This window comes from Oncorhynchus mykiss, chromosome 8 (genome assembly GCF_057628025.1).
Source record: "Oncorhynchus mykiss isolate SJ-2025 chromosome 8, ASM5762802v1, whole genome shotgun sequence".
Taxonomy (NCBI): domain Eukaryota; kingdom Metazoa; phylum Chordata; class Actinopteri; order Salmoniformes; family Salmonidae; genus Oncorhynchus; species Oncorhynchus mykiss.
The window spans coordinates 31459354-31747711 of NC_143029.1; the positions used below are offsets into that span (position 1 = coordinate 31459354).

Consider the following 288358-nt stretch of genomic DNA (forward strand, 5'->3'; position numbering starts at 1 on the left):
ACATGTAATTAACATTGAGCGAACACCACCAATGGCGCCACCTACTGGAACTTCAGAGGCTCCAAATATTCCCTGATAACCAAACAGCTGTGGTTGCTTAAGACCCCTGCCATGCACAGACAGATCAGAGTGAGGGGGCAGCATTGCCCCCTAGTGGTCAAAGGGGGGTCAATGACAGAAGATGAGAAGAACAGACCGATTCCGATCATCTGTGATACAATACACATTTCTCCATGCTGCTGTGCGAAGATGTCCTAATATGGACACCATTCCAAAGATGACACCGTACCCCCCCCTCCATTCAGTGACGTATCGGTCGCATCTCCCCAAGATCCGGAGTGAGTCGTTTCTCTCTTTAGTGTTTTGCAGTTGGAGGGTGCGTGTGAGAGATATCAGTCTCGGATCGAGGGGAAAAAAACAACAGCTGAACTTTCAGCACAACGGGTTATAGAGTCGCCTCCATCAGCGAGCCGCCCTGCCTTCGAGGAGGGCCAAATCTCCTTACAGCAAAAAGCAAGAAAAGCATTTTCTCTGTGCGCAATTCCTTACTGTGAAACAGGCAACGTCCTTTATGATTGCAACAAGCGCTCCTCTACATATTTCAGAGTCCTTTTTAAACTCCCGTTTGAAAAACAAAAACCCACACGGTACAAAAAGAAAAGAAAAAAATAATACATGTTTACAAGTTTAACACTGTGCAGTGCTGCAAATATACATCATATGCGCTCTTCTTTCAGTCTCAGCTTTGAGTTGACCGCAGACTCATTTTACATAAAGATTCCTGACAAAATGTCCTTCTTAAGAGGTGATGGGGAGAAGTGAAGATGAGTGTCTGGTGCAGTGGGGTGGGACGTAGTGATGTGGAAACAGGAAACTATCACAGCCTGGACCATGCCAGAGGGGTCCAGGCCAGAACGAGTAGAAGTAGAAAAAAAGTTCCTCCTCCAAAGGGTGGGGGCACAAGCGGGATTTGGGGGAGAGGTAGAGATTGAGGGCGAGAGGGTGAGGTTGTGTTTTCTTCCTAGGGTCTTTGGGTAGATCTGTGGTGTGGGGAGGTTAAGAGAAGAGGTTTTGATGGGGGAGAGTGGGAGAAATGGTCGAGTGTCAATGTTGAGGTTTACGACTAACCCTAACCTGAGGTATGTGTGGGTTGTTGTGAGAGGGAGACTGTAGGTATTGTAGGATCCCCTTAATTCTAAAGCCTTTGATGGAATGCTAATGAAAGCACAGTAAGACTAGAGATAGTTGGAGGGGTTAAATGGAAAATAGAGTAGTCTGACACTGGGTCCTGTCTGTTGGATGAGAGAGAGGAGGACGTTTGAGGCATGGAGAGGCGTCCATCCACTCCTCAGAACAAAGCCTCATGGGAAAGCGAGTCCAAGCACAGGGAGAGACAGATTTAAAGACAATGAGCAGATCAAGAGGTCAACAGGTCTGTTATGACAATGAAAGATGGAGTCAGACAGACAGGAGATTCAGTTACAAGGGTTAGTAATGTAGTGGATGACGGCGAAGAAGGTTGATTGTGATTGGTTGCTCTCTGGGATTGAGGGGATGGAGCATCCTGGTTCAGAGGTCAGCGTGGGTGGGCAGGGTCTAGCTACTCCTCCATGCACATCGGCAGGTTGACGAAGGTGAACACGTTGTACTCGATCATGATGGAGAAACACAGGAAGACAGCGTAGAGGACCAGCGTGTAGATACCCAGCTTCAGATCCAGCTTCCAGTGGTTCACGTGGATCCCCCCCACCTGCAGAGGTAGAACACACACAGCACACCATACTTAGGGTGTGTTCCTATGCCCAGGCGTAGCTGACGCATGCCAGATCTTACAATGCCTTGATGCCTTACAATGTCTTATCTTACAATGGTTGATATTACGTATCAGCTAACCACATCATATTTTATAGCAAACTGGTGGCTCGACTGTTGATGACATGGCACGCAAACATTGGTTGATGCATGCAACGTCCGAGCAGGGGAACGCAACCATAGTCAGAGGTACATCAGACCTCTGTATGTACACCTGAATAGTGGCTGATGGTTCATCAAGAAATGACTGGCAACACTTTTGTTCATCTGTCTCTGCCACACACACACACACGCATGTGCAAGAAGGCAAGCCCGCATACACACGGTTTAGAATGGGACAGAAATATTTACATTTATAAAATGTTCTAAATTGTTAGACCTTATTTCAGCATATGATCATAAAACAAATGGGAAACTATTAGCTAATTAAATTAAGACACCTGTTAATGTAATTCATCGAATGATGATGATTTCCATTCGTGTCATTGAGCTTATTAGACACCTTTTTCAATAACACCAATTTAGCACTTCAAGCTGCAATATGTAACGTTTTGGGCGACCGACCAACGGTGTTACAGATCTGCCATTAACATTGAAAGGAGGTCTTAACAACCGGGAGATTTGTTCTATTTTTCTATGCGTCCTGTTCTTCAGTTTCATTTTTGTGTCTTTTGCTTTTGTTCACCAGCTTGAAAACAGCCGAAAATACAATATTTGTGGCTGTGGAAAAATTTCACAGCGGTTTAGACGGTACAATGATTATCTACATGATACTGGCTTGTTTTGTCACATACTGTAGAGTGCCGTGAAAAAGTATTTACCCCCTTTCTCATTTTCTCTACTTTTGCATATTTTTAATACCGAATGTTATCAGATCTTCAACCAAAACCTAATATATAGATAAAGGGAACCTGAGTGAACAAGTAACACAACAATGACATAATGATTTAATAAACAAAGTTATGCAGCACCGAAAGTCCCCGTGAAAAAGTCATTGCCCCATAACACTCACTAACTGGTTGTGCCACCTTTAGCTGCAATGACTGCAAACAAACACTTCCTGTAGTTGTTGATCAGTCTCTCACATCACTGTGGAGGAATTTTGTCCCATTCGTGCATGTAGAACTGCTTTAACTCAGCAACATTTGTGGGTTTTCAAGCGTGAACTGCTCATTTCAAGTCCTGCCACAGCATCCCTTACAAAAAAAAGATTGCCGTTTTGAAAATGCTGTAAAAAAGTGCAGTAATTGCAGAATAACTGCAGTTATATTGTAGTTGAACAGCAGTTATAAACTATAACTGCAGTTACAATGCAAAATTACTGCAGTAAAACAACTTTGGATGCAGTATTTGCAGCATACTGCAGTTATACTGCACTTTGACTGCACTCTATTTTCGTAATGGATCTCAATTGGGATTAGGTCTGGACTTTGACTAGACAATTCCAAAACTTGCTTTTTAGCCATTTTCATGTAGACTTGTGTGTTTCGGATCATTGTGTTCAGTCATCAGCTTCAGCTCAACGAAGGATGGCCTGACATTCTCCTGTATAATTCTCTGCTACAGAGCAGAATTCATGGTTCCTTCAATCAGGCAAGTCGTCCAGGTCCTGAGGCAGCAAAGCATCCCCAAACCATCACAGTCTACATGAAAATGAGTAAAAAGCAACACATTTTAAGTTTTGGAATGGCCCAGAGCTAATCCCAATTGAGATGTTGTGGCAGGACTTGAAATGAGCAGTTCATGCTTGAAAACCCACAAATGTTGCTGAGTTAAAGCAGTTCTACATGCAGGAATGGGACAAAATTCCTCCACAGTGATGTGAGAGACTGAGACTGACTACAGGAAGTGTTTGGTTGGAGTCATTGCAGCTAAAGGTGGCACAACCAGTTAGTGAGTGTTATGGGCAAATGACTTTTTCACACAGGGACATGGGGTGTTGCATAACTTTGTTAATTAAATATATCAAATATGTATCAATTTGTGTAGTTATTTGTAAACTCAGGTTCCCTTTATCTAATATTAGATTTTGGTTGAAGATCTGATAACATTCAGTGAGAAAATCAGAAAGGTGCAGATACTTCCAGCAACCAGGAAATTAGCGATTTCTGTATAGTGCCTCTTTAAATCGAACACACACACGGAAGAGTTTGAGACAAAACAGTAGCATTATCCATATCCACAAAACAGAACCATTCCAATACATATCTAAGGCCACACAGAGGGGCAAGAACACGGATTCAATTGTATATGCGTTCATCAATTGTCCGTTTTTGTCCGTCAACTCAAAGTTGCATATGTACATTAAAAATATATATATATTATTTATTTATTTAAACTAGGCAAGTCAGAACAAATTCCTATTTACAATGACGGCCTGAGTGTTTTTTTGTTGGACAATCTTCTCCGTCGTCTATCATCAGTCAACTGATGACTCCCTTTGAAAAAACATTGGTTCCATAGCCGAATACACTGACTGTTCAGTGGCAGAAACATAGATACTGTGGTCTCTATACAAAGTAAGACTCTGGTCAGTAGTATAATGTAATACATGTATAATATATGCCATTAAGCAGATGCTTTTATCCAAAGCAACTTAGCCACGCGTGCATAACAGTTTTACTTATGGGTAGTCCTGGGAGTCGAATCCACTATCCTGGCGTTACAAACATCATGCTCTAACAACTGAGCTACAGAGGACAGCATCTTCTCACCGTTAAAGCCACAGAACCCAGCAGCAGCACCACAGAGTAGAGAAGTCCTCGACTGTTGATAATGACCTAGAGGGGAAGTCATAGTTAACATTACATGGGGAATATTTAAAAATATAATTAACTTAATGTACAGTTGAAGTCGGACGTTTACATACACCTGAGCCAATTACATTTAAACTCAGTTTTTCACAATTCCTGACATTTAATCATAGTAAAAATTCCCTGTCTTGGGTTAGTTAGGATCACCACTTTATTTTAAGAATGTGAAATGTCAGAATAATAGTAGAGAGAATGATTTATTTCAGCTTTTATTTCTTTCATCACATTCCCAGTGGGTCAGAAGTTTACATACACTCATTTAGTAATTGGTAGCATTGCCTTTAAATTGTTTCATTAATTGTTTAACTCAAACATTTCGAGGTCAGGGCTTTGTGATGGCCATTCCAATACCTTGCCTTTGTTGTCCTTAAGCCATTTTACCATAACTTTGGAACTATGCTTGGGGTCATTGTCCAGTTGGAAGACCCATTTGCGACCAAGCTTTAACTTCCTGACTGATGTCTTGAGATTTTGCTTCAATATATCCACATAATTTTCCTACCTCATGATGCCATCTATTTTGGGAAGTGCACCAGTCCCTCCTGCAGCAAAGCACCCCCACAACATGATGCTGCCACTCCCGTGCTTCATGGTGGGATGGTGTTCTTCGGCTTGCAAGCGACCCCTTTCTCCTCCAAACATAATGATGGTCATTATGGCCAAACAGTTGTATTTTTGTTTCATCAGACCAGAGGACATTTCTCCAAAAAGTACGATCTTTGTCCCCATGTGCAGTTGCAAACCGTAGTCTGGCTTTTTTATGGAGGTTTTGGAGCAGTGGCTTCTTCCTTGCTGAGCGGTCTTTCAGGTTATGTCGGTAGTACTCATTTTACTATGGATATAGGTACTTGTTTCCTACAGCATCTTCACAGGGTCCTTTGCTGTTGTTCTGGGATTGATTAGCACTTTTCGTACCAAAGTACATTAATCTCTAGGAGACAGAACGCGTCTCCTTCCTGAGCGGTATGACGGCTGCGTGGTCCCATGGTGTTTATACTTGCGTACTATTGTTTGACAGATGAGCGTGGTACCTTCAGGCGTTTGGAAATTGCTCACAAGGATGAACCAGACTTGTGAAGGTCTACAATATTTTTCCTGAGGTCTTGGCTGATTTCTATTGATTTTCCCAAAATGTCAAGCAAAGAGGCACTGAGTTTGAAGGGAGGCCTTGAAATACATCCACAGGTACGCCTCCAATTGACTCAAATGATGTCAATTAGCCCAACAGAAGCTTCTAAAGCCATTACATAATTTTCTGGAATTTTCCAAGCTGTTTAAAGGCACAGTCAACTTAGTGTATGTCAACTTCTGACCCACTGGAATTGTGATACAGTGAATTATAAGTGAAACAATTGTTGGAAAAATTACTTGTGTCATGCACAAAGTAGATGTCCTAACCGACTTGCCAAAACTATAGTTTGTTAACAAGAAATTTGTGGAGTGAAAAACTAGTTTTAATGACTCCAACCTAAGTGTATATAAACTTCTGAATTCAACTGTATAGATTAAAGCAATATTCAAAATGATAAAAGTTGGAACAACTATCTAAATACATGGCTGTGGTCATAGTTAACTCACGGGGTGCGTCTCAATAGTCTTAAGTGGCTTCCTCTCTGGCCAGGAGTATGCTTTATACTATTGAGATGCACCCCTAGTTGAAGTGTGGGAGAGGAGGAGAGAGCTGGAGAAACAGTAGGGTCAAGGACTCAATCACGCAGTACTGAAACACTTGTTGTAGTAGTCCTTAAAAAATGTGTTATTCCCTCTCCAAAACATGGCTGATGAACACTTCCAACTCAAGTGCTCAGAGTCAACATCACTTGACCTCATTTCAGTGTATACGCTTCCTGGAAGATGACTACTAAACTACACGTATTTACCGTGCACATTGAGTTACAAAGTTGTACGTCAAGCAAAGCAGTAATCTGTCAATGCTCCCTACAAGGAAAGCTGTTCCCTATGCTCCAGGGTGAAGGTACAAATCTAGGATCAGCTTCCCATCCCCCTATTCTAACCTTAAACATTTGAGGGGGAAATGCTATACTGATCCAAGATCAGCGACAAGGGGCAACTGAACCCTACTCCGTTCCCTATAGCTGCTCTTACCTCAGAGCCATAGTTGACCGCCATGGTCTGTAGCGCCCAGGGCAACCCCAGCCCAACCAGGATATCAAACACATTACTGCCGATGGTGTTGGACACTGCCATGTCACCCATTCCTAAACAGAAATAGTTGTCATTCAAATACAAGCATTGTACTTAAAAGCAAAGCCCAGAATTAACTTTGAAAAGCCTTAAGACAAGATTATTGCCAAAGATGGTACAGTTCAAAGATACCTTTTGTTTTTTCAATGAGTAGATGCCCTTGATTTCCATCCTCACAAACCGTTAAAGGGAAATGACAGAAAGTAGAGTCGTACCTTGCCGAGCAACGATGAGACTGGCGATGCAGTCTGGTACACTGGTGCCCGCTGCCAGGAAAGTTATGCCCATAATGACGTCTGGGATGCCAAGGGTGTAGCCGATGATGGTGACCTGTGACCACACCCACATTACAACTGATCAGTGACTAAAACAGCCAGACACAACTCCCACACACACCCCTCCTCCACACACACACCACACCACACCACACACAGTCTTGTTAAGCTAACCTTGTGGGGACATTCAAAATCCTATTTTCCATAAACCTAACCTGTACTCTCACCCTAACCTTAATCCTAACCTTAACCCAAAAGCCTTAACCCTAACCCTAGCTCCTAATCCTAACCCTTAACGTAATTCTAACCTTAACACTAAACCCCCTATAAATAGCATTTGACCTCATGGGGACTAACAAAATGTCCCCAGTTGGTCAAATTTTTGTTTGTTTACTATTCTAGCGGGGACTTCTGGTTAAGAATAATTAAACACGTCCACTACTGTACCCTGACACTCACCATCCAGACCATGAAGTAAGAGAAGACGGCGATCCAGACAGTGGAGAGGATGAAGGAGAGCATAAAGAACTTCTCCCATCGAGGCTTGGCACAGTTGGGGATGGTGAAGAACAGGAGGAGCAGCAGGGGCCACGCGATCAGCCACTTACACTTGCTGCTGATGCCCGCTGTAGGATTGAAGGGGCAGGTAAAATCAACCACATGTATTTATAAGGCCCTATTAATATCAAGTCAAAGTGCTTTACTGTAACAAAGCCCAGAATTTCAAAGAGCAAGCAGAAGCACAGTGGCAAGGAACAACTCCCTAGGAGAACGTACAACTCATTCTAGAACAGCGTTCTGGTCCTGGAAAAACTAGGTCAAATCTAATTTTACTGGTCACGCACACATATTTTGCAGATGTTATTGCGGGTATAGCAAAATGCTTGTGTTCCTAGCTCCAACAGTGCAGTAATACCTAACAATACACGCAAATCCCAAAAAATGAAAAGGAATTAAGAAATATTAGAATGAGCAATGTCAGAGTCCAGAATATAAATATACATATGCATTTGATGTTGTGTAAAGGCATTATGGACAGTATACGAATAGAAAAGGTGTACAGCAGTAGTTATATAGGATGAGCAATGACTAGAATACAGTACATACAGTGCATTCGGAAAGTATTCAGACCGCTTGACTTTCTCCACATTTTGTTACAATACGCAGGGGTGGGCAATTCCAGTCCTCGAGGGCCTGATGTCACAGTTTTGCCCCAGCCAACACACCTGACTCCAATAATCACCTAATCATGATCTTCAGTTTAGAATACAATTTGATTAATCAGCTGTGTTTGCTAGGGATGGAGAACAAGTGTGACACCAATCAGCCTCTCAAGGACTGTAGTTGCCCACCCATGCTTTACAGCCTTATTATGAAATTTACTAAATTATTTTTTCCCTCATCAATATACCCCACAATGACAAAGTGAAAACAGTATATTTTTTACTGAAATACTTTATTTACATAAGTATTCAGACCCTGATACTCGAAATTGAGCTCAGGTGCATCCTGTTTCCATTGATCATCCTTGAGATGTTTCTACAACATGATTGGAGTGCACCTGTGGTAAATTCAAGTGATTGGACATGATTTGGAAAGGCACACACCTCTTTATATAAGGTCCCATAGTTGGCGGTGTGTGTTATAGCAAATGAGGTCAAAGGAATTGTCCCTAGAGCTCAGAGACAGGATTATGTCGAGGCACAGATCTGGGGAAGGGTACCAAAACATTTCTGCAGCATTGAAGGTCCCCAAGAACAAAGTAGCCTCCATCATTCCTAAATTAAATAAGTTTGGAACCACCATGACTATTCCTAGAGCTGGCCGCCCAGCCAAATTGAGCAATCGGGGGAGAAGGGCCTTGGTCAGAGAGGTGACCAATAACCCGATGGTCACTCTCACAGAACTCCAGAGTTCCTCTGTGGAGATGGGAGAACCTTCCAGATCAGTCAGGCCTTTATGGTAGAGTGGCCAGACAGAAGCCACTCCTCAGTAAAAGGCACACGACAGCCCGCTTGGAGTTTGCCAAAAGGCATCTGAAGGACTCGTGAGAAACAAGATTCTCTGGTCTGATGAAACCAAGATGGAACTCTTTGGCCTGAATGACAAGCTTCACATCTAGAGGAAACCTGGCAACATCCCTACGGTGAAGCATGGTGGTGGCAGCATTATCATGATGTGGGGATGTTTCTCAGCGACAGGGAGACTAGTCAGGATCGAGGGAAAGATGAACGGAGCAAAGTACAGAGAGATCCTTGAAGAAAACCTGCTCCAGAGCACTCAGGACCTCAGACTTGGGCGAAGGTTGTTATTAAAAATCTTGAGTCAAATATTTGCACAGATGCCGGAACCTGTAGATTCAGTTAGACTTTATTACAAAGTAACAGAGCCGAGCAATGAAATGAAATGGGTACATGAAATGGGTACAATCTGTTATCACAGAGCACTGCCTTTATAGTATTCTGTCTTTGCATAACGTATAGTGTCCCCTCCCTCTATATGAAAATAACTCCCCGTGACCTTTCGTCACCATTGTCTTTCAGTCCCAGTTCTTGCTTGTTAACGCCCACATCTGACAGCTGTATAGGTTATAATGGTAGCGGGGCCCTGGTCCTATATGTTCTATTCCTTATGTAGCCATTCTGTCTCAGCACTTTACAGTGGACAGTCTAGATGCTGCTAATAATGGAAATGTTATCATAGTCATGAGTTTAGCTCCCACAAGGTTCCCCTTCCAACAGGACAACAACCCTAAGCACACAGCCAAGACATTGTAGGAGTGGCTTCAAGACAAGTCTCTGAAGGTCCTTGAGTGGCCCAGACAGAGCCCGGACTTGAACCCGATCGAACATCTCTGGAGAGACCCCATCCAACCTGACAGAGCTTGAGAGGATCTGCAGAGAAGAATGGGAGAAACTCCCCAAATACAGGTGTGCCAAGCTTGTAGCGTCATACCTAAGAAGACTCGAGGCTGTAATCGCTGCCAAAGGTGCTTCAACAAAGTACTGAGTAAAGGGTCTGAATACTTATGTAAATGTGATATTTCAGTGTTTTTATATATATATACACATAATACAAAAAACTGTTTTTGCTTGTCATTATGGGGTATTGTGTGTAGATTGATAAGGGAAACAAACAATTTGATACATTTATAATAAAGCTGTAACCTAACAAAATGTGTGAAAAGTCAAGGGGCTTGAATACTTTCCGAATGCACTGTACATATGAAGTGGGTAAAACAGTATTTAAGTGACCAGTGTTCAATGACTGAACATAGGGCAGCAGTCTCGAAGGTGTAGGGTTAAGGTGCAGGTATCTGGTCTAGCCCAGCACTAACACAACCCATTTAACTCATCAGCTACTTCAAATCATAAAGCACTTGGAGGTTTCATACACACATTGGAGCAGTGTCTGTCATGTACATAACTCTGTCAAAGATCATTAGAATTAGTCATGATAGTCACTGGCTAATTTGGGTAAGGGCACCGCGTCTACTGAAGTGCAAGCACATGTTTAAATCTTATGAGCCATATCCACAATAATGTCCAGCTCTGTCTGTATACACACACACACACACACACACACACACACACACACACACACACACACACACACACACACACACACACACACACACACACACACACACACACACACACACACACACACACACACACCAGGGATATGAAAGGGGGAGATTGTCTCATTTTCGGCCTCCTCCTCTGCAGGCTTGTCCTCGGGCACGTTGCCGTTCTCAACATCCACCTTCCCCTCCAGCACCTGGGTCTCCACTCCGTTGGCACCCTGGACCAGCTTCTGACGCTGTCACAGGAAGAGGCAAAACAGGGAGTTGTTCATTTAGGCACACGTCGGAAAATGTTGTTCAATGAAAAATGAAAGGGAGTGTTTGGTATTGGACCAAGTCCAGATATTACCCCCTGATTCAGTGTTTTTTTCCAGTTTTTTTCTCGTTTGATGCCTAATGAACACGACCCAGGTAGTCAACAGTACAGCAGTGACAGCACTATCAAATCTATACAAATGAGATCATTGCCTTCTCTAACATTGAAACAAACCATCTTCCTGCAGTTGCATCACTCTCTATCCATACCTCAGTGATGATGAGGCGACTGGCCATGCGCAGCCGGGTCTTGGGTCCAAAATGGCTGGTGATCATGATGCGGAGGCCGGCCTCAGGGAAGCGCATCTTGGGAGGGTTGGCATGCATCATCTCATCGACCATGACCACAGACCCACGACTGTAAGCCTTACTGGGCTTGACTGGAGGCGGACAGACATGTTAGACATTCAAAACTGACACACACACACACACACACACATACCAGGGTTTCTGTTAGGAAAGTGTGGCGCTGGACATTTGAGAAATGTACCGGACCCATATGCATTGGGTGCATAACAGGATTAGGGCGTTCACCGCGGTGCTCAGAATGACAGAAATCGCATTTAGATTATGGTAATTCATATGAACAGAACATGCAAACCGAGGATGCAACGATGTCCTTCTTACTGAATTCTGATGTGCACTTTGAAGAATAACTGTCCACATTTGGTTTCCTCAGCCAACAAGAGGAGTAAAATCACTACCCTATGTCAATATACTATCCCCCATAGTAGGAAAGTTGACCTATTCTATTTGTCAGCTTGTCGAGAAAGAAATAGCCCATTCCAAACAGACTCTGGGACAGTTGTGGGACGATAGGTACCAAATTCATACAACCAGGAGCCAAAGCTCCAGAATTAACTTTGAAGTTCAAAAGCAATGAGTCTGATGCAACAGATCAGAACGTTTAGCTTAAATATGTTGACCACCTATTATTTCTTCACGTTATCAGGGCGGCAATGCTCACAAGGCCGTAGGCTACGTGTGAATGTTTGTTCCATCATGCAATTAACGGGAAAACCCCGTTGTCAAAGTGCACCGCACAAAGCCAGCGCTTTCATGTGACAGAGATGAAAACACCGTTAGAAATGTAGAAAGAGGGGAGATCTGAGGAAACAACTAGGACGGGTTGTTAAAAAGACTAGGATTGTGCCTTTGGCTACTGGACAATGAAAGCCTATAGAAAATAATTGCCTCCACGGACATGGTCTGATTTCGTCTAGGCTGTTTTGAAGGTAAGACATGCCTCATAATATGTCGTAAAACGGTCGGGTTTCAAACAATTAGGTATATGTTTTCAAAATGCACATGCTGCCTCCAGCTCATTGCTAAGTGGTGTTGAAGCCTGCCTGCGGTTGGCTATTCATTTTCTGTTTGAGATACTGTAGCAGCAGCTCTCACATTGTCTGACAGATTTTCAGCTCAAAGGTTCTGTGTCTGTATGCTGTTCGGGTGTGATTAATAAGATGCATAACGAAAGTACTGGACACGGACTAATTTATTTCCACAGAATTATGCAAATATACCTATAGACCGATAAGCATGACCAGTCATGTATTTACATCGACTGGTATTTCCATCAATGAAGAGGCTATAAAGCATTATTTCACAATGTGATTTTATCTTCTTCTCCCGGATAATTGGCCAGCAGCAATTATCTTCATCAGCTTTTCAATTAATTCATTTTTATTAGCCAAATGCCGGCTATTACCAGCTAACAGAAACCCTGACTCACACACAAACATGCTAGCAAAAAAACATCAAACACCAAAAATCCATTTCAGGTGTAAAAACACCTTGCCGTGAGAAGTTTCCTCTTGTGTTTGACACCTATTTCTGGTAAAATGGCCCGAATTCAGAGTCTGATAAGTGTTCTATAATCAACTCTTACGTTTATAAATGATATATAAATTGACATGCATACTAAGAAAACAAAGCTGACAAACATTCCCTATATTTTGATATTCATTTACCACAAGACAGTGGGTTGATACCTCAAGAGGTAAGCAGAGAAACACTGCAATCTCGCGTGCAGAAACACAACACACATTAAGCAACAGTGGGTTTGGTAAGACTAAACAGACAGGCGCTTTGACATTAGTGGAAAGAAAGTGGAAGATATGGCCGCATCTATACAAGTTACTGATCTGACCTTTGAACTGTTTGTTTGTCTATGTCTGACTGTTATTTTCATGTGTTTAGTTGCTGACATTAATACCAAAGATAAGGCGGCCAGGAAGAGAGAGAGAGGAAGATATCAGAGGCGGCTGGCGGGAGGGGCCATAGGAGGACAGGCTCACTGCAATGGCTGGAATGGAATAAATGGAACCGAGTCAAACGTGGTTTCCATATGTCCGATACGTTCCACATTTCCATTCCAGCCATTACAATGAGCCCATCCTCCTGTAGCTAGAGAGCCAAGTGCTGTGGTTGAGCTGAAGGTTACCTATTACCCATTGTCAATCGGCACAGTACAATGGAGATTGTAGAACTGCAACACCTCCACCACACTGACCTAGGAAGTCCTACCCAACTCCCATGGACCCACAAGTTCATATTCCTGCCCAATTTATTGACTTAGCTCCAGACATATAGTGTCCAAAAACCTGTTTAAGCACGGGCAACCGCATGGAGGACTTATACCATGTTGAAGTAGTCAACTCAAAGATGGTGGTTAATGAGGATGTTGCATAAAGACCGCCATTGAATAAATGGCCGCGGTTTCTGTCTGTATAAGTGGGCGTTCCCTCTTTAGCTTGAGAATACTTTTCCGCGTGAGAAAGCATGCTCAAAGACCGTCAAAGAGGGTCTACATTTCATAACTGCAGGTGGCAGTAAATTGCCAACCTTGGCTTTATACCTGTTCAAACAACATACTCCAGGTGGCAGTATTCACCCTTTCAGTTTGTTTGTTGGAAGGAGTAGCAGAAGAAATTTGACTACTTCAAAATGGAGATTGATTCAATGGTGCTGCCCGTGCTCTCAGATGCCATAATGGGACAAATGCAAAGATAAGTCAGTTAATGACATTTGAACTAGAATGCCCGCCATTCCCTCAACCCTATTTGATCAGAAACGACCAATAGTTAATTTTAGTCTTCTTCAACTTTTGGGGTTAAAAGAAGACAAGTGAAGAGACAGAGAATAAGCCCATGTCTCGAGATAAGCCTTGGTGTGTACTACAGCCTGCCTGGTTAGCCTTACCTACTGCCGTGCTATATACGTATAGGCAATGACGGGGTCGGCATCCCACACACTGTCATCATAACTAGCATTACCATCCTGCATCTCGCTGCTGGCCGCTGCGTTACCATTGGCCTGATTCTTGTCCTTGTCGTCTTTGCTCGCGAATAACTTCTGCAAGCTCTGGTTAAACCTGGGAGAAGAGCGGAGAGGGGGACACCGGTTAATGTTTTTCATCAACACCCAATAAACAATAACTGAACACTATGCAGTGGTCTGTAAACTCTAAGGAACAGTTTCCTGAACACCGATTAATAAACATACTTCATCTCAATTCAAATATCTTTGTATTCAACCACGAGGTTAAATCTGGGTCCGGGAAACTGTCCCCGTGTATACAGTGAACTGCAGCAAAACGTTCGCAATTGTTCACGTGTACGATAACTGTGGCAGACTCAGTCCTGCAACTTCTGGTAAATGTGAAACCACGCTGTGTATTTTACATCATACTGTATGTATGCGCACATAGGTTATACAGCGAACCGTATGGGCAAGGTAGGATGGTATCTGAAATGGTCAGCGCGTAGTAGGCTATTCTCTGAGTGGCATCATAACGGGTCATAGAAGGGCGATCGGAGCACAAGGGGAGTGACCTGGACGAACCAGGGCAGACACACAGCCAGACAGATACAGACAGGTGAAAATCTTGAACCCCACAGAAACTCAGGGGGCACTCAAATTCAATATCATTGCATGGAGTCTATGTATATTTCTTGGAAATATAGAAGATACCTTAATGATGTCAATCGGTCTCCCCCACCACATCAATGTCATTGGGCGTGACGCCTTGAGTTTTGTAAAGTCCCTGACTCAGTAGTGCATCACTTACTTCATGATGAGGATGTATCCGCAGTACATGACCACCAACACCAGGCTCTCCCACCTGAGACGGACACAACGGAGAGACAACCACTGAAATCACATCGTATCTCAGTTACCCAATGAAGCCCAATTAAATCCTATCACATCACCCAATAAGGAGCCCCACAGTTCAGATAAGCAACTAATGCAAATTCCATCACATCAAGGTATTATTTAAGGACCAATCGAAAAGAGGTGGGGCTGGCTTACCACACTACCTTCCCATCGTAGATGAACTGGGGGGAAAAAAAAGAGCACAGGCAGAAATGAATATAATGGCAGTTAGGAATTATTCAACATGTACTTCTGTCCTTGAGCTGTTCTAGTCTACTAATGTTCTGTATTATGTCATGTTTTATGTTTTGTGTGGACTCCAGGAAGAGTAGCTGCTGCTTTCAGAAAAACTAACGGAGATCCTAATAAAATACTTAAATAAATCTATTGTTTATGGTCGCATACAGTACATGTAATGTGCATTTTACTTTCAGACTTACCGCAATAAGAGCGAGGATCGACAAGACGTAGTAGAATGAATCTCGGAAAACAGACCACCAACCCAACACTACAACCTAGAAAGAGAGAGAGAAACAGTCAGTCAGGAAAGAGATCACATCCCTGCAGATACACTACATGACCAAAAGTATGTGGACAAAAGTTGATCCCCCTTAGCTGCAATAACAGCCTCCACTCTTCTGGGAAGGCTTACCACTAGATGTTGGAACATTGCTGCGGGGACTTAAGCCACAAGAGCATTCGTGAGGTCGGGCACTGATGTTGGCTGATCAGGCCTGGCTCGCAGACGACGTTCCAATTCATCCCAAAGGTGTGTTTGATGGGGTTGAGGTCAGGGCTCTGTGCAAGCTCAGTCAAGTTCTTCAACACCAATCTCGATAAACCTTCTGTATGGACCTTGCTTTGTGCACGGGGGCATTGTCATGCTGAAACAGGAAAGAGCCTTCCCCAAACTGTTGCCACAAAGTTGGAAGCACAGAATCGTCTAGAATGTCATTGTATGCTGTAGTGTTAAGATTTCCCTTCAATGGAACTAAGGGGCCTAGCTTGAACAATGAAAAACAGCCCCAGACCATTATTCCTCCTCTACCAAACTTTACAGTTGGCACTATGCATTCAGGCAGGTAGTGTTCTCCTGGCATCTTCCAAACCAAGATTTGTCCGTCAGACTGCCAGATGGTGAAGCGTGATTCAGCACTCCAGAGAACGCATTTCGACTGCTCCAGAGTCCAATAGCGGCGAGCTTTACACCACTCCAGCCGACGCTTGGCATTGCGCATGGTGATCTTAGGCTTGTATGCAGCTGCTCGGCCATAGAAACCCATTTCATGAAGCTCCTGACAAACAGTTATTGTGCTGACGTTGCTTCCAGTGGCAGTTTGGAACACGGTAGTGAGTGTTGCAACCAAGAACAGACGCACTACGCGATTCAACACTCGGCGGTCCCGTTCTGTGAGCTTGTGTGGCCTACCACTTCACTGCTGAGCCGTTATTGCTCCTAGACGTTTCAACTTCACAAATACAGCACTTAGTTACCCAGGGCAGCTCTAGCAGGGCTGAAATTTGACAAACTGACTTGTTGGAATGTTGGCATCCTATGACGGTGCCACGTTGAAAGTTACTGAACTCTTCAGTAAGGCCAGTTTACTGCCATTGTTTGTCTATGAAGATTGCATGTCTGTGTGCTTTTATACAACTGTCAGCAATGGTGTGGCGGAAATAGCCAAATCCACTAATTTGAAGGTGTGTCCACATACTTTTGTATATATAGTGTATAAAACGTATCAGATTAGAAATGCTGATCTAGGATCAGGTCCCCCCTTTCCATGGAATCTTATTCATTATGATCTAAAAGTCTAAAATGATCCTAGAGCAGCACTCCTAGTCTTCGTGAATACAGGACCAGAAATATGTTTTCCAGAGACTAACGACAGCTGGGAGCAATTGCTAACTATCAGACATGTAGACATGGTTCCCCATAGGAGAACTCAATCTTTCAATTTACTTCTCAGCCCATAAGTGATCTAAATGCATATGCTGCACTAAACGAGACCCACATGCACGCACACACACACACACACAGACACACACCCACAGAAACAGCCACGTGTATGTGCATGTGCATGTGCACAGAAACACACACACCTGTCCGGCGAATATTCCGCATACGCCGATGATGCACAGGATATTGAAGACCGCTGAGCCGACGATTGTCCCCACCCCCACGTCACCGTGGGTGATGAAGACACCTGTACAGGGGGAGTTAGCCAACCACAATGAGCCTCGACAACAACTATCTGGGAGAGTGTGTGTGTGTGTGTGTGTGTGTGTCAATTCAGGAAGTAAACTTAAATACCAATTCAAAATAACTAAAAAACTGCTGCTATTTTCAATGACTTCTCAATAAACTGAAGAGTAGCTATTTATTTCATATGTTTTTGCATTTTGGAATTTGGAATATCTTCCTGAATTGACTGCCTTTAATTTTAAATTGACCCCATCCCTGGTGTGTAGGTTTGTCTGACTTTTTGTTGAATTTTAACATTGGTGTGTTGGTTAATCTCTAGTGGACAGAAATAGGGTGCCTATGGGTACCATTGTGTGCACACTGCCTGCCCTCCAGGACACCTACAACACCAGGTGTCGCAGGAAGTCCAAGAAGATCATGAGGGACCTAAGCCACCCAAGCCAAGGCCTGTTCTCCCGCTTCCATCACTCAAACGTGGGCAGTACAGGAGCATCATGGCTAAAACTATCAGACTGGCCAATAGCTTCTACCCTCAGACCATCAGGCTGCTGAATAGCCACCATAGTCAGCTACCTGCTCCGACTGCTGCCCCCCCCCCCCGGACTTCCTACACCTGCACTGTTGGAGCTCGGAGCTTAAGAATTTCACTGTATACTGCAACTACATCTGTGCATGTGACTAAATAAAAACATCTAGGATTGAATGCTATCGTAGCGTCGGTCAGCAGACTGTGGGATGTGAAGACTAAAGACAAATGTTTTTGTCACTGGTCATTTGGACAAATCACACATTCGCAGGTGTTCACGTCTTTCAAATGTCGGGCGTGGATGGGACATGCTTTGGCTGAATATCCATTTAGGGAGGTGGAGACGTCGTTAGTCTGGTTAGTGTCTTTTATCATACATCTCCCCCAGAACCTAATCAAGCATCTGATGTAATTACACTCCCACACAAAACAAAACCGACACACACTACATACGCGCACAGGCACATCAGCAACACAAACACAAATACATACAATTCTTACACTCATTGTTTGCTGCTGCTACTCTGTTCTTTATTTCACTCTTATAATGATCTATCCTGATGCCTAGTCACTTTACCCTGCCGTCATGTACAAATCTACCTCAAATACCTCGTACCGCTGCACATTTGTACTGGTCCTCCCTGTAATATATAGTTCTATTCTTGTGTATTTTATTGTATTCCTTGTGTTACTATTTCATTTGTGAAACTCTGCATCTTTGGCAAGGACTGGTAAGCAAACATTTCACGGTAAAGTCTACACTCGTATTCGGAGCATGTGACAAATACAAATCAGAATCGACAGGATTTTAATTCTGGGTTTCCAAGTTTTCTGTGTTGTGTAAAGGAGCGTGTGAGTGTGCCGGTGTGTATTGGTGTGTGGGTGTGTGTGTGTGTGTCATATCTTACCAATGACGGAGGCAAACAGCTCGGGAGCAGAACTCCCAGCTGCCATAAAAGTGGCTCCGGCAACATCCTCACTTAAGTCTAGTTTCTAACAGACCGAAAGAGAGAACGAGAGAGGAGACAGGACTGGTTAGTTAGGCTGAGCTTCCCAAAGGCTTTGTAGGTTAAATGTGGCCCTTTAGTCATCATCTTGACAACCAAGACCACTCATAGAATAACAAAGTTCTTTGTTAGAAAGATTTGATTCAGTTCACGCAGAAAATATTGATTATCAAAAGCATTGCTCGAGAGAAGCAAAGTGCCGTCCTAGCTACTAAGTTGGCTGAAAACTCACCCGTGGTAAGGACATAATGCTAGAGCCACGGTGGGCCCATGCTAATATCTCAGACCAGTTTCACCAGATTAGATTGTGTGTCCTGACAAGAGTCTCTCACCTCACAGATCTTCTCCAGCGACGGTACAAAGTAGTCGTCACAGATTATAGCGAGGGCCAGGAACATATAGAGGGCCTGTCGAGACGGGAGAGAAGAGTCAGTGTGTATGCGTGTCTGAAACGTTAACTTGGCTGAACAAATAGGAAAGTTGGAAGATCTCAATGAAGGAATGAAGGAGAGGTGAAGGATGAATGTAAAGAGCACTAGACCAAAGAAGGTGAGATACAGAAGAGCACTAGACCAAAGAAGGTGAGATACAGAAGAGCACTAGACCAAAGAAGGTGAGATACAGAAGAGCACTAGACCAAAGAAGGTGAGATACAGAAGAGCACTAGACCAAAGAAGGTGAGATACAGAAGAGCACTAGATCAAAGAAGATGAGATACAGAAGAGCACTAGACCAAAGAAGGTGAGATACAGAAGAGCACTAGACCAAAGAAGGTGAGATACAGAAGAGCACTAGACCAAAGAAGGTGAGATACAGAAGAGCACTAGACCAAAGAAGATGATACAGCCATGATTAGATACAACAAGTAAGAAATGTGGTGAAAATGCTACCTATCATATCTGGCGGAAAGATGGAACAGCTACTACTGGATTAGGTAGAATAATACCCTTCCAATCCTCTCAGATCTAAACAACTGACTAGTTGGGTAGGGGCTAGTTTAAAAATATATATTTCACCTTTATTTAACCAGGTAGGCTAGTGGAGAACAAGTTCTCATTTACAACTACGACCTGGCCAAGATAAAGCAAAGCAGTGTGACACAAACAACAACACAGAGTTACACATGGAATAAACAAACATACAGTCAATAATACAATAGAACAAGTCTATATACAGTGTGTAAGGGAGGTAAGGCAATAAATAGGCCATAGTGGTATTATAATTACAATATAGCAATTAAACACTGGAGTGATATATGTACAGAAGATGAGTGTGCAAGTTGAGATATTGGGGTGCAAAGGAGGAAGATAAATCAAATAACACACAGTATGGGGAACACCGGGTTGATTTGGGATCGATCCCATCACTTCGAAAACTGAATTTATTGGTTAAACATTTTCTGCAGTGCATCGTATTCTCCTAGCCTGGTGCCAGATCTCTGTTTGTGCTGTATAGCCAACTCCTATGATCATTGTCATGCCAAATAACCATGGCAGTTGGGAAGACCGCACAAAGAGATCTGGGACCAGGCAATTGTTCCTTACCATTGTGTGAGAGAATATAATCCTATTTCGGTACACTTGACGTGATAAACTCAGCATACTCAGATAACTCAGCAAAAAAAGAAACATCCTCTCAGTGTCAACTGCATTTATTTTCAGCAAACTTAACATGTAAATATTTGTATGAACATAACAAGATTCAACAACAGACATAAACTGAACAAGTTCCACAGATATGTGACTAACAGAAATGGAATAATGTGTCCCTGAACAAAAGGGGCGTCAAAATCAAAAGTACGAGTCAGTGTCTGGTGTGGCCACCAGCTGCAATAAGTACTGCAGTGCATCTCCTCCTCATGGACTGCACCATATTTGCCAGTTCTTGCTGTAAGATGTTACCCCACTCTTCCACCAAGGCACCTGCAAGTTCCCGGACATTTCTGGGGGGAATGGCCCTAGCCGTCACCTTTTGATCCAACAGGTCCCAGACGCGCTCAATGGGATTAAGACCCAGGCTTTTCGCTGGCCATGGCAGAACACTGACATTCCTGTCTTGCAGGAAATCACGCACAGAACGAGCCGTATGGCTGGTGGCATTGTCATGCTGGAGGGTCATGTCAGGATGAGCCTGCAGGAAGGGTACCACATGAGGGAGGAGGATGTCTTCCTTGTAACGAACAGCCTTGAGATTGCCTGCAATGACAACAAGCTCAGTCCGATGATGCTGTGACACACCACCTCAGACCATGACGGACCCTCCACCTCCAAATCGATCCCGCTCCAGAGTACAGGCAGGTAGCTACCTGGGGCAACAGGTAGCCTAGTGGTTAGAGCGTTGGACTTGTAACCGAAAGGTTGCAAGACTGAATCCCTGACAACGTAAAAATATGTCGATCTGCCCCTGAACAAGGCAGTTAACCCACTGTTCCTAGGCTGTCATTGAAAATAAGAATTTGTTCTTAACCGACTTGCCTAGTTAATTAAAGGTACGATAAACAGGCCTCAATGTAACGCTCATTCGTTTGACAATAAATGTGCATCCAACCGCAACTCAGTGAAGAGCTATTTTTGCCAGTCCTGTCTGGTCCAGCGACGTTGGGTTTGTGCCCATAGCCGATGTTGTTGCCTGTGATGTCTGGTGAGGACCTGCCTTACAACAGGCCTACAAGCCCTCAGTCCACCCTCAGCCTATTACGGACAGTCTGAGACTGATATAGGGATTGTGCATTCCTGGTGTAACTCAGGCAGTTGTTGTTGCCATCCTGTACCTGTCCCGCAGGTGTGATGTTCGGATGTACCGATCCTGTGCAGGTGTTGGTACATGTGGTCTGCCACTGCGAGGATGATCAGCTGTCCGTCATGTCTCCCTGTAGCGCTGTCTTAAGCATCTCACAGTATGGACGTAGCAATGGCCACATCTGCAGTCCTCATGCCTCCTTGCAGCATGCCTAAGGCACGTTCACACAGATGAGCAGGGACCCTGGGCATCTTTCTTTTGGTGTATTTCAGAGTCAGTAGAAAGGCCTCTTTCTTGTCCTAAGTTTTCATAACTGAGACTTTAATTACCTACCGTCTGTAAGCTGTTGCCGTCTGTAAGCTGTTGAAGAGGCACTGTTGCGCCCTCTTCACCACACTGTCTGTGTGGGTGGACCATTTCAGTTTGTCTGTGATGTGTACGCCGAGGAATTTAAATCTTCCACATTCTCCACTACTGTCCCTTCGATGTGGATAGGGGGGTGCTCCTTCTGCTGTTTCCAGTCCACGATCATCTCTTTTGTTTTGTTGATGTTGAGTGAGAGGTTGTTTTCCTGACACCACACTCCGAGGGCCCTCACCTCCTCCCTGTAGGCTGTCTCGTCGTTGTTGGTAATCAAGCCCACTACTGTTGTGTCGTTTGCAAACTTGATGATTGAGTTGGAGGCGTGCATGCCCACGCAGTCATGGGTGAACAGGGAGTACAGGAAGGGGCTGAGCATGTACCCCTGTGTGTTGTGATGAGGGTCAGCGAAGTGGAGATGTTGTTTCCTACATTCACCACCAGGGTGTGGTCAGTCAAAAAGTCCATTACCCAAATGCACAGGGCGGGGTTGAGACTCAGGGCCTCCAGCTTAATGATGAGCTTGGAGGGTACTATGGTGTTGAATGCTGAGCTGTAGTCAATGAACAGCATTCTTACAAGTATTCCTCGTGTCCAGATGGGATAGGGCAGTGTGCAGTGTGATGGTGATTGCATCATCTGTGAACCTGTTGGGGCAGTATGCAAACTGAAGTGGATCTAGGGTGGCAGGTAAGGTGGAGGTGATATGATCCTTGACTTGTCTCTCAAAGCACTTCATGATGACAGAAGTGAGTGCTACGGCGCGGTAGTAATTTAGTTCAGATATATCTTTGCCTTCTTCGGTTTAGGAACAATGGTAGCCATCGTGAAGCATGTGGGGACAGCAGACTGGAATAGGGAGCGATTGAATATGTCCGTAAACACACTAGCCAGCTGGACTGCGAATGCTCTGAGGATGCGGCTAGGGATGCCGTCTGGGCCAGCAGTCTTGCGAGGGTTAACACGCTTAAATGTCTTACTCACATCAGCCAGGGAGAAGGAGAGGGGAGAGGCACAGTCCTTGTTAGCAAGCCGCAATGGTGGCACTGTATTTATTTTTACATTTAATTTATTTTTTTCATCTTTATTTAACCAGGTAGGCTAGTTGAGAACAAGTTCTCATTTGCAACTGCGACCTGGCCAAGATAAAGCATAGCAATTCGACACATACAACAGAGTTACACATGGAATAAACAAAACCTAATCAGTCAATAATACAGTAGAACAAAAGAAAACAAAAAGTCTATATACAGTGAGTGCAAATGACAGCTGGCGCTTAAAGCTGACAGCTGGCGCTTAAAGCTAGTGAGGGAGATGTGAGTCTCCAGCTTCAGAGATTTTTGCAGTTCGTTCCAGTCATTGGCAGCAGAGAACTGGAAGGAAAGACGACCAAAGGAGGAATTGGCTTTGGGGGTAACCAGTGAGATATACCTGCTGGAGCGCGTGCTACGAGTGGGTGCTGCTATGGTGACCAGTGAGCTGAGATAAGGCGGGCTTTACCTAGCAGAGCACCTGTAGCCAGTGGGTTTGGTGACGAGTATGAAGCGAGGGCCAACCAACGAGAGTGTACAGGTCGCAATGGTGGGTAGTGTATGGGGCTTTGGTGACAAAACAGATGGCACTGTGATATACTGCATCCAGTTTGTTGAGTAGAGTGTTGGAGGCTATTTTATAGATGACATCACCGAAGTTGAGGATCGGTAGGATGGTCATTTTTACGAGGGTATGTTTGCAGCATGAGCGAAGGATGCTTTGTTGCGATATAGGAAGCCAATTCTAGATTTAATTTTGGATTGGAGATGCTTAATGTGAGTCTGGAAGGAGAGTTTACAGTCTAACCAGACACCTATGTATTTGTAGTTGTCCATGTATTCTAAGTCAGAGCCGTCCAGAGTAGTGATGCTGGACAGGTGAGCAGGTGCGGGCAGCGATCGGTTGAAAAGCATGCATTTAGTTTTACTTGCATTTAAGAGCAGTTGGAGGCTACGGAAGGAGAGTTGTATGGCATTGAAGCTCGTCTAGAGGTTAGTTAACACAGTGTCCAAAGAGTGGCCAGAAGTATACAGAATGGTGTCATCTGCGTAGAGGTGTATCAGAGAATCACCAGCAGCAAGAGCAACATCATTGATGTATACAGAGAAGAGAGTCAGCCCGAGGATTGAACCCTGTGGCACCTCCATAGAGACTGCCAGAGTTCTGGACAACAGGCCCTCCGATTTGACACACTGAACTCTATCAGAGAAGTAGATGTTAAACCAGGCAAGGCAATCATTTGAGAAACCAAGGCTGTCGAGTCTGCCACTAAGAATGTGGTGATTGACAGAGTCGAAAGCCTTGGCCAGGTCGATGAATACGGCTGCACAGTATTGTGTCTTATTGATGATGTCGTTTAGAACCTTGAGCGTGGCTGAGGTGTACCCATGACCAGCTCTGAAACCAGATTGCATAGCGGAGAAGGTACGGTGGGATTCGAAATGGTCGGTAATCTGTTTGTTAACTTGGCTTTCGAAGACCTTAGAAAGACAGGGTAGGATAGATATAGGTCGGTAGCAGTTTGGGCTAGAGTGTCACCCCCTTTGAAGAGGGGGATGACCGCGGCAGCTTTCCAATCTTTGAGAATCTCAGACGATACGAAAGAGAGGTTGAACAGGCTAGTAATAGGGGTTGCAACCATTTCGGCAGATAATTTTAGAAAGAGAGGGTCCAGATTGTCTAGCCCGGCTGATTTGTAGGGGTCCAGATTTTGCAGCTCTTTCAGAACATCAGCAATCTGGATTTGGGTGAAGCAGAAATGGTGCGGGCTTTGGCGGATTGCTGTGGAGGGTGCCGGGCAGTTGACCGGGGTAGGGGTAGCCAGGTGGAAAGCATGGCCATAGTGGATTTATCGGTGGTGACAGTGTTTCCTAGCCTCAGAGCAGTGGGCAGCTGGGAGGAGGTGCTCTTATTCTCCATGGACTTTACAGTGTCCCAGAATTTTTTTGAGTTAATACTACAGGTTGCAAATTTGTTTGAAAAAGCTAGCCTTAGCTTTCCTAACTGCCTTTGTATATTTGTAATTAACATATCACTGGGGCTATTCGATGCTAATGCAGAACACCACAGGATGTTTTTGTGCTGGTCAAGGGCAGACAGGTCTGGAGTGAACCAAGGACTATATCTATTCCTAGTTCTACATTTTTTGAATGGGGCATGCTTATTTAAGATGGTGAGGAAGGCACTTTTAAAGAATAGCCAGGCATCATCTACTGACGGGATGAGGTTAATGTAATTCCAGGATATCCCGGCCAGGTCGATTGGAAAGGTGTTTGGGAGCGTTTGACAGTGATGAGGGGTGGTCGTTTGGTCGCAGACCCATTATGGATGCAGGCAATGAGGCAGTGATCGCTGAGATCTTGATTGAAAACAGCAGAGGTGTATTCGGAGGGCGAGTTAGTTAGGATGACATCTATGAGGGTGCCCATGTTTACAAATTTGGAGTTGTACCTGGTAGGTTCATTGATAATTTGTGTGAGATTGAGGGCATCTAGCTTGGATTATAGGATGGCCGGGGTGTTAAGCATGTCCCAGTTTAGGTCACCTAGTAGCACGAGCTCAGAAGATAGATGGCGGGCAATCAATTCACATATGGTATCGAGGGCACAGCTGGGGGCAGAGGGAGGTCTATAGCAAGCGGCAACCGTGAGAGACTTGTTTCTGGAAAGGTTAATTTTTAGAAGTAGAAGCTCGAATTGTTTGGGTACAGACTTGGATAGCCTGCAGAGTTATGCATTACTATCTTTGCAGTAGATTGCAACACCGCCCTCTTTGGCAGTTCTATCTTGGCGGAAAATTTTATAGTTAGCAATGGTGATGGAGAAGAGGACTGGCCACCCCACATAGCCTGGTTCCTCTCTAGGTTTCTTCCTAGGTTTTGGCCTTTCTAGGGAGTTTATCCTAGCCACCGTGCTTCTACACCTGCATTGCTTGCTGTTAGGGGTTTTAGGCTGGGTTTCTGTACAGCACTTTGAGATATCAGCTGATGTACGAAGGGCTATATAAATACATTTGATTTGATTTTGATTTGATTTGATTTCAGGGTTTTTGGTGGTTTTCCTTAGCCAGGATTCAGACATGGCTAAGACATCCGGGTTGGCAGAGTGTGCTAAAGCAGTGAGTAAAACAAACTTAGGGAGTAGGCTTCTAATGTTAACATGCATGAAACCAAGGCTTTTACGGTTACAGAAGTCAACAAATGAGAGCACCTGGGGAGTGGGAGTGGAGCTAGGCACGGCAGGACCTGGATTAACCTCAACATCACCAGAGGAACAGAGGAGAAGTAGGATAAGGGTACGGCAATGCTATACGAAATGGCCGTCTAGCACGTTAGGAACAGATAGTAAAAGGAGCAGGTTTCTGGGCACGACAGCATAGATTCAAGGCATAGTGTACAAACAAAGGTAAGGTAGGATGTGAGTACATTGGAGGTAAACCTAGGCATTGAGTAATGATGAGAGAGATAGTCTCTAGAGACGTTTAAACCAGGTGATGTCATCGCATATGTAGGAGGTGGAACAACATGGTTGGTTAAGGCATATTGAGCAGGGATAGAGGCTCTACAGTAAAATGAGACAGTAATCACTAACCAGGACAGTAATGGACAAGGCATTTTGATATTAGGGAGAGACATGCGTAGCCAAGTGAACATATGGGTCCAGTGAGGGGTTGGGCTGACTGGGGATACGGCGATTCAGACAGTTAGCAGGCCGATGCTAACACGCTAACAGTTAGTAGGCCGGGGCTAAACAAGCTAGCAGTTAGCAGACCGTTGGCAGGCAAGCTAGCAGTTAGCAGACCGGGGCTAGCAAGTTAGCCTATGGGGGACATCGCAATGGGGGTAAGTCTGTTTTTGCCTCTTCGTGCGGTGGCATCGATAGACCAGTCGTGGAATTAGTAGGGTTCCAAGAAGCTCTAGGTAGCTAGCAGACCTAGCAGGTTAGCAGAATGGGCCTTCAGTGGACGTCGCGCCTGAGGGGCCTGTTGGAATCTTCGGGCAGATTATGTCGGTATTCCAGTCGCAGAGGAATATTACCCTCAAAGCAGGCAAAGAAGGTGTTTCGTTTGTCTGGAAGCGTCACATCGGCGTCCGTAACGTGGCTGGTTTTCTTTTTGTAGTCCATGATTTCCTGTAGACCCTGCCACATACGTCTCGTGTCTGAGCCGTTGAATTGCAACTCCACTTTGTCCCTATACTGACATTTCACTTGTTTGATTGCCTTCCTGGGGGAATAACTATACTGTTTATATTCAGCCATGGATGCCGCCATCCATCCATGGTTTCTGGTTAGGGTAGGTTTTAATAGTGGTTACAACATCTCCAATGCACTTCCTTATAAATTCACTCACCAAGTCGGCGTACAGATCGATGTTATTCTCTGAGGCTGCCCGGAACATTTCCCAGTCCGCGAGATCAAAACCATCTTGACGCGTGGATTCCGATTGGTCAGACCAGCATTGAATGGTTCTAGTCACAGGTACTACCTATTTGAGTTTCTGCCTATAAGACTGTAGGAGCAAGATGGAGTCGTGGTAGGATTTGCCGAAGGGAGAACGAGGAAGGGCATTGTATGCATTGCAGAAGTTAGAGTAGCAGTGATCGAGTGTATTGATAATGCGAGTGCTGCAATCAATATGCTGATAGAATTTAGGTAGCCTTGTTCTCAAATGTGCTTTGTTAAAATCCCCAGCTACAATAAATGTAGCCTCAGGATATATGGTTTCCAGTTTACATAGAGTTCAGTGAAGTTCCTTGAGGCCCATCGTGGTGTCTGCTTGAGGGGGTATATACACACAGCTGTGGCGATAACTGACAAGAATTATCTTGGGAGATAATATAGCCGGCATTTGATTGTAAGGAATTCTATGTCAGGTTAGCAGAATGACTTGAGTTCCTGTATGTTGTTATGATTACACCATGAGTCGTTAATCATGAGGCATACACCCCCGCCCTTTTTCTTCCCAGGGAGGTGTTTATCTCTCGGTGCGACGCATGAAGAAGACTCAATAACGCATTGAAGCCAAATTAAGTCAGTTAAAGATGGCATCTCAGAGAAATAACATGCACAGTTTGAGTTACTCCAGGAAGTGACATTGCTGGCTCTCTCATTGAGTAACTCAAGTTGAAGGTCAACCTGGGTACTGCAGGCTCTCATTAGCAACTAAATTATACTTTTACAGTAAAACGTCAATTAAACATTGTCTCAAATAAGTGCATGTCCCTCTAAATTGCCGTGCAAAAAAGTGAATTTTTCAAAATAAACGCAGGGTCTAAATGAATTGTTTACAAGGTTACCATGTATTATTTACGAGGTTTAATGTTTAATTTGTGACATAAAAAAATTCAGCAATGACTCGAAAAAATGATGGCAATTATACATTTTTATTGCCAGGAAGAAACTGCTTGCCATTTGCTGCTATCAGCTGAGAACTGCTGGAAAGCACAAAAACAGTCAACAACTTCGGGAGCACAGACCCTTAGAAATAGCCTGAACGCCATCTAGTGACCAAAGTAAGAACTGCCTGAAAATGCAGTCAAATAGGAGAATCATTATTCTGTCAAGGAAAAGTGTTGTTAAAAAAAATAATAGAGGCATACTAAGACGAAAGAAACGTGACAGCGTGTAAATGACAACACATTAGTGCAGGAAATGAAGAAATTGATTAAAATGCATGTAATTAAACAATTAACTATGCAAATGGTGTATTATATGCAATTATTGGTATCATGATTGTTTTCTAAACATTGTTATTTACACAAAGTTTGACAACGAAGATTGCCATTTTTTCATTCACTACAATTGGGGATAGTGTTTTCTGCTAACAATGCCTGGAGTACCGCGGTCGGCCTTGAGAGGGGGAAGAGGGGGAAGTAGTTCTCCCCGGTGTGAGATCAAGCTGAGGTGTATTGTTGTTAAAGGAGATTGAGGTATGCCAGTCCAAATTCAACCCTTAGCCTCCTATAGAGACACCTCTTGATCATACTTGTACATCTGAAAGAATGTGGGGGGGGGGGGTGTACTAGATGTCCATTGAAACTGAGGGGTCCTATGATCCTTAAATATTTTACATTTTCAATATATGAAAAAAATATTTTTAAAAGTATTAATGTGAAAATATTGAATAATGCCATCAGTAACCCCACAAACATTTGTCGTGCATGACGCCACTGTTGGAAACTACAGCACATTGTCGTGCCTTTGGCTATGCCGGATTAAGTGATATGACATGCTATTCTATAAAATAATTTATCCGTAATTAATACCACCTGATTGAGCTAATCATGTAAATGTAATTAACTAGAGAGTCGGGCACCACAAAATAATATTTATAGAGCTGTTACAGTGCCTTGCGAAAGTATTCGGCCCCCTTGAACTTTGCAACTTTTTGCCACATTTCAGGCTTCAAACATAAAGATATAAAACTGTATTTTTTTGTGAAGAATCAACAACAAGTGGGACACAATCATGAAGTGGAACAACATTTATTGGATATTTCAAACTTTTTTAACAAATCAATAACGGAAAAATTGGGTGATGGAGAGCATTTGTGAACAGCAGTTTTCAGTTCTTTCCACAGATTCTCGATTGGATTCAGGTCTGGACTTTGACTTGGCCATTCTAACACCTGGATATGTTTATTTTTGAACCATTCCATTGTAGATTTTTCTTTATGTTTTGAATCATTGTCTTGTTGGAAGACAAATCTCCGTCCCAGTCTCAGGTCTTTTGCAGACTCCATCAGGTTTTCTTCCAGAATGGTCCTGTATTTGGCTCCATCCATCTTCCCATCAATGTTAACCATCTTCCCTGTCCCTGCTGAAGAAAAGCAGGCCCAAACCATGATGCTGCCACCACCATGTTTGACAGTGGGGATGGTGTGTTCAGCTGTGTTGCTTTTACGCCAAACATAACGTTTTGCATTGTTGCCAAAAAGTTCAATTTTGGTTTCATCTGACCAGAGCACCTTCTTCCACATGTTTGGTGTGTCTCCCAGGTGGCTTGTGGCAAACTTTAAACGACACTTTTTATGGATATCTTTAAGAAATGGCTTTCTTGCCACTCTTCCATAAAGGCCAGATTTGTGCAATATACGACTGATTGTTGTCCTATGGACAGAGTCTCCCACCTCAGCTGTAGATCTCTGCAGTTCATCCAGAGTGATCATGGGCCTCTTGGCTGCATCTCTGATCAGTCTTCTCCTTGTATGAGCTGAAAGTTTAGAGGGACGGCCAGGTCTTGGTAGATTTGCAGTGGTCTGATACTCCTTCCATTTCAATATTATCGCTTGCACAGTGCTCCTTGGGATGTTTAAAGCTTGGGAAATCTTTTTGTATCCAAATCCGGCTTTAAACTTCTTCACAACAGTATCTCGGACATGCCTGGTGTGTTCCTTGTTCTTCATGATGCTCTCTGCGCTTTTCACGGACCTCTGAGACTATCACAGTGCAGGTGCATTTATACGGAGACTTGATTACACACAGGTGGATTGTATTTATCATCATTAGTCATTTAGGTCAACATTGGATCATTCAGAGATCCTCACTGAACTTCTGGAGAGAGTTGGCTGCACTGAAAGTAAAGGGGCTGAATAATTTTGCACGCCCAATTTTTCAGTTTTTGATTTGTTAAAAAAGTTTAAAATATCCAATAAATGTCGTTCCACTTCATGATTGTGTCCCACTTGTTGTTGATTCTTCACAAAAAAATACAGTTTTATATCTTTATGTTTGAAGCCTGAAATGTGGCATAAGGTCGCAAAGTTCAAGGGGGCCGAATACTTTCGCAAGGCACTGTATCTTCCGAATAAACTCTTAAAGACCTAGTAATATTTTACATCAATAGCAGTCAATATCAATCGTCCTCTTACTTCAGTCTCATTTGAAAGTTGTAAATTCTTGGTTATCGGCACAAACCCTGGCTAACAATTTGAATCAGCAATACAAAATTGGGTTTAATTATTGATTTACTAAATACCTAACTAATCACACAGAATTACACTTACACATAATTAAATCATAACTTGATTACAAATTACGTCATAAAGGAAAACGTCCCTAGCGGGCGGAACAGATATGACATCTTGTTACACAAAAGAAAAGGGGCTGGGTTTGAGTGAAGGAGCAGGAAGACTGAGGAACAAAGGGAACAAGTTGGGCTATCGTAAATACAGTATCTTATGCATTCTAAATTACCGCCCATTTGGAAAAGGAAAATGCAATAAATATTTACTCTGTGCTGCGCTTCGGTAGGTTGGTGGTAGATGGAAGGCTGTGTTGCCAAAACGAGTCCTTTGAAGAATGTCTCTGGTTGTCAATTGGATACGTTGTAGTAACGTTGTTGGGTGATAGACGGGATACTCTGTCTGTTCCTTCCTAACCCTCGTTGCATCTGCTGTTGCTAACTCAACGGCTAGGAGGTATCACCTCTGTAGTGAATAAGAGTTCAAAGTTCATACCATTCGCAACCAAAGCTCACGCGGATGTTGTCTTCGTTCTGTAGTTATTATCTGAATCATTCTGACATAGGACCGTCGTCCGCACATCTTTGGAACCATTAGTTATATTGTCGTCAAGGGCTTATTTAGGAAGGCAGAGGAGGGTGTGTTTGAAAAGTTTTATAGCCCATGTCCCTTCACAGGGCTGATTGAGCAGAGCAGAGTATATATATATATATAGTAGTTGGCGACTAAGCTGTTACGACTAAGATCTTCTCAGCAAAATAAAATAAAAAATAAAAAATCAATTACAGATTTCTTGACTTTATCTTATGAAAACCCAAATCTCACATTTAAGAAGCTAAGATCACATTTCATCCCATCACGAATAATTTCATATTCAAACACTTACATTGAACAACAATTCCATGTGAATCCGATAACTCTGGTGTGTAGACTTTCCACTGTAGAGTTTATGTAATGTTATCATTGATGAGAATGTCTCAGATGACAACCGGAAATCATATTCATTAAGTACTACCGCATATGTTCAATTGTTCGGATTACCAGAATATAGTTCATTTCCCCCCACCTACTGATGTTCCCAGAATCTCTATGTTAACCAAGGGTTTTGCAAATGTAACCTCAGTACGGTAGAGAGAGGAAAAAGGGGGGGGAAGGGGTATTTATGACTGTCATAAACCTACCCCCCAGGCCAACGTCATGACAACATCATTCTAAGAGTAAGGTCTAGGTGGAGTCATTCTTATATTGCTTACACCTTTCATACCTACAGTATTAGGGGCAATCAAGAAGTGTCCACTAACTAGGTGTGAGAACAAGAGGTTGACCTAGTAATAGAAGCATTAAAGCGCTCTCTTACCGCCACGATGTGCAGCAGGACGGCCCCACTCTTGCGCTCGTAGTTGGAAAACATGTCTTCAGGGAACTCCTTGATAGCTGAGAAGAGAAAACAACATCACGGTGTGTCAGTAATGTGACTGATGTGCCAGATTCCCCCTTGTCCACAACCAAGGATGAGTTTACCTTGTGTGGTGGCGGCACTGACAAAGAGCTTGGTAAGACTTTTAAATGTTCAAGTCAACATTACTTAATTTGCAATACGTCACCAAAGGATCCTCCTCAACCCCTAAAAAAAGACAGTGAGGTAATACTTAAAAAGCATGAACGGGTCTTGTGTTCAGTAGGGAGTAAACGTTTGGAAACCTATAAAGCCGGGATGAACTACCTGAACTTGTCCAATAGGGCCGGATTGGCAATCTGGCAAATGCCAGAGGGCCGGACCATTATTTGTTGGGTGGGCTGGTCGAAATTGACACACAAATAAAATTTTTGAATATATATATATATATATATATTCAGAGTACCAGTCAAGTTTGGACACTCACAGTTTGGATACTCATTCCAGAGTTTATTCCAGAGTTCATTTATTGACTATTGTCTACATTGTAGAATAATAGTGAAGTGTTAAATAAATCAAATATATTTTATATTTGAGAACCTTCAAAGTAGACACCATTTGCCTTGATGACAGCTTTACACACTCTTGGCATTCTCTCAACCAGCTTCATGAGGTAGTCATCTGGAATGCATTTCAATTAACAGGTGTGCCTTGTTAAAAGTTCATTTGTGGAATTTCTTTCCTTCTTAATGCCTTTGAGCCAATCAGTTATGTTGCGACAAGGTAGGGGTGGTATACAGATGATAGGGCTATTTGGTGAAAGACCGAGTCCATATTATGGCAAGGACAGCTCAAATCAACAAAGACAAATGACAGTTCATCATTAAGACATGAAGGTAATTCAATGCAGAAAATTTCAAGAACTTTGAACGTTTCTTCAAGTGCAGTCCCAAAAACCATCAAGCGTTATGATGAAACTGGACCATCACAGGAAAAGGAAGACCCAGAGATACCGCTACTGCAGAGGTTAAGTTTGTGAGAGTTAACTGCACCTCAGATTGCAGCCCAAAAAAATGCTTCACAGAGTTCAAGGAAAACTTAACCAGCATGGCTAGCACAGCATTCTGAAGCGATTTTCCATCCCATCTGGTTTGCGCTTAGTTGGACTATCATCTGTTTTTCAACAGGACAATGACCCAACACACCTCAAGGCTGTGAATGGTCTACTTGACGGAGTGCTGCATTGGATGACCTGGCCTCCACAATCACTCGAGCTCAACCCAATTGAGATGATCTGGGATGAATTGGACCGCAGTGTGAAGGAAAAGCAGCCAACAAGTGCTCAGCATATGTTCAAGACTGTTGGAAAAGCATTTCAGGTGAAGCTGATTGAGAGAATGCCAAGTGTGTGCAAAGCTGTCATCAAGGCAAAGGGTGGCTACTATAAAGAATCTCAAATATATTTTGATTTGTTTAACACTTTTTTTGGTTACTACATGATTCCATGTGTTATTTCATAGTTTTGATGTAAGGGAAAGGTCTTCGCTATTATTCTACAATGTAGAAAATAGTGAATATAAAGAAACACTCTTGAATGAATAGGTGTCCAAATTTTAAACTAATATATATATATATATATATATATATATATATATATATATATATATATATATATATATATATATATATATATCACATTTGTGGGAGGCATCCCAGATTACAGGCTGACCGCTGACTCTATTGACCCCAGTACTGACCCCTGTACTGCCCAAGACCGTGGTCACTCCTTTCAGTATCTGGCCGCAGCAGAAAGAAACAGACTGGCCCTCCATGGGAGCCGCTAGTGTCTGTATTAGGAATGGTGTTAAGTCCACCAGAGGTCAGATGTACACCTGCATGTGCCTCTTCCTATCTCTTACATAATGTACAACAATGTGCCAGGCAGTAAGGATACTAGAGCATAAAGTTATATAATCATAGATTGTCCAAAATACACAGTAGGCTACATTTAGATCAGATAGACAGTATATATTTGTTTTGATGTACTGGTGCATTTGCATGTGGCTTGAAAAAAAATGCTTACCCCAGATAATTGGAAAAGAAACTGAAACAACAATGCATTACCATTCACACAGAAATACTATGCACAGTTTAACACCAATGCATTTTGATCTTCTGTCGCATATGGACCCATGAAATGACAATGTACGCCTGAGACAACGAACGCCTAATGCAATCCACCGCCTATTAACATTAGATGGCGCTCATGACTGATTTACGAAACCAAGTTTGGACTCCTCCTTGGCACCGCTGCTTTGGCCCAACTCTTCAAAGGGACATCATATGAGATGTACAGTTTGACATCCCTTCCCCCAGTAGGCATACCGGTAAAAAGAGGGACGGTTAAAGGACCGTCAACTTCAGATATGGGTCCAGGATTTCCTTGGTCATTATCCATGGTAGTGACTCTCCACTAGTAGCGTGATTTTTTTATATTAGCACAGGTATCGGTCCTTTGCCACGTGACACCACACCCCGCTCTGAAATCTCTGTAAGGCAGGGAGCCTTATATAATCTATGGAGAGTCTTCCCAAGGTCAGATGCTGCATGTCATCACAGATATAAGCAAAGAAAGCAATATGTGGACTTCAGTGTGGAAAAACATTTCATCGTGCATTATATTTTGCTCATTTTATTTATGAAACCATGTCATGTGGCAAAAGCGTTGTCATGTGACCACCGCTCACAAGAGCAATTACTTAGAACATGACAGCTGACAACAAGGGTCTTTAGGCTACTTGAGCGACATGCAACGTAACAATAATACACTGTGTTTTCACAGAGAGCCCAATTCTGATCATTTTTCCACTAATTGGTATTTTGACCAATCACATCAGCTCTTTTCACATCAGATCTATTTCAGGTCAAAAGACCTATTAGTGAAGAAAAAAAACATCAGAATTAGGCTGCCTGTGTAAACATAGCCTTAAATAGGCCTATGCTACTTCAGAAAATACAGTAGGTAGCCTATCAATCGCTTGACTCATTTGGCAATGATGACTACAAAGCTTAGAGGAATCGAAAAATAGAGCTGCCAACCAAGTCAACAAGAATATTTTCCCCTTTCTTATAGTGCGCTTTAACCCGCTCTGTTGCCTAATCGCCCACATTTTCCCTTCCTTGTCTGTAATTAAAAGAAGCATCAGACTCGGGAGATCTGTGAATCAATCAATAATTGAATGGCTCTACCCGCCATCCCTCTCGGTCCCTTTCTGTAGTTAACGTCACAACCCCTTAGTGATACAACACAATCAAGTCTGGCTGTGTGCGTGGTATAATGCCACGATCAAAACAACTGGGAACCATGAACTCGGAAATTTCCGACTTCCGACTTCAGTGTGTTCAAGAGAACTGGGAACTCTGGGGGGGGGGAAACAAGCTACGACGGGGAGCATTTTTTGGAACCGTCACCCAATTCGGAATTCCAAATCGGAAACTCGTCGAGTTCCCAGTTGCCTTGAAAGCACCCACCCAGAAGTATGATGGCAAAGGTACTAAAAGCCTTCTTCACATTAGCAGTTTGAAGTCAAATCCTATCTTTTTGCATATCTGATTCGAATCTGTTATTTTTCCTGTAGTCTGAACAGCCAAAAAGCACATGGAATCGGATATTTCAAGCAGCTTTTCAAACCACCTTCGTAGGTGTTTTGAAGTCAGATACAAATCTGATTCCTGGCCATGCAACTTGTCTGAATAGTCAAATCTGATTTATTTGCCCTCAAGTGGTTTATAGACTGTTATTTAGCATATATTGTTGCTTGCTAGCTACACTGTTGACAGTTTGTCAAATTAGTGAATGCTCTAGAAAGCTAAACATCTACCTAGCTAGCTAGTTGACTGCCTTGGCTAGCCAAAAAGGACACATTTTAAAAGTTGGATAATCTTATCTCTTAAGGCTTTAAAAGTGTTCTTACACTATGATTTTGAACATTCAAATGAACTGGGAAAGGTCCATGGCAGGCATTGTGGTCACCTTACATAACTTCTGAGTGATAAGAAACAGGAGCACCACCACCAATCAGCCTACACCACTGCGCACACACTTGTTGTTACTATGACAACTAGCGTAGCCATGCCAGAAAATGACTGCTGTCTCAACACACACAAATCCGATTTGGTCACATGCAACATTCTGTTTAGACAGTCAGTATTCCAAAAGGCTTTTAGAGGACGCCTCTGAGAACTGGGAGCTAGCGCACAGTTGGGCGGGCAGAGGGGGTCTGGTCACCTCTCTCCCGCTCTCAAAGCGGTGTAAACAGTGAACCAGACACCATCTGCACACAGTTTGCCCTTGTACCTCCCTGCAGAGGTCTGTCCAGACATGAACATGCTTCAACAGACGTTTCCACACGGGGATAGGCAGGGGATCGCTTGATTACCACTACAGCTGACAGAGCACAGCGGGCAGAAGGAGGGTGCTCCAGTGCAGCTTGATTAAATGTCGCGTCCCAAACCTAGCCAAACAACTGATTCATATAGACAGGTTAATTGATACGTTTTCCACTAGTGTAGGCTTGAGGTTTAAAAAGGTGGCACATTTGACAAGTCAGTGGATCAGAGTTGATGGCATTTTTGCACAGGAAAGTCTGCTGCGTTCTGCGCGTTGCTGCAGTTCCTTAGTGTGAAACAATGCGTCAGTGTGTGTCTGTGTGGTAACCTTGTGGGATACCTTTGAAAGTAGGCTATGTATCATTCAGTTTCAACATGAGTCAACCTTGAAATAGCCTAATGTTCTTGTTGGATTGGAATCAACATTCTTGAACATGGTCAACAATAATCTAATCTCAGTCTCTCACCACCTAGCCATACATAAAATAGGAATATCTGGGTAGCACCTAAATGTCCAAAATTGGCACTGATATGAATGTCAAGTGGCACACCATACATTTGTGTATTGCCATAGTGGAACTTCAAATCACATGCAGTGAGTCAACTAGGCCCCATACCAGACCTGGGCAGAACATTTTTGTATTTTTTTGTTTGTTTGAAAATACCAACTTTTCAAATACTCATGGTAGTCGAATATAGTTTTATAGAGTTTCAACTAAAAGGTAACCATTTTCTTTATTCAAATACAGATCTCAGAATCAAATATTATTTAAGTGTTTTGAATACCTCTCAGAAAACCCTATTATATTTGAAGGTATTTGAACATATGCTAGTTATTTGAAAACAAAAAAATTATTTATTTGATGGCTGCCAAATATTTGATGAAGAACCAAAAACTACAACAGCTCGTTGAATTAGTCTAACAACGGTTTGGAGGGCTTTCAGATATTAATCTTATAATAAAATACATGGGGGACATGGAATCTCATCATTCGAGTAGACCACTTGCGCAGCTTCAAAATGACTAACAAATATATTTTCATAATGAGTGGCATAAGGTAAAACTAACACTTTACATCAAGTTCTTATACATGTGTATTAACTTGGTTACATTGCAACATTGTTACATTGCTTTATAATTGCATAATAATCAAGTTATTACATAAGTGGAATAAGTAAGTGACTATTCCTTGTGTTCAGAAGTTACAAAAACTCAGCTCATTGCTATGCATTTAAAATGCAATTACCAAAGTATTATGTAACACTAATAAAATGTTGCTCCAAAACTAATGACTAATGACACAGACACAATAACAGTTTAATGTTGTGTTACTGAGAATACTGACAGTAACAAAATATGGCTATTAAGTTTCAAAGGAAACAATATCCTTAAATAAAGTACAACCAAGGAAGGTAGAAAATCATGTTAAGTTTGTATTCTGAGTAAACTATCCTTTTAAAGATGGTATCGTGCAGGGGTATTCAACTCCTACCCTATGAGGTGAGGAGCCTGCTGGTTTTCTGTTCTACCTAATAATTGCACCCACCTGGTGTCACAGGTCTAAATCATCCCTGATTAGAGGGGAACAATTAAGAAAATGCAGTCCAGAGTTGAGTTTGAGGGGTATAGTGATTGAAACAAGAACACTTTCGAAGTTGTTTTTGCTGAGCATCCAGCTAGCTGTTTGCAATGGATATCATAACATTAATTGCAGCGTTCAACCTTTTCAGTGGCATGTTGATAGAGTCATTTAGAAGTAAAAAGTGTTAAACAAATCAAAATATATTTTGTATTTGAGATTCTTCAAAGTAGCCACCCTTTGCCATGAGGACAGCTTTGCACGCTCATGGCATTCTCTCAACCAGTTTCATGAGGAATGCTTTTCCAACCATCTTGAAGGAGTTCCCACATATGCTGAGCACTTGTTGGCTGCTTTTCCTTCACTCTGCAGTCCAATTCATCTCAAACCATCTCAACTGGGTTGTCAGGTGATTGTGGATGCCAGGTCATCTGATTCAGCACTCCATCACTCTCCTTGGTCAAATAGCCCCTACACATCCTGGAGGAGTGTTTTTGGTCATTATCCTGTTTAAAAACATATGATAGTCCCACTAAGCGCAAACCAGACGGGATGGCGTATCGCTGCAGAATACTGTGGTAGCCATGCTGGTTAAGTGTGCCTTAAATTCTAAATAAATCCCAGACAGTGTCACCAGCAAAGCACCCCCACGCCATCAAACCTAATAGTCTTCTCTATTATTCTTCAATGTAGAACAGTACAAATTAAGAAAAACCCTTGAATGAGTAGGTGTGTCCAAACTTTTGACTGAGACTGTATATACTTTCTTTTCTTACTTGCTTATGTACACCTGAGGCAATGGACATTCAGGAGAATGCAAATTTACAGAATTATATAAATATGCTGTGTAGATCAAATATGACTGTCAGATAGATTGGAATAGTACAGGAGATTGTGTTCTATTAATTGTATTTCTATGTTCAACATGCAGTTCCAGATACAGTGGCTTGCGAAAGTAGTCACCCCCCTTGGCATTTTCCCTAGTTTGTTGCCTTACAAACTGGAAATAAATTTGATTTTTGGTGGGTTTTTATCATTTGATTTACATAACATGCCTACCACTTTGAAGATGCAAAATATTTTTGATTGTTGAAACAAACAAGAAATAAGACAAGAAATTCTGAAACCTTGGGCGTGCATAACTATTCACCCCCCCCCCCCCCCCCCCCCCCCCCCCCCAAAGTCAATACATTGTAGAGCCCCATTTTGCAGCAATTACAGCTACAAGTCTCTTGAGGTATGTCTCTATAAGCTTGGCACATCTAGCCAATGGGATTTTTGCCCATTCTTCAAGAAAAAAACTGTTCCAGCTCCTTCAAGTTGGATGGGTTCCACTGGTGTACAGCAATCTTTACATCATACCACAGATTCTCAATTGGATTGAGGTCTGGGCATTGACTAGGCCATTCCAAGACATTTAAATGTTCCCCCTCAAACCACTCAAGTGTTGCTTTAGCAGTATGCTTAGGGTCATTGTCCTGCTGGAAGGTGAACATCCGTCCCAGTCTCAAATCTCTGGAAGACAAACAGGTTTCCCTCAATAATTTCCCTGTATTTAGTGCCATCCATCATTCCTTCAATTCTGACCAGTTTCCCAGTCCCTGCCGATGAAAAACGCAGCATGATGTTGCGGGGATGGTGTTCTCAGGGTGATGAGAGGTGTTGGGTTTGGGCCAGACATAGCGTTTTTCTTGATGGCCAAAAAGCTAATTTTAGTCTCATCTGACCAGAGAACCTTCATCCATAAGTTTGGGGAGTCTCAACACATGCCTTTTGACGAACACCAAAACGTGTTTGCTTATTCTTTTCTTTAAGCAATAGCTTTTTTTCTGGCCACTCTTCCGTTAAGCCCAGTTTTGTGGAGTGTACGGCTTAACGTGGTCCTATGGACAGATACTCCTATTTCCGCTGTGGAGCTTTGCAGCTCCTTCAGGGGTGTCTCTTTGTTGCCTCTCTGATTAATGCCCTCCTTGCCTGGTCTGTGAGTTTTGGTGGGCATCCCTCTCTTGGCAGGTTTGTTGTGGTGCCATATTTTTTCAATTTTTTAATAATGCATTTAATGGTGCTCCGAGAATGTTTAAAGTTTCTGATATATTTTTTAACCCCAACCTGATCTGTACTTCTCCACAACTTTGTCCCTGACCTGTTTGGAGAGATCCTTGGTCTTCATGGTGCCCCTTGCTTAGTGATGTTGCAGACTCTGGGGCCTTTCAGAACAGGTGTATATGTAAAGAGATCATGTGACACTTAAATAAAGTCCACCCACGTGTGCAATCTAATTATATAACTAATTACGTGACTTCTGAAGGTAATTGGTTGCACCAGATCTTATTTAGGGGCTTCATAGCAAAGGGGGGGAATACATAGCAAAGGGGGGGGGGAATACATATGCACGCACCAGTTTTCTGGGGGTTTCTTGTTTTGTTTTTTGAAACAAGTATTTTTTTAAATTTCACTTCACCAATTTGGACTATTTTGTGTATGTCCATTAAATGAAATCCAAATAAAAATATTTAAATTACCGGTTGTAATGCAACAAAATAGGATAAACGCCAAGGGGGATGAATATTTTGCAAGACACTGTACAACCCTGACATTAGTTGAAGGCAGCCAATCCAAAAAAAGTACTTTCCACATAGCTAAAACTATAGTTATCCCAGGTCTGCCCAGTAACCATTTGGACTAAACCATTGTGCAGTGTTGCTCCAGAAAAACCCCTTTGTGTCACAAGTCACAATTCTTGGGTCAAATTTGTTTCACATCAGTTGCACAATGAGTGTGTACAGGGTCCTAGAGCACAAAGTTATACTCATGCAAATCCATTTCAGTTGGAAGACCTTTGTGTTGTTTTGTCATAACAAACCACAAAGTAGTTGGCTAAAAGAGACACCGTCTTAGTGACATATAGAACACATGAAAGGTTAAAATAGTATGGTTCCCTTAAATAATATGTTAACTTCTATCATATTACTTTACATGCCAACAATAGTAGCAGTTCATGCTGTCACAGTTGCGTTACATCACTGGAGCTGAGCAGTCTGACTCAGCAAAAAATGTAAAAATAACACAGGAGGTTTTTATGACCTTTTAACAGCCGATTAGTATGGGGTGGTAGGTAGCCTAGTGGTTCGAGCGTTGGGCCAGTAAACGAAAGGTTGCTGGATTGAATCCCCGAGCTGACAAGGTAAAAATCTTTCGTTCTGCCCCTGAACAAGAAAAGGCAGTGGAACTGGCTTTCCCGGTGGGCTGTCATTGCAAATAAGAATTTCTTCTTAACTGACTTGCCTAGTTAAATAAATGTTTAAAAATAAATGTTTTAAGTAAGTCTACAAAATGAGCATTCTATTGATATATTTCTCCAAAACGTCAGTCGGTGTAAACCTGCACTAAAATGTCTGGCATAAACAAGCAAGCTACATTCTTAAACCAAGTAAATACATCCTATGTTCAAAGGACATTCTGAAAAGGACAACAGTAGAATAACTAAAAAAGTCACTCCTCCTTTGTCACATTTGCTTGGGATTGTTTCTTTGGGAAGTCTAACTGATAGAGAGGGAGAGAGAGAGAGAGAACCACAAAATCATCTAAAGAGGCTAAACTACACATCTATAAATAAACCACTGGATTCTCTGTTTGGACACCTGACTAGTGGCGTCTACTTGTGCAATAAATGGCAACACTTTTGTTCATCAATCTTCTCTATGCATACACACACATAATCAGCTCCAGGAGTAATCCACAAAGTCCAAGCAGAGGAAGTGTTGGAGGGTTTACCAGATAAAGTCTCTGCCTGCTAGTGCTAACCATGTGGGCATTAGGGCATCCTAAGTTTCTGAGTCATAAACCAACCAACTGATAGGTCAATAAGGTCGTTATCCAACAATCTCCTGCCGCATACTAGATCCTATAGGCCACAACTGTCTGGGCGTTAGGCCTGTGATCCTAGGTAGTGCTCTCCTCACTCCCACATCTCTCTTTCTCACACGCACAACATAACTCCATTTGTCAAGCTTGGACTTGACATACGGATCTTCATATGCATTAGTACATCAACATACCTGAATATGTGTGTGTATCATAGATGTTTTGTGCATATGGTCTGCCCTCTCTGCCAAATTTATGGGATCCAAAGATGTCCCCCCTAGGAAACACACATGCCATGTTCCGTTTCAGAATCCAATTTACGGGAGATTCGGAAACAATTATAGTAATGCATGCATTTTATGTTTTATACTGGCGCACCTTTCATAATATTCAACTGGAAAATATACATGATTAAACCTGCAAGTAACCGATCACGAAGCAGTGACTCATTATTTGTAGATTTTTTTTTGTAGATAATTACTCATTGTGTCACCAGACATCATTGGCAGGCATGACGAATGACATCATACACTCCTCCATATTTATTTGGACAGCTAAGCTAACATTTTTATATTCAGCTCTAAATAAATTGTGATGAATGATTAGTGAGAAAGTTACAGAATCATACCCCCGCAAAAATGAAACCAATAACCGGAGAGGTTAAGAGGTTATTTTCTGGGGGGTATGATCTTTGACCCTCTAACTTTCTCACTCATCATCATTCATGATTGATTATCGATAACCATGGTCGCATCCACATTAATGTAGAAGTATCGTGAAACATTTTATATTCTTATTTACAATAAAGGTGACTCTAAAATGATAATACATGATTCACCATTCAGTTCCTATTGGGCAAAAATGAAAATACCCTCAAATAAAAGGTGACAAAAAGTTGCTGGTCAGGGTCAGGCCTCACATTGAGTATGTTGCCGTGACACCCAGATACCATGTCAACAACGCAGAGCTTCCAAATGTTGGCATGTGGCAGTTGACGAACCAGACCAAGCTGTGCCTCTCTGTCACATTCCAACCTTCCCTCAACCTCCCCACCACATGGCTGGGTAAACACACACACACACACACAGCTCAAGTACAGTGCCTTCAAAAGGTATTCACACCCCTTTACGTATTCCAAATTTTGTTTGCGTTACAGCCTGAATTCAAAATTGATGAAATATATTTCTCACCCATCTACACTCAATATCCCAAGTGAAAACATGTTTAGCAATGTTAGCAAATTTATTGAAAATGAAATTCCTCATTTACAGTTGAAGTCGGAAGTTTACATACACCTTACCCAAATACATTTAAACTCAGTTTTTCACAATTCCTGACATTTAATCGTAGTAAATTTCCATGTCTTAGGTCAATAAGGATCCCCACTTCATTTTAAGAATGTGAAATGTCAGAATAATAGTAGAGAGAATTATTTCTTTCATCACATTCCCAGTGGGTCAGAAACTTACATACACTCAATTAGTATTTGGTAGCATTGCCTTAAATTGTTTAACTTGGGTCAAACGTTTCGGGTAGCCTTCCACAAGCTTCCCACAATAAGTGGGGTGAATTTTGGCCCATTCCCCCCGAGAGAGCTGGTGTAACTGAGTTGGGTTTGTAGGCCTTCTTGCTCGCACACACTTTTTCAGTTCTGCCCACAGATTTTCTATGGGATTGAAGTACGGGCTTTGTGATGGCAACTCCAATACCTTGACTTTGTTGTCCTTAAGCCACAACTTTCAAAGTACGCTTGGGGTCCATGTGGAAGACACATTTGCGACCAACCTTTAACTTCCTGACTGATGTCTGGAGATGTTGCTTCAAAATATCCACAATTTTCCTACCTCATGATGCCATCTATTTTGTGAAGTGCACCAGTCCCTCCTGCAGCAAAGCACCCCCACAACATGATGCTGCCACCCCCGTGCTTCACAGTTGGGATGGTGTTCTTCGGCTTGAAAGCCTCCCCCTTTTTCCTTCAAACATAACGATGGTCATTATGGCCAAACAGTTCTATTTTTGTTTCAAAAAGTACGATCTTTGTCCCCATGTGCAGTTGCAAACCGTAGTCTGGCTTTTTTATGTTGGTTTTGGAGCAGTGGCTTCTTCCTTGCTGAGTGGCCTTTCAGGTTATGTCGATATAGGACTTGTTTTACTATGGATATAGATAATTTTGTACCCGTTTCCTCCAGCATCTTCACAGGGTCCTTTGCTGTTATTCTGAGATTGATTTGCACTTTTCGCATCAAAGTACGTTAATCTCTAGGAGACAGAACGCGTCTCCTACCTGAGTTGTATGACGGCTGCGTGGTCCCATGGTGTTTGTACAGATGAACATGGTACCTTCAGGTGTTTGGAAATTGCTCCCAAGGATGAACCAGACTTGTGGAGGTCTACAACCTTTTTTCTGAGGTCTTGGCTGATTTCTATTGACTTTCCCATTATGTCAAGCAAAGAGGCACTGAGTTTGAAGGTAGGCCTTGAAATACATCAACAGGTACACCTTCAATTGACTCAAATGATGTCAATTAGCCTATCAGAAGCTTCTAAAGCCATGACTTCATTATCTGGAATTTTCCAAACAATTTAAAGGCACATTCAACTTAGTGTATGTAAACTTCTGACCCACTGGAATTGTGATACAGTGAATTACAAGTGAAATAATCTGTCTGTAAACAATTGTTGGAGAAATTACTTGTGTCATGCACGTCATAACTGACTCTCCAAAACTATAGTTGTTAACAATAAATTTGTGGAGTGGTATAAAAACTTGTTTTAATGACTCCAACCTAAGTGTATGTAAACTTCCGACTTCAACTGTACATAAGTATTCACACCCCTAAGTCAATATTTTGTAGAAAACCTTTGGTGGCGATTACAGCTTTGTCGTCTTGGGTATGTCTATCAGCTCTACACAAGATTGAAAAAGTAAATGCATTTATTTTTCCTCAAACGTAGCCCATATATTATTTTTAACAATTAGATCTTTCATTGATTTAAACTAATTGCTAGCTCATCTTGGTCATGTGTTTTCCTTTCTCTCTGTCTAGAGGCAATCAGTTACAAGGCAAAAATACAGATTTAGGCATTCAATCAAACTGAGGACAGAGAAATATGTGTGCACCAGACAGGTCAAGGCTTCTTGCATGCATGGTTTTCACATGTAAATTACACCAAAAAATGGTTGGGTTGTTTGGATGACCCAATTGCTGGGTTGCAGCCATTGGGTCAATAGTTGGGTTGTTTTCTGTAAATACAGCAAGGTTGGACTGTTGTTGCTGGGTTATTACTAAGGTTGGGATATGGATATTTGACCCAGCTGATGGGTTAATTTTCCCACCACCAACGCATGAAGTCCACCAGAATACTTGGAAGTATTTTAATTCTAGCTAGTGCGACTGAGTGACTGACGAGTGGAAAACGGCTAACGTTATTTAGACAAACTGAAGGTGTTTTGGCTTACTGAAAACCATGAAAACGGTAAGTAACAAACGTTACGAATTTGATGGTCATTCAGGTTAAATAGGTTATCCTATCATAATTAGGTAGCTAGCTAACGTTATCTTGAGCGTTTTCTATGCTAATATAATTTTATGTGCTAATATCTCTGGCTGTGGTAACATTAGCTAGCTAGGAGCAGCTCTTTAGCCTCGTTACCATGCTCGCGACGATAGCTTACTGAAGTGTTGTCGCAGAATATAACTAAATGTACGTTTTTTGGCAGCGTTTGGCTAGATAGCTAGCTAACTATGTCAGTGTCTGTAACGATAGCTAACTAAAGTTATTAGCTACCTTAGTGTGACACTTCTTCTGGGCTGTATCGGGCATGGTTTCACTCGTTAACTACGTTAGCTAAATTAGCTGGAGATTTTACTTATTCTGCATCTGGATCAATTTAACCAAGCTATTTGGCAAGCTTATCTCATGCTTGCATGGTGATTGATGGAGTTTGTTAGCGTTACTGCACTGGTTTTCAATGGTTTCTGACAGTGGCAGTTTTTGTCAGACTTGTGAAGTTGGAGGATGGATGCAAATTCGGTTAGCTAGCTAAAGTTAGAGTTTACCTTAAATTTGACGTAGCCAAGTTATTTCGAGCCAGCTAGCTAAACTATGTTTCTAACATTTCTTGATTTCTGTACTTAACCTGTTAGAGTTCTAGGGGCGCTATTTCATTTTTGGATAAAAAAAGTTCCCGTTTTAAGCGCGATATTTTGTCACGAAAAGATGCTCGACTATGCATATTCTTGACAGTTTTGGAAAGAAAACACTCTGAAGTTTCAGAATCTGCAAAGATTTTGTCTGTAAGTGCCCCAGAACTCATTCTACAGGCGAAACCAAGATGATGCATCACCCAGGAATTAGCAGAATTTCTGAAGCTCTGTTTTCCATTCTCTCCTTATATGGCTGTGATTGCGCAACGAATGAGCCTACACTTTCTGTCGTTCGCCCAAGGTCTTAGCAGCATTGTGACGTATTTGTAGGCATATCATTGGAAGATTGACCATAAGAGACTACATTTTCCAAGTGTCCGCCTGGTGTCCTGCGTCGAATTCGGTGCGCAATTGCCAGCTGCTTCTACTTTACCATTTGATTCAGGGGAGAAAGCATGTGTCCAAGAACGATGTATCAATGAAGAGATATGTGAAAAACACCTTGATGATTGATTCTAAACAACGTTTGCCATGTTTTCAGTCGATATTATGGAGTTAATTTGGAAAAAAGTTTGCGTTTTGAGGACTGAATTTATGGATTTTTTTTGGTAGCCAAATGTGATGTATAAAACGGAGCTATTTCTAATACACAAGGAATCTTTTTGGAAAAACTGAGCATCTGCTATCTAACTGAGAGTATCCTCATTGAAAACATCAGAAGTTCTTCAAAGGTAAATGATTTTATTTGAAGGCTTTTATGTTTTTGTTAATGTTGCGTGCTGGATGCTAACGCTAATGCTAACGCTAAATGCTAACGCGAAATGCTAACTCTAGCTAGCTACTTTTACACAAATTATTGTTTTCCTATGGTTGAGAAGCATATTTTGAAAATCTGAGATGACAGTGTTGTTTACAAAAGGCTAAGCTTGAGAGATGGCATATTTATTTCATTTCATTTGCGATTTTCATAAATAGTTAACGTTGTGTTATGCTAATGAGCTTGCTGATAGATTTACACAATCCTGGATACAGGGGTTTTTTCATAGCTAAACGTGACGCAGAAAACGGAGCGATTTGTCCTAAACAAATCATCTTTCAGGAAAAACTGAACATTTGCTATCTGAGAGTCTCCTCATTGAAAACATCTGAAGTTCTTCAAAGGTAAATGATTTTTTTGAATGCTTTTCTGTTTTTTTGTGTAAATGTTGCCAGCTGAATGCTAATGCTAAATGCTACGTTAGCCATCAATACTGTTACACAAATGCTTGTTTTGCAATGGTTGAGAAGCATATTTTGAAAATCTGAGATGACAGTGTTGTTTACAAAAGGCTAAGCTTGAGAGCTAGCATATTTATTTCATTTCATTTGCGATTTTCATGAATAGTTAACGTTGCGTTATGGTAATGAGCTTGAGTCTGTATTCACGAACCCGGATCCGGGATGGGGAGATCAGAAAGGTTAAATACAGAGGTCAATGCTAATGAATGGACAGCTTTGTAAAGATACACCGAATGAGGGAACCTGGCCCCTTTCATTCCAAAGTTTGAGGGTAAGTAAAACTGAGTAATTCCTTTTTGAGTGGAGACAGAGCTTTGGGGGGAGAAAAACACAGATTTTCATTGACCCTGTGTAAAACAGCATTTTTCCACATTGTCATCGATAACCTATAATACAACCTTGATACTACCCATCCCGGACCCGGGAGCGTAATCATCGCCTGAAACTAATTAGCATAACGCAGCGGACATAAATATCCCTAGAAAATATACCTATTCATGAAAATCACAAATGAAATATATTGAGACACAGCTTAGCCCTTTGTTAATCACCCTGTCATCTCAGATTTTCAAAATATGCTTTACAGCCAACGCTAGACAAGCATTTGTGTAAGTTTATAATAGCCTAGCATAGCATTATGCCTTGCTAGCAGCAGGCAACCTTGTCATGGAAATCAGAAAAGCAATCAAATTAAATAGTTTATCTTTGATGAACTTCGGATGTTTTCACTCACGAGACTCCCAGGTAGATAGCCAAAGTTAATTTTTTTCCCAAAATATTATTTTTGTAGGCAAAACAGCTCTGTTTGTTATTCTTCACGTTTGGCTGAGAAATCGCCCGGAAATTGCGGTCACCACAACGCCAAATTTTTTTCCAAATTAGCTCCATAATAATGACAAACATGGCAAACCTTGTTTAGAATCCATCCTCAAGGTGTTTCTCTAATATCTATTCGATAATATATCCGTCGGGACAATTCCTTTTTCTCTAGGACCGATTGGAGTAATGGCTACCTCTGTATTTTACGCGAGAATCTCTCTCGGAGCCACCATGTGACCACTTACGCAATGTGCCCCCATACGGCTATTCTTCAACAGAAATGCGTAAAACTATGTCACTATGCTGTAGACACCTTGGGGAATACGTAGAAAGCGTAAGCTCGTTGATGGAACATTCACAGCCATATAGGGAGTCATTGGAACGCAGCGCTTTCAAAACCTGGGGCACTTCCGGATGGATTTTTCTCAGGCTTTCGCTTGCAACATCAGTTCTGTTATACTCACAGACAATATCTTTGCAGTTTTGGAAACGTTAGAGTGTTTTCTATCGAAAGCCGTCAACTATATGCATATTCTAGCATCTTTTCCTGACAAAATATCCCGTTTAAAACGGGAATGTTTTTTTTTCCAAAAATGAAAATACTGCCCCTAGAGTTCCAAGAGGTTATTAATTAATTAATTAATGGATACTAGAAATACTTAACTTCACCAAAGCCTCTTAGAACCAATCAGACACGTTGGAACTAGATACATTACATGCACAGATACCATAGATAGTCTATTCTGTCACAGTGACCAATCTGACACACATCACAGGCTAGGAGCAGCTCATGGGTACTTAGGGGTAAAGTGCCTTGCTCGAGGGCGCAACGGCACTATTTTGTATACAGAAATATTGTAGGGTCAGTAACTTATAGGTTGTTGGTTCAAATCCCTAAACCAGCAAGGCGGCGAATTATGCCGTTCAGCCACTTGAGCAAGGCAGTTAACCCCCAACAACAACTGCTCCCTGGGTGCCAAAGACGTGGATGTCGATTAAAGCAGCGGAAGACACATTTTGGTTTAACTTCTTATGGTATAGGGGACGGTTGCGTTCCACTTGGAAAAAAAACAGGGAAAATGCAGCACGGCAAATAAAATAAAATTATATAAAAATCAAACTTTCATTAAATCACACATGTAAGATACTCAATTAAAGCTACACTCGTTGTGAATCCAGCCAACATTTTAAAAAGGCTTTTCGGCGAAAGCATAAGAAGCTATTACCTGATGACAGCACAATGTCAACCAAGAGATTAGCATATTTCAACCCTGCAGGCGCTACACAAAACGCTGAAATAAAATATAAAACATGCATTACCTTTGATGAGCTTCTTTTTGTTGGCACTCCAATATGTCCCATAAACATCACAATTGGTCCTTTTGTTTGATTAATTCCGTCCATATATATCCAAATGTCCATTTATTTGACGCGTTTGATCCAGAAAAAAACAGCTTCCAAAAAACGCAACTACACAATATTTCAAAAGTTGCCTATAAACTTTGCCCAAATATTTTGAACTATTTTGTAATACAACTTTAGGTATTTTTAAACGTTAATAATCGATCATTGTAGACGGCACAATCTGCTTTCAATACAGGAAGTAAACAAACCATGCTCCTTTTTACGTATTGCGCAACTCTCAATAGTGTAACGTTGTTCCTGGATGTGCCTCTTCTTCATTGCACAAATGAATAACCTCAACCAAATTCCAAAGACTGGTGACATCCAGTGGAAGCGGTAGGAACTGAAAACAGGTTCCCAATAAATATCCCATGGCAATGACAACTCAGGGAACAGTCAGAGGCAAAAAAAAATAAAACATTCTGAACAGTTAGTCCTCTGGGTTTTGCCTGCTACATAAGTTTTGTTTTACTCACAGACATGATTCAAATAGTTTTAGAAACTTCAGTGTTTTCTATCCCCATCTACTAATAATATGCATATCTTATATTCCTGGCATGAGTAGCAGAAATTTGAAATTGGGCACGCTATTTATCCAAAAGTGAAAATGCTGCCCCCTATACCTTAACAGGTTAATGCATTCAGTTGTGCAACTGATTTGGTATCCCCTTTCCCTTTTACCCTATTTTTTTCAGCGGAAGAGATGGACCAGGAAACCCTCTTACTTTTGGATGGCTTGACTATGGCCTGAAGTTAAAGAACATAAATGCCTTACAAGCAGTGAGTATTCTGTAAACGGCACCTTTTTTATACACGAGGAGAGGTCCACGGGACACACACATGAATACATAGGACTGTAGACACACCAAGCGACACACTGAGCTTGAGCAGTAGAGGGGTCTTGCCAGGTACATGTTGAAAGATTTGGGTATTTTGAAAACACATTTTTGAAATAAATGTATAATTAATTGAATACTTCGTGCTCACAACAGTTAAATGTGAGACGGCAGCCCACGTGACCAAGTGGCACAACAACATCTGGCCGGCAAACCAGGTTGCGGAGTACCTGAAGGAGACCGCAATCCAGAGGACCAGCCCGAATGGGGCCAAGACAATCGAGATAGTCTGAGAGTATCCACGTTTGTTAATACAATATTTGCTAAAATATTGTGCTATTGGTTCTCTCAAATGCGTTTTTTTCCTCTTAGGGTTGAGACCTCATTGTTTGGATTTTAAAATTAGAAACGGCATTGGGTGTGGCTACTGTGTGAACGTGGATCTGAGCAAGTGTGATATCATACATTTTTGTGAATATGTACTGTATGTAAATGTTAAGTTGTGTATTGTTTTTGTCAATGTATGTTTTTGTTTGTCAAAAGAAAAAGATAAATAACATATTACAAAAAAAGTAATTATCTGTCACTACAGATACTACTACTGCTCAGGACTTCTACAATTTAAAGCCAGACTGCTCCAGGAAACTGACTAATAGCTGGATCGCGGTCTACAAGGACAAAAAAAACTTCGCTTCGCCAGCCCAGAGAGAAGCAGGCTCAAGATCTTCTCTTCGAAGTGCAGGTATAGTTTGAAATTACCCTGCTGGTGGTGCCTCAGATGCTAATTTATTTATTCACTATAAGTTATTCACTAAATATTCTTCTCTTCAGATACACAAGGTGATGTGATGGAAAATGTTATGAAGCGTGAGGGAAATTTCCCGTCTGACCAAAAGAGGACAAGTAATGGAATGGAATGCCCCGCTGACAGCTGTCTGTGGGCATTCATAAGAGAAGTGTTTACATGGTCTGCAGCCACTGATAATAGCACGAGGTGTATATAAATATATATGGTGCATAGGAAGTAACAGGATAATCGTTGAAGATGCTCATGGGGTAATAAGGGAGATTAGAGTGTGTTTGGGAATAGTACTAAGTGAATGTGGATGTGAGAGTTGTGTGCATGTGAAAGAGGTGCGTGTCTGAAAGAATACCCCAACCAGTTCTATAACCTGAGTTTTTTTAATCTATAATGTTATCTAGAGTTATCATATATGTATAGGAAGTAGCAGTAAGCTAGTCTTAGGAGAAGGCTGTGTTTTTGTATACGTGCTTGTTTTGGGTGTATTAAAACCCCTATTGTGTATTCCTGCACCTGTCTCCAAATCCTTTATACCAGCGTGACAATGATAATTATCACAGATTGAGTGATAAGAGGATGAAATGTGATGGAACATTATGTTGGTGCTTTTCTATTAACCAATTTCTGTGTTCATGCAAGTAACTAATTGAACGAATCCTCACTATCAATATCTGCAATTTGGTATTATGCCCTGACCCTTGTTTTGATAATGAAAGATCTCAGTTTCAAGGTCTCAGATTAGAGAGAAGAAGCATCATGAGATATTGGTCTGTCACATGCATGACCCAGTATTGGTCAGTCACATGAATGAAGCAAATGTTAATTATTAATTAATTATGAATGATGAATAAGCTAAATCATGCAAATGTAACTTGTCTGTATATAAAATATCTAACAGGACTGCTCCGATAGAGCTCCTGATCGACATGTGTACTTGGTGCATTGAGTTGGTTGGAACCACTCCAGTGTGCTGATAATAAACAATGATTAATTTAAGTACATTAATTAATGTACTTTATTTTTTTTATTTGACCTTAATTTAACCAGGTAAGCTAGTTGAGAACAAGTTCTCATTTACAACTGCAACCTGGCCAAGATAAAGCAAAGCAGTGCGACACAAACAACAACACAGAGTTACACATGGAATAAACAAGCGTACAGTCAATAACACAATAGAAAAAAAATAAGTCTATGTGCAAATGGACACTTCAAGTGTCCCTCTAGAATTTCCACAACAGTGACATTGCTTTAAGACTTCTGCCAGTGGTCCTCCCAACACCAGTCTTCAAGATATGCGAATTACTTCCAGCCTAGGGAAATTATTGGGATAATTAGAGTATGGCATTTTGTAAACCTTGAATGAAAGGAACAGCATTCCAAAATCTGTTGCGCATTTTCCCACTGGAGATGTTTCCAGCAAACTGACTTTTGCGGAGAAAAGGCTGTGCTTGATGATGTAGTGTACATAAAAATGTATGTTGCCGTTAAATTCCCATGTATCGAATAAAAAAAATAGAAGTTAAATGGGTTTCCATCATTTTCAACTCTACTGATGGTTTTGTCACAAACTGTTGCATTATATAGGGAATGTGCCCACTCTGGTCTTGACACATGAGCTCTAGTCAACAGCTCGCACATACAGTTGTGGTAGGCTATCTACATCATGAGATTATTACGGATAAGAGAGATATTTACATTGTCAAACGGCCACCAAGCATCGATCATGTCACCAAAATTAGACCCTCAATATTTATTGGAAAGGAGCATCAAGCTCATCACCTTGCACTTTTACGATCCTGTGAAGTTTAACTTATTTCATCTGTAGCTAATTAACTGCTGAGTTTCCACTGCCATTTCTTGCATAATTAATTTTAACTACACAAAAAGATCCCATGTCGAACAAACAAATTGTCTGTAGGCATTTATAAAATTGCACCAGCATTTCATGTTTCCACCAGCTCTGACTTTTTTCATGCATCAGGTAATTCATCTGCATGAAATGGTTGGATGGAAACATGGTTAGTGTTGTGTAAATGGACCTATGAGCTCCAGCCCAAAATTAATGGAAGGTATAGGCTTTAAAACAGGGATTGGGTGTTGATTGACATAAATGGCAATAAAATATACAAAATACAATGTGTGATGGCATTGTCAGTGTGCCTCCATGATTTGCACAAGTCCTCATATTCTAAAATCAAATGATTTCACCAACAGGTTGGGACCAACATGGTTGATTAACTGCACCAGGCGGAGGTGTCCAGACCCTACCCATTTGTGTTGACTCTTGGGGACTGCTTACAGGTGTTTATGGTCATTAGTGGACGGGCATTGGAGCAAGGTACACTGCTTGTGGCACTGGATGTGTGCTTCAAGCCCTATTATGTGCTTCATAACAACTTTCCCACTGTGCCCCAGCATGGGAACTCCTACAGACCACAGTGTATTGGCTACCAGGAACAGAATAGCTCACAGTACGACGGCTGCGCGCATGTCTTTTTTCCACTGAACAATAGTGGATACTTTTCTGCTCTTGTATGTAGTGTGAGAAGTGACAGGAGGAAGCACAGCCCTCCGGCTGATGTGTTCCTGTGAATGACTAGATCAATGGCTGGATGAGCCAGAAGTGTCTCGTTCCGATGCTAATATGCACTTAAGCCACTATTTATAGCTCTGTTAAATGGACTTTTATTTTGTTTAATGCATTTGTGCCTGTTTTTTGCTTACGGTATGGTATTTGTCTCGTTTGCCTTTAGTTCAACTACTGAAGTGCGTTCTAGTACATGTTCATTCTATTACAATTCATTTTAAAATACAAATGTTACATTGGGGATTGTGAAAAGTGCTTTAATAATGAAATAGAGTTAAGTAACGAGTCATTAGTCCATGTCCTTAGTAGTGTCCTTCAAATGTTTATTTTACACTTGTGCTGTGTAAGAATGGTTTTAACTCAACCCAAATGTAGACGATTATTGTATGGCAAAACAGCATGGTGTGTGTGTGTGTGTGTGTGTGTGTGTGTGTGTGTGTGCTGTCACCTAAGATAGCTGTAGTGTGTCAATGAATGTGAATATCCATTGATTAGCTCTGGCACCGTCTGATAGACAGATCTGTGTTACTACCACTTAAAACAGACAGTGTCACACGCATGCAAGCTGTGTTTTTCTGAGATTGCAATCGAAGTGTTCACATCCATTTCAACTGAGGCTTTATTCTGATGTTTGGACTTTTCGGGTTCATGAAATAATAAAAATAAATTATAATAAACAATCCTATCTGATGTAGTCATATCTTGTGAATGAATACATATTTAGACAATAGGGCTTTGTTTCAATGTGCTATTTAAAAATATATTCTTGTACATTTTCTGACATGATGTCAGAAAGGGAGTTTTTCCTAGCCACTGTGCTTCTACACCTGCATTGCTTGCTGTTTGGGGTTTTATGCTGGGTTTCTGTACAGCACTTTGAGATATCAGCTGATGTAAGGGCTATATAAATACATTTGATATGTTCTGAAATGCAGGCAATAGAAATTAATTATTTTAAATTCAACATTGTATCTTGAGTGTATGGGATGGTAGAGAAGGCTAAAATATGCACGCAAAATTGAAATTAGAATGACCTCTGGGTCAATCCCCCTACCCAATGTGCTGGGTTTGTCACAACCCAACACACTGGGTTGTTTTAACCCAGCAATATAGTCTAATTTGTTGGGTTAGAAGCACAACCCAAGCCCGCTGGGTTGAATTAACCCAATGCTGTGTTTGCCCAATATTGACCCAGTACTGGGTTGTCAAAATTACCCCACATTTTTTGCACTCTGTTAATTAGGTTAGTATTGTGGAATAACTGCACTGCTGTTGATCCATCCTCAATGTTCTCCTATCACAGCCATTCAACTCTGTAACTGTTTTAAAGTCACCATTGGCCTCATGGTGAAATCCCTGTGAGGTATCCTTCCTCACCGGCAACTGAGTTAGGAAAGACAACTGTATCTTTGGTAGTGACTGGGTGTATTGATACACCATCGAAAGTAATTAATAACTTCACCATGCTCAAAAGGATATTCAATATCTGTTTATGCTTTATTTTTATCCATCTACCAATAGGTGCCCTTCTTTGCGAGGCATTGGAAAACCTCCATGGTCTTTGTGGTTGAATCTGTGTTTGAGATGCACTGCTCCACTGAGAGACCTTACAGATAATTGTATGTGTCGGCTACAGAGATGAGTTTGTCATTTAAAAATCTTGTTAAACACTATTATTGCCCACAGAGTGAGTCCATGCAACTTATGTGACTTGTTAAGCAAATTGTTAGTCCTAAGCTTATTGAGGCTTGCCATAACAAAGGGGTTGAATACTTATTGACTCAGGACATTTCAGCTTTTAATTTTTATGAATTTATAAACCTGTTCAAAAAATATATAATTCCACTTTGACATTATGGGTTATTGTGTGTAGATCAGTGAAACAAAATCTAAATGGAATCCATTTTAAATTCAGGCTGTAACACATGTGGAGAAAGTCAAATGGTGGGAATCATTTCTGAAGGCACTGTAGGTAGGGATAAAGTGGCTAGGCAAAAGGATAGATAATAGACAGGCACAGCAGCGTATGTGGCGAGTGTGAAAGTGTGTGTGTTTGGCGTCAGTATGCATGTGTGCGCATGTTCGCGCTTGTGTGTGTGGGCGTATGTAGTGTGTGTGTTGGGGTGTCAGTGTAAATAGGTGTGAGTGTGTGGGTAGAGTCCAGTGTGTGCGCATAGAGTCAGTGCAAGAGAGTCTGTGCATAAAAAGGCTCAATGCAGTTAGTCTGGGTAGCCATTTGATAGGCTATTTAACAGTATTGCTTAGCAAGCTTAAGGCTTGTGGGGTAGAAGTTGTTCAGGGTTATTTTGTTTCCAGACTTGTTGCATTTGTATGGCTTGCCATGAAGTAGCAGAAGACAGTCTTGGGTGACTGGAGTCTTTGAAAATGTTTTGGGACTCTGAGCTCTGACACCATCTGGTATAGAAGTCCAGGATGACAGGGAGCTCGGGCCCAGTGATGTAGTGGGCCGTACTCACCACTCTCTGTCGAGCGTCGCAGTCGGTTGCTTTGCAGTTGCCGTGCCAAGTGGTGATGCAGCCAGTCAAGATGCTCTCAATGGTGCAGCTGTAGAACTTTTTGAGGAGGGCCCTTGCAAAAATCTTTCAGCCTCCTGGTACACTCACTCATTCACCCATTCTCTCTACTGGGTTCTGTTCAATGGGGTACCCAACATTTTAAAACGTTTTGCAATGGAAAAAGGAAATGAGCGTTTGCAATAGAGCAATGTTTTGTTTATCACGCTTACGCTGATGTCGAGACCTTGACAAACTTAAGTGACGAACATGAAAACACTAGAGACTGATAGTTATAGCTATGTTCAACAAGTACTCGGAGTGTACCAAACATTAGCAACAACTTCCTAATATTTTCCTTTGCCTCGCTGGCTTGCTATCTTTCTCGGTAATCAATCCTCAGATGACATCTGCGATGTTGTAGACAATAACCATCTGATCACGTGTTTGTTAACTTTCATGAACTGCACGTGATCATGTCCACTGCTAGGTAAACAACGAGATTTCTGATTACGAACTGAGTGCGCAAACTTTTGCTGACGGGGCCGGGAAACGATTCCGTGTAGCCACCTTCACGGAATCGCTTCAGTCCACTTTCTCCCGTTTGGTGGCAAATGAACAAGGCCCTGTATTGTTTTTCCTGTTGGCTTGCGAGCAAGAAGCAGAAGCAAGGTCAGGTTCCATTACGCGGTAGCAGCATAATCCTCTGCTTGTGTAATTCCCCTTTTAAAATGCCTTCTGGTGTTTCCCAAAATGGACAAACCTGCATGACTCGCCACCAAGGGAGGGTGAGCAGGGAGGCTGGGCTGAAGAGCAGGCTACGGCTTCTCACCGCCACACTTCTGACTCTGGCACTCAACCCTTAAGTCAATTATCCTACAGCCTCTACTGTACCTCATTTTCTCCAGCCCCGTCTCTCTCGCAGACACACAAACACACATATATGTATATACACAGTGCCGTCGGAAAGTATTCAGAAACCTTGACTTTTTCCACATTTTGTTACGTTACAGCCTTATTCTGAAATTGATTTTAATCAAATAAAACATCTCAGCAATATACAAACAATCCCCATAATGACAAAGAAAAAAACAGGTTTGTAGAAATGTTTGCAAATGTATTCAAATTAATAGACAGAAATACCTTATTTACGTAACTATTCACACCCTTTGCTACGAGACTCAAAATTGAGCTCAAGTGCATCCTATTTCCATTGGACACCCTTGAGATGTTTCTACAACTTGATTAGAGTCCTCCTACGGTAAATTCAATCGATTGGACATGCTCTGGAAAGGCACACACCTGTCTATATAATTGACAGTGTATTTCAGAGCAAAAACCAAACCATGAGGTTGAAGGAATAGTCCATAGAGCTCAGAGACAGGATTGTGTCGAGGAACAGATCTGGGGAAGGGTACCAAAAAATGTTGCAGCAGTGAAGCGCCCCAAGAACACAGTGGCCTCCATCATTCTTAATGGATGATTAATTAATTTGTGGAATTTCAAATCAAATGAATTTCTTTCCTTAATGCGTTTGAACCAATCAGTTGTGTTGTGACAAGTTAGGGTTGGTATACAGAAGGTAGCCCTATTTGAAGTCCATATTATGGCAAGAACAGCTCAAATGAGCTAAGACAAATTACAGTCCATCAGTTAATACAGAAAATTTCAAGAACTTTGAAAGTTTCTTCAAGTGCAATCGCAAAAACCATCAAGCGCTTTGATGAAACTGGCTCTCTTGAGGACCGCCACAGGAAAGGAAGATCCAGAGTTACTTCTGCTGCAGTGGATAAGTTCATTAGAATTACCAGTCTCAGAAATCAGCAATTAACTGCAACTCAGATTGCAGCACAAATAAATGCTTCATAGAGTTCACATACCAGACACATCAACATCAACATAGGAGACTACATGAATCAGGCCTTCATGGTCAAATTGCTGCAAAGAAACCACTACTAAAGGACACCAATAATAATAAGAAGAGACTTGCTTGGGCCAAGAAACACAAGCAATGGACATTAGCCCAGTGGAAATCTGTCAAAGCTGGGACAAAGGAGACTGAAAAACAGCTTCTATTTCAAGGCCATCAGACTGTTAAATTACCATCACTAGCACAGAGAGGCTGCAGACTAAATACACAGACTTAAAATCATTGGCCACTTTAATAAATGGAACACTAGACACTTTAATAAAGTCCCTTTAATAATGTTTACATATCTTGCATTACTCATCTCACATGTACAGTTGAAGTCGGAGGTTTACATACACTTAGGTTGGAGTCATTAAAACTTGTTTTTCAACCACTCCACAAATTTCTTGTTAACAAACTATAGTTTGGCAAGTCGGTTAGGACATCTATTTTGTGGATGGCACAAGTCATTTTTCCAACAATTGTTCATATACAGATTATTTCACTGTATCACAATTCCAGTAGGTCAGAAGTTCACATACACTAAGTTGACTGTGCCTTTAAAACAGCTTGGAAAATTCCAGAAAACTAAGTAATGGCTTTAGAAGCTTCTGATAGTTTAATTGAATCATTTGAGTCAATTGGAAGTGTACCTGTGGATGTATTTCAAGGCCTACCTTCAAACTCAGTGCCTCTTTGCTTGACATCATGGGAAAATCAAAAGAAACCAGCCAAGACCTCAGAAAAAAATAGACCTCCACAAGTCTGGTTCATCCTTGGGAGCAATTTCCAAACACCTGAAGGTACCATGTTCATCTGTACAAACAATAGTATGCAAGTATAAACACCATGGGACCACGCAGCCATCATACCGCTCAGATGTCCTCTGGTCTGATGAAACAAAAATATAACTGTTTGGCCATAATGACCATAGTTATGTTTGGAGGGAAAAAAGGGAATGCTTGCAAGCTGAAGAACATCATCCCAACCGTGAAGCACGGGGGTGGCAGCATCATGTTGTGGGGGTGCTTTGCAGCAGGAGGGACTGGTGCACTTCACCAAATAGATGGCATCATGAGGCAGGAAACGTATGTGGCTATATTGAAGCAACATCTCAAGACATCAGTCAGGAAGTTAAAGCTTGGTCGCAAATGGGTCTTCCAAATGAACAATGTGACAAAATGGCTTAAGGACAACAAAGTCAAGGTATTGGAGTTTCCATCACAAAGCCCTGACCTCAATCCTATAGAAAATGTGTGGGCAGAACTGAAAAAACATGTGCAAGCAAAGAGGCCTACAAACCTGACTCAGTTATACCAGCTCTGTCAGGAGGAACGGGTCAAAATTCACCCAACTTATTGTGGGAAGCTTGTGGAAGGCTACCTGAAACGTTTGACCTAAGTTAAACCATTTAAAGGCAATGCTACCAAATACTAATTGAATGCATGTAAACTTCTGACCCACTGGGAATGTGATGAAAGAAATAATAGCTGAAATAAATAATTCTCTACTATTATTCTGACATTTCACATTCTTAAAATGAAGTGGTGATCCTAACTGACCTAAAACAGGTACATTTTTTACTAGGATTAAATGTCAGTAATTGTGAAAATCTGAGTTTAAATGCATTTGGCTAAGGTGTATGTAAACTTCCGACTTTAACTGTAGTCTATACTATCTACTGTATCTCAGTGTATGCTGCTCTGACATTGCTCGTCCATATATTTAAATATTCTTAATTCCATTACTTAGATTTGTGTGTATTAGGTATTTGTTGTGACATTGTTAGATATTACTGCACTGTCGGAATTAGAAGCACATGCATTTTGCTACCCCCACAATAACATCTTCTAAACACATGTATGTGACAAATAAAATGTCATTTGAGATTTTTGATTCCAGCCGCCGAGTCTTTGTGAGACGCAGAGTAGGTGAACAGATGATCTCCGCATGTGTGGTTCCCACAGTGAAACATGGATCAGGAGGTGTGATGGTGCTTTGCTGGTGACGCTGTCAGCGATTTATTTAGAATTCACAGCATACTTAACCAGCATGGCTACCACAGCATTCTGCAGCAATAGTGGGACTATCCTTTGTTTTTCAACAGGACAATGACCCAAACCCCACCTCTAGGCTAGTTGACCAAGAAGGAGAGTGATGGAGTGCTGCATCAGATGACATGGCCTCGACAATCAACCAACCTCAACCCAATTGAGATGGTTTGGGATGAGTTGGACTGCAGAGTGATTGAAAAGCTGCCAACAAGTGCTCAGTATATGTGGGAACTTCATGAGGTGAATACCTCATGAAGCTGGTTGAGAGAATGCCAAGATTATTCAAAGTAGCCACCCTTTGCCTTGATGACAGCTTTGCACAATCTAAAATAAAAAATATATTTTGATTTGTTTAATTACCACTTTTGGGGGGGTTACTAGATGATTCTACATAGTTTGATATCTTCACTATTATTCTACAATGTAGAAAATAGTAAAAAAATAAAGAAACACCCCTTCAATGAGTAGGTGTACTAAAACTTTTGACCAGTAGTGTGTGTATATATACACAGCCGTATCAAGGCTGCCAGCGCCATAACGTGTCAATTTTGGGGGCAGTGTGACTCACCTTCTCCTCTCGCTCCATGCCAAAAACACGCAACATACACTCACCTCTCCCCCTCCACATCCCTCCCTCCCTTGTTCCTTCTTCCAGATTAGTGTGATGCAGTATCTAAAACCACTGTAATCAAAAAATCCCCCAGGGGATTATTACATACTAGAAACTAAAGCCATAATAACCTTTGCTTTATTTTTCAGTTCTACTTTGCTTTTTAGCATTCAAATCTTTTTTTTATATATATATTAGTTTTTTTTTTTTCATTCCAGATACAAACTTAAACGAACAACAACTTGCGGAGACGCACACAAACAAGGACTTCATCTCATCTGCCTAGACCCGCATGTTCACACCCCCACCCCTAGTGCCTGAATTATTGTTTGCCACTTGGCCTTAAAATTGTACCAATTCATTTTTTCAAATAAATAAATCTTTAGATTGTGTTATTGATGCTTTTAGTGTACATTTTTTTCAAGTTGAGTGACGAGAAGTGAAGTGTCCAACCCATTGGGTATCTCACTACACTCCCATATGCCATGTCTTGAAATATGCAGACTGACAGAACAAAGGTTTACATTGTAATACTTCTAACAGCCAACTTTCTAGCCCCGCCCATAACTTTTGGACTTTATAGCATTCCCAGAAAGCACGGATTATTGAGTCATTATTGGTTTTGTACTTAAGACATGACTCTGCCGTTGTGCTGTAGAATTTGTGAATTTTGTCTCTTGTATAATAAATTCTGTAGTTTATACTGGATTAAGTGTATATTTTTGTTAACTGTAATTTATGCTTCAACTTTCCCTCCATCTTGTGCCAATGTCAGTTCTTTTCAAGTCTTAGTTCCAATAGTTAAAAAAAAATCTAAAAATTGTCCGTTGGATAGGCTCTCTGCAAGGTTTTGTATATCTTCCCTATCATATGAACACCCTTTTCTGACTCAAATATGATTCCCTCAAGGTTTCTCTTATGTCCAAAAGATTTCAAATCGAAATGTCGTGATATGCAATTTTTAATTTGCATGTATTTGAAACTAGCATTCAGTTCTAATGTACCATAGAATATGAATTATGCTACTGGAAGAAAAAATAAAAGAGTAAATGTACAGTATTTGGCCAATATATTCCTCCTGCGATTTAACCTTGCATTCCTTCTCCCCCACACAAAAAAACAGTTTCAAGCCTGCAGCTTTAAATTAGCATTGGGGGCCTGAAAGAAATTCAATCGTTTAAAAGACCCGCAGCATTTGAGTAAGTGCCTGTAACAAAGTACAAGTGGCAAATAAATTGTTCCCTCGCCAATTTGGATCACGTCACCGTGTAAGGGCTAATAAAACATGAGTTTTGCAATAAAACAGTACTGCTTTCAAATTAAGCAGAACTACAGCTACAGCAGTACAACAGTTTGCATTCATCATTAGGACAGTCAAAGGAGAAATGAAATCTCTAAAACACACGTTTTAATTAGATCAGAGTGAGGGTTAATGACTCAAGTGAGTGATGGGTCAAAAAAGAAAAAATACAGAAGCAATAATGATTCTGTGAATGAAGTAAAATATCATTATATATTGTTTTTTATTTGATCCCTGTGCTTCATAGTCTAGTGTACCAGCAACATAATTTGTAGCTTTTTTCAATAGAAAAAAAAAGTGTATTTCTAAGAACGTAATATTGCTGAATGGCCAATAAACCTAATTTACGACAACGGTCATCATTAAGCGTCATCCAGCTCTGATCAACATTAGCACCTCTGGTGAACCCAGAACTACTAAGCGAAGAGGTAATGATGAGGAGGAAAGAGAAGACCAAATCAGGCGGAAGATAATCTATGCATCTCACAAACACTGGCCTAATTACGTGCAACTTTAGATGGGGTACATACTCAGGATTTTTTTTAAACTAGGATAATAATAATAATAATAATAATAATAATAATAATAATAAGCATCCATCCATATAGACTACCCTGGTGCCATCCCCAGCCCACATCTCCATGCTCTGCCCCAGGTGGCCGAGGCTGAGGTGGAGCGCATGGGGAGACTCACACTGAGCTTATTCCTGGAAACAAAACTGTGCTCTCATATGAGCAGAGCATGTAAAATAGCCATGATTTTAGATTATAAAACATATTTTTTTGCCAGGAGAAGGGTAGAACAAAAGGAATGGGATGGAGAAAATAGGAATGAGTGGGGCAGTCTGCCTGCAGTGGGCAAGAAGACGTAAACAAACAAAAAATTAAATAATCCCCCTCTGGATTAGAAGTCGTAAAATTTTCAGCACATAATCTTGTCAACTGGCACTCGTCTGAAAAGGACCCTACTGCGTTTAAATTAGTTAATGCTCTAAATGTTCAAAGTGCTTGACAATACAAATCCAATATACTTTGAGAGTAATATAAAAAATATAAATAAATTACTCATCCTCCAATTATAGATAGGGAAACTATTGTAGAGTTAAAAATGTGTTATTTTTAACACTAAGTGTTAACTCATATAACAATCATGGAGGCCTAGATTGAAGTAAACACTTCCAACACTTAACACTGACAAAACTTCCTCTTATAAAACGACGCTTCAACCCTTAACACTTTCAGTGAGGCCCCCAAAGGATTCTGCTAGCTGTGGCTGGTAATGAGAAACAGACACCCAATCTCCATTGGGCCAAATGTGTCACAAAGAAACTATAAATAGCCGGAAACACAACCTTCCAAAGTGTCTGTTACCTCGTGTCACCCTCAGAGTGTTTAAAGATGCAAAGTCCCCTGTTTTAGGGATCTGCGTTGTTCTGGTACCGGTTCCGACTGACATTTTCGCTTATAAATTCATCTGTGAACACCATAGATGGAACTGGCTTGCTTGAGCATTAGCCCTGATTCTCACAGACCTAGGAGTATGTCTCTTCTGCCTTTGTGAAGCAGGATGTGAAATCTGACACCATTTGAAGCTGGGATGTCCCTCCTACCATTTCATTCACTCTCCCGACTGTTCATTAACTACTGGCTGAACCCTTCATCACAGCCACTAACATCGTAGCGCAGCAGGAGAGCGTGATTTCGTCGCTGTAACACATTCAGGGGTTAAAATAAGGGGGTACGGTTCGGTACGGTAAAATAAATAGTGGGGATATGCTGTACCAGTAAAATGTGAGCCTGTCACAATTAATACAACACCATTATTTAACATTATGGCATGTCAGCAGGGATCCTCAACTAGATTCAAACGCAGGCTGGGTTTTTTTCGTGAGCGTATGGTCAGGGGGCCGGAACATAATTACAAATCATTTGTAGACTGCAAGAATCACAAATAGATAACATTTTTGACAAAAACATGATCATTTCAAACTTTGCTTACATTTGTATATGATCATGTGTATCTATTAAGAATGGGAATAATTGGGAACAGATTTGCTAAATTAAAATAACTGGTGTTTTTACAATCTTTTATGTCCAGCGAGGAAAAAAAAATACAAAATAAATACATCACTTTTTGTTCAGAAGACTTGGGGGGGACAAATAAAACGGCCACAAGTTGGGTAACCCTGATGAATACTACAGCAAAGCCTGCAAAAATACTACAGTGAATACTATAGTATTTATACCATAGTATACTATAGCATTTTTTCATGTGGGTATGTTATCAAAACAAGAACATAAGGCATAAAGGCTTCATAATTCATAAAGATCATGTTAACTGACTGATATTATCTCAGATCAAAACGTAAAAGATCTCCTAAGCCTGTGTTAACCTGAGACCTTATTTTCTGTATTTATCCCAAAACCCCATTCTTTCCCCATTAATTTCCCCCATAGGAATGGCTGAACGAACCAGAGGTAACTCATGTACATTTTTTAGGACTACAGTAATCAGGATACAAATAATAAATGCAAAACTATTGCCATGGTCGACAGTAGTTTTCTCCAGTGATGGGAGCATACCTGGCTCTGTGCAGTTCTTCGACTCGGTCTCGTTGTCGTTGTCGGGTTCATGTCCCATGAGCTTCCTTCCCCAATGTTCATGCTTCTCGTGTCCATTTTTTAATGTTATTCCGTACCCTGGAAGAAAAGAGGCATCCTTGCTCACGGAAAATCATAGCCATGTTACATAAAGAAGTTGAGTAACATCAGTGTTATTAAGTACTTAATTAAAAATACTTTAAGATACCCCAAAAAACTGCTTAAATAGTATCTGTACTTTACTATTTATATATTTGACAAATTCTACTCCGCTACATTCCTAAATAACACTTTTTACTCCCATGCATTTTCCTTCAAAAGTCCTTTTAACATTTTGAATGCTCACACAGGAGAGCAATATGATTGTATTCACACACCTAGCAATATAACGCGTTGTCATCCCTACTGCCTCCGATCTGGCGAACTCACTAAACACAAATAATGCCTTTTTGTAAATAATGTCAGAGAGATCCCCTGGCTGTCCGAAAAAAACAACGTGCCATCTGGTTTGCTTAATATAAAGAATTTGATGTATAGCATTTACTTTTTTACACCACTGTACTTCAGTACATTTCAAACCAGATACTTTAAAAATTTTACTCAAGTATTATTACTTTGAATCATTTTCTATTAAGGTATCTTTACTTTTACTCACGTATGACAATTGAGTACTTTTTCTCACCACTGAGTAACATTGAACGAGACATAACCAATGTATCTGTGAAAAGGGTGCTGAAAAATACAGATGCATTCATGGGGTGGCAGGGTAGCCTAGTGGTTAGAGCGTTGGACTAGTAACCGGAAGGTTGCAAGTTCAAACCCCCGAGCTGACAAGGTACAAACATGTCGTTCTTAACTGACTTGCCTGGTTAAATATAGGTTTAAAAAAATAATTAAATGACAATGATTGTAATATTGATCATTTGAAACTAATGGATATGCATGGAAATTCTACCACAAACTAAATTGATAAGTAAATGCATTGTAGGCTATAATACAAAAATCTCTGAAACTGAAAACACTTACAGTGGGGCAAAAAGGTATTTAGTCAGCCACCAATTGTGCAAGTTCTCCCACTTAAAAAGATGAAAGAGGCCTGTAATTGTCATCATAGGTACACTATGACAGACAAAATGAGAAGAAAAAAAAATCCAGCAAATTATGGTGGAAAATAAGTATTTGGTCACCTACAAACAAGCAAGATTTCTGGCTCTCACAGGCCTGCCTTCTTTAAGAGGCTACTCTGTCCTCCACTTGTTACCTGTCCACCACCTCAAACAGTCACACTCCAAACTCCACTATAGCCAAGACCAAAGAGCTGTTAAAGGACACCAGAAACAAAATTGTAGACCTGCACCAGGCTGGGAAGACTGAATCTGCAATAGGTAAGCAGCTTGGTTTGAAGAAATCAACTGTGGGAGCAATTATTAGGAAATGGAAGACATACAAGACCACTGATAATCTCCCTCGATCTGGGGCTCCACGCAAGATACCCCGTGGGGTCAAAATGATCACAAGAACGGTGAGCAAAAATCCCAGAACCACAGTGAATGACCTGCAGACAGCTGGGACCAAAGTAACAAAGCCTACCATCAGTAACACACTACGCCGCCAGGCACTCAAATCCTGCAGTGCCAGGCCCGTCTGAAGTTTGCTAGAGAGCATTTGGATGATCCAGAAGAAGATTGGGAGAATGTCATATGGTCAGATGAAACCAAAATATAACTTTTTGGTAAAAACTCAACTCGTCGTGTTTGGAGGACAACGAATGCTGAGTTGCATCCATAGAACACCATACCTACTGTGAAGCATGGGGGTGGAAACATCATGCTTTGGGGCTGTTTTTCTGCAAAGGGACCAGGACGACTGATCCGTGTAAAGGAAAGAATGAATGGTGCCATGTATCGTGAGATTTTGAGTGAAAACCTCCTTCCATCAGCAAGGGCATTGAAGATGAAATGTGGCTGGGTCTTTCAGCATGACAACGATCCCAAACACACCGCCCGGGCAACGAAGGAGTGGCTTCGTAAGAAGCATTTCAAGGTCCTGGAATGGCCTAGCAATCTTCCAGATCTCAACCCCATAGAAAATATTTGGAGGGAGTTGAAAGTCTGTGTTGCCCAGCAACAGCCCCAAAACATCACTGCTCTAGAGGAGATCTGCATGGAGGAATGGGCCAAAATACCAGCAAACAGTGTGTGAAAACCTTGTGAAGACTTACAGAAAACGTTTGACCTCTGTCATTGCCAACAAAGGGTATATAACAAAGTATTGAGATAAACTTTTGTTATTGACCAAATACTTACTTTCCACCATAATTTGCAAATAAATTCATTAAAAATCCTACAATGTGATTTTCTGGATTTTTTTCTCTCATTTTGTCTGTCATAGTTAAAGTGTACCTATGATGAAAATTACAGGCCTCTCATCTTTTTAAGTAGGAGAATTTGCACAATTGGTGGCTGACTAAATAATTTTTTGCCCCACTGTATCTCCCTCACTAGCTTTAAGCACCAGCTGTCAGAGCAGCTCACAGATTACTGCACCTGTACATAGCCCATCTATAATTTAGCCCAAACAACTACCGTTTCCCCTACTGTATTTATTTATTTATTTATTTATTTATTTATTTATTTATTTAGCTCCTTTGCAACCATTATTTTTATTTCGCACATTCTCCCACTGCAAATGTACCATTCCACTGTTTTACTTGCTATATTGCATTTACTTTGCCACCATGGCCTTTTTTTGTGCCTTTACCTCCCTTCATTTGCTCACATCGTGTATATATAGACTTATTTTTCTACTGTATGTTTGTTTTACTCCATGTGTAACTCTGTGTTGTTGTATGTGTCTAACTGCTTTGCTTTATCTTGGCCAGGTCGCAATTGTAAATGAGAACTTGTTCTCAACTAGCCTACCTGGTTAAATAAAGGATAGAAAAATGTCGTAACGCATCTTAATGTCTTAACTCAAAGCTCGAGTCTGGTTGGTCTGTTCAGTTCTTGACCGTGACTTGACCAAAAATCAATACCCCAAGGGAAAGGTTAGTCAGTCATTCAGTTAAGACACTCATCCCTTTTCTGTTGGTGGTTGAAATCAGTGAGCCTATAATCTAACTGGGGTTACAAACACTGACAGGTTGTAAATCTGGGTTCTTTGCACATTCCAATCTCATTGAAAACCTTCGAGAAATGACTGATGGAAAGCCAGAAGCGTCGCAAGTTGGCCCTGTGTATGGGTGATTTGCATCCAGTAATCGGGAATTAAACAGTTCTCATTTTGTATTCATCCCACTTGAAACCCTTAACAGTCAAACCTGAAAGGATGGGGGAAATTCATTGTATTTATTTATGTCACCTTTATTTAACTAGGCACGTCAGTTAAGAACAAATTCTTCATTACAATGATGGCCTACCCCAGCCAAACCCTAACAACCCTGGGGCAATTGCGAGCTGCCCTATGGGACTCCAAATTGTGGCTGATTGTGATACAGCCTGGAATCGAACCAGGATCTGTAGTGGTGCCTCTAGCACTGAGATGCAGTGCCTTAGACCACTGCACCACTAGGGAGTTTTAAAAAAAAGGCTATTTGTTGTATTTCAAAAGTGATGTTGAATTGTGTTTGGTTGTCAACGCTACCAAATATCAACATTTGAAGGAGATGTATTTTCTGCTTGAATAGTTCTCTGTGCAACTGATTTATTCTGGCATTAATTCCAGTTTGACTACAAATTAATAAATTATAGAGTAGGACTAAATCAAATCAAACTTGAAATGCACTTTTAAAACAGAAGTTTGATTTAGTCCTATTCTTTAACTTAGATTTTTGGTTGAGATGGAGATGTGAATCCAACATACACACCGAGTCTACAAAACATTAAGAACACCTGCTATTTCCATAACATAGACTGACCAGGTGAAAGCTTTGATCCCTTATTGATGTCACTTGTTAAATCCACGTCAAAACAGAGTAGATGAAGGGGAGGAGATAGGTTAAAGAAGGTTTATTAAGCCTTGAGACAATTGAGACATGGATTGTGTGTGTGTGCCATTCAGAGGGTGAATGGGCAAGACAAAACATGGAAGTGCTTTTGAACGGGGTATGGTAGAAAGTGCCACACGTTGCGGTTTGTGTCAAGAACTGCAACGCTGCTGGGTTTTTCACACGCAACAGTTTCCTGTGTGTATCAAAGAATGGTCCACCATCCAAAGGACATCCAGCCAACTTGATGACTGTGGGAAGCATTGACGTCAACATGGGCCAGCATCCCTGTGGAGCACTTTCAACACCTTGTAGAGTCCATGCCCCGGCGAATTAAGGTTGTTCTGAGGGCAAAATGTTGATATTTTGTTGTGTTGACAACCAAACACAATTCAATAATATCATTAAATATCATCAAATTTGAAATCAACCAGAGCTTGAAGCCCTAGGCCTATTGTATTGTCCATTTTTAGTTGATTTCTGGATTGAATTTAAACAATTACTGTTGATGATAGCAATAGCAACATTGATGATTGATACAAGTGTGGACAAATTGAATTTGCTCTGTTAAACTTATTACCCTTGAGGATGACTTTGATAGTAGCAGTGAATCTATTTCGTTTTTTAAGTGATGATCTCTCAATCACTCTCACAATAGCACATTGGTAATAGTCAGTAACAAATGTCATAGCTAAGCAGGGTTGTACTGGGTTAAAAACCTGGAATGGGAGACCAAAGGGTAGCTGTAGATCAGGTATGGGCAACTTTGATGGGAATGTAATTCTGTGCGTTTTGCTGCAATTTTACATATTTTGCCATAGGGTGGAGACAAATGTTTGCCATTTAATGTTTTTAACTTAGTAGGAAAAAAAACTAAATACATTAAAGTTATTCAAAGGTGCATTAATTTGCTCAAGTTAATCATAATGCATTAGTGATTGATATTTACATGCAACCTTCTGAAAGGAAACAGGAATGCCCCCATCGGTTTGTTGTGCGAGGTGTTTGCATGCGTATGTCTTCACTTTGTGTAGCCGTTAGCGTCAATGCTAACGATAACTGTCTGCTGGTAGATGGAAAAGCTTTCCCAAAAACATTCTCAATTAAATGCTAACTACAAAGTAGCCCATGTCTATCTGGCAGAATGATATCATGAATATTTGCATCAGTCCAGTGGCCTTTTGTTTTGCAAACTCTGCAATCACATGAGCGCTACAGAAACACTGGTCTCTGGCTGGTGCTCACCTACATTAAAGGGTAACTACACTCAAAATTCAACATGTATTTTTTCCCAAGACCTCAAAGGTGGTCTCCTGATCTGGTTTAAGCATTGTTGTAGACCTAGAACATCCAATTGTTTTGTTTTTCTCAAAATGATGTCAGCAAAAAAGCTGACAATACTAGGAAAACTGAAACCTGGAAAAACAAAACGGAATTTTGGAAAAAGATTCACAGAATCAGGAAAGAAATCGAACAGATTTTATAGGGCCCTATTAGGACTACAGAGAGAGAGAGAGAGAGAGAGAGAGGGCATATTCATCCTGCAACTCAGTGAGAGTGAGATGAACCAATGACACCCATCAATCTCTGCCAACTTCCTGTGCCACGAACGGCTCCCACACAAACACGGCTCCTCTCTGCCCTGACACTGCTGAGACGTCCCAGTGCCATCTCCCTCACCATCACCCTACAACACACACACACCTGTCAGACCAGGCCTGGCTCTAGCTCTGTAACCACCTGGCGTACTCTCAAAAGTACTCGACCTTCCCCATCTCCATTATGGAGACATACCCTGCTCTAACCAAAATGGAGGGTGACAGAGACATAACCCTTAAGTAATCCATCACTCAATTCCCATCCATCTGGCCATATTCTGTTGGCACTACATTTGTCACAGACAAACAACCCCAGAGTACTCCCATCCATAAAAACAGGAGTCAGAAAGGGGGCATGGGCATATTATGACATTACGAATGCCTGGTTCCTATTCTTATGGTGATTTGGGATTGAGAGCAATATGGAGAGCAGTCAGATGCGTTCAGAGGGGATTAGGGAGGGGGGAGAATTAAAGAGATAATGGAGGGGAGGTGAGGGGTTACACCTGTATTTCTCTCTGATCAAACACCTGCCTCCAACATCTGCCTCGCCTCACAAAAGTGATGGTCAAACATGAGACGTGTCCAATCATGGTAGGCATTCACACAGCATGCTCTCTTATCAAATACCCTCTTATGGTGACAATCACAGCACACGGTGCACAGGTCATTCAACCTTGATTAAATGCAAAAAAAGGCAAGCCATTACTGACCATAAAGCTTTAACTTTGGTCCCCTTAGAGCCCGCCTTTTGGAAATAAGAGATTTGCGGCAAGCTTGTCTGTATATCATTCCAGAATAATCTTTTAAGCCTCTTGTTGTTTTTAATGTAATTAATAAAAACTCCAACATATCAGTGCGGTCGGACATAGGCCTTACAGTACATAACATAATGAGGTGATTTATGGTGGGTTTCTGCGCTCAGGGGCCTGAGTGGATGCAGATGGGCATGTTCCACTACCGGGTTGGAGAGGTGGAGGGTCACAGCAGAGAGGAAGAGGCAAAGGGAGAGGTTTCTCCGCCCAAAATCTGTCGACGAAAAATAAGCCCACGAAGTAAGGACATTTTTAATGGAGGTCAATGAGAGTGTTGAATTTGATCAGCAAAATATGTCATTACTAATTTGCTAGGTGAGGCTTATTTGATCGAATAGAAGTTTCAAAATTGTTAGGACTGTTGTTGCATTCAAAATAACTGGGAACTACAGTAGGAACTCTGAACTAGGAAATCTCCGCCATCAGTGCGTTCAAGACTACTGGGAACTCTGTCTTTCAACTCGGAATTTAAGTCAGAAACTCGGGCATCTTTTTAGAGCTCAGATTTCCGACATGAAGATCACTGACGTCATGATTTGACCTAGTTTTTTTTTTTTGTTCCGAGGTGTCTTGAAAGCACCATAAGGCCCATGTGGTGTTATTGTGAAGGGTACTGTCACTCTACAGGACTCCAAATGCTACCAATTACCCTAGGCCACACCCCTTCCAACCACACCTGTTCCCACTCTCTTAATCACCTATCCTCTACATTTTTCACTCTCCAGTTCCCTTTGTAAGCAGCATGCTTTAGTTTGCCCTATCCTTCCACCGGCCATGACTGATAGAGTGCCTTTTCATTTACAGTACCTGTGAAAAGTTTGAACACACCTACTCATTCTATTGGTTTTCTTAATTTTTACTATTTTCTACATTGTGAAGAAAATAGTGAAGACATCACAACTATTAAATAACACATATGGAATAATGTAGTAACCAAAGAAAAGTGTTAAACAAGCCAAAACATATTTTATATTTGAGATTCTTCAAAATTAGCAACCGTTGCCTTGATGACAGCTTTGCACAGTCTTGGCATTCTCTCAACCATCTTCATGAGGCCTCCACAATCACCCGACCTCAACCCAAGTGAGATAGTTTGGGATGAGTTGGACCGCAGAGTGAAGGAAAAGCAGCCAACAAGTGTTCAGCATATGTGGGAACTCCTTCAAGACTGTTGGAAAAGCATTCCTCATGAAGCTGGTTGAGAGAATGCCAAGAATGTGCAAAGCTGTCATCAAGGCAAAGGGTGGTTACTTTGAAGAATCTGAAATATAAAATATATTTTGATTTGTTTAACACTTTTGGGGGGGGGGGTTACTATATGATTCCATTAATGTTATTTCATAGTTTTGATTTCTTCACTATTATTCTACAATGTCTAAAATAGTAAAAAATAAAAACCATGGAATGAGTAGGTGTGTCCAAACTTTTTACTGGTACTGTATATATTTATTCTCTGAAAAAAGTGTTGAATACAATGTATGTTATGCTGTTTAAACTGGTCATATCCCTTATATCCATGCTAATTTGTTACGTTTATCCTGGCAGTCTCCTAGGTTATATGTTAAGCCTATTCCCCATAATCACGTGGCACTACTTTGTCATGTCTGCACCTTTTATGTTGTGTTCTTAATGTTACCCTTTTGTATCTCCATTCCAGACCCTCACATCCTAACTTTTCTCCAAGGCCTCACAAGACACAATTCCTAACACATTATTCCTATCCAACCTAGAGGCCTTACAATCCCAACACTTAACCTCCATCCAAACTCTCCCCCCCATGTGCCTCTGTTCAACTGTGTATACTAATTACCCTTAAAACTGCATTTCTCGTCTCGCTCTCCTTTATTGCATTCTGACCGATGTGCCAAGGTGACAGCAGAAATCCTAAACCAGACAGTCCTTCAAAAAACTTCCAGTCCTTTGTTTAAGTTGTGCTCTCAGAGCTTAGTGTCAATCCTAAACACTACTGCCCATAGAAAGGATGACTGACATAATTTGGTCATTTGTAATTGATCTAGGGTGAAATCTCTATTGCTGTCATAACAAAATGTCAGTGACAGTGCTTATCAGTCACATGTTCTGTTCAAAAGCAAACGGACAGGGCTACTTGTCTGATTACATATTCCTAATGTGTTGGCAACTCATTCTGAATGTTCACACGTGCCTGAGGTGATTTATGACAGGTGCGTGGGGACCCATAACCTTTGGTTTTTGGGCATGTCACACACATGGTCAGCCATCCAACTTAAAGAGCGACTGAACACACCAAATTTCAGTCTTGGGTGTGGTTTGATGTGGCAGTTAAAGGTTTGTCTCTCATGAGACACCATATGAAAAAAGCCAGTATAATTTCCCCAAAACAGTCCATGAATATAGGATAACTCCAGAAATGTAGGTTTTTGCTGAAATGTAATTTGCACAATTTTACATGAAGGTGTTTGGTGCAGTATTTCTCAAGTTAAATGCATGATGTGTTTATGTATCTGCTGTGCTGATGGACAGGTCTGCCTCACACTGTTCTGCAGTAGGATTGGATAGAGTCCAATCATTTCAGCTGTGTATCCCGTGAGTGGGCAAATGAGCTATGTCCAACTAAACCTACCCCTCAAGTCAAGTCATGACTAACTCACTAAACTCTTTTGGACAAGACTGACTTTCTGAACAAAATTATCCTATTTACACTAGTCTCTTTTGACACGAGAATAAATGTTTCTAATAATCAATGCCACAGGCTAAATTGTCACGGTGTACAGCCTACCATATAGCCCAGGAATGGGCAACTCAGTCGGGGTCTAAACTTACTATTGAGTTAGAATAGTAGAATACACAAGGTGCAAGTTTTGAAATGTGGTTGTGCATCAGCAGATTCTCTTATTTCACTCACTCAAATAGCCAATGTCAGCTAACATTTTTTAGATTGTTAAATTAGTCTAGCCAACTATCTAAACTTGTAGTAATCACATCCAAATTAACGACCAGGCATGAAGGGCAAGAGCCCAGGGATCCAGACCCCCATAGATTTTGTTAGTCACTCTCTCATAATTTTAAGTTGACATAAGTCATGGCAAAATGTGTAGAATTTCAGGAAATTTTATAAAATTGCTAAATGTTCTCGCAGCCCCATAGTAAAAAAATATATAAAATTACTGTAAAGGAGGGCCCAAAAGGCTAGAGCCGGCCCTGTCCAGTGTGCAATGATGTGTGAAGCCCTGGGCGAGACACGATGATGCCAGCATTACCACAGCCTACGCTCATTCTCTCTCCAACGCTGAGCGACTGATGCGCCAGGTTGGTTGCTCTCGTTTTGCCATAGGGTGACAACGCTCAAACCAAATGTTACCAACACACACAATTAAATATTGTTGAGGTTCTATGACAGCCTACATCCGAGGTGATGTATATGGTTGTCGAGATGTAAGCCACCTTGCACGCTTCTTAACGTGTTGCAGCCGCGCACACTGCGGCATACGGAAAGACCAACGCACAATCGAACACGATGAAGAAAAATTATAGTGACCCATATCACAGAGGTATCCTCACAATTAATATGGGAGTTGTCATGAGAGCGTTGGGTCATAATGCCGAGGCAAACGGCCACTGCGTCGACATTGAGACTAAATGCAGAGTTTCTCAAAACCTCTCGACATTGTTATAAACCATCACTTCGCTAAGCATTTTGCACTGAATAACTATGAGCAATAACCATGCACTTTATCAGTGGTTCCAATTTTATCTCAACATGGTTTGATGCAGATGAATATCTAGAAATACTGGGGGGGGGGGGGGGGGGGGGCACCATAAATGATTCGGACAATGCTTTGCTTGCATGTCCTTGAAAATGTATTTTTATAAGCGTGGTGAAAGACAATTCTCGGTATATAACTAATGGCTAGCTGGCTAGAGGGTGCACTATTACACCGCAGAATTCTCAGCTGTCCTCCCTGCCCCGCGTTTCTCAGCAGTTTCCCCGGCTCACACTCACCTGTCTTTGTCAGCAATACTGACATGCTCCATGCCATGCAGAGGACACTGCAGAGAAAACACACTTGCACGAAAAGCATCTCTCTCCTCCTGCGAACTTTGAAAATCTTTGTGATTATGGTCTTTTTCGAGACGCTCTTGTTCTCGTCCTGGTCCATGGCTGCAGCACGGCCAAAGGGGACTTAATGTCCTTGCCTCACTGCGGACGGGAGAGACGGAAGGAATTGCCCGTGTTCGCGGCTTCACACAGAACAGGCTCGGGACGCGGTCCTCATTTCAAGTGGCCGGGGCGCAGATGCGAAGTAGTGGGGCGGTCAGTTTGGATGAGCTACCTAGACAATGTTGTTCAGCTGTTGGATTGCTAGAACAGCGCGTGAAAATTCCGTGCCTACACAACAGGCAATGAATGACAGGGCGGTCAATTCCGAAGGTCTCCAATCAATTCAGCATGTATCTCGCAAACCCCAGATTCTGACCTTTACGTTTAAGCAAATAAGCTACCATGGCATTTGAAATTAATTGGGAGCTATTCCGGGTTGCCTTCAATGTTCTACTGAATGTACGTTTAAAGCATCCTCTTCAGTTAAATTATTCATCTACATATGGCCGCAGAACTGTGCGCACCCGACTGGTTCCAATTAATACACGGCGGAAGAGCGCAATCTGATTTCATCAAGGTTAGACTAATTGTTACATTCGGGTAGCAGTCATGTCACATCGTTCGAAAACCTCCCCTTAAATTCGTAGAGCAGAATAATAAGCGTGCGGATGATGGGACTATCGTCAACTCCGTCGCTCCAGGTGCAGTTTTCATTTAAGCTACAGTCTACGGTCCATTTAAAACACCTCGCCGGATTCCTCCAACTGCAACTTTTCCGAGGGTGTCATGTGCAGACACGTGATAGTTTGCGGCAATGGATAATATTATTGTCTTTTGCTCCGTTACAACTGAACTGAAAACACTGGACTATCGACCTTGAAATCCTGACAGCAGCTCATCGACCACTCCAAAATAAAACTTCTGTTTCTTTGACAAAAAAAAACACCTTTATAATGAATCATTGCATGCGTATCATCGTATTTGCGTAGTGGAATTGAGCGGTAGCAGTGCTTACAGAAGTTGCGCATCTTTAGTAGCCTAGGTCCAAGAAAGAAATAGCTTTTTTTAATGAACACATTTCATGCACTTCTATGTAAATTTGCATGACTGGAGACTTTGGCATAATATTTTTAATAGCCTACTGCACAAATGATTGTAATGACAGGCTACTTTGACAAACTGAGATCAAACAAAACAACCTCCTCTTGAATCCATCAACAGCCTACTGTAGGCCTAGGTGTGTGTTGACAATTATTGTACAATATGAGGAAGAATTTATCATCCTAAAAAAGCTTTCCAGTTTCACTGACTCGCCCAATGATGTGCTGCTCACTGGCCTTACCGATGCGCTTGTTCCAAAATACTCTCACTTGAAGACTAAACAATGTTCGCTCAATAGGCCTATTTGGATGTTGATAAAATAATTTGGTAGCTTACAGCAGACAGATTCACATTTTATTTTCAGCAGGAGTCATTTCCTTTCCAACCTGTGTTTTCCCTTCATTGTATTTGAAATATTACGAAAGGCCTGTTTTGTCAGAATGCTGTTCACTGACAGATTTAAGGCGCAATCCCGACTGCAGGATATGCCTTGTTATTGGGAGACAGGCAATCCACAGCTAGGCTATTTTTAAAAGAAGCTATTGATCCTCTGTGGCTAAATTATATTCCTACATATGGTGTAGTAGGCTATTCTGAATTATTACATTTCTTTCAGACTGCAGTTATTCTATAATTTTGACACATTTATTTCAATTTATCAGGGGTGCTGCAGCACCTCCAGCCCCTTTCCCCGGCTATGATTCTATAAGGAAATCAATTATGAAGCGCTGCTGCGCATAGGCTATCAGCCAACCAGACCGAATGATGTAAATCGAATGTTAATCATATCTTATGCTACTGTGGCAGTACTGTTTATATTTAAACTAGATAGCTTGCAACACACACACACACACACGAACGGTGACCCGCGTCACAATGCATGTTTGGATACCAGGCGGCAATCTCCATTCAGGGCAGACCAACGGACGGGATAGGGGTAGAATTTGGTGCAGTGAGTTCAGAACAACGGAACAAAGAAATGTATACCAAAAATCTATAATTATATCACTACCCAAAAGGGCACTTGGCGAGTGGGAGAGCGAAAGGGGAAGGTGCCTGCCCGATTACACAGTGCTGAATTGGAAAAACCCAATCTAATTTCTGTCTGCATCTATCCTGAGCAGCATCCACCCTTTATTAACTGACTGACCCTGGCCACTGGGATATTCACAGTATGATATACTAAACTCAGCAAAAAAAGAAACGTCCCCTTTTCAGGACCCTCTATTTCAAAGATAATTGGTAAAAATCAAAATAACTTCACAGATCTTCATTGTAAAGGGTTTAAACACTGTTTCCCATGCGTGTTCAATGAACCATAAACAATTAATGAACATGCACCTGTGAAACGATCATTAAGACACTAACAGCTTACTAACAGGTAATTAAGGTCACAGTTATGAAAACTTAGAACACTAAAGAGGCCTTTCTACTGACTCTAAAAACACCAAAAGAAAGATGCCCAGGGTACCTGCTCATCTGCGTGAACGTGCCTTAGGCATGCTGCAAGGAGGCACGAGGACTGCAGATGTGTCCAGGGCAATAAATTGCAATGTCCGTACTGTGAGACGCCTAAGACAGTGCTACAGGGAGACAGAACAGACAGCTGATTGTCCTCGCAGTGGCAGACCATGTGTAACAACACCTGCACAGGATCGATACATCCGAACATCACACCTGCGGGACAGGTACAGGATGGCAACAACAACAGCTCGAGTTACACCAGGAACACACAATCCCTCCATCGGTGCTCAGACTGTCCGCAATAGGCTGAGAGAGGCTGGACTGAGGGCTTGTAGGCCTGCTGTAAGGCAGGTCCTCACCAGACATCACAGACAACAACGTCACCTATGGGCACAAACCCACCGTCGCTGTACCAGACAGGACTGGCAAAAAGTGCTCTTCACTGACGAGTCGCGGTTTTGTCTCACCAGGGGTGATGGTCAGATTCGCGCTTATCGTCAAAGGAATGAGCGTTACACCGAGGCCTGTACTCTGGAGTGGGATTGATTTGGAGTTGGAGAGGGGCGGTGGTGTGTCACACACAATCCTGACCCCCGGGGCCAGGACTGAGCAGCTAGGAGTTGCCTAAATAGGTATCTCCCCTGACGTGGGCATGTTTAAAATAGAGACTGCTTTTGATGTACAGTATTCCATATGAAGGCAAAATATAAAGTGTGCCTAACCTGGAATATTACATTTTGGCATTTCTCTTACATTTCAAAGATGATTTAAAAAAAAACATGTTTTTTACTTTGTATTATCTTTTACCAGATCTAATGTGTTATATTCTCCTACAGTAATTTCACATTTCCACCATCTTCAAAGTGTTTCCCTTCAAATGGTATCAAGAATATGCATATGCTTGCTTCAGGTCCTGAGGTCATTTTAGGCGCAAATTGGGGAAAAAAAAAGGGTCCAACAACTCTTACACATAAAGTCCAAAGACTTTTGTATTGTCTTTAAGACATCCTCTATATAACATTTCAGCCAGACCGCTCAGCCAACCCGAGCCACCTACACGCCTGTCTAGTCAGTAACTGAACTCTCCCCTCCCTAACACTTCCTTTCTTTTTTATGTCTCAAGGGAAAGGTTTGGAAAACAAAAGTTTAATGAAAACACAGACACCTTCATATTAACACACAGAAACAGTTCACCCTCCATAGAATTCATATCATAGGCCTAATAGTACTGTAGAGCTCTTTTGACTTGCACACAATATACAGTGGGGAGAACAAGTATTTGAAACACTGCCGATTTTGCAGGTTTTCCTACTTACAAAGCATGTAGGGGTCTGTCATTCTCATCATAGGTACACTTAAACTGTGTGAGATGGAATCTAAAACAAAAATCCAGAAAATCACAGTGTATGATTTTTAAGTAATTCATTTGCAATTTATTGCATGACATAAGTATTTGATACATCAGAAAAGCAGAACTTAATATTTGGTACAGAAACCTTGTTTGCAATTACAGAGATCATACGTTTCCTGTAGTTCTTGACCAGGTTTGCACACACTGCAGCAGGGATTTTGGTCCACTCCTCCATACAGACATTCTCCAGATCCTTCAGGTTTCGGGGCTGTCGCTGGGCAATATGGACTTTCAGCTCCCTCCAAAGATTTTCTATTGGATTCAGGTCTAGAGACTGGCTAGGCCACTCCAGGACCTTTAGATGCTTCTTATGGAGCCACTCCTTAGTCGCCCTGGCTGTGTGTTTCAGGTGGTTGTCATGCTGGAAGACCCAGCCAAGACCCATCTTCAATGCTCTTACTGAGGGAAGGAGGTTGTTGGCCAAGATCTCGCGATACGTGGCCCCATTCATCCTCCCCTCAATACGGTGCAGTCGTCCTGTCCCCTTTGCAGAAAAGCATCCCCAAAGAATGATGTTTCCACCTCCATGCTTCACAGTTGGGATGGTGCTCTTGAGGTTGTACTCATCCTTCTTCTTCCTCCAAACACGGCAAGTGGAGTTTATACCAAAAAGCTCTATTTTTGTCTCATCAGACCACATGACCTCCTCCCATTCCTCCTCTGGATCATCCAGATGGTCATTGGCAAACTTCAGATGGGCCTGAACATGCGCTGGCTTGAGCAGGGGGACCTTGCGTGCGCTGCAGGATTTTAATCCATGACGGCGTAGTGTGTTACTAATGGTTTTCTTTGAGACTGTGGTCCCAGCTCTCTTCAGGTCATTGACCAGGTCCTGCCGTGTAGTTCTGGGCTGATCCCTCACCTTCCTCATGATCATTGATGCCCCACGAGGTGAGATCTTGCATGGAGCCCCAGACCGAGGGTGATTGACCGTCATCTTGAACTTCGTCCATTTTCGAATAATTGCGCCAACAGCTGTTGCATTCTCACCAAGCTGCTTGCCTATTGTCCTGTAGTCCATCCCAGCCTTGTGCAGGTCTACAAATTTATCCCTGATGTCCTTGCACAGCTCTCTGGTCTTGGCCATTGTTTGAGAGGTTGGAGTCTGTTTGATTGAGTGTGTGGACAGGTGTCTTTTATACAGGTAACGAGTTCAAACAGGTGCAGTTAATACAGGTAATGAGTGGAGAACAGGACGGCTTCTTAAAGGAAAACTAACAGATCTGTGAGAGCCGGAATTCTTACTGGTTGGAAGGTGATCAAATACTTATGTCATGCAATAAAATGCAAATCAATTACTTAAAAATCATACAATGTGATATTCTGGATTTTTGTTTTAGATTCCATCTCTCACAGTTGAAGTGTACCTATGATAACAATTACAGACCTCTACATGCTTTGTAAGTAGGAAAACCTGCAAAATTGGCAGTGTATCAAATACTTGTTCTCCCCACTGTAGCTGGGTCACCCTGTCCTGCCCCTAGGGGTCCAAGGCCCTGCAGCGCACCAACCCAACACACCCCACTCAGCCTTGGGGTCTTAGTGAAACATTCATTATTGGTTTCAGGTTTGTTAGGCCAAAGCCAGAGTGACAACAATACAGCAGACCTCCAGGGCCAGGACTGAGCAGCTAGGAGTTGCCTAAATCTCCCCTGACGTGGGCATGTTTTAAATAGAGACTGCTTTTGTTGTACAGTATTCCATATGAAGGCATCCAGACCTTATGAAAGTTGTACAGTATACCCTTAATCTTAAAACAAATCTAGTGATGCTATACATAACTTGACGTCTTCCATCCATTGTGGGAGGATAACCATCCTTCCAATGAATGGCAATGCATTTATTAGCCACTCTAAATGCTAGGCTACACAGTTTCTTCTGATAACAGTCTCCAGTATCAACATTTCCAAGCAAACAAAAACAGGGAAAAGGGAGAATCTGTAGACAAGCCCCAAAGGAATAATACCATTTCTGAGTGCATGATATTCAGTTTCACTGGCATATAGTATGTTCTATGGTGCAACACGATTTAGATGATTTAGTTATCATGGATCTAGTTCAGTCTTATCAATTACCTAAACATATTTAATAATCTCTTACCTAGCTTGATGACTGTGGGCATTTTTGCTTACTTTTTGTTGTTCTAAAGAGAGATGACTAGAAGGGCCACGGGTCATATTAGATTGTGTAGAAATTATCTTTCGATGCCCCAGAAAATGTGAGAACCACCAGACCCCCTGCCAAGTTATGTCCACCTCTGCAAATAGCACTGATGGGTGATTTAAAAAGTCATAGTCAAATCGATCAATAATATAATAATACTCTTAGCAAAAATGTTTATTTTTAATTTACAATATGTAGAATCTATGAGAATAGAAGTGTTCAGAACTTTTGTGAAACATCACAGCACAAAACTGGCTGGTGTTCAGAGATAGATGGGAGGGGTTGTGTGGAGCTGAAGGATGGGACTGGATGGTGTTCAGAGATAGATGGGAGGGGTTGTGTGGAGCTGAAGGATGGGACTGGATGGTGTTCAGAGATAGATGGGAGGGGTTGTGTGGAGCTGAAGGATGGGACTGGATGGTGTTCAGAGATAGATGGGAGGGGTTGAGTGGAGCTGAAGGATGGGACTGGATGGTGTTCAGAGATAGATGGGAGGGGTTGTGTGGAGCTGAAGGATGGGACTGGATGGTGTTCAGAGATAGATGGGAGGGGTTGTGTGGAGCTGAAGGATGGGACTAAAAACAAACAAAAGATAACTATCGTAAAATATACTGTGTCCGTAAAATGTATATAGTATATATAAGATGGAAGTAGAAGCCTAAGAGTTGTTGTCCATTCGTTCATCCCAATTAGGGGAGGGATGGTAGGGTTAGTGGAAAAAATGAAGGAAAATACATCTAAACAAAACAAATATGGGTGATTGGAAATGATGCAGACGATTACATTGATGGAAGCCACAATCTATCTGCAATATTAAAGCTGATCTACCCCCTACATTTAAAAAAAACAACATATATACGAATTACACCCCCCCCTCCAAGCATTTATGTGCACTTGTGTGCTTGCCTGATGACTCAAACTGAATTATTCCGCTGCTACATGTTCAACACATACTGTACTTCTGTCTGAGTCTGCCGTCTCTGAAGTCATTTGTGGTAATGTCGAAGTGAGGGGCGTTGTAAATGTTTTTTTTAATCAGCAATTGGATCATCCCACAACCACACACCATACAAACTTGTCTCATAAGGGTAGACCGCCGTAGACCGCAGCCTTGATCTTGAGGCGCTGAGGGATGGAGATTGCGCCCCTCCCACTGGGCCCCACAGGTCACCTCAACTACCAAGATAACAGGCAGGAGAGGAGAGATGCCGCACACAGCCACAGACCAATCCGCAAGGGGCAGGTTGACATGTCAGAAATCAGCCTGTCAGATTTCAGCTTGTCATCTTCCGCCACGACTTACTGCAGCCGCCCACTTAGTCGAAAACACCAGGGAGGATATAAAGATCAAAGGGTCAAGGCACTCGCCTCACAATATCTGGTGGACATGCATTATGTCAGATCACCCTCAACCTCCAAAACACACTCTTTGCATTAAGGGATGTACTGCAATGCCATTTATGTTTTCTGAGGGGCCTGTGTCTGTGCCAGCTGGTCAAGTGTGGATGGAAGGCATCTCTGTCATTAGCGAGGGCTTTCTAACCCTGTGAGACCAAAGAATAGATCCAAATTAGAGCAAGAAAATGGATTACCTTTCATAAATACTTACTTGGCCTCTGATTATGAAAATATGTTTTTTCAATTTCAAGTTTGTAGAACAATTTTATGGAATCGTTGCAAAAAGGCCACATGGGCTTCAATGGTATTACAAATGTCTAATGGTATATACACATCTGAAATGGCAAAATGTACCAACTTGACCAATTCAAATGTTTGTATTTCGCTACCAAAAATGTATATTTATGAAAGGATCAACTATTTGGGGTGTTTTCTACGCATGGAGAACATCTGACTTACTTTTAGTAATATTTGGTTGTCCTGACCTCTTTTAGCATACATTTAAAAATCTATTTACTTTTGGTCATTTGACATGTCTGTAAGACAATGAAATACATTTTTATATTTTGCCTGTAAAGGATGCAATTTAGGTAACGTGGGTCTCACAGGATTAATCTGGCCCCAGGTCCTTCCATCCTGCAGCATGGGTCACCAGCCAGCCAGCAACACACACGTCAAGGGAGGCCACGGCCCACAAAGCAGGCAGGCAGGCCACGGCCCACACAGCAGGCAGGCAATCGGGGAGCCATGCCAGGGCTTGCTTACAGGACTTTATCCACTGTGCTACATCTACACACATCACCTGCTTGCTCCCTCCTGCTACTTTTTTTCTCCCCAATTTTGTGGTATCCAATTGGTAGTTACAGTCTTGTCCCATCGCTGCAACTCCCGTACGGACTGGGGAGAGACGAGGGTCGAGAGCCATGCTTCTTCCTGAAACACGACCCAGCCAAGCCGCACTGCTTCTTGACACTATGCCCGCTTAACCCGGGAACCAGCCGCACCATTGTGTCAGAGGAAACACCGTACACCTGGCAACCGTGTCAGCGTGCATTGCGCCTGGCCCGCCACAGGAGTTGCTAGTGCACGATGGGACAAGAACATCCCTGCCGGCCAAACCCTCCCCTAACCCGGACGACGCTGGGCCAATTGTGCACCGCCCCCATGGCTTTCCCGGTCACGGATGGCTGCAGAGCCTGGACTCAAACCAGGATCTCTAGTGGCACAGCTAGTGCTGCGATGCAGTGCCTTAGACTACTGCGCCACTCGGGAGACCCCTCCTTCTGCTCCTTCTGTGGGACCCATCGCAGTGTATCTGACCTGCAGCAGAGAAATAGAGACAGAGAGAAAGCTGTGTGTGTGTGGACTTGGATGCAAAAACAACAAGTGTCATCTCCTTACCTGGGAAAGACAAGTGTTGAGGGCGTTGACAATGGACTGAGTGACACACATAACAATCGGTGTGTTCAACAATACAGCAGTTTCTCCCCCTGTCTACCTCAGCAGTGGGGTGATTCATGCCCCACTATTCACAATTCAAATGAGCAATGCCTGCATCGTCATGCTACATTATTTAGCAATTCTAAAGTTGGTAGCAGGCTTTACGTAAACTGCATCTGTAGTGTGGAGAAAGAAAAAGGATGACGGTGATATGTTCTTTTGGATGGGTTCAGATGTCAAGTTGCTAGGGTGAGCTGGGATATCCCATACTGTACATGAGTGGCAAATTCTGCTGAGGCCACCAGCAACACACAGACAGCCGAGCGAGCATACGTGTCCATCTCTCTAGAGGGGGGGGGGGGTGATGGCGGAGGAGAGGCTGCCTGGGCCTGGGTGTCACAGAGCTGAAGGAGGAAGTCTGACACCTTGCAATAATGCCTCGCGGGCATTGTAAATAATATTTTTCTAACTGTTTGGGAGCTGGTGGAGGAGAGAGGGAGGGAGTCCGGTCTGAATTAGTCTCCGGTCTGTATTAGTCTCCGGTTCTGTAGTCTCCGGTTCTATAGTCTCCGGTTCTGTAGTCTCCGGTTCTGTATTAATAGCATAACACTGTGGTCAGGTCTGGCCTTTTTTATTGTCAGTTTCCCATGTGCTAACGCCACCCCATACCATTCCAACAACTTCCCCCACCCTATCGGATACCACAAAGAGCTGCAAAATCTGGATCCCTACAAATCAGCTGGGCTAGACAATCTGGACCCTCTTTTTCTAAAATTATCCGCCGAAATTGTTGCAAACCCTATTATTAGCCTATTCAACCTCTCTTTTGAATCGTCTGAGATCCCCAGAGATTGGAAAGCTGCCGCAGTCATCCCCCTCTTCAAAGGGGGAGACACTCTCGACCCAAACTGTTATAGACCTATATCCATCCTGCCCTGCCTTTCTAAAATCTTCAAAAGCCAAGTTAATAAACAGATCACCGACCATTTCGAATCCCACCGTACCTTCTCCACTATGCAATCTGGTATCCGAGCTAGTCATGGGTGCACCTCAGCCCCGCTCAAGGTACTAAACGATATCATAACCTCCATCGATAAAAGACAGTACTGTGTAGTCGTCTTCATCGACCTGGCCAAGGCTTTCGAATCTTTCAATCACCACACTCTTATCAGCAGACTCAATAGCCTTGGCTTCTCAAATGACTGCCTCGCCTGGTTCACCAACTACTTCTCAGATAGAGTTCAGTGTGTCAAATCAGAGGGCATTTTGTCCGGACCTCTGGCAGTCTCTATGGGGGTGCCACAGGGTTCAATTCTCGGGCCGACTTTTTTCTCTGTATATATCAATGATGTCGCTCTTGCTGCTGGTGATTCTCTGATCCACCTCTACGCAGACGACACCATTCTGTATACATCTGGCCCTTCTTTGGACACTGCGCAAACAAACCTCCCAACGAGCTTCAATGCCATACAACACTCTTTCCGTGGCCTCCAACTGCTTTTAAAATGCTAGTAAAACGTGCATGCTCTTCAACTGTTTGCTGCCCGCTCCCTCCCGCCCAACTAGCATCACTACTCTGGACAGTTCTGACTTAGAATATGTGGACAAATACCTAGGTGTCTGGTTAGACTGTAAACTCTCCATCCAGACTCACATTAAGCATCTCCAATCCAAAATTAAATCTAGAGTCGGCTTCCTATTTCGTAACAAAGCATCCTTCACTCATGCTGCCAAACATACCCTCGTAAAACTGACTATCCTACCGATCCTTGACTTTGGCGATGTCATTTACAAAATAGCCCCCAACACTCTACTCAGAAAACTGGATGTAGTCTATCACAGTGCCATCCATTTTATCAGCAAACCCCCATATACTACCCACCACTGCAACCTGTATGCTCTCGTTGGCTGGCCCTCACTACATATCCGCCGCTAAATCCACTGGCTCCAGGTCATCTATAAGTCTTTGCTAGGTAAAGCCCCACCTTATCTCAGCTCACACCAAAGCAACACCCACCCGTAGCATGCGCCCCAGCAGGTATATTTCACTGGTCATCCCCAAAGCCAACACTTCCTTTGGCCGCCTTTCCTTACAGTTCTTTCCAGCCAATGGCTGGAACGAATTGCAAAAACCTCTGAAGCAGGAGTCTTACATCTCCCTCTCTAACTTTAAGCATCAGATGTCAGAGCAGCTTACCGATCACTGTACCTGTACACAGCCAATCTGTAAATAGATGACTTCCTCATCCCCATATTATTACTTACCCTCTTTCTCTTTTTGCACCCCAGTATCTCTACGTGCACATCATCATCTGCACATCTATCCCTCCAGTATTAATGCTAAATTGTAATTATTTTCGCCTCAATGGCATATTTATTGCCTACCTCCCTACTCTTCTACATTTGCAGACACTGTACATAGTACATACATCTTTCTATTTTTCCTTACTTTTGTGTTACTGACTGTACGCTTGTTTATATGTAACTCTGTGTTGTTGTTTTTGTCGCACTGCTTTGGTTTATCTTGGCCAGGTCGCAGTTGTAAATGAGAACTTGCTCTCAACTGTCCTACCTGGTTAAATAAAAGTGAAATAAAAAAATAATAATAACAAAAAAAAAAAAAAACAGCACCTGACAGCCTCGTCGTGTACATGGGGCGTCCCTATGAAAGTGCTGAATTTACTTCTTGCTGCAGGAAAAAATGTAATATTCATCATCAACGTAGAGCGTTGGTTCTGTGGCAGCAGCAGCGCTGCAGGTCTGTTTGTATGCCTGGTCGGGTGTGAAGAGTAAACAGCACAGAGAGAGAAGCGGCAAAGAGCCTAGTCTATGCATTCTGGAGCCAGCAGTCATATTCAGCAGTCATCTTCAGCACTGAAATCAGCTCCATAACAATTGGACTTAATCACCCATTGAGTGTCACCTCTGATACAGCCAGGCCAGGCAAACACACCTTGCCCATAAAAGGTTTATTTCTCAAACACAGGGAGATGTAATGTACCACAATGACATATTGGCAAAGATCAACATATTTTTTTATTTAACTTTTATTTAACTAGACAAGTCAGTTAAGAACAAATTCTTATTTTACAATGACACCCTACCCTGGCCAAACCCTCCCCTAACCCGGACGACGCTGGGCCAATTGTGCGCCGCACTATGGGACTCTCGGTCACGGCCGGTTGTGATACAGCTCGGGATCGAACCAGGGTTTGTAGTGACGCCTCAAGCAATGAGATGCAGGACCACAAAAAAACACTTCAAAAATTACAAATACATCATACATGTTTTTGTTTATATTGAACTGCTTATCAATAATTAATCATGAAAGTCCTTTCTACTACAACCATTTTTGTTTATGCGTTGTTTAAAGTACTTAGGGAAAGAAAATTGGCTTGTCCCAACAGTGCTTTGTGGAGTTGTAGTGACATTTAGAGATATCTATTATTTTGAATGTTAGAAAGTGAAAAGTATTTAATATATTGTTAGATCAATAAGAAATTATTTTAAAACATATACACTACCGTTCAAAAGTTGCCAGTTGAGGACTTGTGAGGCGTCTGTTTCTCAAACTAGACACTCTAATGTACTTGTCCCCTTGCTCAGTTGTGCACCTGGGCCTCCCACTACTCTTTCGATTCTGGTTAGAGCCCGTTTGCGCTGTTCTGTGAAGGGAGTAGTACACAGTGTTGTACGAGATCTTCAGTTTCTTGGCAATTTCTCGCATGGAATAGCCGTTACTTCTCAGAACAAGAATAGACTGACGAGTTTCAGAAGAAAGGTCTTCGTTTCTGGCCATTTTGAGCCTGTAATCAAACCCACAAATGCTGATGCTTCAGATACTCAACTAGTCTTAAGAAGTCCAGTTTTATTGCTTCTTTAATCAAAACAACAGTTTTCAGCTGTGCTAACATAGTTGCAAAAGGGTTTTCAATTAGCCTTTTAAAATTATAAACTTGGATTAGCTAACACAACATGCCATTGAAACACAGGAGTGATGGTTGCTGATAATGTGCCTCTGTACACCTATGTAGATATTCCATATTCCAGGATTCAGACAAGGGATGGAAGACAGAAGCACAGAGTGGGCTATCTCGGTGAGGGCACAGGGCATTTGTAACGAGCCTCATATAAGTAACTTCATTATGCTTCTGTCTGCCAAGCAGAAAGGAAGGGCAGGGAAAGGGAAGACTAACCTTTTGCCCCTGCAAATCACTGCAAAGAATCCCATTGAGGAAGATCACAAAGGTTATTCCTGCAGTTTGTCAAGCCCATTTACTCTTGAGAAGATAACAAAGTTTCGGAAACAGGATCCAAAATATGATGCGGCTCGACTGGGAAACGTATAGGACAAATGCGGGAGTGGAGAGATTTGCCGAAGAAGGACTTCTCTATACGGCGATGAAATAAAGCAGATGAGCCACAGGCTTTTTAAATACAATTTCAGTCGCTGCAGATTAAAAATGTGTCCACTTGTCCAAAGGTTTGATGGTATTAAATTGTTCCCCACAAGGCCCTTATCAAATTGATATATGATTTTCTTTAAAGAAGCTTTCTATGTTTTTCACACCGTAATATATCTTGTTGTATGGGAGCCTACACAATAGAATGTTCACAGGCTGATAAAAGAGTGTTGACAAGTTGGAATGCTGACATGCTCATTGAAAATTATTTTCAGTGGATGCTCCTCAGAGGAGGAAGGGGAGGACCATCCTCCTCAGTGAATTTCATTTTTTTTTCATAGTGAAATATGGAAAGCTATCCTTTTTAGATAAAATGGAAGACTTTCCGTCCTCCTATGTGTACATTGACTTCAATACAAAACCTAGGAGGCTCAGGGTTCTCTCCCCCTTCTATAGACTTACATAGTAATTATGACGCCCTCCAGGAAGATGTTCTCCAACCTATCAGAGCTCTTGCAGCATGAACTGACACGTTGTCCACCCAATCAAAAGATCAGAGAATGAATCTAGTACTGAAAGCATAGGCTAACTAGCACTGCAGCACTACAGTGCATAAAATATTGACTCAAAAGAGAGAAAGAGAATAGTTGAACAAATGAACTTTTTTAATGAAGGAAAGCAAGAGATAGAGTAGCTATATTTCATACTTTTTTTATTTTCACTCCAGCTAGCTAGATTAGCCTACGCAAACACCCGGAGCAAACGGAGAGGGATATTATGTTATCTAGCTGGCTATGGCTATCTAACTCTGAAACTATTCCAAGTCAAGGTAAGCTTTTGGTTTTATTAATTCTTTGCCACCAGGGCCCGCCGGTGTAACTGCTAAATAGCTTGCTGACTGTACACCTTACTGCATCATTGTAGCGGCTTTACTATAACACGTTAGTTCTAGTAGCTATGTTGTCTATGACGTTAGCTGTTCCATGCCCCTACCTTTAAGGTATCTGTGACTAACAGATGCATATCTGTATTCCCAGTCATGTGAAATCCATGGATTGGGGCCTAATGAATCTATTTCCGTTGACTGATTTCCTTATATGATCTGTAACTCAATAAAATCTTAGAAATTGTTGTATGTTGCATTTATATTTTTGCTCAGTTTATTATGGAAGATCGGGGAATATTAAAACCTCTTTGATGCAAAGTCTCCTGTTTAAGGGACCTGCGTGGTACTGGTTCAGACTGACATTTTCACTTAAATCGATCTTTAGACATCGATCTCTGATAATAAATGCATTAGGCCCTAATCTATGGATTTCACATGAATGGGAACACAGATATGCATCTGTTGGTAGAGAAACCAGTCAGTATCTGGAATGACCACCATTTGCCTCATGCAGTGAGACACATCTCCTTCGCATAGAGTTGATCAAGCTGTTGATTGCAGTCTGTGGAATGTTGTCCCACTCCTCTTCAATGTCTGTGCGAAGTTGCTGGTTATTGGCGTGAAGTGGAAGACGCTGTTGTACACGTCGATCCAGAGCATCCCAAACATGCTCAATGGGTGACATGTCTGGTGAGTATGCATGGAAGAACTGGAACATTTTCAGCTTCCAGGAATCATGTTCAGATCCTTGCGACCATTTTGGCTGTGCATTATCATGCTGAAACATGAAGTCGGAGGATGGCCGGATGGCGGCGGATGAATGGCACGACAATGGGCATCTCGTCACGATATCTTTGTGTATTGAAGTTGCCATCGATAAAAACGCTCGCCAACACAACGCCATACACGCTGTCATCCATCTGCCCGGTATAGTTGAAACCGAGATTCATCTGTGAAGAGCGCACTTCTCCAGCATGCCAGTGGCCATCAAAAGTGAGCATTTGCCCACTGAAGTCAGTTATGATGCCGAACTGCAGTCAGGTCAAGACCCTGGTAAGGACGAAGAGCACGCAGAGGAGCTTCCCTAAGACTGTTTCTGACAGTTTGTGCAGAAATTCTTCAGTTGTACAAATCCACAGTTTCATCAGCTGGTCAGGTGGCTGGTCTCAGACTATCCAGCAGGTGTAGAAGCCAGATGTGGATGTCCTGGGCTGTGGTGGCAACACGTGGTTGTGATGCCGGTTGGACGTACTGCCAAATTCTCTAAAATGAGGTAGAGAAATATGGTAGAGAAATAAACATTAAATTCTCTGGCAATGACTCTAGTGGACAGTCCTGCAGTTAACATGCCAATTGGATGCGCCCTCAAAACTTGAGACTTGTGTGGCATTGTATTGTGTGACAAAACTGCACATTTTAGAGTGGCCTTTTATTTAAAACAATAAAAGGCCAAAATGTCTGCTGCACCTTTGTAATGATCAGGCTGTATAATCAGCTTCTTGTTGTGCCACACCTGTCAGGTGGATGGATGATCTTGACAAATGAGAAATGCTCACTAACAGGGAAGTAAACATTTGTGCACAACATTTTAGAGAAATAAGCTTTTTGTGCATATGGAACATTTCAGGGATCTTTTATTTCAGCTCATGAAACAGAGGACCGACACTTTACATGTTGCATTTATATATTTTTTCAATATAGATGGTTCTAAACTTTGAGAATGAAAACATCAGTTTACTTTTGTTTAGGCGCACCCACCAACTTTACCATCTGTCTTTTTACAGCTTTCATTTAGTTAATTGTGTGCAACGGTCCAAAGATGAATGGGAAATTGATAAGGATGTGGCCTTGGCTGATGCCCTGATGTGACAAAAACAAAACCATACTAAACCTTCATAGTAAAAATTCCTTTTTACTTCAGTTCAGCCCCCTACTTTACTGTCTTGCCATCTTTTGTTTTACAGCTTTTTAAACTTTATTGCTGCTTTGAAACAGTCCAAAGATTAATGGAAAACTCTTGAGAAGGATGAAGCCTTGTCAGACCAGGTACAAAGCAGAAATACATCTTATTGCACAATGAATGGGGAGGGAACCAGTAGTGAAGTCATTGACACTTTTTAAAAGTTGGAATCCTTAGTTGCAACATCCATTTTTGGACTTATAAATGAATGATGTATACCCATTGATTCTTAAAGAACATAGCTTAGAAATGCCTCATGAGCTTTGAAGGAAAGGACTGGGACTAGGGTGGACTGTAAACTATGTTCAGGACTGTTCCTACCACTATTGCACATCGGTCAGAATGCAAATGAGGTGATGAAGCAGCAATACAGATTTAGCGGTATTACACACACAAACAAACAGGAGTTGTGGCTTGTAAGGCATTGGAGATAGGAATGGTGTGGATACCAAGGATATGCTTTAGGATGTGGTCTGGAAGGGAGATGAGGGAAACACATTTAAGATCAACAAGGTGCTGCAGACAAAACAAAGTAGTGGCAGGTGACTAAAAGGAATAGGAACTAAGGGCATGGACATACAAAGGGATAGAACATAGGGCAGCAAGTATATATTATTTAGGACTTACAGTTGAAGTCGGAAGTTTACATACACCCTAGCCAAACACATTTCAACTCAGTCTTTCACAATTCCTGACATTTAATCCTAGAAAAATGCCCTGTCTTAGGTCAGTTAGGATCACCACTTTATTTTAAGAATGTGAAATGTCAGAATAACAGTAGAGAAAATAATTTATTTCAGCTTTTATTTATTTCATCACATTCTCAGTGGATCAGAAGTTTACATACAGTCATGGCCAAAAGTTGAGAATAACACAAATATACATTTTCACAAAGTCTGCTTCCTCAGTTTGTATGATGGCAATTTGCCAAAGTCCCTGTTTGCCATGAAAATGAACTGAATCACCCCAAAACATTTCCACTGCATTTCAGCCCTGCCACAAAAGGACCAGCTGACATCATGTCAGTGATTATCTCGTTAACACAGGTGAGTGTTGATGAGGACAAGGCTGGAGATCACTCTGTCATGCTGATTGAGTTCGAATAACCGTCTGGAAGCTTCAAAAGGAGGGTGGTGCTTGGAATCATTGTTCTTCCTCTGTCAATCATGGTTACCTGCAAGTAAACATGTGCCATCATCATTGCTTTGCACAAAAAGGGCTTCACAGGCAAGGATATTTGTCACGCCCTGGTCTTAGTATTTTGTGTTTTCTTTATTATTTTGGTCAGGCCAGGGTGTGACATGGGTTAATTATGTGGTGTGTTTTGTCTTGGGTTTTTGTAGGTATCGGGATTGTGGTATAGTGGGGTTGTCTAGGAAAGTCTATGGTTGTCTGAAGTGGTTCTCAATCAGAGGCAGGTGTTTATCGTCGTCTCTGATTGGAACCATATTTAGGCAGCCATATTCTTTGAGTGTTTCGTGGGTGATTGTTCCTGTCTCTGTGTTTGTTTGCACCAGATAGGCTGTTTAGGTTTTTACGGTTCTTGTTTTGTATTGTTCGTGTTTATTAAACATGTATCAAAATTACCACGCTGCATTTTGGTCCTCCTCTCCTTCGACGGAAGAAAACCGTAACAATATTGCTGCCAGTAAGATTGCACCTAAACCCACCATTTATCGGATCATCAAGAACTTCAAGGAGAGCGGTTCAATTGTTGTGAAGAAGGCTTCAGGGCTCCCAAGAAAGTCCAGAAAGCGCCAGGACCATCTCCTAAAGTTGATCCAGCTGCGGGATCGGGGCACCACCAGAACATAGCTTGCTCAGGAATGGCAGCAGGCAGGTAGGTGTGAGTGCATCTGCATGCACAGTGAGGATAAGACTTTTGGAGAATGGAATGGTGTCAAGAAGGGCAGCAAAGAAGCCACTTCTCCAGAAGGAACATCAGACACAGACTGATATTCTGCAAAAGGTACAGGGATTGGACTGCTGAGGACTGGGGTAAAGTCATTTTCTCTGATGAATCCCCTTTCCGATTGTTTGGGGTATCCAGAAAAAAGATTGGTGAGGTGAGCGCTACCATCAGTCCTGCGTAATGCCAACAGTAAAGCATCCTGAGACCATTCATGTGTGAGGTTGCTTCTCAGCCAAGGGAGTGGGCTCACTCACAATTTTGCCTAAGAACACAGCCATGAATAAAGAATGGTACCAAACACATCCTCCAAGAGCAACTTCTCCCAACCGTCCAGGAAGAGTTTGGTGACGAACAATGCCTTTTCCAGCAAGATGGAGCACCTTGCCATAAGGCAAAAGTGATAACTAAGTGGCTCGGGGAACAAAACATCAATATTTTGGGTCCATGGCCAGGAAACTACCCAGACCTTAATCCCATTGAGAACTTGTGGTCAATCCTCAAGAGGCGGGTGGACAAACAAAAACCCACAAATTATGACAAACTCCAAGCATTGATTATGTAAGAATGGGCTGCCATCATGTGGCCCAGAAGTTATTTGACAGCATGCCAGGGTGTATTGCAGAGGTCTTGAAAAAGAAGGGTCAACACTGCAAATATTGACTCTTTGCATCAACTTCATGTAATTGTCAATAAAAAGCCTTTTACACTTATGAAATGCTTGTAATCATACTTCAGTAACACCAGACAATAATATCTAAAGACACCTAAGCAGCAAACTGTTTGAAAATTAATATTTATGTCATTCTCAGAACTTTTGGCCACGACTGTACACTCAATTAGCATTTGGAAGCATTGCCTTTACATTGTTTAACTTGGGTCAAATGTTTCAGGTAGCCTTCCACAAGCTTCCCACAGTAAGTTGGGTGAATTTTGGCCCATTCCTCCTGACAGAGCTTGTGTAACTGAGTCAGGTTTGTAGGCCTCCTTGCTCGCACACGCTTTTTCAGTTCTGTCCACAAATTTTCTATAGGATTGAGGTCAGGGCTTTGTGATGGCCTCCCCAAAACCTTGACTTTGTTGTCCTTAAGCCATTTTGCCACAACTTTGGAAGTATGCCATTGTCCATTTGGAAGACCCATTTGCGACCAAGCTTTAACTTCCTGACGTCTTGAGATGTTGCTTCAACATAAGTTTCCTTCCTCATGACGCCATCTATTTTGGGAAGTGCACCAGTCCCTCCTGCAGCAAAGCTGAACCCACAACATGATTCTGCCACCCCCGTGCTTCACAGTTGTGGTGGTGTTCTTCGGCTTGCAAGCTCCCCCCTTTTTCCTCCAAACATAAAGATGGTCATTATGGCCAAACAGTTCTATTTTTGTTTCATCAGACCAGAGGACATTTCTCCAAAAAGTACGATCTTTGTCCCCATGTACAGTTGCAAACCGTAGTCTGGCTTTTTTATGATGGTTTTGGAGCAGTGGCTTCTTCCTTGCTGAGCGGCCTTTCAGGTAATGTCGATATAGGACTTGTTTTACAGTTGATATAGATACTTTTGTACCTGTTTCCTCCAGCATCATTACAAGGTCCTTTGCTGTTGTTCTGGGATTGATTTGCACTTTTCGCACCAAAAGTACGTTCATCTCTAGGAGACAGAATGCATCTCCTTCCTGAGCAGTATGACAGCTGCGTGGTCCCATGGTGTATATACTTGCGTACTATTGTTTGACAGATGAGCGTGGTACCTTCAGGCATTTGGAAATTGCTCCCAAGCATGAACCAGACTTCTGTAGGTCTACAATGTTTTTTCTGAGGTCTTGGCTGATTTCTATTGATTTTCCCATGATGTCAAGCAAAGAGGTACAGCGTTTGAAGGTAGGCCTTGCAATACATCCACATGTACACCTCCAATTGACTCAAATTATGTCAATTAGCCAAACAGAAGCTTCTAAAGCCATGACATAACTTTCTGGAATTTTCCAAGCTGTTTAAAGGCACAGTCAACTTAGTATTTGTAAACTTCTGACCCACTGGAATTGTGATACAGTGAAATAATCTGTAAACAATTGTTGGAAAAATGACTTGTCATGCACAAAGTAGATGTCCTAACCGACTTGCCAAAACTATAGTTTGTTAACAAGAAATGTTTGGAGTGGTTAAAAAAACGAGTTTTAATGACTCCAACCTAAGTCTATGTAAACTTCCGACTTCAACTGTACATTCTCCAAACAGCATAATAGGGCCTGATGTTACTTTTGATACCGGAGCTTCGAAACATTGTGACGGTGCTTGTATCCTTTATCAGAATCACGTGATCAATGGCGTCCGAAGCTTCGTTATGTCGAATAACCATCTGATTGGTTTGGTAGAAGACAAAAAGGCTACACTGCACACGCGCTACGGCATCATCTATAATAATTTGACTAGCAGGTTCTGCTTGACTTGACACCCAGTGTCATAACATTGACACGGTCATAACCATGTCCTAATATCATAACTGACATAACCTGTTATAATATGGTCACAACACTGTCATGACACATTTAGACCTTTTGTGATCTATATTGCATTATTTCATGGATGGTTATGACACCTTCATAAGTGTCAAAACCCACAAAACCAACCACAGAAGGCAAAACATTCCATTACACCATAAACATAATGTTGACACGTAAGCTATGTTATATATATATATATATATATTTATATATATTTTAATTGACCCTATTAAATGATCATTGTAATTGCACACACACATTGATGTCCAACATGCACCCATCCCAATGCCCTGTTGATGACTGGGATGAATGCAGGAGCAGATTTCAGGAGCAGGACAAGAAGACAACCTATTAATGACTGATACAAGGGCATGTAAGTGATAGGCTTATCTGGTTTATCTGATTATGATGGTCATAATGCTTCTTGTCAGTGTCAAAGTATATACTGTTAGTCCAAGTAAGGCAAGGATTAATCTGCCCTTGCCTTCCATCCTGCTAGCTACTGTTCAATTGCTGGAAAATAAATGGGATGAGCTGAAAGCACGTATATCCTACCAACGGGACATTTAAAAACTGTAATATCTTATTATTTATTTATTTAACCAGGAATTAAACCATGATTAAAATCTATTTTTCAAGAGCACCCTGGCCAAGATAGGCAGCACCAAGTCATTACAAAAAAATTACAGACAGACATGAAAAACTACAAGTAATCTAGTAAAAACCATTGAATTCACAAGAGTATAAAACAGCAAATTTAAAACATTGACAAGTCAGGGAATCAGCCTCAAAATCCTTCATCAGTGATTTAAAAACACCAATAGGGATAAGTTCTTCCAGTTTAAAAGTATTTTGTGAGGCGTTCCAAGACGATGGCGCAGAGTACATAAAAGCCCTTTTACCAATTTCAGTTAGCAGGATAAAGTCCAGCGAACGAAGAGAGTACCCACCACATTTCTGAACAATAAAAATGCACAAATAAAAAAAGGTAGTAAACCCAAAAGGGCTTTGTAAATAAAAGTATACCAGTGACTGAGTCTACGAGTGACTAGAGAAGGCCAGCCAACCCTGGTATACAAGGTGCAGTGGTGTGTAAGGGTTTTGCAGTTTAAAATACATCTCAAAGTGCCATGGTAAAGAGTGTCAATTGATCTCAAACACTGAGTGGAAGCATTCATATATAAAATATCCCCATAGTCTAGTAAAGGCATTAATGTAGCTGATACTAGCCTCCTTCTGGCTTCAAAAGAAAAACAGGCCTTATGCCTAAAAGAAAATCCCAATTTCAGCTTCAATTTTTTTGTAAATTGTTGAATATGCAATTTAAAAGAGAGGCCGTCATCAATTAAAATTCCAAGATATTTATATGAGGTTACAACCTCAATCTCCTTGCCCTGACAGGTAGTAATAGGTGAAAGGTTCAGAGGTCTATTTCTTGCATTAGAAAACACCATTAGTTTAGTTGTCAGTATTGAGGATAAGCTTCAATTGACACAAGGTATGTTGAACAGTATAAAAAGCAGTTTGCAAGTTCTGGAAAGCTTTTGTAAGAGATGAGGCACAACAGTAAATAACAGTATCATCAGCATAAAAAAAGTTGTGCATTTTGGACATTTTTGTCTATTTCATTTATATAAATAGTGAATAAGAGAGGACCAAGTACAGAGCCTTGGGGCACACCATTCAAGACAGAATTTAACAGACATAAGCCCATCAAATTGAGTGCACTGAGTTCTATCAGACAGATAGTTAGCAAACCATGCAACTGCATGCTCTGAAAGAACTACACTTGACAATCTCTGCCTTAGTATAGCATGATCAACTATATCAAAAGTCTTAGAGAGATTGATAAAAAGTGAGACACTAATGTTTTTTGTCAATGGCTTCAGTGATATAATTTAAAACCTTCATGGCTGCTGTAATTGTGCTATGCTTCTTACTGAAGCCCGATTGCTACATTGATAAAATAGAGTTAGTAAATAAAAACTATTTTAGCTGTTCACTTACAAGGGTTTCAAGTGTTTTCACCAGGGGTGACAGCTTTGAGATTTAAATAATTATAGGCCAAAGAGTTGGATCTCCCCCTTTTAAAAGTGGTAGGACAAATGCTGATTTCCAGATCTTTGGAATTTCATTACATTCCAGGGTTAGATTGAACAGAGATGTAAGTGGTTCAGCTATGAAATCAGCTGCCAGATTTAAAAAGCAGGGATCCGAAAGATCAGGACCTGCAGGCTTTCTCTGATCTAAGGATTTCAGGGCTTTATGTACCACCTGCACTGAGAATGGCAAAGAGCTAAAAGTTTGACCAGCTCTCACTGGTTCATCCACACAGGGTTGTACAGAGACAGAGGACACTGAATCAAACAACCTACCAGATGATACAAAGTGCCCATTGAAACAATTCAGCATTTCAGTTTTGTCATATATAGCAACAGAGTCCTTCAAAACACATGACGGTAATTCATTAATATTACTGTTACCAGACATAGACTTAATAACCTTCCAAAACGTTCTAGGGTCATTCAGGTTATCAGTGGTAACAGACATAAAATATTCAGACTTGGTCTTCCTGAGAAGAAAATAACACTTGTTTCGTAACTGCCTAAAAATAAGCCAATCAGCATCAGAACATGATTTCCTTGCTTTAGCCCAGGCTAGATTACGGTCGTGAATAATACAAGATAGCTCAGAAGAAAACCATGGATTATTCCGCCCTTTAACCCTGAACCTGCGGAATGGGGCATGTTTGTTTATTATTTGGGAAAAACCATCACAAAAGAATTTCCAGGCAGTTTCCACATCAGGGATAAGCTCAATCTTGCTCCAGTCAAAACAAAACAAAACATGAAAGAAAGCCTGCTCATTAAAACACTTCAAATTTCTCTTACGAAAAAAACGTGGGTTAGTCTTTGGAACCTTAGTATTTCTAACAGCAACAACAGCACAATGGTCACTTAAATAATTACAAAAAACACCAACTGCAGAATATTTATGTGGAACATTTGTGAATATCAAATCAATCAGGGTAGATTTATCTGGGCATTTAAGATTTGGGCAAGTGGGTGAGTTAATCAACTGGGTAAGATTCATAGAATTACAAAACATTTTTAAATCATCAGACACCGGCTTTAACCAACACCAGTTGAGATCACCAATCAAGACAATTTCACTGTAAATAAGTTTAGACATAAGGTGCGTGAAAGAAGAAAATGCATCACGAGAGCAGAGGGAGGTCTATAACAGCCAATCACAGTTATAGAGAGGCCCTTTGAAACCTCAACATTCAAAGCAAGAAATTCCAACTGTTTACAAATAGTTTCAGACTTTGCCACACTTACATGGAATTTAGATTTGACATATATAGCCACACCCCCACCTTTCTGAACCCGATCAGTGCGATAAACATTGTAACCACTTATACAAATATCCTTATCAAAAACAGACTTGCTGAGCCAGGTTTCAGAAAACACAATTGCATCAGCATCAGTTGATTTAGCCTTATGTTTCACTGAGTCGTGGCTGAACGACAACATTAAGAACATACAGCTGGCGAGTTATACACTCCATCGGCAGGACAGAACAGCAGCCTCTGGTAAGACACAGGGCGGGGGCCTATGCATATATGTGAACAAAAGCTGGAGCACAATATCTAAGGAAGTCAAGGCTTTGCTCCCCTGAGTGGAGTAGCTCATGATACGCTGTAGACCACACTATCTGTATTTTTCATAGCTGTCTTCATACCACCACAGACCGATGCTGGCACTAAAACCGCACTCAATGAACTGTATACCACCATAAGCAAACAGGAAAAAGCTCATCCAGAGGCGACGCTCCTAGTGGCCGGGGACTTTAATGCAGGGAAGCTGAAATCCGTTTTACCTCATTTCTATCAGCATGTTAAATGTGAAACTAGAGGGAAAACAATTCTAGACCACCTTTACTCCACACACAGAGACGCATACAAAGCTCTCCCTCCATTTGGAAAGTCTGACCATCGTTCTATCCTCCTGATTCCTGCTTACAAGCAAAAATTAAAGCAGGAAGCACCAGTGACTCAGTCAATAAGAAAGTGTACAGATTAAGCAGATGCTAAACTTCAGGACTCCTTTGCATTGACGACGTCGCCCCCACAGTGACTGTACGTACATACCCCAAACAGAAGCCATGGAATACAGGCAACATTCATACTGAGCTAAAGGGTAGAGCAGCCGCTTTCAAGGAGCGGGACTCATACCCGTAAGCATATAAAAAAAACGCTCTGCCATCTGACAAACCATCAAATAGGCAAAGTGTCAATACAGGACTAAGATCGAATCGTACCTAGTCAGATGTGGTAGGGCTTGCAAACTATTACAGACTACAAAGGGGAGGACAGCCGTGAGCTACTCAGTGACACAAGCCTACCAGATGAGCTAAATAACTTCTATGCTTACTTCTAGGCAAGTAACACTGAAACATGCATGAGCGCATCAGCTGTTCCGGATGACTGTGTGATCACGCAGACCTTCAAACAGGTCAACATTCACAAGGCTGCAGGGCCAGACGGATTACCTGGGCGTATAGTACTTAGTACTTCCGGCGCCAACAGAGATGGCCGCCTCGCTTCGCGTTCCTAGGAAACTATGCAGTATTTTGTTCACGGAAGCATGGCTCACTCGAGACAGCCAGCTGATTTCTTCACGCATTGCGCCGACAGAAGCAAGCATCTTTCTGGTAAGAAGAGGGGCGGGGGGGTATGCCTTATGATTAACGAGACATGGTGTGATCATAACAACATACAGGAACTCAAGTCCTTCAGTTCACCTGACGTAATATTCCTCATAATCAAATGCAGTACGCATTATCTACCAAGATAATTATCTTTGATTATAATCACAGCCGCATATATTCCACCCCAAGCAGACACATCGATGGCCTTGAACAAACTTTATTTGACTCTATGTAAACTGGAAACCACATATCCTGAGGCTGCATTCATTGTAGCTGGGGATTTTAACAAGGCTAATCTGAAAACAAGACTCCCTAAATTCTATCAGCATATCGATTGTGCTACCAGGGCTGGTAAAACCCTGTTTCATTGAAACTGAAGGCGCAAACCACTGCTTTTAACCAGGGCAAGTGACCGGAAACATGACCGAATACAAACAGTGTAGAGATTCCCTTCGCAAGGCAATCAAACAAGCTAAGCATCAGTATAGAGACAAAATAGAGTTGCAATTCAATGGCTCAGACACAAGAGGTATGTGGCAGGGTCTACAGTCAATCACGGATTACAAAAAGAAAACCAGCCCCGTCGCGGACCAGGATGTCATGCTCCCAGACAGATTAAACAACTTCTTTGCTCGCTTTGAGGACAATACAGTGCCACTGACACGGCCCGCAACCAAAATCTGTGGACTCTCCTTCACTGCAGCCGACGTGAGTAAAACATTTAAACGTGTTAACCCTCGCAAGGCTGCAGGCCCAGATGGCATCCCTAGCCGCGTCCTCAGAGCATGCGCAGACCAGCTGGCTGGTGTGTTTACGGACATATTCAATCAATCCTTATCCCAGTCTGCTGTTCCCACATGCTTCAAGAGGCCACCATTGTTCCTGTTCCCAAGAAAGCTAAGGTAACTGAGCTAAACGACTACCACCCAGTAGCACTCACTTCCGTCATCATGAAGTGCTTTGAGAGACTAGTCAAGGACCATGTCACCTCCACCCTACTTCAAATGCTTTGAAAGGCTGGTCATGGCTCACATCGACTCCATTATCCCAGAAACCCTATGCCCACTCCAATTTACATACTGCACAAACATATCCACAGATGATGCGATCTCTATTGCACTCCACACCTGGACAAAAGGAACACCTATGTGAGTATGCTATTCATTGACTACAGCTCTGATTTCAACACCATAGTGCCCTCAAAGCTCATCACTAAGCCAATTACCCTGGGACTAAACATCTCCCTCTGCAACTGGATCCTGGACTTCCTTACAGGCCGCCCCCAGGTGGTAAGGGTAGGTAACAACACATCCGCCACTCTGATCCTCAACATGGGGGCCCCTCTAGGGTGCATGCTCAGCCCCCTCCTGTACTCCCTGTTCACTCATGAAGGCATGGCCAGTCACGACTCCAACACCATCATTAATTTTGCTGATGACAACTGCTGTAGGCCTGATCACTGACAACGATGAGACAGCCTATAGGGAGGTCAGAGACCTGACCGGGTGGTGAAAGTACAACAACCTCTCCCTCAACGTGATGAAGATGATTGTCTAATACAGGAAAAGGAGGATGAGCACACCCCCATTCTCATCGATGGGGTTGTAGTGGAGCGGGTTGAGAGCTTCAAGTTCCTTGGCATCCACATCACCAACAAACTAACATGATTCAAGCACACCAAGAAAGTCGTGAAGAGGGCACGACAAAACCTATTCCCCCTCAGGAGACTGAAAAGATTTGGCATGGGTCCTCAGATCCTCAAAAAGTTTTACAGCTGCACCATTGAGAGCATCCTGACCGGTTACATCACTGTCTGGTACGGCTCAGCCTCCGACCGGAAGGCACTTTTGAGGATAGCGCGTACGGCCCAGTACATCACCGGGGCCAAGCTTCCTTCCATCCAGGACCTCTATACCAGGCGGTGCCAGAGGAAGGCCCTAAAAATAGTCAAAGACTCCAGCCACCCTAGTCATACACTGTTACCTTTGCAACCGAACTGCAAGCGGTACTGGAGCGCCAAGTCTAGGTCCAGCAGGCTCCTAAATAGCTTCTACCCCCAAGCCATAAGACTCCAGAACAGCTAATCAAATGGCTACCCAGACTATCTGCATAGCAGCCCCCCGGAACACTGCTGCTACTACTCTGTTATTATCTATGCTTAGTCACTTTAATAACTCTACCTACATGTCCATATTACCTCGACACCGGTTCCCCCGCACATTGACTTTAACTCTGTACAGGTACGCCCTGTATACAGCCCCTTCTATTGTTATTTACTGCTGCTCTTTAATGATTTGTTATTCTCATCTCTTACTTTTTTTGTATTTTCTTAACTGCATTGTTGGTTAAGGGCTTGTAAGTAAGCATTTCACTGTTGTATTCGGCGCATGTGACAAATAAAATTTGACTTGATTTGATCATATCACCCAACCCAATGTCCTCCATCCACAAATGCACAATTGTTTTATCACAAAGGCAATATGGCAGCTGCCCGTATTATTGGCCTGGGGGATAATCTGTCATCGAGCTGCCTGCCTTTGTGGATGGATTTATGCTCACAGGGATCGCCTACCTTGTATTGTGTGCCGGTGTGAGGAGCCGGTTGCGTAAGAGGATCACCTTAGTAATTGTGTAATTCAAAAGGAGGATGCTCAGCCCATCGCATCCCCAGCAGCCCCCCCGAGACAGCCCAGCCCCCTCCATGTGTCTTATGAGTGGGTGGGCATGACTGGCTCCCCTGCTAAGGGCCATTACTGCTTGAAGACACTGGCACAGAGGGATTACCCAGGCCCATGGAGTAGAGGGAATTAGAGAGAGACAGAGAGAGGGCAGGGGAAGGAGAGAAGGGTAGGGAAAGTGAAAGCGGACCCCTCCTCATCCTAACCGTATGCAGCGACACTGGAGTGTTTCACACCCACATGGAACGGCTCAAACATAGCCTACCTTTGGAAGCCCAGACAACAAATGATTTGCCATTTGTGCCTGTGCCACATGTTGTTTCAAACATTCTTTCTTAGAAAACCACTCCTATTTCACATTATTCCATTGATGTCACTGGCAGCATTAAGTGGTCAGCTTAATACAGAGAAAAGAAGAGAGGGGAGGGAGAAAGAGAGAGGCCACCAGGAATTCAACGGGATCAGGTTGAATTAATTTGTCCTCCACAGAGCTATGAATAAATACACATACAGTAGATGCCCAGTTTTTAACTTTGCTTTTGTCCTAATATCCTTGCTTGTCCTCCCATCCCATGGCACAAATGAGAAGGGCACTTGTTGAGTGAGAAGAGGAGAACTGCTGTGCTTCTCAAATGGCACCCTATTCCGTGTCCTACTTTGACCAGGGCCCATAGGTCTCTGGTCAAAAGTAGTACATTAGGGAATAGGGTGTCATTTGGGATGCATTCAGGGCTCAGGTCTCCTCCCTGCCTCCTGGGGGCAAAGTGGGGCCTTAGCTGCTCGTTACATAAAATATAAAAAAAATAGGGGCTTCTGTGACAGTCAACATTATAAACAATGCACTAAGAGGATTACACTGATGGACCTTTCTGGCGTTCCCACCGTCAATTATCAAAATGAAAAGTAGTGACTGGGCAGGAGCCTCTCTTGTTCCATCTCTCTCGGTTTATCTCCATCCCATTCTCTCTGTGTGAACTTCAGTAATCCCTTCTGTGACAGAGAATAAAGGCATATTTTCTGCTGCAAATGTTGTGTGCGTATGTGTGTGTGTGTGCCTGTGCCATGGATTATAAAAAAGGCCATTTAAATTTTAATGTTTCTAAAGTGCAAAACTATATGTTATGCAACTGTTCTGTACAAAACTAACCTAGCTGCGCATCAGTGGGCCAGCCATCCATGCTGCTCATGCCTATAACTCCCTCCATCCATCCATCCATCCCCATGATCCCTCTCTCCCTCTGCCCACCGTCAGCTCGCTTCGTCGGGTCGGCCCAGACTAAAACGTTCGTGGCCCACCATACTCTAACCGGCTGCGGGTCCATAGGTTGGGCAGTTTGGTAGTCGACAACAACTGAGGGTGAAGTGATGTCACTGTGTGTATGGTAGGGGAGGTGCTTTGACCCATGACGATAGGTCACTGAGTGAGTGTGTGTAGAGAGAGAGAGCGAGAGAGATTGTGTGTATGGTAGGGGGGTCCTTTGTTGTGGGTCGAGCCACGGCAGTGACATACCAGAACTGCCCATGTGGTAAGGTGGCTAGGCGAGGGGCCACCCCGGGGATTCGCACAACGCTGACTGTCTGTGAGCGTAATGGGCTGAGACGATGTGCCACCACTACTGCAGCAGCGGACTTCAGCCAGCCAATGACACACCGCCGCCGAGGAGAAAAAGGCTGCTTCACACACACACCCCCCCCCATCTTAGCATCATCACAGTCACACCACCCTACTCACATTATAGTGCACTACTTTACACCATAAGGCTCCGGTTAATTTGGCAATTTGGGACACGCCCTCCCCCCAAGCAGTCTCCTGAGACAATGGTGAATTTAAACTTCACAGGGATAATAACATTGACCTTATATGTGGATTAGAAGACATCACAAATCAGCAAGCCATTTTAAAAAGACATTCATTTTCCTCAGTCTCAATTTTAACTATATAACCTCATTTGTTACCTGAAATATAAGCATTAGAGAATTAAGTATTATACCTTGTTATGTACATAACTGAGTGAATTATGCTAATTTTCCAAGATATCACTGCAGGGACAACGTCATCTCTCAACCCTAGAATTGCTGCTGTGGGAGAGAGATAGAGGGAGGAAGAGGCAGAAAAATGTCTCCATCTAGTGTTATCAAACCGTAACTGCAGCAGCACAGTAGAGCAAAGCCCCTTAACGGTACTACATACAGTCAGGGTCCATTCCATTTCCATTCACTCAATTCAGGAAGTAAACTGGAATTTCCATTCAAAATTGCCCTCATTGAAACCTTAACTGAATTGACCCCAAACCTACATACAGTACATATACAAGTCGGGTTCCCCTTTCAACCAACAGCAAATATATCTGACACAAACCAATTAAATTGTTCAAAAAAAGGGAATTTAATGAGTAGTAGAAAACAAAAAAACAGAAACCATTTCAGCCTATGTCAAGCGATGTTGGCACTCTCCAGCGAGTGTGTGGTGAATGTTCTCCAGAGCTGAGGGAGTTTGAGGAGAGGTAAAAAAGACCCTAAGGGTTACCGTTGGTTCGCACATCATGTGTTAGCATCAAGGAGAGGTCACTAAGGGAGAGCCCATCTGTCTCTCACTGCGGGGGGAAAGACGCACAATAAAAAAAAATAAACAGTAAACAGACAAAGGGGGTAAAAAAGGAGAAATCAACACAGCGGTTGGAAGTAAAACAGCTGGAGATGCTCGAGGGGAGCTCAGGTAGCCTGTGTGCGGAGAACACCTAGAACACTGTGGTCCTCTGGGTATCGTCCGCTCTCGCCACTCTCTCTCCTCTCAAACGGAATGTCTCTGTGTGATCATGTAACGGCCGACGCCGTCTCCGCGGCTGCTCGTCTCTCCTATACCACAGCATACTGCTGATAGAGCAGCTCACGGATTTTATAGTAGTCATCACACAGGCAGCCCTCCAGGCCGATGCGCCCTGCCTCCGTCTGTACAGGGGGGGGGGGGGGATGGGGATGGCGACACGGACAAGGGTTAGAGGGGTCACGCATAGTCACAACCATTTTTTCCCCCCCTTTAACATCCACAAAAAGATGTGGAGATGGAGAGGTGCTGACTTTAGTACGCAGCTGAAATGGTTTGTTTATACATAGGTTGCCCCTTCAGCCTACAAAGTACTTATCGCCGGTCAGGGCTGGGATTGGCTTATGCTGTCAAAGCGAGCTGAATTAACTAAATGAATGACTGTGGCTGTACTGTGGTGTGCTGGGGTAGAAGGACAGACAGACCAGACGGACAACTCACCCTGCGGACGGCCACAATGTTGTTGCACACCAGCACTCCTCCCACAAACTCAGCCTGGATGCCTTCCCTCAGCAGCACCTGCTTGAAGTCGGACAGGCGGGGCTCGTTGATGAACACCGACTGGTGGCCTGGGATCTGTGAGTTAGACAGGGTGTGTATGGGTTAGAACCAGAACACATTATATACAACTGATCTCAGACCAGTTGTAATCTACGGCTGCATTTACACAGGTAACCAAATTCTGATCTTTTTTTCCACTAATCGGTCTTTTGATCAGATGAGCTCTTTTGCCATGGTCATGCCAAAATATCAGAATTGGCTGCCTGTGTAAATGCATCCTATGTGGATTAGTGGAACCACAACCATACAGTTTCTGTACATCTAACCTCAGATCAGTATGACTCTAAGGACTATGTTAGATTTTTTGCTCATTTACTGGCAAAAGAGCTGATCTGATTGGTCAAAAGACACAATTAGTGAAAAAAAGCTCCGAATTGGGCTGCCTGTGTAAATGCAGCCTTATAAACAATTTGAATGAACATTCAAAAATGTTACGGTGAAACATGAAACAAAATATTTTCTAAGGATTACTGTGGCATTTAGAGGAAATAATCTAACTGCAAATGACTTTACTATTCCAACTACAAACCTACATGGCCACATGCTGACCAACTGGCAGGTGTCTTCACTGACATTTTCAACCTCTCCCTGTCTGTAATACCAACATGCTTCAAGCAGACCACCATAGTCCCTGTGCCCAAGAGCACTAAGGTAACCTGCCTAAATGACTACTGACCCGTAGCACTCACGTCTGTAGTCATGAAAAGCTGGTAATGGCTCATTAACACCATTATCCCAGAAACATGAGACCCACTCCAATTTGCATACCGCTCAAACAGATCCACAGATGATGCAATCTCTATTGCACTCCACACTGCCCTTTCCCACCTGGACAAAAGGAACACCTACAAGAGAATGCTATTAATTGACTACAGCTCAGCATTCAACACCATAGTGCCCTCAAAGCCTATCACTATGCTAAGGACCCTTAGACTAAACACCTCCCTCTGCAACTGGATCCTGGACCATCCCCCAGGTGGTGAGGGTAGGTAACAAAACATCTGCCACGCTGATCCTCAACACCGGAGCCCCTCAGGGGAGCGTGCTCAGTCCCCTCCTGTACTCCCTGTTCACCCACGACTGCATGGCCAGGCACGACTCCAACACCGTCATTAAGTTTACAGACGACACAACAGACAGCCGATAAGGAGGAGGTCAGAGACCTGGCCGGGTGGTGCCAGAATAACAACCTATCCCTCAACGTAACCAAGACGAAGGAGAGGATTGTGGACTACAGAAAAAGGAGGACTGAACACACCCCCATTCACTGGAGCTAAGCTGCCTGCCATCCAGGACCTCTACACCACATGGTGTCAGAGGAAGGCCCTAAAATGGTCAAAGAACCCAGCCACCCCAGTCTTAGACTGTTCTCTCTAATACCGCAAGCCCAAAGGCTTCTCAACAGCTTTTACACCCAAGCCATGAGACTTCTGAACAGGTAATCAAATGGCTAACGGACTATTTGCATTGTGTCCCGTAAGTAAGCATTTCACCTGTTGTCTTGTGTTGTCACACTATCATCTCCGGCTTTTTGACAACGTTAGCAAAATTCCGCAACTTCATGGCCAACACAAAACAAATGGAATGTGTTAGCTCATGTTCACAAAGTATTTACCTTATTGAACACACTTCTGATCTTCGATCAGTTGAACTGAATGGACTCTGTGGAACCCCAACCATACAGTTTTTAATACTGGTAAATCTGACCTCCGATCAGTTGGACTCTGTGGATTAGTTCAGGGCTCGAGACAAACTTTTTGCACTTGTGGCACGCACTGGTGTGAATCCAACTTTTTCAGTTGATGGCATCAGCACAAGATTTGGTCGCACCAATTTTTCACAGCAATAATGACCTGACCTGTGTCCCATAATGAACCTGCATTTCATATAGACCCAAGCTAATAATGACTAGCCACCTATTAAATTAGCATGTCCTTGCAGGGCTTGACATCCAGGTACACTAAATTATCAAAAGTATGTGGACACTTGCTCATTGAACACTTCATTTCAAAATCATGGGCATCAATATGAAGTTGGTCCCCCCTTTGCTGTTATAACAGCCTCCACTCTTCTGGAACATTGCTGCAGGGACTTGTTTCCATTCAGCCACAAGAGCAATTGTGAGGTCTGGCACTGATGTTGGGCAATTAGACCTGGCTCACAGGTCGATTGGGTTGAGGTCAGGGTTCTGTGCAGGCTAGTCAAGTTCTTCTAAACCGATCTCAACAATTCGGTATGGACCTTGCTTTGTGCATGGGGGCATTGTCATGCTGAAACAGGAAAGGGCCTTCTCCAAACTGTTTCCACAAAGTTGGACGCACAGAATCTTCTAGAATGTAATTGTATGCTGTAGCACTAAGATTTCCCTTCACAGGAACTAAGGAGCCTAGCCCGGTCTATGAAAAACTTCCCCAGACCATTATTCCTCATCCACCAAACTTTACAGTTAGCACTAAGCATTAAGGCAAGTAGCGTTCTCCTGGCATCCGCCAAACCCTGATTCGTCCGTCAGACTGCCATATGGTGAAGCATGATTTATCACTCTAGGTAACGCGTTTCCACTGCTCCAGAGTCCAATGACGGCTAGCTTTACACCACTCCAGCCGACGCTTAGCATTGCGCATCTTGCGATCTTAGGCTTGTATGCAGCTGCTCGGCCATGGAAACCCATTTCATGAAGCTCCCGACAAACAGTTGATGCGCTGACATTGATAACAGAGGCAGTCTGGACCTTGGTAGAGAGTATTGCAACTGAAGACAGACGATTTATACACGCTACGTGCTTCAGCACTCAGTGGTCCCGTGAGCCTGTGAGGCTTACCACTTCGTGGCTGAGCCGTTGTTGCTAATAGATGCTTCCACTTCACAATAACAGCACTTACAGTTGACCGGGGCAGCTCTAGCTTGGCAGAAATTTGATATACTAACTTGTTGGAAAGGTGGCATCCTATGACGGTGCCATGTTGAAAGTCACTGAGCTCTTCAGTATGGCCATTCTACTGCCAATATTTGTCTATGGAGATTGCATGGCTGTGTGTTCGATTTTATACACCTGTCAGCAACGGGTGTGGCTGAAATAACCAAATCCACTAATATGAAGGGATGTCCACATACTTTTGTATATATAGTGTACATTGTTGTTAGGATGGAAAAAAAAAAAAAATGACTCAATCTCCATACTAGTGTTATTGGTAGCGATTTATAAGTCACTCTACAGTTGTAGGGCCCTATAAAATCAGTTTTATCTTTTGGTAAATTCCGTTTTTCCCGGTTTCATGATCCAGGTTTCAGAGATTTTTTTTCTTTCACTCTCATAATCACACTTTTTGTTTATAGAAAAAAATAAAAAAAATGTGATGTACCAAGTCCACAACAACGCTTAAACCACATCAGCAGACCACTTAAGAGGTCTATGAACAATAATAAAAATAATACAAAATAAAGAGGTTACAATGTACAGTGTAGGCTACATGTGATGGCTGAGTTTTGCAAAACAAATGCCCCGTGATCGATACAAATCATCATGAAATGATTCTGCCAGGTAGGCCTACTTTGCATTCAACATTTAATTGGTATGTTTTTTTGAGAAAGCCTTTAGACATTTTTCATACAGTGCATGACGACCGAATCGCACATCGCAAAAGATTCAATCAAGACTTTGTCCCAAACGTTTTGAATACCTGGTTTGCATACCCGTTGCTGTTTTTATTTGTTTTAATTTAAAGGAAATTGTGAACCAAAAACAGACGTGACCAGCGAAATCTTTCTTCACTGGCACCCTCGTTTTTTTACCCCTGTAGTGCAACTTCAACTTCATAGCTTCTTTACATCTGATCTCAGATCAGCTTGACTCTATTGAATGTGGACTCTGTAGAACCCTAACCATATATTTTCTAGGGCTGGGAATTGCCAGGGACCTCACAATCTGACATTGTCACCATCCTTCTGTGCAGATACCATATGTATTGCGGTTTGATACTGCGACTTTGCTGCGGTGTGACGTCCCAAACATATTGCTCACTATAAGGCTGCTGCAGAGAAACTACTTATTAAAAAGAAGATGGAGAACAAGCTATTGGATGAAAAAGTGGGCACAGGTAGCACTAGCTAACATTATCTAGCTAAATCAAATAAATGTTATTTTTATACAAATCAATACTTAGAGTCAAATATCAATATAATGTCATCCAAAAATAATATTGCGATTTGTAACTATCAATTTTTTCCCCCCATCACTAATAATTTCTATACATATAACCTCAGATCAGTTTTACTCTGTGAGCTCCCTTCTCTCTGTTGCTAAATTAGCCACAGGCTAGCTTTCTTCCTGTGCATTGTGCTGCTCTTTGTGTCTATTGTCATATCAATCAAATGTATTTATAAAGCCCTTTTTTACAAAGTGCTATACAGAAACCCAGCCAAAAACCCAAACAGCAAGCAATGCAGATGTAGAAGCATTGTGACCTAGGAACAACTCCCTAGAAAGGCAGGAACCTAGGAAGAACCCTAGAGAGGAACCACTCAACCTATCATTTCCCTCTCTGAATAAAAAACGGTCCCGGGATCAACACTAGTCTCCCTCTCCCTCGGGTCAGCCCTCTCCCATCCTCTTTCACTGAGGACAAAGCCACCTCATTTTACCCTCTTTCTAGCTCCTCTCTCTCCCTTTGTCTGAACTAAGGGATTACAGCCAACCCTCCCCTATTCTGTGCCCTCCCCTCCGTCTATCCACAGTATCTCTCGCTACAGTACATCTCCTCTTCCCCTCCATCTCTCGCTCTCTCACCTCGTGGGCGGGCAGGGGCTCCAGGGTGGGGATGACGTCACTCTCCTCCGACGGCTCGCGCACGTCCTCGCCAAACAGCGTCTTCATGGCGCGCTGCTGAGCCACCACACTATGGTCTGTGGCGCCGTCGTCAGCAGGGGTCACGTCCATGGCCAGCTCGCCATCCTCCACGGCCTCCTCGCCAGCTCCCTTTTCACCCTTCATCATGCCCTCCTCGGGCAGCACGCCTGTGTCCACCTTGACCACGCGCATGTCCAGCACGCCGTCAATCCACGCCAGCTCCGTGTCCTTGGCGCGGCAAAACTGCAGCGAGCTCACCAGCGAGTCTTTCAACCGCACCTGGGCAGGAAGAATCAAATATTTTATGCATACATGACAGAAAGTGCTTAAGCTTAACATTTAAAATGTTATTGCACACAAACAAACTGCTTAACTGGGTCCTCTGTAGCCCAGATGGTAGATCACGGCGCTTGTAATGCCAAGATAGTGGGGTTCGATTCGCAGGAATACATGTACGGTATATTTATGCACACACGACTGTAACTCAAATGGCATATATTATAATAATATTATTATTAACCTTATACACAATTGACCCACTGTCAAGTTACAACATTCTAAGATGACCTGGGTTAAGATGACCTGGGTTAAATTAGTTGCAGTTACTTAAGCACATCGTCATTCTGATTGGTGAATTGTGATAACACAACATTCTATGTCAATTATTCACAATCATATAGGGCATGAGTCAATCTGTCCCAAAATATTTTAAATTAGCATGGCATTTTGTATAAAATTCGAACCCGACTGACCTGGTAGATGTGTGTCTCACTGGTGGCGTCCACAGTCTCCTGCAGCTTAGGTGTGTAGACCTTAATGTCCTTGGTGAAGGCCTTGCAGGACTCGGCCAGGTCCAGGCTGGCCTCGGGAGGGCCGTGCACGATCACCAGCTGCCGAGGCTTCATCTGATTGATGATCTTCTTGATAGAGTCGCCGTCTGAACGCCCCTCGTAGTCGATGTACGTCACCCTGGCTCTGCACAGAATGATCAGATAAGAATTTATCATTTCTCAATATTTTAAATAAGAATTAAGATATTCATTTTAAATTGATGTAAAAAAAAAAAGATATATACTATCAGCGGTATACAACTGGCAGTCCGCAGACCACTTATTTTCAGCAAAAAAAAATTATATATAAAATGTTTTTATGAATATTGCTAGCAACAAAATAAACACATTTTGAATTACATACCTACAGTAGAAAAGAGGAGAATGTGTTATTTCTAATGATACAAACTCTATCTTTTAGCACTGAGCAAATTACACTCACTGGAGTATCTGACATAGGATTGAAAAAGCACCTGCAAATAGGCCACCAAGTGCTGCTGTTAAGCCGCTAAACAGCTACTCTTAGCAAAAATGTATTTGAGTTACCTTCGTCTATGGAGTTTACACTTCCTATTCAAATTATGTGGGGAGATCAAAATAATAAAAAATAAAAAAGATCTACCAAAGCAATAAAATAAGAATAAAAAACATGACATGCCATTATCATTCCCTTGACGACAAGACATGTGAATGTTTTCTCTCTTGCTAACGTATGATGGGGGTGGGTCGCCGGTTTGCCTGAGAGGGGGTCCCTGATAATGTTAGAGAAAAATACTAAAGGTACTTTTAATATTATGCGCATATTAAAATAACTATAGTCTTGGCATATCCGCAAGGATCATTAAAATCCCAAACGTACACGTTTCAGCACGATGTGTTCCGTGTGAATCATTACAATATAAAAATGAATCATATAGTTTTTTTTGCATTGAGAGGCTCTCTGAAGAAGTCTGCTTTCAATTTAGGTGGGTAGGCCCACTTACTTGATCTCCAGGTTCTCTGTAGTGGAGGTACACTTGGTGGGTACTTTGGATGAGAGGTCCTGGTCCATGGGTTCGTCTCCTTTGGCCATGCCCGACTCCAGCTTGTTCTTCTCCTCCTCTGTGGCCTGGAGCTCTGGTACCAGGAAGTCCTCCGGCCTGGAGACAGTCATTAATTAATACATCATCGTGTGAAGTTAAGCTCTGCTTCAACAAAAAATCCATAGCTCATTATTCAAAAGGGGTTTCTACCAACCGGACTGTACTGGCGCTGATATTTCCCTTGTCCAGCAAACTATGGTTGATGCATAACCAGGTCAGCACAGCTCAGTTTTGATCAGCGCTTTAGTGTGAAAAGGGTAATAGTTTAATGACTAGAGTACCTGATGATCTCTCCGTACTCATCCCATTTGACCCTCTCCTCGTGGGTGGGGAACATGGGGTAGGACTTCTTGGCCTGTTTGAAGAAGCTGCCCTTGCGGACGCCGTCTCCCTTCATCATCAGGTCGTGGTGTTTGGTCTTCACCATCGCCGGCAGCTCCAGGTCATCCTCCATGTCGCTCTCGTCACTGGAGTCCACATCCACCCTGAGAGACACAAATATATTAGACTCACACACACACAATCTTGCTGTGTTTCTTCATCTCAAAAACAAACATCTTCGTTCCCGGAGACCAACTTCATGAATCTGTATAGTATGTCCTCCACGCACACATGCGCGTAACACACACAGAAAAATACCCATGTCTGGGAATATTATTCACGGTGCCCAAATATTGTAAATAAGTTGAGGCCCAAAACACACAAACAGTGTCAGAGACTCACTCTTTTTCTTGTTCAAGTTTTTTGGCAGCTTCCTTCTTCATTCTCTCTTTCTCCAGGTATTCTTCCAGCTCCCTGCCTTCCAGCTTCACCCGTTTTCTAATCTGTCAACATGACAAGAAAATGAAATGGAGAAAAAAGGGGGGGGGGGAAACAGTGCGAATGCCAGTGACACATCAAGCTGTTCCACGCTTGAGTTGAGACGGAAACAGAGACAGGAAGAGCCCTAGGGAGATGCTGCACCAAAATAAATAAATCCAAAAAGCTATCAGTCGGAGCCAAAATGGCCGCACAGCTGCTCTTCTATTTTTTTGGGTTCCCCAAATAGTATCGGATCCAAATGTAATGTCCCAAGAAGAAGTTACCCCGCCAAAATAATGCAAAAGTTACATTTGAAATTCAATCCATGAGGAGAGTGCAAGAGACAGTCAACTAATAAGGCAAGCGTGCCAGGTTGTGCTGGTGTACCATGGTGTAATATCAAGGTACCAAAACGTCATGACACTTACAATAACATTATAGAATACTGTAGTACCATTTCATATGATGCTACCAACTTTTTCAGCCCTACCAATATTAAGAACCTGCTGGTGCCGGTTATAACATGTTTAGAAAGTTAGTTTGGTTTATAAATTCAGTTGAATTGAAGCAACAGCCACTTGTATATGCAGGTCCAATATCCACTTCCCTTTCAAGCGCATATCACCTGTGTCAGCTGGAACCAGCCAGCCGCATCCCCTACCAGTGCTCACTCACCTGCTTCACTCTGTCCACGCGTCTATTCCTCCGTCCGTTTTATTTACCCCCAATATAATTTAACCGCGATGGCGAGCAGGGATGCAGACCCAAACCCTTATGAGTCTTTTGTTGTTAGAATTGTACATTTGTTACATAGGATTAGTGCGCAAAGCTGATACATTTGTATCATTGCATCGCCTGTTATAACAAAGAGCACGGATCGATCTGAGTAGACTTTGCAAGCTCGCTGTCATGCAGACTCGGGGTGTCAGGGAGGGAAAATGGAGCACCGCTTTGCGACAAGCATGTTTGCAGCTTTACAGCAAAAAAAAACACATTGTCTCTAGCCTAAACATTAAGAAAATAAGACCCATATTACCAGAGATGCCTTTTATTCTTTCTAATCGGGGTTCGCGCGCATTTTACATTGTTTCACAAACCATGTCGCAGGCCGTTTTAAACTAATCCCGGGTCGCTAATTATTGGTTTGATAAGTGTTCAGTCATGTAACCTAGCTAGCTAACAACCTGGTAACTTGACAGTAGGTTTAGGCACATTTGATTGGCACAGGAAGAAAGGAAAAGGTATAATTGATATAAGGCCTAACTACTGTAAGCCTAAACTATATCAAACATCAATGTTTATCTGGTCCTCCTTACATTCTATTTGGTGTCTTAACGTTTGGAATTGGAAGCAGTGTGTGTATGTGAAAGAGAGAGAGAGAGAGTGTTGTGTGTTTATGAGAGTGAGTGTTGTGTGTTTATGAGAGTGAGTATGTGTTAACTGAAGAGGAAAGAAGGTTTCATGCAGTATTTTCTCCATACTGACACAATGACATGCAGATCATTATGCAGTATTTTCTCCTCACTGACACAATGACATGCAGATCATTATGCAGTATTTTCTCCATACTGACATGCAGATCATTCTGCAGTATTTTCTCCTTGTTGACACAATGACATGCAGATCATTCTGCAGTATTTTCTCCTTACTGACACAATGACATGCAGATCATTCTGCAGTATTTTCTCCATACTGACACAATGACATGCCGATCATTATGCAGTATTTTCTCCATACTGACATGCAGATGTTTCTGCAGTATTTTCTCCTTATTGACACAATGACATGCAGATCATTCTGCAGTATTTTCTCCATACTGACACAATGACATGCAGATCATTATGCAGTATTTTCTCCATACTGACATGCAGATGTTTCTGCAGTATTTTCTCCTTATTGACACAATGACATGCAGATCATTCTGCAGTATTTTCTCCATACTGACACAATGACATGCAGATCATTATGCAGTATTTTCTCCTCACTGACACAATGACATGCAGATCATTATGCAGTATTTTCTCCTTACTGACACAATGACATGCAGATCATTATGCAGTATTTTCTCCTCACTGACACAATGACATGCAGATTATGCAGTATTTTCTCCTTACTGACACAATGACATGCAGATCATTCTGCAGTATTTTCTCCATACTGACACAATGACAAGAAGATCATTATGCAGCATTTTCTCCTCACTGACACAATGACATGCAGATCATTCTGCAGTATTTTCTCCATACTGACACAATGACATGCAGATCATTCTGCAGTATTTTCTCCTCACTGACACAATGACATGTAGATCATTCTGCAGTATTTTCTCCATACTGACACAATGACATGCAGATCATTCTGCAGTATTTTCTCCATACTGACACAATGACATGCAGATCATTATGCAGTATTTTCTCCTCACTGACACAATGACATGCAGATCATTATGCAGTATTTTCTCCTCACTGACACAATGACAAGCAGATCATTATGCAGCATTTTCTCCTCACTGACACAATGACATGCAGATCATTCTGCAGTATTTTCTCCTCACTGACACAATGACATGCAGATCATTATGCAGTATTTTACCCTCAATGACACAATGACATGCAGATCATTATGCAGGTATATCATAGGAGGTATGAGGACTTGTGGCAATGGCTGGAGCAGAATGAGAGGAATGGAATCAAACACGGTTTCTATGTGTTTGATGCCATTCCATATTCCTTCTTCCCATTCCTCCAGCCAAATCACAGGAATGCCTTTGCAAATATTAGCAAATCAGCCATTCTATGCAGTATTATATTATACACTTAACAGTGTGACGTTAAATTCAATGTGTTGTATTGAATAGAAGTGGGAATTTCAGTGACAGGTTTTTGGAGAAGGTTTAGAAAACGTGAACAAGCGTCCGGGGGACGGGGCGAACAGGACGCTAGGCCACCAATTTCCACCATGGCATCGCAATACTACTCAGTATCGTGATCCTTGGCCTGGTATCCTATTGTTTGTAATATTTGGGAATCGTGACAAGCCTAGTCATGAAACGTGAAGCGGCGGCCGCGTACAACCAACTGTGTTGGACAGCGAATGAGGCCGAAAGTAATTTGAGTAATTCATTTTCTTCATTTGAATTCGACTATTTCTTCCTATTTAAGAAGCACAGACTCGGCCTACCTGTTTGACAGACGCATTTATGCTTTCCATAGATTTGTCGGTATCCAAATCCTCCAATGCTGTCACCATTCCCTCCTTAAATACCTCCGTGTCTGTGAAAGGCTTGGAGTGTTTGGTTTAAAGCAGGGCTTCAACTGAGGGGGTATGTGAGGGTGTGACATATCCTTTGTTAAAGAAAAGGACAGAAGGGATAGCCTACCTATTGTTAGCTTAATATTTTGAAATTAAATAATAAAAAAGGACCCCGATTACATAAAGCGCTCTATAACGATGCTCAACACTGGTGCCTTACATTACAGACAAGCTTTATAAAATGTACGCAAAATATCTGACTGACGCATATGGTTTCTCTCTATGACATTTTGAAGCTGTGCTACGACCTATATTCGAAAGAGACAAAAAAAAAATGGAATTTGCTATCCTGTCACTCTAAGCTAAACACTTTCTGCATCTGTCGGGATGCTGTCTGGGTGGAAAGTTAACTTTTGAAAAGTAGGCTACCGTGCTTAGATTCATAAGGACGTCCCAGACTTCATCATTTGCAAAAAGCAACAGTTTCGTAGCAAAAAAAAAGACACTCTGGTTCGACATTGGAGAAATATGGTAAGAATGCATATTTCTGGGCCCAGTCTTCCCTTAAACGTCTATCTTCATTAGCCACCTTTGTTTTGAGAGCGTCATTTTCTCTTGATTGCAAGATGATTCTCCCCAATCAACGCACGAAAAAATATATTTTAAAAACTAATTTAGTAAAGACATTGTTGATTATATCAGTGTAATCAGATAGAAATGATTATGTTATTGTCATTGAATTGACTATAGACACGTAACAAAAAATAAATAGCAGCAAGAGCTGCCAGATCCCAGAAGTGTTCCATTCGCTCAAATCTTATTGCTCTCAAATGTGGAACACAAATTTCTTCACATCCTTCACACGTTACTAAGCATATCAATAAGCTGATTAAATGGCATGATCATTACACAGGTGCACCTTGTGCTGGGGACAATAAAAAAAGGCCACTAAAATGTGCAGTTGTCACACAACGCTATGCTACAGACGTCTCAAGTTTTGAGGGAGCGTGCAATTGGCATGCGGACAGGAGGAATGTCCACCAGACCTGTTGCCAGAGAATCTAATGTGCATTTCACTACCATAAGCCGCCCTCCAACGTTGTTTTAGAAGTTTTGGCAATACAGCCATCCGACTGTACAACCGCAGACCACGTGTATGGGGACATGCGGGCGAGTGGTTTGCTGATGTCAACGTTGTGAACAGAGTGCACCATGGTGGTGGTAGTGGGGTTAAGGTATGGGCAGGCATAAGCTACAGACAACGAACACGACTGCATTTTATTGACGGCAATTTGAATACACAGAGATACCGTGACAGAGATCCTGAGGCCGATTGTTGTGCCCTTCATCAGCCGCCATCACCTCATGTTTCAGCATGATAATGCACAGCCCAATGGTCGCAAGGATCTGTACACAATTCCTGGAAGCTGATATACAGCAGCTTCACACAGCCATTGAAGAAGAGCAGGCCCCAATCAACATGATGGTCACACCAGATACTGCCTGGTTCGCTGATCTATGCCCATACCTTTTTTAAGCTATCTGTATTCCCAGTCATGTGAAATCCATAGATTTAGGCCTAATTCATTTAAATTGACAGATTTCCATATATTAACTTTAATTCAATAAAATCTTTGAAATTGTTGCATGTTGCGTTTATTTATGTCCATTATACTAACCAGATGTGTTAAAGGCCCAGTGCAGTCAAAATCGTGATGTTTTATATACATTTCTGAGGTTGGAATAATACTGTGAAAATGATGATAATGATCTTTTAGTGTCAGAGCTGTTTCAAACTTTATTCCTGTTTAAGGTGGGAGGGAGTTTTGGCCTTCAATGGTGACATCACCAAGCGGCAAATTAGTTAATAGACCAAGAAGAACGTTCCAAACCTCTGCCAATAACAGCAAATGTTCAGTCTTTCCCTCCCTACTCAGACCACTCAAAAACAGTCATTGCAAACTTCTTGCTTGAGAAATTGCCCTTTGCTTAGACACTAATTTTGTTTCTGTTTGACCATGTTAATTGAAAACACTCTAAAAAACACTATTATTTGATTGAGATAAAAAAAAATGGCTGCATTGGACCAATGGTGTCCAATTTGTAGTGTAGGCCTATGAATTGGGCTGCTATTATACTAATTACGTTCTGACCCGTTGACAACTAGCCCAGAAAAAGTCCCCCAAAGGCAAACCTAGTTGCCGACCCCTGTCCTAGTCTCACCTCCAGGTCTAGCATCTTCTCCCCGGGGTTATCGATGAGGTAGCGGCCCAGGGTGCCAGGCGTGGTGCGGTAGGTGAGGATCACTGAGTTCTTGGCCTCCTGGCACCACTGGATGAAGAGCTCGCGGGAGAAGCCAGACTCCAGGTCGGGCTGGCTGCAGAGCACAACCTTGGGGCTGGGCACGCGAGCCAGGTCGGCCAGGCTGTGGCACAGGGACAGGTGGCGGAACTGGAAAGGGTTGTTACGCTTGTCCTCGAAGCAACGCATCAGCTTGTCACTCATCCACTCCACCTGTAGGGGGAGAATAGAACAGGCAGAATCACATCTCTTGTTAACGTGCCTATTACAATGACAGGAAAATCACAATATTAGCAGGACATGCGCCGTGTGTTACAACAACATTGATAAAAAGATTAAATCCATCCCACAAAAGTCAATCATTGTAATATGTTTCACAAAATGTATGACTGAGCAGTGAGCACTATTGAAAAGTGAACATTAGCACAAAGTTGATCACATCTCCTCATGGTGAGTGAGCTAGAGACCTGGGTTCAAATATTATATGAGATCTTTCAAATACTTTAGCTCTGCTTCACTGAGCTTGCACGGTGCAACTGAACCAATGGAACAGTCCCAAAAGTGTAAACCCCACCTATCTGGCACTGCAGGCAGGCTGAAACAAACACTTAAAACTGTTTTAAAGATTGTCTGGTACTTCAAAGGGGGAGACACCCTGGACCCAAACTGTTACAGACCTATATCCATCCTACCCTGCCTATCTAAGGTCTTCGAAAGCCAAGTCAACAAACAGGTCACTGACCATCTCGAATCCCACCGTACCTTCTCCGCTGTGCAATCGGTTTCCGAGCCGGTCACGGGTGCACCTCAGCCACGCTCAAGGTACTAAACGATATCATAACCGCCATCGATAAAAGACAGTACTGTGCAGCCGTCTTCATCGACCTTGCCAAGGCTTTCGACTCTGTCAATCACCATATTCTTATAGGCAGACTCAGTAGCCTCGGTTTTTCTGATGACTGCCTTGCCTGGTTCACCAACTACTTTGCAGACAGTTCAGTGTGTCAAATCGGAGGGCATGCTGTCCGGTCCTCTGGCAGTCTCTATGGGGGTGCCACAGGGTTCAATTCTCGGGCCGACTCTTTTCTCTGTATATATCAATGATGTTGCTCTTGCTGCGGGAGATTCCCTGATCCACCTCTACGCAGGCGACATCATACTATATACTTCTGGCCCGTCCTTGGACACTGTGCTATTTAACCTCCAAACGAGCTTCAATGCCATACAACACTCCTTCCGTGGCCTCCAACTGCTCTTAAACGCTAGTAAAACCAAATGCATGCTTTTCAACCGTTCGCTGCCTGCACCCGCACGCCTGACTAGCATCCCCACCCTGGATGGTTCCGACCTTGAATATGTGGACATCTATAAGTACCTAGGTGTCTGGCTAGACTGTAAACTCTCCTTCCAGACTCATATCAAACATCTCTAATCGAAAATCAAATCTAGAGTCGGCTTTCTATTCCGCAACAAAGCCTCCTTCACTCACGCCGCCAAACTTACCCTAGTAAAACTGACTATCCTACCGATCCTCGACTTCGGCGATGTCATCTACAAAATTGCTTCCAACACTCTACTCAGCAAACTGGATGCAGTTTATCACAGTGCCATCCGTTTTGTCACTAAAGCACCTTATACCACCCACCACCGCGACCTGTATGCTCTAGTCGGCTGGCCCTCGCTACATATTCGTCGCCAGACCCACTGGCTCCAGGTCATCTACAAGTCCATGCTAGGTAAAGCTCCGCCTTATCTCAGTTCACTGGTCACGATGGCAACACCCACCCCGTAATACGCGCTCCAGCAGGTGTATCTCACTGATCATCCCTAAAGCCAACACCTCATTTGGCCGCCTTTCGTTCCAAGTTCTCTGCTGCCTGTGACTGGAACGAATTGCAAAAAAAATCGCTGAAGTTGGAGACTTTTATCTCCCTCACCAACTTCAAACATCTGCTATCTGAGCAGCTAACCGATCGCTGCAGCTGTACATAGTCTATCGGTAAATAGCCCACCCATTTTTACCTACCTCATCCCCATACTGTTTTTATTTATTTACTTTTCTGCTCTTTTGCACACCAATATCTTTACCTGTACATGACCATCTGATCATTTATCACTCCAGTGTTAATCTGCAAAATTGTAATTATTCGCCTACCTCCTCATGCCTTTTGCACACAATGTATATAGACTCTCCTTTTTTCTACTGCGTTATTGACTTAATTTGTTTACTCCATGTGTAACTCTGTGTTGTCTGTTCACACTGCTATGCTTTATCTTGGCCAGGTCGCAGTTGCAAATGAGAACTTGTTCTCAACTAGCCTACCTGGTTAAATAAAGGTAAAATAAAATACAAATAAATAAATAAAATGCGTGTGGCCGAGACCTGAGACTTGGAGAACTCCACCACGTTGTAGCTGACGTTGTTGAGCAGGGCCAGAGAGTAGACCCCGAGACCGGCGTCCTTCGTCCTCCAGATCTGGTCCAGTAGTTGAGCCAGCTCAAGCACACGGCCCGCCGTATCCACGGCAATCAGCACATTGCCGTCACCACGTAGCGTCTCCATCACATTGGCTGAAGGGGGAAATGATTGGCGGGTTAGACATTTTTTTAATATTCAACGTTTAGGTATTACTGTAGCCTGGGCCCAGATCTTTTTGTGCTGTCTAGCTATGGCCATGGTGTGACAGTGACCACAGGAGTTGGCAAGACAGCATAAAAATATTTGTGATCAGGATAGCATTACTGCACACATGGGTGAGAGTTGATTAACTTACTTAGAAGCTGCTCGTCCCTTTGTTTGCGTCGCGGCTGCACGTATGTAGCGTTAAAGGAGTCTGTGATGAGCAGAGAGGGACGACTCACCGACTCCAATGTACACCCATTCAGGTGGCTGGAGGAAAGATTTACAATATGTTGGGGGACCAACTTCATATTGATGCCCATGATTTTGAAATTAAATTATGTTTGATGAGCAGGTCTCCACATATTTTTGATCATGTAGTGTGCCTGAATGTCAAGCCCTGCAAGGACATGCTAATTTAAAAGATGGCTAGTCATTATTAGCCAGGTTCTATATGAAATAGAGGTTCATTATGGGACACAGGTCAGGTCATTATTGCCGCGCAGCTGTTTCAAGTTGATGCGGCCAATTCCATAATAATGCCCATGATTTTGGAATGTGATGTTCGATGAGCAGGTGTCCCCATACTTTTGGTCATGTACTGTACCTTGAAGGTTCAGCAGCAAAATAAACATGCACTATCCAGTCTCTACTCACATCTCTCGCTTGTGGTTGAAGTCCACTGCGTAAACAATCTCCTCCTCCCCATCCTTCACAATCTTCCAGATGGTCCCACCGATCATGTGACCAGCAGGAAGTGGAGTGATGGACAGACCATGTCCTTTCCCTGTCCAGAAGAGTAAAAAGGTCATTTGAACCAGTGTTTCAGCTATAACAAGGAGGTTACCCAATAGAAATATGATCATTCAATCACTATGTAAGACTGATACATGTTTTACTGACCTTTCAGATTTACAATCTGGGAGTACTTCAACTGCTGGATTTTATCAAAAGCGCAGTCTACATCATCCAGGGTGAACAGGTTGAAGTCCTCAGTGTTGTTGCGCGACTACCAAAACAACAGATCCCAATAGTGAGAATAGTTTTACAGTGCACGGTCACCTCTTGTTCAATAGGACATCACCCACACATCCCCTAGCCTGGTCCCAGATGTGTTTGTGCTGTCCTGCTGAGTTGCTAAGACATCACAAACAGATCTGGGACCAGGTTAACACACCCATGCCTTTACCTGATACAGGTCATACATGAACATCTGACCCATCTTGTAGACGGGGATGGTGGCGTAGATGGGGCAGTTGAGGCCCAGCTTGCCCACGGCGTAGGGCAGAGCCCCCAGGTGCAGGGGGTCAGGATGGGAGAGGAGCACCGCATCAACCTGGTGGACATACCTATTGAGAAGTGGAATGGCCCGTAAGAGATCTGAGTGACAGGGATAAGTTCTAGACTTCAGTAATCAAAGACAATGTCTAGATAGCGTAGATCAGTGATTCTCAATCCGTACCTCCAATCACATTTTGCTCTGCACATGTGCCCCTTCATGTGTAACCAATCATTAGGCCTATGTTCTGAGTCTTACCAAGTACTCCCTTTGGATAGGCCATGTACCCCATTGAGAACTACTGGCTTAGATGATGTGTGTTCTACCTTTTCATGGCATCAATAATGTCCATAGAGAAGCTCTCATCCCAGCCACAGTCCAGGAGGAAGCGGAACTCATCCACCTGCAGCAGGTAGCAGAGGGCAGACTCCTCCTGCACCCCTGACACAGCGGTCAGTTTGATAATCGAAGTCATTCTCCTCAGCTGTCATACTGCAGGGACAAGACCATTACCTAGTTATCAACAAGATGGCTATATATTTCGAGCCACTTTCACATGCAGAAAATATGACTGACGACGAACAGGTCTGATCTTTATAATAATGTGAACAGACATGGTCCATGAACGGTACATGGACATGATACACTTACACAGCAATTATTAACACTACTCATCATACATAACTAGTTAGAGACGCCATGCTACCTATTGTATGTTTGCAGTCCAAGCTAGCTAACGTTAGCTAGCATGCTAAGTTGGCCATCAGACTAATTGTCCTATAAAAATGGGCCATAGAGTAACATACCATAAAGTGCCATATACTATTTCACAAAAACTGAGCAAAGAAATCAATAACATGAACAGTCTAACATTACGGCATTTTCAGCAACGATTGTCAACAAGTCTTTCAATGAAGCGGAAGCTTGCCGCTGAAAATGTGAGAGGTCACTGGGAGGTACCATCAACTCATATTTATCGCATCGTGAATAGAATAACTTTTATTTTCAAAGAAGAAAGCACCCGTTTTTAACATTGAAATTATCCCCCAGACGAATGTTCTAATATTCTGAAGTTGAAGTCATATTGAATTAAAAAGTATTTTTTAATGATTCATTGTTAGAAGGAAACAACACCATTTTAGAGCAGTTGGTAGGGTCCAACGTCCTCTGAGAGCCAGTGAGCAAGAGAAGTCGAAGGCCAAGACTAGGTAAAATGTCACTTTTTTATGCCTTCCTATAAATTAGTTATTAGTTTGACGTCGTTATAAGTATTTCTATAGCAGTGCAATACTTACAATATATATAATTCAATTGCAACATACTGTAGAATTGTTGTGGGAAGAATCGAGGCATGTTGCTTGCTAGCTAACGATGTTAGCTGGTCCTATTGAGTCCATGATTGTCAGCTAGCTTGTTGGTTTAGATTAATAACACAGATATATAATTTCAAAAATAGTTGACGATAGCTATTAGCTAGCTAAAAAAAATAGTTACCGGTAGCTACCGGAATTAATTTATTTGCTGATGCAGTTGTGGACACAACTAGCTATGATAACTAGCTGATATAGCTAGCTATTTCTAGATTTTAGCAAATACACTCATTCTTGTCAGAAATTGAATATTTACTGATAGCAGTTGTGTGGACACAAACTATCTATGGTAACCAGTTGATATACAGTACCAGTCGAAAGTTTGGACACCTCATTCCATGAGGTTTCTTTATTTGTACTATTTTACACATTGTAAAATAATAGTGAAGACATCAAAACTATGAACTAACACATAGGGAATCATGTGGTATCCAAAAACAGTGTTTAACAAATCCAAATATATTTTATATTTGAGATTCTTCAAATAGCCACCCTTTGCCTTGATGACAGCTTTGCACACTCTTGGCTCTGTTGCATACGGGGTACATATTCAATGGTCTGCAGTGGAAATGTGTTAAAAGTCAAGGGGTCTGAATACTTTCCGAGGGCACTGTGTTATATATACACACACACCATTTAGCAGACACTTTTATCTAAAAGATAGTCATTTGAGCATACATTTGAAGTATGGGTGGTCCCGGGACTCCAACCCACTATCCTTTTAGCGCGATGCTCTAAAAACTGAGCAACAGAGGACCACATAACATTTTGATTTTTAGTGACAGGATTTGGGCATGCATTTTGAAGCGTCCTGTCATAGGCTCTACCACTCCCATTGCTTCAATAGCGGCGATGCTAAGGCTAGCTGTGGGGTAAGTAAATAAAGGCAACTAAGCCATATTCGCTATCATTTTCTCTTAGGATCAATGGATGAAACACTGTCGATAAAATTAAGTATATAGTAGCCACCATTTGCCTTGACAGCTTTGCACACTCTGCATTCTCTCAACCAGCTTCACCTGGAATGCTTTTCCAACAGTGTTGGAGTTCCCACATATGTTGAGCACTTGTTTGCTGCTTTTCCTTCAGGCCAACTCATCCCAAACCATCTCAATTGGGTTGAGGTCAAAATGCCTTTACACAGTCTGGAGGTGTTGGGTCATTGTCCTGTTGAAAACAAATAAGTCCCACTATCTGCAAACCAGATGGGATGGCATATCGCTGCAGAATGCTGTGGTAGCCATGCTGGTTACGTGTGCCTTAAATTCTAAATAAATCAGACAGTGTCGCCACCAAACATCCCCACACCACCACCTCCATGCTTCACGGTGGGAACCACACATGCGGAGATCATCCGTTCACCTACTCTGCATCTCACAAAGACACAGTAGTTGGAACCAAAAATCTCAAATTTGGACCCATCAAATCAAAGTTTGTCACGTGTGCCGAATACAACAGGTGTAGTAGACATTACAGTGAAATGCTTACTTACAGACACTAACCAATAGTGCAAAAAAGGTATTAGGTGAACAATAGGTAAAGAAAGAAATAAAACAAAAGTAAAAAGACAGTTGAAAATAGTAGCGAGGCTACATACAGACACCGGTTAGTCAGGCTGATTGAGGTAGTATGTACATGTAGATATGGTTAAGGTGACTATGCATATATGATGAACAGAGAGTAGCAGTAGTGTAAAAGAGGGGTTGGTGGGTGGCGGGACACAACGCAGGCAGCCCGGTTAGCCAATGTGGTTTTTGCAACTGAATTTCAAAGTTCTTAATTTTCTGGATTGACTGACCTTCATGTCTTAAAGTAATGATGGACTGTCATTTCTCTTTGCTTATCTGAACTGTTCTTGCCATAATATGGATTGTCTTTTACCAAATAGGGCATATTCTGTTTACCAACCCTTCCTTGACACAACTGATTAGCTAAAACGCATTCAGAAGGAAAGAAATTCCACAAATTAACTTAAGAAGGCACACATGTTAATTTAAATTCATTCCAGGTGATGACCTCATGAAGCTGGTTGAGAGAATGCCAAGAGTGTCATGAAGGCAAAGGGTGGTTACTTTTGATTTAACACTTTTTTGGTTACTCCATGATTCCATGTGTTATTTGATGTCTCCTATTATTCTACAATGTAGAAAATGGTAAATAAAAACCCTTGAATGAGGTGTCCAAACGTTTGGCTGGTATTTAGCAAATGTGCAATTTGACAAATTTGCTAGATTAAACTACTGTAGCTAGCTAATTGACTGCCAAATGTTGACGTTCATCCTTTACCAACTGCTTATGAAATTGACATCAGAAAGACTTTTTTTTTTTTATACAATTTGGTTGCATACAGTAAACTAAAAACGTGTGTTTTGTCACCAACAGGAAGTATGGTGAACTTTGCTGCCCTGATGCGTGACCATTGGGTTAACATATTTGTCCCCCTTGGCTTTGTTATCGGGATCTACATGGACAGAGCACAGGACCAGAAGCTGACCGCTTTCAGGAACAAAAGCGCATTGTACAGCAGGTATAAATCTGCAGCACCCACACAGATACTATAGATGCGAACCATACTGTGCTGGCACAGATTTATTTTCAAGCAACTGTAGTGGATGTGAAACCAGGCCAGTATAGCTTGGTCCCAGTGTTTATCAGGCATGACAGTATCTAGACATTAAAGCATACATTCCTAGAAATAATCTGAGTTCTAATGGTTCTCTGAATTTTCTCCTCTATAAAAAGGGAGCTGAAGCCTGGCGAGGAAGTCACCTGGAAGTAGACCCACCTGTCGTGGAATATTTATTGTGCGTTAGTCACATCTCCTGTTGTGTGATTTACATTTTCTGGATGGTCTTCAAATCAAGCACCCCGATACGTTTCAGTCACTGTATCAACCAATAAACATGCCCCGTTGTCATCTTAACCTCTACTCATTCATTTGTGATTTAAGTATACACAACTATAGCAATAAGACAAAGTTGGACATTAGCAACACACACAAACAAGGAGTGTTTTACACCAATATGCAAGTAAGTTTAATTCAATACTTACTGAACAAGGGTAACATTGTAAAATAGCTATTTCAGCTCTATTACTAACAGTTTTTGAAGATTTTAGATGAATTTGTTGTAGAGGGCAATGCTGATGGACTACTGAGTTAATGACCGCTGTCCTAAAAATCTGAACAATTCTACCTACACATAATAGTGAAGTGAATGATGCTGGCATGGCAGACATTTATTTTGAAACTCTTCAGGATTGCTGCAGAGGTTCTGCAGTGTGAATAAGCCCTCTCTTAAACAGCAGCTCAGCCAAGGACACCTGGAAGAGCAGGGAATTACATCTTTAAGAAAACTGCAGTGCAGAGACCAACACTGTATATCATCAAGGCTTGACCATGCACTACAGAGATGCATATGTGGTTAGACTTTATGCAGAAGAAAGCATACATGTTTTAGCAATGTTGCATAACATGTTGAGGAAACACACCTTGTCCTCAGCCAACTTGCATGGCAAGCTGCCCACTGTCACAAACTTTGGATATGCATGGATCAGAAACTCCATGGCATCTGTGTGCTGAAAGAGTTACATCATAAAGGTCATCACTGCAGTGCACCATATCAGACAGGCACACGTCACTGCTATATTAGCAAGGCAATTACAGAGACCCAAACATTCATACCTCTGCTTTTATTTCAACACTCTTGGGCTCCTCCTTGTGGTAGACTCTGGAGTTGTCGGCAGTGTAGTAAAGCCAAACTGCTTCTCCATCACTGCATAACCTGCAGGGGCACAAAGGAAAGTCATGGTATTTTCTGGAAAGGTCAACCCTTTATAGCCATGCTTTTGTGTTTAATGCTGAGAGCTACCTGGCGATTCCAGAATGGACGAGTCTGACTCTGATCTGGCCTCTGATGGCCACACCCATGTCCACCGGCTCTCCATTCTCCCACCTGGAAGGAGCTCCCTGGACACTGCTGGCCCTTTCCTCTGTGGATAGTCATCAGAATAATTTAAACTGGCAGAGTAAATATTTACATTGAGTCATTTAGCAACTATTATACACAGTGACTTACAATAAGTGGTTTCAACTGAAGGTAAAAACAACCACCTATCACAATTTCAAGTAAAACCTTATGTGGTACCTGCGGTGAGCATCGGGGGAAGACAGTCATGGAGATAGCCCCTAGCTTTCTGATCCACAGCAGCATCCACAGGGGCAAAGGTTGATAGCTTCTTCATCAGACCCTCTATTCTGGATAGGAACTGGGCCCTGCGTGGATCCTCCTATACGTGCACAGGTAGATTGAGGGCCGTTACGAGGGTGCAACGTTACAGTATGTTCCGGTAGAAATATATTTTGCAGAACAGATGTTCTTTGCAATGGGGCATAGGCGTCAGCTCTGTAGCGTTTCTATCTTCAAACGTGTCACCCTTCTAAACACACCCCTGCTGAGGGTGGGTGCTTCAAGGTTGATTGTACATTGGAAACCAGGCACAGATAAATGGTGGCATCTGAAGTACCTTGTCTGAGTTCTGCACCCCCATGTACGTCAGGTAATCCACAGGCAGGCCTCCTCTGAAGTCCACATCCTCCTCCATGGCCATCTCTAGGGCTGCTGGGACCACCTGTCAAAGAGATCATGTTCTACATCATACACAATACAAGCCTATACTTACAAGTAAATGCATTTTTTTGTATGGACATGCCATATTGTATATCCTGCAATATTTTCAGTTGTTTTCTTACTCAAAGTGTAAATGTATTTATTGATACAAAATTAGACAAAGAACTGGACAATGTCCCATACAAGGAATGCATAGGATTAAGCAGGTTAATAACAAACCTTTGCCAGTAAGTTTCCCCAACTGTTCCTCTGGTAAGATGAGACAGTGATGTGGAGGGAGTGAGCATCCGACAGGCAGTCCCCCTGGTGGATGAATCCTCGGGGGAAGTAGAGGAGGTCCCCAGCCTCCAGGACTGCCTCCAGGATGGGCTTCCCGATCTCTGAGTGGCTAAAGTTAGCTGGAGGAGGAATACCAAGCCATCTGTAAGGATTGAGCCTGAGGTACCGGGGAGTGATCTGTCATGCTTATTGTCTATTCATAGGCACAACAGTGGACAAAAGATTACTTACGACTGGAAACGACAGGCAAGACCTCATTTTCTGACCTGAAAAGTGACAGGAAACACACATCCCACGAAATATATTTGTTTCTCAGCAGAGTTTACTGACATGAATCAAGTTCAAAATGGGTTGATGGTGCTGATCACCTTTTTGGAAATTGTACTGAGAAACTAGTCACCTGGGGTTGTAAACTCTCCAGTGCTTCTTCCCTTCCAGCTGAACCACAAAGGCCTCAATATCATCGTAATGTGGAGCAAAGCCCTGTGTTCCTGGAGGTGTCAAATACCTGGGGACGCAAAATACATTTTTACTAAAATGTCATGAGGAAGTGCATCAGCATGCGGTAAGAATACAACAGAATAGTTTGTCCTCCCAGGAGGAAATGATGTTCACTGTCCCATGCATGTTCAATAACTTTCAATGTTGTGTGAGAGCATCTCACTGGTCAGATAGATTGTCAGAGAGGGTGACTCACATGTTGGCTCCTGCCATGCTGCCAAAGTGCTCCTGGAGGATGGACAGCACATTCCACACAGTGGAGGAGAAGGCCTGGGGGTTAAGCATACGCAGCGAGCAACCACTCTGGACAACATGGAAGACAACAGGTTGGGTTTCAATATTATGTTGAGGTACTAAGGACTTCTAACTAAAACATGTTACACGGCCATTGGTATGATCTAACCAACACTTGCTCACACTTTGTAAATGAAACTTGACAAACAGTAGACTTTCACTTGGCTTTTTACCTCATAGAAGTCCCATACAGTGAATGGGAGAGCCCTCCCTGGAGGATTGTGTGTCTCTCTTTTGCCGTTTCTGTAGCTGGTGACATCCAGGTTTACCCCATACTGAACGTCATCCTGAAAATATCAATAGGAAAAACCTTATTTGAACAACAAAAATGACACTAAACACAGAAGATGTGTAGCTAGTCGTGACACCTTACCCGTCTTAAAATGCGATCAAACTCTGCTGTGGAGAACAGTCCCGTATAATAGTCTGGATTCTGACGTTTGATCAAAACTGGCTTCTTTTCCCATGCATCTCTATAAGATCAAGGAAGTCAATAGTTAACAAAGGATATCTTCCTGTGCAATCGACTACAATACTGTACTGTGAAAAGCTACACTGACATCATTACCTGAAGAAACTCTTGGAGGGAATTGGGTGGATGAGCCACTGGAAAAGTTTGCTGGCTCTCACCCTGCTGTTGCTGACTTTAGCCAGGTCACTCAGCAGAGCATCTAGTGCCACTCCGCTAATCTCTCCACAATGTACCCCCTGCATGCAACCAGACAATCAGCATGTTTAAGGGGTTCAGTTTGACCAGCGAGGCACAGAATAGCTTATATTGATCACAATCAGTTGAGCTATTTGGGATGCAAAGTGATTGTAGAGCAGCGATTCTGCTCGGTCTGAATACAATGTAGTTTATCTCAAACACATACAATGACTGAAAAACCCAGGGAACCACAGTCAAACAATTACATAGGCTATATGCCCCAAACTAACCTCTGCCAGTCTCTCCACCTTCTCCTCTGTCTGTGCCGCTTTTATGACCTGCTTGCCCATCTGTTTCCTTTTGGTCTTTTTGATGGATTTGTGGGTCTGGATACCATTTTCCTTCTGCTTCTTTGCTGTAATCTACCAAAGCATCCAGTAGGCAGAGGCAGTCAGGCATGAAATGGTATTAGGCAATCAACAGTTAATTGCTCAGATGCATATTACAATAGTATATTAAACAGATGTTTCTTACTTATATACACATTATGGAAGAAGCCAACTTCAAATTACATAAATTTGCTAGCTACTTCAGTTGTTGTCAACACAGTTTACGTTTGCCGGCAAAATAGGACACTGTAAAAAAAAAAACATAGCCTATCTGAAACTGGAAGCGAGCAAACACCCGTAGTAATAACTTAACCCAAAGTACCTTCACAGATGATGTTTTGACTTCAGGAGTCGATGCTAATAGCGCATTTTGGTACAATTCAAAAGCTGACACATGTTTCTTGTCCATGTTGTCGAATATTTTCTCATTCCTGACGTCATCAATAGTGCGACAACATGGATATTCTTACGGGTATTTTATCGCTACATTCTCTATCGCATCTAGATTAAAACTGAACGTTTCTACACGTGAAATCTTATGTTTATATGACTCTGTGATAAAGGCAGAAAAGATTCCTGTAAACGACTGTGTTAAATATTTAGGAAAAAAACACAGACAACATATGAATGCCACTCCTAAAATTAATAAAACCAATAATATTTTTTATAATTACAAAGGTATCTGTCTATACTTGGGAGAGTGCTTCTGTCCAAGGCAGAGGGACTGTCTCGCTTTGTGTACCCCTCATTATCTTTATTAGTAAATCCCTCTACCTCTAAAGAGATCAACAAGACCTTTCTTGACTTCATCTACAAAACAATAAATCTCACATACTAAAAAGTCAGTCCTCTCAAATTAAAGAGCTGAAGGAGGTCTGGAAGTATTGCATTTTGTTGACATAAATAACACTTTCAAGATCAATTGGTTGAAAAGTTGTTTGGTCAATACAAAATCAATTTGGTATTTCATTCCAAACAATAAGTTGGAGGTTTTCAATTTTTACTGAAATTTAATTATATTCCACTAAATTGGCTAGGTTTCACCAACAAGCTTTAATGTCCTGGAAAATATGTTTCTGCATGATTCTTCCATTCATAAAGCTATTTGTGGAATATTTCACACATATCTGTAAGGAATAAGTCATTATTCTACCCTAGCTGGCGTGAGAGGAATATTTACTTTGTTTTTGATGTTTTCGACAACAGGGGTAATATTCTTGCATATGAGGAATTTATAACATTGAATGAGTGTCCAATTCCTTTCAGAGAGTTTATTTCTGTGATCAAAGCCATTCCCAGAGGTCTAACTACACTAATGAAAACTCATCTTAGCTTTGGTGATGATCACAGAGCTTATCCAGATCTCAGTTTGGAAGGCATTGGCTTACTTGAGAAATCTTGTTGTAATAAATACATAAGACAAATTTCCCATTCACGGAACCAACTTACGCCTAGAGGAAACATTTTCTGGAACATGCTTATTCCTGACATTGTATTGGTTGATGCCTTACAAATATTGTATACCAAACAAATTTAAGGAATTGCACTTTAAAATTCTACACAAGATTCTATGTCGTCCAAATTTGTTGCTATTGATGATGTCTGCATTTTCTGCAAAGAAGATGGTAAAAATCTGACTCACTTGTTCTATGAATGTAAATCTGTGATAATCAATCAAATGTATTTATAAAGCCCTTCTCACATAAACTGATGTCACAAAATGCTGTACAGAAACCCAGCCTAAAACCCCAAACAGCAAGCAATGCAGGTGTAGAAGCACAGTGGCTAGGATAAACTCCCTAGAAAGGCCAGAACCTAGGAAGAAACCTAGAGAGGAACCAGGCTATGAGGGGTGGCCAGGACTCTTCTGGCTGTGCCGGGTGGAGATTATAACAGAACATGGCCAAGATGTTCAAATGTTCATAGATGACCAGCAGGGTCAAATAATAATAATGACAGTGGTTGTCGAGGGTGCAACCGGTCAGCACCTCAGGAGTAAATGTCAGTTGGCTTTTCATAGCCGATTTTTCAGAGTATCTCTACCGCTCGTGCTGTCTCTAGAGAGTTGAAAACAGTGTGTCTGGTGAACAGGTCCGGTTTCCATAGCCACAGGCAGAACAGTTGAACCTGGAGCAGCAGCATGACCAGATGGACTGGGGACAGCAAGGCGTCATCAAGCCAGGTAGTCCTGAGGCATGGTCCTAGGGCTCAGGTCCTCCGAGAGAAAGAAAGAAAGAAAGAAAGAAAGAAAGAAAGAAAGAAAGAAAGAAAGAAAGAAAGAAAGAAAGAAAGAAAGAGAGAAAACGAGAGAGCATACTTAAATTCACACAGGACACCGGATAAGACAGGATAAATACTCCAGATATTACAGACTGACCCTAGCCCACCAACACATAAACTGGGAAAACCTAACAGAATACTTATTTACCTTTTTGAACACTATCAAAGTTTTTGACATGAAGGATATAATATGTTACTTTTGCAATGATTGAAGACCATTGAAATTATTGTGAATTATTACATTTTTTGCCAAATACTTTAGACACAAACAAAAATTCCAGAATTCTATAACAAAATTACAAATATTTTTGATTGAATTTAATGATCTTGTTGAGACATTATACCTAGTGAATAAGAAAAATAATAACATCTTCCTGAATCATTATAATGAGATTTCTTCTGAATGAATGCAATTGCACTAGACTTGTTGTTCTTTAAAAAAAAATAATTTGTATATATTAAATGTTTTGTATGTATTTAGTATTTTCTTGTTTATAACTGTGTTTTGTTTTGTTAGATATGTTTGGTGTAGCGATGTAAGTTGTTTTGTATTACGAATAAACAAATAACAAATAAAATAATAATAATAATAATTATTATTATTATGGATTTTTATTTGTAAATCAGCTAACTACAAGCTAGATAAAGAACTTTATCGCCCTCTACTGTGCAGGCTGTTAGATGCAGCAATCTCTTTTGTCATACTCCGAGTGCTTTTACCAACGATGTATGTAAACCCTGGGCTATGTATTGGTCATATTGCCCCTCCCTGGAAGGAGCAGTCCATAGAAATGAATGGAGTTAGACAGTATTTCAAATGAATGTTTCAAGGACACAATTACATGTATTTAAGTTGTGAGGACAGCAATATTAGCGCTCTAAAAAAAGTTTTTTCAATGTTTGAATTTGTAATCGTTTATGTCTAGCTCACATGCCATAATTTGAAAGTATGCATTAAGGTATCTGTAATATAATAAACCTGTCAAATTAGAAATTAATAAATGCATTTGTATAGCTTCCGAAATACGTTTTTACACTTGAGGAGGAATACCAAGATGGCTGCGCGGTGGCTTCAATACAGAATAAACGTGTCAAATTATAAATTGTCATCCAGAGTTTGTACACATCGTTAGTTTGTACCAAAGGTTATGACAACTAACACCCTTTAATCTGTGTTTGTACGGTGTAGGCTACTTTTAAAGCCTTTACATAGTGCTTACTTTATTAATGCTGCTCTAGATTTAATTACATATGAAGAAGCATGGAAAATAAGTAAATCAACTTCATGTATGATTTTCCTTTGCTCAAAAGAGGTGTATGCATGGTCTACAAGCAGAGCAGTTTTAATACCTCTCACTTTGTAACATGATAGATGTGCTTTTATGAGCAGCTGGCTGCCTCCCTCAATACTTGCTAAGCCTAATGCCATTATAGTTTAGGGTTTGGAGAGGGTTTTTAACAGTACCTCCCGCCCTGTGCCATCGGTAAAGACTAGTCAAGACCTTTTGTCAGAGGCTGTCGTGCTTAATATGCCCCTGCTACATACCCCTTAGTTTACATAATGTATCTGTTTAAATGACGAAATCGACTGTTTGTGGATGTATTGTTTTATTTAGCTTGCACAGTACATCATGTGGGCATACTCCGTACAACCACAACGTTTATGGCCACAAGGTGTAGCACTTCACCGCTACAGTTTGTCCAATGTTCAGCAACTCCCAGTCCCAGAATGCTTCAGTATGCTTGCCTAGCCTTCTCCAACAATGCAGCTCAATGTAAAATTGATCGTGCACACAGGGGGATCTAGATCTAGCTAGCTACGCGTACATGGTTACATTAAACACCGAGCATGCCATTTTGTTATCACCTTGCATAACGTGACATATATTTTGAAGCCTTTTGAAGGTTTTTATTTGGAGACATTTCGGAGCTTCATACCGGGTGAGTAGCAAGCTAACTACCTAGCTAAACTAACATTCGTCCGCTAGCAAGTAAATGCCTGTTGTGGATAGCTGGTTTATTGTTCAGATGAGACATGGTCCCCCCTTTTGCCTTTTCTCCAATCCCCTTATCTTGTTGTGCCGAGACGTCTATTACTCTTAACTATTCTGTGATGAACTTAGCCATGTCGTCTCGAGTATTATGCTATTAAAAGCCAGCGTTGTGTTTGTGTGTCGGTCGTTCTTAGTCCTTAGTCCTTTGCTTTGATCTCTCCCCTCTGACCGACACGACACACACATCAACCCAGCAGTAAGTCATTAGCTAACTAGCGATACTTTTTTTTATTTCGTTTTATTTGACTAGGCAAGTCAGTTAAGAACAAATTCGTATGTACAATGACGGCCTACACCGGCCAAACCCGGACGACGCTGGGCCAATTGTGCGCTGTCCTATGGGACTCCCAATCACGGCCGGTTGTGATACAGCCTGAATTCGAACCAGGGTGTCTAGACCTTAGCCTTAGACCGCTGCGCCACTCGGGATCCCATATAGTGTATAGACATTACATGATTAAGGTGACTAAACAGTACTTGGTGTCAGTGTTACAGGCAAGCAAAATGTTGTTTATTGCAGCTAACTAGTAAGCTCGCTGGTTACCTAGTCAATGTAACTAGCTAGTCTTTTCCCCATTTGATTTGCATGCTGCAATGAAGTTGGCTTGCCACAATACTTAGCCAATTCAGTGCCATTGGCATGGAGTGAATCATGGTATGAAGAAGGGTGACACCACACCAACAACAAGGACTTGGGACAAGGATGTTATTATGTTGTTCTGTTACTATAAGCCTCAGTAGAAGTCCCCAGAAAAGCTACTACTTAGTAACAGTGGTACTAAATAGAGGTAATTACAAACCTCAGTTTTCCTTAACATTATAGTTTATTGGATTTCATATGTTAGCTATATTGCTATTTTACATGCATGGGTTACCAAGTAGGGTCATTTTGACCCCAATAAGAAACTATTGGAAAAAGAAACAATCATAGCAAATCATCATTAGACATGTAAATAATGTCCTCTGCAATAAAATAACCAAAACAGACTGTTATTTGAGCAAAATTACACTTAATTTGTATATTCTGTAAAAGGGGTGGTACATAAAATGTATATATACTTACATTTATTGACAGTGTTTCATCCATTGATCCTAGGAGAAAATGATAGAGAATATGGCTTAGTTGTCTTTATTTACTTACCCCACAGCTAGCCTTGGCATCGCCGCTATTGAAACAATGGGAGTGGTAGGGCCTATGGCAGGATGCTTCAAAATGCATGCCCAAATCCTGTCACTAAAAACCAAATGTTATGTGGTCCTCTGTTGCTCAGTTTTTAGAGCATCGCGCTAAAAGGATAGTGGGTTGGAGTCCCGGGACCACCCATACTTCAAATGTATGCTCAAATGACTAAGTATCTTTTAGATAAAAGTGTCTGCTAAATGGTGTGTGTGTGTGTGCTCTGTGGCTCTGTCCCATACTGGGTAAGTACATATTCAATGGTAGGCTGTGGAAATGTGGAAAACATCAAGGGGTCTGAATACTTTCCGAAGGCAATGTGTGTGCGTGTAATATATACACACACACACACACACACACACATTGCCTTCGGAAAGTATTCAGACCCCTTGACGTTTTCCACATTTCCACAGCCTACCATTGAATATGTACTTACCCAGTATGCGACAGAGCTAGAGTGTGCAAAGCTGTCATCAAGGCAAAGGGTGGCTATTTGAAGAATATCAAATATAAAACATTTTGATTTGTTAAAACACTTTTTTTGGTTACTATGATTCCATATGTGTTATTTCATGGTTTTGACTATTATTCTGTAATGTAGAAAATAGTACAAATAAAGAAAAACCCTTGAATGAGTAGGTGTTCTAAAACTTATGACCGGTAGAGTATGTATATATAGGTTGTGTGTGTATAGATATATACATACATGCATACAAATGTCCTTGTTTTTGTAAGAAAATCACATTTATTGTCCATTAAAATAACATCAAATTGATCAGAAATACAGTGTAAACATTGTTAATCTTGTAAATGACTGTTGCAGCTAGAAACTGATTATTTTTTTTTAAATGGAAAATCTACATAGGCGTAGAGTCCCATTATCAGCAACCATCACTCCTGTGTTCCAATGGCACGTTGTGTTAGCTAATCCAAGTTTATCATTTTAGAAGACTAATTGATCATTAGACAATCATTTTGCAATTATGTTAGCACAGCTGAAATCTGTCGTTCTGATAAAGAAGTGAATAAACTGGCCTTGAGTATCTGGAGCATCCTAGTTTGTGGGTTTGATTACAGGCTCAAAATGGCCAGAAATAAATAACTTTCTTCAGAAACTCGTCAATCTATTCTTGTTCTGAGAAATGAAGGCTATTCCATGTGAGAAATTGCCAAGAAACTGAAGATCTCGTACTACGCTGTGTACTCCTCCCTTCACAGAACAGCGCAAACTGGCTCTAACCAGAATAGAAAGAGGAGTGGGAGGCACCGGTGCACAACTGAGCAAGAGGACAAGTAGAGTGTCGAGTTTGAGAAACAGACGCCTCACAATTCCTCAACGGTCAGCTTAATAAAATAGTACCCGCATAACACTAGTCTCAATGTCAACAGTGAAGAGGCGACTCAGGGATGCTGGCATCTAGGCAGAGTTCCTCTGCCCATCCTGATCTTTTATTTTTATTGGCCAGTCTGCAATATGGCTTTTTCTTTGCATCTCTGCCTAGAAGGCCAGCATCCCGGAGTCGCCTCTCCACTGTTGACGTTGAGACTGGTGTTTTGCGGATACTATTTAATGAAGCTATTTAATAACCCCAAGAAGTTCTGGAAAACGATTAAAGACCAGGAGAATAAACCCTCCTCACAGCTACCCATGTCCCTTAATGTTGATGTGGTTGTTACTGACGAGCACATGGCTGAGCTCTTTAATCACCACTTCATTAAGTCAGCATTCCTATTTGACTCTGCCATGCCTCCTTGCCCATCTAACATTTCCTCATCTCCCAGTCCTTCTAATGCGTCTATCCCCGATGCTCTTCAGTCTATCTCCCTGCAGGCGTTCACTGAGTCTGAGGTGCCAAAGGAGCTCCTTACACTTGACCCCAAAAAAGCATCTGGGTCAGATGGTTTAGACCCTTTCTTCTTTAACCTGTTATGGCTGCAATCCCGATACCGGGATCGATATGACAACTACCAGTGAAAACAGAGGGCGCCAAAATTCAAACCACAGAAATCTCATAATTACAATTCCTAAAACATACATGTCTTATATCATTTTACATCTATTTTCGTTGTTAATCCCACCAAAGTGTCCGATTTCAAATAGGCTTTTCAGCGAAAGCACTACAAACGATTGTTAGGTCTCCACCAAACCACAATAAGCACAGCCATTTTCCAGCTAAATACAGTGCCTTGCGAAAGTATTCGGCCCCCTTGAACTTTGCGACCTTTTGCCACATTTCAGGCTTCAAACATAAAGATATAAAACTGTATTTTTTTGTGAAGAATCAACAACAAGTGGGACACAATCATGAAGTGGAACGACATTTATTGGATATTTCAAACTTTTTTAACAAATCAAAAACTGAAAAATTGGGCGTGCAAAATTATTCAGCCCCCTTAAGTTAATACTTTGTAGCGCCAACTTTTGCTGCGATTACAGCTGTAAGTCGCTTGGGGTATGTCTCTATCAGTTTTGCACATCGAGAGACTGACATTTTTTCCCATTCCTCCTTGCAAAACAGCTCGAGCTCAGTGAGGTTGGATGGAGAGCATTTGTGAACAGCAGTTTTCAGTTCTTTCCACAGATTCTCGATTGGATTCAGGTCTGGACTTTGATTTGGCCATTCTAACACCTGGATATGTTTATTTTTGAACCATTCCATTGTAGATTTTGCTTTATGTTTTGGATCATTGTCTTGTTGGAAGACAAATCTCCGTCCCAGTCTCAGGTCTTTTGCAGACTCCATCAGGTTTTCTTCCAGAATGGTCCTGTATTTGGCTCCATCCATCTTCCCATCGATTTTAACCATCTTCCCTGTCCCTGCTGAAGAAAAGCAGGCCCAAACCATGATGCTGTCACCACCATGTTTGACAGTGGGGATGGTGTGTTCAGCTGTGTTGCGTTTACGCCAAACATAACGTTTTGCATTGTTGCCAAAAAGTTCAATTTTGGTTTCATCTGACCAGAGCACCTTCTTCCACATGTTTGGTGTGTCTCCCAGGTGGCTTGTGGCAAACTTTAAACAACACTTTTTATGGATATCTTTAAGAAATGTCTTTCTTCTTGCCACTCTTCCATAAAGGCCAGATTTGTGCAATATACGACTGATTGTTGTCCTATGGACAGAGTCTCCCACCTCAGCTGTAGATCTCTGCAGTTCATCCAGAGTGATCATGGGCCTCTTGGCTGCATCTCTGATCAGTCTTCTCCTTGTATGAGCTGAAAGTTTAGAGGGACGGCCAGGTCTTGGTAGATTTGCAGTGGTCTGATACTCCTTCCATTTCAATATTATCGCTTGCACAGTGCTCCTTGGTATGTTTAAAGCTTGGGAAATCTTTTTGTATCCAAATCCGGCTTTAAACTTCTTCACAACAGTATCTCGGACCTGCCTGGTGTGTTCCTTGTTCTTCATGATGCTCTCTGCGCTTTTAACGGACCTCTGAGACTATCACAGTGCAGGTGCATTTATACGGAGACTTGATTACACACAGGTGGATTGTATTTATCATCATTAGTCATTTAGGTCAACATTGGATCATTCAGAGATCCTCACTGAACTTCTGGAGAGAGTTTGCTGCACTGAAAGTAAAGGGGCTGAATAATTTTGCACGCCCAATTTTTCAGTTTTTGATTTGTTAAAAAAGTTTGAAATATCCAATAAATGTCGTTCCACTTCATGATTGTGTCCCACTTGTTGTTGATTCTTCACAAAAAAATACAGTTTTATATCTTTATGTTTGAAGCCTGAAATGTGGCAAAAGGTCGCAAAGTTCAAGGGGGCCGAATACTTTCGCAAGGCACTGTATATCCTTCACAAAAACCAGAAATAAAGATAATTCAAGGTTAGTGATTAATTTTATCTTCATCAGATGACACTCATAGGACTTCATGTTACACAATACATGCATGTTTTGTTTGATAAAGTTCATATTTATATTTAAAAAAAAATCTGAGTTTACATTGGCGCGTTAGATTCACTAGCTCCAAAAACATCAAGTGATTTTGCATAGCCACATCATCCAACAGAAATACTCATCATACATGTAGATGATAATATAGTTATACACATGGAATTATATATGTACCTCTCCTTAATGCAACCGCTGTGTCAGATTTTTAAAAAACTTTACGGAAAAAGAAATGCATGCAATAATCTGAGACGGCGCTCAATTTAAAAACACCACAGCCGCAAAGATGGCGTCAACATGGTGGTATACATATCCAAACGCTAATTCTGGCCAGCGTTATATCGGACAAAAACTTAAAAAAGTGATATTACCAGTCGAAGAAACATTTTAAATTAAGTACAGAATCAATCATTAGGATGTTTTTAACATATAGTTTCAATAAAGTTCCAACTGGAGTACTCCTTTTTGTCTTCGTGAGCAATGGAACGCAAGTGACTACCATGAGGAAAAAATGGGATCCCAAAATGGCTGCTTGATGGACAGCTGATATATTCTGCTCTCATTCACTCCCACAACAACATAGAAGCCTCATTATAATGTCTATTGATGGTTGACATCTAGTGGAACCCCTAGGCAGTGCAACATAATTCATATCTCAAGGGGATTTCATTGGGGACTCTGGTGAATACATACAAGCTCAGATTTCTGACTTCCTGTTTTGATTTCAACTCAGGATTTTGCCTGCCAATATGAGTTCTGTTATACTCACAGGCATCATTCAACCAGTTTTAGAAACTTCAGAGTGTTTTCTATTCAATATTAATAATAATATGCAAATATTAGCATCTATGACTGAGGAGCAGGCCGTTTGATATGGACACCTTTTCATCCAAGCTACTCAATACTGCCCCTGCAGCCATAAAAAGTTAAGGTTGCTGCCCCTATCATCGCCAACTCTATCTCTGACCTTTTTAACCAGTCTCTCCTCTCTGGGGAAGTTCCCATTGCTTGGAAGGCAGCTGCAGTGCGTCCTTTATTTAAAGGGGGAGATCAAGCTGATCCTAACTGTTATAGGCCAAATTCTACTTTGCCCTGTTTATCAAAAGTGTTGGAAAAACTTGTCAATAATCAACTGACCGGCTTTCTTGAAGTCTATAGTATTCTCTCGGGTACGCAATCTGGTTTCCGCTCAGGTTATGGATAGGACCTTGAAATGCTTCTTACGAAGCCACTCCTTCGTTGCCCGGGCGGTGTGTTTGGGATCATTGTCATGCTGAAAGACCCAGCCACGTTTCATCTTCAATGCCCTTGCTGATGGAAGGAGGTTTTCACTCAAAATCTCACTATACATTCTTTCCTTTACACGAATCAGTCGTCCTGGTTCCTTTGCAGAGAAACAGCCCCAAAGCATGATGTTTCCACCCCCATGCTTCACAGTAGGTATGGTGTTCTTTGGATGCAACTCAGCACTTACCAAAAAGTTATATTTTGGTTTCATCTGACCATGTGACATTCTCCCAATCTTCTTCTGGATCATCCAAATGCTCTCTAGCAAACTTCAGATGGGCTTGGACATGTCCCCCTGCTTAAGCCAGTACATGTCTGGCACTGCAGGATTTGAGTCCCTGGTGGCGTAGTGTGTTACTGATGGTAGGCTTTGTTACTTTGGTCCCAGCTCAGGTCATTCACTAGGTCCCCCCGTGTGGTTCTTGGATTTTTGCTCACCGTTCTTGTGATCATTTTGAGATCTTGCGTGGAGCCCCAGATCGAGGGAGATTATCAGTGGTCTTGTATGTCTTCCATTTCCTAATAATTGCTCCCACAGTTGATTTCTTCAAACCAAGCTGCTTACTTATTGCAGATTCAGTCTTCCCAGCCTGGTGCAGGTCTACAATTTTGTTTCTGGTGTCCTTTGACCGCTCTTTGGTCTTGGCCATAGTGGAGTTTGGAGTGTGACTGTTTGAGGTTGTGGACAGGTGTCTTTTATACTGATAACAAGTGGAGGACAGAGGAGCCTCTTAAAGAAGAAGTTACAGGTCTGTGAGAGCCAGAAATCCTGCTTGTTTGTAGGTGACCAAATACTTATTTTCCACCATAATTTGCAAATAAATTCATTAAAATCCTACAATGTGATTTTCTGGAATTTTTTCCCCCTCATTTTGTCTGTCATAGTTGAAGTGTACCTATGATGAAAATTACAGGCCTCTCATCTTTTTAAGTGGGAGAACTTGCACAATTGGTGTCTGACTAAATACTTTTTTCCCCCATTGTACATCAACAACATAGCTCAAGCAGTAGGAAGCTCTCATCCATTTATATGCAGATGATAGTCTTAATCTCAGCTGGCCCCACCTCGGATTTTATGTTAAACGCTCTACAACAAAGCTTTCTTTGTGTCCAACTAGCTTTCTCTGCCCTTAACCTTGCTCTGAACACCTCCAAAACAAAGCTCATGTGGTTTGGTAAGAAGAATGCCGCTCACCTCACCAGTATGATTACTACCTATGAGATTTTAGAGCTTGAGGTCGTCACCTCATGCAAGTACTTGTGAGTATGGCTAGATGGTACACTGTCCTTCTCTCAGCACATATCAAAGCTACAGTCTAAGGTTAAATCTAGACTTGTTTTCATCTATCGTAATCGTTCCTCTTTCACCCCAGCTGCCAAACTAACCCTGATTCAGCTGAACAACCTACCCATGCTAGTCTACGGAGACTTAATTTCATAGATCGGCAGATATGGGTGCTCTTGAGCGGCTAGATGTTCTTTACCATTCGGTCATCAGATTTGCCACCAATGTTCTTTATAGGACTCATCACTGCACTCTATACTCCTCTGTAAACTGGTCCTCCCTGTATACCCGTCGCAAGATTGATGCTTATTTATAAAAACCCTCTTAGGCCTCGCTCCCCCCTATCTGAGATACCTACTGCAGCCCTCATCCTCCACATACAACACCCGTTCTCCCAGTCACATTCTGTTAAAGCTCCCCAAAGCACACACATTCCTGGGTCGCTCCTCTTTTCAGTTCGCTGCAGCTAGCGAACGAGCTGCAAAACTGGACCGTTTTATCTCCATCTCTTCATTCAAAGACTCAATCATGGACACTCTTACTGACAGTTGTGGCTGCTTCGTGTGATTTATTGTTGTCTCTACCTTCTTTCCCCTTGTGCTGTTGTCTGTGCCCAATAATGTTTGTACCATATTTTGTTCTGCTGCCATGTGGTTTTGCTGCCATGTGGTTTTGCTGCCATGTGGTGTTGCTGCCATGCTGTGTTTTCATGTGTTGCTGCCATGCTGTGTTGTCGTCTTAGGTCTTTCTTTATGTAGCGTTGTGATGTGTTATATGTTTATTTTTTATTTTTATCCCAGGCCCTGTCCCTGCAGGAGGCCTTTTGTAAATAAGAATTTGTTCTTAAATTACTTGCCTAGTTAACTAAAGGTTAAAAAAACAAAAAAAATAGTAAAACAATTTAAAAGAGAAAATTCTATGTAGCCAAAGATTCTAGGGTCCCCTAGGAAACACTTATTAGCACTTTGGTTCCTGTCACAATAACTCCTCCTGGTATTTTCATTTGTTGTCATGTCAAACAACACTTCAAAGTGCCCACTGATTCCAACAGTTCACCGAAGTGTTGAGCTCTTTCTTAATCTTCAAATCGCAATTGCAACATTTGGTTAAAAATGAGGCCCATATCTTCTACTTCTACTTGGCAGTGTGTGAATGAGTGCAGGAAAATGCTGAAAATAATTTTATGTGGAAGTTTCATTGAACAGTAGAAAACAATCAGAATGGAGAAAGACCCATTGAAATCACTGAGAATGTATGTGTTGCCACTCTAGGGTCATGCACTACTCATAAAGCAAATGAAGAATTTTTATTATTCAAAAAGATCAAATACCATGTTTCTTTTTTTTTTAATACTGTGATGTGATATTTTGGCCATATCACCCAGCCCTATGTGGCTGCACCTACTTTACTCAGGGCTCTTTGACCAAGGCTGATCAAGAAGTGAATAAACAAACCGAGTTCGGGAAACCCTGAGTTGACGATCTATCATTCAGGCCATGTGCTTCATTCATGATGAGAATATTGTTAGCTAGCTAAATTAGAGCTCGTGACTAAAACCAGTGCGGGAAGCGTTTTCCTGCATTGACGTTTTCATTCACCAGCGCATGCCATTTACAGTTGAAATATATAGCCAACACATTTTGAATTCGACAACAGTGTAGTTTACATTGATTTCAGTAAGGAAACATTTTGCGTAATGAACAGCTAGCCTGTGCTAGTACATTATGGGATAACAAGCCAGGGATGGAGAAAATGATTTCTTCACATGATCTTTGACTGTCTAAAGCGATGTAGTGAATCTACTCAATACAAAGTGGTGACATGATGAACTGCGTGTTACAGGAGTTTGATCTTGTGGAAAGTTTCAGATTGACCTTGAGACATTTTCATTAATTCAGCCGCCTTGTTTATTAGTGTGCTTGTGGTGCTTCAGCCCAAACCACTTCTGCATTCTTATCCACTGCCATCGATCTTTAAGTTGTACTTAAGGTAACTGAACAAGTGTTTCGTATTTACTTGCGTATTTATAGAGGATATAGTTGCTTTTTAGTGGTTATCGTGTAAACCACAAATAACGTGATTCAATAATATACATTTTCATATTAAGGAATCATGATTTAGAGTATCAGTTAGTCCGTCAGAGCACAATTTGTGTGGGAAAAAGTATGTTTTTCATTGCACCTCAAAAAAAAATGCAATACAAAAGTATGTGACAGCTGCTCGTTGAACATCTCATTCCAAAATCATGGGCATTAATATGGAGTTAGTCCCCCACTTTGCTGCAATAACAGCCTCCACTCTTCTGGGAAGGCTTTCCACTAGATGTTTGAACATGACTGCGGGGACTTGCTTCCATTCAGCCACAAGCATTAGTGAGGTCGCGCATTTATCTTGGGCGATTTAAGCCTGCCTCGCAATCGGTGTTCCAATTCATCCCAAAGGTGTTGGATGGGGTTGAGGTCAGGGCTCTGTGCAGGCCAGTCAAGTTCTTCCACACTGATCTCGACAAACCATTTCTGTATTGACCTCCCTTTGTGCACTGGGGGCATTGTCATACTGAAACAGGAAAGGGTCTTACCCATGTTGGAAGCACAGAATCTTCTAGAATGTCATTGTATGCTGTAGTGTTAAGATTTCCCTTCACTGAAACTAAGGGGCTTAGCCCAAACCATTATTCCTCCTCCACCAAACTTTACAGTTGGCACTATACATTGGGGCAGGTAGCGTTCTCCTGGCATCTGCCAAACCCACATTCGTCCGTCGGACAGCCAGATGGTGAAGCGTGATTCATCACTCCAGTGAATGTGTTTCCGCTGCTCCAGAGTCCCATGGTGGCGAGCTTTACACCACTCCAGCCGACACTTGGCATTGCGCATGGTGATCTTAGGCTTGTGTACGACTACTTGGCAATGGAAACCCATTTCATGAAGCTCTTGTGGGAGAATGGATGCAGCTGCTCCGTTTGATCCATTGCTCAGGCGTCTATGTGCGTGGGCAATTACTTCATGTTTTTTTTAATGTGCAAGCTATGTCTACTGGTGCCAGTTTAATGACAATAAATTAGCAAATAAGCTAGAGGTGTTGCCTTTTGCGGTGTCTGCTCGACTTTCTCCCGACAGCGCTGAGAGGGTGCAGACGTTTGGCTGTGTTTGTCGATGAATGTTTGTGTTGCAGGGCGGGCTCTAAAGCCTGACTCATCAACATCTGTTTTATTTTCTCTCTCTCTGTCAGAGGGGGAAAGGTATTTATACGGGCCAAGCGCCACTACTGAAGTTCAGTTCATTGCGTTTCAGAGAATATGCAGAGTAGTCCACTGTGTAGGTAGAGAACATGAAGGGATCAGAGGCAGATTAAATCAGCATGGAGAGTAAAGGAATTGCACTGTGATAGAATGTTGGTATGTGAGAGGGAGGGAGGGAGGTGGCAGAATTAATGTGCTCTTGGCAGAGACGGTGGATAGCAGAGGAACACGCATGTTAAATCCTGGCCCCGCTTCACTATCGGGATTACTTAGCTAATCCATCCTCTCCCAAGCTACATTTTTTCCAGAGCCCCGTTTGCCCTCTTTTTTTTTCTCCCCCAGAGGATCCCGATGGCAATCCCACCCCCACACAATGTAAACATATGTGTAGTTAAGATGAAAGCAGTTAAAAATAAATAGCTACCCTAGCACGGGCCAAGGGTAAATATTTGAATGGAAGCCCAGTTAGAGTGGTGGCAGAACATAACGTCCTGTGAATAGGCTGTCAATGAACAGGACGTGGTCTATGTGGGTCCTTTTCAGACCAAATTGCTAGTGCCATGGCCCTCTGTTTTCTGGGCTCTTGAAAGCTTTTGGCTAGTTGCTGATGGAATGGTGCTTACTTGTTACTGGAATGGATCAATGGCAGTCTCCAACGCCAGATATTCACTGTTGCTCTTTCATTGACGTCCAAAATGCATACAAGTGAAATGTGGGTCTTTGCCTTGTGAATGTTTCCGTTAACTGTTAAGATTTGGGTGCCGTCTCCATTGTGGCGGTATACCGAAGTAAATCCCCCATGGTAGGGGCTAATCACCCTGGCTCCTCTCCCACAATCCAAGAGAGTCTGGAGAATGGGGTGGGGGGGAGGAAGAGGGGGTGGGCTGGGGCTGGCAGCTGTTGGCAGGGCTTACCTCCATCTGTGATGGGCTAAGCTAGCTGCCTGGGCTGGGATAGGGCGAGAGAGGCTCTCAGGAGGCCCAGGAAACCAGGGCTGCCATCGCTGCTATGGTCAGATTACAAGAGGTAGGATTTATTTATTTAGAATTGGCTTGCTGTGTGCAAGTGTTAGGCTAATTCGGCAGATTTTTTTTTTTTTTACACCGCTGTTTCCATTGGGTTGCTTCTAACCTCTGTTAGTCTTGCTTAAAGGGATATTTGGGATTTTGACAATGAGGGCCTTTATCTCCTTCCACAGAGTCGGATGGACGCACGGATAAAATTTTTGTCTCTGCATGCAGTTTGAAGGAAGTTGCTAACTAGTGTAATTGCCAACTAGCGTTACCCATAGACCTCCAGTCGGTGCGCTATCTGCTAGTAGATACCCATAGACTGCCAGTCGGGCTAACACTAGCATTGGCTCACGAAACTACCTCAAACTTCCTTCATACTGGACAAGGAGACATAAAAATGGTATCCACAAGTTCATCTGACTCTGTGGAAGTAGAAAAATCTCGAAGTATCCCTTTAATTTGGTCAGCTGCATGATCAACTTTCTGTGTTCATACATAGAAATGGAGAGTTCTGGCACAAACTCCGCCTTCCCAAAAGGAAACTATAGCACTGTACAGTTCTAAGCTTGAGTCATTATACTGACAATGTTTGGAAGGTAGACTTAATATGCTGTGGCCTTAACATTCAGAGCACCTGTTTTTTTTCTGTGTGGTTGCCTGTTCGTTATTGCGCTGCTTGACAGATCCTGTCTGTGCGTTAAACTGGTTTCCATTCTCTGGCTGGCACAAGGTCCTGCTGACTGACTGCAGTGCTGTCTGTCTGTGTGCCATGGATGGAGCTGATCTGGCCTGTGCTGCTTCCTCTGCTGCTCTCTACTTCATTTCTCCATTAGCACAGACAGCCAGCGTCTCCTGTTGTGCCCTCTGCCCTGGGGCACTTCACCGCTGCGGATGTCAGTCCTGACCAGAGAAAGGGAGTGGCGTGCGTGTGCGTGCGTCTGACACTCCAAGAGAAAGCGTCAGCCGCAGGGAATTTGAAATGGAATCAGTCACCGAAGCCAGCCGCCTCCACCCTAGAATACAAAAAGGAACTTGTTTTTTTTTCCCCCCTCAAATTTTTCTCTCACTTCCCTTGAATGACCTGTTGTAATGCTGTGACGCTAAGCCGTCGAAGTGCTTGTGGGGTGTAATGTCTGGCTTCGCGTTGCTGGAGACGATGCTTGATTACAGCCCGGTTGACTAATTAAGGTTGCCCTGCCCTTCAAATACCAAAGCGAGCTCAGCTCATGATTAAATGGGCTCCAATCCATCCTCATCAAGAACTGCGTCAGAGTCCTATGGCCTGTTTGATCTGCAGCATAAAGTGTAAATATGTTTTTTTTAAAGAGTAGAAATGTACATTGTAGGGGGCATTCAATGACATAAGAAAATTAGCGTTGAGCTTTATAGCCAATACATTTATGCAAAATATTCCCGGTCAGAGAATAAGTAAGTGAGAGAAGGCTGTGATTGGAAAGACCCGGGAAAGAGAAGTAATGCATTTCAATTGGAGCCCTTGGTCATTCTCAGGCCTTGAATCTCCTCCCAGTGGATTTACAGCCGTTATCAGGAGGGGCCCCACTACCCCATCTGAATCAGATGTTTCCCATAATTCAAAATTATTTTAATGTAGCTACCTGCAAGGCTAACTGGGAATAAAGCAAGGAGCTTTAAAATGAGGTGTTTTTCAGTTTGTTCGTGTCATAAGTATTTTAGGGAAATGGGCTTGAAAGGTTCTCTCTCTGTTTTTCTGGTCAGTGCTTCTGCATTTACGGTTTCACCTCGCTCGCTCGCGCACATGCTTGTAATGTATTGCTGGCAGACCTTTTTGATGCTGTATTTCATTCATAACAATAGATGTTTGCTCTGCTGCTTCATAACGCTGTCCGTGTACAGAACCGGACTTCGACATGTAGGCTAGTCTAGTGGCTACTAACTTAATTGCACCCCACTCCCTCCTCTATCTAGCCAAATTAGGCTGGCACATAGGATTTAACGAGTACCCCGATGCCTTTGCCTGTAATTTGATTGCGGTAACGAAAGGGTCAAACGGCAATCACTCACAGCCGTTTAGTTTGTAATTCCCCTGTGAAGGTGGATTCTCATCCTGGCACTGCGTCACACGGACCATGCGTCACCTACTTTTCTAATACCAGGCATATACTGCACGGCTTTCAAAGTCCTGACAACGCTGAGCCGCTCACATTAAATGACTGTCTTTTTTTTTTTTGTCTTGCCAACGTAGTGGTGCGCAGACTAAACAGTGTGGCACGGACGGACGGGCCGGGGGGGGGGGGGGGGGTCACACTCCAGGTTCTTCACTTGGTCGTATGAGGATTCTATCTCGAAAACGAAACCCAATATATGTTTTTGTTTGTCACGAGACAGACCGTGCCAAACAAAGATGGAGCTTGACAGTGAAATAGCTGGCCACACTTTGTGTGCGCACTGATTTTCATTGAGAAACCCAGTTGTTGGGGAGACGCGGGCAGCCTGTTCTGCAGAGGGAGTTCAAGGTAAATAAAGCCCAATCAAAATAGGTAGCTAGCCTGCACATTTTCTTTTTGTTAAATAGTTACTTGGCTGGACAGAGTCTTTCTCGACATGTTAAATGATGCCTCATGACTTTTGCTTCTGTTCTTGTCCACATGTCAATAGGACTACACTCAAACAACTGCTCTTTAAAGTCTCTCATATTTGGAGAGCTGGCTTGGAGGCACCATCTGTCAGTGGAACACGGTATGCACCATTTTTAGAAACATTTTAGTCATTTAGCAGACAATCTTATCCAGAGCGACTTACGTACTTTTTCGTACTGGCCCCCCCCGTGGGAATTGAACCCACAACCCTGGCGTTGCAAGCACCATGCTCTACCAGCTGAGCCACACAACCTATTCCTGCACACACAGTGGTGGAGAGCATTCCAATTACCAATGTATGCGCACCGCTACAGACACGGTCTGATCACAATCCAGCTCATTGTTAGTTATTGGTGCTGAGTTATCTGCTTTTAATGACGAGTCCTAGAATAAGGTTCTCTGTCTCTCTCTTCCTCTCTGTGGGTCCACTGTAACTCAGCTAGAGACAGGCCCTCAGGGCAGTCAGCTGGCTGAAGATGAGGCATGAGCCATGGCTGAAACAGCTGCTGCTCTCCACTCCCTCCCACAGCCCTGTCACCTTGCTCCAAAGCTGCCTTCCTCCTCTCCCTCATTCTTCTTCTCCTCAGAGAATACTCCCCTTGCCGTGAAGTTAGTGATTTCAGTTGGTAGTTTACTGAAGCACAAAGGGAGGGACCCTATTAGGAAATCAGACATGCGCAGGCACAGTTCTCAGATACCGTTCTCACTCCGTACTCGCGTACTGTTCCCTGTATAGCGCACAACCCGGTCAAAAGTGATGCACGATGTAGGGGTAGGGTGCTATTTGGGACGCAAGACAGTGTCATCTGCTGGGATCATCTGTTCAATAGCAGAGCACCTCCAGAGGCCTGTGCCAGTTGCTGCCTCAGCAAGCAGCAAACTCAGACATTCGGTGCAAAAGTCTGTGTATTCTGATTCTGGATCCCTAAGTCCCTCGTGCTGTTCATGACTGGCGGATATATCTGCTCAACAATGATGCCCCCTCGAGTTATACCGAGGCCCCCTGTCCTCAATGGTCAGCAAGCTTTAACCATGTCCTCTAAAGTCTGCTTTGTGTAAATTCAAATAAAAATCCACCCAAAACCACTAATTCCTTTAATTTACAGTGTTAAATAACTCTGAGAACAATATTTTTTTGTGATATTTTGGCATAACTCAAACATGAAATGAACCAGGGACTCGATAGAACATCACTCAGATGTAGAAAAGCAATATAACATTCAAAATGTATGGACCTTTCCATTTAAGACCTATGTAATAAGTTGTGCGTTGCGGAACTATAGGCTACTTTACAACACAGATGCAAGAACTAAAGAATAACAGAAAAATCGAGGCGTCAGAATGAGATCTCTGTACCCATCTGGAGGAGTGCACACACAGTACACTGGGCCCTATTAAAAATACAGGCTGTGTGATCTCTCCCTCTGTCTGCCCCCGGATCTCTCTCTCACTGTCTGTCTGTCTCGCTCTCTGTCAAATTCACATTAAAAAATAACTTTGCAGCCAGGCAGGCCTCAGGTCTGTGCAGTTTTTTTTTTCTCCCATTGGTGTTGCATAAACTTTTTCATTACTCACACTGACAACCGCAGACGAACTACAAAATCTCTCTTCCTGCCATCCCCAAATCTAGTTGAGACAATGCCCCCGGTCTATTTGAGTCCACTCACTTCTAATCTCTCTCTCTCTCGCGCTCTCTCTTTGGATGTGGCTGACTGACAGTTTTGTCTCTGCCATCCTTCTCTCTTAGGGCTGAATAGTATTACGTATTTTACGATATACCGGTATTGATGCACTGACCAGTTTGGGTTTTTACTTTAACTTCTATAACGGTTTTTAAATGTTTGGTTTGTTAAATGTTATCCGCCGTGTAATGTCAATTTTTATAGTTCGCTTTAGTCATCGTTCTCCGCTCTCTCTCTCTCTCCATGCTGCTTTCCACACAGACCCTGCCCCGCCCCCTGTCACTCAAGTAGCGCGTTTGTCGTTCCTCGACCACAACATTTTCATTCAGTCCCTGCATGGTCAATGTAGCACATGCAACAATGTTGATGACAACAATTTTGTTCTAATTACACTTACTTTGCTTCTTTACATCTGCAAATAGCAAGTTTGTCATTTCTTAGCAAGTTGGGCCCAAATATTGTTAGTCGCTAATCACTAATACTAATCGCTAGCTAGCTAATACATGTACTGTCCGAGAAAACATAACTAGCAATTAGAGGTCGACCGATTATGATTTTTCAATACCGATACCGATTATTGGAGGACCAAAAAAAGCCGATACCGATTTAATCGGCCAATTTTTTATTTTTATATATATATATATTATTATTTATTTATTTGTAATAATGACAATTACAACAATACTGAATGAACACTTATTTTAACTTAATACATCAATAAAATCAATTTACCCTCAAATAAATAATGAAACATGTTCAATTTGGTTTAAATAATGCAAAAACAAAGGGTTGGAGGAGAAAGTAAAAGTGCAATATGTGCCATGTAAAAAAGCTAACGTTTAAATTCCTTGCTCAGAAAATGAGAACATATGAAAGCTGGTGGTTTCTTTTAAGAAAGGCATTGATGTTTATGGTTAGGTACATTCTTTCAACGATGTGCTTTTTTGCAAGTGACACAATTTCCCTAGTTAAAATAAATTCATGTTAGCAGGCAATATTAACTAAATTTGCAGGCTTAAAAATGTATACTTGTGTATTGATTTCAAGAAAGGTTTTGATGTTTATGGTTAGGTACATTCTTTCAACGATGTGCTTTTTTTGCAAGTGACACAATTTCCCTAGTTAAAATAAATTCATGTTAGCAGGCAATATTAACTAAATTTGCAGGCTTAAAAATGTATACTTGTGTATTGATTTCAAGAAAGGTTTTGATGTTTATGGTTAGGTACACATTGGTGCAACGACTGCTTTTGTCACGAATGCGCTTATTAAATAACCGTTTGGCGAAGTAGGCTATGATTCAATGATAAATAAACAGGCACCTCATCGATTATATGCAACGCAGGATAAGCTAGATAAAGTAGAAATATCATCAGCCATGTGTAGTTAACCTCTCTGGGATATTCGGGGCGGTAACGTCCCACCTCAACAACAGCCAGTGAAAGTGCAGGGCGCCAAATTCAAAACAACAGAAATCCCATAATTAAAATTCCTCAAACATACAAGTATTTTACACCATTTTAAAGATAAACTTGTAAATCCAGCCACAGTGTCCGATTTCAAAAAGGCTTTAACGACGAATGCACACCAAACGATTGTTAGGTCAGTACCTAGTCACAGAAAAACACAGCCATTTTTCCAGCCAAAGAGAAGCAGAAAAAGCAGAAATAGAGTTAAAATTAATCACTAACCTTTGATGATCTTCACCAGATTACACTCATAGGACTTCATGTTACACAATATATGTATGTTTTGTTCGATAAAGTTCATATTTATATCCAAAAATCTCAGTTTACATTGGTGCGTTATGTTCAGTAGTTCCAAAACATCCAGTGATTTTGCAGAGAGCCACATCAATTTACAGAAATACTCATAATAAACATTGCTAAAGATAAGTGTTATGCATGGAATTTTAGATCCACTTCTCCTTAATGCAACCGCTGTGTCAGATTTCAAAAAAAGCTTTACCGAAAAAGCACACCATGCAATTATCTGAGTACAACGCTCAGACAACAAAACAAGCCATACAGATATCCGCCATGTTGTGGAGTCAACAAAGTCAGAAATAGCATTATAAATATTCACTTACCTTTGATCTTCATCAGACTGCACTCCCAGGAATCCCAGTTCCACAATAAATGTTTGATTTGTTCGATAAAGTCAATTTATGTCCAAATACCTTGCTTTTGCTTCTCATTCAACTCCCATTCCCCCCTCCTTCACAGGAGAAGCATCAAACAAGGTTCTAAAGACTGTTGACATCTAGTGGAAGCCTTAGGAAGTGCAATATGACCCCATAGAGACTGTATATTCGATAAACAATGACTTGAAAAACGACAAACCTCAGATTCCCCACTGCCTGGTTGCATTTTTTTCTCGGGTTTTTGCCTGCCATATGAGTTCTGTTATACTCACAGACATCATTCAAACAGTTTTTAGAAACTTCAGTGGTTTCTATCCAAATCTACTAATAATATGCATATATTAGTAACTGGGCCTGAGTAGCAGGCAGTTTACTCTGGGCACCTTATTCATCCAAGCTACTCAATACTGCCCCCCCCAGTCCCAAAGAAGTTAACTAGTGATTATGTTAATATTAATTGTTTTTTACAAGATACATTTAATGCTAGCTAGAACCTTACCTTGGCTCCTTGCTGCACTCGCATAACAGGTATTCAGTCTGCCACGCAGTCTCCTCGTGGAGTGCAATGTAATTGGCCATGATCGGTGTCCAAAAATGACGATTACTTGATGTTATGAAAACTTGAAATCGGCCCTAATTAATCGGCCATTCCGATTAATCGGTCGACCTCTTCTAGCTATACAGCCTGATAATCCCTGTGATTGTTTAGACCTACATTCATGTTTTTTGTGCAACAGTATCTTTTTTAAATCAAAGAGAAATACGCAAAGCAAGAATGTTAGCTACGTGAAGTAGCTAAGAGAACATTACATGTAGCCAAAGATTATAGGGCACCCTAAGAAACACTTGTCAACACTTGGTTCCTACCCATCCCAATAACTCCTCCTTGGCATTTTCATTTGTTGTCAAACACTGTATTCAAAATGCCCGCTATTATATTATAACTATAGAATTAGAATAATCATTATATTTTCATGATTCCAACAGTTCACCCAAGTGTTTTGCTCTAAATCACAAGTCAAATCGCAATTGCAATATTTGGTTAAAAATAAGGCCTAGATTGTTTGCCCATATCGTGCATCCCTAAGCGGCAGTGTGGAAATGATCTCAAATGAGTGCAGGAAATGCAGAAATTGGAAATGCTGAAAATTATTTTTGGTTGCAGTTCAATTGAACAGTATAAAACAATCAGAATGGAGAAAGACGCAATGAAATCACTGAGAATGTATGTGTTGCCACCCTAGGGTCACGCACTACTCATAAAGCAAATTTTGAACATTCATTATTCAAAAACATAAAATACCCTGATATGATATTCTGGCCAGAAGTGTAGGACTCCCTCTCTTTCACTCACCCAGCCAGAGACTGTTCAAACATTTAGAGATGCACTTGTCGCTTGCCTAGCGAAATGATAGTGTGGGAACCGGGAAGTTTGTTCTTCTGACTGTGTGCTTCTAAAACTCTGTCTGGAGGGTTAGCCAGTGATGGCTCAACTCGTCTCGACCTCAGAAACTAGAGCCACTGACGCTTGCCTGACTCACTTCTCTTAGGGCCTTATAAAATCGGTTTTATTTTCTGCCCAATTCCTTCTTTTTTTTTTAATACCTTTTTTTTTTTGTTGCTTTCACTCAATCACACTTTTTTTTATAGAACATCCAATATTAACATTTAATTGAGACTATTTTTGGGGAAAGCCATTCCATCTATTGGAAGACAGTCATTAGTTAGCATCATTGCTAACAGCTACACAAAGTGGTAGATACACACACACACACAGATGGGCATTCCCGCGCCAATGCCTCTTCAGAAAAGATGAATTACTTATGCATCTTGTTCGTGTCTTGTCATAATCTTGGGCAAATACGTGTTCTAGTTCAATACATTTAGTTGACTACCTACTAAAGTTACATCTATTTGGAATATTGTTGAATTCCATTTTAATAACTGGATTGTGTGATTCCGTCCGCATTCACCGCGTCACGGGTTTTATAGGGCCCTACGCTCTGACGAGCCCAGTCTAGACCTGTCTGGTCTTACTCTTTACCATAAGGATATAGGCCTAAAGCCTTCCAGCCTAACTAACTAGGCTAACTTCATCATGTTGCCTTGTCACTGTCACCTGACGCACATTCTATAACTTTAAAAAGTTAGCTAGACATTAACAGCTCGAGTTCATAGCAGCCTCACTATACGGCCAAAATGAAATTAACTTTGATATCGCAATTAGATTAGACAGCTCTGTTCCCCGGCTCTGAGCACCAACGTGCTGACTAACTCCTGAACTGGCTGCTCCTTTATCTGGGTCATCAGGCTGTGCTTCTGCCTCTGCCCCCTCCCGGGAGAACAGCCCGGGCCTCCTGATTTGATCATGTTGCAGAATTCTGAAATGGAGCTGAAATAATTGAGGTGTCCCAAGCCTTACATGTTCCTGTTGATGTAGCCCGCTTTAAGGTGAAGACAAAGAAACAGTATCGTAATGCATGCCACTGTAATACAATGCGTTCCGGGCTGCCTTTTACAGCCTCAGTCTGTACCTCCTTGTGGTTGTCTTTCCCCGAAAGTGCAAGTGCAAATGGACCCTGCCGTCGATTAGGAGCTGAACATAAAACTGCCTCGTAACGCCGATGATTAGATTATCATTGATTCTCACATAAGCTGTGTCTGGCATGATCAATACTGTGTGTGTGGATCAGTGTTTCCGCTAAAGTAATTTAGCTGTGGCGCTGTGCCACTGCAAATGAATTGCCACCACGCTCCAAAAAATATGGAAAATTAAGAAAACAATTCTGTCGAGGCGCACTTTAAAGATGCTAGAACAGTCTACACATACCTTTTTGTGACATGAAGTGGTTTCTGTGAGAAGTACAGGCAGGGGGCTTGTTACCGGGGATGGACTTCTATGTTACACTACATGACCAAAAGTATGTGGACACCTGCTCGTCGAACATCTCATTCCAGTATCATGGGCATTAATATGGAGTTGGTCCCCCCCCCCCCCCCCCTTGCTGCTATAACAGCCTCCACTCTTCTGGGAAGGCTTTACACTAAATGTTGGAACATTGCTGCGTGGACTTGCTTCCATTAGGCCACAAGAGCATTAGTGAGGTCGCGTTGTGCTTGTCATTGTGAAAAAGGAAATGGCCTAACCCTAACTGTTGCCACGATGTTGGAAGCACAGAATCATCTAGAATGTCATTGTATGCTGTAGTGTTGAGATTTCCCTTTACTGAAACTAAGGGGCTTAGCCCAAACCATGAAAAACAGCCCCAGACCATTATTCCTCTTCCACCAAACTCTACAGTTAGCACTATACATTGGGGCAGGTAGCATTCTCCTGGCAGCTGCCAAACCCAGATTCGTCCGTTGGACTGCCAGATGGGGAAGCGTGAATCATCACTCCAGAGAACGCGTTTCCACTGCTCCACCCCATTGTGCATGGGGATCTTACAGTTGTGTGCGGCTGCTCAGCCATGGAAACCCATTTCATGAAGCTCCCGACGAACAGTTCTTGTGTTGTTGTTACTTCCAGAGGTAGTTTGGAACTCGCTAGTGAGTGTTGCAACCAAGGACAGACCGATCCCGTTCTGTGAGCTTGTGTGGCCTACCACTTTGCAGCTGAGCCGTTGTTGCTCCAATACGTTTCCACTTCACAATAACAGCACTTAGTTGCCCGGGGCAGCTCTAGCAGGGCAGAAATTTGACAAACTGACTTGTTGGAAAGGTGGCATCCTATGACGGTGACACGTTAAATGTCTCTGAGCTCTTCAATAAGGTAATTCTACTGCCATTATTTGTCTATGGAGCTTGCATTGCCATGTGCTCAATTGTATACACCTATCGGCAACGGGTGTGGCTGAAATAGCCAAATCCACTAATTTGAAGGGGTGTTCACTTTTTGTATATATACGGTATCTTTCAACCTTTATTTAAGCAGGGAGTTAGCATTGAGACTAGGGGTGTGAAGGTTTAAACATTAAAACTTTTAAACAAAGTTGAGATCCTTAACGTTAAGAAAAATCCCTAACTGATTTTTTTTGTTCATTTTTTTTCTCTCCACTTTAGTTGAAATCACAATTCAGTTATCACAAAAAATATTATTTACCATGTTATAGCCGCTAGGCTTTAAAGGCCTGGGAAGTTGTGTAATTCAAGTAAAACCAGAGAGGAAGAAGCAAACTTTAGGCTACTTGGTGAATATGCAAGACAAGACATTGCGAAATTCACATTACCAAAAATGTATGAGTACCCTTCTGCCTTCTTTTGCAGTCTTCGGTCTGTTGCGTGTAGAATATCATGGCAGCGTTTCCCGAACTTGGTCCTCGGGACCCCAAGGGGTGCACCTTTTTATTTTTTTTGCCCTAACACTGTGCAGCTGATTCAAATTATCAAAGCTTGATGATTAGCATATTTTTTTAATCGGCTGTGTAGTGCTAGGGCAAAAACCAAAACATGCAAACTTGTGGTCCCGAGGACTGAGTTAAGGAAACCCTAGCCTATTCGTGGCACTGATGTCTTCGGGCCAGTCTTGCAGGCACGGGGTAGCCTGATATTCCTTTTTGCCTCATATGAAATTGCAGAAGGCTTCCGGTAGCCTGGATCAATTTATGATTTTCAGACAATGGAATGCGGCTATGGGATGTCTGGTAGGATAGGCTACACTACGTATTTTTTATGCCGACATGAAACCCTCTCTGGTGATATGACCAGACATTTTACTTACCTGTAAAAGAATGCCTCTTCTGAACCGGGACTAAAATCCATCACTAGGCAACCAGAACTGTCAATCAAATAATTGTGCGCTGACGCATGCAGCCTGCTGCCTGCGCCCAGACCACTCTCTCCTACAAAAGTACTTTAAAGTTAGTTAAATACCGTGACTTACCAAGACATTCAGTATAAATAAACACAGCATAAAAAAACAGCATAAAAAACAACACATCAATCAGCAATGTTTATTGTTGTCAGGGGGAAAAAATAGATAATATTTTATGACAGAGCAGAATTCTACTGTCGGAAAAGATAAAGACCTGATACAGCATTTATTTTATTTTTTAATCGTCTGAAAAGTTATCGATTGTCACGATCAACACGTAGCAGTGTTCTATGTCTGTAAAGGTTTACAGTAGATATAACTTCATTGCCCGGCCTTATTTTCCGAATTGACTGACCTTCATGTCTTAAAGTAATGATGGACTGTCGTTTCCTTTTGCTTATATGAGCTGTTCTTGCCATAATATGGACTTGGTCTTTTACCAAATAGGGCATCTGTATACAAACCCTACCTTGTCACAACACAACTGATTGACTCAAATACATTAATTTAACTTTTAACAAGGCACACCTGTTAACTGAAATGCATTCCAGGTTTCTAACCCATAAAGCTGGTTGAGAGGATGCCAAGAGTGTGCAAAGCTGTCAAGGCAAAGGGTGGCTACTTTGAATAATCTCAAATATAAAATATATTTTGATTTAACACTTTTTTTGGTAACTACATGATTCCATATGTGTCATTTCACAGTTTTGATGTCTCCACTATTATTCTGCAATGTAGAAAATGGTAACATGAAAAATCCTAGAGTGAGTAGGTGTGTCCAAACTTTTCACTGGTATTGTATACACTACCGCTCAATGGTTTGGGGTCACTTAGAAATGTCTTTGTTTTCCATGAAAACATACATGAAATTAGTTGCAAAATGAATAGGAAATATAGTCAAGACGTTGACAAGGTTATAAATAATGATTTTTATAATTTCAGTGAAATACGGAACCGTTCGGTATTTTATCTAACGGGTGGCATCCCTAAGTCTAAATATTCTTGTTACATTGCACAACCTTCAATGTTATGTCATAATTACGTACAATTCTGGCAAATTAGTTCGCAATGAGCCAGGCTGCCCAAACTGTTGCATATACCCTGACTCTGCGTGCAATGAACGTAAGAGATGTGACACAATTTCACCTGGTTAGTATTGCCTGCTAACCTGGATTTCTTTTAGCTAAAATATATACTTCTGTGTATTGATTTTAAGAAAGGCATTAGTGTTTGTTTTAGGTACAGTCGTCCAACGATAGTGCTTTTTTTCCGCAAATGCGCTTTTGTTAAATTATCCCCCAGCGTTGCATCGATTATATGCAACGCAGGACACGCTAGATAAACGAGTAATATCATCAACCATGTCTAGTTCTAACTAGTGATTATGATTGTTTAATGCTAGCTAGCAACTTACCTTGGCTTCTACTGCATTCACGTAGCAGGCAGGCTCCTCGTGGAGTGCAATGTAATCAGGTGGTTAGAGCGTTGGACTAGTTAACTGTATGGCAAGATTGGATCCCCCGAGCTGACAAGGTGAAAGTCTGTCATTCTGCCCTTGAACAAGGCAGTTAACCCACCGTTCCTAGGCCGTCATTGAAAATAAGAATGTGTTCTTAACTGACTTGCCTAGATAAATAAAGGTATAAAAAAAATCGGCGCCCAAAAATTCCAATTGTTATGAAAACTTGAAAACAGCCATTCTGAATAATCGGTCGACCTCTAATGTGTACTGACCAAGACCAGATGGAGAGCACACGTTACACTGGTTTTAGGGTCTCTGCACTGGCTGCCTGTGAGTTTTAGAATTCATTTTAAGATTCTTCTATTGTATTTTAAATGACTCCACCGTTCTGGACCCCAATACATGACATGTCATACATGCTTTTAAGTTCTCTCAATGGTTAAAAATCCTTCTTTAACCTGTCTCCTCCACTTCATCTACATTGATTTGAAATGGATTTAACAAATGATCCATTATTGATGTCACATCTTTCACCTGGATTCACCTGGTCAGTATGTCATGGAAAGAGCAGGTGTTCATAATGTTTTGTACACTGTATTTTGTAGTTGGTTCCAGCAATGAGATGCTTTAAAACTAAAAGTGGATTTACCTAGTTCGGTGGAGACCCGGGGAACCTCGGGTTAAACATCTTTGTGAAAGGGTTTGGTGTCATGTTTATATATTTTAACAGCAAAGTTGGGTAAGTCGGAAGCTTGTGTAAGTAGAGCTTTGTAAACAAAAAGGGAATAATTACGAGACCTACGGTACTTTAATGAAGACCAGCCAACCTTTTGATACAGGATGCAGTGGTGAGTATTAAAACTGTCCCCTGTGATGAAACGAAGGGTGCTATGGTAGATGGCATCCAAACGTTTAAGATTAGTGGCTGCTGCAATCTGGTAAATGGTGTCTGGCAGGAAAGTTGACTACAATCGGTGAGGCAAGATCTATTTAAATATTTGCCTTTTAACTAGCTCGTCCGTAGTTAAAAAAAGAAATAAAAAAACTTTGTCAATCCAAATGCCCAGGTATTTATGGGCGGGAACCCAATCGATGGAGAACCATCCAATGAATAACTATGGTAACGATACAAAATAACAGATGAACTGGAATCACATTACCCGAACAGATAGGCCTACATTATATTAACTTGTTTGTACAAGTTTTGGGGACTTCAATTTAATTAAATGGATGAAAGCTAGTTAAAAGATCACGTTTTGGATCTCGCTAATGATGAGCTCAATTGAGTAAATGCAGATAGGCAACCTCATATTTGTCTATTTATTACCGCTACACTAAAACATGCTGGGTTGTTTGGTTGACCCAACTGCTGGGTTGTAGGTGTTGGGTTTTCTTTGAAAAGAGCCAGGATGGGTGGTTGATGCGTTATAAAGACATGACCCAGCAGGTCAGATCAGAAGACTGGAGGTGTAGTTTAGTAGGGGCGTGGCTTTCCACCTGTGTAAAATGTATTCCTGTTCTTTTGTATAGTTATCACATGTTAAGGTTGAACATTTTTAAATGTGTGTAGCTTCAATGAGACATACAGACCTATGAGTTCCCTAAAAACATATGCAAATCTCATTTTTTGGGATAAAATCCAGCATGAAAGTAAGAAACTGTTGGTTAAATTAACCCATGTTTGGGTAATCCCAACAACCTAACATGTTGGGTTATTCAGGCAACTCAACTGGCTGGGTCAAAGTAACCCAGTGTGTTTTCAGTCCAATATTTACCCAGTGCTGGGTTACCAAAGTGGGTTGTTTTTAACCAAGCATTTTTTCTTCTTCTCTATGCTGCTTCAGTTGGGCTAAAGGTGATAATGCTAGTGTTTTCCATTAGCACCGGCTGTCGCTAATCAGCCGGTTACATTGTCCACTTCATATTAACCAGGCTACTTTCCATTTTGAAAGTTTCAATTCTCTAGTCCGTCGAGCCCTCTCCAGCTCGAATGAACGATATGCGTCTTCTAGTGATCTATTGATAGGATGGGCGCCTGTCAGTCACCAAGCGAACGATGACAGGGAAACGCAGCAGCGACAAAGAGGCGACGCTAGCGGTTTCACTCTCTCGCCAAAACCTGTCAAAAATGAAACTTTCTGATGAGGCAAAGTTAATGCAGTGCGGGCATCTAACGCTTTGTGTAGCCATTAGCGAGGATGCTAATGAAAACACTCTTCTGGTAGATGAAGAGGCTTTCCCAAAGACCGTCTCAATTAAATGTTAACTACAAGTTAACAAGTTATGCTTCCCTGGCAGAATGATATGCTAATTGTTTGAATTTGTTTTGCAAACTCTACCATCACGTGTGCACTACAAAAACAGCTAGGTGAGCACTTCAAATAAACAGTAACTACACCCAAAATTCCTCTAGATTCTTCCCAGACCTCAAAAGTGGTCTCCTGATGCGGTTTAAGCATTGCTGTGGACTTGTGATTTTTCAGAGTGAGAACGGGGAAACCTGAAAAAAAATCGAAACCTTAAATTGTTCTGTTTTAATAAAATACATAATTTGAAAAACATACATTGTGGAAATTCATATCTTGCAGTACAACTGTAAATAAGACTCATCTCAAGAGAATAAGTTTAAATGTTAACAGGTTTGTTGTCTTAGTAGTTCTCTTAGTCCTGATCGTGTACAGTTCATCACTTTCCTTTACTTTTCTCTCATTTTGTTACAGCCTGAATTAAAAATATATTCAATTCTTATACCATGTCATGTTGAATACTCATTTCTGATTATAATGCACAGTATATCAGCACGGTAGAATTCAATGTCTATAGTTAATTTTTTCATGTTCTATGTTTGAGCTGCTTTTCAAAGAAAAAGTCGAATTGAAAACATTATTGGTATTGTTGAATTTGATTTTCATAAAAGCAAGCTAGGACCGATGGTTTGGTTAGCTAAACTAGCAAGTCGGTTTGGTTACGAAGGCGCCTACTGTAGCTATCTAGTACAATTGCAAGCTACTTCAGTGGATGTTTAATGCAATTATATTGGCAAATGGACACATTTCTAGCAGCAAATGTGTTAAATTATAGCCATGGTATAAAAGGGATAATCAACTCAGGGTTCTGTGCTTTCTCTGGAAAACAATGCAACTCCCTGGAAGGTCAGTTCCTCTCCGCTAGCGTGTTGTGGAACACACCTTCCACGTCGTTCATTATTTTCCAGAGAACGCATAGCCCCTCGTTGACTCAAGACATTTCCGATGTATTTAAGTATTCAACCCCTTTTGTTATGGCAAGCCTAAATAAGTTCAGGTGTAAATATGTGCTTAAAAAGTATTGTATGTTGCATGGGCTCACTGCGTGCAATAATAGTGTTTTAACATGATTTTTAAGTGACTAATAAAGTAATACTGCAAAAAATGTGGCAAAGAAATGCATTTTTTTTTGTCCTGAATACAAAGCGTTACATTTGAGGCAAGTCCAACACATCACTAAGTATTTTCAAGCATGGTGGCTGCATCATGTAACAGGTATGCTTGAAATCGGGCACGGACTAGGGAGTTTTTGGGGAGATAAAAATAAATGGAATACGGCAATAAGCAGAGACAACTTCCTATTGGAAAACCTGGTTGTCTGCTTTAGAACAGACACCGGGAGGCAAATTTACCTTTCAGCAGGACAATAAACTGAAACACAAGGCCAAATCTACACTGGAGTTGCTTACCAAGACAACATTGAATGTTTCTGAGTGGCCTAGTTACAGTTTTGACCTAAATCGGCTTGAAAATCTAGGGCAAGACTTGAAAATGGCTGTCTAGTAATGATCAACAATCAACTTGACAGAGCTTTTAGATGGAACAAAAATAAATAATGGAGAAATATTGTACAATCCACGTGTGCAATGCGCTTGGAGACTTACCCAATAAGACTAATCTGTAATCGCCGCCAAAGGTGCTTCTACAAAGGATTGACTCAGGTGTGTGAATACTTATGTAAATTAGATTTCTGCAATTACATTTTTTTAATACATTTCCCCAAATTTCTAAACGTGTTTTCCCTTTGTCATTATGGAGTTTTGTGTGTAGATGGGTGAGGTAAAAAAATATATATATTTAGGCCATTTTGAATTCAGGCAGTAACAACAAAAAAAGTCAAGAAGTAAGAATACTTTCTGAAGGCACTGCAGGCCAGACCTAGACAATATCCAGAACAACTTACAATATACTGAATTCATACATTTTCGGTCATTAAAATTGTGAAGTCATGACCTTTCCTACACAATACTTCCAATCTGAGAGGTAAACTCATATTCAAGTATGCAATTCTAAATAAAACACTGCAATTCTTGTGCTAATAACATGCCTAATAATATGGGCCATGCAAAGTTTACCAATATGTTATTGGGCTCATTTCTCAGTGTGGAAATTTTATTTTAGAGGGTGTCAGCATAATTTATTTTAACATATTTTTGTTAGAATGTCCTTTTAAATGGTCACCAGAACTGAGCTTCTCAGTCCTACTGGACCGTAGAAATCCATCTACTCCGTGACACCCCCCCGCCCCTTTCCATAGGAAACACTGGCGTGGATGTTTGTGTGTTCCACATCCATGCTCTACAGATTAAATTAAACTCTGTGGTACAGAGTAAAGACTATGCACTCTGAGGATTACCGAAGTCCTGCCGTTGTAGAGGAGACTGTTTCACCCAAAGGCTAACACGAGCTGGGGCTCTAGTCGGTGTGTTTATGGCCCCAGATTAGATGTGGCATTGCTTTCTCCCCGAGAGGCTGCAGCATCTACCTCCCATTACACTGTAGATTTGCATCCCAGCCCCGCAGCAATTAATCGGAGGCTCCTGATAGGCACTCTCTCGGGTCTCCCAGTGGCACCTAGAGGGTTCGAGTGCCAGCACCTCTTTCTGTCTCCCAGTGGCACCTCAGAGGTGCAAGGGCCAGCAGGCAGAGATGACGTCATGTGACACAGTACCACTTTGGAGCTGACCTACTGGGCGCTGTGCTGATGACCACTGCTGCCATAATGGCACACACTGTGTTAAGGCGGCTAGCCCCTGATAGCTACAGTACAGTGTGGAAAATGAGAGCAGACCTGTGTGGCCATATTGCAAGATGCTCCATTAGTCGGAGAAATATGCATATGCTGGATGCTTGAGTCTCCAAATCGTCACAAGGCTTTTAGTAATCTATGTGTTATAATCGAGCAGGCAGGCAAACATGTTATAATTGGACAGCAGTGAAAGTGGCCCTTCTGCAGATTAGGTCTCACTGTAGCCCGATGAATGGTGCAGCCTACTTGTCACGACTGTGAGTTTATGGCTCATCTGCAACTGAACCTTGTCTGTTGCCAAGGTAAACACGTACTTGTTCACACTTTGTATTTTGTGATATTATGTGTCCGTGTGAAATCTCATTCTGAACTCCATTCTGTAATGTTAGTCCTATCGGGGAACATAGTGTTTGTGGTTTAGTGTGCAGGCCTAGTTGATAGGCCTTCAGCCAAACAAGCCGTATCTACCAATATGTAGCAGTGAGGACACTGTACTCTCTGGCCTTTAGATAGTCTAGTTCTGTCCTGTTTGTGTTCTGTCGCCTTGTCCAAGACTGGTGTGAACCAGCATTGATTAGTTTGTGTTCCATGCCTTTATTTTGTCTTTGGTCTGCTGGAGAATAGGCTACTTTCATTATTTTCTGATGCATTAGGACTCTTGTTTGAGAACAAATGCCCAATATGTCCTTTTTGGTCTCTCCTCCTGTCCCTGGCTGCCCTTACCATTTGAATCAGTATGTCTTTCCTATCAGCGCTTTGGTTTATCTGCTAATGGTCTGCTGATTGCAAAGCCAAAACTTTGTCGTTACTGTTTCCTCCAACACAGCGTATTGTGATTCTGCAGTCTCTCTTTTTAGAAATGAGCTGTTCAACAGGAAGACCTGTCTCCTTTGTGATTTAGCCTGGGGAAGCCAGCAAAGAGGAGAAAACCGTTAGTTCCTAATGAGGATGATGCCTAAAGGGATGAGATGCTGTTACTATGAACCATAACCTTGTGTCAGCGGTTTTGATACAGTACGCACAGTGCTGCTTATCAGATAGGTTACTGATCTCTGTTTTAGGCTTGTGGAGAGACATGGGGAAAAACTCCTCATCATGATAACACAACCATGTTTAAACCATCAAATAAGCATTATTTGGGGAAATACATTTTCATATTGGCTAGTTTGTATTTGCATTCAAATGTATGTTCAAATTATGTATTTTTGTGTTAACTTAAAACATATGTCACGTCACGCACACACTTGAATTGTTAAGAATGTTTATCCTCGTGATATCATCAGAATTCTGGTATGGTTCTTATTTGGATTATGATGTGAAGGCTGGACTTTTCTGGATGTTTCTTTTTAATCTGATATACTAAGAATGCCAACTAAGTGACCTTAAATATTATCATTTTGACATAGTTTCTCTTTATCGGTTTCAGGTCTTGTTATTCAACATTGGAGGAGAATTTGGAGGCCTTTCATTCTTTGACGGACCTAGAAGAAATGGGCACAACCAGGGCAGTAGCAGCTGACCCATGATGCCACACTGCAGGACTGTGACCAGCCATGCCCTCCTCCCCAACGTTTACCAGAAGGGGCTCCTCTCCACCCGACAGTTTGCTCACATAGGCCAGAAATACAACTACACCATACAAGAGGAACGATGGCAAGGACTTGTTTGAACTATGGCATGCCAGCAAGACAAAGGTCCCCAACATCTGATACCAAAAGGAAAACCACGATCAGGTAGTCCACTCAGATGACATTTTATGAGGACAAAACAAGTCGATTTAACAATTATGATGGTTTAGCGGCTTCACTGTTTCACCATGTTGACGAGGTTGCACCATGGCTGCTGATCCCTGTAGACTAGTAGAGACTCCGGCGCTGAGCTAAGCCCAGTGACCCTAACCCATGATGCAGCGTAACGGTGGCGGGGTGGGGCCCGGCGGCCAGCCGTGGCTGCTGCGGCGCGTACGCCTCACCTGGCTCAGCTTCATGCTCTTCTTCATCCTGGTTTTCTTCCCACTCATTGCCCACTACTACCTCACCACCATCGACGAGGCAGGCGGCCCCGACAAGCGCATCTTCGGCCCGCGGCCTGGCGGCGAACTGTGCGAGACCAAGCACGTGCAAGACCTGTGCCGCATCCGTGAGTCAGTCAGTGAGGAGCTGCTACAGCTGGAGGCAAAGCGTCAGGAGCTGAACGGGGAGATCTCCCGGCTCAACCTGCGCATCGAGGCGTGCAAGCGGAGCATCGACAGTGCCAAGCAGGACCTGCTGCAGCTGAAGAATGTCATCAGCCAGACGGAGCACTCGTACAAAGAGCTGATGGCCCAGAACCAGCCCAAGCTTTCTCTGCCCGTGAGGTTATTACCTGACAAGGATGACCCAGGCCTGCCCCCGCCCAAGTCTGCCCGTGCCTGCCGCCTGCGCTCCTGCTTCGACTACGCCCGCTGCCCGTTGACCTCTGGCTTCCCTGTGTACGTCTATGACACGGCCTCCTACCCCTGGGGCGAGTCTCTGGACCCATTGGTCAAGCAGGCTTTCGCCACCTCGGTAAAGAGCAGCATCTATGTGACGAACAACCCCAGCATCGCCTGTCTGTATGTGGTGCTGGTTGGGGAGCTGCAGGAGACTCCCTCCTCCCCACTCCCGGCTTCCTTGGAGCTGGAGAAGCAGCTGAAGGCTCTACCCTACTGGAGGTCTGATGGACACAACCACCTCCTGGTCCATCTTTCCAGGAAGTCCATGACGCAGAACTTCCTGTACAATGTGAGCACGGGCCGAGCGGCAGTGGCCCAGTCTACCTTCCTGGAGCAGCAGTACCGCGAGGGCTTTGACTTGGTGGTGTCCCCGCTGGTCCACGCCCTCTCTGAGCCCAACTTCCTGGAGGTGCCGCCCCAGGTGCCCGTCAAGAGGAAGTACCTGTTCACCTTCCAGGGCGAAAAGGTGGAGTCTCTGCGAAGTAGCCTGCAGGAGGGACCGCACCAGTCCTTTGAGGAGGAGATGGAGGGAGATGCGCCAGCCGACTACGATGACCGCATCATCGGCACGCTCAAGGCGGTTCAGGACAGCCGCCTGGACCAGGTGCTGGTGGAGTTCACCTGTAAGAGCCCGCGGCCCAGCCTGCCTACCGAGTGGGCTCTGTGTGGCGAGAGGGAGGAGCGGCTCGAGGTCCTCAAGGCCTCCACTTTTGCCCTGGTCATCTCCCCTGGGGACTGTCAGCTGGTGGCCTCTGCAGGCAGTAGCATGAGGCTGTTTGAAGCCCTAGAGGTGGGGGCCATCCCTGTGGTGCTTGGGGACCACGCTAGGCTGCCCTACCATGAGCTGATCCGCTGGAGCGAGGCAGCCATCATGGTGCCTAAGCCCCGCATCACCGAGCTGCATTTCCTGCTGCGCAGCCTATCAGACAACGACCTGCTGGCCATGCGACGACAGGGCCGCTTCCTGTGGGAGACCTACTTCTCCACCTCGGAGAATGTACTGGGAACCATCCTGGCCAGCGTCCGGACCAGCATCCAGGTGCCTGCCGCACCCATCCGCGAGGAGCCCGCCCAGGAGATCCCCCACAAAGCAGGCAAGATGGCCGGCACGGACGCCAACCTGGCCGACAACGGTGACCTGGACCTGGGCCCCGTGGAGACGGAGCCACCCTACGCCTCGCCGCGCTTCCTCCGCAACTTTACCTACACGTCAGCCAACACCTACCAGACCTGGAACCGTGCCCCGGGGCCTTTCCATCTGTTCCCCCACACGCCGCTGGACCCCGTGCTGCCCTCGGAGGCCAAGTTCCTGGGCTCGGGCACGGGCTTCCGCCCCATTGGCGGCGGTGCTGGGGGCTCGGGGAAGGAGTTTCAGGCAGCGCTGGGTGGTAACGTGCCCCGGGAGCAGTTCACGGTGGTCATGCTGACCTACGAGAGGGAGGAGGTGCTAATGAACTCCCTGGAAAGGCTCAACGGGTTGCCCTACCTCAACAAGGTGGTGGTGGTGTGGAACTCCCCCAAGCCTCCTTCAGACGACCTGCTGTGGCCAGACATTGGCCTGCCCATCGTGGTGAGTACTTTCCACCGCCGCTGAATACAAAACATGCCCCCGCTGCTTAGTGCTCACTGCTCAGACTGAACAATATGATTGAATGGGAGAGAGTGATCTGAAAGGCCCTGCTCGTCCTACCCCATTCTGAAATGCAAATAGTGTAACTTGTGTCGTGGCGCAGCAGTCTTGGAAGGCCGTGTGTGTCTGAGAGTGTACTCAAGCACATTGGTCTAGCTGCTGAAACTCATTTCATCTGCTCTCCCTGCTTCGCTTACAACTCTGCAGGGCAGCCGGACAAATTACACCAGCTGATATAAAGTGTGACGTCCACAGAATAGGTCTGTCTTTTAGAATGGAACTTGAACAGAATACTCAAAGTATCCCAATTACACTGTCCTTAGAGATTCCCTCTCTGTAGGGAGATATGGGAGGATAGTTTAATGATCTTGAATGACTAGCCTAATTGGTCCACGCATTTGACAAACCGCATAACTATTGAATGCTATTAGATCATGCCATACTTTCATGTTTTTTGTTCGATGGGTTAGCCTGATAAAGCTGTTGAGAAAGGGGGGGGCTGAGTGGTTTGGACCATTACCCTGTGCTATACTTTCGTGAAATGCCACATTAAATGGATAGTGATGCAAAACATACTGTTTTTGCTCTGTATTCAAAGTCCTCTATCTTGACAAGTTGACTACCGACATGCACACATTCTTGGGATTGTATTAACAGTGAACTAATTAAGAAAATACTCAAATATTTTCTATTTAACACTTCTCCTGTCCTGCAGGTGGTGCGCACGGAGAAGAACAGCCTCAACAACCGCTTCCTGCCCTGGGACGCCGTGGAGACGGAGGCCATCTTGTCCATCGACGACGACGCCCACCTCCGCCATGACGAGATTATGTTTGGGTTCAGGTGAGTTAGAGGGGAGTCTGGGACCAGTCATTGGATCCAAAGCTCTTTGGAGAAAGAAAGTGTACTTTGTTTTGTGCCTCATTGATTTTCAAAGAGATGCATTTTTCTTTGGAACGCAGCAGACCGATGATCTGTCTACAGATATCGACAAGCATCGTGTGAATCGACACTTATTCCAAAAGTAAAAAAAAAAATATATATATATATATATATATATAGTATTAAATAGAAAATAATACTTTATATATATATATAATGAAAAAACGCAAGCTGACATTTTAAAAGCATTTTCAGCTCAGTACCAGAGCATAAACCAAAACATGGCACTAATGCAACTGACCCTGACAGATCAACAAGAGAGAAATGGACCATGTTGACTTTCAAACGCCACATGAGCGTACAGTACTAGACTTGCCTCACCTTGAATATCACATCAGGGCCATGTGCAAAGCTACATTGTGGGATTCAAAACAGAGGAGAGAGAAAAAAGCTGAGCTAGGGATTGTAACACCTCTCAAATCCATAGACGGCGCTCGAGACGGGACATGTTTGTTCATATTTTTAAACCATATCTTGAAGCTATACGTACTTTGTTTCCATTCTTTGTTGTTTGTAAACAATGGAGAAATATAACCTTGGCCTATATTTTTGGGTTATGATAAAGATAGATCATTGCCCCCTAAGCCATTTATTGATAAGTTACATTCTTCAAGAATCAATGGGTAAATATTGATTCTTGACCATTTGAACGGCTTCCCAAAATCCCCGACTGCAGCATTGTCCACAGGTTTTACCACTTTTGCAGCGTGTCCAGGCAGGCACCGTATGAATGGGGTCATTTGTCATGAAGTATCCTGTAATCATTTTTCCCTCACCTAGAACCACGGCTAAATTCCCACTGGGACGTTCTATAGCGTGGGTGTAATGGGAATATACTAGATCTCAAAGGGAAGGGGTTATACTCTTATACGTGCCAAGCATTTTTCATTTCCAGAAGTAGGAGCGTGTCGTCTGATAACAGCATGTAGCTGTTGATACTCCCCAATCAGTGAGCACGTCCTTGTAGTCTCGTGTGCGTCTGTGTGCACGTCCACAAATTATTCACAACAGAACACTAATCTCTTCTCCTTGTAGATTGCCGTCCTCGCTGACGAGCTGTGGAGACCTTTTTGTCAGCTGTATGATTTTCCTTATAGGCCTACATGTACAATACAATATGAATATATTATGGTCGCATTTTGATGCAGTTCTCCTCAGCTCATTCTCCCCAGTATATTGCTGCCTTTTTCGTCATGTTTCTCTTGGTTTGGTTGTTTGGATCAGGGTGTGGCGGGAGGCCAGGGACCGCATTGTGGGCTTCCCCGGGAGGTTCCATGCCTGGGACGTCAACCACCAGTCATGGCTCTACAACTCTAACTACTCCTGTGAACTGTCCATGGTGCTGACGGGCGCCGCCTTCTTTCACAAGGTACTCCCCCTCCTCCCTCCCCCGTCGTGACGCCTTTCAACCCCGTGAGCCCTGACCTCTGCTGCACATAGCTCTGTTCGGTGGTCCTCTGTAGCTCAGGTGGTAGAGCATGGCGCTTGCAACGCCAGGGTAGTGGGTTTGATTCCCGGGACCACCCGTAATGTAAAGTGTATCGGCGACTGCAAGTCACTTTGAATAAAAGCATCTGCTAAATGGCATATATTATTATATCATACAGTGTATTCGGAAATACTTTTTTCCACATTTTGTTGTGCGTTACAGCCTTGTTCTAAAATTGATTAAATAGTTTTCCCTTATCTACACACAATACTGCATAATGTTGAAGCAAAAACAGGTTTTTAGACATTTCTGCTAATATAAAAAAAACTGAAATATCACATAAGTATTCAGACCCCTTACTCAGTACTTTGCTGAAGCACCTTTGGCAGCAATTACAGTCTCAAGTCTTCTTGGGTATGATGCTAAAAGCTTGGCATCTGTACTTGGAGTTTCTCCCATTCTTCTCTGCAGATCCTCTCAAGCTCTGTCCGGTTGGATTGTGAGCATCGCTGCACAGCTATTTTCAGGTCTCTCCAGAGATATTTGATTGGGTTCAAGTCTGGGCTCTGGCTGGGCCACTCAAGGACACTCGGAGACTTGTCCCGAAGCCACTCCTGCGTTGTCTTGGCTGTGTGCTTAGAATCGTTGTCCTGTTGGAAGGTGAACTTTCGCCCCAGTCTGAGGTCCTGAGTGCTCTGGAGCAGGTTTTCATCAATGATCTCTCTGTACTTTGCTCCGTTCATCTTTCCCTCAATCCTGACTATTTTCCCAGTCCCTGCTTCTGAAAGACATCCCCACAGCATGATGCTGCCACCACCATGCTTCACCGTAGGGATGGTGCCAGGCTTCCTCCAGATGTGACGCTTGGCATTCAGAACAGAAAATCTTGTTTCTCATGGTCTGAGAGTCTCTAGGTGCCTTTTGGCAAACTCCACGCTGGCTGTCATGTGCCTTTTACTGAGGAGTGGCTTCCGAACTGGCCACTCTACCAGAAAGGCCTGATTGGTGGAGTTCTGCAGAGATAGTTGTCCTTCTGGATGGTTCTCCCATCTCCAATGAGGAACTCTGGAGCTCTGTCATTGTGACCATCGGGTTCTTGGTCACCTCCCTGACCAAGGCCCTTCTCCCCCGATTGCTAAATCTGGCTGGGTGGCCAGCTGTAGAAAGAGTCTCGGTGGTTCCAAACTTCTTCCATTTAAGAATGATGGAGGCCACTGTGTTCTTGGGGACTTATAATGCTGCAGAAATATTGTGGTACCCTTCTCCAGATCTGCGCCTCGACACAATCCTGTCTCTGTGCTCTACGGACAATTCCTTTGACCTCATGGCTTGGTTTTTGCTCTGTAATGCACTGTCAACTATGCAACCTTATTTAGACAGGTGTGTGCCTTTCCAAATCATGTCCAATCAATTGAATTTACCACAGGTGGACTCCAATCAAGTTGTAGAAACATCTGAAGGATTATCAATGGAAACAGGATGCAGCGGAGCTCAATTTCGAGTATCATAGGAAACGGTCTGAATACTTATGTAAATAAGGTATTTCTATTTTTTAGGTTTATTAAATGTAAAAAAAAATCTTAAACCTGTTTTCACTTTGTCATTATGGGGTATTGTGTGTGAAATGAAGAGTAAAATGTTTTATTTAATCCATTTTAAAATAAGGCTGTAACGTATGAAAAAGGGAAGGGGTCTGAATACTTTCCCGAAACCTGTCTTCTATAAGATACATCACCCTCATCCCTCCTCTCCATGACTTCCTTGTACTTTCTTTGGTCTGACCTGTCTCACCCTCATTGTACCTGGGCCATATTCATTAGGCACCAAACGGAAGAAAATAACGTAAAAACAGAGGGATGACTTGTCCACTGGACTCGCTCATTTTCTGTTACACTTTCTTCTTTTTTTTTTTTTACATTGCGTGTTCTAATGAACGGAATGCCGGTTGATTCCCTCATATGTTTTGTCTCTCTGCTGCAGTACTACGCGTACCTGTACTCGTATGTGATGCCTCAGGCCATCCGCGACATGGTGGACGAGTACATCAACTGCGAGGATATCGCCATGAACTTCCTGGTGTCACACATCACCCGAAAGCCCCCTATCAAGGTCAGTGGGGCGCACACACAAACGTATACTCCAAAAAGACACACACACCCCCGGTCACTGTTTATTTATATTTCTGCTCACTTAGCCAACCATTACTCAACCTGACATGCTCAATATTCTGTGGCAAATTATAAATCAGAGCACAACAAGATTGGATTGTTGCCCTACGCTTGCGTTTTCCTCGACATCTATTTGCAAGACATTTATACTAGTATATACATATTTATGGCTAGCGGACTAATTATGCCAATCGAGCCTGGGGGAATTTTGGGACCTGGAATCTTGGAATATTCCCAGGTGTTCCATTCAGGAATTATAACAGGCTTCGATGGCGTGTGTGACTTGACAGCAAGTTGGCCCTGGTAAGAATAAGGCAGGTGAATAATGCATGTGGTGGGAAGTAACCTCCTATAACCAATGAGTGACTTTCCTTTTCCTGGAGAATCAACCCTAAGAGTCAACCTTATTTTATGCACTGTAATATGTGTCGCGGTATTCAATTCTGTGCAAGTATTCTGTCCCAGTATTCATTGGCACACACTGCCATATTTTACGACCACATGTTCATGGTATCGACAAAGCAATCAAAATGGTTGTAGCATTGTGATTAGATACACACAGACACCACCCTTTCCATTTCCTCCCTCTTAGGTGACGTCTCGTTGGACCTTCCGCTGCCCCGGCTGCCCGCAGGCCCTGTCGCACGACGACTCTCACTTCCACGAGCGCCACAAGTGCATCAACTTCTTTGTCAAGGTGTACGGCTACATGCCCTTACTCTACACACAGTTCCGCGTGGACTCTGTGCTCTTCAAGACACGTCTGCCCCACGACAAGACTAAGTGCTTCAAGTTCATCTAGCCCAGGGCTAGGCCCAGCTAAGGAAGTTGGGCAGAACGGAGCAAGAGAATGAGGAACTCGGGCAAAACAGAAGAAAGGCGGAAGAGGGAGAAGGGAGGGCTGGTTCTGAGATGGATGGATGGAGGTTTGGGGGTGAGGGCCTACACCTAAGAATTGGATCTAGGATGTACAATAACAACCCTCTCCAGTTAATTGGCTGAACCCCCTCAGAGCCGCCCCCCCACACCTTTACTGGAACCCCTGATAGGCTGGAAGCAGAGAAGGGCCGCTGCCAATCAAAAAGCCTTTTCATTTGTTTTCTGTCCTCATGTCATCTGTGTGTTTTATCAGCAACCACTACAGATTCAATTTTTTGCGCCACTTTTTATGGGCACGAGGGGTGGTAACACTGCCTACCCAAGGACTTAACTTGACTCTCAGAGCCAAACTCAAACTGACAATGTAAACGACTGGTTTTAAACTGACACAGGGAGAGCGAGACCGAGAGACAGTGGACTGTCGCAGTGGGTCCTGAGCTCCTGAATCGCTAGCTAGACATGTAACCTTTTGGGAGAGAAACAAAGGGGCAAAGGCATATACGGTTTGTCATTGCACTCATTTCTTTATTTTATTATTTTTTTTACTCATTTTACATTTATATACTCTACTCTTGTATATGAAACGGCGAGAGAAGCACTGATGGTCGCAGAAGTATTTTTTTTCGGTGATCTTGTTTTTTGGTTTGTTTTTTTACGTGGTGTTTAATTTTGTAAATCTCAATCTCGACGTGGGATTATCAGTCAACAAGACCCTCTTGTCGTTGGCAGACCCATAGAAATAGAATTACTAGAATGGGCAAAGCCCCTCAGACCATGGCATTCTCAGAGTAGATTTTGTTTCTATGGGCAGACCGGAGCTAACTCCAGGCAGAGTCCCGTTTGTCACTCTGCCTCTCAATGACTACAGATGGAGACTAAAGAACAGGATTTTTAGGCCACAAGTTCTATATATTTACCCCCTCCCCTGAAAAAAAGCAGACTACAATGGTTTTACGCTGGACCGAAACACTTACTAGGCCCTGTTGTTTTCAGAATGGTTGTCACCAGCCGTCACTGAGCGTTTACACGGCTTTTTGTGACTTTTTGGATCTTGGTGGTATTAGGCTACCTATCAATGGTCGGCGTTAAATGACGGGGTAGTCGTTCCTATATAGTCCTCTAATGAAGTGTTCAGTAATGGAGGAGGGTGAACTCTTGCCCCTAGATTCTGATATTGGGTCAGTTTTGCATTTCCCCCACCAATGGTTAAAGGCCCAGTGCAGTCAAAACCGTTGATTTTTGTGTTTTATCATGTATTTCCACACTGTGAGGTTGGAATAATACTGTGAAATTCTGAAAATGGTGACGCCTTCTTTAGTGTAAGAGCTGTTTGAAAAGACAGACAATTCAGCCTGTTTTGGTGGGAGGGCGTTTTGGCCTGGTGACATTACCAGGCAGTAAATAAGACTTTCAGACCTCTCTGCCAATAACAGCTCAGACCACTGCTCTTTGCTAAGAAGCTATTTTTGTTTGTTTTCAATTAAAATGGTCAAAAAGAATCACAGTAAGGTACTTAATTGTTACCCAGAAGTGATTTGATATTGAGATAAAAATGGCTGCATTGGACCTTTAAGGTTAGGATTGGGGGAGGAGAAGCTGATCCCAGATCTGTACCTAGGGGAAGACTTGGCCCCAAAACATTTAATAATTGTTTCAATTGGGCAATTTTGGGAAACAAGTCTACAAATATCAGACCTTAGTGCAAGGAACTGAAAAACAAGCTTATTTTGGTGTTTCTATCCCTCATCATCATCACAGTTCCATTCAGTATTAACCTCCAAAATGAGCTGCTTCTCTGTACAGTGTCTCCACGTCCGGTCCCTCAAGTTTCATTTTGTAACGATTGATGCTCAATGAATGTTTTCTTTGCCAAATAGGTACGATTTTAACTGCTGAAAAACAGCACAATGTTTTGACGAGTGCACAATGTGAACGCTTGTTAATAGGATGCGGTCTGGTACACCCTTACCCCCTCACCCATTTTAGACAGCATCCCCCCACTCCCCCCTCTTAAAAAAAAAAAAAAAGAAAAGAAAGTTGACTCCCCCCTCACCAATTCAAATAACAGTGCCTATACAGCCCTTATAAATTAACATGCTTTGACCTTTTCTGGCTTCATTCCATTGATTTGACTTGAGGATCTCATCTGTAACACTAGATCCTTTATTTGAGATGATTCAGGAGATGTGACGACACTGTTGATCAGCAATAGGAAACTATTTGATTCTGGGAAGTTCAAACTATGGAACTCCGCATTATCGTCCCCATGATGTCTGTATATTTATTGAATTGAATATATAAAATGGGTATACTAAGGCTTGCTTCTGAAGGGGTTAACTTTGTGAATAGAAATGATGACTGTAATAAAATGAAACGTGACCTTGGTCAACGGAACCTCCTCACCTGACTGGCCACGCATCACTGGTCCACTTCAACATCTATTCCACATTGGTTCAAAGTCCTTTCATTGAAATGACGTGGAAACAACTTTGATTCAACCAGTGTGTGTGCCCAGTGGGGGGGCCTCATTAGAACACTAACGAGAACCAGCAGGTGGCATTCACAGCTCGACTTAAAACTCGCCCTAAAACACAGATCTAGGGATCATCTTTAGCCTACGCCAATCCTAACCTGGACCTTAAGAGGTGAAAAGCAAAACTGATCTGAGATCAAGTCTTTGAGACCACTACATTCTGGGTATGTGCTCAAACCTGTTTTTGACTGACTCAGTCAGCCCATTTGCAATAATGTGCACTCACACATACCAGTGGCTTGAGTTTGAGCTCCAGATGCTGTCTGAAAAATTACCTGGCTGACAGACACACTCCTAACATTTCCAGGGGCAGGGAGGGGTCGACTCGGGTGACGTCTCATGCAGTGCTTTGGAAGTCCCACCTCTCCCCTCCCCATTTTCCCCCTCGGCGGACAATGACACAGCTGGTTTTTCTAGTGTCAACAGATGAAGAAAGAGGGCCAGGAAAAAGCCACCAATCATTCCTCTAGCTAGCTGTTTTAAGTGTTCTGAAACTATGCGCTCATGGGACTGTTTCCCCCAACACACCCAGCCCTGGGTCTTGTTCATTAGGCACCAAACAGACTGAAACAGGAAGTCCCTACCTGGAGTTGGTCCAATACATAAAAAATAAAAAAAAATCTAAAATCAAAAAACGCTTTAAAGCTGTTTGCTAGTGTGCCCCAATGAATAGGACCCTGGGCTAGGCTACCTGCCAACTGCAACTACTGCTGCCTGCCCTGTTCTGTACCAGACTGACCACTGATGGCAGGGTAAAACAAACCGTTGAAGGCCAGACATGGAATTAAAATCTCAACGTTAGTTTAAAGCGTGTCTCTGACTCGTGTTGTTCTTTTGTCGTCCAACTCCCTGTCTCCTCCTTTCACCGCAGAAATGAAAAAGTAGGCATGCATTTCCTGACGCTCTCTATTCTCACACGTTATTAGCCACTATGAGCATGTTCAGCTTCATCAATGACACTGGAAGTTAGACTCTGGGGATTTACTTCAGTCAGCATACTGTGGATCTCAGCGCAATATGTCACCCATCTCTCCATGACTCCATGCTGCGAGGTGTGGCTGCACACGGTAGAAACCCTGACCCAATGGGTGTGGGGCGTCGGGCAGCAAGCCTGAACTAAACACTGAGCCACTAACATCACAAGAGGGAGAGATGAGACTCCTCCCCTCATCTCCAGCCAGGAGAGCGAGGGAGGAGGGGGTTCTTGTAACAGTAAAGCCGGGGTGTGGTGCTAGTACGAGACTCTAGTGTTCACCTCTGCTTCTCGATGGCAGCCATCAAACATGTTTCACAGTGAAATGTGAAATAGACCCTGTGTTCCAGGCCTGCTTCAGAGTCAGCATGACACACTCTGTGGAATCCTGCTTGTCATACTGTACACCTTTTGTAGCATAACTTCAGTACCCATAATGCTCTGTTTCACCAGTGATTCTCTACATAGAAATATAATCTAGTCGTTATATTTCTATGGAAGAGCATACTGTAGTGTGGCTGAATTAAATCTATATTTTCTCGCCCACCTACACACAATACCCCCATAATGACAAAGTGAAAACATGTATTTTGACATTTTTGTACATTTATTGAAAATGAAATACAGAAATATCTCATTTACATAAGTATTCACACCCGAGTCAATACTTTGTAGAAGAACCTTTGGCAGCGATTACAGCTGAGTCTTTATGGGTAAATCTCTTAAGAGCTTTCCACACCAGGATTGTGCAACGTTTACCCATTATTCTTTTAAAAAGTCTTCAAGCTCTGTCACATTGGTTATTGACCATTTCTAGACAACCAATTTCAGGTCTTGTCAGATTTTCAAGTAGATTCAAAACTGTAACTTGGCCACTCAGGGACATTCACCGTCTTCTTGGTAAGCAACTCCAGTGTAGATTTGGCTTTGTGTTTTAGGTTATTGTCCTGCTGAATGGTGAAGCAGACTGAACCAGGTTTTCCTCTAGGATTTTTGCCTGTGCTTCGTTCCATTCCGGAAACCTCCCCGGTCCTTATTGATTACAAGCATACCCATAACATGATGCAGCCACCATTGAGCTTGAAAATATGGAGAGTGGTACTCAGTAAAGTGATTTTCCCCAAACCTAACGCTTTGTATTCAGGACAAAAAGTTCATTGCTTTGGAATTTTTTTTGCAGTATTACTTTAGTGCCTTGTTGCAAACAGGATGCATGTTTTTGAATATGTACAGGCGTTTCTTCTTTTCACTCTGTCATTTAAGTTAGTATTGTGGAGTAACTACAATGTTGTTGATCCATCCTCAGTTTTCTCCTATCACAGCCATTCAACTCTGTAACTGTTTTAAAGTCACCATTGGCCTCATTGTGAAATCCCTGTGCTGTTTCCTTCCTCTCCGGCAACTGAGTTAGGAAGGACGCCTGTATCTTTAGTGACTGGGTGTATTGATACACCATCCAAAGTGTAATTCATAACTTCACCATGATCAGAGGGATATTCAATTATTGTCTACCAAAAGGTGCCCTTCTTTGCAAGTGTGGGGTACAGAGATGAGGTAGTCATTAAAAAAATGTTACACTATTATTACACACGTGACTTGTTAAGCACAAATGTACTCCTGAACAGTTTTAGGCTTGCCATAAAGGGATTGAATACTTATTGACTCAAGATATTTCAGTCATTTTTCTATTTTTATTTTTTTTACAATTTCCACTGACATTATGGGGTATTGTGTGTAGGCCAGTGACAAAAAAATCTATTTAATATTCAGGCTGTAACAACAAAATGTGGAAAAAGGGGTGTGAACTTTCTGAAGGCACTGTAGCTTCCACACGAAAGATGATGGGACTTTTATAAGGATGGTGTTGGCTACAGAGTTGTCTGATTCAGTGAGCCACAAAAATTCTCAAATGATGCTAAATGTGATTCTGAAGATGTACTTTGTATTTTGTGTTCTTGAACACATGCACACAAGATAATACACTCATTACAACGGGAGATGAAACGGCTGTCAAAAGAAACCCCAAAAATAAAAATGACAAATCAGTCAAATGGATGTTGCATAATGTCACGTGAATGTAACAAAGTGTAAAAATAAGCATAGCTTGTTAGCATAGTTGTTACAGCACATAACAGGCCCAGCTGGCTTTAACAGTCATGGTAACATCCCTGTTACCAATGGCTGTGAGCGTCTTTTGAGAAATGACTGATGCTGGTGTTATTAGAAGTCAGTACCATTAGAAATAGAATTAACATTTCGGCCATATTGAGTGAATCCATGATTGTGTCATTTAAATTGCAGTGGTCTGAGGGGCTTTTCCCCTTCTTGTAATTCTATTTCTATGGCCAGTACAACTCCAGAAGAATGTGAGGGGGCTGGCTTGTTTTGGTCGTTGTTCTTCCACACACTCTTTGGTCCTCGGTTCAGGATGAAAATGGTCCATTGTACGAGATATGTATGGTCGTATTTTGATCATCTTCTGTAAACAATTGCATGCAAAAAATATTATTATGGACCAGAATATGGGAAATGAATTACACAAAATTGGCATCAATCAGAGACTGGATCAGGACCCGCTGTGTTCATTTCAGTAGCAGTTTCGTCCATTTCAGGACCAGTTCATAACTGAGGTTTATCAGCTGTTGTATTAAAAGATCAGTCTGACAGGAGCAGGAAGTCATTGCTTAGAACCAGTCAGTCTTTCTCAGGTCAAGTGGCTCTTTTACATATTAAAGGGTATTTAAAGCAGCACTTAATGAACAGCGACTCCATGTGGAATCCACGTGCCTCTCATAGCGCTGCACCCTCACACACATCCCATTCCAGGTTCATATGCATAGCATTGGTAGATGGTTCCTCGTCTGCATCTCTGACGGAAGGTCAAGGAACCAATCCCCTTTCAACACCGAGATCAAGATACCCTATAATCTTCCTCTGGCTCTGTATTTCTCCTCCTGTGTCACCGAGATGAAATCTTGTGATTCTCATAAAGACCTGCTCAAGATTCCAAGAGCGCGTGCCAGTTGCACACCTGCTGTCCCCCGGCCTCCTTCATCTGGCTCCAGTGGGCCTGCTGTTCCTCTCCGGTGCTGTTGAGCCCCAGGGACACCCAGCCCACCCTCTCCCTGGCCTTCATGCTGCTCCTCCGGCTGTACACGGACACCACCAGGGAGACCTCGGACAGCTGGAAGAGGGCCACCTGGAAGACGAGAGATGGGGTGGGTTGTAACAGGGTCCATGTATGCAAAATGTATTATTTTATATCTCTTCCCTCCCTCACCTGGAAGACAAAGGTCTCCTTGTAAGTGGGGTTGGGCTGGCCGCGGCAAACTGACGTCTTGCACTTGGACATCTCCTTGCCCTTGGAGTCGAGCATGGTCAGCTTCACATAGGTGTCTGGGGAAGGGAGGGAGAAAAAGGAGGGAGGAGGACGATGGTGAGAGGCTGCCATCTAGTGGAGAATAATACAAAATGGCGTATTGCAGAAGAAGATCTTCAAGTCATGTATAGTCTATTGTAATTCCATTGTTTCGTGCCTGTAAGTGATTCTGGTGATATCTTGTATGTGGCATCAGTACATATGCTGGACTGTGTACCATGGGGCGCTGAAGTTTGTTACTAACTCCAAAGCCCTCACTCATCACTGTACGCTCTGTGAGAGTGGGCTGGAACTCCTTAGCTCTTCTGAGATTGAATCATTGGTAGGTTTATATATATATATATAGATAGATAGATAGATATATATAGATAGATAGATAGAGATAGATATATATATATAGATATATATATATATATAGATATAGATATATATATATATATATATATAGATATATATAGCCAGCTACCATTTTACTTGTGCTACGTAACTACATTGTCCGACAGACAAACTATTGCCTGCGCTCACTTGACTGTGTTTTGTTGATTGTGCCTCAGGCCGTACAGAGCTATGGTAAAAAGCTTTCCAGTTCTCTGCCTCTTTGACCTGGAAGGAGCTTCAAAGGGTCGTGAAATAACAGGAGCCCGTCCCTTTAAATGGGTTTAAAGCTAGGTTAAACACTACGATGGAAAATAAAGTGTGTGTGTGTGTGTGAGGGGGGTTTGTTTTGACCCCTAGTCGCACCACGCTTTCCCACTACATCTTGCTGTTCAATGTGTAAATTCATGTTTTTAAACTGTGTTGCGTTGTTTTATGTTGAAAATGCATCTGCAACTTTGTGTGCTGGTATTTTGGCCAGGTCTCTTGTAAAAGTGATTGTTAATCTCAACGAGACTAACCTAGTAAAATAAAAATTGTGTTGACCCACAATAGAATACAAATTGCTTTTTGATACCAGCCATTTTTGGGGGTTCTTTTTCACGATACAATATGTAGAGGGATTGGGTTAAATGCGGAAGACACATTTCAGTTGTACAACTGACAACTAGGTATCCCCCTTTCCCAACATTATCAGTAGACCCAGAGAGGAACAGACAGTGACTCTGGTATAGATAGAGGTACGTGGATTGATAACAGTGGGCTCACCTCTCATGATGTAAAGTTGTCCCCCGATGAACTGTTTCATACAACAGAACAGACCACCTGGGGGACACCACACAGAGGGAGGAAAGAAGAGAGAAGACCGTATGACGACTGAAGTAAATGGCTGGTAGACACAAACATAGGAATAAGGACAGGTATTTGGTTCTATGGATTTGAATGCTAAGCTACCCAACTACTCCAAAACATTATCAAAGACACAACAGGAAAATAGACACGTGTTATTTGTCCACTCACTGGGAGGTTTGTCTGAGGCTGTGTTTTTGAAGTGGCTGCCCTGGATGACCTCTGCAGAGAGCCTACCAGTGGTGGCGTTGTAGATGAGGCCCAGTAGAATTTCTGGGGAGGAGTCCCCGGTGGAACGGTAGGATAGAGCCCCTGCACTACGGGACACACTCACCAACGACCCACAGCCCTGTAGGGAGAAAGGAGAGGATGGACAACACCACATGCAGAGTTAGAGGCAGGTAGGAATTAGTACAATGCAACTGAATGGCTTGGATTGGGTGAGACTATGCTTTGTCTAAAGCAGCCGGCTCTCTCGTCTGGTTTTCAAGCGCCACAGGAGAGCACAAAACAACCGCTGGTTTTAATTGGCTGATCTCTTAGTCCATCACCTTTGAGTGTAGATGGGCAACTTTGATGGGTGGGAGCAAACAAACAATCGAAACTCATCATGAGAAGCCGCAGTGGCTCGCCGGTCAGTGTACCCACATCCATACCCACACATGCAGTCAGAGCTGGCCTTAGCCTTGCGAGCAAAACATTTTAGCAGCCTCTCTCTTGACAGGAGAGAAAAAAGTTTTAGAAATAATTTCCTGCAATTCTACACATTTTGCCATGGGGTGTAGAGAAAATGTTGCAGTTTTAAAGAACGTTTGCTGCAATGGTACACATTTTGCTATGGAGCGAAGAGAAGATTTACTAATTTTATTACACATTTTATGCAATTCTACTCTACTTGCCATGGGGCAAAACTTTGCAGTTTTACAGCTAATTTCATGCAATTCTACACATTTTACCATAGGGTGGAGAGAAATGTTTGCAGACATGTTTTAATATGATATCTGAGTGAGCGTAACTAACAAAATCAATGGGGGCCCCGGTCGGTAATCCGACCATGATTACGAAAAGTTTAGATGGTAGGTTCGTATAGCCAGCTAAAATATGTTTTGTGTTCCTACTACCTTAGGTTCCAGGGAATTATTTCCGTGGTGCACCATAACACACACTTTGCCGCCTCGATTTGGAACCACGCTTCATAGTCGTGTGAGTTGCTCAGAATTTGAATGTATCATGTCACTCAGTAAATCCACACCCACTAAGTCCCAAACAGTCCCACACTGTCACCAGGCTCCATGCGCCAGCAATTGGAAGCTGGGGACGAGGTTAGTCTACGAGTTACTGTACCATTAAACAGTGCCTTGCAAAAGTATTCATCCCCCTTGGTGTTTTTCCTATTTTGTTGCATTACAACATGTAATTTAAATAGATTTTTATTTGGATTTCATGTCATGGACATACACAAAATAGTACAAATTGGTGAAGTGAAAAAATAACTTGTTTCAAAAAACTCTAAAAAATAAAATGGAAAAGTGGTGAAAATATGTATTCACCCCCTTTGCTATGAAGCACCTAAATAAGGTCTGGTGCAACCAATTACCTTCAGAAGTCACAATTAGTTAGATTGTACACAGGTGGACATTATTTAAGTGTCACGTGATCTCAGTGTATGTATGTGTGCGCATATATATCATATATATATACACACACACACACACCTGTTCTGAAATGCCCCAGAGTCTGCAACACCACTAAGCAAGGGGCACCACCAAGCAAGCGAAACCATGAAGACCAAGGAGCTTTCCAAACAGGTCAGGGACAAAGTTGTGGAGAAGTACAGATCAGGGTTGGGTTATAAAAAAATATCAGAAACTTTGAACATCCCACAGAGCACCATTAAATCCATTATTTTAAAAAATGGAAAGAATATGGCACCACAACAGACCTGCCAAGAGAGGGATGCCCACCAAAACTTACAGACCAGGCAAGGAGGGCATTAATCAGAGAGAAAACAAAGAGACCAAAGATAACCCTGAAGGAGCTGCAAAGCTCCACAACGGAGATTGGAGTATCTGTCCATAGGACCACGTTAAACCGTACACTCCACAGAGCTGGGCTTAACGGAAGAGTGGCCAGAAAAAAAGCCATTGCTTAAAGAAAAAAATAAGGAAATATGTTTGGTGTTTGCCAAATGGCATGTGGGAGACTCCCCAAACATATGGAAGGTACTCTGGTCAGATGAGACTAAAATTGAGTTTCCTGGCCATCAAGGAAGATGCCATGTCTGGTGCAAACCCAACACCTCTCATCATTCCCACAGTGAAGCATGGTAGTGGCAGCATCATGCTGTGGGGATGTTTTTCATCAGCAGGGACTGGTAAACTGGTCAGAATTGAAGGAATGATGGATGGTGCTAAATACAGGGAAATTCTTGAGGGAAACCTGTTTCAGTCTTCCAGAGATTTGAGACTGGGACGGAGGTTCACCTTCCAGCAGGACAATGATCCTATGAATACTGCTAAAGCAACACTCGGTTGGTTTAAGGTTGAAACATTTAAATGTCTTGGAATGGCCAAGTCAAAGCCCAGACCTCAATCCAATTGAGAACCCATCCAACTTGAAGGAGCTGGAGCAGTTTTGCCTTGAAGAATGGGCAAAAATGTCAGTGGCTATATGTGCCAATCTTATAGAGACATCCCCCAAGAGACTTGCAGCTGTAATTGCTGCAAAAGGTGGCTCTACAAAGTAATGACTTTGGGGGGGTGAATAGTTATGCACACTCAAGGTTTCTGTTTTCTGTTTCATTCCTTGTTTGTTTCACAATAAAAATTATTTTGCATCCTCTAAGTGGTAGGCATGTTGTGTAAATCAAATGATACAACCCCCCCAAAAAATCTATTTTAATTCCAGGTTGTAAGGCAACAAAATAGGAAAAATGCCAAGATAATTTATCTAAGTGGACATCATACAAATCAGGTTACTTCTTATTGGCAAGAAATTGCACAAACAGACCTCTACCACCCACATACACAGACACACAGTTGTGTATTACTACACTAAATGGGGGACCAACAATTGATGCCCATTCAAAATCCTATTTTCCCTAAACCTAACCTAACCCTAACTCCTAAACCTAATCCTTTTCCTTTTTTAGGACCGGACAAATGTCCTCACTTGTCCGAATTCTTTTCTGGTCCTCACAAGTATAGTAAAACAAACATACACACACCCCTTTTTACCCCTATCTTCGCAGTCACTCACCATTAGTGCAGTGCCAGGCTCCAGTGTAACGGGCAGCGCCATCTTGCCCTGCAGGTTGAGTTTAGTCAAATAGAAAACCTTCTCGCCCAACACCTAACATAAATAATAATATAATAAGATATGCCATTTAGCAGATGCTTTTATCCAAAGTGACTTACAATAATTATTGCATACATGCTTGTTTTTTCCCCCAAACCTTCTCCTTCTTCATCCTCCTGACGCTGTAGAGGCGGAACCGGACGGCGTGGTCCGCCAGTGCCTCCTGCTCCACCCGGGAGAAGCGGAAGGTCTCTGTGAACACTGGGCACGGCCCCCTCTGCACCCCCGTCTTGGCCCGCTGCTTCTTAGTGGGCAGTAATACCAGGTGTACCTACATACAGTGCATTCGGAAAGTTTTCAGACCCCTTGACTTTTTACACATTGTTACGTTATTTCCGTATTCGAAAATAGATTCAATTGTTATTTCCCCCTCATCAATCTACACACAATACCTCATAATGACAAAGCAAAAACAGGGTTTTAGAAATGTTTGCAAATGTATAAAAAGAAAAATAACTTAAATATCACATTTACATAAGTATTTAGACCCTTTCCTCAGTACTTTGTTGAAGCAACTTTGGCAGCAATTACAGTCTTGAGTATGACGCTACAAGCTTGGCCACCTGTATTTGGGGAGTTTCTCCCATTCTTTACTGCAGATCCTGTCAAGCTCTGTCAGGTTTGATGGGGAGTGTTGCTGCACAGCTATTTTCAGGTTACTCCAGAGATGTTCGATCGGGTTCAAGTCCGGGCTCTGGCCGGGCCACTCAAGGACATTCAGAGACTTGTCCCCGAAGCCACTCCTGCGTCGTCTTTGCTGTGTGCTTAGGGTCGTTGTCCTGTTGGAAGTTGAACCTTCAGCCCAGTCTGAGGTCCTGAGTGCTGTCACGATGTGGTCTTTTGGGTGTATATTGTGGCCCCCCGTCAGGTTTACTTCTGAATGTTGTATAAGATGGATGAATAAGTAAAATAATACTTTTGGAAAGATAATGTGATATAGTCTTCTAAATGAGAATTGGTTGTTTTATGGTAACTTATGCACAGTCAGTAGCCATGCCCAAGTGGGCACAAACATGATGAGACGGCCCTTTTCTACTCAAGAATAAAAGCCCCTGTGGCACAATTCACAGTAGACCACGCACACCACGGTGTAAGCTAAGGTTGCAAACGGTAGAATTCCTAAGACCAAAACATGCCTGGTGACGCTGGTGTGTGAAGTGGTTTAAACTACAACTCTACCAGAGGACAAGACCAGAGAACGTGGAGATCATTCCCACGTTGAAATGGCAAAGAAATCTACAAACTAAAGAATAATTATTCAGAATGCAGCTGTTTAAATACTTTAGTTTGGTAAAACGAGTCTGATAAAAAAACGATTTCCGAATGGGACTCTGAAGTATCCATTATAACAACTACGACAGACCGAGTTCTGGGGAACACAACCAGAGAATATTCTGTCAACTCTCTCCAGCAGATGGACCGGCGACCCCAGAGAGAGACAAGACATACGCTCGTAAATATGTAAATTGCTTCCAAATTTTTCCAATGAGTGGTCGTTCATGTAAAGTATTAGCAATTTCTATGAGTGTAGTTATCAGCAATGAGTTTCATGCTCTTGAGTGGTCCACACCCCCTTTCCATTGTCTACCAAGCCGTCATATCGGTTTTGTCCGCTAGGGACTTTTTCTTTGTATCATGCAGTATGAACTAATTGTGTGTGTTTTCATGTTTTTCTGTGATTTGATTAGTTAGTTAGTAAATAAATAATTAAGCCAATTTGTATATCGCTGATTCATAATTTATGCTAGGGTTCGTGCAGATATCCAAGGGATTACAACGTTCAGTAATGAGAACTGATGAGGTACAATTCATTAATAAGCAACTGTTTTGTTATGAATATATCGGAGAGTTGATTCGGGAAATAGAGATACTACAAAAATTTTCCCATTGTGCCCGAACTTCTTAGTTAATTAAAGTATACATGAGTACTTTAAATCACATTATAATAATAATAACTACACATAGAGAATTGATTTGATATAATAACAGTCTTCACATTAATGATAGTCACAGACACAACAGTGTTCTGGAGCAGGTTTTCACCAAGGATCTCTCTGTACTTTGCTCCGTTCATCTTTCCCTCGATCCTGACTAGTTTCCCAGTCCCTGCCACTGAAAAACATCCCCACAGCATGATGCTGCCACCCCCATGAATCACCGTAGGGATGGTGCCAGGTTTCCTCCAGACATGACGCTTGGCATTCAGGCCAAAGAGTTCAATCTTGGTTTCATCAGAGCAGAGAATCTTGTTTCTCATAGTCTGAGAGTCTTTAGGTGCCTTTTGGCAAACTGCAAGCGGGCTGTCAAGTGCCTTTTACTGAGGAGTGGTTTACATCTGGCCACCCAGGCAGACTAAATAACTTTTTTGCCCGCTTTGAGGACAATACAGTGCCACTGACACGGCCTGCAACGAAAACATGCGGTCTCTCCTTCACTGCAGCCGAGGTGAGTAAAACATTTAAACGTGTTAACCCTCGCAAGGCTGCAGGCCCAGACGGCATCCCCAGCCGCGCCCTCAGAGCATGCGCAGACCAGCTGGCCGGTGTGTTTACGGACATATTCAATCAATCCCTATACCAGTCTGCTGTTCCCACATGCTTCAAGAGGGCCACCATTGTTCCTGTTCCCAAGAAAGCCCCACAAGGGTGCGTTCTGAGCCCTCTCCTGTACTCCCTGTTCACCCACGACTGCGTGGCCACGCACGCCTCCAACTCAATCATCAAGTTTGCGGACGACACAACAGTGGTAGGCTTGATTACCAGCAACGACGAGACGGCCTACAGGGAGGAGGTGAGGGCCCTCGGAGTGTGGTGTCAGGAAAATAACCTCACAATCAACGTCAACAAAACTAAGGAGATGATTGTGGACTTCAGGAAACAGCAGAGGGAACACCCCCCTATCCACATCGATGGAACAGTAGTGGAGAGGGTAGCAAGTTTTAAGTACCTCGGCATACACATCACAGACAAACTGAATTGGTCCACTCACACAGACAGCATTGTGAAGAAGGAGCAGCAGCGCCTCTTCAACCTCAGGAGGCTGAAGAAATTTGGCTTGATGCTCTCGATTGTGCATCTGTAGAAGTTTGTGAGTGCTTTTGGTGACAAAAGCACTCACAAACTTCTACAGATGCACAATCGAGAGCATCCTGGCGGGCTGTATCACCGCCTGGTACGGCAACTGCTCCGCCCTCAACCGTAAGGCTCTCCAGAGGGTAGTGAGGTCTGCACAACGCATCACCGGGGGCAAACTACCTGCCCTCCAGGACACCTACACCACCCGATGTTACAGAAAGGCCATAAAGATCATCAAGGACATCAACCACCCGAGCCACTGCCTGTTCACCCCGCTATCATCCAGAAGACGAGGTCAGTACAGGTGCATCAAAGCTGGGACCGAGAGACTGAAAAACAGCTTCTATCTCAAGGCCATCAGACTGTTAAACAGCCACCACTAACATTGAGTGGCTGCTGCCAACACACTGACACTGACTCAACTCCAGCCACTTTAATAATGGGAATTGATGGGAAATGATGTAAATATATCACTAGCCACTTTAAACAATGCTACCTTATATAATGTTACTTACACTACATTATTCATCTCATATGTATACGTATATACTGTACTCTATATCATCGACTGTATCCTTATGTAATACATGTATCACTAGCCACTTTAACTATGCCACTTTGTTTACATACTCATCTCATATGTATATACTGTACTCGATACCATCTACTGTATCTTGCCTATGCTGCTCTGTACCATCACTCATTCATATATCCTTATGTACATATTCTTTATCCCCTTACACTGTGTACAAGACAGTAGTTTTGGAATTGTTAGTTAGATTACTTGTTGGTTATTACTGCATTGTCGGAACTAGAAGCACAAGCATTTCGCTACACTCGCATTAACATCTGCTAACCATGTGTATGTGACAAATAAAATTTTATTTGATTTGTACCATAAAGGCCTGATTGGTGGAGTTCTGCAGAGATAGTTGTTCTTCTGGAAGGTTCTCCCATCTCCACAGATAAACTGGAGCTCTATCAGAGTGACCATCGGGTTATTGGTCACCTCCTTGACAAAGGTCCTTCTCCCCTGATTGCACAGTTTGGCCAGGTAGCCAGCTCTAGGAAGAGTCTTGGTGGTTCCAAACGTCTTGCATTTAAGAATGTTGAAGGCCACTATGTTCTTGGGGACCTTCAATGCTGCAGAAATCTTTTGGCACCTTCCCCAGATCTGTGCCTCGACACAATCCTGTCTCGGAGCTCTACGGACAATTCCTTTGACCTCATGGCTTTGTTTTTGCTCTGACATGCACTGTGAACCGTGGGACCTTTATATAGACAGGTGTGTGCCTTTCCAAATAATTTCCAATCAATTGAATTTACCTCAGGTGGACTCCAGTCAAGTTGTAGAAACATCATGGATGATCAATGGAAACAGGATGCAGCTTCGCTTAATTTTGAGTCACATAGCAAAAGGTCTGAATACTTATGTAAATAAGGTATTTCTGTTTGTTTTTTAATATAAGTTCACAACATTTAAAAAAAACTGTTTTTGCTTTGTCATTATGGGGCATTGTGTGTAGATTGATGAGGAAATGTTTTTATTGAATCAATTCTAGAATAAGGCTGTAACGTCACAAAATGTGGAAAAAATCCAGGGGTCTGAATACTTTCCGAATGCACTGTGGGTAGCACTTTACTTAAAGCAGAGCTGCCCAAACCTCTTCCTGGAGAACTATCGTCCTGCAGGTTTCCAGTCCAAACCTCACCTAACATACCTGATTCAGCTATTTAGGTCTTGGTGAACGGCTAACAAGTAGAATAAGGTGTTCTAAATTAAGGTTGGAGTAAAAACCTACAGGTGGTAGATCTCCAGGAGGAGAGTTTGGTAGAATGCGTTATAGCTTGCTGTAGGCATGCATGAGCCTTCATAATGTCTTCTAATGTATTATCTCTCTTTTTGTATAATTCACCGCAACTTAAGCTGAAGCAGATGCTCTCATCCAGGATGACTTGCAGTCAGTGCTGGCAACTAAGGTAGTAGGTACAATCACATATCACAATCATTGCAAGTAAAACTTTCTTGGAAAATAAACGCTAGTAGCAAAATCAGTGCTCGTGAGAAAATATGTTTACGTGTGAGAGCAAGTAAGACAAGTACAACAGTAAAGTGTTTTCACCTGCCACGCGATGTTGCCTGTCTGTTTGAGCACGGGGATGTCGGTTGCCGCAGTGACAGTGACGGCGAGGTGTTGCTTGCCCGAGTCATACTCGAAGGCCACGTCCAGCGTGCCGTACTTAGCCAGTGGCTCGGGCTCATAGCCACCGGGGAGCTGGGAGGGTGAACCATCCTGTGAGTGAGGGGGAAGGGGTGAGAGGGAGAGAGATAATGAACATATGCATTTTAATGCATGATTCGGTTAGTCAGTCCTCATCTATGACATCACAGAGTGAGGGTAGATATAGTCCCTTAGAGCACTGGGTGAAGGGCAGATGGGATGGTGAACCATCTTGTGAGAGAGAGAGAGAGAGAGGGAGAGGGGGGGAGAGAGAGAGGGGGGGGGAGAGGAGAGAGAGAGGGGGAGAGAGAGAGAGGGGGGAGAGAGAGAGGGGGAAGGGAGAGAGATAGAGAGAGAGAGGGGGAGAGAGAGAGAGAGAGAGAGGGGGAAGAGAGAGGGAGAGAGGGAGAGGGAGAGAGAGAGAGAATGATAAGATTAATTTTAATGCATAAAACCACAAGGTACAAGCAAGCTAAGCGATTCTGGAAAGACAGGATAATCTTCCACACATATTTGTCTTAATATTAACAAAATGTGAAATACATATTTTGATAGATCAAAGTGTTAGCTTTCACACCATGTTATTTCTCATAAAATGCAACTATATGGATTTCTGTCAACTCCGTCAGACACTATGAAAGGCATTTCACCAGCAAGTGTTTACAGGCCTTGATCAAATATGTCATACAAATCTCCAAACTCATTTTTGTTTTATAGCACTATTAAAAGCACCAGGGCAAATTTCTTAAGCATTTTGGCATCTTTTTCTAGATTTAAAACATTTTTAAAAAATGATTAATTAAACAGGTCTAGCACAGCAAATGCTTCCATTGTTTGAGCATATGCTGAAGAACAGTGATAGAAATATTTTTTTCATGATATTGAGGGGTTAGCCATCAGTGACATAGTTGACAAGCCACTTACGGAGTTGACAACAGATTCTCAAAACAGATTTTTGCCTCTACAAATAAAAGTTAAATACAAACACTTGTAAAATGTGGAATCCCAATAAAACCTTTACTTTACAGACCATGAGTGGTCATGTTGCACTGCATGTAATGAGGACATGAATAAGGGGTCCTTACGATAACTGATCCTGCTCTTTCCGGATTTTTTACAAATCTGACCAAATCTCCACACATCTTTTATGAATCATAGTTTTGAGAAAATTATTTTTTAATGTCACAGAGGGCTTTTGAAAGAAACTACATGATATAATTTTTCAGTAAATGTTCATTATTGCCATTTTTATATATATATATATATATATATATGAGTATATATATACAGTTGAAGTCGGAAGTCTACATACACTTAGGTTGGAGTCATTAAAACTCGTTTTTTCAACCACTCCACAAACTATAGTTTTGGCAAGTCAGTTAGGACATCTACTTTGTGCAAGACACAAGTCATTTTTCAACAATTGTTCACAGACAGATTATTTCACTTATAATTCACTGTATCACAATTCCAGTGGGTCAGAAGTTTACATTCACTAAGTTGACTGTGCCTTTAAACAGCTTGGAAAATTCCAGAAAATTATGTCATGGCTTTAGAAGCTTCTGATAGACTAATTGACATCATTTGGGTAAATCGGAGGTGTACCTGTGGATGTATTTCAAGGCCTACCTTCAAACTCAGTGCCTCTTTGCTTGACATCATGGGACAATCAAAAGAAATCAGCCAAGACCTCAGCAAAAAAAACTGAAGACCTCCAGAAGTCTGGTTCAGCCTTGGGAGAAATTTCCAAATGCCTGAAGGTACCACGTTCATCTATACAAACAATAGTACGCCAGTATAAACACCATGGGACCACGCAGCCGTCATATCGCTCAGGAAGGAGACGCGTTCTGTCCCATAGAGATGAACGTACTTTTGTGTGAAAAGTGTAAATTAATCCCAGAATAACAGCAAAGGACCTTGTGAAGTATGTATATCCACAGTAAAACGAGTCCTATATCGACATAATCTGAAAGGCCGCTCAGCAAGGAAGAAGCCACTGCTCCAAAACCGCCATAAAATAGCCAGACTAAGGTTTGCAACTGCACATGGGGACAAAGATCGTACTTTCTGGAGAAATGTCTTCTGGTCTGATGAAACAAAAATAGAACTGTTTGGCCATAATGACCATTGTTATGTTTTGAGGAAAAAGGGGGAGGCTTGCAAGTCGAAGAACACCATTCCAACTGTGAAGCACGGGGGTGTCAGCATCATGTTGTGGGGGTGCTTTGCTGCAGGAGGGACTGGTGCACTTTACAAAATAGATGGCATCGTGAGGAGGGAAAATTATGTGGATATATTGAAGCAACATCTCAAGACATAAGTCAGGAAGTTAAAGCTTGGTCACAAATAGGTCTTCCAAATGGACAATAACCCCAAGCATACTTCCAAAGTTGTGGAAAAATGGCTTAAGGACAACAAAGTCAAGGTATTGGAGTGGTGATCACAAAGCCCTGACCTCAATCCCATAGAAAATTTGTGGGCAGAACTGAAAAAGCGTGTGTGAGCAAGGAGGCCTACAAACCTGACTTAGTTACACCAGCTCTGTCAGGAGGAATGGGCCAAAATGCACCCAACTTATTGTGGGAAGCTTGTAGAAATGAGTGTATGTAAACTTCTGGCCCACTTGGAATGTGATGAAAGAAATATAAGATTAAATAAATAATTCTCTCTACTATTATTCAGACATTTCACATTCTTAAAATAAAGTAGTGATCCTAACTTACCTAAGACAGGCAATTTTTACTAGGATTAAATGTCAGGAATTGTTAAAAACTGAGTTTAAATGTATTTGGCTAAGGTTTATGTAAACTTCCGACTTCAACTTTATGTATAAATGTGTGTGTGTATATATACACATACATACACACACACACACACACACTACCATTCAAATGTTTGGGCTCACTTAGAAATGTTCTTGTTTTTGAAAGAAAAGTACATGTTTTGTCCATTAAAATAATGACTATTGTAACTGGAAACGGCAGATTTTGTATGGAATATCTACATAGGCGTACAGAGGCCCACTATCAGTAACCATCACTCCTGTGTTCCAATGGCACATTGTGTTAGCTAATCCAAGTTTATAATTTTAAAAGGCAAATTGATCTTTGGAAAACCCTTTTGCAAATATGCTAGCACAGCTGAAAACTGTTGTTCTGATTAAAGAAGCAATCAAACTTGCCTTCTTTAGACTAGTTGAGTATCTGGAGCATCAGCATTTGTGGGTTCGATTACAGGCTCAAAATGGCCAGAAACAAAGCGCTTTCTTCTGAAACTCGTCAGTCTATTATTGTTCTGAGAAATGAAGGCTATTCCATGCAAGAAACTGCCAATAAACTGAAGATCTCATACAACGCTGTGTACTACTCCCTTCACAGAACAGCGCAAACTGGCTCTAACCAGAATAGAAAGAGGAGTGGGAGGCCCCGGTGCACAACTGAGCAAGAGGACAAGTACATTAGAGTGTCTAATTTTAGAAACAGACACCTCACAATTCCACAACTGGCAGCTTCATTAAATAGTACCCGCAAAACACCAGTCTCAACGTCAACAGTGAAGAGGCGACTCCGGGATGCTGGCCTTCTAGGTAGAGTTCCTCTGTCCAGTGTTTGTGTTCTTTTGCCCATCTTAATCTTTTATTTTTATTTGCCAGGCTGAGATATGGCTTTTTCTTTGCAACTCTGCCTAGAAAGCCAATAGTCATTAACAATGTCTACACTGTATTTCTGATAAATTTGAGGTTATTTTAATGGACAAAAATGTTTGCTTTTCTTTCAAAAACAAGGACATTTCAAAGTGACCCCAAACTTTTGAACGGTAGTGTATACTGTATATATCGAAAGTATTTAGAAAATTCTTTCAAAAATATTTTCCTTATAACATTCCCCTAAATGTACATTTTAAGCTCAAATAATGCAACATAATAAAATATAGTTTCCCTGCCAGACAAGGATTGTCCCGACTTTCAAGAATCCCTGAGCTAATTTCCAGCTATTCTATACTTTTTGAGAGACATGTGTATTCCCCCCCCCCCCTCCCCACCTTGTGGAGTTTGTGCTACGCCAGTGAGCATGCTCAGGTAGTGTCGGCATGCCCGGCTAGCGTGACACAGTGTCCTATAGGAAATGCTAACAGTCTGGTGCATGAGTGTCTTTGTCCTAGCTCACCTCTGGTCCCAGGACGGCAGTGCTGTCACTAGGTACATCCTCATCATAGCCCTTGTTGAGGTAACTCGCAGTGTCCTGGTCAACGCTGGCCTTGCTTGAGCGCCGTGTACCATTGCCGTCAGGGTTCGACTCCCCCAGAACCCCTACCTCCGACCGCGAGAGAGACACCCGGACCGGTCTATCCTCGTCCTGATACGGGGGAGGCTGGTTCTCGTTGAGGGGGGAGCCCCGTCTCATCCGCTGGATATTGTTGGCTGTGGAACAGAGTGATGGATACGATTCATCTGTGACTTAGTAAACATCTCGGATGTGTGTGTATGTGTGCCTGCATGTATGTTGTCACATCAATGAGTTTCTCACTTTGTCCAATGGAGGCTTCACTGCTGTGGTCGCTGTTGCGTTTCTGTCTGTTATCCCAGACTGAGGCTCTGTGCTGGGCTGAGGATTCAGAGTGTCTCCCTGGTCTGTCCTCCTCACTATCGTCCTCAGAGCCACGTTCTGGGCAGCTCTGGTCTGGACAAACAGATACACACACAAGATCATAGTACATCATCACAATCGTATTTCCACAAACGTATTTCATGTTCTCCAGTTCGGGGATGTATTAGATAGCAGACTGATAAGAATGGATACTACACTTGATCTTAGCCGAACGACAGAGAAGAGAAGTATCATATTTCTAACTGGTAAGCTATTCCTCTGTGTCCACGATATCACATCTACAACACTCATTTGAGAGAAATAGGTAAATCTGTGAAGAGAAAGAAGTGAAAGTGTAAACATGACAGCTACAGACAGATGTATTTGGATACATCCATGACTGTCAAAATAGGATTTGTTTTCAGTTTTAGAACCCATGACTTCAGTTAATTAACGTCACAGACAGACATGAAGAGTAGAAGAGATCCAGAGAGATATTTGGAGGGAAGCAGCACACCCTCTCACCTTTATCTTCTTCTTCTTCTTGTTCTCTTTCTTCCCTTTCCCCTTCTTATTCTTCGCGTCACGCTCTTTCTTCTTTCTCTCAGAAGCGGGAGATACAGCGGCTTCAGTCTCATTCTGCTCTCTGTCTCCCTCAGGGCTCACCTCGTTCTCCTCTTCTTCGGCTTCCCCATTCTTTTTCGTTTTGGATGCTCTCGACTCTTCCTCAGGGCAAGGAGACTGTGGAGGATCGCTATGGTCGTCACTCTGGTGGACCCCATTGGATTTGTCCTCTTTCTGGCCCTCGTAGTCCTGACAAGCAGTGTGGTTCTCTTTAGGGGACAAGCTGGTTTCTATATCTTCAGGCTCTTCCTTGATGGTCTCCCCATGGCTATTTTCCTTTTCGTCCACCTGTTTCAGCCTCTCCTCCTCCTTCTTCTCCGCCTTCCTCTTCTCCTTCTCCTCCTTCTTCCTTTTGTCTTCTGGTTCCTTGTCCCCCGCAGAACTCTCCCCTGGTTTTACAGCTCGCCAGCCTCCTTTCCACACCCATTCCAAGTGGGCTAGAAGAAAGTCCTCTGCGGTCACTTCAAACCATAGTCACTGGATTGGTTAAGCTTGGCGCTGTAGTCTGTTAGGCTTGAGCAGGCCTCTGAAGCCTGCCGCTTGATTTTGCTCGAGAGAGGCAGAGAGGCAGCCCCCAATTTTTTTTGGGGGGGGCACACGGGGAGATTGGCGGAGTCAGGGTTCAGACCTGAGCCAACTTCCCGTATTTACCATGCGGAGCGAGTGACTGGTCAAGCACTGTGTTATCCAGTTCTGCTCACCATGCCTTCGGTGCGCAGCCCCAGCGCTCTCTGCAAGCTCCCCACAGTTGCCGTGCTAGAGTGGGCATTCAGCCAGGAGAGATTGTGCCGGCTCAGCGTTCCTGGCCTCCGGTGCGTCTCTTCGGCCCGGGTTGTCCTGCACCAGCTCTACGCACGGTATCCCCAGTTCGCCAGCACAACCCAGTGCGGCCTGTTCCAGCTCCCCGCACATGCCGGGCTACGGGGCACGGTATCCGGGCACGGTATCCAGCCAGGACGAGTTGTGCCAGCTCTGCGCTCCAGACCTCCGGTGTGCCTCCACGGTCCAGTGTGTCCTGCGCTGGCTCTACGCACTATGCCTCCAGTGCGCTGTCATAGCCCAGTGCCTCCAGTGATGATCCATGGCCCGGAGCCTGTAGCGACGGTCCCCGGTCCGAAGCCTCCAGCGACGGTCCCCGGTCCGAAGCCTCCAGCGACGGTCCCCGGTCCGAAGCCTCCAGCGACGGTCCCCGGTCCGAAGCCTCCAGCGACGGTCCCCGGTCCGAAGCCTCCAGCGACGGTCCCCGGTCCGAAGCCTCCAGCGACGGTCCGCAGTCCGGAGCGTCCAGCGACGGTCCACAGTCCAGAGTCTTCAGCGACGAGCTGCAGTCCAGATTGTCTCCGGCGACAATCCACGGTCCGGTTCCACAGAAACCGAGGGATCAGCGTGGGGGGGGATGGGTACTGTTACGGCCTGACCTTATTTTATTTCTCTGTTTGGTTAGGTCAGGGTGTGATTTGGGGTGGGCATTCTATGTTGTCTATTTCTTTGTTTTTGGCCGAGTATGGTTCCCAATCAGAGGCAGCTATCTTTCGTTGTCTCTGATTGGGGATCATACTTAGGCAGCCCTTTTTCCCACTTTCTGTTGTGGGATCTTGGTTTTTTTAGATGCTGGTTTAGTGCTACATTAATTTACGTGTAGTTTATCTTTCTTGTTTTTTTGGGTTGTTAATTTAAATAAATTCAAAATGTACGCCTCCACGCTGCACCTTGGTCTCAATTCGACGACAGCCGTAACACATTTACATAAGTATTCAGACCCTTTACTCAATACTTTGTTGAAGCACCTTTGGCAGTGACTATAGGTCCTAAGCGCTCTGGAGCAGGTTTTCATCAAGGATCACTCTGTACTTTTCTCCGTTCATCTTTGCGTTGATCCTGACTAGTCTCCCAGACCCTGCCACTGAAAAACATCCCCACAGCATGATGCTGCCACCACCATGCTTCACCGTAGGGATGGTGTCAGGTTTCCTCCAGATATGACACTTGGCATTCAGGCCAAAGAGTTCAATCTTGGTTTCATCAGACCAGAGAATCTTGTTTCTGGTTGTCCTTCTTGTTTCTGGTCCTTCTGGAAGGTTCTCCCATCTCCACAGAGGAACTCTAGAGCTCTGTCAGAGTGACCATTGGGTTCTTGGTTACCTCCTTGACCAAGGCTCTTCTCCCCCAATTGCTCAGTTCTAGGAAGAGTCTTGGTGGTTCCAAACTTCTTTCATATAAGAATGATGGAGGCCACTGTGTTGTTGGGGATCTTCAATGCTGCAGATATTTTTTGGTACCATTCCCCAGATCTGTGCCTCGACACAATCCTGTCTCGGAGCTCTACAGACAATTCATTTTTGCTCTGACATGCACTGTCAATTGTGGGACCTTATATAGACAGGTGTGTGCCATTCCAAATCATGTCCAATCAATTGAATTTACCACTGGTGAACTCCAATCAAGTTGTAGAAACCTGTCAAGGATGATCAATGTAAACAGAATGCACCTGAGCTCCATTTTGAGTCTCATAGCAAAGGGTCTTAATACTTAGGTAAATAAGATATTTCTGTTTTTTCTTTTTAATAAATTTGCTAAAATGTCTGTAGAAAAATATTATTTTCAGTCCAGAACTAGGCTTAATCTTGGTCCGAGAAACGATCTCAGGCCCATTGAACAATAAACAAACTGTTTACAGACTTTGCATGTTATACACCTTGACGTGTTTACCTTGCTGGTCGGGCCTATAGTCGTCCAGACATGACAGGTTGCTTGTGCTCTCCACAGACAGCTTGTTGCTGAGGTAAAGAAAAAAGAGAGCCATCAGGCCCATGAAGGCTGCAATGGAGGACAGGACCCCTAGCAGCTCAGGAGACACTGAGTAGAGAGAGAGAGAGCGAGAGAGAGCAAGAGAGAGAGAGAGAGAGAGAGAGAGAGAGGGGAGACAAACATACATAGACATAAAGGAAGAGGGGGAGAAGACAAACAGAGACAAATGAAGGAGACAGTGTGAGAATGCGCCCTAGTGAATGAGTGGAGAAACCCGACAGCTTGATAGCTTCCCCATTACGGTACAGTTCAGTTTGTGAATGAGTTGAGAAACCCGATAGCTTCCCCATTATGGTACAGTTCAGTTTGTGAATGAGTTGAGAAACCCGATAGCTTCCCCATTATGGTACAGTTCTGTTTGTGAATGAGTTGAGAAACCCGATAGCTTCCCCATTATGGTACAGTTCAGTTTGTGAATGAGTTGAGAAACCCGATAGCTTCCCCATTATGGTACAGTTCAGTTTGTGAATGAGTTGAGAAACCCGATAGCTTCCCCATTACAATACAGTTCAGTTTGTGAATGAGTTGAGAAACCCGATAGCGTCCCCATTACGGTACAGTTCAGTTTGTGATTCATTTTTCACTTCAAAGGCTCAGCAGACACTTATTCAGGCCAACAATACCTCATGTTACTAAGCAGCATCCCACTGTTCTTCCCGATGTGTTATTTTTAACAGACCTCTGAGGCATTGAGTTTCACTGATTAAGCAGATACCGGGACAAACAGAGCACAAATAGCTTTCAAGGGATATTACAGTCAAAAATGTACGTTTGCCAGACGTCAAGATGAATCCACGTCTCACGCCATCAATTGTGTCGATCCATCTAAACGCTTCAACCCCAAATGAATGGAAAGAGTATAGCACTAAATAAGATCTGAAAATGATATGGTGCTTATCTTTCCCATTACTTTGGGGTTGTCGTTAGAATCGTCGTTATGGAAACAGGGTAGTTAATGGATAATATACAGGCCATGGAATAGCCACAGGTGCATGAGTGGGCGTTCAATTACAAAAATAACACAGAGCTGCCAGAAAAGCTCGGAAAACACACCAAGAGTCCACGAGAGCCTCCATTTCGATTTGATATGCACATTCACTGCCACAGAACAATTCAGAAACACTGAGAATAATTCAGCAACGTTGAAGGGTCATTGGCAGAGTATCGTGGGCGGACGTTCATCAATATGAAAATGTCTATTGCCTGAGGAGTGAAGGCCTTACAGCTCTCGCTCACACTACATCTCCACAGGAAAAGGTCCACCATTCATCCAACCCTGGCTGAGTTTAGAAGGAACTACTTCTCGTGGACTATCTCTTCTTCTCACCATGGCAACAGGCAGAGGCCACTGAAGCCTGAGAACAGACAAGAAGTAGTGGCTTCTCCTGTCTCCTCCTCCTCCCCAAAACGGATAGACTGATAGTCAAAGCTCAGCAGAAAGAGTGAAAGAGAGGGAGAGATAAGAGAACAATAACCCACATGCATAGCTCACCTTCTCCATTCTAGCAGCTTTCGATTGTGTATGTGTCTCAATTGCTTCACGCCTAGGCTATGGTGAATTATTCCATTCTGTCAAAACACCAGTGTTTTGTGCTGTTCCCCTTAGTGGTAATCCAATACAATTATTGAGTCTAACACAAAGAAAAAAAGAAAAAAAAAATGGGTTATGATCCTTACATTGAGTCCAACGTAACCAAAAGCTGTAACAACGCTTCGAGACCATGAGGTGATCTTTCGTGTTTGGTCAAAAAATTCCTTGATTCTTCTCAACACCCAACACAGTTACAGTACCTATCCTCTCTCACTGAAGACAATTCTGGTAATTGAGTCAAATTAGGTCCTGAAGTGACCCTGAAGTCCAAATGCCAGGCTTAACTGTCCTGTGCTGTATGTCCCTGTCCCTGACCTGAGTGCGGTGGTGACACTTCATAAGCTACTGCTGTTTGCATGTCAACTGCTCCTAAATAATTCAAACACCTGCAGTAACCGGAAGCCTCTCTCATTGACAGATGCTGGTGGAGTGTTAGCCATTAGCTAGCCCCATGCTAACCTGACCCGAGCCCGTGTTCACAAAGTCTCAGAGTGCTGATAGAGGATCAGTTATGCCTTTTAGGGATGAATGAATATGATTATATGGACAGGGAGAGCTGATCCTAGATCAGCACTCGTAGTGAGATGCTGTTGTCCCGCTCTGCACTCACTAAGGATTACTGTTATAAGGCAATAGAGGCTGATGGTGAGTGAAGTCATGGACACTGGACTTATTCATCTCATACTGACAGATGGGATGAGCTCGTATGATGAGTTTCCAAAGCAGCTGAGTGTGTGTGTGTGTGTGTGTGTGTGTGTGTGTGTGTGTGTGTGTGTGTGTGTGAGAGCATGGGTGGATGTGAATGGGTAGGGGTGTGTGTGTGCGTGCATGCATGTGTTTGTGTGTGCGTATGTACAGTACGTGCATGTGTTTGTGTATGTGTGTGTGTGTGTTGTGTTTTCCCCAAGGGCAATCTATGAACCGAGCATCAGAGAAAGAAAACAACAAGCGCGTTCTGCTGTACAGTACGTGAACTTGAACTCCCAAGCCTCAGGGCTACATCTGTTTTCCAGATAACTGACACAATATTCTGTTCACACACAAAAAAATAAAAACACTCATTAAAAGTAAAAGACCATGAACATTTGACATTCCACTAATGGAATATATGTCAACAGCCGAGTTACTCTGACAAATGTGTACCGTGTTTGTCCACAAAATCCAAATGGAAAAAAGAGAGTCTACGATATGACATTGAAACACTGATGACAAGAAAAGAGAACTGCCACATTTATTCTAGTATTTCCTCTTTGCATAATTCGCTGTTTATATTCAGATAAAACAAAAACGTTTCATTGTCACATACACCAGGTAAGTGCAGCGAAATGTGTTGTTTTACAGGGTCAGTCATAGCAGTCCAGCACTCCTGGAGCAAATGAAGGTTAAGTGCTTTGCTCAAGGGCACATGGACTGGCCTACCACTCTAACCGCTAGACCACCTGCCACCCGACTAGCTGAGCATGGTAGCAATGGCAATATCCTTTTTCAGGACCCAGTATCAGAGTGCCATTGCATGCGTGTTTGAGGCTACTAAGGAAATGTAGGGCACGCATATTTAAACGCAATTGGTTAATCTGAAAACGTTGCCCCCCACATACGAAACAAAACCTCTGTGGTAAATAAATAATGACTACTATTGCCTTCTCTGGAGAAGAGGTCTAAAACTTGATTCACACACCAGTGGAGGCTGGTGGGAGGAGCTATAGGAGGACAGGCTCATTGTAATGGCTGGAATGGAATCAATGGAACGGTACCAAACATATGGAAACCACGTTTGACTCCGTTCCATTTCAGCCATTACAATGAGCCCGTCCTCCTATAGCTCCTCCCACCAGCCTCCACTGTCACACACAAATATCGAATCTTCTAGAAGTGTGTAACAATAGAGTAGCCCTCTATACTCAAAAGTTATAAACAAGCAAAACAGATAGCCAAGTGCTTTGATGGAGCCATCCCTCTGCTTTTAGGGGGATACAAGTACAGTCAAGCAGACAGTCAAGGAAGCATAGAGTACAGTAAGAGTACAGACAGACAAACAGAGCAACCCCCCTGATCTTACCTCGTCTGGCACAGATGAGCTCATGCACCCCACAGCTCCTCCCACCACCACCTAAGGGGGTAAGTAAAGGGATACGAGCGTCAGGGGTCAGGGGTTAAGAAATTGCTCTAGCTCCTATGTCGACTCCTCCTCAGGCTACTGAGGCAGATGTCACACTAATTAACTCGAGCCAACTAATCTCATGGGGTGATCAAGTGTTTAAGTACGTTCAATTAGATTTATCAAGGCACTGTCCCATTACATAATGTGAAGCTCTTTCACTGGGGGAATTCACTAAAGGGTTCAATTCCTTATCTGTGAGGAATCACACATGAATAAGGGTTTAAAATCGAACAAAAACGTGTCTGTCCATTAAACCGTTGAATTTAAACGTTGAGAAGTATAATAGAATAGAGAACACAGAGTATACTTACATACAGCGCTTTCAGAAATATTCAGACCCCCATAAAGTATATACTTATGTAAATAAGGTATTTTTAATTTTTACTTTGAATATATTTGCAAAAAAAATTGAACAACCTGTTTTTGCTTTTTCATTATGGGGTATTGTGTGTAGATTGATGAGGAAAATGTTTTATTTAATCAATTTTAGAATAAGGCTGTAACGTAACAAAATGTGTAAAAAGTCCAGGGGTGTGAATACTTTCTGAATGCACTGTAAATAGATCAATGTTCTTAACCCTGTATCCCAACCTTCACAAACTCATAGGACAATAAAGACAAACACACACACAAATACACAAACACGCACACAGGCACATGCAAAGTACACACACATAGGCACATGCACTCATGCAACACACACATACTTGGCACTATGTTGTGTAGGACTTACTTTTCTGAGTGGCTACAGAGAGAGTGTACAATAGTTCTTAGTCGCATAGTAGCTCAGGCTCTTGACCCTCAAACGAACCTCTCACTACTGAATATGTACTATACTCCCTATGGAGTGTGAGTTTACAGAGACAGAGCACACACGGGAAGTCCACATTGAAGAAGGAAATCGAGGACAAAAACAAGAGGTTGCTCAAAGAGTGCAAAACAGGCTACTGCTTAGAAATTAATTATGTTTTTACTTTGGCAGTAGCCCTATATGACCAGTAGTGACTACTTTTTCTATCGCTCTCCGTTTCCATATTTGCCGTCAGCCGTCGAGCAAAAAAAGTCAGGTAAAAACCAAAAGCACTTGAAAATAGGCAAAGCTTTTCTATCTTCTGGCAATATCTGTAGCTTGCAGAAAATGCTTCCTATTTGCTCTCAACGCAATTTTCTGTTGAGCCGAAGCCTGCCTCAAAAAAATGGATATAGGTTACAAAAAAAGCAATAGCCCAAGTAATTTAGAAACATTTTGTGTATTTACACCAATAACCAGTAAAGTATAGACGAGCATTGACTAAGGACCAGCACATTCACCAACTGACAGCTGACAATCTCTCCTCCCTCTTCCATCTCACAGCACCACATTTGCCAGGTGTGACTGCCGCACTTCCAATGCTGAGATGGGATCGCAACCAACCAACCTGCTAGTGAGTACACGTGACCAAGTAGCCCATAAATGTGTATGACATGCAGTATTGCCCAGAAGCAGGCATGCAGTTTTCAATCTAGACATTTTCCGAGCTTTAAAAATACAAACTGACAGGTAGGCTACCATTGACAGCATTGATCTGACTGCACCACTCATAAAGTTCTGATCCCATTATCTTATAATACACTTGAACACTTACTCCTGTTTCTAAAGAAGCATTTGTGTAGCCTATCAAGATTTCGATACACTCACGCATACGACTAAGCAAAGACAATGTAATGTCCGAGTCACGTGTTTGTTATTGGTCGCTGTCCACTTCAACACCACTTCGCGCGCATCCGGTGAAGGTACTGCAACATCCCTATTGCCTCTTGCGTCTAATCTTCAGCATCCCGTCTCGCTATGTAGGCTGCCTACAGCCCAAGCTGACGGGACAACGCAATGTGCATCTATATCATTACTAGACATCTATCTTGCTGAATTAATGGTACTGTCACTAAGCATTCCAACTATGTCCCATGCAAGTTAACGGTGTACTTACCATCAATCGCCATGATGTTCTGTTTCGGACTGGTCCAAGACGAGGGGGTGAAAACTCGGGAGAAGTTATTCTTGTGTTTGAGGGAGGGGGGCATTGTTTGACGCTGTTCATCAGCACCGTACATTGAGTGTAGCCTACCTGTAGGTGCAATATGAACTAGTAGGTTATTTGCAATAAATCGTTTAATTCATAGTTCATTTGCATGATGGATTATGTATTAAACAAAGTGTATAGGTCAACATGAATTCATTATGTGTGTATCAAATAGGCTATTTTATGTAATGCATACTGTCGTAAAGTAAAAATGTTTGTAATATTTATATTATAATATTTATAAACGCAAAATGTAGTGTTGGTCTCATGTTTCATGACCTGAAATAAAGATGCCAGAAATGTTCCATACACACAAAATGTTCATTCTCTCAAATGTTGGACACAAATTTGTTTACATCCCTGTTAGTGAGCATTTCTCCTTTGCCAAGATAATCCATCCACTTGACAGGTGTGGCAAATAGCTGATTAAACAGCGTGATCATTACAGAGTTGCACCTTGTGCTGGAGACAATAAAAGGACACTCTAAAATGTGCAGTTTTGTCACACAACATAATGCCACAGATGTCTCAAGTTTTGAGGGAGTGTGAAATTGGCATGCTGACTTGTAGGATTATCCACCAGAGCTACTGCCAGATAATTTAATGTTAATTTCTCTACCATAAACTGCCTCCAACATTGTTTTAGAGAATTTGGCAATACGTCCGATGCAGACCACGTGTAACCAAGCCAGTCCAGGACCTCCATATCTGGCTTCTTCACCTGTGGGATCATCTTGTGTAGTTTTCAATATTAATCAGTTTTCCCATTATTGCATGTTCTGTGTTTTTGTGCTGGTATCAATTTTATTACAATGAATTAGTAATAACGCCCAGATAAACAGTAACTATATAGCGGGCGTTTGGCTTTATGCAAAAAGTAGCCAGATAATGTGCTTAAAATGTGTAGCCTGGGAACATTAGTATTTTTTTTTCTTCAGAATGACAGAGCGAGCATCCACAGCAGCCTGTAACTAAAACTAGCCTGTCACTAAAAATAGCCTGCTACTGAAACTAATACTATAGCCATCTAATGGCGGCCATTAATCCCTTCCACATATATGTGAACTCCTTTTCTTTACTAGGTTCCTTTCCTTTCCTAGCTCCCTTTGCTCCATTATTAACTTATTTTCCTTTCCTACATCCCTTTCCTCTCCTCCTTCCCCATCTCCATTTTCTTGTCTCCTTTCCTTTCCTAGTGCCTTTCTTCCATTCCTAGCTCCCTTTTCTGGCTTACTTTTCCTCTACTCCTTTTCTTTCCTATATTAATTTTCTTCCTTCCTCTGTCATTTTCCTTTCCTAACTCCATTTATTTTTCTACTTTCCTAGATGTATTTCCTTTCCTCCTTTCCTAGCTTCTCTTTCCTCTCCTCCTTCTCTATATCCCTTTCCTTATCTAATTTCCTTTCCTAGCTTATCTAACTTCCTCCTTTAATAGCTCCCTTTCCTAGATTCCTGCCTTTCCTTCTTCCTTTCATTTCCTCTCTACTGGCCATGGTTAATCCTAGGAAAGGAGGAAAAGAAAGGAGGGAAGAAAGTAAATGGAATGGCATCAAATGCATGGAAGCCATGTGCAGGGCCGGTTCCAGGCAAAAGCAACATACAGTGGGGCAAAAAAGTATTTAGTCAGCCACCAATTGTGCAAGTTCTCCCACTTAAAAAGATGAAAGAGGCTTGTAATTTTCATCATAGGTACACTTCAACTATGACAGACAAAATGAGAAAAAAAATCCAGAAAATCACATTGTAGGATTTTTAATGAATTTATTTGCAAATTATGGTGGAAAATAAGTATTTGGTCAATATCAAAGTTTATCTCAATACTTTGTTATATACCCTTTGTTGGCAATGACAGAGGTCAAACGTTTTCTGTAAGTCTTCACGAGGTTTTTACACACTGTTGCTGGTATTTTGGCCCATTCCTCCATGCAGATCTCCTCTAGAGCAGTGATGTTTTGGGGCTGTTGCTAGGCAACTCCCTCCAAAGATTTTCTATGGGGTTGAGATCTGGAGACTGGCTAGGCCACTCCAGGACCTTGAAATGCTTCTTACCAAGCCACTCCTTCGTTGCCGGGGCGGTGTGTTTGGGATCATTGTCATGCTGAAAGACCCAGCCACGTTTAATCTTCAATGCCCTTGCTGATGGAAGAAGGTTTTCACTCAAAATCTCACGATACATGGCCCCATTCATTCTTTCCTTTACACGGACGGATCAGTCGTCCTGGTCCCTTTGCAGAAAAACAGCCCCAAAGCATGATGTTTCCACCCCCATGCTTCACAGTAGGTATGGTGTTCTTTGGATGCAACTCATCATTCTTTGTCCTCCAAACATGACGTGTTGAATATTTTGGTTCCATCTGACCATGTGACATTCTCCCAATCTTCTTCTGGATCATCCAAAGGCTCTCTAGCAAACTTCAGACGGGCCTGGACATGTACTGGCTTAAGCAGGGGGACACGTCTGGCACTGCAGGATTTGAGTCCCTGGCGGCGTAGTGTGTTACTGATGGTAGGCTTTGTTACTTTGGTCCCAGCTCTCTGCAGGTCATTCACTAGGTCCCCCCGTGTGGTTCTGGGATTTTTGCTCACCGTTCTTGTGATCATTTTGCCCCCACGGGGTGAGATCTTGCGTGGAGCCCCAGATCGAGGGAGATTATCAGTGGTCTTGTATATCTTCCATTTCCTAATAATTGCTCCCACAGTTGATTTCTTCAAACCAAGCTGCTTACCTATTGCAGATTCAGTCTTCCCAGCCTGGTGCAGGTCTACAATTTTGTTTCTGGTGTCCTTTGACAGCTCTTTGGTCTTGGCCATAGTGGAGTTTGGAGTGTGACTGTTTGAGGTTGAGGACAGGTGTCTTTTATACTGATAACAAGTTCAAACAGGTGCCATTAATACAGGTAACAAGTGGAGGACAGAGGAGCCTCTTAAAGAAGAAGTTACAGGTCTGTGAGAGCCAGAAATCTTGCTTGTTTGTAGGTGACCAAATACTTATTTTCCACCATAATTTGCAAATAAATTCATTAAAAATGTTATGTATTGATACCATTCCACTGATTCTGATCCAGCTATTACCAAGAGCCCTTCCTCCCCAATTAAGATGCCACCAACCTCATGTGATTGAGCATCATGGGTAAAAAACACACGAACATCTTCACCGTCGCGCAAGCATTTCCGCAAACTTTCCTGTTGTCGCTTGGTCTGGTCGTCTACATTGGTAATCATTGTTACGGAATTGTCAGACTAAAAACGTTTCAATTCCAGGCCAAATATGGCTGAAAGCAAAACTACCGATCCAACAGCCACGGAGTCTGGATAGGAAAAGGACTGGACAGTAGCAAAAGCCTTTTTTGACCGTTTAAAAACAAACAAACCTAGACCTGTAAGTGATACATTCGCATATTGGGGCGGCAGGGTAGCCTAGTGGTTTGAGTGTTGGTTCAAAACCCCCGAGCTGACAAGGTACAAATCTGTCGTTCTGCCCCTGAACAGGCAGTTAACCCACTGTTCCTAGGCCGTAATTGGAAATAAGAATTTGTTCTTAACTGACTTGCCTAGTTAAATAAAGGTAAAATAAAAATATATTGTTTGCAGATAAAATAAGTGTCAATACGGGTATATTTTCTGCTAATCTCGTATCGTAATTTTATTCTGTCTTGCAAACAGCCCAAACCCCAGTATGCCGTTACTATCACCGTCTCCTCTCGCTCCCTGTTCAACATGGTTGCAGAGGGGAAGATCTACAAAGAAGATGGGGTCGAGAAGTATGTGGCCTATCAACAGGACCACGACAATGAGCCGCTCATGCCAGGGGTGGCGTTTCCTCTAGTGAAGGTAGGTTAATTCAGAGAGTGATTGAAGGACATGGCCTACCGTCATGTCTGTGCGAGGAAAAGGCAGTGTGCCCTTACAATTATTATTATTGCAGTTTTGAAACTGCAGTAAAAGTGCACTAACTGCAGTCGACTGTGGTATTTTGGACGCAGGGATTGCAGAACAACTGCGGTTATACTGCAAAATTACTGCGGTAAAAAAAAAGTTATTTTGGATGTAGCATTTTCAGCCTCCTGCAGTTATACTGCACTCTGACTGCAATCTTTTTGGTAAGGGGTATTAGATTTTCTGTTTATAGGCGAATTGGCTCTGGCAGCAAAAACAGCCAAAATATGAATTTAAATACAGATCGATTCTCAATTGCATTGAGGTTCTAGAAACACAGCCCCCTACTTTCATATCACATCAAAATAATTTCACGAATGCAAGCATATTGGATGACTGTCATTCATATTCCATTCACCCAGCTCAATGTAACATCAATAGGTTTAGGCTACTACATGATACTCAAATTTGGACTTCAGTTCACAACAGCTGCCTGTGACCAGGCAAAAAAACATTAGTAAACCCACAATACAATTCATGTGTACAATCACGCAGTACAGCAAATTAATGCAAGGCAAGGTAAGCTTGGCCAGCTTGCATAAATAGCAGTCCTCTCTGAGGCAGGTTGTTGAGTAGGCTAAATTAACTGCATTAACTAGCTAAGTGAAAGGTAAACTCTGAAGGGAAAAAAATACAATGAAACATAGCTAGCTCTCTGCTTCTTCTCATTAATTTTGGAAGAAATTAATTTAACTGTTCGATTTGTCTTTCTCTTTCTGAGTCAACTACTCACCACACTTTATGCAGTGCTAGCTGTAGCTTATGCTTTCAGGACTAGATTAATTCACTGATCCTTTGATTGGCTGGACAAGATGTTAGTCCATACTGCAAGAGCTCTGATAGGTTGGAGGAAAGTCTGTGAAAGTCATCATCATTTCTGTTTAAGTCTATGAGGGGGTGTGAACGTTAAAATGTTTAAACAAAAAAAAATATGGATCCTTAAAATGTAAGAAACATTTACAGTGCAGTTGGCTAGCCTGCTTTTTCTCTTTGCAAATCATGCGTGTGTGTGTGTGTTTTTTCAGTCTTTTGTTCCATTTGCGTGTAGAATATCCTAGCCTATTTATTGATGATAGGCCCTTCTTTACTGAAGGTGCCAGATTCAACTTTTGATTGCAGATAGATAAGCCTAGTGCATAGTTCTGCCTGGTGGCCGACCTACCTATACTGTGCCCCTCTCCTCTCTCTCCCCGACCCTTTGTAGCTCGTTATGAAAGATGCAAGTGTTTGTGTTCGTGGAAGTATGGCAACTAATCAGTCTCCTCCTTTCCAGAAATACTGAATCTTAGGAGTTCATTCCTAGTGGATGTTTTCTTTCAAATGTCACGGTATTTAACAAATTTCAAAGTACTTTATTTTGGAGAGAGTGGTCTGAGCGCAAGCAGCTTGTGATTATTTGATTGACATTTCTGGTCGGCTAGTGATTGATGTTATTCCGTTTCAAAAGTGGCATTCCTTTACAGACAAGTAAAATGGCGTAGCAATTCGGCATTTTAAAAACGGTGTACCTTACAGACAGACAAACATGTCATAGCTGAGGTGCTTTCAAGGGTATATGACTGCGGTAGATATACAATTCATTTGGAAAGAATTCAGACCTTCACTTTTTCCACATTTTTGTTACATTTCGGCCTTTTTCTAAAATAGTTGTTTTTTGTTCCTCAATTTACACAGAATAGCCCATAATGACAAAGCAAAAACAGGTTTTTAGAAATAGTTATATTTTAAGCAACCATCACATTTACATAAGTATTCAGACCCTTTACTCAGTACTTTGTTGAGGCACCTTTGGCAGCGATTACATCATGAAGTCTTCTTGGGTATGACGCTACAAGCTTGGCACACCTGTATTTGGGGAGTTTCTCTCATTCTTCTCTGCAGATCCTCTTAACTTCTGTCAGGTTGGATGGGGAGAGTTGCTGCACAGCTATTTTCAGGTCTCTCCAGAGATGTTCGATCTGGTTTGGGCTCTGGCTGGACCACACTAGGACACTTGGAGACTCCTGTATTGTCTTGGCTGTGTGCTTAGGGTTATTTTCCTGTTGGAAGGTGAACCTTTTCATTAAGGATCTGTCTGTACTTCTGTTCATTTTCCCCCCTCGATCCTGACTAGTCTCCCACTCCCTGCCCCTGAAAAAAATCCCCACAGCATAATGCTGCCACCACCATGCTTCACGGTAGGAATGGTGCCAGGTTTCCTCCAGACGTGAAGCTTGGCATTCAGGCCAATGAGTTCATGGTCTGCGAGTCTTTAGGTGCCTTTTTGCAAACACAAAGCAGGCTGTCATGTGCCTTTTACTGAGGAGTGGCTTCCGTCTGGCCACTACCATAAAGGCCTGATTGGTGGAGTGCTGCAGAAATGGTTGTCCTTCTGGAAGGTTCTCCCATCTCCACAGAGGAGCTCTGTCTGAGTGACCATCGGTTTCTTGGTCACATCCCTAACCAAGGCCCTTCTCCCCCGTTTTCTCAGTTTGGCCAGGCAGCCAGCTCTAGGAAGAGTTTTTTTGGTTCCAAACTTCATCCATTTACGAATGATGGAGACCACTGTGTTCTTGGGGACCTTCAATGCCGCAGAAAGGTTTTGGTATCCTTCCCTAGATCTGTGCATTGACACAATCCTGTCTCTGAGCTCTACGGACAATTCCTACAAACCTCATGGCTTGGTTTTTGCTCTGACATGCACTGTCAACTGTGGAACCTTATTTAGAGAAGTGTGTCCTTTTCCAAATCATGTCCAATCAATTGAATTTACCACAGATTTACCACAGGTGGACTCCAATGTTAACACAGTTGCAGCCAACAGTGTTTTTCAGTGACATGTTTGTGGCGTCTGTCCTCCGTTTACACACAGGTGTTCGAAGACCCATTTAGCTAATTAGCACATGTTGGACTGTTGTCCAACCTGCCCCTAGACATCTGGCAATTCTGGGAAATGCCAGATGGGCTGGACCAGTTAATTTGTTGGTTTTATTTGATTTTATTTGTGCGATTTCTGTTATACTAATCTGCCAAGATGGGCCGGCCTGATTTTCTGGTAGGCTGAGGTCATGCAAACTCATATTCAAAGTGAAACGCGGCATAGCTAAAGATACTTGTTCCGACACTGTCATCAGTTAGACAGACATCATGGATCATAAACTGTAAGGATGGGTGTCACTGCCTATAAACTTAGGAAGAGCACATTTTACATTTCTTCTCACTCCAAATGTCATTTTTTTTGCAGCTAAAACTATGATTTGGGCAAACGGTAAAGTGCATTAGCCTCATGATTCCTGTAATGAAAGTGTGTGCCCTGTGCCTGTTTTCACTGGGGCCTGCTTCTGTAATGAGCAAGCCACCCCCCCCCCCCCCCCCCCACCCTAATGCACTTGAGAGAAAAATATGTTCTAATCGTATGACATTTCAAAATGTAATTGGGTGGAAAACACAGCTTTTGAAGCTTTGTCCGTCTTTTCCTGGTTGACGATTGGAGGGCCTCCGCTTTCTGCAGGTATCAATTTTATTTCTCAATGCTCAATAGCAATTATTTTACCACCTAGATATTTGATATGGCTTTGAGATATGGAGTGGTACACGTGCGAAATGCGCAAAGGACATTGCAAGTGTAGTGTAGGCCTATAGGTCACATGGGTAGTAGCCTACAAATGCATAGTGCTTTAGGACATAAAATGTTCTGTTGGTTGAATACATGGCTACTGGCAGTGGGTGTTAGAGTTATCGATCTAGTTCATTTTGTTTTGAGTTTCCACTTCCTCAGGTTTTGAACATTACGATGTATCATCTCTATTGAACAAAACAAAAAAAAAATCTGGAGTCCTTTTTTGACAGAAATATAGCAGCTATAGTCTAATTGTCAACCCATAATTCATGACAATTACTGGGTTAGGTTGCACAAAATGTATTGAGTCATGCATTGCTGCTTGTACATGTTAGATTAAACAATGTTACACTTCTTCGGAGGGGGGCCTCTGTCCAAGGCAATTGATCCCATCACCCAGAAGATATGTGAGATGATTCCCCAGCAGTTTGCCCCTCTCCATAACCCCTATGATGACGACACACAACTCGACCCAGCAATATTTAGTAAGCATAAATAACTGGTAAATATCAATGCCTATAATGCATGTTAAAACTAACGTTAATGCAACTTCACTACAATGTTACCGTTAATCAGGCCCGTTCAGATTGTTGCATAACATCATCATTCGTACCAAGGCTGAGCATGTCATAAGCCCATAATTCAATTGTTGTACAAAATGGGCACGTAAATAGCCTACTAATCATTTGTTAATTATCATAACACGCAACAGGATTCACCCTGTCTCTAATTAATCTCTGAGGAACTCTTGTCATTTTGGTTTCTCCACAGTAGATGTGCAGCCATTTGATCAGTTAAACCACCTCAAGTGGCAGTTTAGAATTAATCTCCAATCTAAGTTAATATTTTTTTTATTCGTTGAGCAACAGGTTTGAAGTGAAAACTAAACTTAGATTAGAGGAAAGATTTAATTTAAATGTAAAAATGTGTTGCACCAAGATTATTAGAACTCTTAAACTGGGTTAAATCAAGTTTTAATCTATGTTGGTGTGAACCACCAACATGGGCCGTGCTGATTCAGGAGAACATGTACGACGGGCACGAGTTTGCAATATAGCCTAAGTCGTTAATAGACAGCACAACAGGGAGGCACACCAAAATGGTTAGAGAAGAGGCCCAGTTATAGTGGTGAGTTGTATTTCCAGTGGTGTATTTACATATTTTTTTAAAAACATGAGCTGCATTAAAAAAAGAGGACCATGTGTTGCCAGTCACTGGAACAGAAAATGGTTGAGAAACGCTGAATTGTACTACCAATGTCATGTCAGCACTATTGCCTGTCAAGGTATAGTGTGTGTGTGGTTGGTGGCCTACCGGGGGTGGTAGCATGATGGTGGTTTATACAGCGACGTGGGCTGGTGTGGATAAAATGCCAGGGCCGAATTCTTGTCCCCTTCCACCCCTGTGCATTTATCTCACACATGTGAGTGTGCCTGCCTGCATATGTATATGTTGCAACTTGGGACTAAATAGTCTGAAGCAACCACCTGTAAGTAGTTGCTCTAGTACCCACCAGTCAGGTTTAGACTTTACCCCTTGTGTCAATTCTGTCCTAAAAACACACACACACACACACTGCAGGCTCTGAATGTGAACGCACGGCTGAGGCGGCTCTACCCCGACAGCGACGAGTTGTTTGACATCGTCCTGATGACGAATAACCATGCCCAGGTCGGGGTGCGCCTCATCAACAATATCAACCACTACGGTTCGTGGTTGACACGCTCAGCCATACTACAGTGCTATAAGCAGAGAAATACAATGACCAGTAATTCTAGTAATTATATTTCTTTGGTTATAAGACTCACTACTTCTGTGCTGCATTTCACTGAATAACTGGTATTTTTGACCAAATGTTTTTTTGTTAATAGTTAAATGCCTGTTTTGCGTGGATGTTAGTGGCCATCTTTGGCTACCAGCCTGATGACGATACTATCAGATTTCTATTGGGTTCTGATATGTTTTTGTTTTCCACTCTCCCTGACAGATTTAACCATTGAAAGATTCTGTATGACGGGAGGGGAAAGCCCTATTGGCTACCTGAAGGCCTACATGACCAACCTGTACCTCTCAAAGGATGGAGAGCAAGTCATCGAGGCCATTGAGGAGGGTAATTGATAATGCTACTTTCCTTTATTGTCCTATAGGGATTAAACTGTTTTAGTTTAGCTTGGATACTGCGTTTGTAACAGAGTAAAAAAAAAAATTACATTGTGGGAACGCTTTATAGGTATAATATAGCCTACAGATGTAATACATTATGATACCATTGTTATGAGCATGTATAAGCCCCTTACAATGTCTTTTATAAATAGGCATTGCAGCAGCGACCACGTTTGCGTCCGGAGATGTGGAGAACCAGCTATCCGACACACAGCTGAAAGTTGCCTTTGACGGGGACGCCGTCCTCTTCTCTGATGAGTCGGAGATCATCGTGAAACAACACGGCCTGGACACGTTCTTTGAGCACGAGAAGGAGTTTGAGAACAAACCTCTTGCACAGGTGTTCGAGAGTACATGCCTCCATTTTTCTTTTAGCTTTTCGTTTCTGATTCACTTTTTTTTTCTTTTCGATGGGTAACACTTTATTTGGAATCTCCCTATAGAGGGTTATAGATTAGAGGTCAACCGATTATGATTTTTCAACGCCGATACCGATTATTGGAGGACCAAAAAAAGCCGATACTGATTAATCGACCAATTTTTTTATTTATGTATTTGTAATAATGACAATTACAACAATACTGAATGAACACTTATTTTAACTGAATATAATACACAATAAAATCAATTTAGCCTCAAATAAATCATGAAACATGTTCAATTTGGTTTAAATAATGCAAAAACAAAGTGTTGGAGAAGAAAGTAAAAGTGCAATATGTGCCATGTAAGAAAGCTAACGTTTAAGTTCATTGCTCAGAACATGAGAACATATGAAAGCTGGTGATTCCTTTCAACATGAGTCTTCAATATTCCCAGGTAAGAAGTTTTAGGTTGTAGTTATAGGACTATTTCTCTCTCTACCATTTGTATTTCATTAACCTTTGACTATTGGATGTTCTTGAAATCGGCCCTAATTAATCTCCCATTCCGTTTAATCGGTCAACCTCTATTATAGATGTTCAACAAACGTTTTAACAAACACACCCACTTACTCTAAATCTAGACCTAACCTTAAACCTTGTAAGTTGTTGTGTATCATCTGTGGTAGTTGATTGATTGGTGATAGTTTGAGTGTCTAAAGACCATCTATAATAGGAGAATGTCCAAATAAAGTTGAACCCATTTATGTTTTATTTGCTTAGATTTTAAAATATATATATATATAAGTATGTAAGTATATAAGTATTCAACCCCCTTGAACTTTGCGACCTTTTGCCACATTTCAGGCTTCAAACATAAAGATATAAAACTGTATTTTTTTGTGAAGAATCAACAACAAGTGGGACACAATCATGAAGTGGAACGACATTTATTGGATATTTCAAAAACTGAAAAATTGGGCGTGCAGAATTATTCAGCCCCTTTACTTTCAGTGCAGCAAACTCTCTCCAGAAGTTCAGTGAGGATCTCTGAATGATCCAATGTTGACCTAAATGACTAATGATGATAAATACAATCCACCTGTGTGTAATCAAGTCTCCGTATAAATGCACCTGCACTGTGATAGTCTCAGAGGTCCGTTAAAAGCGCAGAGAGCATCATGAAGAACAAGGAACACACCAGGCAGGTCCGAGATACTGTTGTGAAGAAGTTTAAAGCCGGATTTAGATACAAAAAGATTTCCCAAGCTTTAAACATCCCAAGGAGCACTGTGCAAGCGATAATATTGAAATGGAAGGAGTATCAGACCACTGCAAATCTACCAAGACCTGGTCGTCCCTCTAAACTTTCAGCTCATACAAGGAGAAGACTGATCAGAGATGCAGCCAAGAGGCCCATGATCACTCTGGATGAACTGCAGAGATCTACAGCTGAGGTTGGAGACTCTGTCCATAGGACAACAATCAGTCGTATATTGCACAAATCTGGCCTTTATGGAAGAGTGGCAAGAAGAAAGCCATTTCTTAAAGATATCCATAAAAAGTGTCATTTAAAGTTTGCCACAAGCCACCTGGGAGACACACCAAACATGTGGAAGAAGGTGCTCTGGTCAGATGAAACCAAAATTGAACTTTTTGGCAACAATGCAAAACGTTATGTTTGGCGTAAAAGCAACACAGCTCATCACCCTGAACACACCATCCTCACTGTCAAACATGGTGGTGGCAGCATCATGGTTTGGGCCTGCTTTTCTTCAGCAGGGACAGGGAAGATGGTTAAAATTGATGGGAAGATGGATGGAGCCAAATACAGGACCATTCTGGAAGAAAACCTGATGGAGTCTGAAAAAGACCTGAGACTGGGACGGAGATTTGTCTTCCAACAAGACAATGATCCAAAACATAAAGCAAAATCTACAATGGAATGGTTCAAAAATAAACATATCCAGGTGAATGGCCAAGTCAAAGTCCAGACCTGAATCCAATCGAGAATCTGTGGAAAGAACTGAAAACTGCTGTTCACAAATGCTCTCCATCCAACCTCACTGAGCTCGAGCTGTTTTGCAAGGAGTAATGGGGGAAAAATTCAGTCTCTCGATGTGCAAAACTGATAGACATACCCCAAGCGACTTACAGCTGTAATCGCAGCAAAAGGTGGCGCTACAAAGTATTAACTTAAGGGGGCTGAATAATTTTGCACGCCCAATTTTTCAGTTTTTGATTTGTTAAAAAAGTTTGAAATATCCAATAAATGTCGTTCCACTTCATGATTGTGTCCCACTTGTTGTTGATTCTTCACAAAAAAATACAGTTTTATATCTTTATGTTTGAAGCCTGAAATGTGGCAAAAGGTTGCAAAGTTCAAGGGGGCCGAATACTTTCGCAAGGCACTGTATATATATATATATATATATATATATACACACACACACACACACACATAAATTATGCAATGCCAACCCTATGTCTCGTTCATTCACTCAGGGTCCCTTAAAGTGTTTCCTGGGGCGCTGGGGATGCTCCAGAGGAAGTTCTACGCCAAGAACGAGCGTATGACCTGCCCCATTCGTACCTATCTAGTAACATCCCGCAGTGCAGCCAGCTCAGGGGTCCGCGTCCTCAAGACACTCAGGAGCTGGGGCCTGGAGATAGATGAGGCCCTGTTCCTAGCCGGGGCCCCTAAAGGGCCTCTCCTGCAGAAGAGCCAGCCTCACATCTTCTTTGATGACCAGATGTTCCACATTGAAGGTGCCAAGGAGCTGGGGACTATCGCTGCACACGTGCCTTATGGGATTGGACAGAAGTACCACAAGGGGATATTTATTGAGCAGCCTGCCAAAGACACAACGTAGTGAGCCTCCTAGGGGTGGGAAGGTAGAATACATTATGCAAATAGTTAGTTGCGCACAACCCTGTCATCAGCAGTAGTTTTTGTTTTGTTCTGGATTTTGTATTTTTAAAAATAAAGCCTCTGCTACTAAAATATTTTTATCAGAATATACTGTAGTAAAAATGTACTCACCTCAGGGATTTTTGCTAAAATAAAACAAGTTTACAATGTCACCTAATGTTTCATAAGAAAAGGGAGAATACTTTTCTGCAATATTCATCATATTCCAGTTGTTAATTACAGAATGTACTATCTAGTTTTTGTGTGAAAATGTATTTCATGAAGTGTGTTCACATTTCACACAGGGAAGTGTTTTATGTCTTTAGAGAAGGACATTTGCTGCAGAGACAAACATGTATTTTACAGTTAAATGTCAAAATAATGGAAACAGTTGCGTACATGAGGGATACAAAGTATATTGAAATGAGTTGCTTCCACACAGGTGTGGTTCCTGAGTTAATTAATCAATTAGCATCCCATCCTGTATAAAACAAATGCTGGGCATGCCATTATTTTGTCTACCATCGCTATGCCCCCATGGGATGACAATGCCCCCATCCACAGGGCACAAGTAGGCACTGAATGATTTGACAAGCATGACAACTATGTAAACCATATGCCATGGCCGTCTCAGTCACCAGATTTCAACCCAATTGGACAACTATGGGAAATTCTGGAGTGGCGCTTGAGACAGCGTTTTCCATCAACAAAACTTCTCATGGAACAACGATGTCTCGTCCCTCCAAAAGAGTTCCAGACACTTGTAGAGTCTACGCCAGGGTGCATTGAAGTTGTTCTGGCTCGTGGCGGCCCGACGGCCTATTAAGACATTGTATTTGACTGTTTCCTTTATTTTGACCTGTATATTCTCGACACTCCTGCATCTAGACCTCTGCCCATGCATGTCACGGTTTTGTGTACTGCGGTTTATCATAGCTTTGAAATTCTTTGCGTAGAGGAACGTTAAGGATATGTGCATAGTGAAGGTATGAAAGGGAGCATTTACACGGTACATGTCGGACGTTTACATACACCTTAGCCAAATACATTTCAACTCCGTTTTTCACAATTCCTGACATTTAATCCTAGTAAAAATTGCCTGTTTTTAGGTCAGTTAGGATCACCACTTTATTTTAGGAATGTGAAATGTCAGAATAATAGAGAGAGTGATTAATTTCAGCTCTTTTTTTTCTTTCACCACAATGACCAGTGGGTCAGAAGTTTACATACACTCCATTAGTATTTGGTAGCATTGCCTTTAAATTGTTTAACTTGGTTCAAATGTTTCAGGTAGCCTTCCACAAGCTTCCCACAATAAGTTGGGTGAATTTTGGCCCATTCCTCCTGACAGAGCTGGTGTAACCGAGTCATGTTTGTAGGCCTCCTTGCTCGCACACACTTGTTCAGTTCTGCCCACAAATTTTCTATGGGATTGAGGTCAGGGCTTTGTGATGGCCACTCCAATATCTTGACTTTGTTGTCCTTAAGCTATTTTGCAATAACTTTGGAAGTATGCTTGGGGTGATTGTTAATTTGGAAGACCCATTTGTGACCAAGCTTTAACTTCCTGACTGATGTCTTGATGTTGCTTCAATATAGCCACACAATTTTCAATCCTCATGATGCTATATATTTTGTGAAGTGCACCAGTCCCTCCTGCAGCAAAGCACCCCCACAACATGATGCTGCACCCCTGTGCTTCACGGTTGGGATGGTGTTCTTCGGCTTGCAAGCCTCCCCCTCTTTCCTCCAAACGTAACGATAGCAATTATGGCCAAACAGCTCTATTTTTCTTTCGTCAGACCAGAGGACATTTCTCCAGAAAGTACGATTTTTGTCCCCATGTGCAGTTGCAAACCGTAGTCTGGCTTTTTTTTTATGGTGGTTTTGGAGCAGTGGCTTCTTCCTTGCTGAGTGGCCTTTCAGGTTATGTCGATATAGGACTCGTTTTACTGTGGATTTAGATAATTTTGTACCTGTTTCCTCTAGCATCTTCACAAGGTCCTTTGCTGCTGTTCTGGAATTGATTTGCACTTTTCGCACCAAAGTACGTTCATCTCTAGGAGACAGAACGAGTCTCCTTCCTGAGCGGTATGACGTCTGCGTGGTCCCATGGTGTTTATACTTGCATGCTATTGTTTGTACAGATGAACGTGGTACCAGGCGTTTGGATGAACCAGACTTGTGGAGGTCTACAATTTTTTGGGATGATTTCTTTTGATTTTCCAATGATGTCAAGCAAGGAGGCACTGAGTTTGAAGGTAGACCTTGAAAAACATCCACAGATACACCTCCAATGTACTAAAATGATGTAAATTAGCCTATCAGAAGCTTCTAAATCCATGACATAATTTTCTGGAATTTTCCAAGCTGTTTAAATGCACAATCAACTAAATGTATGTACATTTCTAACCCACTGGAATTGTGATACAGTGAAATAATCTGTCTGTAAACAATTGTTGGAAAAATGACCCGTGTCATGCACAAAGTAGATGTCCTAACCGACTTGCCAAAACGATAGTTTGTTAACAAGAAATTTGTGGAGTGGTTGAAAAACGAGTTTTAATGACTTCAACCTAAGTGTATGTAAACTTCCGACTTCAACTGTAGAATACTTATTGATATGAAAGTGAAGCATTTTGGTTTTCATGCATAGGCTATCATATAGAACAGGCTTTATTACACTTATTTACACTTAATATATATTCCACTTTTTTTGACTATCCATTCATTTATCTAATATATTCGTTTTTCCTATTCCATAAAAAGACATGACTTTGTAAACGCAATTAACCTCAACTTGCAGGTGAAGCGGTATCAGGCTCTATCAAAATGTCAACAAAGCTAGTTGACCATATCTACTGTTCCACTTGTAAAATGTTACATGTCAGGCGTTATGCTTACAGTTTCAAATTGAAATAAACATTATGCAAAAGGAAGTCTATTTCATGTTGCACATGTATTTTTTTTTTAAATAATGTACATAACACATTTTTGAGGAATTATTCACATTCTTTTAACTCTAATTTCTATACTTAAGAATATCAAGATTGTATTTTTTGTTGTTGCTTTTAACTGAGAAAAACTCTTTAATCGTGTGCGTATAGTGTTGCAGCGAGGTTGAATATAGGTTAGAAATAGATTAGAACGGTCGATTTGTTTTTTTTAGATCTATTATCAAATATCACCAATAGATGGTGCTGATGGCTACAAAATAGCTGAATCGTTTTGTTCACTGGTTAATGATGTTTACATTGGCCTTTGCTTTAGCATTTTTTGCTCTCACGTGAACTATAGCAATCAAATGTCGAAAACCCATTCAGATCCTGGAGTCAAATCTTGCATCAATCAGCCTCCCCCTGTTGGAACCAGTGTTGATCGAAACTCTCTTCCATGCACTTGGAGGAACGCCCCATAGGAGAGCACTGTCATTCACACTATTTAGTGTACGCAAGGTATCTTTTCTGCCTGTTGGGCAACAGACTGCATCTCCATGAGCTGGGCCCAGCCTGCAGTTGCCATGGATACTGGGTGCTGACACTAGGAGGACTGAGTAGACACTGCTTGTTTAAGACACAAATCATAACAAAGGATTAGAGGCACAAAGTAACCCTGCGGGGTTCTATGAGATACACCTCGTCCTCATCACACAGGCACTATAATTAGCTGTGTGGGTGTATGCTTGTGTGAAGGTGGAGATCATGGTGTTTATTCAAAGCATTTTACTTTGTAAAATAGGTAATTCACCACATCCACTACCAATATGCACCTACCTATGCAACAGATGGTTGATTGTGGTTGTTGCTCTGCTGCCATAGATGTCTGGGATTGACCTGTATGTGTTTGTGCTTCCCAGAATGAGTTCAAGCCCAAGAACATCAAGAAGAAGAAGAAGAAGGTGAGTATTATCATGTCTGTGGACGAAAACAGAAGGTGAGGGGGGTGGGGGTCTCAACGATAGGAGATGGATTGGGGCGTGTGGCTATGTGGGGTTTATTTCGGATAATCTTTGAAGAGGGTTTGTATGAACGCTGTCTGTTGGTGATAAGTGTGTGTCGGGATGGGATGGGGATGTTTTGGTGTCTACAGGGATGTCAGCAACAGCACTTGACTGTGTCGTGCTGCCAGGGAGCTAGCATGTTGCACTTCTTTAGGCTGTGTTACGTAGGACTGACACACACACAGTGATACGGCTGCTTCTTGCCAACAGGAAACTGTGATATGATAATGACATGTATTGAGGTCAGCTGGCCCCGTTCCTTACAAGAAGGAGCAGGATGATTCCCACAGCAGCAACATTATCCAGGTCACCAACCAAAATCTGGGAGGGGCCTAAAATACTGTAATTCAACCAAATGACTATCAACTCACTGTAACTTATTGTAGGTCTATTTATAGAGGAACTTATTCAGTTGTTTAGTGTTTAAAAAAAATTATAAGACATTGGCCTATAACACAGAGTTGGAAGCAGACGTTCAGCAATGACTCTACTATAGACTTCTAGTGTAACAAAGATGGTTCTGTGCATATTTAAAAGCCTAGATGTATTGAGTTTCAGTGGGTTTTTAGAATGGCTTTACTTTTCCGCAGTGCAAATGTCAGTGTTCCATTAGGCCTTGTGGTTTCCTGTGTCCTGATTCTGGCATTGGATAGAATAATCCTCATAGTATCCTCATCCTCATATTCAATCCCAATTCCACATGATATGGAATGAAATGCAACTGTGGATTGATTATGTCACAATCAATAGAAGAGTCTTTGGTTACTACGGCGTTGTTAACCTAGATGAACTGTTAGTCATGGGGTGGTGATTATGACTCAATATGTCAGAACACTGAGAAACACCACTGCTGTTCTGTCCATAGAAATATAATCATGTTCTAGTTCTCTGGTTCCGTCATTCAGCCACAAGACAGAAAGTTGCCTGAAGGCTGTGGATCATTGTATTGTTGACCCAGACGGAGTGTACTTCACAAGGATTGTCTTTTTCTGAGAAAGCTAACCATGGATAACTCTCCTGAAGGTAAGCACTGACTGGACTGATGTAAAGGTTGAAAAATGTTGGTAACTTTCCCAAAACTGCCAATGGAGCAAGATTTGACTTCATTTGTACAGTCCAATAGTCATGGTGTGCTGAATGTGCCATTGCTGAACCAAGGCGTTGTCCTCTAATCTTCCTCACGTTCTTTGTTTTAGTGAACCAGGAGCAGGGAGACATACCAATGATCCCATTGGTCCATGAGCCCATGTCAGGGTAAGGGTTTTCTACATAACACAATGTAACATCTGCACATAGGTGCAATCCTAATGAAATGAGAATTGGGTGAGACAGAATCCTAAAGATGGTCCAATGGACATGGTGAGGTCTCTTTATCTCAAAGTCATCTTTAACTTCCTGATGACTGCTAGGGATGAGATGCAGAGAGCCCAGAATCAGGTGAACAACTTGCAGCAGTCAATGAACCACATGCATGAGCAGCTGAATTCCATGCGGAGGCAGTTTACTGAGTTGCAGAGTGCCCTCTCTCAGGTAGTAGATTAGTCTCCGCAAGAGTAGAATGAGTCATGTGTAGTCATGATGTTATGAAGATTGATGATGATGGCTGGGATTGTGATGATGTTGATGATGATGATGACTGGAATGGTAATGGTAATGATGTCTTTGTAACTCCTACACTCCACCTGTACTGGATAGCTCCTTGATGACAACATGCCTATGGCACCTGAAGCGGAGGGGATCCAACTGAAGAACGTCACCCCTGCACAGTGGGACAGAATCCTCCCGATAGGAATCATCCAGAGGAAGGATCCCAACAAGAACCAATCATTCCAACAAGGCGTCATCCCAATCAAAAACAATGGAATGGAACAGATGGAATATCATGGACCACCTCCACCTCCCATCATCCCCATGGTGGGATCCTGGGACGCTGGAGTGAATGCTCCACGTTGTGGAGATTTCTATGCCAGGAGAAAAGGTCATAAGAAAAGCCTTATCTTATGAGTGTGTTGTCTAAGTGTCTACGTTAAACAGATTTAACTCAATTCATCCATTTGCTTGTAGTCTTGTTTGTGTTTGGGTTGTGAACAAAGTATCATTGCAGGTTACACCGTCAGCTAGTGATTGTTCTGTACGGTGACAAGCAGAGTGGCTTGATTTCTCCCACTTGTCACAGATATCCGGAGTAGATATGTGGCGGATCCTGCTTTAATGACCATCACCAAGCCAGAACACTTCGAGGCCAACCCTCAGAGCCAGGCTGGCAGTTGGCCGGTGGCTAAACCTCAGCGCCCAGCACCCCCAGTACAGAAAACACGAAACAGTGGAGGCTGGCTCAGGTGGTTCTTCGGTGAAAAGGAAGAAGTTCCTCAGATGACAAGGATACCAGATGACAAGCCTAATTCTGTAAGGAACCCGTTATGTATATTGTGTATAGAGACACTCTAGTGGATTCATCTATTTCTCAGTGTCCTGATTCACATTGTCTTTATTATCTTCTTCCTTAGATGGTCTGGGATCAAAACCTGCACAGATGGGTTGACGCAAGTCCCATGTCCAAGACTGAGGTTTTCACTTTAATTCACGTCGTTAAAGCAGTGGATGACCATTGTATTTCAACTGTAAGAACGTTACTAATACATTTGCAAATTTGTTGATATGTTTTCCAGAACAAGCCTGTTCCACCTCCTCCCCCGATGGGGATGTATCTGGGGAACTCTAGTCTCCCCAAAGGAGTGAATCCTTACTCCATGAAAGCAGGTGAATGGTGCTTTAGACTACACTAGGTTTAACTCCAAGACTGTGCCAGCCATTGATAGCCCTCTCCGATGATCTCCTGCTAACACCTTTCCTTCTAACAGCAGATCAAGGAAGCCTAGGGCACAGGTATCCCAAGCTATTGTACCATGGTGGGATCACCACAACGCCTCCATACCAGGGTCCTGGATCGCTACCTGCCCAGCATGCAACACTCATGGCACCGATGACTGTGCCATTCGATGTTGACAGGCAGAAACTTGGCCCAGGCACTCTACCCTTTTGAGGTTCGACACTGAACAATCCTTCTGCAACGATTCATTTAATTAGCTTTAATATACATCAACGCTTGGCTGAAGTTGCAGTGATGTTTAAGCTATTTATTTTTGTCTCACAGGTCGTTTTCCAGGAGGGATCATTTGATATTTCAGCATTTTAAAAGACAAAATAAAATAAGATTTCGGGCTTTGAAAAGTTATTAAAAGTCTGTATGTTCACGTAGCTTTGATATGTTTTCTGGCATCCTTTACAAGCCCATCACTTGTGCATTTCTCTATGTTACATACTTTACAGATGGGTATATTATTTATACATATGTTTTTCAAAATATATTTAAAAAATAATTCATCTATTTCATAAACATAATATCAAATGTAAATAAATTTAATACATTTAAATTTAATAATAAATGCATTTTAAATTTTACACCATATATTTCAATATATGACTTTACTGCAGGCCTAGCGTTGTGGGTGGGCCTTAGGGAGCCATGCTCGCCCTACCGCACCTCCTAGCCCGTCCAAATAAAATACATGGTTGAATGAAACTTTGCAAGACTTATATATATTTTTTTTGTTGCTATAACACTAATGTATGATATTTGTCCATTTAAAGTTTTAATTACCGCAAAACATTTTTTCTTGTTAAAATAAATATGTCTCAAGAAATGATGACTGACAGGGATTTAGACCTATCATAAATGCATCATGAAGCTCATTTCTCTTTTTGATGAGTCAAATTAATAGTGGGCGGAGTGTTATGTAAACAGCCTTGTGATTGTTCGGAATGTCATGTTCAAGAGTAGGCTACCTTATCTTGTTTTCTTCATCGTGGTCGAAATGAATATTAGAAATTGGTTTGCTAAAAAGAATGCCTCATCTGCTGCAACAAGTAGTCTTAAAACATCTGGCCACAACACAGCAAAGATATGGAATAATTTACTCTTTATTGATATGACATGGACATTCTCAACGGATTCCTTCGTATAGAGTGCATTTGGAAAGTATTCAGACCCATTGACTTTTTCCACATTTTTTTTAACGTTACAGCCTTATTCTAAAATGGATTCCAATGTTTTTTCCCCTCCTCAATCTACACACAATACCCCGTAATGACAAAGCAAAAACAGGTTTTTCGAAATGTTTGAAAATATATTAAAAAAAAAAAAAAACGATCACATTTACATAAGTATTCAGACCCTTTGTACTTTGTTGAAGCAACTTTTTCAGAAAGTCCGGTCTCTGGCCACTGTTCTTGGGGACCTTCAATGCGCCAGAAATGTTTTGGTACCCTCCCCCAGATCTGTGCCTCGACACAATCCTATCTCTGATCTCTACGGACAATTCCTTCACCCTCATGGCTTGGTTTTTGCTCTGACAAACTGTCAACTGTGGGACCTTATATCGACCGGTGTGTGCCTTTCCAAATCATGTCCAATCAATTGAATTTACTGCAGGTGGACTCCAATCGAGTTCTAGAAACATCTCAAGGTCGAATAAGATATTTCAGTTTTTATTTTTAATACATTTGCAATAAATTAAAAAAAAACCTGTTTTCGCTTTGTCATGATGGGGTATTGTGTATAGATTGACGGGGGAAACAAATGTATTTAATCCATTTTAGAATAAGACTGTGACATAACAAAATGTGGAAAAAGTCAAAGGGTCTGAATACTTTCTGGATGCTCTGAATGTTGAAATAAGATGATCTTTGTATTTAAAGCAGTTGTTTTTCGTGTTGTTGTTATTGTAACTTTTTGTGTCATTATTATTGTAGTTTGGAAGCAATGCATTTGATCGTACAGGCTTATTTGATAAGAATTTGTTTAACTATCATTTTACCCAAGCGGTGGTGATCTGTTCAAAATAACCATTATGTGACTATTTCACGAATGGTCTTGAGCGCACAAGTTGGTTCAAAAATTGTACAGAAAAATGTGTTATAGCCTATAATTTAACAGAGTGATTATTGTCATTGTATTGTTATAATGAGGCAATTCCATTTTGGATGCTTCCCAATCTACTTAATTACTGTCACAAATTCATCTTTCCTTGCTCTGCAAATGCGATCAAAGGTTTGCATTAGCCTATTATAAAGGTGATTTAAGCAGCTGCGATAAGTGTTAGTAAAAGCATTTGAATTGAATTTAAATGTCAGTGTTTCCTATGTCATGTAGGTACCAGGCCATGCATGATACAAATATATGGGATTGTCCATTGTGCTGAAGTTAGAGATCAATGTACCGGTAATGCCGAAGCTGATCGCCAGCAAGCCACGTCAACACGTGGAACGTGGACATGGGTAGGCTTATGCATGTTGTGCCATGGAATACAAATGCCAGTCCAAATGATTCATTATGGGTCCGGGCCTGTTTTACTGTATGGGTGTGATGAGTAAACTGAGACCTGAAGACTTGCGTTAACTCCCTGAGTTATTGCCCAGGCTTTAGCTCAGTGGGATAACAGCCTTGAATTGTGCAAATCCGGTTCAAATCCTGCTGCTTCACACTGCTCCTCTAAGCAATATATGTTTGTTTTCTAAGTTCAACGTTTTGTAGGACTGTAATTGGTCAGTAACTGATGTTATTGCAGACCTAACGGCGTTGTTCCACTGAGATCCCAGGAAACCAATCTTACTTTCTCCAGAATGGGTCTTACCTTATTCAGTTTATCCGTGTGTTTCATTCAATTGCACTGTGAGCTTTCACGGAAAGGCCCCCCCCCCCCCCCCCCCCCCCCCCCCCCCTATAGCCGTTTGCTGCCATCGACAGCATGAGATGGATTATTGATGTCATATTGACTGCCAGGTCTATACCATCGTGGCTTTCACAAAATCACCTGTTATTGACACCCACAGCAAAGTGAAGAAACACACATTCGTAAGATCCAATTCAAATGTGATGCCCAAAGAAAAGGAACAGGTGAACGAGTCTCTGAAAGACTGCTGCAAACAAGCTGAAATCAATGGTTGCTTTGCCAGTGTTTTTTCAAAGAATGGAGAAAGCAGGATTTTTGTTGATAAGACACTTAGCCCTAGAGATGAGAGGGAAAGTGCCCTAGTAGTGTTCACTGACAAAACATGATCTATCTCGGGAGGAATAGCTTTAACTGCTCTTGAGTGTGAGAATACAGTGGTGAGGATGATTGCTTTTGTTTCTCAGGGTTGGAGATTTATCTTATCTATCACACAATGTTGCTCGAAATCATAACTTAAACTCCGAGATGTTTGGCTCCCAAATAACACCAGCCTGTGGTAGAGTGGTCGTTAGGACAGAGAGACAGAGAGAGAGAGACCTTAGACCTTATTGTCTGAGGACCAACTAGGGTCACCCAGCCACATAATAATACACACAGGCACAAACGACCTGAGAGCACAGCAGGAAAGGGTGGGCACAGCAGGAAAGGGAGTGATTGACCGCAGGGATCTCCAGAGGATGGTGTGGTCTGCCCAACGCATCACCTGGGGCAAACTACCTGCCGTCCAGGACACCTACAGCGCCCGATGTCACAGGAAGGCCAAAAAGAACATCAAGGACATTAACCACCCGAGCCACGGCCTATTCACCCCGCTATCATCCAGAAGGCAAGGTCAGTACAGGTGGATCAAAGCTGGTACCGAGAGACTGAAAAACAGCTTCTATCTCAAGGTCATCAGACTTGGTCTGGTGACTGTTAAATAGCCATCACTAGCCGGCTTCCACCTGGTTACACAACCCTGAACCTATATACATAGATTTGGAATCACTGGCCACTTTCATAACGGAACACTAGTCAATTTAATAACGTTTACATACTGCTTTACTCATCTCATATGTATATACTGTATTCTATTCTACTGTATTTTAGGGTCTGAATACTTATGTAAATGTCATATTTCAGTGTTTTCTTAAATACATTTTCAACAAGTTTTAAAAACCTGTTTTTGCTCTGTCATTATGGGGTATTGTGTGTGTGTATTGATTAGGGGGAAAACGATTTAATCCATTTTAGATTAAGGCTGTAACCGAACAAAATGTGAAAAAAAGTCAAGTGGTCTGAATACTTTCCGAAGGCACTGTATATTCCCATACTTTAATGAAGACAGCTCTCCATCCTAGAGGGGGAGATCCATTATTTCCAGCTCCAGGGACATGTACTAGTCTGTGGTGACCTAAATGCTAGAACTGGACAAGAACCTGACACCCTCAGCACACAGGAGGTCAAACAGCTACCGGGAGGTGACAGCATTCCCTCCCCCATATGCCCCCATAGACACAACTACGACAACATAACCAACAACAACAGGTCACAACTCCTGCAGCTCTGTCGCAGTACATAGTCAATGGTAGGCTTTGAGGGGACTCCTACGGTAAGTATACTGTACATATAGCTCATCTCTTGGCAGTAGTACTGTAGACTACTTTATCACCGACCTCAACCCAGAGTCTCTCGGAGCATTCACAGTCAGCCCACTGACACCCTTATCAGATCACAGCAAAATCATAATCTACTTGAACGGAGCAATAATCAACCATGAGACATCGAAGCTGAACAAACTGCATATGATTAAGAAATACTATAGATGGAAGGAGGGTAGTGTAGAAACCTACCAAAAAACTATTGGCCAACAACAAATCCAATCCCTCCTAGACAAGATGTTTTCCTGCATTAGTGAAGGTATAAACTTAGGAACAGGAGGAAGCCTGAACAATATATTTGACCTATCAACTAACATTTCTTACTAAAATACTGATCAACAGACCATGTATATACCCTGCACACCATCCTTGACAAACTAACAAAACAAAATATAAGCAAAGTCTTCTCATGCTTTTCAAAAAAGCTTTTGACTCAATTTGGCATGAGGGTCTACTATACAAATTGATGTAAAGCAGTGTTGGGGGAAAGCATATGACAGTATAATGTCAATGTACACAAACAACAAGTAATTTTGCACGCCCAATTTTTCAGTTTTTGATTTGTTAAAAAAGTTTGAAATATCCAATTAATGTCGTTCCACTTCATGATTGTGTCCCACTTGTTGTTGAATCTTCACAAAAAAATACAGTTTTATATCTTTATGTTTGAAGCCTGAAATGTGGCAAAAGGTCGCAAAGTTCAAGGGGGCCGAATACTTTCGCAAGGCACTGTATAAATCAAACTGGATGGACATCAGAAATAGAGGAAGGCCAGTATGTATAAGCTAGAAGTAGAAGCCTAAGTGTTATTGTTTAATAGTGTACTCCAATTGGGGAAGGGTTTGCGGGGAATAATAAAGGAAGGTATACTAAAAAAAGTGTATGTATATGTATGTACATGTGTATGTGTTTGTAGGTGTATATATATATATATATATGTGTATATGTATGAATGTTATACGTATATATATATATGTGTGTATGTATATATATATATAGATAGATAGATATATACACTACCATTCCAAAGTTTGAGGTCTAGAACAGCACAAACTGGCTCTAACCAGAATAGAAAGAGGAGTGGGAGGCCCCGGTACACAACTGAGTACATTAGAGTGTCATGTTTGAGAAACAGATGCCCCACAAGTCCTCAACTGGCAGCTTCATTAAATAGTACCCACAAAACACCAGTCTCAACATCAACAGTGAAGAGGCGATTATGGGATGCTGGCCTTCTTGGCAGAGTTCCCCTGTCCAGTGTTCTTTTGCCAATCTTAAACTTTTCTTATTATTGGCCAGTCTGAGATATGTATTTTTCTTCGGAACTCTGTCTCGAAGGCCAGCATCCCAGAGTGCCTCTTCACTGTTGACGTTGAGACTGGTGTTTTGCAGATACTGTTTAATGAAGCTGCCAGTTGAGGACTTGTGAGGCATCTGTTTCTCAAACTAGAAACACTCTCAAACACTCTAATGTACTTGTCCTCTTGCTCAGTTGTGAACCGGGGCCACCCATTCCTCTTTCTATTCTGGTTAGAGCCAGTTTGCGCTATTCTGTGAAGGGAGTAGTACACAGCGTTGTACAAGATCTTCAGTTTCTTGGTAATTTCTTGCATGGAATAGCCTTAATTTCTTAGAACAAGAATAGACTGACGAGTTTCAGAAGAAAGGGATTTGTTTCTGGCCATTTTGAGCCTGTAATTGAACCCACAAATGCTGATTCTCCAGATACTCAACTAGTCTCAAGAAGGCCAGTTTTACTGCTTCTTTAATCAGAACAACAGTTTTCAGCTGTGCTAAAATAATTGCAAAAGGCTTTTCTAATGATCAATTAGCCTTTTAAAATGATAAACTTGGATTAGCTAACACAATGTGCCATTGGAACATAGGAGTGATGGTTGCTAATATTGGGCCTCTGTACGCATATGTAGATATTCCAAAAAAATCAGCTACAATAGTCATTTACAGCATTAACAATGTCTACACTGTATATCTGATCAATTTGATGTTATTTTAATGGACAAAAATGAGCATAAACAAGGACATTTCTAAGTGACGCCAAACTTTTGAACGGTAGTGAATATTTACAAAATAAATATATGGGGCATTGGAAATGATGCAGACAATTACATTAATGGAAACAGCAATATATCTGCAATATTAAAGCTGATCCACCCTTAAAAAAATACCAAATTAAATTCAATCAATGAAAATAATGGACAGACTCCGTGAGCATAGCCTTGCTATTGAGAGAGGCCGCCAAAAGCAGACCTGGCAGAAGATAGGCTTTGTGCCCTCTGCCCACAAAATGAGGTGGAAACTGAGCTACACTTCCTAACCTCCTGACAAATGTATGACCACATTAGAGACATATATTTCCCACAGATCACACAGACCCACAAAGAATTTGAAAACAATTCAAACATTGATAAACTCCCATACCTGTTAGGTGAAATAACGCAGTGTGGAATCACATCAGCAAGATTTGTGGCCCGTTGCCATAAGAAAGGGGAAACCAGTGGAGCACAAACGACATTGTAAATACAACCTATATTTATCTAGTTATTTAATTACCCTTTAATTCTTCAATTACTTGCACATTGTTACAACACTGTACATAGCCAGTCACATAACCAGCATGCAGAGAGATAGACAGATCAATGACTGACAGACTGACAGAATGGGAGAAGGACCTAATAGGTCTCCTGACATATCTCCCAGACACAAGACAATACCATAGTAACTGATTGGAGACATACTGTACAGCCAGCCACACACAGCCTTTTCCCTGCAATAAACAAGAGCTTAGTCTTGACCGGCTGTTGCCGACTCCTCCCTCCAGAGACCCCCTGACCAGCCAGGCAGGTCCATGTAGGCCCGGAGCCCCAGAACCAGTCGACAATGGGGAGCAAAATACAGTGCAACCAATGAACAAGCATCCCCCAATTATCTCCACATCTACTGCCTGTATAGCAGGAATTCATTTTAAGAACATTACCAAGCAGCAGCCACGAGCTGACAGTCTCTCTCTGTCAGGGCGATACTTCTAAATTGGCTACCTCCCATCTCCTCCTGAGATTGAAAAGAGATTATTAAAAACATTTACATGGGGATAGGTAGGAGAGAGAGAGAGAGAGAGAGAGAGAGAGAGAGAGAGAGAGAGAGAGAGAGAGAGAGAGAGAGAGAGAGAGAGAGAGAGAGAGAGAGAGAGAGAGAGAGAGAGAGAGAGAGAGAGAGAGAGAGAGAGAGAGAGAGAGAGAGAGAGAGAGAGAGAGAGAGAGAGAGAGAGAGAGAGAGAGAGAGAGAGAGAGAGAGAGAGAGAGAGAGAGAGAGAGAGAGAGAGAGAGAGAGAGAGAGAGAGAGAGAGAGAGAGAGAGAGAGAGAGAGACAGACAGACAGACAGACAGACAGACAGACAGACAGACAGACAGACAGACAGACAGACAGACAGACAGACAGACAGACAGACAGACAGACAGACAGACAGACAGACAGACAGACAGACAGACAGACAGACAGACAGACAGACAGACAGACAGACAGACACATAGAGAGAAACACAGACAGACAGACACATAGAGAGAAGCACAGACAGACAGAGAGTGAAAGGCAGAGAGAGAGAGAAAAATAGAGAGACAGAGCCCCATGTACTGTAGGCCAGGCTTGACTGTCCTCCCCAGCAGCAGACAGGCTGGTGGCCCCTCGGGGCCCGTTGGACCGGCTGGGCTGAAGCAGCAGGCAGGGTGTGGGGGCCCAACACCAGGGGGCACGCATGCGCAGGCCCCCCCCCCAGCACAGCCATCGCTCAAGCCCTACATAACGGATGGACCACTAATGACCACCCTGGAGACTGGGAGAGTCTGGGTTTTACCCATCAAGAGACTTACAATACAGACATACTAGCTAAACCACAATATACTGTATCCACAGAATGAACTTGAACACTATTATACTGTATCTCTATGGCTGTATCTAAGTTGACTTCATAGGGATACACTGTGGGGCTAGGCTAGGCTGTCGTGCTGATCTCAGATCTCGGCTCTTTGATCCTCTGTGATTATGCTGACTGTAGCAGGCATCATTATACGAGCTCCGAGCGAGCATTTTGGGTGGGGTATGTTATTAAATGGCTCCCTAGTTAGGGTGCATGCAAATTGGAGAGCTTGGTACAGGGATGAGTATAATGTGACTCAATTGGCCTGCTGCTCCATTGCAATAAGTAGAGTTCATTGCTGTCTGACTATCTGCCACTCGATAGCCAATCATAATCTTTCACACACACCCCTCTGCTCTCGCACACACAGAGGAACAGAGGCGTTATCGACTAAGTTATGTAACATGCTGAATATTGATGAAAATCACAGCTATGGCTCTCTCATTTGAATAGAGTATGCACAGTATATCCAGTATTCCCCTTACACTCACTCATGTCTGTTAATGTAGATTTCGCTTATCCCTCCAAGTTTAAGGATTTTTAAGGAGTCAGTGTTGGGGTCAATTCCAGACAATTCAAGAAGTACACTAAAATTCAAATTCCTATTCTCTTCCATGCTTTTCAATGAGGAACATGTGGAATTGGAATTCACCCCAACCCTGATAAGGGTAGGAACTACAAAGATAGGGAGGGATTGACAAGTAGAAAAATAGGATGACATTTTTTTGTGGTGCAAAAGAAGTGCATATCTGGGCAAAAAGTACCATAAACCTCATAATAATCTGGCAGTGTGATTTAAAAGTAAAAGTAGTTTTTTTCACCCTAAAAGTAGTTTTTTTCTTAATCATATCACAATAAACTTTTACCAGTTGAACGTGGACAATATATACTTTTATATATAATACTTTTTTGTATTAAACATTTTTGGGAAATATTGTAATAAATATGAAAATGAGGTTATATTTATTTAAGTATGCACATATTTGCATATCACACAAATACACATTTTGGGACACTGGATGATGTCAGCCTAAATATTTTGATTTCATCTTGTTAAGAGACTCGCAAACCGAACGTACACATAGCCGATCAACTTTCTATCTTTAAAATATTAAAGAAAGGTATGAAAAATGCATTAAAAAAAGTATAAATAAAATTTTATTGAGAATAAAAATTTGACAGCACGTCAACAATTCCCTATGTAAACTGAACAAAAGTATAAACGCGTAAAGTGTAAAGTGTTGGTCCCATGTTTCATGAGCTGAAATAAAAGATCCCAGAAATGTTCCATACGCACAAAAGCTTATTTCTCAAAAATGTTATGCACAAATTTGTTTACATTCCTGTTAGTGAGCATTTCTCCTTTGGCAAGATAATCTGCTCACTTGACAGGTGTGGCATATAAAGAAGCTGAATAAACAGCATGATCACTACACAGGTGCACCTTGTGCTGTAGCATGTGGACATACATTTCATGTTTATTTCTCTACCATAAGCCTTCTCCAATGTCATTTTAGAGAATTTGGCAGTACGTCCAACCGGCCTCACAACCGCAGAACATATGTAACCACGTCAAGCTTCTTCAGAGACCAGCCACCCGGACAGCTGATGAAACTGTGGATTTGCACAAGTGAAGAATTTCTGCACAAACTGTCAGAAACTGTCTCAGGGAAGCCCTTCTGCATGCTCGTCGTCCTAACCAGGGTCTTGACCTGACTGCAGTTCGGCGTAGTAACCGACTTCAGTGGGCAAATGCTCAATGGCCACTGGCACCCTGGAGAAGTGTGCTCTTCACGGATGAATCTTGGTTTCAACTGTAACGGGCAGATGGCAGATGTGTGGATGAGCGGTTTGCTGACGTCAACGTTGTGAACAGAGTGCCTATGGTGGCGGAGGAGTTATGGTATGGGCAGGCGTAAGCTACGGACAATGGAAACAATTGCGTTTTATCGATGGCAATTTGAATGCACTGTTACCGCTACGTGATTTTGAGGCCCGTTGTCGTGCCATCCATCCGCCGCCATCACACCATGCTTCAGTATTATAAGGCTGAAAATGTCCTAGTTCTTCCATTGCCTACATACTCACCAAACATGTCACCCATTGAGCATGTTTGGGATGCTCTGGCTCGATATGTACGACAGCGTCAGCGCCTCCTCATAAAGCCCTCATAATTCCCCTTGTAGAAGAAAGTTTAAAATTAAATCAAGCTGCCAGATTATAATAAGGTTTACAGTATTGTTTGCACAGATCTGTGCTTTTTGTACTGCGAAAATATAGGCCACGGTAGCCTGTAGTTGTATGCCATACAAGTGACTGTTTACTTGATTATTATCCATTAGTGTCTCCCTCTCTCACATTGCGTCCCATTATTCTCTCTCTCCCCATCAATTGCCATGTGTTTCTATCTGTGACCAATGCTCTGTTGGAGCCACTGACCTGGAAAAGGCATAAAAAGTCTCATTGGCTCCAATGCTATCTATAGATGGTCTAATTAAGGACTTTGGCTGTGCTCTCAGAGCAGGGCCTGTTGAACTGCTTGATACTTCCTATGAACATACTAAACTTAGATATTCCAAGGTTGCTTGGCTTCCTGCTTTTGTGGGATATAATTAGAGGAAACTGTATTTTTGCAGTTTTCTTGTTATGCTAGTTTCAGCCTTTTTATAGGGTGGATTTCGGGGTAGTAACTAACACAGCTCTCAGTTTAGCCTGGTTGTTACGGGGGGGGGGGGGGGTTATAGTATGTGGACCACACATTTAGGCTACAGTGATCATTTTGTAAGATTGGCATGAACGGGCAATGTGGCACCTAGTTTAATATCTGAGTTAGGGTGGTCCTGGAACAGATTGGCATGGTAGGGGGCCACTCGTTTGTCCTGGGGTGTTAACGAACCAGACAGGTCAACCTGACTGGCAGGGATAGCCTCACCAGCATCCCTGTTCTCTCAGGGGGCTGGGCAAGCTATCCCCAGGCTCCACCACCTCTGGCTCCTGCCCTGGATTCATGCATTTTTGGTTGGAGGAATCTGATGTTTCAGCCCCCACTTCCAGCAGGTCTTTCCAATGCAGCCTGACATCCAGCCCCAGCCCTAGCAGAATCATCAGCAGCAGTGAGGCCTACGCCAGCCTAGACAACTGGAGCTCCGGGGAGGTCAGCCTGCTCCGCAGCTCCATCAGGAAGCACAGCCAGGAGGCCTTCCAGGCCAGACTCAACAGCTCCAGCTTAGCCAGAGGGCCTCACAGCAGAGCTCGTCCCCATGGAGTCCAGGGAGGCCATGTAGCCTCGTGGAGATGCATGAGGGGGCAGAACAGGCAGCATGGGGAGGGGGAGCCTGGTGGGGGAAAGGGAGAGGGAGGGGGAGGAGGGCTGGGTCCGTGCAGAGCCTGACCTCCAGTAGCCAGGACACCACAACAGCCACCAGCAGCAGCAGCAACAGCGGCAAAACGATCAACACGTTATTGTTGGCTGGAGAAAAAGATTGAAGCCAAACTCAAGTTCTCAAACTTCCTGGACGACGTCGGTGGCAGAGTGCTCGTCCCAGGCAGCCTGGAGGCCTTCCAGAAACTACAGCCTCCCCCTCCTCCCCAGAGATCCAGCTCCCTCAGCCCCAGAACCTGCCCCAGCACCACCACAGGGTCGGAAGACGACGTGATCCAAGTGGAGTACCGGTGGAGGAGCAGTCTGCCCTGCTCAGTGGCACTGCAGCGGGGCAGGATGGAGGAGGAGCAGGGTCCCATAGAAAAGCCTGTGGGGAAAGCTTACCTGGAGACAGACATTGACCGTGTCCGGAGGGAGGATGAGCTGAAGGACATTAAGATCAAGAAGGAGAACACATTGTCAACTCTGGAGAGGGAGAGGAAAATGGGTATGGTAGGAACAGCGGCTCCTCCAGAATTGCGGCAGAAAACTTTGGGAAGAATAAGGAGTCCAAGTCCAGTTTTGTGGGATGAGGGACTAGTGATGAGATACCCCTACCGATCCTTCTCTCTACCCAGAGGGATCAGCATGGTGAGTGACAAATCGTTATGTTTCTTAATCTTACACTGGTGTGGTGTGACTTTTTTTATATACCCATCATGTTTTTCTTCTGAGCATGGTCAATACATTACTGTGATTGCGCAATAGTGCGTAGAATCTTTTGTGCCATTACCAAAAGCCAATAAACACATTTTCAAAAAGACTGATGCACAATCATTTCAGATTATCTTCAACTAAATAATGACTAAAACAGACAAAGTATAGTATTTCAAATTACAGGCACCTGCAAACTTATGTGTATACTGACAAAAGTTAACAAAATGGCAACTTATTTTACAGTTTACTTGGGTCGGGAAAAATGACAAAATGTGTATATCTCACGTGATTCATCTGCTGTATTTAATGAATGGACTGTACATGCTTGTATATGACTGATTAACTGCAATGTGAAATGAGAAGTTATTCATGAACTCAAATTCTATTCATCGCTACAAACCATAGTAGATAATGGACCATGACTGTTTGTGTCTTATCCTAGACCTAGAAGCTTTTGCCATGTTAACTATAGACGGCTAAGAACCAATCACATTACACTGTATTTGCATGTGCCTTTCATTATAGATAGCACAAACCAGATTCCTCTCACAAACTAGTCAACCGTATTACAATCTTGTCAATCACACATTTTCCAGATGTATGGCATCTATCAGTAGTGATTCAGTTGGTAGAGCATAGTGCTTGCGAGGTCCAGGATTTACATGATCATTTTAGACATTTTGCAGACGCTCCTGTCTTAGTCAGTGCATACATTTTCATACTCGCCCCCGTGGTCTACCAACTGAGCCATACGGGACAAAGGATTGTGGGTAAGATTCCTGCTGGGACCATACATATGGAAATGTATGCACCCATATGACTGTTTAGATAAAAGCTTCAGATAAATGGCTATTATTATTACTTATCTCAGCATGTAGCCTAGTCTAGGAAGGGATGGGTTTGTAAATTCCTCTCAAGTTCAAAATCACGTTTGTTTATTCGTCACATACACATGATGTACTGTAAATGGTGTACAAAATGCAATGAAATGCGTACGTGCAGGTATAACTCATTTAAACATAGAACTAACGTAAACAGGCAGATATATACTCCAACAACAACAAATGGTGGCCTCCTCAAAGCTACTTTGACCCTAAATCGAGGCATAGCTATTATCATAAAAATAGACCTAGAACACTAGAATTTATGCACATCTCTCTATAGCCATTATACCAAGTCAACCAAAAAAAGCTTGCCAATCACTAAATCAATATGGAATGTCATGCAATTTGCAGCTTCCGCTCATGCTTTCCCTGTCCAGAGACTATTCAATATCAGCAAGTTGACAATAATGGATTTTCTCTGTACTGTTTGTTACTCTGTAGGGCAGGGGTAGGCGACTAGCCGAGAGATTATACTGGAAAATCACAAACATTTCATACCTTGATTACAATGAGACAAGATCCACATGTCGCTTAATTTGTGGGAATACTTAGGAAGAGATTTCCTAAATTAAACATATCTTTCTTGACCAAAAACGACAATCCCCCCCCCCACACACACACTTGTGAGCCGGTTTTGGCCTATTGCCGACCCCTGCTGTAGGGTGTATGAGCGATGAGTTGTGTAGCCAAACAGAGTTCTCCACCATTCTGTCCGTCTGATTTCTGACATCTATGCAACTCCCAAGTGTTATATTGTATAATAAAACATCAGTATGACATTATTTGTGAATAAAGAATATGACATCAAAATATTGATATATGTTATCCAACAGTTATCGAGTTGGACACCAGAATGAAAATCTTGCGTAATTGCGCCAGATACTTGATTAGGTTCTGTGGAGAGACGGGTTAAAGATCATACTAAAGAGACCAGCGAAGTCTCCACCCATTTTTAAACTGCAAGTCTCTGCACCCATTTTTAAACTGCAAGTCTCTGCCAGATTCGGGCAAGTATACGGGAGAATCTCAACTGCATACTCCTCGTGTCCTCTCTCCATGCCTCCTTCTTAAACCCCTTTGGAGCAGAAGTTCAGAGAGGCGGGACCTCTGCCTGTCTCATCCAATGTGCTTTGAGAAAGAGGAGAGCAGTGTGCGATTAAGATTCTCCCTGTGAGCCGAATGTCCCCTCCCCTTCCAAAATGTGAAAGTTGCATGCACCTGAGAAATTGTGATTTGTCCTAATAATCAGTGAAGAAAAATCACCATAATGGAACAAAGTTCTTTGTTAGTTGTTGCATCCCACAGTCTTTTGACAGATGCTGCTACTTTTTTTTTATGTTACTTGCATCTGTCCACGAGAGATTACAACAGATATTGCTGCTGTTGCTAGGTGCATTGTAAATCAGAATTGTTTAAATTTTAATATGGGTTTCATTGGCAACAAGGGAAATATTCAATGTCTCATTCTGCCTTTATGCAGTAAAGATCATATGACATTTACTTTCAAGGTTTTCAAAAGCCTAAATATGTCTGACACATCATCTCACCATAGGTATCACAGACAGTCAATAATGAAAGAGAAAATAACATTGCTCAATTTACTGTCTGATTAAATTTCAGTCTTGGCCGTCACCTTAGCAACTGCTTGAAAAAAGGTGGGCGGTGAGGGGGCTGAGAGACAAGTGTGTATGTGAGCTTGTTTGTGTGTGTGTGTGTGTGTGCGTAGCTGTGAAGTTTATTTCTCTCTCAGTAGTATTTCACAGGAGCCCTTGTACAATACACGGTGCTGGTTGAGATCAGTGCTGTCACATCCGTCACAGTCCCATCCTGACATGCACATGGCCTTCTGCTCTCATCACACTTCCTGTGAAATAACCACTGAATTCCTCAACTATGTGTTTTTTTACATTATCACTACTTTTTATGACTGCACAACACAATAAATGTGTTTGTCATTTTATTACAGTAATTAAACAGATAGTACACACAGTACCAGTCAAAAGTTTCGACACACCTAGTCATTCAATGTTTTTTCTTTATTTTTACTATTTTCAACATTGTAGAATAATAGCTGTCGTATCTGTGATGATTCTGGAGAGTTATGAAATAGTGAAGTCATCAAAACTATGAAATAACAAATATGGAATCATGAAGTAAACAAACAATTGTTAAACAAATCAAATATATATGTTATATTTGAGATTCTTCAAAGTAGTCACCCTTTGCCTTGATGACAGCTTTGCATGCTCTTGGCATTCTCTCAACCAGCTTCATCTGGAAATATTTTGCAACTGTCTTAATTAAAGGAGTTCCCACATATGCTGAGCACTTGTTGGCTGTTTTTCCTTCACTCTGTGGTTCAACTCATTGAAGGCTAGGTCATCTGATGCAGCACTCCATCACTCTCCTTCTTGGTCAAATAGCCCTTACACAGCCTGGAGGTGTGTTGGGTCATTGTCCTGTTGAAAAACAAATAATAGTCTAAGACCAAACCAGATGGGATGGTGTATTGCTGCAGAATGCTATGCTACAGTGCCTTGCAAAAATATTCATCCCCCTTGAAGTTTTTCCTATTTTGTGGCATTACAACCTGTAATTTAAATTATTTTTATTTGGATTTCATGTAATGGACATACACATAATAGTCCAAATTGATGAAAAAAATAAAAAACAGAAAAGTGGTGCGTGCATATGTATTCACCTCCTTTGCTATGAAGCCCCTAAATAAGATCTGGTGCAACCAATTACAGTGCCTTGCGAAAGTATTCGGCCCCGTTGAACTTTGCGACCTTTTGCCACATTTCAGGCTTCAAACATAAAGAAAAAAACTGTATTTTTTTGTGAAGAATCAACAACAAGTGGGACACAATCATGAAGTGGAACGACATTTATTGGATATTTCAAACGTTTTTAACAATCAGAAACTGAAAAATGGGGCGTGCAAAATTATTCAGCCCCCTTAAGTTAATACTTTGTAGCGCCACCTTTTGCTGCGATTGCAGCTGTAAGTCGCTTGGGGTATGTCTCTATCAGTTTTGCACATCGAGAGACTGACATTTTTTCCCATTCCTCCTTGCAAAACAGCTCGAGCTCAGTGAGGTTGGATGGAGAGCATTTGTGAACAGCAGTTTTCAGTTCTTTCCACAGATTCTCGATTGGATTCAGGTCTGGACTTTGACTTGGCCATTCTAACACCTGGATATGTTTATTTTTGAACCATTCCATTGTAGATTTTGCTTTATGTTTTGGATCATTGTCTTGTTGGAAGACAAATCTCCGTCCCAGTCTCAGGTCTTTTGCAGACTCCATCAGGTTTTCTTCCAGAATGGTCCTGTATTTGGCTCCATCCATCTTCCCATCAATTTTAACCATCTTCCCTGTCCCTGCTGAAGAAAAGCAGGCCCAAACCATGATGCTACCACCACCATGTTTGACAGTGGGGATGGTGTGTTCAGCTGTGTTGCTTTTACGCCAAACATAACATTTTGCATTGTTGCCAAAAAGTTCAATTTTGGTTTCATCTGACCAGAGCACCTTCTTCCACGAGTTTGGTGTGTCTCCCAGGTGGCTTGTGGCAAACTTTAAACAACACTTTTTATGGATATCTTTAAGAAATGGCTTTCTTCTTGCCACTCTTCCATAAAGGCCAGATTTGTGCAATATACGACTGATTGTTGTCCTATGGACAGAGTCTCCCACCTCAGCTGTAGATCTCTGCAGTTCATCCAGAGTGATTATGGGCCTCTTGGCTGCATCTCTGATCAGTCTTCTCCTTGTATGAACTGAAAGTTTAGAGGGACGGCCAGGTCTTGGTAGATTTGCAGTGGTCTGATACTCCTTCCATTTCAATATTATCGCTTGCACAGTGCTCCTTGGGATGTTTAAAGCTTGGGAAATCTTTTTGTATCCAAATCCGGCTTTAAACTTCTTCACAACAGTATCTCGGACCTGCCTGGTGTGTTCCTTGTTCTTCATGATGCTCTCTGCGCTTTTAACGGACCTCTGAGACTATCACAGTGCAGGTGCATTTATACGGAGACTTGATTACACACAGGTGGATTGTATTTATCATCATTAGTCATTTAGGTCAACATTGGATCATTCAGAGATCCTCACTGAACTTCTGGAGAGAGTTTGCTGCACTGAAAGTAAAGGGGCTGAATAATTTTGCACGCCCAATTTTTCAGTTTTTGATTTGTTAAAAAAGTTTGAAATATCCAATAAATGTCGTTCCACTTCATGATTGTGTCCCACTTGTTGTTGATTCTTCACAAAAAAATACAGTTTTATATCTTTATGTTTGAAGCCTGAAATGTGGCAAAAGGTCGCAAAGTTCAAGGGGGCCGAATACTTTCGCAAGGCACTGTACCTTCAGAAGTCACATAATTAGTTAAATTAAGTCCACCCGTGTGCAATATAAGTGTCACATGATCTGTCACATGATCTCAGTATATATACACCTGTTCTGAAAGGCCCCAGAGTCTGCAACACCACCAAGCAAGCGGCACCATGAAGACCAAGGAGCGCTCCAAACAGATCAGGGACAAAGTTGTGGAGAAGTACAGATCAGGGTTGGGTTATAAAAAAATATCAGAAACGTTGAACATCCCACGGAGCACCATTAAATCCTTTATTAAAAAATGCACCACAACAAACCTGCGAAGAGATGGACGCCCACCAAAACAAAGAAACCAAAGATAGCCCTGAAGGAGCTGCAAAGCTCCACAGTGGAAATAGGAGTATCTGTCCTTAGGACCACTTTAAGCCGTACACTCAGAGCTAGGCTTTACGGAAGAGTGTCCAGAAAAAAGTAATTGCTTAAAGAAAACAATAAACAAACATGTTTAGTGTCCGCCAAAAGGCATTTGGGAGACTCCCCAAACATATGGAAGAAGATACTCTGGTCAGCTGAGAATAAAATTGAGTTTTTTGGCCATCAAGGGAAATGCTATGTCTGGTGCAAATCCTACATCTCCCATCACCCCGAGAACACCACCATGTTTTTTTTTTATCTGCAGGGACTGGGAAACTGGTCAGAATTGTGAAGAATGATGGATGGAGCTAAATACAGGGAAATTCTTGAGGGAAACCTGTTTCAGTCTTCCAGAGATTTGAGACTGGGACGGAGGCTCACCTTCCAGCAGGACAATGACCCTAAGCAATATGCTAAGGCAACACTTGGGTGGTTTAAGGGGAAACATTTCAATGTCTTGGAATGGCCTTGTCAAAGCCCAGACCTCAATCTGAATCTGCGGTATGACTTAAAGATAACTGTACACCAGCGGAACCAATCCAGCTTGAAGGAGCTGGAGCAGTTTGGACTTGAGGAATAGGCAAAATCCCAGTGGCTAGATGTGCCAAGTTTATAGAGACATACCCCAAGAGTCTTGCAGCTGTAATTGCAAAAGGTAGTTAGTTCTACAAAGTGTTTACTTTGGGGGAGGAGGGGGGGTGAATAGTTATGCACGCTCAAGTTTTCTGGTTTTTTGTCTTATTTCTTGTTTGTTTCACAAACAAATATATTTTGCATCTTCAAAGTGGTAGGCATGTTGTGTAAATAAAATGATACAAACCCCCCAAAAATCTATTTTAATTTCAGGTTGTAAGGCAGCAAAATAGAAAAAATTCCAAGGGGAGTGAATATTTTCACAAGCCACTGTAGCCATGCTGGTTAAGTGTGCCTTGAATTCAAAATAAATCACAGACAATGTCACCTGCAAAGCACCCCCACACCATCACAACTCCTCCTTCGTGCTTCACGGTGGGAACCACAAATGCGAAGATCATTTGTTCACCTTCTCTGCGTCTCACCAAGACACGTCAATTGGAACCAAAAATCTCAAATTTAGACTCATCAGACGAAAGGATAGATTTCCACTGGTCTTATGTCCATTGCTTGTGTTTCTTGGCAGAAGAAAGGATCTTCTTCTTATTGGTGTTCTTTGGTAATGGGTTCTTTGTAGCAATTCGGCCATGAAAGCCTGATTCCCATCAGTCTCCTCTGTTGAGTTGATGTTGAGATGTGTTTGTTCATTGAACTCTGTGAAGCAATTATTTGGGCTGCAATTTCTGAGGCTGGTAACGCAAACAAACTTATCCCCTGCAGCAGAGGTAACTCTGGGTCATCCTTTCCTGTGGCAGTCCTCATGAGAGCCAGTTTCATCATAGCGCTTGATGGTTTTTGCGACTGCACTTGAAGAAACTTATCAAAGTTATTGAAATGTTCCGTACTGACTGACCTTCAATACTTAAAGTAATGATGGACTGTCATTTCTCTTTTCTTATTTAAGCTGTACTTTCCATAATATGAACTTGGTCTTTTACCAAATAGGGCTATCTTCTGTATACCACCCCAACCTTGTCACTACACAACTGATTGGCTCAAACGCATTAAGAAAGAAAGAAATTCCACAAATTAACTTTTAATAAGGCACGCCTGTTAATTGAATTGCATTCCAGGTGACTACCTCATGAAGCTGGTTGTGAGAATGCAAAGGCAAAGGGTGGCTACTTTGAAGAATCTCAAATATAAAATATATTTTCATTTGTTTACCACCTCTTTGGTTACTACATGATTCCATATGTGTCATTTCATAGTTTTGATGTCTTTGCTATTATTCTACAACGTAGAAAATAGTAAAAAGAAAGAAAAACCTTTGAATTAGTAGGTGTGTCCAAACTTTTGACTGGTACTGTGTCTATAAATACACTACCGTTCAAAAGTTTGGCGTCACTTAGAAATGTCCTTGTTTTTGAAAGAAAAGCAAATTTTTTTGTCCATTAAAATCACATCAAATTGATCAGAAATACAGTGTAGACATTGTTAATGTTGTAAATGACTACTGTAGTTGGAAACAACAGATTTTTCATGGAATATCTACATAAGTGAATGGATGCCATCACTCCTGTGTTCCAATGGCAAGTTGTGGTAGCTAATCCAAGTTTATCAATTTAAAAGGCTAACTGATCATTAGAAAACCCTTTTGCAATTATGTTAACACAGCTGAAAACTGTTGTTCCGATTAAAGAAGCAATAAAACGGGCCTTCTTTAGACTAGTTAAGTATCTGGAGAATCAGCATTTGTGGGTTCAATTACAGGCTCAAAATGGCCAGAAACAAATAACTTTTTTTAAAACTCGTCAGTCTATTCTTGTTCTGAAAAAATGAAGAATATTTCCTTCACAGAACAGTGCAAACTGGCCCTAACCAGAATCGAAAGAGGAGTGGGAGGCCCCGGTGCGCAACTGAGCAAGAGGACAAGTACATTAGACTGTCCAGTTTCATTAAATAGTACTGGCAAAACACCAGTCTCAACATCAACGGTGAAGAGGCAAATCCGGGATGCTGGAGTTCCTCTGTCCAGTGTCTGTGTTTTTTTGCCCCTCTTAATCTTTTCTTTTTATTGGTCAGTCTGAGATATGGCTTTTTCTTTGCAACTCTGTCTAGAAGGCCAGCATCCCGGAGTCATGTCTTTACTGTTGATATTGGGACTGGTGTTTTGTGGGTACTATTTAATGAAGCTGCCAGTTGAGGACTTGTGAGGTGTCTGTTTCTCAAACTAGACAGTCTAATGTACTTGTCCTCTTGCTCAGTTGTGCACCGGGGCCTCCCACTCTATTCGGATTAGATACATATATAACTACATTATAAATGTTATTGTGTGAACTGTCTAGTTCAGTATATTTCAATAAATAGTTTTTATTACGTGGTATATTAAACTATATTTTTTCCTCATTGAAAACAATAGACAATGAAGTTCTACTATTATTCATGAGATAGCTCAGTAAAATATTGCTGAATGTCCCTGCCACTTGGTTAGCACTGAACTCTAAATCTGAATGGAGATGAAAATTCCTTGTATAGCATGATCTCACCTGATACATAATGTACAAGGGGTGAGAGAGAGAGAGAAAGAGAGACAGATTGAGAGAGGGAGAGAGAGAGCGAGACAGGGGGAGAGGGAAAGAGGAGAGATATATATGGAAAGAGAGAGAGGGGGAGGGAGAGAAAGAGGGAAAGAGGGGGGATAGAGAGAGAGGGGCAGATGGAGATGGGATAGAGAGAAATAAAAAGAGAAAGAGAGAGTGGGGGGGGGGGGGGGGGGGGGGAGAATCCAAACTAGCGAATCCAACCAATTTGCAGTGGAGATGAGAGTTTCATTCCTCTCCACCGCCTGGTGACATAACATGTGAAATTCAACAGATGGGGCCACCTGTTTCCCTCCACCTCTCTCTCTCCCTCTTTCCTCTCTCTCTCTCCCCTCTCTTTCTTTATATCTTTGTTTGCTCTCTTTCTTTTCCCTTCAGCTCATTATAGATATTGAGTCACTGCCAGCATCTATTGGGGGGGGGGGGGGGGGGGTTGCTATGTATCTGCAGTCTCTCGTTCTCTCTCTCTCTCTCTCTCTCTCTCTCTCTCTCTCTCTCTCTCTCTCTCGCTCTCTCTCTCTCCCCCTCTTAATATGACAGGATTGTTCTCTTCACACCTTTGCTAAATGCAGATATAGCCTGACGTGCTCTCTGTATGAGCGATAGCGAGAAGTAGAGAGAGAGAGGAAAGGAGAGAGAGAATTTAGAAAACAAAGAGAGAGAGCGGGAGTGAGTGAGGGCGAGAGAGCAGAGATGGAAACGGAGAGTGCGAGTGTGAAATGAAATGTGTGTGTGATTGAGTGTGTTGCTACTCAACTGCGACTAGCAATGCTTTTGGCAGTAGTCTACGGGGCCAATGGACTCGTCCGTTCATCTAATCTCCTGTGATTTCCTTGTAGGTTCCTGATGAGCAGATGAACACCGTAAGGTAAAATGACGCTCTCTTTCTCTGTTCTTCCCTGCCTACCTCTATCCCTGCCTGCCTGCGAAGCACGAAGCAGCCCCCTCAGATCCATCTCCCTCTCCCTCTCTCTCTCTCTCCCTCTCTCTCTTTCTTTCTAGCTTTGACTCTTTTTCTCTCATCTCTCTCATTTTGTCTCTATCACTTTATATTCCCTCCCTCGCTCTCTCTCTCCTTTCTCTATCCCCCCCCTCTCTCTCGCTCTCTCTCTCTCTCTCTCTCTCTCTCTCTCTCTCTCTCTCTCTCTCTCTCTCACTCTCTCTCTATCCCTCTATTATCCCTCTCTTTCTCCTCCCTCTCTCCACCCTCTCTCCACTTCTCCTCTCCTCCGTAACTGGGGGTTTCTCCACGCTTATCGGAGTTGAGTAACCAGCTCTGGATCACACAGCAGGGCTATCACCAGAAGCCCTAGAATACACACACACACACACACACACACATATACACACACACACACAAATATATACACACACACACACACAAATATACACACCCACACACACTCTCACACACACACACACACACACACACACACACACACACACACACACACACACACACACACACCCTCCGCACTGCTCCCCTCACACATACAGCGAGGAGCGAAGGCAGAAGGCAGCAGGCAGCCAGGTTTCTGTGTCATCATCACCAGCACCAGCGATTCACAATGAGGCTCTGTGTGAGCACCAGCGGAAGGTACTGCTTCTTCAACGGAGGGAACGTCTTTGATTTGGGATCTGGGGTTGGCATGGTCTGTCTGTGTGTGATGTATTGGTACTGTACGTTTGCGCAGTTTCAGTTTGCTTCACATCGGTGTAGCTTAGAGCTTGTGTAGCATTTGCAATGATAATACAGTTCATGATTTGCTAAGGATACTCTTAGAATGCCTCATTAGAACATGTGGCTTCACTTATATGCAATTACACTGGTACAGTTATACCACCGATTGTTTTTCTGGCTTATTGTTCAATACAGTGAACCTGTCAAATAAGAAGTGGCGTATATTGTGTTTAAACAATGCACAACAGACACATCCTACTGTCCTCCTCTGAAAGCGAGAGAAAAGGCTTGGCTAAAAGGCTTGCTAATAAGGTGCTTAAAGGTTTGTTGAGTGAACTAGGATGTGTCTGTGGTGTTTTAGCACTCTGATATTCTAATATTGTTCTGGGAAGTCTCTTGTGGTTTCAGCGAAGCCACAAATCTTTTTTTTTTCAGTGCACTGTCATTCAGAGGGAGAACAAGAGCTATATAGCCTGGTTCCTCTCTAGGTTTCTTCCTAGGTTCCTGCCTCCTAGGGAGTTTTTCCCAACCACTGCTTGCTCTTTGGGGTTCTGGCTCTGTATCTGTAAAGCACTTTTGTGAAAAATACATTTAATGAATTGATTAAATAGTGATACCTAGCTAAAAGTATTCTTGTCCTACGAACAGTCCTTATAAACCTCTCATACCCCTCTCATGTTATTCAATTAGTCCTGGTAAATTTGATTACCTCCGTAAAATGTTATTGTTCCTCCCTCAATTATATCGTTTTTAATGCAACATCATTACATTTCCATCAGATCAGCTAGAGTCTTCTCTTGTGTTTTGGTTGACTGGCTGCAACACGTAGTTCTACATACCTAGGCTATAATACACTGTGTAAAGTTTTTAAAGGTTTACGAGGTTAAATTGCTTTTCAAAACACCAGGGAGGGTAAATTCATTTGATGGACTGTTTCACCAACAGCCCAACAGTATTGATTATCGTCACCTCTGTGACCGGTGTTAGCCGCTAACTGTTTGGCCATTTTAATTATACAGTACAACATCACAAGTGCCAAATCTACATTACATTGGACGATAAAGTTATTCTCTATTCTCGTCTTTGGCTTCACAACACACGATTGACATAAAGAGACAATTCATAATCAGGAGCAGAGATTGTGGCCTTATCCTCTCTTCTTTCTCCCCTATCTTTACATGTTCATGGAGACCTATAGGGAAAATAGACCATGTGGAGATGTTCATATTGAATCACATCTTATTTTATTCACTTCCTAACTTGTTTGATAAGAATAGTACAGATTTTCTCAGGGTACCGGTTGTCACTAGTTACCACAGCCACAAAGTCAACATTGGCTGTATTATCGAAAAAAATTCATGAAAACAATTATGTGCTTTTTTTGGTCAATTAGTTAGGGTTAGGAAAAAGGCTTACAGCGTGGTTAAGATTAGGTTTAAATACGATATCAAAAAGAGGAATTGTAAAAAAAAAAAATAGGTGGGGTTTAGCCATAACTAGGACTTTGTGGTTGTGGTAACTGTTAGTGACCATCTCGAAAAATTTTGTCACATACACATGGTTAGCAGATGTTAATGAGAGTGTAGCAAAATGCTTGTGCTTCTAGTTCCGACAATGCAGTAATAACCAACGAGTAATCTAACCTAACAATTCCACAACAACTACCTTATACACACAAGTGTAAAGGGATAAAGAATATGTACCTAAAGATATATGAATGAGTAATGGTACAGAACTGCATAGGCAAGATGCAGTAGATGGTATAGAGTACAGTATATACATTTGAGATGAGTAATGTAGGGTATGTAAACATTATATTAAGTGGAATTGTTTAAAGTGGCTAGTGATACATGTATTACATAAAGATGGCAAGATGCAGTAGATGGTATAGAGTACAGTATATACATTTGAGATGAGTAATGTAGGGTATGTAAACATTATATAAAGTGGCGTTGTTTAAAGTGGCTAGTGATACATGTATTACATAAAGATGGCAAGATGCAGTAGATGGTATAGAGTACAGTATATACATTTGAGATGAGTAATGTAGGGTATGTAAACATTATATAAAGTGGCGTTGTTTAAAGTGGCTAGTGATACATTTTTTTACATCCATTTTCCATTATTAAAGTGGCTGGAGGTGAGTCAGTATGTTGGCAGCAGCCACTCAATGTTAGTGGTGGCTGTTTAACAGTCTGATGGCCTTGAGATAGAAGCTGTTTTTCAGTCTCTCGGTCCCTGCTTTGATGCACCTGTACTGACCTCGCCTTCTGGATGATAGCGGGGTGAACAGGCAGTGGCTCGGGTGGTTGTTGTCCATGATGATCTTTATCGCCTTCCTGTGACATCGGGTGGTGTAGGTGTCCTGGAGGGCAGGTAGTTTGCCCCCGGTGATGCGTTGTGCAGACCTCACTACCCTCTGGAGACCCTTACGGTTGTGGGCGGAGCAGTTGCCATACCAGGCGGTGATACAGCCCGACAGGATGCTCTCGATTCTGCATCTGTAAAAGTTTGTGAGTGCTTTTGGTGACAAGACGAATTTTGCTTTCATGCTCTCTCTCGCTCTCTTTCTGGCTGTCTCTCTCTCTCTTTCCTATCTCTTTGTCTCCTCTGCTTCCTCCTGCATGCATTGCACCCTGCCTCAGCCTCACCACTGTCTCACCAGTAGCCTACTCTCTGGAATTCAAAATGTATTATGGGAATTTAGTAGCTTATTTTTTTCCCTCCTGCTGAGGTAGGCTCTGTCTAACGCAATGACTGCATATAGTTTAACATTAGCTTCTTACTTCAATGTTATATTGATTGATTGATTGAATTGATTAAACAGTTGTAAAATACACCTCCACATACAAGTAGCTGGCTAAGTAATACTAGCCAGAGTCCTTCAACGTTACTGCAATAGAAGTCTCTGCCAGTAGCTAGTCACCTGACTGTATCTATAAACGACGATTTCCCACTTGTGCGCCCATTCTTAGACAGTTGTGTTTCTGTTTGTTTGGGGATGTCTGTACACATGGCAGGAGTCTCAGGACGGTTTCAAAATGGCCTTTTGTCCATCATCTTAAAATGGCCTTTTGTCCAGCATCTCACACAGACTGTCAGCAGCATCTCTAGTTACCTACTTGAGCCTACTCCGAGCTGGGCTAGTTCAGTTCATGTCTCAGGCCCTCAGCCTGAGCCACGAGAGGGCGGAGTTAGCCATTTGAGAGAGGGGTGGATGTGCTGCTAAAACAACCTGCACACTGGGGTAAACGCAACATAGTAAAAGTAAATCCGGAACACTCCAATTAGTACGATATGTCACGTTTGGTCTGATATGTATTAAGTAGTGGAAGTCTATCATCCACTTTGTATGATATGTTACGAATTACAATTCGTACAATATGTTACGAATTTGCAAAAACATATGATATGTTACGAATTGCTAGACATTTGGGTTATATGCCCACCCTTCCAACCTGACTAACCAGGTAGCCTAGTGGTTAGTATTTAGTAACCGAAAGGTTGCTGGATCGAATCCCCGAGCTGACAAGGTAAAAATATGGTGTTCTGACCCCGAGCAAGGCAGTTAACCCACTGTTCCCCAGGTGCTGAAGATGTGAATGTTGATTATGGCAGCCTGCACCTCTCTGATTCATAGGGGTTGGGTTAAATGTGCAAGATGCAATTCAGTTGAATGCATTCTGTTGTACAACTGACTAGGCATTCCCATTTACTTAAAATAAATATAATTCTTAAGTAAATAGTTGATTTCCTTTAGTGTGTAGAAAATATATACATTTCTACAATCTCCTTGTAGTTACGGCCCTGTGTTTGAGGTTTTTAAGTGATTGGAATTTTAAAATATTGTCCCATGTACATTGTGTAATTTACTGATTGTCCCTAACTACCCCCATAGAGATATCGAATGTCAAACCAAATTGAGCATTGGCATTACGATCAGGTCTCGTGCAGCTGCGCTCCGAATTGATGATTACTTGGGTGCTGCCAGGTGTGGGCATGTGGGCAGGATTAAAATAAACCTACAGAAATCACAGTTTAGTTTTCATCCTTAATGTTGTTCTGGAGGCAGCTCTACAGACTGGTCACTCGCTGGCACAGCCACAAAGTTCTAAAATCTGATTTTGAACCTATCCCTAACCTTAATAACACTGCTAACCCTAATACCTAGCCCTAACCTTACATTAAGGTACATGGCAAATGTTTTCCATACATGGCAAATGTTTTCTTTACAGCTGGCCTATCTAATGGGAAATCAATCAGTTATGCCTCCAAGACAAGACTCATAACAATAAACATCAACCTGAACAGAACTGTTACGGTAACCTTCATTCCATAACATACCGTTTTTTCCTATCATCTCACAAATCTCTGTTTGAGAGACAGAGTAGCAGGGCAAAGGGTAAAAAAAAGTAGATTAACAGACAGATTTGACTCCAACCCCCAGAGTGCCTCACTCAGTGCTACCGTGCCAATGACCCCAGTCTCCCAGCCCAAAAAATGATGAAATGTGTTGAAATCTCTCCACTGTGTGTCCTCATTCTGTCTCTAATTTCCTGTATGTATTTTGGCCTCTGCCGGACGTAGTAGATGTACATTTTATCGAGAGATGGACCTATGGCCCTGTCATGGTTTGTAGGAGTGAGGAGCTATGCAGTGTTGCATGCAGAACTGGTGAGTTGGGTAGAGTCTGTCTCACGGACTGGACTGGGCTAGATGGCTATTCGCTAATGAGCTTCTCAAACATGCCTCAGTGCGTTAGAAGACAGACCTGTCACCGGTTGGTCCTCTCTCTCTCTCTCTCTCTCTCTCTCTCTTTCTCTCTCTCTCTCAATCTTCTCGTTATCTCGTTCTCTCTCACTCATAATATGTGAGATATTGACGGATCCTCTGCTGGGCATTACTGTGTCTCAATACCATCATTACTCTTCCCCGCTCCCTCTCTCTTTCTCTCTCTCGCGCCGTCTCTTTCTCTGTCTCCCCTCCACCCTAAACGGGTGGTCAACATGGGTGAAAACTGTGGGGTGCTGGTGTACCTGAGGAAAGGATAGACTCACTAATAATGTAAGCCTACACGTAGGTTGCGAAGGAGATGTTGATCCTCTCGTTTTTGTTTTCTTTGCATTGTTATTCAAACAACGGCCTGGTTTCCCAAACTCAGATTAAGCCTAGTCTTGGATTAGAAATCATGCTCCATGGAGAATTTCCATTGAAATAGCTGTTTTGTGCTGGACTAGGTTAAATGAAACTAACATCCTTTGTTCCTGAGTTAGGATGATGACTTGTTATGGGGGCTTCCTCTTTTTCCTAAGCTGTCTTTTCTTTTGGGGCCTACAGTATCCTGTGTATGGACACGTGAACAGACAGTACACACACGCGCAAGCGCACGCACACACGCACGCACGCTCGCACGTACGCACACACACATAAACACACAGGCCTCCGAGCAATGTGCCTAATCACTCCCTGTCCGTTTCAGCCACAGTCACAAACAATGTGTTGTGCAGGTCTCTCTGTGTGAGTCTGTTGTATTTTGCATGACTTTAACCAGTTCTATAAACTCAATCTGTCCACGTATTGAATATTTTCCACGATACGTTGCCTCTTAAATGAATTATATAATTTTGGGCTTTCATAATGTGTGACAAAGTCAACCAGAACACGTCCTCCTTTTGAAAGAATGACCTGTTTTTACAATCTGTGACTCAGTGTTACTCTGCCAGAAAAGTTCTACATCTCAGTTTAAGTGTAACTTTGGGAAAACAAATCAAATTCCAGGAGAATGGAGAATTCCCTGTAGGGTTGCTTGGCACCATAACATGTTTTATATACCTGAGGGCAGAGGCTGTTTTGATTTCGGAACAGCATGTGTTTGTGTGTTGTTTTCCGTCCGTTGTGTGTGTGTGTGGTTTTCTCTGTGTGTGTGTGCGTGTGTTGTTTTCCATTTTGGGTGTGTAAGCACACTTGCTCGTGTCGTTTTTTTGCTTGTGTCGTTTTTACAACATTGGTTCCATCAGTTTTTTGACATTCCGCTGATCTCAAATTCCTCCCAGGATCTGTGGCTTGATTATAGCCCCTTCTCCTAGCTAATTGCCAGCAACAGTGGATGAAATCCCTTCTCCCAGTAATTAGCCCAATGCTGTTGGTAAGGAAATAGTAGGATGTGGTGGCTTGGAAATGGAAACTACAGCCCCATTTTTACCTGGTTCTTAAATGCGTCCTTTGTCCTGATCTTGTCTACATTCTGATTGTGCCCACATTTTTGGATATGTGGGCAGTAAAGAGTCTTGGCCCTTGGTTATAGGTCCTGGAGCCCTGCTTTAACTGGTCAAGTCATGTGTTAAGGAAACCCCTCATGGCAGATCCTGCAGATTGTCTACCTCCTGCGGGACCGGATAGAGCTTTGGCTCCATGGTGGTCTGGCTGTGACATAGAGTAGAGCCGTGGCTGTGTGGTTAGGGCAGATATTCTGGCTGTCTAAAGGCAAGCCACATGAGTCAGCCAGGCAGCCACTCAGGGCTTCCGCTTTAATGCTGAGTCTGGGCCTGCGATCAGGGCTTTCCTGCCAGCTAATCGGTCTACCGGGGTAGACGAGTGCAGGGAGAGACGGAGTGATGGGAGCCATGCCTGGTTCTCTTTTCATCGCTCCCTTTCGTTCTTTCTCTCTTTTTCTCTGTCTTTCTCATTTATTCGCTCTCTCATCACCTCTCTCTCTTTCTCTCTCTCTCTCTCCCCTCCGTCTCCCTCTTTCTTTCTCTCTCCCTCTTCCTCTTTACTGCAGGATGGCAGATCTGAAAAGCAGGCCCTCTCCTCCCCTGCAGCCCCTGCTCTCTCTTCCCTCCCACCTCATCCCCTCATCACCCCTCCTCCTCTCGCTCGTCTCAATACCTTCATTTTCAGCCCTTCTCTGAAATGTCAGCATGGCACATGAGTGGGAGGCAGCTGCAGCTCCATCTGAATCAAGAACAGTGTATGTTTTCTCTGATATGAGAGGATTGGGTCAGAAAGGGCATTCAGAGGAGACTTAGTGAGGGAGTTTGACACCAAGAGAAATGTGTGCGTGTGTCAGTGAAAGTTGTGCCTTACCTCCCAGCTAGAAAACAATGTTAATTTCTCTCTCAGGGAGGCTTAGATTTAGTGGGAGTCTTGGTGTGATACACACACTAGGAAATACACACACACACGTTAAGAAATGCACACACACAAAGACACATGCAGACAAATGTATGTACACACGCAAACACACACAGAGACATGCGCGCGCGTACACCCACACACCCACACACACACATTGTGTGTGATGACTCAGAGGGGAGCAGCTGGAGTTGAGGCCCCAGTCGTGAGGGTGAGTTGTCACCATCTGGAGGAATACAAGTCTCCCTGACTCACCTCAACTCAAGGGGCATAACAAATGATCTCTCAATGACAGTATCTGTGTGTGTTCGTGCATCTGTGTGTATGTTTGTATGTACACACGTGCGTGTATGTGTATGCATCTATCTGCCAGCCTTAGTGTGACATTTATAAGGCCCACTCTTGCCCTCCATCACGTTGGCTGTGTTTGAGCTTCGCTGTGTTCACGGCTTGAGAGTCCATCTTATTCTAAACCCGGAGGTGCTTTGATCAAGCCGAAGTCTGTCTCCTCTCATCACCCGCACAATTTGTCTGCCTGATGACAGCTGCACCTGTGCTGTGGACCCATTCGAGACGGGAGCAGAAATATTTACAGAAGTGGGCCCTGCCGGAGCAAGTCCATTACCCCTGTCATAGTGGCTTTAACGCTAGAGAGTGAAGAAGTGAAGATGTGTCCGTTTCTCCCAGTATGCACTGCACGTACACTTGAGGAATGAATTTGTTTGGATGATTTGGTCTAATCACTGTTGTGGTTTTTAATGGCTGCTGAACTGTCTCTTTGCTCTGTTGACAGGAACAACAGAGGTAGAAAACTCACTCAGACAACTCACTCAACAGGGCAAACTTAACTGACCCCCCTCCGGCGAGAAAAATAGGCCCCACTCCCTCCGACGATTCGAAAACAAAAAAGCACATGAGAGGGAGCGAACACAGCAGACAAACCATGAAAAAGATATATGTCGGAAAAACGGCCCTAAAAGTTTCCCGAAATGGCAGTAAACATCAGAAAAAGAGGTAAGAGAGAATGCTGCAGAACATCCCTCCCTCCATCCCTCCATCCGCCCACCAGGGTCCTTCCACCCCCCCCCCCCCCCCCCACCCCCCCCATCTTTGTGAAGTGGTGTTGAACAACTCAAGTGTTCTTCCTCAAAAACAGAGTCATTATCCCGCCTCATCGTTCTCTCATCGCCGACTGCCATTGAAATGACAGCACTCATTACCGTGTGACTCAGTAGCGGCCATTTCCAGAGGTCACTAATGTGTGATTGGCGTTATAAGCTCATGCTCTTGTCACGTAACAAAAACCTGTGTTGTGCCATGTATCGTTTTGCAAGGCGGGGGGGGGGGGGGGGGGGGGGGGGGGGGTTGTTATGGCATGAAAAGCATTCAAACACTGCAAAAACACATTGGAGTAACCATTGACTTGAGAGTGGGATGCTATTCAAATATTAGGGTATTGTTATTCCATTTAGTCAGAAACCATTAGGTGTGAGACTTGGAGCAAGTGCAATGGTGTCCGGAGCATTGTCTGGAAATGATTAACATTCAACACTTTAGGCAATTAGGAGTGAATAATGGTATTATCAGTCCAGTGACTTTTGTTTTCATTTCCGAACCAATAGCTTAGTTTTCTCTCATGTGTTAAGTGCACGCTCTGCTTGCCTTAATGGGAATTTGAAGCTATAGATCTATTTTTGCATGTGTATCGTCTGGCTTTGGTGGTTGCGTTTTGTGTGTGTGTGCTGTAGTAGTGTGTGTGTCTGTGTGTTTGGAATGTAGATTGGAGCGTTTTTTTTTGTATATGTGTTTGCATTGGTCGTGTGAATTTATGTCATTTACACAGTCACTTTATTCATTTTAATTCAAGATACTGACGTCTCCACGATTAAAAAAAAAAAAAAAAACGTTTAAATGAAAATTGTATCACCCTTTAATTTAGGGACTTCACTGTTGAAAGGAAACATCTTCATTTTCATCCTCTTACATTATCTTGGTCTGAACCCGCAACCTCTCCCTCCTTCTATGATCTTGTTAAGTAGATAGAGGGATGAGAGCGGGGTGACCACATCTCTCACCGCTTGCTCTCTCTCTCTTTCTCTCTCTATCTCTCTCACTCTCGCTTTCTCTCTCACTCTCCGTTATCTGTGATCTCCCGACAGATAGTCATTACCATCCTTCCTCCATCTGTCCATCAATACAGACCCATTAGCCTGCCATGGACACTCAGATCCATCAAAAGGGGGAGGGATACGTTTCCTTTTACCTCTCACACTTACCCTTTATAACATTGAATCCCAGGTAGTGCCGAGGCTCTATAAATAGTCCACAGGGTGCTGTCTCAGTGAATTACAGATTGGAGATCACTAGTCCATGAATCTGAGCCGTCAACATATATTCCTGGGATAGATTACAGTTCATAGAACCATGTTGGAAAGCTGAATTCCAAAAACGCTATATATTCATTGTCAGAAATGTTGGTAATTTAGCTTTTATTGTATAAAGATCTTATGAAAGAGATTGGTGTGATTTTTCACTATCTAATCATGGCATGGGGTTGTTCAATAACAAACATGCACAGTGGGGTCTGAAATTATTGACACCTTTGATAAATAATGACTGTATAAAATAAATAATTAAAATGCTGAGCTATATTGTATGCTCCAAAAAATTGGGAAATTATAATATTTTATACTACTACAATTGCTCAGAGAAAGAGATTATTTTTATCTCAAAAAGTGACGGGTCAAAATTATTGACATCCGTAGAGATTTTTAGAAACAAAGTAGTCAAAAGTGTAGGATTTGGTCCCATATTCCTAGCACGCAATCACTAGATCAAGCTTGTGACTCCTCAAACTTGTTAGATGCATTTGCAGTTCGTTTTGGTTGTGTTTCAAATTATTTTATGCCCAATAAGAAATGAAAGGTCAATTCTGTATTGTGTCATTTTGGAGTCACTTTTATTATGAATAAGAATATAATATGTTTCTAAACACTTCTACATTCATGTGGATGCTACCATGATTACTGATAACCCTGAATGAACTATGAATAATGATGAGCTAGAAAGTTACAGAGGGTCAAAGATCATACCCCCCTGACATGCTAACCTCTCTCCATTACCAATAACATGGGAGGTTAGTGTGTCTTGGGGGTATGATCATTGACCCTCTGTAACTTTCTCACTCATCATTATTAATGATTCACAATACATTATTTACCATTCATGTATCTTTCTCTGAGCAATTGTATTAGTATAAAATAATACATTTCCCCCAATTTTTGAGCATACAATATTGTTCAATATTTGAATGATTTATTTTATACAGTCATTATTGCTCATCTTTATTAAGGGTGTCAAAAATGTCGGACTTCACTGCATTTGTTTGAAATCTATCACTGGTTTCATTTCAGAGACACAAATAGTCATGTTTTTTTGCAAAATGCTATATATGGTAAATAACTACAACTTCAATTAAAAAAACAGTGCAAACATTTGTGACATCAATATATATTGTTTTTTTTACAAAAAAAATGAATCAACACAGTAATATGAGATATGAATGTAAAAAATTGACCTAGGACATTTTCGTCATTTAGCAGATGCTCTTATCCAGACAAGAGTTATGCAGTTAGTGCATTCATCTTAAGATAGCTAGGTGAGACAACCACATATCACAGTCAAATATACAGAACACCAACATTCCATTCCAGAGAACGAACTACTTTGATCAGAGCCCTCTGGCCAGAAGTAGTGCACTACATAGGGAATAGGGTCCCAATTGGGACGACACCTTAGTCGAACGTGATCCTGGAAGCCACTGTAACCACTCTGGCTGATGACGGCGGTGTTCTGTGCTTTGCAGCAAGGTTGTAGATTATTAGGTATTAGAGCTGAATGCTATTGGGAAGCCAAAGACATCCAAACCTTCATGTACTGTACCTTAGCTGCATATAGAATCATAACGTGGAGTCTCATACGTATTATTCATATGTCTCCTTTACACAAAATACTGTATATATTTTTTCCGATTTTAATGAGCTTCCTCCTCATTTATACATCACCACTGTATGATACATGTTGTTCATGAATCATCACACACGACTCCCATTATATCTTATTTATACTCCACGTGTCATAAAATATACAGTATATGCATATAATATAACATGAAGTATACCCTTGTAATATGCTACATCAACTATGTCTGATGCCTGGTGTGTGTTTGTGTCCCTCACAGCTCTTTGCAGGAGCAGAAGGAGGACCTGCGGAAGCGTCTGTCCTACACCACCCACAAGCTGGAGCTGCTAGAGAGCGAGTTTGACTCCACCCGACAGTACCTGGAGACAGAGCTACGCCGCGCCCAGGAGGAACTTGACAAGTTCACAGACAAACTACGCAGGTGTGCCAAGCTGCAAAACCACACCCTCATGGATCTCATTGCATTGATTTGTGCGTTCATCTCTCGGGAAATATGCCCCATATTATAGTCACATTCACAATAAGTCTTTGAATACCTCTTAAGGGTAAAGCCTTAAAACTAACACTGTGGTACATTATCATGACGGATACATAGCAGAGACATCATTAACCCAATGGGTGCAGAAAGTGTTCAATTATTAATAGTGTGAGTTGGTAAGCCGGTGTCATTGTGTGTCTCCTGGTAGAATACAAAGCAGCTACTCAGCACTGCAGAGGATCAACCAGGATCTGGAGGATAAGATCCATAGAAATGTAAGTGAAGTGTGTGTGTATGTGTGTGCATATGCGCATTCATGTTTGTGTATACCTGTAGGTGTGTGTCTGCATGCTTACGTGTGTGAGTGCGTGTGTGAGAGAGCACGCATGCGCAAAAGTGCATGCATATTTGTGTACACTTGTATGTATGTGTGTGTGTGTACATGCACACGTGTCTAAGCAAGCAGTGGCCTTTACTCTTCAGAAAAGGTAGTGAAAAGCACTGAGCAGTGGATTTGAATATGAATACACTAGCTGTTGGTACCACTGACGTTAATTACAGCCTTTTACAATAGCTTGTCCTCCTTCCTATGGCAGGATGATAGTGAGCCTATTGTTCTGGGCTAGCCCTGCGACTCACATCTTTTGTCAGATGCAGCTTTTCTAAAGGAAGCGTACAATTAACCAGCCTGCCATCCCAGCATTGTATGATCATCAAGTGTCTTCTTCCTCACTACGAATAGACAGCTGAATATGTCCCCTCTCTGAATTTGTTAAGAGTTTGTAACTTTAAGATGTCGCAGGCTGATAGCACAACCAGCTCTCACTGTCTCGTGTCAGAATTCGATTTTGAAGTTGTTTAAAAAAATGTTGAGGTGTTTAAGGTTAGGTTTTGGCATTAACTCCGAATTGTTAAGGTAAGGGCTACGTTTTGGGATAGGCTTTAAACAAAAGTATCAGAAAAAAACTTTATATCGCTGGATTCAAACTTGCAACCTTCGGAATCAGAGGCAGATGCTTACGCCTATCCAACATCGCTGTCCACAACAACCTAGCAAAACCAAAACCTATTTGAAGGTAACAGCGCTCACTGTTTCCCTTAGTGGCCGGTTTCCACGTCATCTCCCGACGTCCTCATACATGGATGGACATTGAATACTGACTTGTATTACGACCTGGCTGGATAGCAAGGAGGAGTGGAGAGGGTCTTTGTTTCATGGAACGTAAAGGGACAGGATCATTTATCAAAGGGTTTCATTTTATATCAAACTGGGAATTCTTATCAGTTGGATATTTATTCAGCTCAAATGCTCCCGCTTTAGCGGTTATCAAGTCGATGATGCAATTATCCTGTGCTCAGTAGATAATCAACTCTTTTTTACACTTTACAAACCCCCAATCTGAAGTTATTGCAGTTCAATTGTTATAAATAATTTGCCGTTCCTTTACTGTCATAAAAATCTATGGAAACAAAACATAAACATAGTCAAAATGTATGACTTACAGTGCCTTTGGGAAGTAGTCAGACCCTTTTCCCACATTTTGTTACGTTGCAGCATTATTCTAAAATAGATTAAAATATATATATAAATCCTCAGTAATCTACACACAACACCCCATAATGAGCAAGCGAAAACAGTGTTTATTTTTTATTTTAGCAAATGTATTAAAAATAAATAAATGAATCCTCCCGAGTGGTGCAGTGGTTTAAGGCACTGCATTGCAGTGCTGGCTGTGCCACTAGAGTTCCTGGTTCGAGTCCAGGCTCTGTTGCAGCCGGCCGCGACCGGGAGACCTATGGGGCGGCGCACAATTGGCCCAGCATCGTCCGGGTTAGGGGAGGGTTTGGCCGGTTGTAAAGATGGGGAGAGGTCTGTCCATAATAAAGAGATGCTCTGCTTTTTTGACACCTCATTCCAAAAAGCAATTCCTGCAGGCTCTAGTTTTGTCTTATCTTGATCATTGTCCAGTCGTGTAGTTGAGTGCCGCAAGGAAATACAAAGTTAAGCTGCAACTGGCCCAGCATGTCTTACTCTTCATTGCAATCGGAGGGCTGATATAAATACTATGCATGATAGTCTCTCTTGGCTAAGAGTTGAGGAGAGGCTGACTGCATCACTTCTTCTTTTTATAAGAAATTGTTTGCATAGTCAACGTACACACAGCTCTGACACACACACTTAACCGGCCAGACATTTGTCACAGTCTCCAAATCCAAATTCAAGAAAGTGCACAGTGTTATATAGCACCATTATTGCATGGAACTCCGTTCCATCTCATATTGCTCAAATGAACAGCAAACCTGGTCTCAAAAAAACAGATAAAGCGACATCTCACGGCACAGCGCCTCTCCCCTATTTGAACTAGATATATATGTGTGTATGTATCGATAAGTAGGCTTCGTGTCCTTTTTAAAATTGATGTAGTTCTGTCCTTGAGCTGTTCTTGTCTGTTAATGTTCTGTATTATGTCATGTTTCGTGTTTTGTGTGGACTCCAGGAAGCGTAGCTGCAGCTTTCACAACAGCTAATGGGGATCCTAATAAAATACCCCAAAAAATACCAAATCATGACAGATCTACAATACAATTTATGTTTATGTAGTCTTCCCACAAGAGATTATTTGTTATATAAGATTCAACCGGAATGTCCCACGTGAAACCTCCATGCTCATGATCTACAGTTTGGTTGATCTTGAACTGTTACTATCATCTACTTTCAGATTCAGATTGCTGGCATTCTTCATGATCGTCACAATCACTTCCCTTCTGCTTCATCTGTGGAGTCAGGTAGTTCTGTTCTCCTGGTAACAGGAAGCAGGAAAACCAGAGCCCCACCAACCAATGAAATATATATAATATATAGGTATTGGTTGAAGCTCAGTATTAAATCTTCCTACCACAACACCCAAACTGTTTTTTTTTAACATTTTGCACTGATTCAGAGTGACCATCGAGTTCTTGGTCACCTCCCTGACCAAAGCCCTTCTCCCCCAATTGCTCAGGTTGGCTGGTCGGCCAGCTCTAGGAAGAGTCTTGGTGGTTCCAAACTTCTTCCATTTAAGAATGATGGCTGCCACTGTGTTCTTGCGGACCTTCAATGCTGCAGAAATCTTTTGGCACCTTCCCCAGATATGTGCCTCGACACCCTCCTGTCTCTGAGCTTTACGTACAATTCTTTCGACCTCATGGCTTGGTTTTTGCTCTGACATGCACTGTCAAATGTGGAACCTTCTAGACAGGTGTGTGCCTTTTCCAAATCATGTCCAATCAATTGAATTCACCACAGGTGGACTCCAATCAAGTTGTAGAAAGATTATCATTGGAAACAGGATGCACCTGAGCTCAAACTCGAGTCTCATAGCAAAGGGTCTGAATACTTGTGTAAATAAGGTATTTTAGTTTATTATGGGGTATTGTGTGTAGATTGATGAGGGAACAAAATATTTCATCCAGTGTAGAATAATTATTTTTAGGGGATAGATCAGCTTTAATTTTGCAGAAAGATTGTAGCTTTCATCACTGTAATTGTCTGCATCACTTCCAATCCCCCATATATTGTTTTGCATATACACACACACACATATATACATACCTATATACACATACATACATAAACATATAAATACATACATACAGTGCCTTGCAAAAGTATTCGGCCCCCTTGAACTTTGCGACCTTTTGCCACATTTCAGGCTTCAAACAAAAAGATATAAAACTGTATTTTTTTGTGAAGAATCAACAACAAGTGGGACACAATCATGAAGTGGAACGACATTTATTGGATATTTCAAACTTTTTTAACAAATCAAAAACTGAAAAATTGGGCGTGCAAAATTATTCAGCCCCCTTAAGTTAATACTTTGTAGTGCCACCTTTTGCTGCGATTACAGCTGTAAGTCGCTTGGGGTATGTCTCTATCAGTTTTGCACATCGAGAGACTGAAATTTTTTGCCATTCCTCCTTGCAAAACAGCTCGAGCTCAGTGAGGTTGGATGGAGAGCATTTGTGAACAGCAGTTTTCAGTTCTTTCCACAGATTCTCGATTGGATTCAGGTCTGGACTTTGACTTGGCCATTCTAACACCTGGATATGTTTATTTTTGAACCATTCCATTGTAGATTTTGCTTTATGTTTTGGATCATTGTCTTGTTGGAAGACAAATCTCCGTCCCAGTCTCAGGTCTTTTGCAGACTCCATCAGGTTTTCTTCCAGAATGGTCCTGCATTTGGCTCCATCCATCTTCCCATCAATTTTAACCATCTTCCCTGTCCCTGCTGAAGAAAAGCAGGCCCAAACCATGATGCTGCCACCACCATGTTTGACAGTGGGGATGGTATGTTCAGGGTGATGAGCTGTGTTGCTTTTACGCCAAACATAACGTTTTGCATTGTTGCCAAAAAGTTCAATTTTGGTTTCATCTGACCAGAGCACCTTCTTCCACATGTTTGGTGTGTCTCCCAGGTGGCTTGTGGCAAACTTTAAACGACACTTTTTATGGATATCTTTAAGAAATGGCTTTCTTCTTGCCACTCTTCCATAAAGGCCAGATTTGTGCAATATACGACTGATTGTTGTCCTATGGACAGAGTCTCCCACCTCAGCTGTAGATCTCTGCAGTTCATCCAGAGTGATCATGGGCCTCTTGGCTGCATCTCTGATCAGTCTTCTCCTTGTATGAGCTGAAAGTTTAGAGGGACGGCCAGGTCTTGGTAGATTTGCAGTGGTCTGATACTCCTTCCATTTCAATATTATCGCTTGCACAGTGCTCCTTGGGATGTTTAAAGCTTGGGAAATATTTTTGTATCCAAATCCGGCTTTAAACTTCTTCACAACAGTATCTCGGGCCTGCCTGGTGTGTTCCTTGTTCTTCATGATGCTCTCTGCGCTTTTAACGGACCTCTGAGACTATCACAGTGAAGGTGCATTTATACGGAGACTTGATTACACACAGGTGGATTGTATTTATCATCATTAGTCATTTAGGTCAACATTGGATCATTCAGAGATCCTCACTTAACTTCTGGAGAGAGTTTGCTGCACTGAAAGTAAAGGGGCTGAATAATTTTGCACGCCCAATTTTTCAGTTTTTGATTTGTTAAAAAAGTTTGAAATATCCAATAAATATCGTTCCACTTCATGATTTTGTCCCACTTGTTGTTGATTCTTCACAAAAAAATACAGTTTTATATCTTTATGTTTGAAGCCTGAAATGTGGCAAAAGGTCGAAAAGTTCAAGGGGGCCGAATACTTTCGCAAGGCACTGTATACACATACATACATACATATAAATATACATATATATACACACACATCTTTTTTTAAATATATATTTCCTTTATTGCCCTCCTACCACCCCTACCCCAATTGGAGCAAATGAGTGAACAACAACGCTTAGGCCTGTATTTCCAGCTTATACATACTATATACATATTTTTTTTATATATATATATATATATATATATATATATATATATATATATATATATATATATATTATGAACACAACAAATACAAAAACAGAAATATACAAACAAGAGTACATAAACCTCACAGACAAGGATATTACATATCGAATACATTTTCAATTTGTCAAAAAGTTGTTTGGTGAGTATTCCTTTTTGGTTTTTACATTTACTGATCCTTTTTAAAAAATATTTAAATTCTATCTTAAATAATGTGAAGTGGGGTTTGTTCTCTGCCCACTTCTTTTTATGGATAAAGAATCTTCCATGAAAGATAAACAAATTAACAATGAAAGTTAAATCAGGGTCCATAACATTTGGATCAAAATAAAACATAATATCAGTGTCTTTCAAATTAACATTAATAGTCATTTCTTTTTAGATAAAATCTTCTAACTCACTCCAAAATCTTCTGACATAAGAACAGTCCCAAAATAAATGGTCAAGAGTCTCTGGGTCACAACCACCTAACCTAGTCGAATATTATTATATATATATGTCTGCCCTTCATAAAACCAGTCTGGGTATCGTCATCAATGATTTGGTCAAGACTTTTTTAAAGTCTTTCTGCAAAGATGGATGTACATTTTCTAACATCATAGGATCTTTGTTTGGTTTGGGGATTACAAAAATGAGGCCTTGTGTCACAGAAACAGGCAGGACCCCTAAGTCAACAGCCTCCTTAAAAATATTAAATATAAATACAACAATATCCTCCTGAAAATATTTATATCATTCACAAATAAGGCCATCATTCCCTGGAGAGTTGCTCAATTTTAACTTGCTGATCCATTTTTTTTAAATTTCATTCATATAAATTCATCACGAGACTTTTGGAAGTATTCATCTATGAATTTTGCATAGTCTTTGGCAGAGTCTGGAAAGGCAGATATGTCACTAGTAGGACAGGCATTACTGGTATAAAGGCTACCATAGAATTACGAAACATATTTTGAAATATCTTTGGGGTTTTCATTTTCGTTGCCATCTATATTAAGCTTATGAATACAGTGTCTTGCAAAAGTATTCATCCCCTTGGCGTTTTTCCTATTTTGATGCATTACAACCTGTAATTTAAATGTATTTTTATTTGGATTTCATGTAATGGACATACACAAAATAGTCCAAATTGGTGAAGTGAAAAAAATGACTTGTTTAATAAAAAAGAGAAAAGTGGTGCATGCATATGTATTCACCCCCTTTGCTATGACGCCCCTAAATAAGATCTGGTGCAACCAATTACCTTCAGAAGTCACATAATTAGTTAAATAAAGTCCACCTGTGTGCAATCTAAGTGTCACATGATCTCAGTATATATACACCTGTTCTGAAAGGCCCCAGAGTCTGCAACACCATTAAGCAAGGGGCAGCACCAAGCAAGTGGCACCATGAAGACCAAGGAGCTCTCCAAACAGGTCAGGGACAAAGTTGTGGAGAAGTACAGATCAGGGTTGGGTTATAAAAAATATCTGAAACTTTGAACATCCACGGAGCACCATTAAATCCATTGTTAAAAAATGAAAAGAATATGGCACCACAACAAACCTGCCAAGAGAGGGCTAACCACCAAAAATCATGGACCAGGCAAGGAGGGCATTAATCAGAGAGGGAACAAAGAGACCAAAGATAGCCCTGAAGGAGCTGCAAAGTTCCACAGAAGAGATTGGAGTATCTGTCCATGGGATCACTTTAAGCCGTACAATCCTCAGAGCTGGGCTTTACGGAAGAGTGGCCAGAAAAAAGCCATTGCTTAAAGAAAAAAATAAGCAAACACGTTTGGTGTTTGCCAAAAGGCATGTGGGAGACTCCCCAAACATATGGAAGAAGGTACTCTGGTCAGATGAGACTAAAATTAGCTTTTTGGCCATCAAGGAAAATGCTATGTCTGGCACAAACCCAACACCTCTCATCACCCTGAGAACACAATCCTCACAGTTAAGCATGGTGCTGGCAGCATCATGCTGTGGGGATGTTTTTCATTGGCAGGGACTGGGAAACTGGTCAGAATTGAAGGAATGATGGATGGTGCTAAATACAGGGAAATTCTTGAGGGAAACCTGTTTCAGTCTTCCAGAGATTTGAGACTGGGACGGAGGTTCACCTTCTAGCAGGACAATGACCCTAAGTATACTGATAAACACACGAGTGGTTTAAGGGGAAACATTTAAATGTCTTGGAACCTAGTCAAAGCCCAGACCTCAATCAATTGAGAATCTGTGGTATGACTTAAAGGTTGATGTACACCAGCGGAACCCATCCAACTTGAAGGTGCTGGAGAAGTTTGACTTGAAGAATGGGAAAAAATCCCAGTGGCTAGATGTGCCAAGCTTATAGAGACATACCCCAAGAGACTTGCAGCTGTAATTGCTGCAAACGGTGGCTCTACAAAGTATTGACTTTGTGGGGGGTAAATAGTTATGCATGCTCAAGTTTTCTATTTTTTTTTGTCTTATTTCTAGTTTGTTTTTTTAATAAAAATAATTTTGCATCTTCAAAGTGGTAGGCATGTTGTGTAAATCAAATGATACAACCCCCCCCCCCCCCCCCCCCCCTAAAATCTATTTTAATTGCAGGTTGTAAGGCAACAAAATAGAAAAATGGCAAGGGGGGTGAATACTTTCGCAAGGCACTGTAGATGTAAATTCAGAATCTTTTCTTTCATACTTCAATAATTCCCAATATTTTCCATAAGACTTAAATAGTTGGGCTTTCCTCCAATTTTCTTGTATAATATCTTTGGCATCCATCTTGAAATGATCATCTTCCAACGGTCTACTATTGAGTTTCCAATAACTCCGATTCGGTTTATTAACTTCAGATCCATTCATATTTAAAGATAAGAATATAACTTTATGATCAGTAAGAATTGATGTTTCAATGCACCTTGACTATAGTATTATCTAATGAATTATAAATCAACCAGATGTCAATTCTTGACTGTCTGGACATGTCCTTGTTACTCCAAATGCATTCCTTTTTCTCAGGACATTTAGATCTCCAAATATCGACTAATCCAAGAACAAGACATAGGTTATTAAACTCAGGATTAACTATGCTGGATCTGTTAGGAGGGGGATATCTGTCAATCATCACATTAGATAGAGAATTAAAGTCTCCACCTAAAATAAATGTGATATCCTGAAATACACTCTGTACTCTATACATAACTCTACTTATCTCTTCTTCAAATTCTTGAAATAATATCCTGTTGTTTTGTTTGTTGTTGGACGCATAAATATTCCCTAGAAACATTTCACTGTTGAAATTCACTATTAAAATGAACCAACGTCCAGAGTGGTGAGTCTTACTACTGATGACCTTCCCTTTAAATTCACCTCTTAACACTGTTACACCTGCAGAGTGGTTGTTGCCATATGATAACCAGATATTGTTACCCCACTGATTTTTCCAAAAAGCTAAATCGGAAGAATAAGCATGTGTCTCTTGTAGAAAGTAAAAGTCTGCGTTAAACCGTATGCAATACAGGAAAATAGCCTTATGTTTGAGTAAATTACGAATACACCTGACATTAGTTGAACAAAGAGGTAAAGACAAACTTAAAACAACAACCTTGTTATGCTAGTATAAGCTTTTCCTAAGGATGTGTAACTCAAAAGGATTTCCATCCCATTATTAACCTCTCCAACAAAAAACAAACAAATACTGTTCATAAAGTTACCAAAGTATTCTTACTCCCACAAGGGGAAGACAATGTGGAGACTTTACAATAAGCAGTTATTCACCCATAGTTAGTGTTTAGTTTACCAGTTCTCAGGTCAGCCTTTTCTCATTCAAGTGTTTGTGTGAATTACTTATAATAAAAGGCTACTCTTCACCTGGCATATAGGCAGTTTTTAGGCCTACCAGTTCTGTTTGAGTTAGACTCTTGCTCTCTCTCAAATGTTCTGATTTGGCCGCATTTCTTTCCCATCGATGATCACTCTTGCACCGATAAAAAATGCAGTTTTCCCTGCCTTTCGAGCTGCAGCCACCATCAGCCACAGTTTCTCTCGTGTCACTTAGTCTGCTGAGGTCAGATCCTCCGTGAACCTCCATTTTTGCTTGATGAGGAACTCACAATTATTTGCTCGCCTCCAGAGAAGATCCTGTTTAGATCTGTTGGTGAACTGGATAATGGTTGTCCTCGGTCTCTTGTCTTGATCCTTAGGTCTTCCCAAACGATTAACGATGTTCACATTTTCCTGAAGTTTGGCTTTTGATTCGGGAATGACAGCTCCACATATGTCAACAGCTGTGCATTTGATGTCCTCACCCGCCTGTTCTAGAATTCAATGAAGCTTCAGGTTCCACCTGCACTAGTATCTCTCCGCCTCATTTACCTTTTGCTCGAGTTCAGCCACCTTCCTTTCATTTTCCTGGCAGACAACTTCCACTTTCTTCATGTCACTTTTGAGGGTTTTCACTTCTTCCAAGATAAAGTCAATAGATTTTTTCATGGTCTCAATTTTCATTGTATTCACCCCAAACATGTCCTCCAAGCCATCTATCTTTGCTGTCAAAAGAATTACAATATTGTTACAATATCTTTTTCCCCTGGGGCTTGACTGGAGTGCTGGGGGTCGTAAAGTAACGGCCTGAGCTGGGGACACAAGTTGTGAGCCTTGTTGTCCGTGCTCACCAAATGTTCACCCCTAGTAGTATTTTCCCCCACAGTTACATTCTGAATGTAACCATAGCACCCAAAACCATATCTTTTTTTCTTTTGAATTTTTTACCCCTTTTTCATGGTATCCAATTGTTTAGTGTCTCATCGCTACAACTCCCGTACGGGCCCGTGAGAGACAAAGGTTGATACACAACCCAACCAAGCCGGTTCTTAACACAGCATACATCCAACCCGGAAGCCAGCGAAGTGAAGCCAGCAACACCAGAGGAAACACTGTGCACCTGGCACGCACTGCACCCGGCCCCCCACAGGAGTCCCTACCGGCCAAGCCCTCCCTAACCCAGACAACGCTAGGCCAATTGTGCGTCACCCCACGGACCTCCCAGTCACAGCTGGTTATGACAGAGCCTGGGCGCGAACCCAGAGTCTCTGGTGGCACAGCTGGCGCTGCAGTACAGTGCCCTTAACCACTGCGCCACCCGGGAGTCCCCTACCATACCATCTTTTGCTGTTAATTGTCCATCTGATGATTTGTCCATTTCTTTTCTTTTGGTTCTGGTCGTGGAAGTTTCCAAGTAACGTTTCCATGTAAAGCTAGTTTTTGAGCTAGATAGCTATCTAGTGTTGTCGATAAATTAAATGTTTTAGAGGTGAATAACTTGCAGAAAGTAATCAATTACTTTGGTAAACAAACTAAACCATAATCATACAGAGTTTTATGACCTTAGAAATGACCAAATGGTCCTTCAGCTACCAAAAAATGTATCTGCACTGACCGCCATCTTGCGCGCACCTCTTATACATACTATACATACAGCCAGTTAACGTTAGCTAGCGACGTAACGTTATCTAATGTGTTTGGCCAGTTCATGCACCACAGTTTATAATGCTTTCTTACACAAAACATAGATAGTTAATGTTAGTTACATTAAGTTTCAAACCACCAAACTTTGGGAAATTGCCACGCTGCTCACATTCATTTGCATTGCACAGACCAAGCTATGGTAAGAGAAGGTAGCCAGATTTCACACAAGACAAACTGCAGTTATCTACACTACATTTCCTCAACTAAGAACAACCAAGACCACACAAGCCATACGCACCCCTTATGCATACTATATATACAGCCAGTTAACGTTAGCTAGCGACGTAACGTTATCTAATGTGTTTGGCCAGTTCATGCACCACAGTTTATGATGCTTTCTCTACTTAGCATTTTACCTAATCCTTCCTCTACCCAAATTATTTAACACAACTCCTAACCCCTAGCCTAGCTAACATTAACATTAGCGTTAGCCACCTAGCTAACGTTAGCCACAACATATTTTAATTCGTAGCATATCATACTTATTGGAAATTCGTAACATATTGTATGAATTGAAGTTCGTAACATATCATACAAATTGCAATTTGCAACATACTCTACAAATTGTAATTCGTAACATATCATACGAAATTAATGATGGACATCCACAAATTAATACATACCATACAAAACATAACATATACTAAATGGAGTGTCTCAGATTTAGGTACACAATAATACGAAATGCTATGAGATCAGGTTGTAGCAGCATGCCGTCAAAAGAGCTGTGTGATTAAATGAATCTGTTTTCAACAAATCAACTGTTTTAGACGGTTTATTTTTAATCAAGCAAGATACATAAACGCGCAATCACTACTGAGTGAATTAAAACTTATTTAGGACTCGGGGGCAGTATTGAGTAGCTTGGATAAAAAGGTGCCCAGAGTAAACTGCCTGCTGCTAAGCCATAAAAGCTAGAATATGCATATAATTAGTGATTTGGATAGAAAACACTCTGAAGTTTCTAAAACAGTTTGAATGATGTCTGTGAGTATAACAGAACTCATTTGGCAGGCAAAAACCTGAGAAAAAATCCAACCAGGAAGTGGGAAATCTGAGATTTGTAGTTTTTCAAGTCATTGCCTATCAAATATACAGTGTCTATCGGGTCATATTGCACTTCCTAAGGCTTCCACTAGATGTCAACAGTCTTCAGAACCTTGTTTGATGCTTCTACTGTGAAGGAGGGGGGAATGAGAGCTGAATGAGTCACGGCTCTGGCAGAGTGCCATGAGCTGGTCATGCGCGTTCATGTGAGAGGTAGCTTGCGTTCCATTGCATTTCTACAGACAAAGGAATTCTCCAGTTGGAACATTATTGAAGATTTATGATAAAAACATCCTAAAGATTGTTTCTATACTTCGTTTGACATGTTTCTACGAACTGTAATATAACTTTTCGTCTGAACTTTTGCTTGGACTTGCCTGCGCGACGTGAGTTTGAATTGTGTACTAAACATGCAAACAAAAAGGAGGTATTTGGACATAAATGATGGACTTTATCGAATAAATCAAACATTTATTGTGGAACTGGGATTCCTGGGAGTACATTCTGATGAAGATCATCAAAGGTAAGTGAATATTTATAATGCTATTTCTGACTTCTGTTGACTCCATAACATGGCAGATATCTGTATGGCTGTTTTGTTGTCTGAGCGCTGTACTCAGATTATTGCATGGTGTGCTTTTTCAGTAAATATTTTTTTTAATCTGACACAGCGGTTGCATTAAGGAGAAGTTTATCTAAAGTTCCATGCATAACACGTGTATTTTCATCAACATTTGTGATGAGTATTTCTGTAAATTTATGTGGCTCTCTGCAAAATCACCGGATGTTTTGGAACTACTGAACATAACACGCCCATGTAAACTCAGATTTTTGGATATAAGTATGAACTTTATCGAACAAAACATACATGTCTTGTGTAACATGAAGTCCTATGAGTGTCATCTGATAAAGATCATCAAAGGTTAGTGATTAATTTGATCTCTATTTCTGCTTTTTGTGACTCCTCTCTTTGGCTGGAAAAATTGCTGTTTTTCTGTGACAAGGTGCTTACCTCACATAATCGTTTGTTGTGCTTTCGCCGTAAAACCTTTTTTAAATCAGACACTGTGGCTGGATTATAGAGAATTGTATCTTTAAAATGGTGTAAAATACTTGTATGCTTGAGGAATTTTAATTATGAGATTTCTGTTGTTTTGAATTTGGCGCCCTGCACTTTCACTGGCTGTTGGCGACGTGGGACGCTACTGTCCCACATATCCCAGAGAGGTTATTAACTAAATAAAAACTTCCTGTCATCACCAGACTGTCCATTTTAGAGTGTCAAGTTGCCTTTGGAACTGAAGGTCCTGGGTTTGCATCATGGAGGATTCATTTGTACCATTCTCTTTAGTGTATAGTTTTGACACACAGCGCTTTTTGCATTTATTAGGTGGCTCTTAAAAGCGCCTTTTGGTTTGTGAAGTTGCAGTGAGTGTGGTGGTGTGTACTACTGCGTGTGTCTTTCTAGAACTGAGGAGAGACCATCTCTCAGACTCTCAAGGAAGAAAGAGGTCGTTGCCCTCATCAGTGAGATGCACGCCATCCCTACAGTACTGCCCGGGGACACAGTGCTTTATGGCAGTGTGGTGGATTGTGGGCATGTTCCTGTCACAGAGAAATGCAAGCTGGCCCATGTGGAACTGACAAATGACTTATACCAATTTAATGCACACAGTACACATGGTACTTTGCCACTGTCAATACTTAAGATGTGTGTTCTGTTCCAAATCTGTGAGTACTCCCACTCCCACCTGTTTTTATGTTTATACTGCCATTTATAAATGAGGACATTGTGCTCTTTTACTGGAGTTGGACAGCTGTGTACAGCATTACTTAGGACATTTGTAGCTGAAGTTTTGTTTTCAAGGATTTAGAGCACCTAACCTAAGTTCAGATTTGTCAAAACTGTATGTCAATCATTTCTCTTCAGAGTTTTGTACTTGTCTAATGACTATTTTACAGGTGTTTCTCAGCAATTTGTCATTTGTTGCAGTGTTTGTAAAAGGAGTTATCAAAATTCCTCTTGACGATCCACACCGTTATGCAGGCTTCTCTGTTTAAGCCCAGTGCTACCAGACCTGATTCTACCACTCAGCTGTTCATCGAGACCATGACTAGTAGGATCAGGTGTGGTAGAACTGGGCTTGAACAAAAAAGACTGCATAAACCTATAGCTTCTCAAGAGCAATTGTGGCCATCCGTGAATTGTATTTACAAAGTTGACTATATCAGATGAATGTGCATTTGGTTGTAAATGTTATATTTAGTGATAACTAAATCAAGGAAACTTGTACATAGTTCATGGGTACAAGTTGATTATTTGTGTATTGTCCAGGTGCTTGCTCAATTGTCTAAAGAGAGATCAGTGAAAATGTTTCCAGTTTACTCCATATTGGCTTAAAAGGGTTTTTCGCTTCCCTCTGGAAAATCAGCTGTTAATATTAGATGAATACTAACAATTACATGATTTCTGTTGCCATTTTTATTTGTTGTTTGCTCTTACTTAATTAACCTTTATTGCTGAGTTATGCTGTATTATTATAATGTTGCATAATGATGTTATATAATCACTTTCCGGTGTAAAAATGGAAATTAAAAACAAAATACAATGTTTTAAGTGAGAATAGGCATTGGTCTGAAGCAGAAAAATAAAGGAAATTCACATGAGCACCACAATGCCTATTCCACCCATGCTCTACCAAGATTTTCCAGCACACAGCTTTGACCTACGATAGTAGCTACTGTATGTGGGTATTGTACTTCAAACGTTCTCAAACAGCCTAATTCATACTCTGTCCAGTGTCTGTGTGAAGCTGCCAGTTGAAGACTTGTGAGACGTCTGTTTCTAAAACTAGACACTCTAATGTACTTGTCCTCTTGCTCAGTTGTGCAACGGGGCCTCTCACTCCTCTTTTGATTCTGGTTAGAGCCCGTTTGCACTGTTCTGTGAAGGGAGTTGTACAAGGCCGTTGTACAAGATCTTCCGTTTCTTGGCAATTTCTCGCATGGAATAGCCTTCATTGTCACACCCTGACCTTAGAGAGCTTTTATGTCTCTATTTTGGTTTGGTCAGGGTGTGATTTGGGTGGGCATTCTATGTTCCTTTTTCTATGTTTTGTATTTCTTTGTTTTGGCCAGGTATGGTTCTCAATCAGGGACAGCTGACTATCGTTGTCTCTGATTGGGAACCATACTTAGGTAGCTTTTTCCCACCTATGTTTTGTGGGTAGTTGTTTTCTGTTTAGTGTTTTGCACCTGACAGGACTGTTTCGGTTTTGTTTATTCACTTTGTCATTTTTGTTTCAGTGTTCTGTTTAATAAAAGTCACAAACACTTACCACGCTGCGCTTTGGTCCGATTTCTCCTCATCCGACGACGACACCCGTTACTGAACTACCCACCACCAAAGGACCAAGCAGCGTGGTATGGAGGAGCAGAGGGTTCAGGACTCCTGGACATGGGTGGAGATATTGGATGGAAAGGGACCCTGGAGAACTGGAGGCAGCTAAAGCTGAGAGGTCGGCGATATGAGGCAAGTCAGCGCAGCAGGCACGAGAGGCAGCCCCAAAATGTTTTACCCTGGGCCGTCTCTGCACACTGTGTCTCCGGTGCGCTGGGGCTGTTCATTTCGACCTGTGCCTGCACTCTGGAGGGGCCGGGCTAAAGTGGGCATTCAGCCTGGAGGAGTGGTGCCAAGGCTGCGCACCAGAGCTCCAGTGCTCCCCCACAGCCCGGTTCATCCTGTGCCTCCTCTACGCACCAGGCCTCCTGTAGGTCTCCCCAGCCTGGTGGGCCTTGTGGCAGCCCCATGCACCAGGCTGTCTCTACGTCTCCTCCATCCAGAGTCGCCCTCCAGTCCGGCGCCTTCCGAGTCGCCCTCCAGTCCGGAGCCTTCCGAGTCGCCCTCCAGTCCGGAGCCTTCCGAGTCGCCCTCCAGTCCGGAGCCTCCCGAGTCGCCCTCCAGTCCGGAGCCTCCAGCAACACCCTCCAGTCCGGACCCTCCAGCGACGCCCTCCAGTCCGGAGGCCTCCGAGTCTCCCTCCAGTCCGGAGCCTTCCGAGTCGCCCTTCAGTCCGGGGCCCGCTACGAGGGTCCCCAGTCTGGGGCCCGCTACGAGTGTCCCCAGTCCGGGGTCGGCGGCGAGGGTCCCCGCTCTAGAGGCGCCACCTAAGTGGGCCAAGCCAGAAGTGGAGCGGGGTCTACGTCCCGCACCAGAGCCGCCACCGCGGAGAAATGCCCACCCAGACCCTCCCCTATAGGTTCAGGTTTTGCGGCCAAAGTCCGCACCTCTGACCTTAGAGAGCTTTTTATGTCTCTATTTTGGTTTGGTCAGGGTGTGATGTGGGTGGGCATTCTATGTTCCTTTTTCTATGTTTTGTATTTCTTTGTTTTGGCCGGGTATGGTTCTCAATCAGGGACAGCTGCCTATCGTTGTCTCTGATTGTTCTGTTTAATAAAAGTCATGAACACTTAACACGCTGCGCTTTGGTCCAATTCCTCCTCATCCGACGACGACACCCGCTACATTCATTTCTCAGAGCAAGAATAGACTGATGACTTTCAGAAGAAAGGTCTTTGCTCATTGTTACTATCGTTACTCATTGTGTATTTTTACATTTTTTTCTCTCTGCATTGTTGGGAAGGGCCCTGTAAGTAAGCATTTCACTGTTAATCTACACCTGTTGTTTATGAAGCATGTGACAAATAACATTTTATTTGTTTTTTTTTTGGACAAAAATAAAACTAGCGAATAGGACTGGGAGGATGAGCTTGGGCAGGCATAGTCGAAACAGTATAAGCTTCTGGAACAATTCAAAATCTCCAGTGGTAACCAGGATTTTGCTATATTCTGCCATCTTTATTCAAGGGAGTGCCAGAGCGTCTTGGCAAGTGGCAAGGACAGTCGGCTTCAGTCAGAAGCCCCCGTCAGTTCAGTGGTACAGTGTAGAAGCACCTAGAAGATGCAACTCAATTTACAACTGATGTGTGGATAATTCATTCTGGGGGGACCAGCTGCACACAATGCCAAGTTTAGGCAAGGGCCATCTTGGTGGACTTTCACCTAATTTACTCACCTAGAGTTATAAATCTTCATGGTGAAACCGGCAGACCTGTAATTTCTGATAAGTTGACTTGACTGGAGAGAGAGAGAAAAATTGAGGCCACAGAGCTTTGGGGTACAGGTAGTCGTGAAAATGCAAAGTCTAATAGCACCAGAGTCTAATAGCACCAGATGCTAACAGCACCAACAGGGCGGTATAAATCCTCTTAAATGTAACTAAACATAATCGAAAATGTAATCGGTGTCATCCCCAAAAGTAATTATTTATCATGAGAGGGCCATAAAAATGAACTAATAATTATTACCTACTCAAAGAAAGATTTAAATCTCATATGATGTATTTCCTATTCAACAAAACTAGATGAATAAGGCTTGAAACGATTTTATATATTTTTTCTAAATATTGTATAACCAATTTATAAAATGACTAACTACAAGATTTCACCTTCCTTACAAGTGTAAAATACATATTTGTATATTTAGTGCTAGACATGTGCATATTTTCTGAAGGTCTCTCTTGTTCAAAATGTCTGCCCCAATTGCTGTGAACGTCTCACAGAGTCCTAGCTTGGCTTCCTGAACTAGTCAGGAACTCTCCTTTCATCTCCTATTAATCATAAAGTGTTTTTTGTTTAAAATCAATGAATTATTTTAGATTACTTGCTATAAATCTATCTCTGAAACCACTCTCTCCTGTTGCGTTAAGATGTAAGGATTCCAGGCATATGCGCGGTTAGTGTCTGTGACGTAGGGTTCAGCCAGGAGTTGATGGACAGTTGGAAGAGCGAATTAAATGGTAGGAGGGACATCCCAGTTTCGAGTGGTTTTAGATTTCACATCCTGCTTCACACAGGCAGAAGAGACATACTCCAGTGTCCATGAGAATCATGGCTACCACTCAAGCAAGCCATTTCCATCTATGGTGTTCACATATCGACTAATAAGCAAAAAATGTTGGTCGAACCGGTACCAGACCCACGCTGGTCCCCAAAACAGGGGAATTTACATCTAATAGCAAAAAAGGCAAATTATTATTTTTAAGTTTAAGATTATAAAGTAATGCTGAATTACGTACATGCATCATTACAGACTTTGGTTGATATGAAACTGATAAAAAGTTCAGTTGAACAATGAGAATAGTTAGACTTCTGCTACTTTGTCATGTCTGGAACAGAGAGTGAAATTAAGCCGTTTCAGCTAGTTCAAGGTAAGATAGTCACGAGTTGAGGCCTCTGAGAATTCTGTGTCCTGTGTGATCTGAGGCACAGAGAATGATGGAACACTCTTGTATACTTTTAGACCATTTTAAGTGATGTGTGTTTAATTAAGCATGATTCCACATGATATGATTATAAGCAAATATATGTAGGGTATGGCATCTGGCTGGGTTCTCCTGCACTGCCACTGAAATCAAAGAAAAAACAACAATGTATTTGCAACGTGAGTCTGACATGAGCCTTTGCTCTCCTCAGTCTCAGCACCATGACGACGAGAAGAGAGCCCTGAGCAGAGAGATCATCGTGCTCAACAACCACCTGATGGAGGCCAAGCTGACCATTGAGAAACTGAGGGAGGACAATGTAAGGGCACTCTATGAGGTCAGATCTATAGGTCATCAAAAGTACAGTCACAACCCTCAAAGTGTATTGTAAAAACCTTAGTATACAACACCTAGCATCTTCGGCAAGAGGTTTGGAGCTCGTTATATAAGGTGTTGGACCGAACAACACCTGAGTTCAAGTCCCGGTTCTGGCTCATCCTTGAATTCAATGCAGTGTGTTTCTTTAGAATGGATGATTTCTTAGGAGCATGTTTTCTTCTAACACATTCCAACACTGTGTCTGTCCTGTAGGATCTGTACAGGAAGGACTGTAACCTGGCTGCCCAGCTGCTCCAGTGCAACAAGTCCCACTACAGGACCCAGCTTTCTGAGGTGAGTCCTCCCCAACCACAGACATATAATTACTTGAACAGCCACATTGAATGTACCCAAGAGTCCAGGGAAATTGCAGTGGTTTAGTTATTCTTCTTTGCCTATCAGACCTGGGCTCAAATAGTACTTTGTTTTCTTTCAAACTTTAAGCACTTGGTTGAGCTTGGTCAGAGTGACAGATAGGCAAGATTTGACCTTTGGCAATTTTTCTACGAGATCCATTGCACCTGGCAAGGGCAATTTAGCACAGCTAAAGTATTTGAAAGAAAATGTATACTATTTGACCCCAAGTCTGCTGCTGCCTATTATCAACATACTACACTGGCTAAGTTAAATTAAAGCTAATGCTAAGCTGAAGCTACGGTCTTATGACTTCCTCAACCCCAGCCATTGGATGGTGTTAGTGAAGCTACACAGGGAGGGAAATTCACTTGGATAAAAAACCCCAGGAGATAAAACAACCTTCCTCCTTTATCTAAGCAGCTGAATCCACCTGACTTGAGGTATGGGCACGATGTGCAGTGCTGCAAATATTAGCACAAGTCTTGATCCGTTCACATCGATCAATGCATGAGCCAGGATTACGGGTTAAAACCTGGGCCCTCGACCTGAGCTGAAATAGTTCCAAACTTCCAATACATCAACAGTTTGAATCATAAGGTGATTACTCCACTGATGGATTGGTTAGGAGGTAAATGTTTGACAGTGATTAACAATGGAACACTACAGCTACATTATGTGACAGGTAAGTGAGTAATTGATGGAAGGTTGCAGAGCGCTAAGACACTATATGCATAAGGAGATGGAGATTTGAGTATGCCCAACAGTGCCCATGCTGCTTTTGTTTTCCAGCGGGAGAGGAACGAGCGAGTATTGATGAGTGCGTTAGTGCCAGGGCAGACTGGCAAGGCTTTCAGCTGTATCAGCTCTGGGCCCCATGCCCGGCCCGCGTGGCAAGAGCAGATTTTAAAGCTGGCACGTTGCCAATACCGTTAAAAAATGCCTCAGCACATTTGGCACCATGCGCCTGAATGGAAATATCAATGCAAACACGATTCATCAGTTACGTAATGGTCATAAACTAATGCTGTGTGTGTGTGTGTGTGTGTGTGTGTGTGTGTGTGTGTGTGTGTGTTACTATATGGAGTGAAAGAAACAGATAAACTGATGACACCTTGGGCATATACTGTCCACTGCTGCAATGGGGTCAAAGGTTATAGTTATACTTATGTCCTGCAGTCTGTTTGTTTGTGGACTGGAGAGTAATCAAAAGGTTATTGATGGAATGTGGTGCAACTCAGAGAAATGATGCATCAGTTTCCAGCCATGATTGAAGTACGTTAGTCACTTGCTCCACTGCATAACAAGCATGGCTCCCGAGTGGCACAGCGGTCTAAGACACTGCAAATCAGTGCTTGAGGCGTCACTACAGACACCCTGGTTCGAATCCAGTCTGTACCACAACCGGCTGTGATTGGGAGTCCCATAGGGCGGCGCACAATTAGCCCTGCATCGTCCAGGTTAGGCTGTTGTAGGCTGTTGAAAATGATTATGTTCTTTGAAAAATTAGTCCTGGAAATATGTGCAAACAATATCTAAATATCTCATGGTAATTGGGTATTTACATTGGTTAAAGCGAATGTGTGATACAACTGCTATGAAAGGATGTTTGTACAAATGTTCAGTTTTGTCTTGGCTCCTATTAGCCATGAAGCTATAATTAGCTAGCTTCTCATTGCCAATTAACGATAATTGACTAGATTCCTTTTGATAACATTCTGCAAAAGCTTAATTCTTGTTGCTATGGAGAGGCAGAGGCAACAGCCACATATCAAACTAATGATCTCATGATGTATTTATGTTTACCATCCATGAAATAACTCCAGGTTACACCTCCTCAGTTATAGTTTTCAGTTTCATGCCTGATCTCCATATGGTGCCATTATCAGTATGTTGTTGCTAATGTTTGAAAACAATGTTTTTATCTTCCATGAACTTCCATGCACTAATCTCACGGTCTGTCTCTGTATCACCATTATCTATACCTCAGTGTCTCTCTCTCTCTCTCTCTATTTCTCAGTTGCCGGCTGAATTCCAGGAACGCGTGACCATGCACATGGAGGGCACACCTCTTTGCCACACTGCCTATGCCGATTCCGTCCCTGCCTCCGTCATCGCCAAGGTGCTGGAGAAGCCCGACGAGGCCTGCAGCGGCAGCCAAGCCTCTAGCTCGCCTAGCCCCCAGCCCCAGGACCAAGGCTTTCTCCTGGACACCCTGGACAGAGGTGAGCGCCTGGGCCTCCGGGCAGCATACAAGTCAGACCTGTACAGCAGCGACACAGCTCTGTACTGCCCAGTCGATCAGAACCGTGAGCGCAGGCCAAGCATGGACCTCCATGGCCAGAGAAAGCTGCTCTACGGGCCCCAGAACTCCACAGATAGTAACCCAGATGAGGGTCCCTTGTTGGGGCTGAGGTCTGGCTTCTCCCAGGAGTGCTTTGCCAAGTTCCCCACCTCTCTGGGCCCCACCTCGGGCAGCTCCTACTCCAGCTTCAGCGGAGGGGGCTCGGACGACAACAAGGGCAACGGCCCACCAAGCAGCACAGCCTCCTCTCCCCACCACCACTCCCTCTACATGGACTGGAGGAATGGGGGAGACTATGAGAGGAAGAGTGACTCCTCCTGGGAGAGGGACAGTCCCGGCGGGGGCGGCTTCGCCAAGGTCCACGCTGTCTTCCAGCAGGCCGGCGGAGCACACCACCAGAACGGCAGCTCGCCTGTCTACAGCCGCACCATGTCCTCGTGCTTCAGCGAGCCCTACGAACCCCTCCCTCCTTCCTCCTCGCCAAGCGTCGTCTATGGAGACAGCCGCCGGGGCAGCACACTGGCGCCCGAGGAGGAGGAGCTGATTGGTCGCTGGAGGCAGCTGAGTGTGGAGGACCTAAGCGCCCACTCGTACCACTCGCCCGGCCGGGCCTCGCCCTACAGCTTCTCCGAGCAGCACTTCTCCGTTCGGCCCGCCAAGATCCGCCTGGGACCCCTCTACAGCAGCTTCCAGGAAGGGGCAGACTTCTACCACCAGGCAGGGGTAGGACCCATCATGGAAACCCCAGTGTGCTTCTCCACGCCCAGCCCCCAGTGTAGCCCTGTGGGGGGACTCCGTCAGTCCCATCCGTCCCACAGCCAGCAGGCCCACCAGACCCATCTCTACCGGGGAAAGGAGGACAGCCAGGAGTCAGAGCACAGCCTCTACCACTCAGCAAGCTCCAATGACAGGGAGGGCAGTGTCGGTGTAGCAGGGGCCGGGGGAGGAGGTGGAGGGCAGAACAAGGAGTATGAGGACGTCAGCCCAAACAGCTCCACTGAGTCCCTAAACCAGAGGTCCCTGGAGATGGCTGCCGAGCTGCAGCAGCACTACCAGACCGAGATGCAGCATCCATCGCCCCCCCAGGGCAGTCCACCACCGCCCCCGCTACCACCTTGTCCCCCTCCCCCGCAATACCAAACATTTGGCACGTTAGGACTCTCCAGAAAGGACAGTCTCACCAAAGCCCAGCTGTATGGAACCCTTCTGAACTGAGAGAAGAGGGGATTCTCGTCCTCTGACTTACTGTTCTTTCTCTTTCTTCATCTCTTTCCCTGGTGGGATGTGAGGTGAGAGGTCTTGGTAAATCCAGCAAAACACATTGATTAGTGTGAGTCTAGCCGTTCAGTTGAAGGACATTCATTTTGATAGGACATTTGGACGATACAGTAGGTTAAGCATGAATTCATCAGATTGTTGCCACAGCTGTGAAAAACTGACAAAAGTGTGGTTCGCATCACTACAATGAACGTGTAAGATTGTCTGGGTCAGGTGAATTGACAATTCATTACTGTGCCAAATGAGTGAGGAATATAGGAAAAGACTCTGCTACCTTTGGTACATTTGGTACATAAAATAGCATTTGGAGGTACCAGAGACCACAGTTGCTCCATGTGGACGAAGGAAGTATTTAAAGTAACTGTTGAAATATATGAATATATTTAATTACAACTACAACAATTGAGTGTTCAAAGACATATTTTGTTTGTAGTTGCATTCCAAAAGAAAATATAAAACTGATGATTGTAAAGAAATGACTACAATTCAATCAGATGTGGACACCAACACATTGTAAATATGTCTGGTGAAGAGCATCTGCAAATCGAAAAAGAGATAGTTGGAATGTTAAAGAAGACTGTCAAAATTGCACATTGAGATTTCTTTGTCAATCACAGGCTGAATACTGAATACTGTGCTGCATTTCTGCAGAGTAAACCATGTATGACAATGGGGCATGGGTTAAAGTTGCAGCACTAAGAGATGTTTTTACTCAAAAATGCCCCTAGCCTAAACCCGTTTGAGTGCAGCTCCATTGATTCGTTCAGTTTTTGCTTTGACACCGTTTTGAAATATCCAGAGCGCTTAAAGAGACCGGTCGAAGTATGTATCATTTTGCTACTGATGGACTTCTTTTGAGATGTAAACATTAGTCTTACCCGTTGATGTTATTTTTGCTCTATAACCCTTGGAGACATTTTCCTGTCCCACTCTACCTCAGATGCCCACACCCCAATCAAGCAACCACAAATCTGTTTCTATCACACAATGACGCATGTTTCTATATTTCTGTTGTGTTTCATTTAACCTAATAAAGCACAAACTACACAAGTCGATGCTCCAAGGTTTGCTAAAGTGTTTTAGTGTTGGTGTATGTGTGTTGGTGTGTGTGCGTGCGGGCGTCCGTGCGCGTGTGTGGACGATAATAATTATGCCATTTGCTAAAAAGATTGCAGAAACAATGTGGTTTTAAAAGCATTCAAATCAAGCTGTGTGCGCACACATGTAGAGAAACTATCTTTGGATTGTCGGCTATTTTGTTAACGTATAGCATAAGCCATACCTCCGCATTGACATTCAAAACACACTCCCCCTCTCACTCACTCGCTCTGAAGCGAAAAGGGAATTACTTGAGAGATTACATCTATCCAGAGGAGGGAGTCACCACAGCATCAACATCGCAACATCATCCAACTGAATCTGAATCTCGTTGTAAACTTAATTGTTCCTGTGCATCCAGTCACAGCAGAAGGCAACGCATTTACAATTCAAACACTTCACGAGACGAAAACTGGATTAGGCAACACAACACAACCAGTCCTCTATTCCTTTTTCCCACCGTCAAATGCACGATGCAGTATGCATGAGCTTAGCTGCCTTAGCATTTATATACAGCTGGTGAACTAGATATCAATTTGCTTGCTTTTCAAACCACTCCGGGGATATTTCGATAGCACTATAACCAAACATGTAAGCACACATTAAAAGCAAATACGACAGTCCACCTTCCCTTTGCTAATCACTACAGGGAATTAGCTCCCCTCCACTTTGATTGTGTGAATTTGTGATTCAGTAAACACTGGTGAAAAAAAAGTACAGTACATATAATCTAGTAGGGTCCTATTGGGAACTGGTATACTTAGTTACACATTCATGGAACACTGCATGTAGAAATTCTCAATGGATCTTCTCTGTTTCACAGGCACATTGCTCACATTATTAGCACTCTCGGCATGCACACCTCCAATCCCACTCACACTCCATCCACACAATATTTGCACATCTCTCACAGATGCACACACCCACACCAAGGTTAATTAAAAACATCGGTAACTTTGCCCACTGATCCCAGTTCCAATGAAATCCCAAACAGTCTCTCGGATCGTCTCTAGAAGACTGTCTGGATCCCAGGTCTCTTACTGAGACTTGATAGCCCAACATGCTTTCACTCAGGTTCCACAGCCTCTTGACCGAGTGATCATCCATTACCTTGGGCATCAGCTCCTCGCAATTAGCAAAGCACTTCCCAACCACTCCCTCCATGTTGGGCGAACACGCCAGGTAGAGCGGCGTCCAAGCGCCCTCCAGTGGGCTCTTGAAGAAGGCCAGCGAGGCCAGGTAGAGGAGAGGTTTTGCCAGGAATGGGGATGTAGATGTGCCTCCCCAGCCTGGTCCTCACCATGCCTGGGTAGAGTGTGTTGACCGTGACGCCCTCGTCTTCCAGCGTCGGGTCAGCTCACGGGAAGATTAGCCAGCTTGCTCTGGCTGTAACAGAACACTTTGTTGCAGCTGCTCTCACTGGAGTGGTAGTAGAAGTAGAACATGTTATTATCCCTCGAAATCATCCATAGAAACACAACAGACATTACACAAGGGTTGTATTCATGAGGCACCAAATTGAAGAAAACTGTCTGAAACAGGAAAGGACTAACCTGAACCCTTGTCTCATAAGAAACTTTCGTTTTTTTCATTTTCCGTTGCAAACTGGTTTGTGCTAAGGAATACAATATACACAAAACAACTTCAACAGGAAGTCGGGACGAGGTGGGTGAGGAGGAAGTGATCCAGGTGGTTGAACCCCAGCTGCATCTCGAAACCCTCCTGTCTTGGTGTAGGGACACTGGTAGATGCCTGCGTTGTAGATGAGCACATCAACTTTTTGTTCTTCCTAATGTGGGGAGACAGAAGGAAAACAGGCATGTAAGAGGCACACAGTGAATGATTAGCATAGGTTTTTTTTTTAATGATGGCTGGATGACTGTGTCGTCTTGGTCTCTATATATATCTCTCAATCTATATAATTTGTAATAAACTACAATCATTGCAAGTGATTTCCAGTGAAGGAATTGTAATTAGGATAACTAAACCCTGTACTGAATTTATTTCAAACTTAATTGACGTTGTTAGCTTTTGTAAACAAATACCAAGCGACTGTGTACACACGTGACTGTTTCAGCACGTTGGACAGCACACCATTGCGCACTTTGAAAGGTTACCTTCATTACTAAACACTGGAGTTTGTGCAGCTTCCCGGCAAAGGCTTTCACTATGCCACTGTTCGTTCCGGTCAAAATTACCGTCTTTCCCCCCATCATATCTGCCGGGTACTGGAGCAACTGTACCAATTTCTTCCAGGAGAAAACATTCGGAAACAATGAGCAATATTTCACCACCGACAACAGCTGCCACAAGAATCGCAGCTGACATTACAGCGAGGACTTTAGGTTTCACTTACAAAATATATATGCGTGAGCTAGAGAAGAACTACAACACCCACAAGCCTTTGCGGTGTTTTCACATGGCCATATTCTCGTGACACCTTGCTAAATAAGAAATAGTCGCACCCTGCTGGTAGACAATGGTCTGTATTTGTATTTATTATGGATCCCCATGGCAGCAGCTACTCTTCCTGGGGTCCAGCAAAATGAAAGCAGTTATATAATTTAAAAAACATTACAGTACATTTCACAACAGATTTCACAACACATTAAGTGTGTGCCCTCAAGCCACTAGTGTACTACCACATATCTACAACACAAAATCCACATGTACATGTGTATAGTACATGTTATCATGTGTGTATGCATGTGTCTATGCCTGTGTGTGTCTCTTCACAGTCCCCACTGTTCCATAAGGTGTATTTTTATCTATCTATTTTTTTTACAAATATTTTTTTTAATCTAATTTTACTGCTTGCATGAGTTACTTGATGTGGAATAGAGTTCCATGTAGTCAGGGCTCTATGTTGTTCTGTGTGCCTCCCATAGTCTGTTCTGGACTTGGGGACTGTGAAGAAACTTCTTGTGGCATGTCTTGTAGGTAATTCATGGGTGTCTCAGTGCATTCAACATGTCAATACTTCTCACAAATACAAGTAGTGATGAAGTCAATCTCTCCTCTACTTTGAGCCACTACTCCCTTCATAGAACTGCGCAAACGAACACTCTAACCAGAATAGAAAGAGGAGTGGTAGGCCCCGGTGCCAACTGAGCAAGAGGACAAGTACATTAGAGAGTCACTGTTGACATTGAGACTGGTGTTTTGTGGGTACTATTTAATGAAGCTGCCAGTTGAGGATTTGTGAGGCATCTGTTTCTCTAACTAGACACTCTAATGTACTTGTCCTCTTGCTCAGTTGTGCACCGGGGCCGCCCACTCCTCTTTCTATTCTGGTTAGAGCCAATTTGCACTGTTCTGTGAAGGGAGTAGTACACAGTGTTGTACGAGATCTTACATTTCTTATCAATTTCTCGCATGGAATAACCTTCATTTCTCAAAACAAGAAGAGACTGGCGAGTTACAGAAGAATGTTCTTTGTTTCTGGCCATTTCGAGCCTTTAATCAAACCCACAAATGCTGATGCTCCAGATACTCAACTAGTCTAAAGAAGGCAAGTTTTACTGCTTCTTTAATCAGAACAAGATGTGCTAACATAATTGCAAAAGGGTTTTCTAATGATCAATTATCCTTTTAAAATGATAAACTTGGATTAGCTAACCCAACGTGCCATTGGAACACAGGAGTGATGGTTGCTGATAATGGGCCTCTGTACGCCTATGTAAATATTCCATGAAAAATCTGCCGTTTCCAACTACAATAGTCATTTACAACATTAACAATGTCTACACTGTATTTCTGATCAATTTGATGTTATTTTAATGGACAAAAAATGTGCTTTTCTTTCAAAAAACAAGGACATTTCTAAGTGACCTCAAACTTTTGAATGGTAGTGTACATTAGCCCAACCATCCCAAGGGGGACCCACCATTCATGTAG

At 42.3% G+C, this 288358-nt stretch overlaps 9 protein-coding genes, 1 long non-coding RNA gene and 3 pseudogenes across 17 annotated transcripts; 6 read left to right on the forward strand and 7 right to left on the reverse strand.

Annotated features, from left to right (window-relative positions):
• Positions 1-548: 548 nt before the first annotated feature.
• On the reverse strand, positions 549-76464 carry LOC110529773 (sodium/potassium/calcium exchanger 4). Its single transcript, XM_021612293.3, has 17 exons — positions 75469-76464; positions 65071-65187; positions 32354-32430; positions 19236-19310; positions 18805-18889; positions 17268-17371; positions 15605-15679; positions 15321-15346; positions 15079-15132; positions 14285-14382; positions 11217-11386; positions 10783-10927; positions 7565-7731; positions 7046-7160; positions 6732-6844; positions 4527-4592; positions 549-1750 (listed from the first exon to the last, which is right to left on the reverse strand). Exons 1-17 carry the CDS (start codon positions 75623-75625, stop codon positions 1601-1603), a joined length of 1794 nt encoding a protein of 597 aa, XP_021467968.1. The 5' UTR covers positions 75626-76464; the 3' UTR covers positions 549-1600.
• On the forward strand, positions 46969-51261 carry LOC149981491 (uncharacterized). The gene is made up of 3 exons (XR_016497736.1): positions 46969-47107; positions 50573-50657; positions 50870-51261. It is a non-coding gene; the product is annotated as an uncharacterized LOC149981491 (long non-coding RNA).
• A 29494-nt stretch (positions 76465-105958) lies between the features above and the next one.
• Positions 105959-124953, reverse strand: LOC110529774 (cleavage and polyadenylation specificity factor subunit 2). Of its 2 annotated transcripts, none has more exons than XM_021612294.3 (15): positions 124794-124953; positions 124314-124479; positions 123898-124057; positions 123612-123717; positions 123366-123495; positions 122863-122978; positions 122472-122659; positions 120011-120301; positions 114458-114558; positions 114016-114219; positions 113636-113791; positions 112575-112797; positions 111763-112101; positions 106857-106991; positions 105959-106540 (listed from the first exon to the last, which is right to left on the reverse strand). In XM_021612294.3, exons 2-15 carry the CDS (start codon positions 124460-124462, stop codon positions 106448-106450), a joined length of 2391 nt encoding a protein of 796 aa, XP_021467969.1. In that variant the 5' UTR covers positions 124463-124479; positions 124794-124953; the 3' UTR covers positions 105959-106447. The 2 variants fall into 2 exon arrangements, with proteins under 2 accessions (XP_021467969.1, XP_021467970.1); XM_021612295.3 differs by having other exon boundaries at positions 124694-124940.
• Positions 124928-128278, forward strand: ndufb1 (NADH:ubiquinone oxidoreductase subunit B1). The gene is given in 3 exon segments (NM_001165090.2): positions 124928-125195; positions 127740-127884; positions 128100-128278. Coding segments are annotated over 2 exon segments (177 nt in total). The 5' UTR covers positions 124928-125195; positions 127740-127744; the 3' UTR covers positions 128137-128278.
• An 88-nt stretch (positions 128279-128366) lies between these two features.
• Positions 128367-132711, reverse strand: LOC110529775 (ribosomal oxygenase 1). The gene is made up of 15 exons (XM_021612296.3): positions 132420-132711; positions 131999-132130; positions 131628-131767; positions 131433-131532; positions 131233-131346; positions 130962-131068; positions 130665-130772; positions 130496-130530; positions 130205-130383; positions 129882-129986; positions 129503-129644; positions 129227-129347; positions 129040-129139; positions 128847-128933; positions 128367-128678 (listed from the first exon to the last, which is right to left on the reverse strand). The coding sequence occupies exons 1-15, from the start codon at positions 132504-132506 to the stop codon at positions 128610-128612; spliced, it is 1626 nt and encodes a 541-aa protein (XP_021467971.3). The 5' UTR covers positions 132507-132711; the 3' UTR covers positions 128367-128609.
• A 3365-nt stretch (positions 132712-136076) lies between these two features.
• On the forward strand, positions 136077-178980 carry extl3 (exostosin like glycosyltransferase 3). Its single transcript, XM_036985275.2, has 6 exons — positions 136077-136318; positions 167540-170156; positions 170932-171059; positions 172383-172527; positions 174568-174696; positions 175348-178980. The coding sequence occupies exons 2-6, from the start codon at positions 168015-168017 to the stop codon at positions 175555-175557; spliced, it is 2754 nt and encodes a 917-aa protein (XP_036841170.1). The 5' UTR covers positions 136077-136318; positions 167540-168014; the 3' UTR covers positions 175558-178980.
• A 748-nt stretch (positions 178981-179728) lies between these two features.
• syt14b (synaptotagmin XIVb) lies at positions 179729-206260 on the reverse strand. The gene is made up of 12 exons (XM_021611348.3): positions 206137-206260; positions 204068-204118; positions 200319-200465; positions 196926-197078; positions 196566-196819; positions 192298-192468; positions 187198-187371; positions 187002-187094; positions 183915-184092; positions 183663-183719; positions 182421-182536; positions 179729-182339 (listed from the first exon to the last, which is right to left on the reverse strand). Exons 1-12 carry the CDS (start codon positions 206258-206260, stop codon positions 182139-182141), a joined length of 1719 nt encoding a protein of 572 aa, XP_021467023.3. The 3' UTR covers positions 179729-182138.
• On the reverse strand, positions 197121-197233 carry LOC118965648 (U2 spliceosomal RNA; annotated as a pseudogene).
• On the reverse strand, positions 197257-198263 carry LOC149981492 (uncharacterized). Its single transcript, XM_090183175.1, has 3 exons — positions 198248-198263; positions 197503-198070; positions 197257-197284 (listed from the first exon to the last, which is right to left on the reverse strand). Exons 1-3 carry the CDS (start codon positions 198261-198263, stop codon positions 197257-197259), a joined length of 612 nt encoding a protein of 203 aa, XP_090039301.1.
• A 3686-nt stretch (positions 206261-209946) lies between the features above and the next one.
• Positions 209947-219262, forward strand: LOC110529228 (cytosolic 5'-nucleotidase 1A-like; annotated as a pseudogene). The gene is made up of 5 exons (XR_016482756.1): positions 209947-209990; positions 210038-210060; positions 215751-215873; positions 216079-216266; positions 218791-219262. The product of XR_016482756.1 is annotated as a cytosolic 5'-nucleotidase 1A-like (transcript).
• Positions 219263-224014: 4752 nt separating this feature from the next.
• Positions 224015-225316, forward strand: LOC110531085 (uncharacterized). The gene is made up of 4 exons (XM_090183107.1): positions 224015-224219; positions 224393-224450; positions 224606-224726; positions 224892-225316. The coding sequence occupies exons 1-4, from the start codon at positions 224201-224203 to the stop codon at positions 225198-225200; spliced, it is 507 nt and encodes a 168-aa protein (XP_090039233.1). The 5' UTR covers positions 224015-224200; the 3' UTR covers positions 225201-225316.
• A 12299-nt stretch (positions 225317-237615) lies between these two features.
• si:dkey-174m14.3 (brain-enriched guanylate kinase-associated protein) lies at positions 237616-284413 on the forward strand. 5 transcript variants are annotated; one of them, XM_036985276.2, is made up of 7 exons: positions 237616-238571; positions 248290-248318; positions 260506-260667; positions 260933-260999; positions 279260-279367; positions 279640-279720; positions 281801-284413. In XM_036985276.2, the coding sequence occupies exons 1-7, from the start codon at positions 238278-238280 to the stop codon at positions 283298-283300; spliced, it is 2241 nt and encodes a 746-aa protein (XP_036841171.2). In that variant the 5' UTR covers positions 237616-238277; the 3' UTR covers positions 283301-284413. The 5 variants fall into 5 exon arrangements, with proteins under 5 accessions (XP_036841171.2, XP_021467973.1, XP_021467977.1 ...); XM_021612298.3 differs by lacking the exons at positions 237616-238571; positions 248290-248318 and adding exons at positions 248462-249047; positions 257059-257279; XM_021612302.3 differs by lacking the exons at positions 237616-238571; positions 248290-248318 and adding an exon at positions 248682-249047.
• A 781-nt stretch (positions 284414-285194) lies between these two features.
• Positions 285195-286674, reverse strand: LOC149981493 (retinol dehydrogenase 14-like; annotated as a pseudogene). The gene is made up of 3 exons (XR_016482757.1): positions 286579-286674; positions 286095-286250; positions 285195-285993 (listed from the first exon to the last, which is right to left on the reverse strand). The product of XR_016482757.1 is annotated as a retinol dehydrogenase 14-like (transcript).
• Between the last annotated feature and the right edge of the window lie 1684 nt (positions 286675-288358).

Bases quoted from the DNA above. Each gene is read 5' to 3' on its own strand.
- syt14b (XM_021611348.3), bottom strand. From the start codon at position 206,260: ATGTACGGTGCTGATGAACAGCGTCAAACAATGCCCCCCTCCCTCAAA. The intron at 200,466-204,067 runs GTAAGATCAGGG...CTCTCTACTCAG, and splicing joins GCTCATCTGTGCCAGACGAG to TGTCTCCTGAGCTGCTAGGG. The intron at 183,720-183,914 runs GTGAGTGGACAA...GGTGTCCCCCAG, and splicing joins AGCCTCAGACAAACCTCCCA to GTGGTCTGTTCTGTTGTATG.
- si:dkey-174m14.3 (XM_036985276.2), top strand. From the start codon at position 238,278: ATGGAGGAGGAGCAGGGTCCCATAGAAAAGCCTGTGGGGAAAGCTTAC. The intron at 260,668-260,932 runs GTGTGCCAAGCT...GTCTCCTGGTAG, and splicing joins TTCACAGACAAACTACGCAG to AATACAAAGCAGCTACTCAG. The intron at 261,000-279,259 runs GTAAGTGAAGTG...TGCTCTCCTCAG, and splicing joins AGGATAAGATCCATAGAAAT to TCTCAGCACCATGACGACGA.
- extl3 (XM_036985275.2), top strand. From the start codon at position 168,015: ATGATGCAGCGTAACGGTGGCGGGGTGGGGCCCGGCGGCCAGCCGTGG. The intron at 170,157-170,931 runs GTGAGTACTTTC...CCTGTCCTGCAG, and splicing joins ACATTGGCCTGCCCATCGTG to GTGGTGCGCACGGAGAAGAA. The intron at 171,060-172,382 runs GTGAGTTAGAGG...TGTTTGGATCAG, and splicing joins GAGATTATGTTTGGGTTCAG to GGTGTGGCGGGAGGCCAGGG.
- LOC149981492 (XM_090183175.1), bottom strand. The intron at 197,285-197,502 runs GTGTGCTGCTTC...TGAGTGTTGTAG, and splicing joins AAGAAGATAAAGGTGAGAGG to ATGTGATATCGTGGACACAG.
- LOC110529773 (XM_021612293.3), bottom strand. From the start codon at position 75,625: ATGGACCAGGACGAGAACAAGAGCGTCTCGAAAAAGACCATAATCACA. The intron at 17,372-18,804 runs GTAAGATATGAC...CCCCCTGTACAG, and splicing joins GCTGTTTGCCTCCGTCATTG to GTGTCTTCATCACCCACGGT. The intron at 10,928-11,216 runs GTATGGATAGAG...TTCCTGTGACAG, and splicing joins GTCGCCTCATCATCACTGAG to CGTCAGAAGCTGGTCCAGGG.
- LOC110529775 (XM_021612296.3), bottom strand. From the start codon at position 132,506: ATGGACAAGAAACATGTGTCAGCTTTTGAATTGTACCAAAATGCGCTA. The intron at 131,069-131,232 runs GTAAAAAGCCAA...CATGTTGTCCAG, and splicing joins CTGTATGGGACTTCTATGAG to AGTGGTTGCTCGCTGCGTAT. The intron at 128,679-128,846 runs GTGTGTTTCCTC...CTGCTCTTCCAG, and splicing joins GCAAGTTGGCTGAGGACAAG to GTGTCCTTGGCTGAGCTGCT.
- LOC110529774 (XM_021612294.3), bottom strand. From the start codon at position 124,462: ATGACTTCGATTATCAAACTGACCGCTGTGTCAGGGGTGCAGGAGGAG. The intron at 112,798-113,635 runs GTAAGTGGGCCT...CATTCTGTGCAG, and splicing joins ACAGAGAACCTGGAGATCAA to AGCCAGGGTGACGTACATCG. The intron at 106,992-111,762 runs GTGAGAGAGCGA...TCTAACTCACAG, and splicing joins AGCCCCTGCCCGCCCACGAG to ATCCCAGGCCACCAGTCGGT.
- LOC110531085 (XM_090183107.1), top strand. The intron at 224,451-224,605 runs GTAAGGGTTTTC...GATGACTGCTAG, and splicing joins GTCCATGAGCCCATGTCAGG to GGATGAGATGCAGAGAGCCC. The intron at 224,727-224,891 runs GTAGTAGATTAG...TGTACTGGATAG, and splicing joins TGCAGAGTGCCCTCTCTCAG to CTCCTTGATGACAACATGCC.